The 288,358-nt window shown below is 43.5% G+C and overlaps 8 protein-coding genes, 1 long non-coding RNA gene and 1 other non-coding gene across 19 annotated transcripts; 8 read left to right on the top strand and 2 right to left on the bottom strand.

Moving 5' to 3' along the window:
* The first annotated feature begins 265 nt into the window (after positions 1 to 265).
* Positions 266 to 6,164, top strand: LOC120055781 (60S ribosomal protein L5-like). 3 transcript variants are annotated; one of them, XM_039003735.1, is made up of 8 exons: positions 266 to 351; positions 1,602 to 1,671; positions 2,637 to 2,752; positions 2,855 to 2,989; positions 3,636 to 3,838; positions 4,198 to 4,375; positions 4,688 to 4,776; positions 5,048 to 6,164. In XM_039003735.1, the coding sequence occupies exons 1-8, from the start codon at positions 349 to 351 to the stop codon at positions 5,148 to 5,150; spliced, it is 897 nt and encodes a 298-aa protein (XP_038859663.1). In that variant the 5' UTR covers positions 266 to 348; the 3' UTR covers positions 5,151 to 6,164. The 3 variants fall into 3 exon arrangements, with proteins under 3 accessions (XP_038859663.1, XP_038859665.1, XP_038859664.1); XM_039003737.1 differs by lacking the exon at positions 1,602 to 1,671 and having other exon boundaries at positions 313 to 351; positions 2,603 to 2,752; XM_039003736.1 differs by lacking the exon at positions 266 to 351 and having other exon boundaries at positions 1,607 to 1,671; positions 2,603 to 2,752.
* Positions 3,881 to 4,004, top strand: LOC120056332. The gene has a single exon (XR_005477780.1). It is a non-coding gene; the product is annotated as a small nucleolar RNA SNORA26 (small nucleolar RNA).
* On the bottom strand, positions 5,934 to 14,727 carry LOC120056270 (divergent protein kinase domain 1A-like). The gene is made up of 5 exons (XM_039004518.1): positions 14,719 to 14,727; positions 8,968 to 9,102; positions 8,499 to 8,606; positions 7,960 to 8,136; positions 5,934 to 7,761 (listed from the first exon to the last, which is right to left on the bottom strand). Exons 1-5 carry the CDS (start codon positions 14,725 to 14,727, stop codon positions 6,913 to 6,915), a joined length of 1,278 nt encoding a protein of 425 aa, XP_038860446.1. The 3' UTR covers positions 5,934 to 6,912.
* A 1,551-nt stretch (positions 14,728 to 16,278) lies between these two features.
* Positions 16,279 to 18,621, top strand: LOC120055783. The gene is made up of 3 exons (XR_005477725.1): positions 16,279 to 16,460; positions 18,188 to 18,401; positions 18,539 to 18,621. It is a non-coding gene; the product is annotated as an uncharacterized LOC120055783 (long non-coding RNA).
* A 1,615-nt stretch (positions 18,622 to 20,236) lies between these two features.
* On the top strand, positions 20,237 to 24,198 carry mtf2 (metal response element binding transcription factor 2). 2 transcript variants are annotated; one of them, XM_039003738.1, is made up of 12 exons: positions 20,237 to 20,329; positions 20,531 to 20,631; positions 20,882 to 21,018; positions 21,121 to 21,216; positions 21,336 to 21,404; positions 21,647 to 21,770; positions 22,295 to 22,362; positions 22,505 to 22,678; positions 22,853 to 22,961; positions 23,044 to 23,099; positions 23,195 to 23,302; positions 23,454 to 24,198. In XM_039003738.1, exons 1-12 carry the CDS (start codon positions 20,254 to 20,256, stop codon positions 23,818 to 23,820), a joined length of 1,485 nt encoding a protein of 494 aa, XP_038859666.1. In that variant the 5' UTR covers positions 20,237 to 20,253; the 3' UTR covers positions 23,821 to 24,198. The 2 variants fall into 2 exon arrangements, with proteins under 2 accessions (XP_038859666.1, XP_038859667.1); XM_039003739.1 differs by having other exon boundaries at positions 23,198 to 23,302.
* Positions 24,199 to 32,785: 8,587 nt separating this feature from the next.
* ccdc18 (coiled-coil domain containing 18) lies at positions 32,786 to 66,747 on the top strand. Of its 7 annotated transcripts, none has more exons than XM_039003743.1 (27): positions 32,786 to 33,153; positions 33,353 to 33,554; positions 33,956 to 34,111; positions 34,197 to 34,306; positions 34,450 to 34,578; positions 34,833 to 34,929; positions 35,019 to 35,140; positions 43,659 to 43,977; positions 44,100 to 44,187; positions 44,534 to 44,751; positions 45,049 to 45,159; positions 45,284 to 45,415; positions 45,726 to 45,860; positions 46,080 to 46,157; positions 46,487 to 46,603; positions 46,798 to 46,965; positions 53,950 to 54,092; positions 58,635 to 58,798; positions 59,002 to 59,215; positions 61,177 to 61,276; positions 61,434 to 61,550; positions 61,701 to 61,769; positions 62,157 to 62,297; positions 62,441 to 62,578; positions 63,044 to 63,256; positions 64,237 to 64,959; positions 66,224 to 66,747. In XM_039003743.1, exons 1-26 carry the CDS (start codon positions 33,050 to 33,052, stop codon positions 64,930 to 64,932), a joined length of 4,281 nt encoding a protein of 1,426 aa, XP_038859671.1. In that variant the 5' UTR covers positions 32,786 to 33,049; the 3' UTR covers positions 64,933 to 64,959; positions 66,224 to 66,747. The 7 variants fall into 7 exon arrangements, with proteins under 7 accessions (XP_038859671.1, XP_038859668.1, XP_038859670.1 ...); XM_039003740.1 differs by having other exon boundaries at positions 58,960 to 59,215; positions 66,224 to 66,746; XM_039003742.1 differs by having other exon boundaries at positions 43,659 to 43,947; positions 58,960 to 59,215; positions 66,224 to 66,746.
* A 14,536-nt stretch (positions 66,748 to 81,283) lies between these two features.
* Positions 81,284 to 106,374, top strand: LOC120055786 (gelsolin-like). The gene is made up of 17 exons (XM_039003747.1): positions 81,284 to 81,382; positions 84,246 to 84,433; positions 86,102 to 86,256; positions 90,161 to 90,322; positions 92,358 to 92,507; positions 93,031 to 93,120; positions 93,427 to 93,559; positions 93,860 to 93,948; positions 94,236 to 94,451; positions 94,775 to 94,908; positions 95,245 to 95,335; positions 98,526 to 98,696; positions 103,866 to 104,040; positions 104,400 to 104,515; positions 104,723 to 104,800; positions 104,922 to 104,982; positions 105,585 to 106,374. Exons 2-17 carry the CDS (start codon positions 84,253 to 84,255, stop codon positions 105,743 to 105,745), a joined length of 2,163 nt encoding a protein of 720 aa, XP_038859675.1. The 5' UTR covers positions 81,284 to 81,382; positions 84,246 to 84,252; the 3' UTR covers positions 105,746 to 106,374.
* A 1,773-nt stretch (positions 106,375 to 108,147) lies between these two features.
* On the top strand, positions 108,148 to 135,340 carry LOC120055787 (protein wntless homolog). Its single transcript, XM_039003749.1, has 12 exons — positions 108,148 to 108,477; positions 111,464 to 111,736; positions 117,152 to 117,276; positions 117,563 to 117,724; positions 117,954 to 118,090; positions 121,244 to 121,412; positions 128,180 to 128,277; positions 128,406 to 128,469; positions 129,760 to 129,903; positions 132,308 to 132,391; positions 132,614 to 132,767; positions 134,149 to 135,340. Exons 1-12 carry the CDS (start codon positions 108,372 to 108,374, stop codon positions 134,244 to 134,246), a joined length of 1,614 nt encoding a protein of 537 aa, XP_038859677.1. The 5' UTR covers positions 108,148 to 108,371; the 3' UTR covers positions 134,247 to 135,340.
* A 15,768-nt stretch (positions 135,341 to 151,108) lies between these two features.
* gng12a (guanine nucleotide binding protein (G protein), gamma 12a) lies at positions 151,109 to 205,874 on the top strand. The gene is made up of 4 exons (XM_039003357.1): positions 151,109 to 151,451; positions 204,969 to 205,016; positions 205,127 to 205,235; positions 205,473 to 205,874. The coding sequence occupies exons 3-4, from the start codon at positions 205,143 to 205,145 to the stop codon at positions 205,596 to 205,598; spliced, it is 219 nt and encodes a 72-aa protein (XP_038859285.1). The 5' UTR covers positions 151,109 to 151,451; positions 204,969 to 205,016; positions 205,127 to 205,142; the 3' UTR covers positions 205,599 to 205,874.
* A 5,228-nt stretch (positions 205,875 to 211,102) lies between these two features.
* On the bottom strand, positions 211,103 to 213,684 carry gadd45aa (growth arrest and DNA-damage-inducible, alpha, a). The gene is made up of 4 exons (XM_039003358.1): positions 213,529 to 213,684; positions 212,696 to 212,797; positions 212,340 to 212,553; positions 211,103 to 211,979 (listed from the first exon to the last, which is right to left on the bottom strand). The coding sequence occupies exons 1-4, from the start codon at positions 213,576 to 213,578 to the stop codon at positions 211,866 to 211,868; spliced, it is 480 nt and encodes a 159-aa protein (XP_038859286.1). The 5' UTR covers positions 213,579 to 213,684; the 3' UTR covers positions 211,103 to 211,865.
* Between the last annotated feature and the right edge of the window lie 74,674 nt (positions 213,685 to 288,358).

The following is a 288,358-nucleotide window of genomic DNA, read 5'->3' on the forward strand; positions in this document are numbered from 1 at the left end:
GTGACGAATTTTCAGGCAAGGGCGGTCCATTTAAAACCCATTCCTTCCTCCCTCGCCCTGCATACTCGTCAGACGCCATGTAACGTCATCAGAAGTGTCCACTTAATTTGAGGATTGAGGGAATAGGGTATGTCTTTTAAAGTGTTTGGAATGCATTAGGTCTGGGATTTCCCGAGACTACGATGAATAAAATAATATTCATACAATTTTTCCTCCCATCCAGTAGGTGGCGTGCTTTACCGTTTCTATTCATAGAAAGCGGTATCCTGTCTGCGACGTCAGCATATTTGACCAACTCTGCAGCTACTTGGGAAGACTTTCAACTGAGAAGTTGGAAAAATCGCAAAAATGGTCAGTATTTTGTCATCATATGTTGACAATCCAAAACATGTTCTGCGTATACTTGTAATATGCATTGTCATGTTGGATAGACGTTTCTTTGGAAATGGATGAGGGTGGATTTGTGCAGCATACTTTGGCCGGTCAGCTGTATGTTAGTTGCAGGCTAGGTTCCAGCGTGGCGATATGGCGCTCAAAGGCCTACCGCAACATTTCCAATTTCATAAAAACATGCTAGTTGTAGATGTCAGCCTAAATGCTGTGTTTAGATGGTACGAGGTAGACGGCAAACCAGATGTCATTGTTTTCAACGAGAACACGATGGTAAATGCCGTCAGCCTCGGTGAACCGGACTAAAATATTTCAACTTTTGCCTTAGCGTTGTTTTCTGCCTGATTTGTACTGTGTACTGAAATCACCATAGTAATGCATACCGTCGTGCTGGCTTACTTTGCCCTCAACCAAAAAAGAAATGGAACAAGAAAAAAAGTTTCTGCCGAGGTACACTTTGAAGATGTTACAAACTGTCCACACTTTTTGCAAGCAAAACTAGTAATGCATAGAAGCCAGACTAGCCCAAAGTAGAATAGTCTATATTTTTACCTAGTGGGCGCGTTGTGTTCTCAGATAAATAATTTACAGATGCATTCACGTTATGAGTGCCATAGGGAGGGAAACATGTATTCGTACAAGCAGTCAATGCACACTTCGTTACTGTCGCAGTTTTAATTACGTTTGTTAAGATGGTTATCCCCGTTTTACATTCCTAATGAATGTATCCCCCCCCCCCCCCCCCCAAAAAAAAAAATCAAATACCCGCGCGAGCTGTACCATGTTAAACCCGGAAGTTTTGGCGGCAGCATGTTAAATACATTATGCGTAGCAATTTGCAGTGATTGCATAGGGGAGAGTGGCGCTAAACTTAACACGGGTCAATTGTAGACCAACTTGGGGTAAAACGCCACCCTACCCCAGTCATTTTGGAGTGACATAAATTATGATGAGACGGATTACATTTTTTGTTGAGCAAGAGTAGTGGCATCCAGGTAAAGTGTTAGGGAGGGAAGGTGACATTAACTGGTTTCTGTGAGAAGCACAGGCGTGTTATCCTCGGTGGCGTTTGGCCTACATTATATTCATTGTGCTTATGCACTTTATTTAGGGCCCAGACTGCAGAAATATGTATTACATGTTAGCTGACACGCCTGACCCATTCGACAGAAGTCTGCAATGGCAGCTGTCTCACCTCTTTCTTTCTACAGGGCTTTGTGAAAGTCGTTAAAAGTAAGGCCTACTTCAAGAGATACCAGGTGAAATTCAGGAGAAGGCGAGGTACATTTTTCTTGATATGTAATGCACATTCACGCACCCTTTATATCATATTTTCGCCAACTTCTGGATGCGATTCAAACTCATAAAAGACACACCACACCCTATTTGTCGTTGGTACAAATTATTAGCAAGGGAAGTTTGCAACGTAAGCCCCTCAGCCCTAGTTTTTAATGGAGTTTGCAAGTGTACAATTATGTACACTTCGGGCCTGAAACGCCCCATAATTCAATTTGCAATGATTGTACATCCGCTAAGAAATGTCCGGGCAAAACGTAAAACCTCAACATGGAGTCAACATACAAGTGAAAACGAAAGTTAGAAATTGGGCTACTCATGCACAAACACGTCTCGTAAAAGTAACAATGTTTTTGTTGGGTTAGCTTTTGGAAATTGTAGAAATAAAACATTTTCCTTCAGAAGTTCCAGCTAGGCAGGCTAATGTTAGTTAGCTAATTAATTTGCTAGCTATCATACAGTAGGCGTATATTAATAATGATATAGTTAATATAAGTAGACATGTAATCATAATTGACCGTAGCGCATATAAAGCACCCATAAGCAAACGGTAGCTCAAAACACAATTGGCGGGGGATGAATTTCTGGGCAAGGGTTGCCATTTATAATTCACTTGCCCTGAGGGGAGAGGGTGTGTCTGTTAAGTGTTTGGAATGCAGCCACTGACTGAAGAGAATAAACCATTTTTTTTTAATGACAAATGCTGGCATACTAACCAGTTGTGTGAATTTGTGATAAATTCACTGCTTCTTGATGATGATTCCAAGATCTCTGAGCAAATTGTAGTTGGTCCTTCATTTGCGACGGCTGATGTTTTTTTGTTCTTTCAAGACGGGGCTGAGAGAAGCGAGATGAATGAACTACTAGAAGTGCTGAAGATAAACAGTCAAGTGATTGGCTAATTCTGGCATACTAGCCAGTTGTGTGTTTGGTGTGATTGTCTTTGACAGAGGGGAAGACTGACTACTTTGCCCGTAAGCGCCTGGTCATACAAGACAAGAACAAGTACAACACTCCCAAGTACAGGATGATCGTGAGGTTCTCCAACAGAGATATCTGCTGTCAGGTGAGTGCATTGTGCAGGCTTTTGTCCCTGCCCAGCTCTAAGAATCTTGATTAAAACATTTTTACCACATCCAGACCCTCACCACTTCTATCTCTGTTTCAGATCGCTTACGCCAAGATTGAGGGTGACCAGATTGTCAATGCCGCCTACTCCCATGAACTGCCAAAGTACGGCATCACAGTGGGACTGACAAACTACGCTGCAGCCTACTGCACAGGCCTACTGCTGGCTCGCAGGGTAAGGGACACACACCCTAATGCATGCTTACACACACATACTGTATGCATACACACGCCTCACGCTCATACACATAGAGGAATGCATAACTACATGCGCATACCATTGTGCAATCCCATACAGATACACATACAATAGGGTGCACCCTCGTGCAAAAATGTGCTCGCATTTTCTCATAGTTAATTTCTCTGTTTTCATGAGGAAGCTGGTTGACGTCGCTGTAATTATACTGGGATGACTTCACCCTGAGTAAAGGTTTGTCAGGGTGTTGATGGCACCTGTGTAGCCATTCATCTGCACTGGCAAATTAATTGTTGATTAAAAAAGTATTAAAACCTGACACCGCATCCTGTACCAGTATCATTACGCTGACAAGGGAAGACAGACCTGTGTGTACAGTTTTCTGAAGCTTATAATTTTCTCTAATATACTTTTTATAACATTTTTCGTGGTAACCTGTGACGCTGGTATGGGGATATTCTTGACCTGCTTTTAGTCGTGTGGCCTCCGTCTATCAGTGAATGCAATTAATTTCACTATAGCAAGCTTTCTAATCATTTGAGGATATACATTTGCAACCGAGATTGCTGCGAAATGTTAGACTGCATTTCTCTAATGAAACACCGTTCTTTCTCTCGCTCCTCAGCTGCTGAACAAGTTTGGCCTGGACCAGGTGTACGAGGGCCAGGTGGAGGTGACGGGAGATGAGTTCAACGTGGAGAGTATAGACGGCCAGCCGGGGGCCTTCACGTGTTTTCTAGACGCCGGGCTCGCCAGGACGTCGACGGGCAACAAAGTGTTCGGAGCACTAAAGGGCGCCGTTGACGGTGGCCTCTCAATTCCTCACAGGTTAGTTGAGTGCAGGTTAAAGCTGAATATGGATCCCCTTTTTTGCCCATCTTGGACTTGAAATGTCCTATATGACCAACACAGAGGGGTAAAGTATTATAGTTCTCTCATAAACCTGTAGTGAAGGCTGAACACCTCACTGCGGATCCTGTCGGGAGATACAAAATGTGTCCACGTCTCTTCTTGCACTGCATCGGAAAATGTTTGCCCAAGACTAGACTATCAATTCTGTAATAAGACATTGCCTTTTTGTCATTTTAAAATGTGATTATGGAAATCTTTGTTTTTAATTTGACTATTCAAAGTCACTGTACACTAAATCGACCAAAGTAATCGGTGTGGTACCTCTCGCTCCTCAGCACGAAACGTTTCCCAGGCTACGACATGGAGAGCAAAGAGTTCAACGCAGAGATGCATCGCAAACACATCATGGGCATGAACGTGTCGGACTACATGAGCTACCTGATGGGGGAGGACGAAGACGCCTACAAGAAACAGTTCTCCCGCTTCATAAAGAACGGAGTCACTCCAGACACGGTAAGGCCGTTTTACACAGCCCACTGAATCAGACATTAGTGACGGAAAGCCTGTACTCCTGATCCTGTAATGGGAGAGTATCAGTTGGTTTGGCAACTCCTATTTAAATTCGCTGCTTCTTGATGATGATTCCAAGATCTCTGAGCAAAATTGTAGTTGGTCCTTCATTTGCGACGGCTGATGTTTTTTTGTTCTTTCAAGACGGGGCTGAGAGAAGCGGCCAGATAATGCTGAGGGGCTGTTTGTTGGTTTTCTGTGACCCTTGTCCTGAACTGTTTACCTTACCTCCGTCTAAACAATGTGTTCTTTCAGGTAGAGCAGATGTACAAGAAAGCACACGCCACCATTAGAGAGAACCCAGTCCACGAAAAGAAACCCAAAAAAGACGTCAAGAAGAAGAGGTGGGTTTGGTACACAGTTGCTGGCTTTACACTTGGGAACATTTGCATATTGTGCGTTGGTGTAGTGCTTCTTTATGATGATACAAAGTATGCTGAGCAAAATGTAGTTGGTCCTTCATTTGCAACAGCTGATGTCCATTGTCCTTTCAAGACGGGGCTGAGAGAAGCGACTGTATATTGTAGATCCACTGGTAGCGTCAACTTTGAGCTATCGGTCTATAATCTCATTCGCTGTGCTGATGGTTAATGGGGGTATTGTTTTCTGTCGCAGGTGGAACCGCGCCAAACTCTCGTTGGCACAGAGAAAGGACCGCGTCGCCCAGAAAAAGGCCAGCTTTCTACGAGCACAGGAAGCAGAGGCGGCGGACGGTTAGACGGACCACTGGCTTAATAAATGTATTGCAAATGACTTTGTTTCACCGTCACTTTGCTCCCTGCGGAAGCACTGTCCTGGCAGTTTGCGAGAATGGCTTCCTGTATACTGCAGTTTCTATATTTGAGGGAAATTCTGGTGTGATTGAATGAGTTGATTTAGCAGGTTCTCCCACACATGCCGTTTTTAACATCCTTTACTAAGCTTTTTTAATCTAGGCATTTTTTTCACACACTGCACAGACAGTCAGGATAATCTACTTTCAACTCGACTGAGACCACAGGGGTGAGTGGTATGTGGTTTTTATTGTGCAAAATCATGCTGGTTCAAACTTCAAGGTAAACATGGAAACATACATCTACATTGCAATTCATCCCTCAAAACCGAAGGCCACAGCTGCATTTAACTCCTTCAGAATCCACATTAGACTGGGTTTCCTTTTTAAAATATGTACAGTGTGACTAAGTTTGAGCTTGAAAGAATGTAGAAACAGCAAGTCAAATGCAGTTCATGTATACTACCTCCTTAAGTGGTAGATAACAAGTCTGGTGTTTTCAGCATGATCTCTAGCTTCTACAGAATATGGCATGTTTGAGAAATGTACATGGTACACAAACTGGCTCTTGTCAGAGGGCTTTGAAGAGCCTTTAATTATTAGTCCAGTTGATGCAGCACTGCTATATGCCAATACAAATCATCAAGTGAGGAAGGGTGGTGAAATGTCCAGCAAAGTGGATGACTCCATGGGGTGCGGCCCAGTATCTTACCTCCTGAAGTATACACTCGTTCCACTACTTCCCATGAATCTAAAAACAATGGATCGGTCAAGGTATGGACTAAATGGTAATACTGGTCATTTCAAATCATGGCAGGAAAGATTATTGGGACAAAGCCATAGACTTCTATACGGTTAGATATATTGGTCACATTGTCTTCATGTAATGTACAAGTACTTAATACTATCACTTCAAAATGCTCCTTCATAAACAGCAAGTATCTCTACAGTTTCCCAGCATCCTGAATTGTAGTAGTCCATTCTTCCAACGACTCATGCCTAGATTAAATCGGATCAAGCGATAGCCGACACCCGGATAGCTAATGTTTGGGCGGTGACTGAGGTGGAGCTGTCAAATCGGTGAGAGGCTGCTTTTGATTGTCATGAAGCCAGTCGCTTTAGAAGTTCAGAACGGGAAATAAAGAAGCTCAAATTGAAAATCATTCATCAGCCTAATCGAGGTGTAGACTACATCTCACATTAGTGTTCGAAGTTGTACAACGTATCTTAAAGGAAAAAATATCTCCAGCACCACACTAACATCAAAATGTGAAAATGGCACATTAAGTAGTAAAAAAAAAGAGGAAGATTTCCATTGACAACCAATTAGTAGGCAATGCCTGCTCATAATTGGTTAAAATCACACGATGCACACCGATGATGTCACTGGGAACACTCATCTTCCTCTGTTTACTACAAAACAAAGTAGTGAAAAAATAGCTTTTCTAAAGGGAGTTCCAGTAATTTCCTTTCACATAGGTATAATGCCAGGAGCAACTTGTGGATTTGACAGCTCTAATGCGGTTACACCGCCAAAACAACTGCTATGCTGCATGAAACGGGTGGTAGATAAAACAATATAGTACGCCTTGAATGAACAATCCACCAGAGTGGTTGATTTTTTTCGAAATCATTTCCCCAAAGGCTCCTCTTCCCAAGCCACTGTGTCAGTAGCAGACTTGTCAATTACGTCTCAATTCTTTGAGCATCATGAGTCTTTAGTATGGGAGATCTGTCTCCACAGCAGAGCTTTGAGGTTGTTCAGGATGAGCGAGTGTTCCATGTCCATCTGGCCCGCTGAGCCCCTGAGGGCCATGCAGGCATACAGCTGCCTCTCTAGCTCCTCCCTCAGCGCCGTTGGCGCTCCCCTCAGGAGGTAGTCCCTCAGCGCCCTGCACGCCTTGGCCAGGTTGGGCTGGGTCACCTCCTCTCTGCATCGTTTCTGAGCCACGTCGCATGATGTCCGGCAGTCCGCCCCCAACAAGCAGTCGTCGTCCTTCTCGCAGTGCAGCGCGCGCATGGTTCGCCTGAACGCGTCCTCAGAGACGATGGCCCTCGGGTCGGTGAGGCGGAGGTCGTGGCGGTCCGTGTAGCCGAAGTGGCCGGCGCTCAGGTCGCACATGAGGAAGCTGCCGTAGTTGCCGTGGAAGATGTCCTCCACCAGCTCCAGGAGGCCCATGGAGATCTTGGCTTTGCGGGGCCACGAGGGGGTGAACCACTGGTCCATGCTGCGTCGGGCCCCACTGGGGACCCAGGCCTCCAGGGGCCAGGGGAGGCTGACACCGTAAAGGGGGCCATAGGGTACCCTCTCGGTCACGTACAGGTCTCCACAGAAGCCCATCAGACGAGGGGTGTGGCCCCGTTCCTGGAGGAGCAGGCCCAGCAGCACCTCGTCCAACTGGAGAAGAGCCCAGGCCGAACGGGCCTCTGGGAGCGAGACGTGGCCGTCCTTGTTGCCGTCGGCGACGCTGAGTATTTGGGTCACCAGGCTGGCCAGATTAGCTTGCTCGCCCAGTTTTGACTGGAGATGGGAGTAAGTGGAGAGAGGGGGAGGAAGTGGAGAGAAAGGGGGAGGAAAGACAAGAGAGGTTTAGCTGGTATCCTCTATAAACTGCAGATTTCAGTAAAAATGTTGATGCAATAAATAACCAAAGCCTCAATGGACTTCGATGGAGACAAAAACCCATGTCAAAGCGGTATGCTGATTATTTGCGACAGCATCTGCTGAAGTCAAACGCGGCAATAGTTCCAAGACCTTGAGGTGATTGAAGACCATCTCGCGGAACTTCTCCACAGACGTTCCGCGGGTGGGTTTGTCGAAGACTGCAGCCTCTCTCCGGGGCTCAGGCTCCTCTCCCAGCTCATAGTGCAGCACCTCCCCCACCTGGCAGCGGATCACCCCGTCCACGTCACCCCAGCCACCTGTGTACACCTGAGAGCCCCAGGCGAGGGGGACAACCAGAGAGTGGCATTACATTATTTATACACCTACAGTCGATAAGAAGAACCGATGGTACTGGATTATTATTTTGAACTGACGGTGCATGGAAATACTGTAGTGAACTTCTACTGAAGACACCACACCCTTCAATAAAACCATTGGCCACATACAGGAACTTGGTGAAGTGCCTTCTTGAGTCAACATTAGGGCTGTAGGTCCGGGTCCTAGGAGGATGCACTGATCTAAGGTTGGTTTTACTGATCCTGGACCTGTACTTGGTACAGACCAAGACAACTTGTACAGTACAGTAACCCCTGCAGCTCAGAGGTTGGGTGCACAGTCTGTTACCACACCTGGTTGTTGGGGCTGGTAGAGAGGCACCTGCCCAGGTAGAGGGTGTCTTTGTCACAAAGGCTGCTGCAGGCCGAGCCGTCAATGATGCCTCTCCTGTATTTGTCACACTGGGGGAGCAGTGGACATGGGTTGGTGTTAGTCTCTCTCTCTCCATTGCTTTACTCTACAACAGTACACCATTTTTTTACAAAGTGAAATCTAGAGAGGGCGGACCACTTGTGAAGATGGGTGAGATGCTATGGGTGATGCTCTATAGCAGTGCTACTACCACCACTACCACTTTAGTGCTGCCGGCCCCCCCCCCCACACAGTGTTGTCATACCAATCTGGCCCCACTGCCTGTTCAAAGCACTCCTCCCGTCTTTCCTGTACCCCCTACCGACTATCAATAAATACAGCAAAATATGTAAGAGAAGACAACAAAAAAACGAAGTGGATCATGGATATGACCGATGTGTCTGTACTCACTATGGCGTTCTTGCACTCATGTCCTCGGCACAGCTCGGTGTAGTTGGAGTACTGGACGTAGATCACCCAGCCTCCGACAAACACTGTCAGCCAGGTGAGGAACAGGTATTTGACCCGCACAAAGGAGATGCGAGCCTACAGGGGTCAAACAGAGCAAACCAGGTTAGTTGGTTACTTTATTCTTCACCTTCCCTTTAAAAATGCATAAGCATGCACCAATGCATCAATGAGTAGAGCATTAAGTGCACAATGTTTAACCACCATGTTCAATCTACCACATCGTGTTGTAAAATAGTGTGCCGAGTCCCCTACCCAGTAAACATCATTCCATCTAATTCTAAAGTGCAGTTGTCAGTAAGCGTTCGATTTTCAATGTATCTGAAACAGCGGCTTTTTCATCAATGGCGTGAGGTATTCTGTTAGGATTCTGGACTTTTAACGGGACACATTCACATGCATCTACAAACAAATGGAGTGAGAGAGAGAACAAACCCCTATTTTGCCATGACAGTGAAAAATTAGGCCAGCCTGGTCAATGGCGGTATAATAATTAGCGCTTCCTAATCAACACTGTCATGTGACCAACAGACAACCAGCGGTACTGTAGTTTCCACGGTGACAGTGGGGTCACATAATCAAGCTATTGATCTCACACACCACAGTGGCCCAACAATGGCCCGTTGAGACTAAACAACAAGAGTTATGGGGTTAAGTGTTGGTTTGGTCTTAATGTAACAAGACTCTTGACATGGTTCTAAATCAATTGAGTTACGACCTAGGCTATAGGCTGTCACAGGCCTCATATCACATGACAAGATAACGAACGGCCTGTGTGTAGTCGGCAGATGCTTACGTTCCAATGTCCATACTAGCATACTACCTAGAATGCATGCCTAATCAAGGATTGATGCCAGGGATCAGAGATTGACTGCCCCACTGCCCTGCCAATAAACTGTATCATACTATGTGTGGATATTAAAACAGAATCAGAGTATGTCTGAAAGGTAAACTGTGACCAATAAGATACTTGTGAGGGGAAAGGGACAAATCACCTTTGATTTTCTCTGACTAAGTATTTCTAATCAGGACTCTATGATCAAGCCTGGAGCGGTGTTGTTTTGGGATGAGAAGAATAAGCTTGAACCATGAGGGAGTTATGGCTTAAAGGGGTTAGAGAGAGAGAGGGGCCTCCAGGGGTAGGACCAAGTCACTGTTGGTCGAGTCACAAGCCAGGCCTCATTCTACAGTGAGCAGGAAAGTATTTTTCTAACAACAACATCTCTTCAGGAGGATGTAATGTTAGAGAACATTCAGATTGAAATGTTGTGTAAAACAGATAGGATTGTCTGTCAGAAAGAACAAAAAAAATCGTATGAAGCGATTGAATCATATCTGCTCTACTTGTTCTATTTCTATCTGCAAATGTAATCATGTCTGCTCTACTTGTTCTAGTTCTATCTGCAATGTTCAGAACATTTCACATCACTGAATACATCCCAGGCTGCTTTTCAGATGGTAGAACAACTATTGAATACAGCAAAACATGGGAACAGAATACAGTTAGAGATGGGGGGGGATAATCGAAACAGTTACATATTGGGATATTATTTAACAATATATCATATCGTTTTGACAATATTGGAATATTCTTTTTGCACTAGTTGCCTGTATGTTTGCACCAAATTTTCCAGGTATTTTCCCTTCTTAGCTAGTTCTCCATTTTCTTTTTAAAAAAGGGAGCCAATTTGTTTTCATGACTTTTATTTCCATGACTAATCAAAACTTGTTTTCTCAGGCTCTCTCGTCCCTTTGTAGTAGACATATGGTGAGCAATATGTGTGGAACATTGAATCGCAATAAAATCACAGTACTGAATTGCAACACATATAGAATCGTGAGAATTGCAATACATATCCTATCGGCACCTAAGTATGGTTATAATATCGTATCATGAGGTCCCTGGCAATTCCAAGCCCTAAATACAATCATGTGCTATTGAATGCCCTCAACATACTGCAACAGAAAGTCCTCTAAAATGTATTCTGTGGTTTGAATAAGTTACATATTATATAAGTCTATTACATATTTACCAAAACATTGGGCTCCCAAGTGGCGCAGCAGTCTAAGGCACTGCATCTCACTACAGACACCCTGGTTCGATTCCAGGCTGTATCACAACCGACCGTGATTGGGAGTCCCATAGGGTAGCGCACAATTGGCCCAGCGTTGTCCGGGTTTGGTAGGTAGTCATTGTAAATAAGAATTTGTTCCTAACTGACTTGCCTAGTTAAATAGGAGGTTAAATTAAAACAAATGATAATAATAAGCAAAGCAAGCATGTCAGACATTGAGAGCAATGTCGACATTACCATAGTGATGGATTGGGAACCATAGTAATAGGCTGTGCATCACTGGCCAGAGTGAACAAGCAACTCTGTCACATCCAAGCTAAATATTATTTTTACATTCTATCCAACCCAAAACAGACAGACACACACTAACAGCGCGTGTTCTGTACATCAGTGCATATGGTCCGTCTCGCCCTCTTCCCACTAAGCCTCTTATGGTATAGGGCTAGGTTCCCCATACATACATATATTTTTAAAAATTCATTGTTGGGCATAAAAAACTAAAAACACCAGGAAATCAGCTCCAAGTGATTTTAATTGAGGAAATCTGTACAAGTATTCCAACGCATAATAGAGAGACATGTGATAGTATACAATTGTAAGCAAGGTTTGAAATTACTACGTTTTAGACAGATATTATATCCGTTTGGGCTTCTACGTTCCGGCTCCCCGACCATCCGCTTAAGAAAAAGGCTGAATCTACACTAAACAAAAATATAAACTGAAATAAAAGATACCATAAATGTTCCATACGCACAAAAAGCTAATTTCTCTCAAAATGTTCCACAAATTTGTTTACATCCCTGTTAGTGAGAATTTCTCCTTTGCCAAGATAATATATCCACCTGACAGGTGTGGCATATCAAGAAGCTGATTAACAGCATGATCGTTACACAGGTGAACCTTGTGCTGGGGAAAATAAAAGGTCACTCTAAAATGTGCAGTTTTGTCACAACACAATACCACAGATGTCTCATGTTTTAAGGGTGTGTGCAATTGGCATGCTGACTGTAGGAATGTCCACCAGAGCTGTTGCCACAGAATTTAATGTTAATTTCTCTGCCACGTTGTTTTAGAGATTTTGGCAGTATGTCAAACTGGCCTCACAACCGCAGACCACGTGTATGGCGTTGTGAGGGTGAGCGGTTTGCTGACGTCAATGTTGTTGTTGTTAACGGAGTGCCCCAAGGTGGCGGTGGGGTTATGGTATGGGCAGACATAAGCTACGGACAACGAACACAATTTAATTTTATCGATGGCAATTTCAATGCACAGAGATACCGTGACGAGATCCTGAGGCCCATTACCATGCCATTCATCCAACGCCATCACCTCATGTTTTAGCATGATAATGCCCCATGTCGCAAGGATCTTTACACAATTCCTGGAAGCTGAAAATGTTCCAGTTCTTCCATGGCCTGCATACTCACCAGACATGTCACCCATTGAGGATGTTTGGGATGCTATGGATCGACTTGTACGACAGCGCGTTCCTGTTCCCTCCAATATCCAGAAACTTCGCACAGCCATTCAAGAGTGAGACAACATTCCCCAGGCCACAATCAACAGCCAAATCAACTCTATGCGAAGGAGATGTGTCGCGCTGCATGAGGCAAATGGTGGTCACACCAGATACTGACTAGTTTTCTGATTCACCCCCCTACTTATTTTTTAAGGCATCTGTGACCAACAGATGCATTACTTTATTCCCAGTCATGTGAAATCGATAGATTAGGGCATAATGAATTTATTTCAATTGACTGATTTCCTTCTATGAACTGTAACTCAGCAAAGTATTTTAAACTGTTGCATGTTGAGTTTATATTTTTGTTCAGTTTTGTTGATGATCCCTGGTATAGGGGAATTTCAGGCCCCCCAGTGCCCAATACTCTTGGTTCAGCCTTATTATCCAGCACAGCAGATCATTCCTGCTGTGGCACTGGATAAACAAACTGTTGCAGCTGCAGAATTACATATGCCACTGGTGGCCTCAGGCAAGGACAAAGGTGGTAGCCCAAATGAATTTGAGTACATTCAATAAGAGTGTATTAAGCTATATGCAATAAAGTGTAGCCTAGTGCCCTAGTCCCATAACATAATAATAGGCCTAATTTATTTCTGCCAGTTCTTAGGGGTAGGCAGACTATTTTTCCAAACCAAATTGACGCACCTCATGGTAGCATCAACCATTTCAGCATGCAAGAATACTACCTCCATGAACTGCTGTGTAGGCTACTATTAAATGAACATTTTAGCCCCATCAGAATTTTAAGAGTTTGCACGACAAAATGCATACACTAGCTACAACAATCAATGACAGTACCCACACGGTGTCAATCTTATTGACCGCAAGCTCTGTCAATATAAAATGTGTAAAACGCTTTAGAATAGCACTGTTACCTGGAAAAAGAATGATTTCTTTATCCAGGCCCGTGGAAACAGACCTCTCGCCATCACAAAAATAGATCATCTCAATACGTGGAACTGCGAAAGAGAATCCAAATAAATGGAGTGAAGCTGGAGTTCATGAAGAGACTGTCCGTGTTAGTAGACTACACAATTTTCAGTTTCCAATGCGTTCGAAACACATTCTAGATTTCACAAAAAATATTCTAACATCGAAATTCTTAGTTCTCCATTTGTGTAGATAACCTACAGCCAAAGACCGGCTCTTTACGCAGTTCACGGGTCGGGCAGCGCTGCTGTCTTGCTCGTGCAGCTGACTAGTATTCTGCCAGCAGCACAACGGATGACGTCACGCTCATAATGTAATGAGAAAACCTTCAAAATAAAACTACACATTTCAAAATATTGCAAAATGGATAACTCATTCAAAAGACATTGCATTTTAATCAATGGCCAGCAAGGAAAGGCAATTAGTAATTTAGGGAAACAAATTAAAAATATGGTTTTAAAAAACATTTTTAACCAACAATGAAAAAACACTATCGTTGATGCTGGTATGTTGAGAATATTGGGCTGCAGAGAACTTTTCTACCGTTCTCAGAAAAAAGTGGGGTGAACAATACTCAGTAGGGTCTCTACTAACCAAATATGTGTAGTTTTGGAGGGGGGACTGTGCCATACATATCCTGTAATAAACTGTACATGGGATACATATTGGCTTGTAGAGAGAACTTTTCTAAGTTTTGCAGACTCAACTGAGTAATCCAATAACATGCATTTGTGTATTTCTTTAAATGTAGTCTACACAATAGCTTTCAACATACGAGTATGTGTGTGTAAAGTTTCAAAATAAATGGTGTGAATAAAACAATATAAAAAAGAAAATGTTATTATTCACAGGTCTTCCTCTGACACCGCCTGGTATTGAGGTCCTGGATGGCAGGGAGCTCGGCCCCAGTGATGCACTGGGCTGTACGCACTATCCTCTGTAGCGCAGCTAGCTCCTTGTGGTCAGATGCCAAGCAGTTGCCATAACAAGCGGTGATGAAGCCAGTCAAAGATGCTCTCAATGCTGCAGCTGTAGAACTTCCTGAGGATCTGAGGGCCCATGCCAAATCTCTTCAGCCTCCTGAGGGGGAGAAGATGTGTTGTTGTGCTCTCTTCATGACTGTGTTGGTGTGTGTGGTCCATCATCGTCGTCTGTAATCAGGCCTACCACTGTCATGTCGTCGGCAAACGTAATAAAGGTTTTGGAGTTGTGCGCGGCCACTCAGTTGTGGGTCAACAGGCACTACAGGAGGGGACTAAGCATGCATCTGTGTTGAGGGTCAGCGTGGCGGATGTGTTGTTGCCTACCCTGGCTACCTGGGGGCGGCCCGTCAGGAAGACATTTCACTGTACTTGTGCATGAGACATTAAAACTTGAAACAGTTTCAGAGGGAGGTGTTCAGTCCCAGGGTCCTTAGATTAGTGATGAGCTTGGAGGGCACTATGATGTTGAACGGTGAGCGGTAGTCAGTGAATGGCATTCTCACATAGGTGTTCCTCAGTGTATATTGTCCATGTCCTTGTTCAGCCACGACTCCGTGAAACATAGGATATCACAGATCTTCAGGTCTAGTTGATAGGATAGTCTCGATTGGAGCTTTCTAGTTTGTTCTGCAGTGATTTTACTTTCACCAATAGAACGTAGGTTAGTGATCGTTGTTCTGATGTCCACAAGCTCCTTTCGGTCATAGGAAAAGATGACGGAAACATTTTTACAAACACAGTTTTACTGCACTAGAGTGGAGAAGAAAAAAAATCGATATTCACAAAGTTTAGCAGGGGGACTCTTATTTTGAGAAAAAAATAATCCGCGATCGTGCTGCCAGCATAATATCCTGCTGCAAAGAGAAAGGATTTTACCACTAGCAGCCAGCCACATATTGTATCTCACAAGGACTGCAGAAAATAAAGACAGAGGGATGATTTTTTTTGCCGACGCAAAAGCTTTGATCCCCTCTGTGCAAAGCAATGCATAGCTATTATTTCCTGTATGAAATCTATCATATTAAATCAGTATAATTACTAGGAAATAATCATACATTAATAAATTATAACAATTTTTCTCTGTCACTAATTCAGAATTTCATGAATGCTGGAATTTGCCATAAAATGTAAATGTTTGAAAAGGGATAGCCTATAGCAGCTCGCAGTTATAAAAAGCAACAATGTCGCAGCTATTAATTTGAACAAATATGGAATTTACAATATATGAATGTTACTACTTTGTTACATTGTAACGCCGCGGTGAAAATGGTCCAGTTTTTGGTTCTCAAGCGCCGACAAGTGGACGGTTGATGCATCCATATCTTTGATGGGAAGTAATATTATTTTTTAATTCCCATCAAAGATATGGATGAATCAACCGTATTATTAATAATAATAATGATAGGCTAGTCTACTACAGCTCTAAATTTCCCATAACCCCCCCCCCCCCCCCCCCCCCCCAAATTCCAGAAAAGTAGGTTGCATGTGCACTATGCACATTAGAATGAAGTTGTGGGCTCACGACCTGGATATGCAGTCAAGGTGAGACTATAAAATGAATGTAGATCATAAACATTGGATTGGTCCTCCGACTCTAGTCTAAATCATAAAAAAAGGTTCAAGTGGGTCGTGGAGGAAAAAGAGTCCTGCCTACATTTTCAAATGTATGAAAAAAAAAGTGGTTAGTGGCTGGTGGAGCGAACGACTCCCACAATGCACTCCCAGATCAGCGGGAAACCAAAATGGCGAATGTATTAGGGGAAAATGACCCGTTTGTTATTTTCTAAAAAACCTTGGTAGTGTGTCATATTAAGAGAGGTGCATTTCAAAGAGATTTACCGCTACTCGGACACGAGGCCAAACACCGATTACGACCAAGTATTTCAATATATGTGGCATTTTGACCCTCCGAACTGACCGAATGAGGTACCTTATCAACATTACGATGTTTTTATATTGGGGGTGTGGGTGCGCTCCAGAATCATTCCGTCTGTGATAGCTCGAGACCTGTCTGTCACTTGTTTTTAGCCTAGACAACCAATAAGACTAATTGCATGCATGCTGCATCAAACTTACTCGTTGAACTGAGAACGTATGTGCAGGTAAATGTATTCATTCATTATTTCATCCTGGATGCAATGTCCTGACAGCTAGCCCACGAACAAAAGGAAACGGTGACGGTGCACAGAGGGATAGGGTTCGATTCGAACACCCCATTTTAAAACCAATTAATGCTTTTTATTGAAGGACATCATGCACCAAGACTCAGTACATTTTTCTCACAACTTGTTAGTCTGATTAATCAGGCTGTTATACACAATTAATTGGTATATACAGCCTGAAACTAATACCTGAAAAATCGTGTAAATGTTCTTTACAAGCCAGAATATTGAATACAATTACATTTTAAAGTTACTAGACCGGTTGTCTGTGCGGTTTCCTCTTCAACAATACATTCTATATTCTGAATCAGGGGAGGATGCAGAACAATTGACACTTGTTTTGTGTGATTTAAAATGTAAATCTTGTCATTCTTGGTTCAATATCTATTGACGAGAGAACCGAATATCCAGTATAAAACGAGTTTTACCTCGGGGTACCAAACTGAACCACATACCTACCGACTGGCTAGCTAAAAAGTAGGGCAAACAATACTTTCCAGTGGATATTTGTCTCAAATTTCGAGCAGCTGAATGACAAACTGCACAGACAACCGGTAGAGTAAGTTTAAAGGTGCAATATGCAGGAATCGCTTCGCCATTTCCTGGTTGTTAAAATTCTAATAGTTCGCCTAATTTCAGTATGTGACAAAAGAAAAACAATGTATAGAAAACCATTGTACCATCTAAACCCCTCTGTGAAAAAAATTATATTTTCAATAACCCAAAATATTGTATTTTCAGCTTGTTTTAAGTTGATGTACACAAACTAAAGTAAAAGACTAAAACTAAACGTAAGAACGAAATGCATAGCAGTAGAACATATTGTAACGACCTTGGTTTTATTAGCGCGGATATCGACTCTGCCGCATGAGCATGCTTTTGGGGCACAGTCGATAGCGCGCTGGACTTCGGGCTGAAGGTCGAGGGTTCGAGACCTGCTCCCTGCCTGTTTCATTACAATATCCACCGCTTCTTAGACTTGCATTCAATGAGAATGACAGATATATAACTCATATTTCTATGTGCATTTGGTTGGGTTTCCCAAAAAGTTACATATTGCAGCTTTTAAATGTAATTTATTCAACCATCTAGCTTATAAGGAACATTTACATGATTTTGCAGGTATTACTTTCAGGCTGTAAATAGCGATCAATTGTGTATTACAGCCTTATTACAGTTAATATTAACTTATTAACTAACAGTTAGTATGATGAGTTACTTGGCAGCTGAGTTGACAGCCTGTCAAATTCTATGCAGCTATTCTATTCTGCAACAGTTTCTCAAAAATATGTGATTTAGGCTTTCCAGTGTTTCTGTTGAAATAATCCTCCTTTATTCTGTGTCTCCCTTGAATATTTTGGCAATGTCAGAGATGCTCTCATGGTGAGACTCCACTCGCCTGTAGCTTTAATACAATGACAATGCTTGACAGTGACACCTATTTTTTTTGTAGGAATTAGGCTAATTCACCTCTCTCTTCCAATATGACAGAGACTCAACAGCATTAGAGCATTTGCCGGTCCACCAGCGGAAAGCAAATTCCCATCGGCAGCACAAGACGCCAGTGTCCCTGACCAGCGTCGAACCTGCCGAGGATGGACATGGAGGGAACATGGACACCAACCTCGGCGACAAGTTTAAAGAGGGACAAGAGGTCCTAGCCCGATGGTCAGATGGCCTGTTTTATTTGGGGATTATCACTAAGGTAAGCATCTGTTGCTAATAGGTGGAACGTTTCTATTTGATGTTATTGTTCACATGTTCTATAAAATGCAATTTCAGCCGTATCTTATGTCATTTTGCAGTAAAGGATCATATACTAAAAAATTATCCCTCCCTCAGATAAATAAGGGGAAGCAGCGCTGTTTTGTTGTCTTTGAAGATCGTTCGAAGTCCTGGGTTCTGTGGAAGGACATTCAGACAGGCAAGTAGTTCTCCTGCCCAAGACATGGTGCCATGTCAAGTTCCAGTCATATTTTCGATAGTCAATGGGATGAACAGTTTTATGCTTGCTTGATATGTTGACCGTGCAACTTGATGCATATTTGCCATCTGTGTAATATGCTTTTATTACACTCGAAATAATAATACAAAAGTTATCTGCTAAGAAAAATACATGCCTTTCTATTTTCTCCACAGATATTACCAATACACGATGGGCAGAATCCTTCGAATTTAGCTTTTAGAACGTGTATTTATTTTCCAGGCTGTACAGTTTTCAGTTAAACATGTGTTCATTAATGCCGTTTGGCTTGCCCTCATTCATTCTATCTCCAGTTGGGTTGATATCCTTGGTTGAGTTTTCTTCCTCCTATCTCCTCCGTTCAGCCCGGGTTTATCTTTTGTAACTTGTCCCTGACAGTCAACAAACCACAAAGATTCTGGGCTCACGCCAAACGTAAGTTCCCCACGGAGCCGCCAGACAAGCATAGGGAAGGTACTCCTAAGCTTGTATTACTACTGTGTTCATTCAGTTCATTGTTCAGTTCACATGTTAATTGATTACACTTCAGTGAGGGGCCTAGACATTTAACGGGCATGCCTATTTCAGTTAGATGACACATGACTAATGTTTGACATACTGGAATTGGGCAATCTTTTTTGGTCAAAGTGGCAGGAAATGGGATCTCGTGACTGTGTTATGTTGAACCTCAAATGGCACCCCCAGTGGTATTTGAGTATGAATTCTTATGATGTTAGGCCCCTCAACTGAAGTCCCTCTAAGTAGTAAAGATTAGGGCCCTATAGAATCCAGACATTAAAACGGAATTCAACTATATTCAAAAGATGTAGGGAATCAATCAAATGTATTGAACATGTAATAATTTGCCCAAGTTTATCATAAGACATGAACAGAATGCATCCGTGATTCATATTTCTGTAGAGCGGCAACGAGAATTCCCTGTCTTTGTGTGGCGCGCGCTTCTACCGTTTTGTGTGTAGCCATTTGCGATGATGCTAATGAAAAGTCTTCTGGTAGATGGAAAGGCTTTCCCAATAACCTTCTAAATTAAATGTTAATAACAACAACAACAAAAATGATTTTATAGGGCCCTAAAAATTTATTTTCACTGGTGTTTATCTTATGTCATTTTACTCCACAAGGTTGCAGTTGTTGCTAAAAAAATGTCCCTTCCCTGTTTGGGCTGGATATGAATGACATATTTTAATTTGTCGACTTTGGGTGAAAGCAACAGCTTATTCGATTTATGTTGGATTGGAAGCAAATGGGGATGTGTTTGTGGAGATATGACCCCATATAGCCTGTGTGCACATCACATTAGTAAAATGGGGATTTCCCACCTCGGTCTCTCTCTTTTTTTTTTGGTCAGTTACAAAGCACAAGCGTGAACTGTTCTGCGTTATTGAGCTCTCGCTATCGTTCGTTCTATCTCTTCAATCTCCCTGAGGCTCTCTCTTTCTTGAAATGTTCTCTCTTTTCTTTGCTGTGATGCTGGTTGCCTGGTTGTTCCCTTTTATGAATTAAAGGGCGGTGTGTGGTTATCTAGAGGAGTGACCTGTCCTGTCTGTTTTCAGGGGACGAGGGAGGGGAGGACATGGTCTGCACAATATGCCAGGACGAGTGCTCCGAGGAGCCAAACGAGATTGTCATCTGCGACAAGTGTGGACAAGGTTAGGGCACAATCACCATCCTAACCCCTTCCTTCCTTTAACCTGACCAGGTTCGGAAATTTCACCTGGGTCCAAATGTTTGCTGGTTCATATCCAAGTTAAGGAGTCCATGTTTATCTGGTCATTAGAGGTCCCACCTCTGGAAACACACATCGATACAATAGTAATTCTCTTAACTGTGATCCATCTTTCCCTTTTCAGGATATCACCAGCTCTGCCACTCCCCCATCATCGACTCCAGTCTGATCGACACCGACGAGAAGTGGCTCTGTGGGGAGTGTGTGTTGGCCACAACAACAAATGTACGATAACTATACAATAACTTATATTTCCTTGGAAATTCATTTTGTGAGTTCAGCATGCAAGGTACACAAACCAACACACTATAATGCAATACAACATAATGACAACACCGGAAAGTGAGCACACGCATTCACATTACTTGACCTTACACGGACTCAGAACCGCTGTGTGAAAAGGTTGTAATAAATGGTAAGGGGGACGCTCCAACCAATTGAGCTCACAGTCGGGTGTGTGTATGTTCTCTGACAGAAGGGCACGCTAAAGGGTCCCAGAGCCCAGCAGGAGATGAACCACTCTTTGCCTTATGCCCTGGAGTACCTGGTGTGGGACCAGGGCCACAAAACCAACATCCAGCAATGCTACTGCTACTGTGGAGGACCTGGAGAGTGAGTAACACACACACACACACACACACACACACACACACACACACACACACCACTCCCATACACCCTCTGTTTTAACCCTTCCCCCCTCTCTCCCTTTAGCTGGTACCTGAAGATGCTGCAGTGCAACAGGTGTAAGCAGTGGTTCCATGAGGCGTGTATCCAGTGTTTTAAGATGCCCATGCTCTATGGAGACAGGTACGAAACAGCCCCCCCCCCTTTTAAAGCCTCACGATACGTCATCTTTCAGGAAGCATGTGCTGGCTACCAATGCGGTGCCAGAAAATAAACAAGCGCTTGTGCTTCTTTCTCACCAGGTTCTATCTATTTATTTGTTCAGTTTGCAATAGTGGACCGGAGTACCTCAAACGACTGCCTCTTAGATGGTGAGTGGAACTCGCGTAGAAGAGATTTGTGTACGCAATGGATTGATGTTATTCAATTGATTTATTATTTCCTGTATTGGAACAAGCAAGATAACCCAAAGACACTGCATCAGTTCAGTGTATGGATTGTTTGATGAAACAGAAGTTCCCTCTAGAAAAAATTTAGCAATTAAATTCTATTGCACACGAATCATATTGAATTTGGACCGTTTTGAGCTTCCTTCCTTGTTTCTCTCCAACAGGGTGGACGTTGCACACCTGAGCCTCTACAATCTGAGTGTGATTCACAAGAAGAAGTACTTTGATTCCGAGCTGGAGCTGATGACTTACATCAACGACAACTGGGATCAACTACAGCTCCGGGAGGTAGGACAAACCTTGACGCAGTTGGAGAAACATTCATTTATAGAACTTCTCAAATATCTTCTTATTTTTTTTCTACACTGAACAGAAATATAAATGCAACATGTAAAGTGATGGTCCCATGTTTCATGAGCTGAAATAAAAGATCCCATAAATGTTCCATACTCACAAAAGCTTATTTCTCTTTTAATTGAGTATTTCTGTCTGTAATAAAGTCTTTTTGTAGGGGAAAAACGCATTCTGAGTGGCTGGGCTTTGTCTGGGCCTGGCTCCCCAGTGAGTGGCGCCTATGCCCTCCCGGGCCCACTCATGGCTGCGCCCCTGCCAAGTCATGTGAAATCCATAGATTAGGGCCTAATGAATTTATTTCAATTGACTGATTTCTTTATATGAACTGTAACTCAGTAACATCTTTGAAAATGTTGCGTGTTGCATTTATTTTTGTTCAGTATATTTTATTTGACACAGCAATATATATGAAATTCCAACCTCAAATGAATCTTACGATTGCCTTTTTCCAACTCCAGCTTTCAGCTACTCCTCAGTCGGAACGATATGAAAGTATTCTGGAAGCACTGAATAGCAACCACAGCATGTGAGTTACACACTACCTATGACTTCATGATTGTTCCAATCATGTCAGCATAACTATTCTCATGTACAGTCCATCCCCTCTCCCTTCCTCTCTCATTCATGTCCTCCACTTCTCCATCCTGCTCTCTCTCTCCCTCTCCCAGGTTCATGTCGGGGAAGGAGATTAAGAAGAAGAAGCACCTCTTTGGGCTGAGGATCCGTTTTCCTCCGGGTCCCCAGAGCTCTGAGGTGCTGGCCGACAGAGGGGAGCCAGAGAGGGCCTCCAATGAGATCAAAATCAAAGGCAGGAAGGCTATCCAACCGCTGACCAACACCAGGTGAGACTTTCTAATGAGAAACTCATTAGAAAAATCGACACTTTTGCATGGTAAGGCTTTTTTATTTTTTTATTTTTTTTGGGGGGGGGGGGTATTGTTTGGGTGTCCACAGGTTTTAAAGTAGCAGAAAGGGAAACTGATGACTCAGTTTGACGATTTTGAATCTTGTTCCAGTGAATTAACCAATGGAGTGGTGAAGAAAGCCAAAAAGAGGAAGAAGCAGGGAGGTCACTCGCTGGAGACTCTGGCCAAGCTAAGGCGCTCCAGTGAACTCTTGGCGCAGGTAACACCTTTACCCAAACTTAAAACCTTTGAGGCATGTTGTTTATATATTGAGATGTCATGTCTTTTTATCCCCCCTGAAGGATGTGACGCCACCACAATCACTTGATTCCCACTCGTTGGATCTCTTAGCCTCTAGGTCAGTTATCCCCCCCAAATTCATTTGTGAGAACAGTTGCTCAATTTGTGAAAACTGTTGAATGGTGTTGTTACCAGTGTCCCCTTTACTCCCAGCAGCAGGAGCGACAGATCTCTGCCATCCTCCAGTACCTCAGACGTGGACTCCGTCGGTGCCGTCAGCACCACTGAAACTACCTCAACTAACCTCTCCAGACAGTCCAGGTACATTCTGCATTATCAGATTCACACTCAGGCTCTCACACATTCACATGGAAAGTCATTGTACCGTTGTATTGTAGTCATTGTATGGTAGGTAATTGGGAGTACCTCTAAGTGTTTTTCTAATCTCTCTCCCTCCTCTATTCCACCCCAGCCTGTCTATCTCCAGTAAGACGCGCACGGGCCGCCACTGGCCCATTGCCAAGCCCCCCCTGAAGAGAAGACGGGGCCGGCCACGACGGGTTCCCCTGCAGCCCCCCAACCATGAGATTCCCCCTCAACACCCAGGCCCCCATGCCCCAGAGCCCCAAAACACCTTGCCGGGGCTCCACTCCACGGATATAGTGCACGGCCTGGTCCCAGGCGGCCAGCTGTCCCACCTCAAGAGCTCAATCAGCAGCTACTTTGGGGCGGCAGGCCGCCTGGAGTGCGGGGAGAAGTACCGCGTCCTGGCCCGCCGGGTCACCCTGGACGGCAAGGTCCAGTACCTGGTAGAATGGGAGGGTGTCACTGCCTCCTGAACGTCTCGCAGCGCTTACGTAGTTTATTATGTGTTTACACAGCGCTTATAAAGCATTATACAACGAGCGGGTATAATCCTGAATGCTGATTGGTTAAAACTGCATTCCAGCCAGTGTCTATTCTGCAAGTTACCACTGGCTAAATCTATGACGTTAAAATGCCTATTTACTCAGTTCCATCTGACTGCGCAATCCACTGTCTCTTCAGCCCAGCCAAGCGATTTATAAACTTGGTCTCCACTATAAAAAAGCATCTAGATATTATCTAACTTTTCTTTTAGACTAATGTTTAGTTTTCAACAGCGGAGATTTGTATAAACCTTGCTGTCTGTCTCTGACATTTGCAACATTGTTTCAATATTCAAATTCGGTCACCAGCTGTCGCATAGTAATGAACGTGTCAAGAATCGGGATGAGACAGGCAGGCAGCTTTTCTCAGTCGGTCGAAATCATGAATCCGCATAATTTTTATGGATATATACAAGAAATATCAATAGGAAACAGGTGAAATGAAACAAAGTGCAGCTAGTTTGCAGTCTTCTCCGCTTCAGTTTGAAGTGATTGTGTTAGCTGTGTTGTTGGCTAGCTCCTCTGAACAACAGTGTCCTGACGAGAGCACATGTTCAACGCCAGTTGAAATCGCGCATCCTTAGCTGATTGTTATGGATGTATGCAAATTAACATCACTAGAAAGCTGCTTAAACAAACGCCAATGCAGCTACTTTGTTATTCTGGCTGCACTGTTTGGCGTGACTGTAAGTTAACCATAGTTAGCTAGAAATCAAGCAAGGGATAAGGATGTTACCAGCCAGTATGGTATTAAAACATTTAGAACGAACGACTGGGTCGTGTCCATAGATGCAGAACAAAAAAGATGTAATGACTGCCAACCAAACCGATAGAATGGATGACCAGCCGGCTTGGGTAGCAACCCTAGATTTGTGTCGAGACTATATCTTGTGGAAGGATGAAATGGTATGAATAAATTCATAAAAGTAACGTTAATGAAAATATGTAAATCATAATTTTTAATATGTTGTTAAACCGTTGTATAAAAGTGATAATGCCCTCGAAGCCAGAGTTAGGAGGATGTATTGGCACCGTTTGCCAGCCCTTGACTTTGTCTCGGGCCTAACACCCGTGCCAATATATCGTCCTAACACTGGCTTCTCAGGCATTCTCACTTATAACCCTCACCTTCTGAGAACGGGCCTCCATGTTGCCCGGTCAGGAAGGGAGCTTGAGTTTCCCTATTTAGTTTTTCCTTTTCGTCCAGTGATATGCTCTTTTCTGTAACTCGTTGACTTCAGTGTTTCAGATCTGTTTAGATTTTGTAAACCGAAGGGGGTGAGAGACCAGTTTAGGCAGAATGTAAAAGGGTTAGATAGGGGGGTTTGAATGGTGTTTGGGCGCCTCGGCGCCTGACCTGGTATGTCGAAAGTGTGCCTGTTTGCAAGTAGTTGACGTTCAAGAGGGACTCAACAACAGAGATTTGTGCTGCTGCAAACCAGTTTTATTATGTCTATTTACTTTTCTACTTGTATTTACTGATGTCAGTGTCCAGTGAGGCGCAGCTCATTTTTTTTCTTTTACAATTTGGATTTGATTGCACATCAAGTTCGGCCTGTTATACTGTACAACCATTCTCCCAAACACGTGATAGCCGAGTTTATTAATCCACAGAGGCAGTGATTCGCGTTGTCTCCTTTCACTCTCTCAGCTGAAAGCGTGTGACCTCTAGCTCTAACCTCTGCTTCATGTTCTGCAAATCATCTCACTATGAACCGTATTATTTTCACTGTGTTATAGTTTGTGTCACGATTTACTTACAGGGGTCAAATACTTTTTTCTAACACATGATTCATGAATAAAACTAGTTGAATTTGCTTTGAGGGCTGAGCTTGTGAGAAGGAATGTTACGAGTGAGTTCAAGTGTAAAGCGGTAACTTAGTTGGACTAAAGGTCTTCGTGTTATTACATTTGAAAGGTTGTGTAATGTACCTACATGTGTTCTATATGTTCTGAAGATATAAATCGTTGCTGTATTTTGTATACGCAATCTACCCCTTACGTTTATAAACGCCTCAAATAGGACTTTGTTCCTTCATTTCTGTCGGGCTGTGGTTGTATTTTATGACATTGATAAGTTCGTTAGAACACTGACTACAAAAACCTCTTGGACCTTGTACTTTTTTAAACTGAATTCAGTTATCATAGCCGCCTATGCAACTCAACCCTAAAAAATGGTTGCTTTTGTATTTCAATCACTTAACGGCAACAACAATATTTTGCTTAAGTCAGGCTTTGTTGATTTTATTTCAGGTGCTATTTATTTCACTTTCTCCTCAACTGTGCACTTAGACTTTTGCTGGTACAGCCAAGCTCACCTAGAACCCACTCAGGACATGCGCAGCAACTTCACTGTATGTATAACGTGCTCATAGAACTCCAGCAAAGATGTGGAATGTAAAATCGAGGTATTAATGGGATGGAACATTTTGTGGCGTAAGTATTTCATTGATATGTTCATAAAAATGGTAGCATTAATTTAGACATTCCTATGTGACTGGTTGTTTTGAAAAAGACTGAAATTCAGTCCATTATGCTACAGGGTCAAAAATGTTGATTTGTTGTAACATTTACTTCCACTTATCTCTGGAAAATAAAGTTTCTTCTGAGTTCCTTGTTTCATTTTAAGAGTTCAAGCAGTTAATGCCTCTTGGTGTTGGATGTGCTATGTTATTCTCAGAAAATGCCATTTTCCCCTTCAGGCAGTGGAGTTGGATCTTGACGTCATCTCATTTTTTTTTTTTTTTAAGGTGTGTTTTATTTGTAGTTTTTCTCCTGTATGTCATTGTGCCAGTGTTAGACCCTAGATCGTTTTTTCTACTGGCTTTGAGCAGGCTTCTTCGGCCACATAATAAATATTTAAAAGCCCAAGTTCTGAATTCATTGTTTATTTTTTCAAAAAGACTTGCAGTCTGTTAAATTGGCACTTTTGGTAGAAATAACATGGTTTCCACCAGTTAGATGTATTATTTTATGAATCAGTAGGTCATCTTGACAGAAAGAAATGAATGGCATGTAACATTTACTTGAAGATGATGTAGATTAGTCATTCCGGTGATGCAGTATTACCAGCTAGCTCATTAACATTACACCAGAAATACATTCTTAAAGGTCCAGTGCACTCGAACAGGATTTTCCTGTGTTTTATATACACTTCCACACTGAGGTTGGAATTTAGTGTAAGAGCTGTTTGAAAACACCACCTGAAATTTCAGCCTGTTTTGGTTGGATGGAGTTTTGACATCAACAGGCAGTTAATTAGGTAATAGTCCAATAGGAAAGAGTTCCAAACCCCTCTGCCAATAACCGCTTGTTTTCATTTCTCAACACAGAACACTCCCAGACAGTGCTGAGAAATTGCTCTTTGCTAAGAAGCTATTTGTTCCTTTTTGCCGATTAAAAACAAACAAAAAAATCACAGTAAAGTACTTACAGTGCGGTCAGGAAGTGTTCAGACCCCTTCACTTTTTCAAATCAAACTTTATTTGTCACATGCGCCGAATACAAGTGTAGACCTTTTTGTTACGTTACACCCTTATTCTAACATGGATAAAAGTACCCCCAAAGCGAAAACAGGCTTAGAAAAGGTTGCTAATTTATATTTAAAAATGTATTTTTATTTACATAAGAATTCAGACCCTTTGCTATGAGACTCGAAATTGAGCTCAGGTGCATCCTGTTTCCATTGATCGTCCTTGAGATGTTTCTGCAACTTGATTGGACATGATTTGGAAAGGCACACACCTGTCTATATAAGGTCTCACAGTTGACAGTGCATGTCAGACTACCTTTATAAAGCAAGGACTTCCCTACAGGATGCTAGGCTGAGGTATTGAACAGGAATATGTGGTTAGTGGAGGGAAGATAGTGGTATTGAACTACAATAATCTGTGTCAGATATTGGACTTGAAGTGCTGGAGAGGGTGGAGGGCCATGATAAAATGCCCCCAACACGCTCTGGGGTGGAAACGGATGGATGGAAATGGCCTTGTCATGGAAAATCTAATAGAAATGGAAGATCTGGTGTGCCTGAATGATGGCTGAGGGACCAGGATTGATGTAACCACAGGGAAAGAGTCTGCCTTGGACCTCACTGGTATCTAGTACGATGGCAGGAATCTGAGTGGGAGGTATGGGAGGAGTCGACAGTAGGGAGTGATCATTACCTCATAGTATGCACAGTAGGCCGGAAGGAGGAGGAAGTGTCATTGGATGGAGTAGGCAGGTGGGTGTTTGAAAGGGCAAAGTGGGACCAGTTTCAGGAGCTGAGAGAGCAGGTGATGGCTTGGGTGGATATGAGGGGGGGGATGTGGATAGTATGAATAACTGGGTGAGAACAGCGTTAGTGGGGGCAGCTACTGAGGCTATACTTTAGAGTTCAGGGAGGAGGAGGAAAGCAGTCCCAAGGTGGACGGAGGAGTTTGGGGAAATGGTGAGGGGTAGGAACAGGGCATTTAGTATACTGAAAAGGACGCATAACTTCCAACATCTGATTCAGTACAAGCAGGCCCTGGTGAGGAGAACTATTCGTCAGGCAAAGAGGTCATGTTGGCGTCAGTTCTGTGACACCATTGGAAGGGCGACACCAGTGGGGGATGATTAAGAGGATGAGTGGGGTCAAAAGGGAGTGGGATTATCCAGTGTTGACTAGTGGGAAGGATGTGGCAGATGAGAAGGCAGAGATGATGGCCAAAGCGTTTGTCGAAGTGCATCGCTCGGCCAATTTGTCAGAGTAGGGGCCGAGTGGGAGAGAGATAACGAGAGAGGAGCATCCTGAAGTGCTTGGTAGGAGGGAGGATGTAAATGATGCTTTGAATGCACCATTTACCATGGCAGAGGTGAAAAGGGCAATAGGTAAGGCTGTGTTAACTTCACCTGGGAAAGATGAGGTGAGGTGGGCTATGTTATGTTGTCCCATCTTAGTGATGAGGCACTGGATAAGGTTTTGGTGTTGCACAACACAGTGTGGGAGGAGGGGAAACTACCAGGCAGTTAGGAGGCAGTAGTGGTACCAATCCGGAAGCCAGGGAAGGACCCAACGAGGCCAACAAGCTATTGGCCAATAGCTTTAACATCACATGTATGTAAGATTATGGAACGTATGATTACAGAGGCTAACTTACTTCCTGGAGAGCAGGGGGCTAGTATCGCTACATCAGAGTGGGTTCAGGAAGGGAAGGGGAAATATGGACCCAGTGTTCTGCTTAGAAGCAGAGATCAGGAAGGCTCAGGTGAACAAGGAGACTGTTGTAGCTGTCTTTTTTAATGTGGAGAAGGCGTATGATGTGGAAGGAGTGATTGTTATTCAAGCTTGATATTATGGCGGTAGGAGGAAAAATGTACAACTGGATAAAGGATTTCATGTTTGGAAGGTCAATCCAGGTGAGGCTGGGAAAGTTGCTATCAGGCAGCTACCTGGTGGATAACGGTACACCGCAGGGGAGTGTGATTAGTCCTCTGCTGTTCTCAATCATGATCAATGACGTTTACTCTCAGGTACAGCGGGATATTCGGAGGTCGTTATTTGCAGATGGGGCCTTATGGAAGAGGGGAAAAAATGTGCCATACATAGTCAGGAAGGTACAGGAAGCAATTGATGTGGTAGAGCGGTGGGCATTAATGTGGGGATTCAGGTTCTCTGTATAGAAAACTCAGACAGATTTCTTTACCAGGAGGAAGGTGGGAGATGAGGTGTGCTTGAGGTTATATAGGAGAAACTTGGAGAGGGTGGGGGCCTTCAGGTTTCTTGGGGTATACTTTGACACTAGACTGACCTGGGCAGAACACATTGAGAGTGTGGTGGGAAAGTGTAAGAAGGTGCTAAATGTGATGCGCTGTCTGGCAGGGAAGGAGTGGGGGGCTGGGCGTTCCTCATTTAAGGACCATATACGTTGCATTGATCCGATCTGTAATAGACTATGCAGTATAGCGTATGCGTCCGGCAGCCCGGACATCCTTGGAAAGGCTAGATGTCATACAGGGGCAAGGACTCAGAATATGTAGTGGGGTGTTTCGGACGTGCCCAGTGGCTGCACTACAGGTGGAGATGGGGGATATGCCATTGCAGATTAGGAGACAGCAGCTGGCAATGAATTATTGGGTCAACCTACAGGGACATGGGGTGTCTCATTCTGCAAAAGGGATTTTACAGGCATGCTGGGGACATGAGCGAAGACAGAACACGAGCTTTGGGTGGGTGGGTAATGCCCAAGTGAAGGAGATGGGACTGTATGGAAGGGAGTTTAGCCCAACTGTAGGTATTCCTGTTAATCCACCATGGCTACTCCCGCCTTCAGTAGTTGATCTAGAAGTGTTGGAGAGACTACAGAAAGATAGGGAGGGTGTTGATCCATCTGATTTGTTTAAGAGACATCTGGATACTGTGTATCAGGATTTTGTGGCCATTTACACAGATGGTTCAAAAGATCCAAGGACAGGACGTACTGGGTCAGCATTTGTGGTGGAGGAATGTGGGGTGAGAGTCAGGAAACGTATTACAGATCATCTGGCTGTATATACGGTGGAGCTGGTGGCCATACTGTTAGCCTTGCAGTGGGTGGAGGAAGTCAAGACAGACAGAGTAGTTATTTGCTCTAATTCATGTGCAGTGTTAATGAGTCTCCAGTCCTTTAGGTCACGTAGCAGACAAGACCTGCTTCATGAGGTCTCTACTGTTAAGCATGGTGGTGGCAGCATCATGGTGGTGGCAGCATCATGCTGTGGGAATGTTTTTCAGGGGCAGGGACTGGGAGACTAGTCAGGCTTGAACATCTCTGGAGAGACCTGAAAATAATTGTGCAGCGATACTCCCCATCCAACCTGACAGAGCTTGAGGATCTGCAGAGAGGAATGGGGGAAACTCCCCAAATACAGGTGTGCCAAGCTTGTAGTGTCATACCTAAGGCTGTACTCGCTGCCAAAGGTGCTTCAACAAAGTACTGAGTAAAGGGTCTGAATAGTTGAGGGTAATCTGCAAAGCAATGATAGGAGCGACCATGTGAGGATAGGACTGAGCCGAGTGACTTGGTGTATAGAGAAAAGAGGAGAGGGCCAAGAACCGAGTCTTGGGGGACACCAATAGTGAGAGCAGGTGGTGCAGACAGATCCTCTCCACGTCACCTGGTAGGAGCGACCTGCCAGGTAGAATGCAATTCAGGAGTGTGCAGAGCCTGACACACCAGGTCTTGAGAGGGTGGAGAGGAGGATCTGATGGATCACGGTGTCGAGGCAGTGGATAGATCTAGGAGGATGAGAGAGAGAGAGAGAATCAGCTTTGGCAGAGCAGAGAACCTCAGTGACAAAGCAGAGCTGTCTCAGTTGAGTGAGCCGTCTTGAAGCCTGACTGGATAGAGTCAAGATCATTCTGAGAGAGATAACAACAGTTTATTATCGACAGCTCGCACAAGTGTTTTGGGAAGCAGGGACACTAATCTGTTTTTCAATATTTTTTGCAGTATTTCTTTAGTGCCTTGCCACAAACAGGATGCATGTTTTGGAATATTTGTATTCTGTACAGGCTTGCTTCTTTTCGCTCTGTCAAGTAGGTTAGTATTGTGGAGAAACTACAATGTTGTTGAGCCATTCTTAGTTCTCTTATCACAGACATTAAACTCTGTAACTGTTTTAAAGTCACCATTGTCCTCATGGTGAAATCCCTGAGCAGTTTCCTTCCTCTCCGGCAACTGAGTTAGGAAGGACGCCTATCTTTGTAGTGACTGGGTGTATTGATTCACCATCCAAAGTGTAATTATTAACTTCACCATGCTCAAAGGGATATTCAATATCTGGAGAAAAATAATAATATACCCATCTACTAATATGGGCCCTTCTTTGTGAGGCATTGGAAAACCTCCCTGGTCTTTGTGGTTGAATCTGTTTTTGAAATTCCCTGCTTGACTGTGGGACCTTACAGATAATTGTATGCGTGGGGTACAGAGCGAAGGTAATCATTCAAAAATCATGTTAAACATTATTACTGCACACAGAGTGAGTCTATGCAACTTATTATGTGACTTGTTAAGCACATTTTCACTACTGAACTTAGGCTTGCCATAACAAAGAAGTTGAATACTTATTCACTCAAGACATTTCAGCTTTCATTTTTAATTAATTTGTATAAATATCGAAAAACATAATTCCACTTTGATATTATGGGATATTGTGTATAGGCAAACTCAATTTAATCCATTTAAATTCAGGTTGTAACACAACAAAATGTGGAAAAAGTCAAGGTATGTGAATACTTTCTGAAGGCACTGTAGGTAGTCGATTCCTGGAATCAAGCTGTATATTGCATGTCTAACGAATGAAGCCACACGTGATAGAAACATATGTACCGGTATGTGAAATGGCACTCATACATTGTGGCATATTGGTGCATTCAATTTAATATTTTATTAAACTGTATATATGGCGTTTCTTTCCTTCCTCTTAAATTACTTTCAAAGTAAATGCATTTTTTATGTTTGGGCTATCAATGATGACTTGTGTCAAAAGGTTCCTGTGAGAAACGTTTTCTCTATTTAAATGTCTGAGGGTCAGTCTCACATTTTGAAGGGAATTTATTCAGCTATGACTCATGATATGATATGTTGTTGTCAACTACATGAATCAAAAGTAAACATATCTATGCATCATTTTTTTATTTATTATCCACTATATTTCGTAATTCTGCATATTTCTGCTCCTCAAATAGAGATGAATAAGAATTTGCCAGGTGTAACCGAAACCAACACTGACAAAAAGGAAAATTCTAGGAGGCTGGGATACATATGCTTTGAATTGGTCAGCCAAAACGCGCCACCATTCGCGGCCTTTGCAGTTCACGACCTCTTCGTGAAACCAATCACTTTTCACACAGTTCCCTCTCGTCCAATCGAATGACGCGATGTTGGAGCGATGTTTACATTTTGGCAGTGAGCGATTGAACTGCCAAGCAGTAAACGATTTTTAAACTTTATGAACCTTTTAAAAGATTTTCCTATTCCACTAGCTAAGTAACTTTATCCTGAGTACCACAGCAAATATTTGCTATACATCTTCATTTAGCTAACTAGCTAGCTAACAATAACCCTAGCAACCTGTTGATTGATAACTGGCTACCCGAGTTGTTGACGTTAGCTAGTTAGCTAACGTTAGCGTGTGCAAATGACAGCCACCAATGTTTAACAACAACGATGAGGATCTTGTCGAAGATGTGGCCAGTTTAAGGAATCAATTGCGATTGACGGAGATTAGTTTGCAAAGTTTGGGAGAACAATTAAGGTAAGCGACGCTAACTTGCTGCTAGGTATCAATATAACGTTACATGGCTAACTTGATTTCCCCACTTTAGTCACAGGTAGGTGCCAGTCAATGCAACTACCTCACGCACATAGCCCAATTGACTAACAGACTGTTAGGTCCTCTGAAAGTCCAACAGATGTAGCACTTACTTTGACATGCCTTTTCGCCATCCTCCAAGTCACTCAGGACAGGAGAGTCACAGTGAGCGGTCTGAGAGGAGTTTAGTACATGGGTTGCCAGGTCTTCTGTCCCTAGAGGACCTACAGCGGCCTGATGTCCCACATCCTCCAACTGACAACCCAAGTCTTGAGAGACCCCTCCACAGAAGTAGGACAGCTGAGAGACAGGCCTGTGAAAGCCTACCCAGTACTGACTCCAGGGTGAGAGAGAGAGACAGCCCCTTTATTTAGAGGTGGACCGGTCTATGTTACTGTATGTTGTCTGTGATTGTTTCTGTTGAATTGTGTATGTTTTGAAATGTTCTTGTCTGTATGTCTAAAACTGTACATGTCAACATGTTTACACAGGGCACAGCCGTAAAAGAGATCCAGGTCTCAGTCTGTTTTCCCTGTTAAAATAAAGATTAAAAAAAAAAAAAAATGTTACTATGTATGTATGTGTGTGGTCATTTGTACACTAACTCTGTAGCTATAATGTCACAGACTTTGTCTGTTTGCGTGACAATCTGAGTTGAGTGTGTTTCTTGTCTTTGATGTTTGTGTGTGTGTGTGTTGGGTTTGTGGTTCATGTCTTAACCTGTCTATACCTCTGTATCCATCAGTGCTCCTCGTCTAGGGCAGTGGAGATGGAGGTTGCCCCCCTCAGGAAGAAGCTAGGCTGCCTGCGTCAGGAGAACGCCTCCCTGGCTCTGGAGAACAGACAGCTCATCAGTGACCTGGAGGCGACCCAGATTGAACTGGCCAGCTCTAAAACCAAGGTACTAAGTGAGAACAACCATGCATGTACAGATCATTGACATTCACTAGGAGAGATGCTAAATGGTCGGTGTATCTGCTCTTCAGGCCCGTCTCCTGGGCTCCACAGTAGGGGCTAAGACCTCCAGTGTGACCGTCATGAGGGAGCAGATCCTGGGCTTGGAGGCTGAGGTGGAGGCCCAGGCCAAAGAACTCAGGTCAGTAGGCATATTTTTTTTATTGCTGTGTCTTTAAATGTAAGATTGTAATAAAGTCTCACTGAATTTGTATTTTCCGATATCTTTTTCAGAATGAAAATAGAACTGAATTGTATGTTGTTGTTGACTTGTTGTTGATTAAGGACTGCAGAGTTGAAGGCAGAGCAGAGCCAGCAGGCAGCAACCCAAAGTGACAGACAGGTAGCCGAACTCGGAGACGAACTGAGCATGCTCAGAACAGAGCTTACCGACACAACCAGACAAGGAAAACGGTAACACTTGACACTTGTTTCCCCTTGCATTAATTTGTTTTAGCTTTTATTCTCCCCATCTAAAATAATTTCCCCCCTATTGTCCTCAATTGATTTTGTTGCTGGCATCCTATGATCATTCGGGGCCTTTGTGCCCGGACCAAGGCAACAATCCAACTGAGGAAAACACTGACACTTGTTGCTCATTCACGGGCATAACCATGTCTTTTAGTGTGAAATAACGACAATATACTGAGCTGTCTCGTTTCTTACAGAGCGGAGCAACAAAGGAACCAAGCCCTTCGCAATGCGGAGAAACTCACAGACGCTTTTAAAGACTACAAGACAAATATTTCCATTAAGCTGAAAAAGGTAACTCATTAAACCCTTACTTAGTTCAGCATAGTAAATAATGAGTAGTGACCGACCCTTTGACCTTATGGCTCGACTGTGTTTCCAAGGTCATGGAGAGCGAGAGCAAACTGAAGGAGAGTCTCATCGTGTGTGACCGAGAGAGAGAAGAGCTGGAGAGCAAGTGCACCGTGATGGAGAGAGCACGAGAGGAGCAGGGCCAAACCATCAGGTGGGTGTGGGCATTATCATCATCAGGGCCTAAAATTACCACCTGCCGAATGCAGGTAGAGTTGGACATTGGTGGGTAATATGTTTACTTCTCCAGCCACGTTGGTGGGTGGCCAGGGCTCCACAGTGCACGCGGTTCACTCGCATTTGTGAATAAAAATAGTTACGTATGATCATATTTAGAGCAAAATAAATTCTGCAGTAGCTGTTTTCAAAGTATTTCTGCCGTTTTGTTTCGATATACCACTACTTCTTACTAGTTATACATTTGTTTTAGAAACATTACAAAGCATGCACATCCATTTTTGTGTGTTTTGTTGGTGTAATTAAACCGAACAAAAATCTTTTGATTGATAAAAAAATCTGAGTGGGTGATAGATGTTAGTATCTACATGACTTAAGTGGCTGGTGGACACAAGTTAATTTAAAGCCCTGATCATCACGGAGTTGAGTAGCTAGCTATACTGTTAGAGGTGTTAAATTGAGATTTTGGCCTACACACAATACCCCATAATGTAAAAGTGGAATTATGCTTTCAGATATTTTTTTAAACAAATTAATAAAAAATGAAAAGCTGAAATGTCTTGAGTCAATAAGTATTCAACTTCTTTGTTATGGCAAGCCTAAGTAAGTTTAGTAGTAAAAATGTGCTTAACAAGACCCATAATAAGTTGCATAGACTCACTCTGTGTGCAGTAATAGTGTTTAACATGATTTTTGAATGATTACCTCATCTCTGTACCCCACACATACAATTATCTGTAAGGTCCCTCAGTCAAGCAGTGAATTTCAAACACAGATTCAACCACAAAGAGGTTCTCAGGGAGGTTTTCCAATGCCTCACAAAGAAGGGCACCTATTGGTAGATGGGTAAAAATAAAAAAAAGCAGACATTGAATATCCCTTTGAGCATGGTGAAGTTAATAATTACACTTTGGATGGTGTATCAATACACCCAGTTCAGGATTTCCGTTAGCCGTTAGTAGCCGGCCTTTGTCTGATATTGTTTTTTGGAAAAACCCACAAATAATAATACAAAAAAAAATCCTATTTCGAAATAATGCTTTTTAGCCTATTCATTGATGGAAATACCAGTCTTTTGAGTGGGCATGCTTATCAGTCTTTAAGGGAATTTCAATAATTTTGTGGAATTAAAGTAGGTCGTGTGTACGGTATTCGTTATGTATCTTATTTATCACAGAGCCTTTGAGTGGAAAATGTGTCAGACAACTCAAGAGCTGCTGCTGCAGCATCTTGTTGTACTTCCAAGACAACTGGGAACTTTGAAATATAAGAGGTCAAGTCATGACATCAGTGATCTTTAGTTTAGAAAGTTGGAGTTCTAGAAAGAAGCCAGAGTTCCGGATTTGGAATTCCGATTTGGATGACCGTTCAAAACAAATTTTCCCAATCAGAGCATGTTTTTTCCCCAGTTCCCAGTTCTCTTTAACGCGCTGAAGTCGGAAGTCTGAGATTTCCGAGCTCCCAGTTGTTTTGAATGCACCATCGAACGGCTACGTTAAGGCAGGCTACATCAGCCTGTCACACACCACTGCAATGAGCTGGCGGCAGTATGCATTTTGAAAACATATACCTAATTGGGGTCCCGAGTGGCGCAGCGATCTAAGGCATTGCATCTTAGTGCTAGAGGCTTCACTACAGACCCTGGTTTGATTCCAGTCTGTATCACAACCGGCCGTGATTGGGAGTCCCATAGGGCGGTGCACAATTGGCCCAGCGTCGTCCGGGTTAGGGTTTGGCCGGGGTAGGCCGTCATTGTAAATAAGATTTTGCCTAGTTAATGAAATATAAAAAAAATATTTGAAACCTGAACGTTTTAATGCGTATTATGAGGCATGTTTTGCCTCGCTTCAAAGTAGCCTATTAGATATCCTCTTTCTAAATTTTATCTCTGTCACATGAAACCGCTCGCGTGCAATGTCCTTTTGACAGCTGTGTTCCCTCTAATTGCATTATGGAACGAAGATTTGTGCATAGCATACTGCCTTGTGAGCTTTGCTGCGCTTATAATGTGAAGAAATTATAGTTGATCAACATTTTAAGCTAAACCTTCTGATCTGTCGGATCAGACTCATTGCTTTTTTCATTGTATTTAAAAAAAAAATGTAGCCTAGGTGTACTTGTTTGTTTTGAATTTGGGATCTATCGTCCCACGACTGTCCCAGAGTCTGTTTGGAATAGGCTATTTCTTTCAAGACAAGCTGACCAATAGAATAGGTAGCCTAAATTTTTCTACTGAAGTAGATTGACATAGGCGAGTGATTTTGCTGTTTGTTACTCGTCTTGTTGGCTCAGAATTCGGTAAGAAAGCCTGCACATCGTTGCATCCTCGATTTGCATGTTCTGTTAATAACCTCTTAAGGAACCTCCCCTTTTTTTTCCAGTTTTCGCCTAAAATGACATACCCAAATCCAACTGCCTGTAGCTCAGGACCTGAAGCAAGGATATGCATATTCTTGATATAATTTTAAAGGAAACACTTTTAAGTTTGTGGAAATGTTAAATTAATGTAGTAGAATATAACACATTAGATCTGTTAAAAGATAATACAAAGAAAAAAACACATTTTTTTGTACCATCTTTGAAATGCAAGAGAAAGGCCATAATGTCTTATGCCAGCCCAGGCACAATTTAGATTTTGGCCACTAGATGGCAGCAGTGTACACTATTGTTCAAAAGTTTGGGTCACTTAGAAATTTCCTTGTTTTCCATGAAAACAACATACATGAAATTAGTTGCAAAAAGAATAGGAAATATAGTCAAGATGTTGACAAGGTTATAAATAATGATTTTTAATTGAAATAACAATTGTCCTTCAAACTTTGCTTTCGTCAAAGAATTCTCCATTTGCTGCAATTACAGCCTTGCAGACCTTTGGCATTCTAGTTGTCAATTTGTTGAGGTAATGTGAAGACATTTCACCCCATGCTTCCTGAAGCACCTCCCACAAGTTGGATTGGCTTGATGGGCACTTTTTACGTTCCATACGGTCAAGCTGCTCCCACAACAGCTCAATAGGGTTGAGATCCGGTGACTGTGCTGGCCACTCCATTATAGACCGAATACCAGCTGACTGCTTCTTCCCTAAATAGTTCTTGCATAGTTTGGAGCTGTGCTTTTGGTCATTGTCCTGTTGTAGGAGGAAATTGGCTCCAATTAAGCGCCGTCCACAGGGTATGGCATGGCGTTGCAAAATGGAGTGATAGCCTTCCTTCTTCAAGATCCCTTTTACCCTGTACAAGTCTCCTACTTTACCACCACCAAAGCACCCCCAGACCATCACATTGCCTCCACCATGCTTGATAGATGGCGTCAAGCAGTCCTCCAGCATCTTTTCATTTTTTCTGCATCTCACGAATGTTCTTCTTTGTGATCCAAACACCTCAAACACTTTTTTCCAATCGTCCTCTGTCCAGTGTCGATTCTTTTTGCCCATCTTAATCTTTTTGTTTTATTGGCCAGTCTGAGATATGGCTTTTATTTTGCAACTCTGCCTAGAAGGCTAGCATCCCGGAGTCGCCTCTTACCAGTTGACGTTGAGACTGGTGTTTTGCGGGTACTATTTAATGATGATGCCAGTCGAGGACTTGAGGCGTCTGTTTCTCAAACTAGACACTCTAAATGTACTTGTCCTCTTGCTCAGTTGTGCACGAGGCCTCCCACTCCTCTTTCTATTCTGGTTAGAGCCAGTTTGCGCTGTTCTGTGAAGGGAGTAGTACACAGCGTTGTATGAGATCTTCAGTTTCTTTGCAATTTCTCGCATGGAATAGCCTTAATTTCTCAGAGGAAAGGTCTTTGTTTCTGGTCATTTTTGAGTCTGTAATCGAACCCACAAATGTTGATGCTCCAGATACTAAACTAGTCTAAAGAAGGCCAGTTTTATTGCTTCTTTAATCAGAACAACAGTTTTCAGCTGTGTTAACATAATTGCAAAAGGGTTTTCTAATGATCAATTAGCCTTTTAAAATGATACACTTGGATTAGCTAACACAACGTGCCAATTGAACACAGGAGTGATGGTTGCTGATAATGGGCCTCTGTACGCCTATGTAGATATTTCATTAAAAGTCAGCCGTTTCCAGCTACAATAGTCATTTACAACATTAACAATGTCTACACTTTATTTGTGATCAATTTGGTGTTATTTTAATGGACAAAAAATTTGCTAAGTGACCCCAAACTTTTGAACTGTAGTGTACAGTTGAAGTCAGTTTACATACACTTAGGTTGGAGTCATTAAAACTCGTTTTTCAACCACTCCACAAATTTCTTGTTAACAAACTATAGTTTTGGCAAGTCGGTAGTTAGTTTTGGTAAATCTACTTTGTGCATGACACAAGTCATTTTTCAATTTTTTTTTTACTGACAGAAGTTTACTGACAGTTACTGACAGAAGTTTACATACACTAAGTTGACTGTTCCTTTAAACAGCTTGGAAAATTCCAGAAAACTATATCATGGCTTTAGAAGCTTCTGATAGGCTAATTGACATCATTTGAGTCAATTGGAGGTGTACCTGTAGATGTATTTCAAGGCCTACCTTCAAACTCGGTGCCTCTTTGCTTGACATCATGGAAAAATCAAAAGAAATCAGCCAAAACACCAGAAAAAAAATTGTAGACCTCCACAAGTCTGGTTCATCCTTGGGTGCAATTTCCAAACGCCTGAAGGTACCACATTCATCTGTACAAACAATAGTACGCAAGTATAAACACCATGGGACCACGCAGCCATCATATCGCTCAGGAAGGAGACACGTTCTGTCTCCTAGAGATGAACGTACTTTGGTTCGAAAAGTGCAAATCAATCCCAGAACAACAGCAATGGACCTTGTGAAGATGATGGAGGAAACAGGTACAACAATATCTATATCCACAGTAAAACGAGTCCTATATCGACACAATGTGAAAGGTCGCTCAGCAAGGAAGAAGCCACTGCTCCAAAACCGCCATAAAAAAGCCAGACTACTGTTTGCAACTGCACATGGGGACAAAGATAGTACCTTTTGGAGAAATGTTCTCTAGTCTGATGAAACAAAAATAGAACTGTTTGACCATAATGACCATCGTTATGGTTGGAGGAAAAAGGGGGATGCTTGCAAGCCGATGAACACCATCCCAACTGAAGCACGGGGGTGGCAGCATCATGTTGTGGGGGTGCTTTGCTGCAGGAGGGACTGGTGCACTTCACAAAATAGATGGCATCATGAGGGAGGAAAATGACAGCGTGAAAAGAAGGAAGCCTGTACAGAATACAAATATTCCAAAGCATGAATTCTGTTTGCAACAAGGCACTAAAGTAATACTACAAAAAATGTGGCAAAGCAAATCACTTTTTGTCCTGTATACAAAGTGTTATGTTTGGGGCAAATCCAATACAACACATTACTGAGTACCATACTCCATATTGTTATGCATAGTGGTGGCTGCATCATGTTATGGGTATGCTTGTAATCATTAAGGACTGGGGAGTTTTCCAGGATAAAAATGGAATGGGGCTATGCCCAGGCAAAATCCCGAAGGAAAACCTGGTTGTTTGCTTTCCACCAGACACCAGGAGATGAATTCACCTTTCAGCAGGAAAATAACCTGAAACCCAAGTTGCTTACCAAGAAGAGAGTGAATGTTTCTGAGTGGCCGATTTACGGTTTTGACTTAAATTTACTTGAAAGTCTATGGCAAGACCTAAAAATGGTTGTCTAGCTAATCAACAACCAATTTGACATGGCTGCCGTTTTATTGGCTCTTAACCAACCGTGCTATTTTGTTCGTTTTTTCACATTTTTAAACTTATTTTGTTCATAATCTTGCTGCTAATGTCTCTTATGACCGAAAAGAGCTTCTGGACATCAGAACAGCGATTACTCACCTCGAATTGGACAAATAATTTTTCTTTAATGAGTCGGACGGGAAGGATATACTCCAAACATCCAAACAGGCTCTCATCCCCATTATTCGCTGGAGAAAGAAACCGAGATTTCACGGAAAGAGATCGGGGTGCCTTGTGAGGATCAGGCGACGAGTGGCTAATCTGCCTTTGCCATCCGTACTGTTAGCTAACGTTCAATCGGTGGAAAATAAATGGGACGAACTGAAAGCACATATTTCCTACCAACGGGACATTAAAAACTGTAATATCTTATGTTTCACCAAGTTGTGACTAAACGAAGACATTAATAACATACAGCTGGCGGGTTTTTCACTATCGGCAGGATAGAACAGCAGCCTCTGGTAAGACACAGGGCGGGGGCGTATGCATATTTGTAAACAACAGCTGGTGCACGATATCTAAGGAAGTCTCAGGTGTTGCTCGCCTTAGAGCATCTCATGATAAGCTGTAGACCACACTATCTACCTAGAGAGTTTTCAGCTGTATTTTTCATAGCTGTCTACATACCACCACAAACCGATGCTGGCACTAAAACCGCACTCAATGAGGTGTATACCGCCATAAGCAAAAAGGAAAACGCTCATCCAGAGGCGGCGCTCCTAGTGACCGGGGACTTTAATGCAGGGAAACTTAAATCAGTTTTACCTAATTTCTATCATCATGTTAAATGTGCAACCAGATGGGAAACAAACTCTAGACCACCTTTACTCCACACACAGAGACGCGTACAAAGCTCTCCCTCGCCCTCCATTTGGCAAATCTGACCATAAATCTATCCTCCTGATTCCTGCTTACAAGCAAAAATTATAGCAGGAAGCACTCTGTCTATTAAAAAAAGTGGTCAGATGAAACAGATGCTAAACTACTTTACTGCTAGCACAAACTGGAATATGTTCCGGGATTCTTCCGATGGGATTGAGGAGTGCACCACATCAGTCACTGGCTTCATCAATAAGTGCATCGATGACGTTGTCCCAACAGTGACTGTACATACATACCCCAACCAGAAGCCATGGATTACAGGCAACATTCGCTCTGAGCTAAAGGGTAGAGCTGCCGCTTTCAAGGAGCATGACTGTAATCCGGAGCTTATAAGAAATCCCGCTATGCCCTCCGACGAACCGCCAAACAGGCAAAGCGTCAATACGGGACTGAGATCGAATCGTACTTCACCGGCTCCGACTCTCGTCGGATGTGGCAGGGCTTGCAAACTATTACATACTACAAAGGGAAGCACAGCCAAGAGCTGCCAAGTGACACAAGCCTACCACATGAGCTAATTGACTTCTAGGCTCGCTTCGAGGGAAGTAACACAAACATGCATGAGAGCATCAGCTGTTGAGGAACGACTGTGAGATCACGCTCTCCGCAGCCGATGTGAGTAAGACCTTACAGGTCAACATTCCCAAGGCCGCAGCCTATAGGGAGGAGGTCAGAGACCTGACCTTGTGGGGCAAGGACAACAACATCTCCCTCAACGTGATCAAGACAAAGGAGATGATTGTGGACTACAGAAAAAGGAGGACCGAGCATGCCCCCATTCTCAACGACGGGGCTGTAGTGGAGCAGGTTGAAAGCTTCAAGTTCCTTTGCGTCCACATCACCAACAAACTAACATGGTCCAAGCACACCAAGACAGTTGTGAAGAGGGCACGACAAAGCCTATTCCCCCTTAGGAGACTGAAAAGATTTGGCATTGGTACTCAGATCCTCAAAAGCTTTTCCAGCTGCACCATCGAGAGCATCCTGACAGGTTGCATCACTGCCTGGTATGGCAACTGCTCGGCCTCCGACTGCAAGACACTACTGAGGGTAGTGCGTATGGTCCAGTCCATCACCGGGGCCAAGCTTCCTGCCATCCAGGACTTCTATACCAGGAGGTGTCAGAGGAAGGCCCTAAAAATTGTCAGACTTAGTCATAGATTGTTCTCTATGCTACCACATGGCAGGCGGTACCGGAGCACCAAGTCGGCGACCCCCCCCTACGCTGCTGCTACTACGCTGCTGCTGTTATTGTCTGTGCATAGTCACTTTAATAACTTTACCTACATGTACATATCACCTCAATTACCTCGAGACTGGTGCCCCCGCGCACTGACTCTGTACCGGTACCCCCTGTATATAGCCTCGCTATTGTTATTTACTGCTGCTCTTTAATTATTTGTTATTCTTATCTCTTACTTTTTTGGGGGTATTTTCTTTTAAACTGCATTGTTGGTTAAGGGCTTGTAAGTAAGCATTTCACTAAGGTCTATCTATACCTGTTGTATTCTGCGCATGTGACAAAAAAAATTGATATTGGGAAAATATTGCACAATTCAGGTGTGGAAAGCTCTTAGAGACTGAAAGACTCAGTTGAAATCGCTGCCAAAGCTGATTCTACAAAGTATTTACTCTGGTGTGAGTACTTATGTAAATTAGTTATTTCTGTATTTAATTTTCAATATATTTGCAAACATGTTTTTACTTTGTAATTATGGGGTGTTGTTTTACACACAATCTATTGAATCCATTTTGATTTCAGGCTTTAACACAACAACATGTGGATTAAGTCAAGGGGTATGAATACTTTCTGAAGGCACTGTATGTCATTGAAACCATCTCTTTAGTGAGCTGAAGGAAGAGGTCACCCAGGCGCGCACACTCAACACAAAAACCTCTGAGCTCCAGGGACGTCTGGAGGAGGCTGCCCAGCGGGCCTCGCGGCTGGAGATGGAGCTGGGGGAGCGGGCCTTGGCGGCCAGGGAGCTGACCTCTCTCCACAGGGAGACGGAGGACCTCCGGGCCCTCACCCAGTGCCAGGAACACAGGCTGGTCCAATGCCAGAGAGAGGCCCAGCAGAGCCTGGCTGAATTAGCTAGTCTGGAGAGCATACTGGCTTTGCTGCACCTCCGAGAGGTATGGAGGATTGGGGACACGTACACGCACGTACGTAGACACGTACAGTCACTCACATTCAGACATGTATTTATATGCACAAACACAGACAGTCAACTTGGGGTGATAGGGAGATACTTGTTTAGACACTTGATGGGGTTGTGTTGTTACAGGGCGATGAGGGACCTCTCTGTGTGAAGCCCTGTATGCTGCCACCAGTGGATTACACAGGAACTACAGACCCACTCAGACCCAAGCCAGGTGTGTGTGCAGTACAACCGAATCACAGGCGGCTGGTGGCACGTTCTTTGGGGAGGACAGGTTCATAGTAATGACTGGAATGGTATCACACGTTTGATACCATCCCATTCACGCCATTCTCGCCATTATTATGAGCCGTTCTCCCATTCACCAGCCTCCCGTGAACCAGATGTATGTCTTTGTACTAAGTTGATGTATTTATGGTTGTTGGGCTGTGTGATATTTTTTCTTTCTCATTCTCTTCTACCTACCCCCTCTTCCAATCTATCCATCTCCCCCTTCTCCCTCTACACCACTCCACTCCCCTTTCCCTTCTACCCCCCCCCCCCTCTCCCCACTCCTCCAGGTGAGCGATACCAGCAGCTGCTCCCAGTGCTCCAGGCAGTGGAGGCAGAGCGAGGCAGACAAAGCTCCCTGGCCTCCAGGCTCCAGGAGAGGCTGTCTAAAGCCCAGGAGGAGGTCTCCTCCCTGCACAGCTCCATGGCCCAGAGGGCCTCCCACTACCAGCAGGTCCACAGCGAGCTGCTCCAGAGGGCCAGCCAGGCTACCGATGCCGAGAAGGAGGTGAGGAGAGTGAGTGGGGAAGGGGAGAGGTGTGCCGAGTACCAAAAACACCAAGCCACGAGCTTCTTCCCTTATCCCCTTCTGGGTTTGCAGATGTGAAGGGGTAAGGGTAGTAGGGATGGCTTCATCTGCCCTTCCAGTGGACATAGAGCTTCTTTCAGATCTGCCAACACAGATGGACTAGAGCTTGTTTGTTGTTGTGTGTGTGTGTGCGTGTGTGCGCGTGTATCTGATGTGTGAGTCGTATTTGTTGAATTCTGACCGTCACCCAACGGGGGTCTTGCTGTCCTGCTACAGTTGAAGAAGAAGAGTGCTCGTGTGGCGGCTCTGGAGAAACAGCTGCAGGAGAAGAGCTCTGCCTACTCACTGGCCGCTCTGAAGAACACTCAGCTGGAGCAGGAGCTGCTGGTACGCACACACACATACGTCACATTAAGTGACTCATAAAGGATGCTCATTGTAATGAGGTTCTCTACTTCTCTTTTTATCTCTCTCCCTCTCTTTCTCTCTCCCTCTCTTTCTCTCATCCCAGGAGAAGGCCAGTGCTATCCAGCACTACCAGTCTGTGATGACCAAGAAGCAGAGGGACTTCCAACAGGCTCTGGACAAAAGTCAAAAGGCCCGTGCTGACCAGTGCAAGGAACTGCAGGACAGAGTGGAACTGGTGAGTCTTGTGTTTGTGTATGGATGGATTAATTGCACTGTCTTTCTTCCTCATTCTTACGTACAGTTCCTGATTCATCATCAACTTCCTGTGCCGCTTTATCGTTGACTTTTTTGGGGGCCAGACAGTCTCACTCTTCCTTCTCTCATTTCCTCTCTTTTCTAGGAACTGTACAAATAATGGAATCAAGCAAAAGTAAAAATAAAAAAAAACATGTCGTTGTGGATTCTCTCAGTAGTAGTGGCTTTCTCCCTTTTTATCTCTTTACCTCTGTCCCTTTCTCCCTCTCTTGCTCCTTCCCTGTCTCCAGCTGCAGTTGTCTCTGGACCAGACCCGGGCCCAGGTCTCAGAGCTGGAGCAGGCTGTGTGTTGTGCCCAGAGGGAGAGACACGAGGCCCAGAGCACAGCCCACCTACTGCAGGTCTCCCTGGACCAGCTCACACAGGTCAGAACCACCACAGCTATACAGTTTCATCCTACACATCCTCTCATAAACCACTACTATGTAACTGGGATGCATGGCACGGCAGCCATTTTGTGCCAGAACACTCATTAAATGACATTTCGTGACCGTACATGAAGCCATAGCGTTAATGGAATGATTAGAATGGCTTGCTTGTGTGCTGTGCACATTGTCATGAGATCTCAATGTACTTATCACCAGGAGAGAGAGACCAAAGTGAGACACAGTGAGGAGGCTCTACGGAGTGTCAAAGAGCAGGCCACCGAGTCTTCCACCAAGGTAACAATAAATGGAAAACACTGTATTGAATGCTATACCCAGGTTTTTCTAGCACTCGGTTTAAATGCATGTCAACTGTATGTACTGTGGTCTACAAAGACGTCTGACTGAACAGTTACTACAGTACCAGTCTTGCGCTTGGTGACGACATATCAAAATCAAATCGAATGTCTTACCGTTATCTTACCGTTATCTTACCGTAGATCGTTGACAAGGACGTGTACAAGGTTCACAAGGGATGTATGGCAAGGAAAGAGGACAGGAACATGTGTGGTTTGACATAGACCGTATTTATGTTCTGTGTTTATGTCGTGTGTCGTGTGTTTCAGGTGAGGCAGCTGGAGACAGCCCTGTCGTCCTGTAGGGATGAGCTGAGCTCCCGCCTACTGCAGATGGAGGACGCTAAGCAGCACTTTCAGAGACAGCTGGACGTCAAGAGCAAAGAGGTGTGCGTCTATGTTCCGTGTAGCTTCCTCCCTGTTGCTTATACTCCATTGTGACTGTCTGACACTCCGCTACTGTGCTTGTGTGTGTGTGTGTCTCACCTTGTCGTCTGTGTGTACGTGTGTGAGAGTCCATGTGTGTGTGTGTGTGTGTGTAACCCCCTGTCTCTCTCTCTCTCTCTCTCTCTACTCCACAGCTGTCGTCTCTGCAGGAGGAGTTGCGTAGCAGCGCTCTGGTGTGTAGTCGCTCCAGTGAGCGCTGTGTCCAGCTTCAGTACTCCCTGCAGCGGCAGCAGAGCATGCTACAGGAGAGCAGCACCCGTGTGGCCGAACTGGAGGAAAGCCAGAGTCGGCTACAGGGACAGGTACGGAAGCCTGCTTGGAGAGCGTGAGAGGTGCTCTACCTAGACGCCAGGTAGGAATATATGTCTTGTAGACAGGGAGACCGCTGACATTGCAGTGACACCGAAGGTAAAACACACATTTGTCATGGAGCCCCCTACCGGGACATGGAAACTTGACCCAGGTTGTATCTCAATGGTCAGTAGTCTTCATGCAGCTGAATAAGCAGGACACAGGCCTATTATATTGACTTCAGTGTTAAAGTGCAAACCACTTCCAGTAAGACCCCCTGAAAAGCAAAATGCGTATGTTCTATTCATTTACTTCAACTCATTTTAGTATTTGACTTATCAGGGACATTTTATGTGGTTAGAATCATTTCACATGCTCTTATGTGGTTAGAATCATTTCACATGCCCTTATGTGGCTATTAGAATCATTTCACATGCTCTTATGTGGTTATAAGCATTTCACATGCTCTTATGTGAAATGATCATAACCACATAAGAGCATGTGAAATGATCATAACCACATAAGAGCATGTGAAATGATTCTAAGAATCATTTGCCACATTGTTCATTTTTTTCTTTCTCAAACTCCCCTCACAACAAGAACATAGTAGAATGACTCCATTAACCAAAGCCAATATAAATCTATTCACTTGCAGGCAGCACTTTTCTGTCTACAAAGCGTGGCTTGACAGGGAACATGAGAGCTGAATTTCCCACAGGCAACATGCTTTCTGTGTAAACCTTTTGTCAACTAGGTTATCATCAAGTCTTCCATTTGTTTTAAGGTGAATAGTTTAAGTGGGTATTTTACCGTAAGAAAAACTATTATACACAGGTATAAATGCAATTTAAAGTAAAACCAGTTAGTATTACAGTATTTGTAGCCTATGTTCAGGATAGTGCTTAAACAAACATGGTATTACTAATTGAATATCAATATGGGATATATATATATATATATACTACTGGTAACACACACTACTGGTAAAAAGTTTTAGAACACCTACTCATTCAAGGGTTTTTCTTTATTTGTACTATTTCTACATTGTATAATATTTATTAATACATCAAAACTATGAAATAACACATATGGAATCATGTAGTAACCAAAAAAGTGTTAAACAAATCAAAATATATTTGAGAATCTTCAAAGAATGCACCCTGTCGTTCTTCCTCATTCTCATGGCCAGTTCCTGATTTATCATCAACTTCCTGTATGTCACTTTATCTTTGACTATTTTTGGCCAGACAGTCTCACTCTCCCTTCTCTCATTTCTTCTCTCTTTCTAGGAAAGAGAACTACAGATCAAATAATGTAATCAAGAAAAAAAAAAAAAAAAGCCTCCTTGTCCGTTCAATGTTTCCTAATCTCCCACCCCTTCTAATGCGACTATCCCTGATGCTTCTTCCATCTTTTCCCCTGCCATGCTACAAAATGTCTCCCTGCAGGCGGTCACGGAGTCCGAGGTGCTAAAGGAGCTCCCTTTCTTCTTTAAGGTTGATGCCCATATCATCTCCAAGCCTATCGCTGACCTTTTTAACCTGTCTCCTCTCTGGGGAGGTTCCCATTGCTTGGAAGGCAGCCACGGTGCATCCTTTATTTAAAGGGGAGATCAAGCTGATCCTAACTGTTAGAGGCCTACTTCTATTTTGCCCTGTTTATCAAAAGGGTTGGAAAAACTTGTCAATAATCAACTGACAGGCTTTCTTGATGTCTATAGTATTCTCTCGGGTTCTCAATCTGGTTTCCGCTCAGGTTATGGATGTGTCACTGCAACCTTAAAGGTCCTCAATGATGTCATCGTTGCCCTTGATTCTAAGCAATGTTGTGCTGCTATTTTTATTGACTTGGCCAAAGCTTTTGAAACGGTAGACCATTCCATTCTTGTGTGCCGGCTAAGGAAAGGGAAGATTTTTACCTTGTCAGCCTTTCGGTTACTGGCCCAACGCTCTAACCACTAGGCTACCTGCCGCCCTTCAGGTATATTGGTGTCTCAGAGGGGTCTTTGGCCTGGTTTGCTAACTACCTCTCTCAAAGAGTGCAGTGTATAAAGTCAGAACATCTGCTGTCTCAGCCACTGCCTGTCACCAAGGGAGTACCCCAAGGCTTGATCCTAGGCCCCACGCTCTTCTCAATTTACATCAACAACATAGCTCAGGCAGTAGGAAGCTCTCTCAACCATTTTATATGCAGATGACACACTCTCATACTCAGCTGGCCCCTCCCTGGATTTTGTGTTAAATGCTCTACAACAAAGCTTTCTTAGTGTCCAAAAAGCTTTCTTTGCCCTTAACCTTGTTCTGAACACCTCTAAAACAAAGGTCATGTGGTTTGTTAAGAAGAATGCCCCTCTCCCCACCGGTGTGACTACTTCATCTGAGGATTTAGAGCTTGAGGTAGTCACCTCATACATGTACTTGGGAGTATGGCTCGATGGTACACTGTCCTTCTCTAGCACATATCAAAGCTGCAAGCTAAAGTTAAATCTAGACTTGGTTTCCTCTATCGTAATCGCTCCTCTTTCACTCCAGCTGCCAAACTAACCCTGATTCAGATGACCTACCTATGCTAGACTAATTCATAGATCGGCAGGTAAAGGTGCTCTCGAGCGGCTAGATGTCCTTTACTATTCGGCTATCAGATTTGCTACTAATACTCCTTATAGGACACATCACTGCACTCTATACTCCTCTGTAAACTCGTCATCTCGAAGACACACTGGTTGATGCTTATTTATAAAAACCCTCTTAGGCCTCACTCTCCCCTATCTGAGATATCTACTGCAGCCCTCATCCTCCACATACAACACCCATTCTGTCAGTCACATTCTGTTAAAGGTCCCCAAAGCGCACACATCCCTGGGTTGCTAATCTTTTCAGTTCGCTGCAGCTAGCGACTGGAACGAGCTGCAACAAACACTCAAACTGGACCGTTTTATCTCCATCTCTTCATTCAGACTCAATCATGGACACTCTTACTGACAGTTGTGGCTGCCTTGTTTGATGTATTGTTGTCTCTACCTTCTTGCCCTTTGTGCTGTTTGTCCCCAATAGTGTTTCTACCATGTATTGTGCTGCTGCCATTTTGTGTTGCTACCATGCTGTGTTTTCATGTGTGCTGCCATGCTATGTTGTAGTCTTAGGTCTCTCTTTATGTAGTGTTGTGGTGTCTCTCTTGTTGTGATGTGTGTTTTGGCCTATATTTTTATTTAAAAATTATAATCCCAAGCCCCCGTCCCCGCAGGAGGCCTTTTGGTAGGCCGTCATTGTAAATAAGAATTTGTTCTTAACTGACTTGCCTGGTTAAATAAAAAATACGAATAAATAACATTTGCCTTGATGACAGCTTTGCACATTCTTGGCATTCTCTTAACCAGCTTTCTGAGGTAGTCATCTGGAATGCATTTAAAATCAAATCAATGTTTATTTGTCACGTGCGCCGAATACAACAGGTGTAGACCTTACAGTGAAATGCTTTTAGGGCCTTCCTCTGACACTGCCTGGTGTAGAGGTCCTGGATGGCAGGCAGCTTAGCCCCAGTGATGTACTGGGCCGTACGCACTACCCTCTGTGTAGTGCCTTGCGGTCGGAGGCCGAGCAATTGCCGTACCAGGCAGGTGTGCCTTGTTAAAAGTTAATTTGTGGAATTTCTTACCTCCTTAATGCGTTTGAGCCAATCAGTTGTGTTGTGACAAGGTAGGGGTGGTATACAGATGAGAGCCTTATTTGGTAAAAGACCAAATCCATATTATGGCAAGAACAGCTCAAATAAGCAAAGAGAAATGACAGTCCATCGTTACTTCAAAACATGAAGGTCAGTCAATCCGGAACAGTCGCACAAACCATCAAGCGCTATGACTGGCTCTCATGAGGACCGCCACAGGAAAGGAAGACCCAACTCTGCTGCAGAGGATAAGTTCATTAGAGTTAACTGCACCTCAGATTGCAGCCCAAATAAATGCTTCACGGAGTTCAAGTAACAGACACATTTCAACATCAACTGTCAGAGGAGACTGAGTGAATCAGGCCGTCGTGGTCGTATTGCTGCAAAGAAACCACTTCTAAAGGACACCAGTAAGAAGAGACTTGCTTGGGTCAAGAAACACAAGCAATGGACATTAGACCGACATTAGACCGATGGAAATCTGTCCTTTTGGTCTGGAGTCCAAATTTGAGATTCTTTTTGATCCAATCGCTGTGTCTTTGTGAGACAGTGTAGGTGAACGGATAATCTCCGCATGTGTGGTTCCCACCTTCAAGCATGGAGGAGGAGGTGTGATGGTGTGGGGGTGCTTTGCTGGTGACACTGTCTGTGATTTATTTAGAATTCAAGGCACTCTTAACCAGCATGGCTACCACAGCATTCTGCAGCGATACGCCATCCCATCTGGTTTGGGCTTAGTGGGACTGTCATTTGTTTTTCAACAGGACAATGATCCAAAGCACACTTCCAGGCTGTGTAAGAGCTATTTGATCAATAAGGAGAGTGATGGAGTGCTGTATCAGATGACCTGGCCTCTACAATCACCCGACCTCAACCCAATTGAGATGGTTTGGGATGAGTCGGACCGCAGAGTGAAGGAAAAGCAGTCAAGAAGTGCTCAGCATATGTGGGACCTCCTTCAAGACTGTTGGAAAAGCATTCCAGGTGAAGCTGGTTCAATTTTTATTTATTTTATTTCACCTTTATTTTACCCGGTAGGCCAGTTGAGAACAAGTTCTCATTTACTACTGCGACCTGGCCAAGATAAAGCAAAGCAGTGCGACAAAAACAACACAGTTACACATGGGATAAACAAACGTACAGTCAATAACACAATAGAAACATCTGTATACAGTGTGTGCAAATGAAGTAAGGAGGTAAGGCAATAAATAGGCTAATAGTGGCGAAGTAATTGCAATTTACACTGGAGTGTTATATGTGCAGATGAGGATGTGTAAGTAGAAATACTGGTGTGCAAAAGAGCAAAAAAACAAATATGGGGATGAGGTAGGTAGTTGGTTGGATGGGCTATTTACAGATGGGCTGTGTACAGCTGCAGTGATCGGTAAGCTGCTCTGACAGCTGACGCTTAAAGTTAGTGAGGGAGATACAGTTGAAGTCAGAAGTTTACATACACTTAGGTTGGAGTCATTAAAACCTGTTTTTCAACCACTCCACAAATGTCTTGTTAACAAACTATAGTTTTGGCAAATCAGTTAGGACATCTACTTTGTGCATGACAAAAGTAATTTCTCCAACAATTGTTTAAAGACAGATTATTTAACTTATAATTCACTGTATCACAATTCCAGTGGGTCAGAAGTTCACATACACTAAGTTGACTGTGCCTTTAAACAGCTTGGAAAATTCCAGAAAATTATGTCATGGCTTTAGAAGCTTCTGATAGGCTAATTGACACCATTTGAGTATATTGGAGGTGTACCTGTAGATGTATTTCAAGGCCTACCTTCAAACTCAGTGCCTCTTTGCTTGACATCATGAGGAAATCAAAAGAAATCAGCCAAGACCTCACAAAAAAAATTGTAGACCGCCACAAGTCTGGTTCATCCTTGGGAGCAATTTCCAAACGCCTGAAGATACCACGTTCATCTGTACAAACAATAGTACGCAAGTATAAACACCATGGGACCAAGCAGCCGTCATACCGCTCAGGAAGGAGACGCATTCTGTCTCCTAGAGATGAACGTACTTTGGTGCGAAAAGTGCAAATCAATCCCAGAACAACAGCAAAGGACCTTGTGAAGATGCTGCAGGAAACGGGTACAAAAGTATCTATATCCACAGTAAAACGAGTCCTATATCGACATAACCTGAAAGGCCACTCAGCAAGGAAGAAGCCACTGCTCCAAAACCGCCATAGAAAAGCCAGACTACGGTTTGCAACTGCACATGGGGACAAAGATTGTACTTTTTGGAGAAATGTTCCCTGGTCTGATTAAACAAAAATAGAACTGTTTTGCCATAATGACCATCGTTATGTTTGGAGGAAAAAGGGGAAGGCTTGCAAGCGGAAAAACACCATCCCAACTGTGAAGCATGGGGGTGGCAGCATCATGTTGTGGGGGTGCTTTGCTGCAGGAGGGACTGGTGCACTTCACAAAATAGATGGCATCTTGAGGAAGGAAAATTGTGGATATATTGAAGTAACATCTCAAGACATCAGTCAGGAAGTTAAAGCTTGGTTGCAAATGGGTCTTCCAAATGGATAATGACCCCAAGCATACTTCCAAAGTTGTGGCAAAATGGCTTAAGGACAACAAAGTCGAGGTATTGGAGTGGCCATCACAAAGCCCTGACCTCAATCCTATAGAAAATGTGTGGGCAGAACTGAAAAAGCGTGTTCGAGCAAGGAGGCCTACAAACCTGACTCAGTTACACCATTTCTGTCGGGAAGAATGTGCCAAATTTCACCCAACATATTGTGGGAAGCCTGTGGAAGGCTACCCAAAACGTTTGACCCAAGTTAAGCAATTGAAAGGCAATGCTACCAAATACTAATTGAGTGTATGTAATCTTCTGACCCGCTGGGGATGTGATGAAAGAAATAAAAGCGGGAAAAAATAATTCTGTCTACTATTATTCTGACATTTCACATTCTTAAAATAAAGTGGTGATCCTAACTGACGTATGGGAGTCTTTACTAGGATTAAATGTCAGAAATTGTGATACACCTTAGCCAAATATATTTAAACTTAGTTTATGTAAACTTCCGACTTCAACTGTATAAGTCTCCAACTTTAGTGATTAGAACGCCAAGAGTGTGGAAAAGCTGTCATCAAGGCAAAGAGTGGCTACTTTGAAGATTCAAAAATATATTTTGATTTTTTTGGGGTTACTACTTATTCCATATGTGTTATTTCATAGTTGTGATGTCTTCACTATTATTCTACAATGTAGAAAATGGTAAAAAGATAGGAAAACCCTTGAATGAGTGTAGGTGTGTCCGAACATTTGACTGGTACTGTATAATATGAATGATATTTGTTTGCCAGGTGTCCGCGTTGGAGCAGGAGTTGGAGCGGGCGCGCTTGTCTCTGGAGGAGGAGCTGAGGAGGAGAGAGGAGGTGGTGCAGGAGGCTGACAAGGAGGTGCAGGAGAAGAGGCGACAGGCTGCACAGCTCTCTGGCTCTGTCACGTAAGACTAGACAGAAGATTTGTATTCATTCCAATTAAGCATTTGTCATTGCTTAGTTTGATATAGAATGCTTCAGTCACAAAATTCACTAAATTTGATTGAATTCAGACATTGCACTAACGTCTGATTCGTTAATGAAGCCATTCAAATATGCCTATTTGTTTTGCTTACCCCCAAAACAAACACATTTTATGATATCTGAGCCATGAAAGATAGTTTAAAATAATCTTCAAGCTATAGCGTCACGTTGATCCATATCATACTAACTTTGTATGACCTTAAGATAAGACCTCACAAAATCCTCTCTGTATGTATATTGCAACTGTTCTCTGTTGGTCAGTGGGAGTTGTTGGAGTTCAGGCCAGACCGAGCAGCTCCTGCCCTGTAGCAGAAAGAGAGCGAGGAGGAGAGAAATGTTCCCATCGGCATAGTGCTGACAGAATAAGACAGTCCCGACAGAATAAGACAGTCCCATGACTCTAGTGCCTCCACAACCAGGGGGTTTATTGTGTGTATCCCATCTCCACCCCCCCCCCCCACACCACACACCACACGCTCCTCCCTTTGTCGGGGGGTATATATAGGGGGTATATATACACCGCTCCACTCTGAAGCATCCTCCTTTAGAGCGAGAGCTTATTTTAGGGTGGAGTTTAACACTTAATAAAGCAAAGCAAAGCATAGAGGAGCACTTTGACTAGGAAAGCACGTTGCTTTGTCTATTAATTCACTACTTAGGGAGGATCGATACAGAGATCGTACTCAGAGTTCTAACTCTGGTTACTCAGTTAGTACTCTAGTTCAGGTTACTCAGTACTCTAGTTATAGTTACTCAGTTAGTATTCTAGTTCAGGTTACTCAGTACTGTAGTTCAGGTTACTTAATTATTACGGTAGTTGTTACTCAGTTAGTACTCTAGTTCAGGTTACTCAGTTAGTACTGTAGTTCAGGTTACTTAATTATTACGGTAGTTGTTACTCAGTTAGTACTGTTGTTCAGGTTACTCAGTTAGTACTGTTGTTCAGGTTACTCAGTTAGTACTGTAGTTCAGGTTACTCAGTACTTTAGTTATAGTTACTCAGTTAGTATTCTAGTTCAGGTTACTCAGTTAGTACTGTAGTTCAGGTTACTTAATTATTACGGTAGTTGTTACTCAGTTAGTACTGTTGTTCAGGTTACTCAGTTAGTACTGTTGTTCAGGTTACTCAGTTAGTACTGTTGTTCAGGTTACTCAGTTAGTACTGTAGTTCAGGTTACTCAGTTAGTACTGTAGTTCAGGTTACTCGGTTAGTCCTGTTGTTCAGGTTACTCGGTTAGTCCTGTTGTTCAGGTTACTCGGTTAGTACTGTAGTTCAGGTTACTCGGTTAATACTGTTGTTCAGGTTACTCGGTTAGTACTGTTGTTCAGGTTACTCGGTTAGTACTGTTGTTCAGGTTACTCGGTTAGTACTGTTGTTCAGGTTACTCGGTTAGTACTGTTGTTCAGGTTACTCGGTTAGTACTGTTGTTCAGGTTACTCGGTTAGTACTGTTGTTCAGGTTACTCGGTTAGTACTGTAGTTCAGGTTACTCGGTTAATACTGTAGTTCAGGTTACTCGGTTAATACTGTAGTTCAGGTTACTCGGTTAGTACTGTAGTTCAGGTTACTCGGTTAATACTGTTGTTCAGGTTACTCGGTTAGTACTGTTGTTCAGGTTACTCGGTTAGTACTGTTGTTCAGGTTACTCGGTTAGTACTGTTGTTCAGGTTACTCGGTTAGTACTGTAGTTCAGGTTACTCGGTTAGTACTGTTGTTCAGGTTAATCGGTTAGTACTGTTGTTCAGGTTAATCGGTTAGTACTGTTGTTCAGGTTAATCGGTTAGTACTGTAGTTCAGGTTACTCAGTTAGTACTGTAGTTCAGGTTACTCAGTATTGTTCAGGTTACTCAGTTAGTACTGTTGTTCAGGTTACTCAGTTAGTACTGTTGTTCAGGTTACTCAGTTAGTACTGTTGTTCAGGTTACTCAGTTAGTACTGTAGTTCAGGTTACTCAGTTAGTACTGTAGTTCAGGTTACTCAGTTAGTACTGTAGTTCAGGTTACTCAGTTAGTACTGTAGTTCAGGTTACTCAGTTAGTACTGTAGTTCAGGTTACTCAGTTAGTACTGTAGTTCAGGTTACTCAGTATTGTTCAGGTTACTCAGTTAGTACTGTTGTTCAGGTTACTCAGTTAGTACTGTTGTTCAGGTTACTCAGTTAGTACTGTTGTTCAGGTTACTCAGTTAGTACTGTTGTTCAGGTTACTCAGTTAGTACTGTAGTTCAGGTTACTCAGTTAGTACTGTAGTTCAGGTTACTCAGTTAGTACTGTAGTTCAGGTTACTCAGTATTGTTCAGGTTACTCAGTTAGTACTGTTGTTCAGGTTACTCAGTTAGTACTGTTGTTCAGGTTACTCAGTTAGTACTGTTGTTCAGGTTACTCAGTTAGTACTGTTGTTCAGGTTACTCAGTTAGTACTGTTGTTCAGGTTACTCAGTTAGTACTGTTGTTCAGGTTACTCAGTTAGTACTGTAGTTCAGGTTACTCAGTTAGTACTGTAGTTCAGGTTACTCAGTTAGTACTGTAGTTCAGGTTACTCAGTTAGTACTGTAGTTCAGGTTACTCAGTTAGTACTGTAGTTCAGGTTACTCAGTTAGTACTGTAGTTCAGGTTACTCAGTTAGTACTGTAGTTCAGGTTACTCAGTTAGTACTGTAGTTCAGGTTACTCAGTTAGTACTGCAGTTCAGGTTACTCAGTTAGTACTGTAGTTCAGGTTACTCAGTTAGTACTGTAGTTCAGGTTACTCAGTTAGTACTGTAGTTCAGGTTACTCAGTTAGTACTGTAGTTCAGGTTACTCAGTATTGTTCAGGTTACTCAGTTAGTACTGTAGTTCAGGTTACTCAGTTAGTACTGTAGTTCAGGTTACTCAGTTAGTACTGTAGTTCAGGTTACTCAGTTAGTACTGTAGTTCAGGTTACTCAGTTAGTACTGTAGTTCAGGTTACTCAGTTAGTACTGTAGTTCAGGTTACTCAGTTAGTACTGTAGTTCAGGTTACTCAGTTAGTACTGTAGTTCAGGTTACTCAGTTAGTACTGTTGTTCAGGTTACTCAGTTAGTACTGTTGTTCAGGTTACTCAGTTAGTACTCTAGTTCAGGTTACTCAGTTAGTACTCTAGTTCAGGTTACTCAGTTAGTACTCTAGTTCAGGTTAATCGGTTAATACTGTAGTTCAGGTTACTCGGTTAGTACTGTAGTTCAGGTTACTCGGTTAGTACTGTAGTTCAGGTTACTCGGTTAGTACTGTAGTTCAGGTTACTCGGTTAGTACTGTTGTTTAGGTTAATCGGTTAGTACTCTAGTTCAGGTTACTCAGTTAGTACTCTAGTTCAGGTTAATCGGTTAATACTGTAGTTCAGGTTACTCAGTTAGTACTGTAGTTCAGGTTACTCAGTTAGTACTGTAGTTCAGGTTACTCAGTATTGTTCAGGTTACTCAGTTAGTACTGTAGTTCAGGTTACTCAGTTAGTACTGTTCAGGTTACTCAGTTAGTACTGTAGTTCAGGTTACTCAGTATTGTTCAGGTTACTCAGTATTGTTCAGGTTACTCAGTTAGTACTGTTGTTCAGGTTACTCAGTTAGTACTGTTGTTCAGGTTACTCAGTTAGTGCTGTTGTTCAGGTTACTCAGTTAGTACTGTTGTTCAGGTTACTCAGTTAGTACTGTAGTTCAGGCTACTCAGTTAGTACTGTTGTTCAGGTTACTCAGTTAGTAATGTTGTTCAGGTTAATCTGTTAGTACTCTAGTTCAGGTTACTCAGTATTGTTCAGGTTACTGAGTTAGTACTGTAGTTCAGGTTAATCAGTTAGTACTGTAGTTCAGGTTAATCAGTTAGTACTCTAGTTCAGGTTACTTGGTTAGTACTGTAGTTCAGGTTACTCGGTTAGTACTGTAGTTCAGGTTAATCAGTTAGTACTGTAGTTCAGGCTACTCAGTTAGTACTGTTGTTCAGGTTACTCAGTTAGTAATGTTGTTCAGGTTAATCTGTTAGTACTCTAGTTCAGGTTACTCAGTATTGTTCAGGTTACTGAGTTAGTACTGTAGTTCAGGTTAATCAGTTAGTACTGTAGTTCAGGTTAATCAGTTAGTACTCTAGTTCAGGTTACTTGGTTAGTACTGTAGTTCAGGTTACTCGGTTAGTACTGTAGTTCAGGTTAATCAGTTAGTACTCTAGTTCAGGTTACTCAGTTAGTACTGTAGTTCAGGTTACTCGGTTAGTACTCTAGTTCGGTCCAAGTCATAGAACCTGAGTTGGCTCCATTTGTTTTGCGGGTAGTGCAGTGGTCTAGGTTGCTGAGAGGATTCCTAATGGGGGCACATTTGTGCACAGTTCGGTAGGCGCCAGATGGAGGGTGTCTAGGATGTGTGTGAGTGCAGGGTGTGAAGCTCTGCATGTCTGTAACTGTACATGTATTTTATCCGTGTTAGGATACTTGTATGCTAACTGTGTGCGCATGTGTATTCCAGTCAGCTGTCGTCTGAGATGAATCGGTGTCGTGGGGAGCTGTCATCCATGGAGCAGGAGCTGCAAAGGCTGCGGAAGGACGCCAGCATGAAGTCCTCCCAGCTCAGCTGCATGGAGGAGACCCTGCAGCAGACCCAGGGCCTCCTGGAGAAGAAGAATGACGCGGGTAAAACACACTAGGGGGGATTGGAGATTATTTTAGTTTGTCTTTCTTCAATTCTTCATTCATTCAATCAAAGTTAGGGCCAATTTTATTTAGATTTTTCTTGATTACTGTATATATCCCCCACGGTCTGCATTCCACTGACCTCTCTTCCACATCTATAGTCATCGTGGAAGCCCTTTCTCCCCTCCTCCTCCCCCCTGCAGTTGTGCACTTGGAGGAGAAGCTCCACCGCTGCGAGGAGGACAGGCGGAACTCTGTGCAGCGGGCGGAGACTCTGGAGGGACAGCTACAGGGGATGCGCGGTGAGATGCACGACACCCTAGAGAACCTACAGGAGCTGAGAGAGCTGTTACAGCGCACGCAGGTCAGCGCAGACGAACGACAGACATCACTGGAGAAATTGTCCGCCGAGCTCAGGTGAGCCTCTCTCTGCCAACCTGGAGGGGCCTTGACTGGTGTTGTCCGTTTGTTGCTCTGCTGAACAAAACACGTCTCCCTTCAAATCTTTAGGAAATGCTTCCTAAACAAAATAAACTCCAGACACATAAATAAAAATCTAAGTAAATTTTTTTGAGAAAATGCAGAGCAGTTTTGAAGGTAAAGGTATTCGTATCATTGAAGAAGCGCTGCCCGCACACCGGAAGTCACACGCACTTTCAATGGACTGTGTAACCATGGCAACCACTGACCGGTCGAGCGCTGTGGATTTGTGTCTGAGACCTCGTTGACGGGCAATTTGGGAAGACTGAATCAATCCTCTTATATGTTTGAAAGAGAGTGAGAGACAATCCACTTGTAAAACTGTCAAAGCTTCACAATAATACCTAGCCATTACATTCACCTGATTAGAATGTGCCCTTAGACAGGTTGTGACACTGTCATATTGGCTGGTGGCATGTTGGGTGGGGAACAATTGTGTATTTGACGAAGACGTTTACCAGAAATTAACTGGTTGGTATCAGACGGAGGGTTTGAATCCATAGCAGACAGATACGAGTGATATTATAACTCCTGTTCTGTGTTCCTATTTACACAAAGAGATCATGTGTATAAAATGATTTACGACTCGTTTTATGAGTCCCGTGGGTGCTTGGTATCCGTGTGGGTCGTGTGTGTGTGCCACCAAAGCAACTGCTGTTTGTTCATTGACTGCAGCAAAGCCTCAAAACAATGCACAATTTATTATAAAAATACATTTAAACAAAATAATATAGCATGATACATATAATGAATGCCAGAGGCTAGCTCAGCCAGAGGCTAGCTCAGCCAGAGGCTAGCTCAGCCAGAGGCTAGCTCAGCCAGAGGCTAGCTCAGCCAGAGGCTAGCTCAGCCAGAGGCTCGCTATATGTTTAGACGTTCTTTGGTCAGGTTTAAGAATAATTGATTTTGGGTGACCTTTTTCGTCTTTAACTGTCACTTTTTATTAAAGAGGATAGGCTGAGCTAGCCTCTGGCTGAGCTAGCCTCTGGCATTCATTATATGTATCATGCTATATTATTTTGTTTAAATGTATTTTTATAATAAATTGTGCATTGTTTTGAGGCTTTGCTGCAGTCAGTGAACAAACAGCAGTTGCTTTGGTGGCACACACACACGACCCACACGGATACCTAGCACCCACGGGACTCATAAAACGAGTCGTAAATCATTTTATACACATGATTTCTTTGTGTAAATAGGAACACAGGACAGGAGTTATAATATTACTCGTATCTGTCTGCTATGGATTCAAACCCTCCGTCTGATACCAACCAGTTAATTTCTGGTAAACGTCTTTGTCAAATACACAATTGTCCCCCACCCAACATGCCACCAGCCAATATGACAGTGTCACAAACTGTCTAAGGGCACGTTCTAATCAGGTGAATGTAATGGCTAGGTATTATTGTGAAGCTTTGACAGTTTTACAAGTGGATTATCTCTCACTGTCATTCAAACATATAACAGGTACAGTAACACCTGATCTGTAAACCCTATTGAGCAGCTACAGTGCTGAACCTCAACCACTGATGCAGTATAATTCAAGAAATGTATGTAAAAGTAAAGGCCTAAAAAAAAGAAAAAAAAGCTGTTTGAGGGGATCAGTTTGAGCAAGGCACGGCGCAGAATCACTAGTCTTGACCGCACAATGAGTAGTTATTTGGGATGCAAGGGGATTTGCACATCAACTACATTGAAGTCTAAACCACTGATCACAAACACGCACAATATCTCTGCTTTACAGTCTCAAGTAGTTTTCCTTTGAGTCCTGTGTGTGTGTGTGAAACAAAATGCCTGCTACACAGCTGCGATCAGCTGTTGAGATCTTCTGTGTGAAATAGAACATGCCCCTGGTGTACAGTGAGTTCACTGCCTGTGTGTGTGTGTGTGTGCTGCAGGGAAAGCCAGAGGGAGTTGGAGGAGAGGAACCACGAGGTGTTGGACATGGACACAGCATTGAAGGAGAGACAGGGGGAGCTCCAGCAGAGAGCACAGCTGGTACGTACACACACACACACACTAAACCGAGGCAACATTTCATTGCATGGTGTGCTTTATGAGGTTTATTCCACTTGAATATGGTCATGGTCTTTAATGGTTGGAATGCTAAGAAATCCAGAGCTTCTCTTCCTATGCGTGTCTCCCTCTTCCTCAGCTGGGCCAGTTGGACGTGGCCATCAGAGACCATAAGGTGGAGATGGACAAGAAGGTTCAGGCCCTACAGCAGACTCTGGACCAGAGAGAGGGAGAGGTCAAAGACCGAGACAAACGGGTAAAAGGCCCCATTACACACGCACCTGTGTAATTCGGAGTCATTTGTTGCCCCTGGAGAAGCATATTCCCGTTACAAGTACTGTCCATTCTGCTATAGTGTTATAGCTGAAGTACTGTAGCTGACTCGCCTCATGTTTTGCCTTCCCAGGTGGCGTTTTTGAGTGAGAGGTTAGACCTGCTAAAAGCACAACTACAAGGGAAGGAGGATTCCGAGAAGGTATGGTGGGATGAGGCGTTGAATGGATCTGTTGATAGATAGAGGGTTAAGTTGAAGTACGGAAAGATGGGTAATACTTATGGTATCATTATTCTCATGGAGGGACAGGTAGATGGTTGAACAGAGAAGTTAAATAAATACCACCGACAGCATTCAACTTAGAAGCAATAGCAGTTGGCAAGATGTTTCTGGATCGATAACCTCATAATGGAATATCATGCATTGTTCAGTCTTCCCTTTTCGGGAACCTTTTTGAATGAACCCTGGACAATCTTAATGTCTATTTGGAGTAATCCATAAAGTAAATGCTCGGAAAAAATAAAATAAAAAATCTATGGACTGACAGTCTAGGCTCTGTCTGATTTAACCTTTGACCTTTTGCTCCAGGACTCTCTGGGGCAGGTCCAGAACCTGCGTGTGTGTCGGGAGGAGCTGCAGAGAACAACGCAAGAGCTGCGGGACACACGGACTCGCTGCGAGAGCCTGACTGAAGAGCTGGACAGCATCACTCAACATGCCAGAGAAAAGGTGAAACCTTCATTTTGTTGTCTGTAAATGCCCAATAAATCCATGTATTCTTGCTGTTAATCCATAATAACAAATTGTGTTATTTCTGTTCATTCTTCTATGGCCAGATGATGACCTTAACCGTGTTGTTGGGTCTCATATAGGAGGCGCAGGTGAGGAGTTTAGAGGAGAAGCTGTCTGCCAGGGAGGGCCGCTGGGTCCAGGGGGAAGCCAGACTGCAAGTCACCATCTCCTCCCTACAGCAGGAGCTGGAGCAGGAGAGGGAACAGCACAGCAAGGAGGTACAACGGGGCCCCAGGAACTGTGGGTGTCTATGTAGTACAGCCTCTGTCCATCTCTGTCTGTTCATTTGGCTGTCTCTTTCTCTCTCACGCACACTCCCATCTTCCTCTTTCTCCACTGTTCTCCGTTTCTGTCATCCTCTACTGCAGGGGTTTTCTACGAGGTCCGAAGCCTGCTGTTTTTCTGTTCCCACCTGACAATTAGTATCACCCACCTGGTGTCTCAGGTGAACAATGGTGGGGGAAAAAACGCAGTGGAACTGGCTTCGATGTCCAGAGTTGAGTTTTTGAGGACACTACTGTATATACCACCTCATCAATCTCTTCCCCAGTCCCTCTTTCACTTCTTTGTTTCTCGTAATTTCCCTAATCACCAGTTCTTTTACACATGCAATAACTGCGGAAGTTCCTACGGTACGCGCTTGTAACTCCTCCTTCCCCCTTTCTCTGTTGCCCCTCCCCCAGCTCTACTCCCTGCAGCAGACGCGGGGCCAGCTCCTGAAGGTGTCGGAGCAGATGAGCTGCAGCCTGCGGAGCTCCCAGGAGCACCTGGCCTCCAGGCTGCAGCAGAGCCAGCTGCAGCTAGAGCATACCAGGGCCCAGGCGGCTCACCTGCAGGCCCAGCTCCACGCCACCCAGACCAGCCTGCAGAGCGCCCGCGAGGCCCTGCTCATCAAGGTAGAGTACAGTAGGCCTGGCACTGGGCTAGTGAAGTGTCGTCGTCGTCCCCCCCCTACTGGGCATGAACATATACTCCAGTTTCATTGTGCTGTCTTCCTCCAAGATGGAGGATATTTTTAGAGAGGAAATATTTGCCTCATTCATTCTATAAGGTATTAAGAAATGGTGAAGGAATAAGGGCAGCTTCTATTCAAATGTGATTAGGGTCCCCTGGGAAACACTGACCAACACTTTGGTTCCTAGATTTAAAATTCAATTCTTCTGGTGCGCCTTTATTTCATTTGATGTTATTAACTATTGGCCTAGCTGATAGTTTTACCTCATTGTCAGTAACCAGCTTTCTATCCAACCATTTCATGCGGATGAATTACCTGACGTATAAAAAAAGTCACAACAGGCCATTTATAATAAAAATGTCCTAATGTTGACAGAATAAAATTCGCTGGACAAGGGTGGAGAATTTGGATTTGGAAATGGATTATGCGACAATTGCGGTGGAAACACCTTTATGCACAAATATTCATATGATAACCATCATATCGAAGTAAACTTGGATTCACGCAATGATATGTTACGTTGTAGGCTTACCACCATGACGTGGAAAAGCATTCAAAGTTAATAGGCAGGTTAAATTAGTTATGATGAATTTCACATGGTTCAGTGCACGGTGATCATGCACATTTTCATTAAATATCAAGGGTAGACCATTATTTGAATGCTTGTGACATGATGCTAGGTGCTTGGCTGCCAATTATCAAATAAAATGATCTCACCATATAACCTGCTTCTTGTCTAGAGCATGCCCCAAAACTTCTGGTTTATTTTTTTATTTGGAAATTACGCGTGAAAGTGCTTTTAATGTGACCTACGTTGTCACACACAGCTTTTTATCCGCAACAAGTCAGTTTGATGGAAACACCTCTGGTGGAAAAAATAAATCCTAGCTACTGAATGACTGACTCTTCTCATCCCTTCAGGAGTCCGAAGTCACCCGCCTACAGGCCAGAATTTCCAGTCTGGAGAGAGCTACAGAGCTCCACCACGCCACGTTCCACCTTCACCCAGAGATCACCCTGCCCTCATCCCCTCCGCCCCCTCACACACACCACCATTCTCCTCCACACACTCACTCATGCACCCACTCTCCTCATAAACACACCTGCTCCTCCCCACCCACTCACACCCACTCCCCTCACAAACTCTCCCACCCTTCTCCACCACCCACTCATTCCCCTTCATCCCCCCACGTACAACACCACTCCCCTCCACCCCAAACCCACACTCCAGACTGGCCCGTGGAGGGCAGCAGTGTGGACTCCTCTCTTGATCTCCCTCAGAACCTGAAGGCAACGTTACGGGAAGCCCTGGGTCAACACCTCCCCTGGGACACATCCTTTCTGTCCCCCACCCCTTACCAGCCTGACCACAGCTGGCAGGGCCTCAGCCGACTGGAGGCCACCTCTGCCTCAGACCTCTCCTTTAACCCCCTCACCTACATGGTGGACAAAATGTCGGAGGAGAGGGAGGAGAGAGAGCCGGAGAGAGAGTCCAACCTCAGGCAGGAGACCCAGGAGGAGATGGACATGAGCTCCCTGACGGGCATGCTGAGGTTTGTCAACCAGACGCTTGCCCTGCAGGAGGACCCGTCCCTCTGTGGCTCCGCGGGCCTCTGAGAGGCTGAGCACACCCTCACACTGCAGGTTAGCATGAGAAACTCTCTCTGGGGTACAAAGGATGAAATTAGGTCGTACACGTAGCTGTAGTTTTTGCATTGGCAATGTGTAATTGTGGTGATTGATGAAATGGTTGGTGCTTGTTTAATGGCTTTTGTATAGGTAGTTGAGAGCCGGCTGACGCTCTTAACAAAAAAACGTTGTAAATAGACCGAAAATTGTGGCTCACCTTACACACACCACACACACACGAGGATCTCTCAAATAATGACACACCTGCTGTTAATAGCAGTTCCTTCAATAATTAGGTCAGAGGGACCACACCTGTATTCCAACATCCACTCAATTAACTAACCAAACAGGACACAGAACCAATTAGGGAAGAGGTGCAATTGACGGAGTGTCACATTATTCGGAACCCACGCTGTTCTCAGGGACAGGCCTGACTTTTCGTAGCAGGTTAGGAGAACTTACGCAGCAGGTTAGGAGAGTTAGCGTGGCAGGTTAGGCAAATTGGTTAAGGTTAGAGAAAAGGTTAGCTAAAATGCTAAAATTGTCCTCGACGCGACTTGAATGTATCTAGCTACATCCAGACCAGCACTGAGAACACCCTACGTGGCGGCAGGGGTCCAGGTGAGTCGCGGGATAACATAGATTTTTTTTTTTTTATACATTTTCGAGATAGGAAAACATTTTTTGTGTGAACTTAAACGACTAAAACTATGTAGCAAAAATAATGGACCTATACATTTTTCAATAATAGCCTACAATCTTTGAGAATTTACAATCCGCAAAATAAAAGCCCCCGTTTAATGTTGTAATGTTTTGAGCGTGAGAACACCAGACATGTCAAAATGCATAGCAATTTCCACACCAATTTCCTACAATTCAATGCTTTTTTTCTTATGCTTTGATCTGTGTGTTTTTCTTTTTTTTTTACCGCTCAACCCTTATGGTGGGTCACGACTCACGACACCTCAATTGGTGGGTCACAAAGCAAAAAAGTTTGCCCTACGTTTCCAACAATGCAACTCTGTGCAATTGACATTGTAGCTATAGTATTAATTGCATGGAATGATGAATGGTTCAAATGAAAGGGATTCTGCATACAACTTGGTTTATCCAATAAATACATGAACTTAACAATGTCCTTGTAGTGAAGAGCTCACTCCTTCACAATAGTACAGTAATGCTGTTCTATGTTTAGGCTCTAATCAACAGAATTTTTTTTCTCCCGTGACACAATGGACACCTGTTACTTCACTAATCCATATCGGTGTTTCATTTTCAGGGGGACCTTAAAGATGGTGGATGCTGTTCTACGGGGGAACGTATAATAGTGGGACCCATTTAGACTTTTGAAGACTTAAGTGTGTTGTTTGTTTGTTTGTGTGTTTTGTGAATGAAGCGTCAGGCCACACTACTGTCTGGTAGGAATTGGTTTCATTACATTTCACTCCAGCTCAGGCTTGCCCTGTATACGGCTGCCAAAGTTCATGCTCTTTTACCTAGACACACGTTATGTATATACAGTGAGCTCCAAAAGTATTGGGATGGTGATACATTTGTTGTTGTTTTGGCTCTGTACTCTAGCACTTTGGATTTGGAAACGTTACAATGACTGTGAAGTTAGTGCAGGCGGTCAGCTTTAATTTGAGGCTATTTTCATCCATATCGGGGGAACCGTTGAGACATTTACAGCACTTTTTGTACGTAGTCTCACCATTTTTGGGGACCAAATGTATTGGGACAAATTCACTTATGTGTATTGAAGTAGTCAAAAGTTTAGTATTTGGTCCCATATTCCTAGCACGCAATGATTACATCTACCATGATTATGGATAGTCCTGAATGAATTGCGAATAATGATGAGTGAGAAACAGACGCACAAATATCATACCCCCAAGACATGCTAAGTTCTCACCATTACAATAACAGGGGAGGTTAGCGTTTTATATCATACTCCCAAGACATGCTAAGCTCTCACCATTACAATAACAGGGGAGGTTAGCATGTTTTGGGGCAGGGGGAGGTATGATATTTGTGTGTCTAACTTTCTCACTCGTCATTATTTACAATTCATTCAGGACTATCCGTAATCATGGTAGCATCCAACTTAATGTAGAAGTGTTTAGAAACATTCAATTTTTATTTACAATAAAAGTGACTCCAAAAGGACAATACATTATTTACCATTAATTTCTATTGGGCACAAAATAATCTGAAATGCAACCAAAACAAACAGCAAATGCACTCAACAAGTTTGTAGAGTCACAAGGTTGATGTAGTCAATGCGTGCTATGAATATGGGACCAAATACTAAATGTTTAACTACTTTAATACACATAAGTGAATTTGTCCCAATACTTTTGGTCCCGTAAAATGGGGGGACTATGTACAAAAAGTGCTGTAATTTCTAAACGGTTCACCAGATATGGATGAAAATACCCTCAAAGCTGACAGTCTGCCCTTTAACGTCATAATCATTCCATAATTTCCAATCCAAAGTGCTGGAATACAGAGCCAAAACAACAACAAAAAATGTCACTATCCCAATACTTTTGGAGCTCACAGTATATCTTTTAAGTATAAATGTGTATTATCTATTTTCAATCTGAATTAAATTAAATCATTTTTGGTAGAATCCATTTTTGATATTTAAATATTACTACTTGTTATTTTAGCAAAAGAAAATGCAATTTTTTTTTACCTGAACTTCTCTTTGATGCTTTTGGCATCTGTGTGCTGGACTGCGGAGTCATGTTGCAAGGGGAACTTGCAAGGCCCAACGAAGAATTTGTGGTCTAGACGGTGGTCATGTTGGAACAAAATGACAGCCTGACTTGCTGCATTTGATTGGGCGCCCAGAGGGATTTAAATAACAAGAAGTTGTGTAGAATTAGTATTTTTAGGATCCCAAACTCTTGTGGATAAGTCAAATGTTCAATACTCAACTTAGAGGTGATGGAAAGTTCAAACTAGAGAAAAATAATATTTTCGGTAACAAGATTGTACGCTACATTATTGTGATTTTTCTGTGCTCAACACATGCACACTAATTTAATACATATGATATTCCTACTTATTTCTTTACAAAGAGGAAAAAGTAGATTTTACTGAATTAAAATTCCACTGATGATAGGGGACCTATGAAATGTATAATTGACGTTTACAAACCTAATGAATTGCAGCAGAGTAACATCAATGTCATGACATGCAAAAAAAACATACAATCAAAATGTAACACACACACACACAGCAGGATACCGCTACACGAAGCACAATGCTTGATGTACAAATGTGGGTTTGCTATTTGGACATGGTGCAGTAGGATCCACACAAAGCTGTCTGTCTGCCTTTGTGTCTGTGTGTTTGTCTGCCTGTGTGTTTGAACAGACTCCCCGCCCTTTCGGCCCGTGCCATTTGTTTCTGAAGGTTACTGGAAAAATGCCCATTTTTTTTTTCTGTGTGTGTGGGTGGGGGCGGGGGGTGTAATGTTTGTTGACACTTCAGACAAAAACGGAACATGGACATCACCGTTAGCAACCAGCCTGCATGTCTTTCTCTGTGGGATAACAAAACCTCTTCTCCAAAAGCAGCAGCGTTGGCCCTTTTTTTTTTTTTACAATGTTAGTACTGTGACGCGTTTTAATTGGTGCTCTTGATCAGTGAATCTTTTGTACTGAACGGTTTTTGGGTGCGGATCTGTTTCTTCCAGCCACCACTAACAAGCTGTTTTAGTACTTGATCGTAGTGTAGATCTGTGTGTGTCTCTCTCTCTCTTTCTCTCTCTTTTCCTCCTCTCTTCCTCTTCCGCTCTCACTGTCGTGGATTACTAAAGTGGAGGATGTGAGTGTGCAGCTCTCAGTAAAGGAAGATGTGGTCACATTTTGAAAATTGCTTGTGGTGCAGAAGCAACCTAATACGTCTCTTTTTATTATTCAAATTTCGAATTCTATACATAAACTCCTGTCTTCCGCTTCTAACTTCCCACTGTTGTCATTCTTTGACTGTGTGTGTGTGTATAGTAACGTTTTAAATTTGAGACATTTGTAAGATGCTGACATTTGCTTATGTAGCGATACATGTAGGTGAGAAAGGACCCTCTTGCATTGAGCTCATAGATGGTTGAAAATGCATGGGTACAGTGGTTCGTGCAGGCTTGGGGGGGATTTGAGGTAGATGTGAAAGAGAGAAGTGTGGGTGGTTCCTGTGCCACACGCCAACTCACCACATCTGGTACTGGTTGTCCCAGTTACAACAGTGAAACTACAGCTCTGCAAAAGAACATCTTCAGTTGTTGCCACCATTGTTTTATACGTGGCAAGGTATTCTAATGAGGAAAAAGAAACTAAATGTATTGAACCGTTCAGTGATGAGCACTCCAAACTCTGCAATGTTGACTAAGGTACCGTATGGTTTTGACAGGGTGCCATTTGATCAAGCAGAACTCTGCAGATTTTGTTTTGACAGTGACAGATTCTGCACTGAAGAAGTTGGCTCCATCCCAAATTCAAACAGCTATCTATTTGACCCACCCCCTCCCATTGTAGATAGAAATATAGATTTGCTATGCTTGACAGGGACTTGGCAACAGCCAAATTATTACATGCTACTTAACCAGGCCGTGCCCCTTGGCATTCAGCACAATACTCAGCCACACAACACTGGCCACAGAGGTGGGATAGTAAAGCCTATTCCAATAGAAAACCCTGCCTCGTTTGAATGTGTCTCTTTTTTTAAAAGAGCGACTGCCCCTAAAAAGCAACTTTTCATTTTGAAAATGGCCTGTGGCATCAATATGAGTCAGACATTTATTCTGGTGTCAACATTGACTACAAAGTGTAAATAGGATCATTTTGGTCATAAAGTCAATCTCGTCCAAAACTGAGATTTTATGAGATGATAGAAAAAAATGGTATGTCATGGAATGAAGGCTACTGTAACAGTTTCCATGGGTTGGGTTTGCCCACAGCTGGCAGCACTCAAGTAATTAGACATAGGAATCTTTTTCCTATTTTATTTTAATTTCATAACCATTGCAGAATATATACCTCACCTTTTCTGGCCGTGATGGGTTCATATTCCCGGAAGGACAAATGACCATGCACATCTCTCATTTAATTGGACCTAATAGCCTAGTAAATAGATAGGCTATATGTATTTCAAGTTTTGCAATGTCATAGGTAGTGTGGTTTATAACACTTGTATACAGTCGAATTTAACAGCTGATCTTCATTGAAGTAGGCATATGTATCAAGTTTGTATTGTCATGTGCACAAGTAGGCTTCAGTGACATTCCTTTCTTGCGTGCTCTTTCCCAACAATGCAGTAATGAATATCAGTAGTACTATAAAACATATTTATACTTAAAAAAAAAGTTAACTTGAACAAAAACACAAGAGAAATAGAACTGTAAGTACTGTAATTAAAAATAATTTGAGTAGCGTGCCCAACAATGCCCAATTTACGTTGGTGGAAAGGTTGATGCAAAAACATTGCTGAATTCAAACGTTCCAGATTATACAGTATAATTATATAATTATTATAATTATACTGTATATTCTGGAATTCAATAAATTCCAGATTATACAGCAAATAAAGAGCGTTATTGTCACCATAAGGCGAATGGAGGCGTTTTCCAGGTGGAGTTTTAATGCTTGTTCGCGCGTGCACCGTTTTATGACGGGTGTGAGGAAGGAACATGCGTATGTATGACGTGCGTTTATACATTTCAATATTTTTGTATGTGCGCAGACTTTTTTATTTTTTTTATTTATAAATTGTATCCCCTTTTCTCCCCAATTTTCGTGGTATCCAATCGCTAGTAATTACTATCTTGTCTCATCGCTACAACTCCCGTACGGGCTCGGGAGAGACGAAGGTCGAAAGCCATGCGTCCTCCGAAGCACAACCCAACCAAGCCGCACTGCTTCTTTAACACAGCGCGCCTCCAACCCGGAAGCCAGCCGCACCAATGTGTCGGAGGAAACACCGTGCACCTGGCCCCCTTGGTTAGCGCGCACTGCGCCCGGCCCGCCACAGGAGTCGCTGGAGCGCGATGAGACAAGGATATCCCTACCGGCCAAACCCACCCTAACCCGGACGACGCTAGCCCAATTGTGCGTCGCCCCACGGACCTCCCGGTCGCGGCCGGCTGCGACAGAGCCTGGGCACGAACCCAGAGACTCTGGTGGCGCAGTTAGCACTGCGATGCAGTGCCCTAGACCACTGCGCCACCCGGGAGGCCCGTGCGCGGACTTTTCAGAAATGTTGTACGCAGTGGCGGTTCTAGTTTGTATGGCTCCCTGGGCGACCCCTCCCCCCCCCCCTCCCCCCCAAAAAGCACCATTCTGCACTAACTGTAATTTGACATTTGGAACAACACAAATAAATAATCATGTCATTTAAAACTATATCAATATAAAAATATATACAAAAATATATACAAAAAATAAGTACCATAGACAAATAGAAACAAATTTGATTTGGCACTTGAGCATCAATACATTACCCATCCCCCAACACTGTCAGCCAAGAGTCAAGACAAAACCCAATTCACCTTGGTGGTGTGCGGACATGTTTTATATTATTCTTAACAATTTTGCACAAACCAGAAAAAAATGCAACAATATGTCTGTGAAACTATATATTCATGGTATTATGAAGGAATTGTGGTTTATTTGGAAGCATTAGTACTGTACAAAGTTAGAGGTGTGCTATTTGATAGATTCCCCTGCTCCCCCTACCTCAAGCTTCCAGTGGGGAGACCTGAGGTCAACCTACCCACACCCCCCTCCCCATCTCGCACTTCTGAGTCGGAGACCTTCCCAGGCAATAGCCTGCCTACCTCACAAACTAGAATCAGGGCGTCCAGTCCGACAAGGTTAATTGATCCACAGTCCCACACGGTGACATGATATCATTGACGTGACATGCAAATGAGCAATAGAAAACCGATGGCGCAAATGTCACCATTCCGAATTTTTTTGTGCAGCTGCCACGTGCCGCCCCTGGCAAGATGCCGCCCTGGCCGGCTGCCCATACCTAAATCCGCCACTGGTTGTACGCAATTTACAAAGATTATAAATGAGGCCCCTGGAGTGGACCTCAGGGATCTGACCTCAGTTGACATCCCAGCTAGCATATAACGTTCTGAGAACCATATGTTTTAGGTGGGAATTTCAGTACTTCAGCATAACGTTTCCTCATGGTTCTATTCAACGTAATGTTGTCAAATTGTTCAGAGAATATTAGGAACAAGGTTCTTCTGTGGGAATTTCAGTACTTTAGCATAACGTTTCTACAGGTTTCCTAATGGTTCTATTTAAAGTAATTCTCTCAGAACATTAAGATAATTTTTCATAACCACAAGAAAACATTAGTAACATTCAAAGAACGTTCTAAGAATGTTAATTAAAAACATACATTCCGTTCTCAGCTTCAACAAAACTCTCTATCCTTATCTTGTTAAGTGTATTCAGGTGGGTTGGCCACGCTTACTAATTGGCCACACCTGATCTTAATGAGTGCTTGTTTCCTTTGAAATGGGGTCTGTTTGAATAGACTAAAATGAACAGATTTGTATGAGTTAAAAAAAACATGGCATACTATGTTTTCCATTCTCGGAACGTTAATAAAACCTCCCAGAAAAAACTTTAATGGAACCATAGTAAAAACGTTCTTAGGACCTCCCAACAACCTAAACATGTATCTTCCAAGAACAAGCAACGTTTTCACTTCCGTTCTCAGAACGTTTGAAAACGTGCAGTTTTACTGCTCAGGAAACTTATGGCTTCAATCCCAGAACCGATGGAGAAACTAAAAACGTACGTTCCCACAAATTCCAAGGAACCAAATGTGCTACCTGGGTTGGGCTTATCTGACAATAGGGTCCTTCTCTTGACTGCCTCCATCCCAATACCAGCACTGTTTAAAAAGAGACAGATTTCAGATTCCGGAAGGATATCAGTCACTCTCACTCATTTGCAGAAGCATTATCTGATGTGCAATTACTTCCCTCACTTGAAATGGCAGTTGAACAATATAACCAGGGACTGTGCACAGTTATTAATATCATTGCCACATTAAAAACTCTGGAGATATCTACATTCTGCTGCTGAGTGTAAACTGGAAAGAATATGGAGGAAAACGAACCTAACTGCATGCCATATCATTGGACTGAATACATAGAGGCACTGACCACTGCACATAAGTTATACTATACCAATCTCATTTCAAATGGTGAGGGGAACCACAGAATGCTATTTTCTGTTGGAAAGAAATGTTAAACCCCCAGATAACTCTTCATTGAGCAATCCAAGAATTTTCTTGACATTTTCCATCCAAAATCAAGGACATGTACTGTACAAATGACCCCTTGCTTGGGACCTGCCCCTCTGCAGCTGGGAGGCTCAGTATGAAGCAGTTTCAACACATTCTCATTGACACCTCCAACATCTGTATCCTAAATTGTAAAAAATATGAAGTCAAATATCTGCCCTTTGAACCCTATTCCCACAGCGCTCATAAAATCCAGACTCACTCTTCTCAGTTCAACTATAACCAAAATTATACACTACTGGTCCAAAGGTTTAGAACACCTAAACATTCAAGGATTTTACTTTATTTTTACTATTTTCTACATTGTAGAATAATAGTGAAGACAAACTATTAAATAACACATGGAATCATGTAGTAATAAAAAAGTGTTAACCAAATCCAAATATATTTTATATTTGAGATTCTTCAAATAGTCAACCTTTGCCTTGATGACAGCTTTGCACACTCTTGGCATTCTCTCAACCAGCTTCATAAGGTAGTCACCTGGAATGCATTTCAATGAACAGGTGTGTCTTAAGTTAATTTGTGGAATGTTTTCCTTAATGCATTTGAGCCAATCAGTTGTGTTGTGACAAGGTAGGGGTGGTATACAGAAGATAACCCTATTTGGTAAAAGACCAAGTCCATATTATGGAAAGAACAGCTCAAATAAGCAAAGAGAAATGACGTTACTTTAACACATGAAGGTCAGTCAATATGGAACATTTCAAGAACTTTGAAAGTTTCTTCAAGTGCAGTCTCAAAAACCATCAAGCGCTATGGCATGGAAGACCCAGAGTTACCTCTGCTGCAGAGGATAAGTTCATTAGTTAACTGCCTCAGAAATTGCAGCCCAAATAAATGCTTCAGCGTTCAAGTAACAGACACATCTCAACATCAACTGTTCAGAGGAGACTGTGTAAATCAGGCCGTCGTGGTCGAATTGCTGCAAAGAAACCACTCCTAAAGGACACCAATAAGAAGAAGAGACTTGCTTGGGCCAAGGAACATGAGCAATGGACATTAGACCGGTGGAAATTTGTCCTTTGGTCTGGAGTCCAAATTGGAGGTTTTTGGTTCCAATCTTTGTGAGACGCGGTGTGGGTGAACGGATGATCTCCGCATGTGTAATTCCCACCATAAGCATGGAGGGGGAGGTGATATGGTGTGGGAGTGCTTTGCTGGTGACACTGTCTGTGATTTATTTTGAATTCAAGGCACACTTAACCAGCATGGCTACCACAGCATTCTGCAGCGATACGCCATCCCATCTGGTTTGGGTTTAGTGGGACTATGATTTGTTTTTCAACAGGACAATGACCCAACACACCTCCAGACTGTAAGGGCTATATGACCAAGAAGGAGAGTGATTGAGTGCTGCATCGGATGACCTGGCCTCCACAATCACCCGACCTCAACCCAATTGAGATGGTTTGAAATGAGTTGGACCGCAGAGTGAAGGAAAAGCAGCCAACAAGTGCTCAGCGTATGTGGGAACTCCTTCAAGACTGTTAGAAAAGCATTCCAGGTGAAGCTGGGTGAGAGAATGACAAGAATGTGCAAAGTTGTTATCAAGACAAAGGGTGGCTACTTTAAAAAATATATTTTGATTTGTTTAACACTTTTTGGTTACTATATGATTCCATATGTTATTTCAGAGTTTTGATGTCTTCACTATTGTTCTATAATGTAGAAAATAGTCAAAATAAAGAAAAAACCTTGAATGAGTAGGTGTTCTAAAACTTTTGACCGGTAGTGTAAATCACTTTCTTAATTCAAGCACTGTACCTAATTCCCTGAAAACTGCCTCCATTATACCAACCTTGAAAAGACCTGGACTGGACCCCAACACTCTAAACAATTACATATCAATTTCCACCTGCCCTGTCCATCAAAGGTCCTTGAAAGTGTGGTCTCAATACAGCTACATAACTACTGTAACTTTCTACCAACAATCTGCATGAACCCTTCTAGTTCGGCTTCCATGCATGGCACAGTACAGAGACAGCCCTGAAAAGAGAGAGTTGTGTCAAGTTGAATGGTTTCGAGACGTTGTAGAGTCCATGCCCGATGAATTGAGGTTATTCTGAGGGCAAAAGGGGGTACAACTCAATATTAGGATGATGTTCTTAATGTTTTGTACAGTCAGTGTACGTGAGGACAAAAGTGGACACAGAGCGTAACAACCAAACTGACAAACTGTTCAGTTGCAATCAAGAGATGGATGCAGTTGAACTTCCTAAAAAGTGATTGCACTAAAACAGAGCTTGTGCTTATTGGCTCCAAGAGTGCATGGAGCAAGATGAGCACTTTCTTTCTCTAGCTGATGACACCATCAAAGCTTCCCCCACTGCAGAAACCTTGGTGTTTAGACCCTAGCCTCATTTGAAGCAGACATCTGCAACATCATGAGTGTTATTTTTCCACCTGCGCAACCTCACTTGAATCAGGTCCTTCTTGTCCGTTGCGGATGCTGAGAAGCTTGTGCATGCCCTGGTAACATCTCAGCTTGACTGCTGTAATGCACTGCTGACTGGCATCCCAGTAAGGTGCGTCTCAACTCCAGATGATCCAGAATGCAGCTGACAGGATGCTCACAAACTACACCAAAAAACTCACATCACCCCTGTTTTATTCAACCTCCATTGGCTTTCTGTTCAATACAGGACCAAATGTAAGATTCTGCTGCTCACCTTTAACCAATGGTGTAAAGTAACTAAGTAAAAAATACTTTGAAGTACCACTTACGTTTTTTTTTTTAGGGGTATCTGTAATTTACTTGAGTATTCATTTTTTTTTTTTTTACAACTTTTACTTTTACTCCACTACATTCCTAAAGAAATGACGTACTTTTTACTCCCATACATTTTCCCTGAAACCCAAAAGTACTCGTTAGATTTTGAATACCCAGGCAGGCCAGCAATATGGTCCAATTCCATACCTATCAATATAATGTATTATCTTCCCAGTTCTGTAAAGTACTTAAGTAAAAATACTTTAAAGTACTACTTAAGTAGTTTTTTGGGGTATCTGTACTTTACTATTTATATTTTTGACTACTTTTACTTCACTACATTCCTAAAGAAAATTATGTATTTTTTACTCCATACATTTTCCCTGACACCCAAAATAATTTGTTACATTTTGAATGCTTAGCATGATAGGAAAATATTCAAATTCACACACTTATCAAGAGAACATCTCTGGTCATCCCTACTGCCTCTCATCTGGCAGATTCACTAAACACAGTGTTGGAGTGTGCCCCTGGCTATCTGTAAATAAATAAAAATTTAACTAGAAAATGTGGCCGTCTGCTTTGCTTAATATAAGGAATTTGAAATTACTTTTGATACTTAAGTATATTTAAAACCAAATAATTTTAGACTTTTACTCAAGTTGTATTTCACTGGGTGACTTTTACTTGAGGCATTTTTTATTAAGGTATCTTTGCTTTTATTCAACTATGACAATTGGGTACTTTTTCCACCACTATGTCTTCCCTACTGCCTCTGATCTGGCGGACTCACAAAACACCAATAATGCATTTGTAAATGATGTCTGAGTGTTGGCGTGTGCCCCTGGCCCTAAAATAAAAAATTTCAATTGTGCCGTCTGGTTTGCTTAATATAAGGGATTTGATGTATAGCATTTAGTTTTACTTGTACTCAAGTACGACAATTGAGTACTTTTTCCACCACTGCCTCAAGGGTGATGCACCTAAATACATATGCCAACTTCTGAAGATACACTATGATCATCAGACTCAAACAACGTGGAAACACCAGCCACAAACCTTTGCAGCATGGGTGACGGGGCCTTCTCACATGTGGCCCCTCCGCTCTGGAATGTTCTACCTACACGTCAAGGAGGCAGCTTCAATTTCCTTGTTTAAAACACAACGAAATACCTACCTATTCATGCTACAGGTAACAGCCAGAGTAATGGAAACACTTGAGTAAATGAGGGATACAGAGTATATTGACAGCAGGTGCTTCTATACAAGTGTTGTTCCTGAGTTCCTGGTCCCGTGTGGCTCAGTTCCTGAGTTCCTGGTCCCGTGTGGCTCAGTTGGTAGAGCATGGCGCTTGCAACGCCAGGGTTGTGGGTTCATTCCCCACGGGGGGACCAGAATGAATATGTATGAACTTTCCAATTTGTAAGTCGCTCTGGATAAGAGCGTCTGCTAAATGACTTAAATGTAAATGTAAATGTGAGTTAATTAAGAAATGAACATCCCATAATGCTTAGGGTCATGTATAAAAATGCTGGCCATGCCATTATTTTGGCTACCTGGCTATGCCCTGGGAAAACAAAGGAAAATACTGCTCATGCTCCCAGGTGATATTTATTTATAACAACGTTTTGACCCGAAGGTCTTCATCAGGCATCAAGATCCCAGGTGGGGGTGGAAGGTCCTATATATAGGGGCAGTACTCAGTGACATCACTTCCTGAAACAGCAGATAAAAAATGTATAACAGTTTCACAATATTAACATTCAATGTATCAAAATGTATGATCATACACAAGGAATGTGATCAATATTTATAGTAATATACATACAATTTTTCATTTAGGATAAAAAAATCACAATTTGGTCATTTTAAAACGATAAAAACGGTTTTAAGTCAAACTCTTCGTTAAGGCCAAGAGGAGACAATGTGTTGAGCCTGTGGATTCAGAAAGATTCCCTTTGAAGAAGTTTCCTCTCAATGTCCCCTCCCCTGCGTGACATCTTGTCCATTTATATTCCAATGTATCTCAGAGAACTAATAGGATGTCCAACTTGTACAAAATGAGCAGCAACCGGAATTTTTGTCTAACCTGTCTGTATTTTGCTGCGGTGCTCACTGATCCGTGTCTTAATAAGGCTTCTACGGGTATTCCCTATGTAAGACAGGCCACAAGAACATTTCAACATATAAATAACATTGGTGGACATGCAGGTAATCAGGCCCTTGATCTTAAATCGTTGTCCTGTGCTGGGGTGAGTAAATGAGTTGCGTTTGTACGTGAAGCTGCATTGAACACATTGGCTACATTTGTAATTACCCTCTGGAACCTTGTCCAAGAAAGTTTCCCTTTTCTCTGGAGGGTAATCAGATTTAAACCACAATGTCTCTCACATTTGGGGTCTTTTAAAAGACTATATGTGGGGGATATTTAAAAATGGGTTTCAATTGTGAGTCAATTTTTCCTGATAATCGTCCTTAAATGCCTTCCCCAATGGTGAGTGTTGGGTGAAGCATGATGGGACATGTTCTGCTTTTTCTTTAACTTTTGGTTGAAGGCTTTCCAACTGTGTTAGTCCTTCAAAACGATCATTGGCATGTTTTACCCAATTGTCTTTGTACCCCCTTTCCTTAAACCTTTGTGTGAGGTCCCTGGTCTGTTTCTGATAAGAAGCATCGGAGCTGCATATTCTTCTGATGCGGACTGAATTGACTTTTATTAAGTGGACGTAGATGAAAGCTGTCACCTCTAAGGAGGGTATTCCTGTCCGTTGGGTTAAAATATAGAAATCTGTAGAGAGGGAGGTTTTGTCCCTAATATTCATCGCATCAAGAAACTGATTTGTGATAGGTCATAGTTAATGGTGAAATGAAGGGGTTCATTCATAGAGTTTAGAGAAGCATGGAATTTGCTATACTCTGCCTGAGAATGTATTGGCAGACTTTCAGGTAGAAGCTAGTTGAGGACACATTGGCTATCTGTTTGCTTGCTGGAGGAGCAAACTGAAGTGTGTGTGTGTGTGAGCGAATGCGCCTGTTCTGTGTTCCCTTAGTATTGTCGTTGACCCCCATTGACCCTCTATCTAAAAAAGCCTTATCATGGTCGTTTTGGACACTTCCACGGCGGGGTCTTTGGTTGAGGGGGATGCTTATCCGGTTGTGCTTGTGGTGCAGCCACATTGCTGTCTGAGCAGTCAAGGCCTGAAGAGAATGCAGAATATTCATTACTGTGTCATTTTTATTAACCATGGTTCCAAGGCTTAAACCTCAGGCAAATCAGCATTTTACGCCTGCTTTTCAAGTTCATTGGGTTCATTGGACTCGTCATGAAGTCCAACGTTCATTTTGAGTCGAAATCAATTTCAGGAGGCATTAGGTTATGTAGCTAACATTACAAACAAGCACATGCTTCAGTGCTGTTTGTGAAGTGATGTGTAATAACACGTTTATTAAGTGTGAGCATATTTCGATCGGACCATATTATGGCAGACAGTGGGTGGCTTAGCGAGGCAAATCCCTAAAGCCAGGGTGGTGAGGTGGTTGCATTGTCCCTCAGGGTCTGTAATACTCTGTATCAACTCCCTGTCTGCGTCCCTTATTTTGACCAGAGTCCTATGGGCACCATGTAGGGACTCGGGTGCCTTTTGGGAACGGAAGTCCTATCAATGTGTGGCACACTACATTCCGGTCAGGCAGACGACTGCCATCCAGTCCTGCAGTGACATCACTTTCCCCTCGTGCTTCAAAGACCGTGAGCTTTCTCTGTGACAGCTCTGCAGCCATCACAGTCATAGTGAGGCTATCGTGAGAGACAAAAGTACTTCCTCTTGTAATCGGATATCAAACACAAAGACAGTAGCACAGATGCTTCCCCTATTGCTGGTTGCTGTGTAGATACATGTTTTGGGTTGTTTTGGGACATGCGCTTTCTGTGGTTTCACTGAAACAGTATAATTTGCATATGTACCCATTATCAGTCTATCAAACTTCTGTACAGCATATCTCTTAACACCAACATGTGGGTTATGTTGAATTAGACACATCATTTCTGAATAGGAATGCAGTTCACTGGTCCTGAAATTACCATGGTAAAAGCTGATGCTGACTATTTTGCATATTTTTCCAGTCGTTATTAAATCAACTGGTCCAATTTAAAAAAAAATGTTTTACTTCAGAGGGAGTTTCTACCAGACAGACTGTAATCACTGCAGATCATGAGGGAGTCTTTAAGAAGTGAACAGCCAGTTCTCAGAAAGTTAAATTGAATTTGGAGCTAAATTTGGTGAGTCATCCTTTCACAGCGAAGCCTTCAGCTCTTTGAGGTTTTGGTATCGTCAGAGGCCATTCTGAGAGGATTGTCTTTCGGTTAAGCCAGGGAACTGAAAATCTCTTACTGGCATTGACCAGCTACTTTCCCATAGCATCTGTTTTAGTTTACCATTCCTTTGTGTGGGTTTGCTCCTCCTGTGGGTTGTATACCCTCATTCACAGGAACACATGCTATATAGCACTTCCCAACCAGTGCAAGGACATATCTCTCCTATTACTCACTTCTAGTGTGAACGTTGGGAATCTTAGTGTATAAACATCTCTTTACACACACACAAAAAAAGGAGCTATCTAGAACCTTTAAGGGTTCTTCCAGTAGAACCCTTTGAATAACCCTTTTTGGTTCCAGGTAGAATCCTTTTGGGTTCCACGTATAGCCCTTTATACAGAGCGAGAGAGAGAGAGAGAGGGTCAGTGGGTGTGAGCTGGTAACATACCTTTAGGCTTGATTTGGGGGAATGGTTTCTGTGTGTTTGTTTGACCAACTGAACTGGTTATTGTGTGGGGCGTTCTCCAATGTTATGTGTGGGGCGTTCTCCACTGTTATGTGTGGAGCGTTCTCCAATGTCCCAGCTAGTGGGTTATAGGCTACCCAAAGTCATAATCTGTATGCTACCTCTAGTCTGCAGAAGGGAAGTCCCTCAAACACAGCCTAAATATTACCCCAGTCCAGGAAGCAGCTCATGATGCCAATTTCCTTTATCACAAAATAAGATTTAGTTTGTCTGTACTGTTTCAGTTGGCTCTGACCAAAGAGCTGCAAGTCACTCAAGTCAAAAGGTTACAGAAGGAGAATTACATGCTTGTTTCTGACCTTACTTGCTGCATAGCCTCCTTCCTTGTGTGTGTGTGTGTGTGTGTGTGTGTGTGTGTGTGTGTGTGTGTGTGTGGGGGGGGGGGGGGGGGGGGGGGGGGGGGGGGGGGTCAGTAGGGTGCTCCCATAAACGGCTAAACCCTCCCACAAGCAATTAACAAGGCTCTTTGCCTCTGGAAGAGAAGTCGCATACGCGTCCACATCTGCTCGCGCAACACACATTCTCGTAACCTCCCTTATACATCTGTCAAGCGGTGAGTTACTTTTTGTATTAATTAATGCATTTTTAATTATAATTTGGTTGACTTTTATTCGTTGTTGCGTGACCTGTTGTTTGAACCTGCAAAGGTCCATATGGAAACTGTATTACGCATAGATTTATATCGAGTTTTGTCAAAATTGTCGTGCGCAATATATGTTGTAGACCTGTTGAAGTTTGGCCTTCATTCTTCAACAGTTTTGCGCAAAGTTTCACATGAATTCATACGTGTGACTGATCGTGCATTCGCTCTATTCCTCTCTTGTAGCCTAAATTTGAACCGAAATCGACTGAAACATGATCTCTTCAACTGCTTATTGCTTTTTGTAGTTGTCTAAAAGCCAAACTAATGCCTTTATTTTACCAGTTGTGTCAATGAAGTGTAAATAGGTCTATCACAGTGAAAGAGAGTCGTGAAAGGACAACTTGTTACTAGTCTTGATAACATTTCCAGGCATAGGCTACGTCTGTTATACAACACATTCCCTGGAAGAGAAAAATGTCATCATTGAGTTGTGTGCGCGCGTGGGTGTGTTTGTGGGTGCGTGTGTCTCAGCTTCTCGGTCTGTGTTTGTGTGAGAGAGAAAGGTATTTTAATATTTGGTCATGCAGTGACAACCAAAATGTATGTTCAGTAGAAATGATAACTATCTCACCCAACACATTTGCATTATCCCAAGGTGTTGTTGATTTGAGTGCGATTATATTTTCTCGTCTATCTCGTCAGAGCAGAACCAGACAGATAGTTCATTCATACACAGGCAAGCACAGTTAGCTGAGGTTACTGGTAGAGGAGTGCACTATTTCTACAGTGTAAAACCATGAAACATGTTTATAACCTAAATCTCAGTCTTTAAAACTTAAACAATATGCATTTATATTTGCCAATAGTGTTCTCATCTTAAACACAGGTGTTGAGAATGCAAGATTAAACATGATAGGCATATTTTTCGAGTCGGTTTCCAATCAGGAGAACATATATATCTCCTAAGTGTTCAGATTTTAAACACTAGTGTTTACTTTCCCATTATCCTGTTTAGAGTGCATTTAGTCAGTAGAAATGTATGCGACTTTCCATGCCTTTTATTCAGATCAGTGTTAGGAATGTCTGTCACCCTACCTATATTCAGCACAACGGATTCAATAAATATTTTAAATCGTGTAGTGATGTTATTACTCGACTGTGTTGAGTTCATTTCCGTTAACTCCCTGAGTGAAAGATATGTGGGAGGGGCCTCTATCCCATTTCCTAGTATGCTTTGTTGCAGGTTGGTTTAAAAAAAAAAAAGTTTGTTTTAATATCTCTGTTTCCTCATGCACATGGATTGATGAATTGATCTTATACTATACAAAGATAGATATCTTACCTTTTTCTTAACTAATCCAATTTGTAAGGGGTTGGATTTATTGCACCCATTACTGAGATGGTTGTTCCAGTTTAGATGGTTTAGTTAGCCTTGTATGTTAAGTCCTCACCATAGCAGTCATACTGAGTGATAAAATATTGAAATTATTGTCTATCTTCCCTCTGGGTGGATTCTGATAAGAATTGCTAATCACTTCACAAACCAGTGTATTTTGAATTGCATGTGTCCCATGATCCTGGATTTTCAGACCACAATGTTGAGGATAACTAGACTACAACTAAAGGCCTTATGTGGCCATAAAAGGCTTACTTTTAATTGAAACACATTCACTTAGGCAGCCATTTGATGAAGGCTTCAGAACTAAAAGTTATTTAATGCAACGATGATGTCTCTGTCACTAACAAAACATAGTCATGGGTGGGTATCTTTCACGTTCACTAAAAAAGGCATGCTGGGAAATATGCAAATATACAGAGGTTTTATACCCTACAGTGTTCAAACAACACCCCCAGTGTTTAGTGTTTAAAACCTAATGCCTAGTACTGTGTTCATGTGATTTAAGAAGTCATACAGCAGATAAATATGTTCTGGTGTTTACAATCTAAACACTGTGACAGGTTTTCATTTAAATTCTCAATACCTTCACAGTGTTACAGAAAAGTGTTTAATTATGTGTTCAGATCCTAAACACTTGGTTTTACAGTTATCATACAATAACATCGCTGATGTGAAATGCATCAGTAGAAGTAGTGGTTTCATAATTATCTTTGCTTCTATTTTCAGTTTAATCTGAGCCATTTTCTTTTGTTCGTATTCTTATATTGTATTATATCTTATTGTTGTTGCATTGTCGAGGAGGAACCTGTAAGTAAGCATTTTGTTGGACAGTGAATACCATGTGTATCCCGTAGCATACATAAGACAAATAAAAACATGTCATTTTAAACTTAAATTAGTCTCACTCATCGTCCTTGTCATTTAAATGTCAAGAAAGCATACGGAAGCCAGGTTTATATCACCATAATCTTGTCCTGTGTGCCTGTGGTACCAAATCTAATTTCTTTGTAGTAGGCCACCACTACTTTCAGAGGAAGTAGCACATTTTCACATATAGGGTTATGTTAATGCTTTCGGTATCTAGTGCTTCAAATATAATCGCTTCTCACAAAATGATCAACTAGATGGTCAAGATAACATGGGTATTTATAACCTCAGTTATGACCGTTGTTAGTTGACTACTACAATCCTAGACTAACAAACCCTGTCTGAGGTCCTGTTGAGACAGGCGATAGCTTTGGTTCCCCATACAACATTTATGACAGGTCTGCCTCTCTCTCTCTCTCTCTCTCTCTCTCTCTCTCTCTCTCTCTCTCTCTCTCTCTCTCTCTCTCTCTCTCTCTCTCTCTCTCTCTCTCTCTCTCTCTCTCTCTCTCTTTCTCTTTCTCTTTCTCTCTCTCTTTCTCTCTCTCTCTCTCTCTCTCTCTCTCTCAGAGCCATCATGGTGTCCCACAAGGAATTTGTGGCCGCTGGGAAGGAGACAGGGCTGCAGGTGTGGCGTATTGAGAACATGGACCTGAGGCCAGTCCCCAAGGCCCTACACGGCAACTTCTTCACAGGAGACGCGTACATCCTCCTCTACACCACTGCAGCCCCCTCCCACTACATACACATGTGGATGGGTAAGACACACACACACACACACACACACACACACACTACACTACACCTACTAGGCTCTTAACAGCCATTTCTTTAGATGTTGAAGAAATGTCACTGACCCCCCCGCTCAAATGCTTTGATAATACTCACATTCCTCAACGTAACCACTGATCAGACATGGACTGGACTTGAGAAAGCTATGTAGTGGAGTTATTGGATCTGGGTCACCGGCAGACATGACACAGACAGACTAGTATGGACATATGGATGGGGTATAGATATTCCCACTGACAAGTACACCAGAGGAGGCTGGTTGGGGGAGCTATAGGAGGACGGACTCATTGGAATGGTTGGAATGGAATCGATGGAACCGAGTCAAGCACGTTGTTTCCGTGCGCTAGATGTGTTTGGGACCATTCCATTGATTCCATTCCAGACATTACAGTGAGCCCGTCCTCCTATAGCTCCTCCCACCAGCCTCCTCTGAAGTTCGCCCGTATGAATTTCAACAAGAGTGGAAGTCGCGTTCTTTCCCAATCATCAGTTACACTCACTTATAGAAAACGTGACTTTTTCAGAGTGTGTATGTGTGTAAACAGAAACACCCTTTAGCTGTGGTCAATTTACACGTAGACGCTTTGGTAAATCTATATATAGCAGGTATTGCTTGTGCAGAAAATGTTCCGTTTTCTCACACTTGGTTTGAAGTGAGGTGATCACATGAGAAAGCATTCCCAGCAACACACATCACTATGATGCTTTGTCAATGTTGTGTTGCGATAACAGTGATGTTGAAACTCTCCTTCCTGGTACTCACACTCATGTGTGAAATGTATTTGTGTAAATCTATTTGCCCTCTTGCTTTCCTGTCTTGTCTATTAGCTTAATTCAATTGGCTAAAGATCTTTCTGGGCCTGGTAGACTACATACAAGTACACTTATCTTCAAAGAAAGCCCACATCAAATTAGAAAACTCTCTCTCCTCTCATTTCCTTGCTTCTCTCTCTCGCTATCTGTCTCTTTTTCTCTCGCTGTCTTCCCTTCCCTCCATCTCTCCTCTCTATAAACTTCTAGTTTGTCAGTTTGACTTCACAACAAGGCAAACCAGAGTGAACCCAGTGTGCGTGCTGAGCCGTGCTCGCACACATGGCATACCAGTTCCGGGTAGTCATTACCCACCCACAATAGACAGACGGGTCTGGACATGTTTATGTGGTACCTTGCTAACAAGGCTTCATTTCTTTACTGTGGTGCTGGCATTACAGATCTAACATTCTCTATCCCCCCCGTTCGAGATCTGAGAGGGATCAATGCAAAATGGCGAACAACTCCACCCACCACGGTTTAACCCCATGTTGGAGCCCTAGGGCCCAACCACAGCAACGTTTACCTGTAATAAAGGACTGACTGGACCTTGGTGGCTCTGATCAAACCAGTTCTAATATAAGCATTTTCTTGTACTCATTATTTGTATGTAAACCTTGGCATGAAGTCTCATTCCGTCAGCTCGGAGCAATTACTAAAGAATTGTCCAGAACCAAAACAGGCCGTCACCAGACTATACGCCACAGTTCAAATGAGAACACTTTGAATAAAGGCTTGGACGCAAGTCTTTGGTCTGTGCATGATTTTTAGCAATTTCTCTGTGAACGATGTCTCACTTTCTCCCTTCTCTTTCTTCTCTCCAGGTGATGAGTGTTCTCAGGATGAGAGCGGAGCGGCGGCCATCTTTGCCACGCAGCTGGATGACTTCCTGGGCGGAGGGCCGGTCCAGTTCAGAGAGGTCCAGAACAATGAGTCCATCACCTTCATGGGCTACTTCAAGTCTGGCATCAAGTACAAGGTCAGTCGCTTTCAACTAACAATCAGACAGATATGAGTTGGGAGAGCTATTATAACTATATAAAATAACTATTTTCCAATGTATGGTCCACTAATGACATTTTGAATGAGATCAGTCATTTTGAATGAGATCAGTCATTTGAATGAGAGCAGTCATTTGAATGAGATCAGTCATTTGAATGAGAGCAGTCATTTGAATGAGATCAGTCATTTGAATGAGAGCAGACATTTTGAATGAGATCAGTCATTTGAATGAGAGCAGACATTTTGAATGAGAGCAGTCATTTGAATGAGAGCAGTCATTTGAATGAGAGCAGACATTTTGAATGAGAGCAGTCATTTGAATGAGAGCAGTCATTTGAATGAGAGCAGACATTTTGAATGAGAGCATTCATTTGAATGAGAGCAGTCATTTGAATGAGATCAGTCATTTTGAATGAGATCAGTCATTTTGAATGAGAGCAGTCATTTGAATGAGAGCAGACATTTTGAATGAGATCAGTCATTTGAAGGAGATCAGTCATTTGAATGAGAGCAGACATTTTGAATGAGATCAGTCATTTGAATGAGAGCAGTCATTTGAATGAGAGCAGACATTGTGAATGAGAGCAGACATTTTGAATGAGAGCAGACATTTTGAATGAGAGCAGACATTTTGAATGAGAGCAGACGTTTTGAATGAGAGCAGACGTTTTGAATGAGAGCAGACGTTTTGAATGAGAGCAGACATTTTGAATGAGAGCAGTCAGTTGATGATAAGGAAGTGGTTTTAGAAAGGTACGGGTTGGGGCAAGAGGGGTTAGTCATAGTGACCTGTAATACAGTAACATCTCTGTTATAATACTACAACCATGGGGTTTGAGAGTTTTGCCTCTTGTTGTTCCTCTCACCATCTGTTTTATGTTTCCACAAAAGCCACAGTAAAGATCACAGTAATTGAACCATTTCTGTTTACCATTGGAAACTGGAAACTGGCTTCCTTCTATTTTAGAGTTGCACACTGTGTCCTTGAGAGAGAGAGGGAGGGAGGGAGAGGGAGAGAGAGAAAAATAGACAGAGAGAGAAACAAGCTAGCTAGGGCTGAATATCTGAGGCCTTTGTTACCCTGCAGTCATAAAACATTCCTTCCTGCTGCATCTCTGCCATGGAAAGTTCTCTGTTTTTCTCAGGAGAACCTCTCTTCCTCAGACTGGTTCTGTTTCTCATTTTGGGAATTTCATAAATAGCCACATAACACAACAACAAGCTTTGAATTCCCTTAAGAGGAAAAGAAAAACCAAGATTTATCAATGGTGGAAACCTACAATTACAGTGATATCTATGGTTTGCAAACGGAAATCTGTTTTTGTATTCATATCTGGCTAAGTCTGTGTCTAAAAACGACAAATGAATGCTCTTGAAAGTGCATTGCAGCCTTCGGGGAGGAACCTTCACTCCTCTCTCCCAATGTGCTTTGAGAGGTAGGTGAGGAATGGGAAGGATCTCTGACCTTCTCTTCCAATGAATTTTGAGAAGGAGAGCAGATGCAACTAATCAAGAAAATGCAATTGAGATTCAACTATTAAAGCCCCCATGCAGTCTTTGTAAAACATTTTTTTTATCATCACTGTATGTCTAATAAATCACTGTGTGTGTTTATTTAATGAAAATAACTTTCCCTGAGCGGATAAGAGGCAATCCGGAATTTTGATAAAGACATTAATGAGCGAGCTAGGACGGACGTTAGTCAATATAACTATTTGTTCAGCACTTTTGAAATGTACAGCGATAGAATTCAGAACATGGGCCATTCTTACAGTGTTCTCCCTGTACACCAAGTCCGAAACATAGAATAAATAAAGGGGGTATATAAGCAGACAATGAAAGCTCTGACAATATTCTATGATTACATTTCTCAAAAACATGTGCACCACCAAGTCAGAACAGTAGGCGAAATTAAGAGGGGAAAATATACCAAATTATTAGGGTGAGGCAAATGGGCTACTAACAGCTTACTACACAACATACACTTAGTATTATTTTCTTAGCTACGGTATACATATCTCCCTGGCATATTACATCATTCATGCAACAGCATACAAGATATTTTTGGACTCACCTTGTTGTGCTGTGCTCACAGGAAGGTAGCGATTGAACAGGAAGGTAGTGCGGCGGTGCTTCGTGGGCAAATTTAGTCATCAAACTTTTTCATCAAGGTCTGGTATTCTCTGGATTTATGGTGCTTTCAAGACAACTGGGACCTATGGGAAAAAAAAGGTCAAATCATGATGACGTCAGTGATCTTCAGATCATAGCTCTAGAAAGAGGCCTGAGTTCCCCATTTACAATTCCAAATTGGATGAAAGTTCAAAACGTATTTTCCCATTAGTAGCCTGTTTTCCCGAGTTCCCAGTTGTCTTGAACTCACAGATTCCTTCCAAACCACTCATTGTTGAATTTGCGATTTCCAACTTGTTGTGTAATGTTTATGTCCAATGGCCGAAGAGCCCCGATACATTTCATCTGTAATTTCTCATCATTATTTCTCTTCATATGACAAGGATTAAAAAGGATTTGCCAGTAGATTGTCAACTTGATTCATGATGATGACTGCTAGCTAAGATTTTGAAAGTATGATGTTGACATGATCAGTCCAATCAAAGCTACAGTAGCTATAACGCGATTTGACGTCATTTTATCTGTGGCCAATGACCTTGAGCCTTCTTGGATGGGCGCTTCTAATGTAACTCTATGGCAGCACCCAAGGGGCTAGAATTTTCTAAGTCCACCCTTAGAATTGGAGGTGACATAGTGTCCCCATGAGTGAGGGTTTTCTAATGATCAATTAGCCTTTTAAAATGCTAAACTTGGATTAGCTAGCACAATGTGCCATTGGAACACAGGAGTGATGGTTGCTGATAATGGGCCTCTGTACGCCTACGTAGATATTCCATAAAAACTCTGCCATTTCCAGCTACAATAGTCATTTACAACATTAACAATGTCTACACTGTATTTCTGATCAATTTTATGTTATTTTAATGGACAAAAAATGTGCTTTTCTTTCAAAAACAAGGTCATTTCTAAGTGACCCCAAACTTTTGAACCGTAGTGTATATTTTTTTTGACATTGTTTGCAAACTGATATGTGACATGTATTAATGCCAAAATAACATGCAAAACAGGCAAGCCCAATAAAAAATGTGTGGCTCCAAACAGGCTCTGCTCCACCTGCCCTGAATGACGGGTCTCCACTGACACCAGCTGTTTATCACTTGATTCTCAGAAAACCCTCTCCTGAATCAGCTGATGTTGCACGATCATTTCCCCACATAACTAAACAGCCAGACATCAAATGTGCATCAAACAACTGTTATGCATAACTTAAAGAACCCCTTTAATGACAGTATTGATTTTTGTTTGATTCATCTTGTTAAAGTTACAATATTCTTTCTGTTAGAGGCATTTGATTCTGCAAATCCATACATTGTTTGGGATATGTGTGCCCATGAAAACTGTTTTCACACCGTGCCAAACGAAATGTTACGGGTTACAGTGCACTTCCGAGATCTCCATACAAGAAGGAGTCCAACAGCATTATCATGGATTTTGTATTTCAATGTGTAATTCAATTGTTAAATGCTTAGTATATGATATAATGACAAACAGCAGTATGATAAATGTAAGGAAAGAAAGGTAGTGTTTAAACATAGGTTTTGATTCAACTCATGAATTATATTGAATGTTACCCCTTTATATCTTAATGTGTTCACATGAAAAAAAAAGGCAAATTATTACAATTGACTTTGTAACAGCTCCAAACAGTTGTCCACTACAGGAAACACGCACTGGTACCCTAGTTTATAGAGAGACCCACCAGCATCTCCTCTTTACTCTTTCACCTAATTTGACCTCTCCCATCACAGCAAGGGGGTGTGGCCTCAGGCTTCCAACACGTCGTGACCAATGACATGAGCGTGAAGCGCCTGTTGCACATCAAGGGGAGGCGGGCCATCCGAGCCACAGAGGTGGCCCTGTCCTGGGCTAGCTTCAACCAGGGAGACTGCTTTATCGTGGACCTGGGAAAGGTAACTCTCGTCTACACAGTACAGCCTAGGTGATATGTAGACCTGTGTATATACACTACCGGTCAAAAGTTTTAGAACACCTACTCATTAAAAAGGTTTTTCTTTATTTTCACTATTTTCTACATTGTAGAATAATAGCAAAGACATCAAAACTATGAAATAATACATATGGAATCATGTCGTACCATAAAAGTGTTAAACAAATCTAAATATATTTTATATTTGAGATTCTTCAAATAGCCAACCTTTGCCTTGATGACAGCTTTGCACACTCTCGGCATTCTCTCAACCAGCTTCATGAGGTAGTCACCTGGAATGTATTTCAATTAACAGGTGTGCCTTCTTAAAAGTTAATTTGTGGAATTTCTTTCCTTAATGCGTTTGAGCCAATCAGTTGTGTTGTGACAAGGTAGGGGGTATAGAGAAGATAGCCCTATTTGGTAAAAGACCAAGTCCATATTATGTCAAGAACAGCTCAAATAAGCGAAGAGAAATGACAGTCCATCATTTCTTTAAGACATGAAGGTCAGTCAATACAGAAAATGTCAAGAACTTTTAAAGTTTCTTCAAGTGCAGTCGCAAAAACCATCAAGCACTATGAAGAAACTGGCTCTCATGAGGACCACCACAGGAATGGAAGACCCAGAGTTACCTCTGCTGCAGAGGATATGTTTAATAGAGTTACCAGCCTCAGAAATTGCAGCCCAAATAAATGCTTCACAGAGTTCAAGTAACAGACACATCTCAACATCAACTGTTCAGAGGAGACTGTGTGAATCAGGCCTTCGTGGTCAAATTGCTGCAAAGAAACCACTACTAAAGGACACCAATAAGAAGAAGAGACTTGCTTGGGCCAAGAAATACAAGCAATGGACATTAGACCGGTGGAAATCTGTCCTTTGTTCTGGAGTCCAAATTGGAGATTTTTGGTCCAACCTCCGTGTCTTTTTGAGACGCGGTGTGGGTGAACGGATGATCTCCGCATGTGTATTTCCCACCATAAGCATGGAGGAGGAGGTGTTATGGTGTGGGGGTGCTTTGCTGGTGACACTGTCTGTGATTGATTTAGAATTCAAGGAACACTTAACCAGCATGGCTACCACAGCATTCTGCAGCGATACGCCATCCCATCTGGTTTGGACTTAGTGGGACTATCATTTGTTTTTTCATCAGGACAATGACCCAACACACCTCCAGGCTGTGTAAGGGCTATTTTACCAAGAAGGAGAATGATGGAGTGCTGCATCAGATGACATGGCCTCCACAATCCCCCGACCTCAACCAAATTGAGATCGTTTGGAATGAGTTGGACCACAGAGTGAAGGAAAAGCAGCCAACAAGTGCTCAGCATATTTGGGAACTCCTTCAAGACTGTTGGAAAAGCATTCCAGATGAAGCTAGTTGAGAGAATGCCAAGAGTGTGCAAAGGGGTGGCTATTTGAAGAATCTTAAATATAAAATATATTTTGATTTGTTTAACACTTTTTTGGTTACTACATGATTCCATATGTGTTATTTCATAGTTTTGATGTCTTCACTATTGTTATAGAATGTAGAAAATAGTAAAAATTAAGAAAAACCCTTGAATGAGTAGGTGTTCTAAAACCTTTGAATGATGATGTAGGTGTTGGTATTTGAAAGCTAGAGTCAGAGCTTTTAGCTAAGTTATATGATGAGCAAAATTATGTGGCTACACCATTGAAGGGATTCTGTAGTCGGTAGAATTGGTGAAATCATCACCATTAACCTGAACTCATATTTACAGCACCTCACATCTCTGTGTAAATCATGCATTGACGTCAATGATTATTTGCATGACATTTCAAGCTAGGCATCTCAATATAGGAGTTCAAGCCTGAAGCGCTATAGCTAAGTAACATTAGAAGCAAAAATGGTGGACACCAGAAATCACATAGCTGAATTTCAATACACGTATAGAGCCCTTAGGCGTCGAAAAGACATGTAACTAGGTGACACTGGAAAGCTAGCTAAACCTTTTATTTCCTCGGTCTTCTCCACTCTACCTCTTCCTCAGGATATCTACCAGTGGTGTGGCAGTGAGTGTAACCGGTTTGAGCGTCTGAAGGCCTCCCAGGTGGCCATTGACATCAGGGACAACGAGAGGAACGGCAGGGCCAAACTCCACATGGTGGAGGATGGGGCTGAGCCACAGGCACTTACTGAGGTGAAGGATAGGGATACACACACACACACACACACACACACACACACACACACACACACACACACACACACACACACACACACACACACACACACAAGAAAATCAATCATACTTATACATGTACAGTATCCAAGTAACATTCAAATATTCATCATTGGACGTGGTAATTACTGTATAACATATCGTAAAATGGCACTATACATTTTTGAGGAGTTTCCTGGTTAATGAAATCACCTTCACCGTGGGAATGCAGATGGGTACAAATGCCTTTTTTGTACCCTGTGCCACTTCTGTGCCATAGCCTTTTGCTAAACTGCCCCCCCCCCCCCCCCCCCAAACAAGTATATGGCAATGTCTCTAAGACTAACGAGAGAGAGAAAATGATAAATAAAAAGGGGGAGAGAGATAGAGAACGTGAATAAGAGAGAGAAAAGAGAGACTGGCCATGCATGTGTATGGGGCCTGGAACAAGGCTTCTCTGTGTTTCTGTATGAAGCTAATCTTCCATGTTGGATCCTCATAGACTCTGGGGCCCAAACCCAGTATCCCCCCTGGCACACCCGATGATGAGAAGGTGGACACCTCCAACAGGAAGAAGGGCGCCCTCTACATGGTAACTGATGTTACTGCACTTTGCTGTTTAGCATCAGCATCATGATTTGTCATTGTTCTTATCTCATTGTTCTCTTCTCTTGATAATGGTGTTATCCATTTCAGTTCTCACATATTGTTGATCTCTCAAGCTTATTGACGTACATTGTAGATCTCTGATGTTGTATATATTTGTTGATTCCATATTGATCCCTTATTTATACATGGGAATCCGTAGAGAAGAACACATTGCTTTTCAAGGGAGTACTGTCAACATATGTACAGGATGAATATGTGTCTGTTGATATCTAATCCCTGTGTTTTGTAGATCTCCGATGCCTCTGGCTCTATGAAGTCATCGGTGGTGGCCTCCTCCAGCCCCTTCAAACAGGCCATGCTGACCGCTGAGGAGTGCTACATCCTGGACAACGGAGTGGACAAGAACGTCTTCGTATGGAAAGGTAGGCTACTCTTCTCCTCTTCGCTCTGCTTTTGAAACATTTGCCAGGATATAGATCATTATGTGACGCACTTTGACGAAGCAAGTCGATTATCGGAAAATATGTAACTTCTGGGAAACAGCTCCGTCTGGCCAAAAATAGTGTCGGGGCATAAATGGCTACCTCAACGTGTAATGTTTTACAGCAATCTTTTCAGAGTTCTCTCTTTACGTATTTGTTTTAGCAATCGTCAGTTTTTTTTTTAGAGTCTTGTTGAGTTGGGTTGATAATTTAGCATCCCTATCTGTTTCCCCTTCACAGGACCCAAGGCCAACACATCGGAACGTAAAGCAGCCATGTCAGCAGCCCAGAAGTTCATCAAAGAGAAGGGCTACTCCGATAAGACACAGGTACACTGGAATAACGGGAAGTTTAATTTTGAAAAAAACATTTTGACCATTCCTAGGTCTTGCTCAGGCACTACTAGGAAATGGTCCAAATTTTGTTAGCCATGTCCACTTTCCCCCCAAAAAAGTGACTTAAACTTTTGAACGATAATGAATATTAAAAAAAGATTGATAGTTTCACATAACCATAATTCCAAGTTTAATTTATCACTTAGCTATTGGAACGAACGTGAGATGAATTTGTGGTTTATGGCAAACAAAAAACGTGTATTTCTTCTTCGGCCCTGCAGATCCAGGTACTTCCATCAGGAGGCGAGACCACTCTTTTCAAGCAGTTCTTCAGTGACTGGAAGGACAAGGACCAGACCACAGGTCCCAGTAAGGCCTACAGCATCGGCCGCATTGCCAAGGTGGAGCAAGTGCCGTTCGACGCCTCCTCCCTCCACTCCAATAAAAACATGGCCGCCCAGCATGGCATGGTGGATGATGGTAAAGGCAAAGTCCAGGTAAAACACATAATACTGGACTACAATGGAAATAACTAAGTCAAGGGTCTCAAACTAATTTTTCCCAGGGTCTGTCTGTTTATATTTACATAGACAACCACGGGCCGTATTAAATCGTCTTTTGGGTCGAACGTTTCAGACCCCTGAACTAAGTCTTTGGACTTTACTGTGTTTCTATCTTAAATTTAGGAAAGTTCAGGCAAATACAAGGTTTTGAAGCAGCAGTCAGGGTGCTGGGCACTTTCAGAACAAATCAGGGCAGCAACATAAACGTTGAAAATGATATTGTGAGTGAGCACCCCTAACTATTGCTTTGTTTTCAGATCTGGCGTGTTGAGGGCGGTGATAAAGTGGCTGTGGATCCCTCCTCCTACGGCCAGTTCTATGGAGGAGACTGTTACCTCATCCTCTACAGCTACAAACTGGGAGGCAGGGAGCAGCACATCATCTACACCTGGTCAGTACATATGACATCATCCACAACTATGCTGTAAACATGACATGTATTTACACCTAGTGAGTGCAAATGACTAATCATCTACTGTGCACCTGGACAGTGCAAATGACATCGACACCAGGTTTGTGTACAACAAATCAGTTACACAAAGGGGGCATTTTACCTAACCCTAACCTGTTCTGGAATATTCTGAAACACTTCCACGTGTCCTCCTGAACCTAGTTCATAAAGAAAGATGTATCTGAAATGAGCATGGCAAACTGACTCAATACTTTTATCCCATATTTGATACCGGTGTGGTTAACATGTTTGTTGGTTTGTGTGTGTGTGTATCAGGCAGGGGCTGAAGTGCACCCAGGATGAGCTGGCTGCCTCTGCCTTCATGACAGTGAAGCTGGATGACTCTATGGGAGGAGCCCCTGTTCAGGTGGGTCTCTTTACTCTCCAGCTCATCTTCCTGTCCCCAACGCAATCGGTGTCAATAGCACAGCACAGTCAATAGCTATGACGGTGTGGCATTTTTATTCGTAAGGGCACTGGACAAAGCACTTTCAGTCAATAGGTCAAAGGTTGTCAAGCCGTTGCATTTATTGTGGTCCATAACGCCGAATAAAAAAAACTAATTAACCAGATAGGCCAGTTGAGAACAAGTTCTCATTTACAACTGTGACCTGGCCAAGATAAAGCAAAGCAGTGCGACAAAAACAACAACACAGAGTTACACATAAACAAACGTACAGTCAATAACAATAGAAAAATCTATATACACTGTGTGCAAATGAGGTAAGGAAATAAATAGGCCATAGTAGCGAAGTAATTACCATTTAGCAAATTAACACTGGAGTGATAGATGTGCAGGTGATGATGTGCAAGTAGAAATACTGGTGTGCAAAAGAGCAAAAAAAGTAAATAAAAACTATATAGGGATGAGGTAGGTAGATGGGTAGATAGATGGGCTATTTACAGATGGGCTGTGTACAGCTGCAGCGATCGGTGAGCTGCTCAGATAGCTGATGCTTAAAGTTAGTGAGGGAGATATGTCTCCAGCTTCAGCGATTTTTGCAATTTGTTCCAGTCATTGACAGCAGAGAACTAGAAGGAAAGGTGGCCAAAGGAGGTGTTGGCTTTGGGGATGAACAGTGAGATATACCTACTGGAGCGCGTGCTATGGGTGGGTGTTGTTATGGTGACCAGTAAGCTGAGATAAGGCAGAGCTTTACCTAGCAAAGACTTATAGATGGCCTGGAGCCAGTGGGTCTGGCGTCGAATATGTAGCGAGGGCCAGCCGACGAGGGCATACAGGTCACAGTGGTGGGTGGTATATGGGGCTTTGGTGACAAAACGGATGGCACTGTGATAGACTGCATCCAGTTTGCCTGTGCATGTATGATCTTTTGCCAAGGGCAGCTGCTGCGTTGGTATCCAGTCTCTAGCAAATGAGGTCATATTATTGAGTCTCCTATGCATTTTGTCCTGTCTTTATAGACGGAATAATTGTGTGGAAAGGTTTTGATACTGACCAGCAGAGGGCAATCACTCTTTGTTTTGCTTCCAGTTGGGTGTTTCAAGCAGTTTTGTGTTTAACATTTTAATGGGTACCACCATATTGGCACATAATGTTACATCGTGACAGTTCGGTATATTAAAACCTGTCTGGCACCAGGGTTCCGCTAGCGGAACTCCTCCCACATTCCACTGAAAAGGCAGAGCGCGAAATTCAAAAGATATTTTTTAGAAATATTTAACTTTCACACATTAACAAGTCCAATACAGCAAATGAAAGATACACATCTTGTGAATCCAGTCAACATGTCTGATTTTTAAAATGTTTTACAGCGAAAACACCACATATATTTATGTTAGCTCACCACCAAATACAAAAAAGGACAGACATTTTTCACAGCACAGGTAGCATGCACAAAGCCAACCTAACTAACCAAGAACCAACCAAACTAACCAAGAAACAACTTCATCAGATGACAGTCTTATAACATGTTATACAATAAATCTATGTTTTGTTTGAAAAATGTGCATATTTGAGGTATAAATCAGTTTTACATTGCAGCTACCATCACAGCTACCGTCAGAAATAGCACTGAAGCAGCCAGAGTAATTACAGACACCAACATCAAATACCTAAATACTCATCATAAAACATTTCTGAAAAATCGATGGTGTACAGCAAATTAAACACAAACATCTTGTGAATCCAGCCAATATTTCCGAATTTTTAAGTGTTTTACAGCGAAAACACAATATAGCATTATATTAGCTTACTACAATAGCCTACCACACTACCGCATTCATTCATCAAGGCACGTTAGCGATAGCAATAGGCACGTTAGCGATAGCGAATAAACCAGCAAAAGATATTAATTTTCACTAACCTTCATAAACCTTCATCAGATGACAGTCCTATAACATCAGGTTATACATACACTTATGTTTTGTTCGAAAATGTGCATATTTAGAGCTGAAATCAGTGGTTATACATTGTGCTAACGTAGCATCTTTTTCCCAGAATGTGCGGATATTTTTATGACACTCAACTATTCTGACCAAATAACTATTCATAAACGTTACTAGAAAATACATGTTGTATAGGAAATGATAGATACACTAGTTCTTAATGCAATCGCCGTGTTAGAATTCTAAAAATAACTTCATTACGACATCCAGCTTAGTTATAGCGAGAGAGTACCCAAAATCTGGGCGCAAACGACTATTTCACATGTTCGACAGATATATGAAATAGCATCATAAAATGGGTCCTACTTTTGACGATCTTCCATCAGAATGTTGTACAAGGGGTCCTTTGTCGGGAACAATCGTTGTTTGGATTTAGAATGTCCTCTTCTCCAGTCAATTAGCACGGAAAGCTAGCAAAGTAGCGCGAAGCTCTCCTTCCTGAACAAAGGCACACAACGCAACACGCCTAACGTCCCGAATAAATTTCAATAATCTAATAAAACTATATTGAAAAAACATACTTTACGATGATATTGTCACATGTATCAAATAAAATCAAAGCCGGAGATATTAGTCGTCCATAACGACAGCTTTACAGAAGGCAAAACCAGGTCCCTTCACGCTCTCTCCAGAAAACAGGAAACTGGTGACACGTCATGCCGAGAGCTTTTATTCGACCCCAGATCAAGTTATACACTCCATTTCTTCTCTCACTGCCTGTCGACATCTAGTGGAAGACGTATGAAGTGCATGTATACTGATATATATGAAGCCCATTTATAGGCAGGCCTTAGAACAGAGCATCGATTTCAGATTTTCCACTTCCTGTCAGGAAGTTTGCTGCAAAATGAGTTCTGTTTTACTCACAGATATAATTCAAACGGTTTTAGAAACTAGAGAATGTTTTCTATCCAATAGTAATAATAATATGCATATTGTACGAGCAAGAATTGAGTACGAGGCCGTTTAAATTGGGCACGATTTTCCCCCAAAGTGAAAACAGCGCCCTCTGTCCTCAACAGGTTAAGGACAGCAACCTTTGTCTCAATTTTCATGAAATCAACAGAATGACCCATCACTTTAGAATGTTTTTTCCTAATCTACATCATTATCATTAAGTGTCCATGTTTGTCTATTACCCCCTACAGGTGCGTGTGACCCAGGGCCAGGAACCCCCCCACCTGATGAGCCTGTTCCAGGGCAAGCCCATGATGGTCCACATTGGAGGAACGTCCCGTAAAGGAGGACAGACAGGCACTGGCAGCACACGACTCTTTCACATTCGGCAGTCCTCCACCCGCGCTACACGAGCCGTAGAGGTGAGTTCTCAGTGTGTCTTTGTGTGAGGGAGAGGAAAAGATAAGTCAGGTCGGGTTCAACAGGGGTATATTACTTATTTATTATTTTTATTTCACCTTTATTTAACCAGGTAGGCCAGTTGAGAACAAGTTCTCATTTACAACTGCGACCTGGCCAAGATAAAGCAAAGCAGTGCGACAAAAACAACAACACAGAGTTACACATAAACAAACGTACAGTCAATAACACAATGAAAAATTCTATATACAGTGTGTGCAAATGTAGAAGAGTACGGAGGTAAGGCAATAAATAGGCCATAGAGGTGAAATAACGCTGGAGTGATAGATGTGCAGATGATGATGTGCAAGTAGAGATAGTGGGGTGCAAAAGAGCAAGAGGATAAATAACAATATGGGGATGAGGTAGTTGGGTGTGCTATTTACAGATTGGCTGTGTACAGGTACAGTGATCGGTAAGCTGCTCTGACAGCTGATGCTTAAAGTTAGAGAGGGAGATATAAGACTCCAGCTTCAGTGATTTTTGCAATTCGTTCCAGTCATTGGCAGCAGAGAACTGGAAGGAAAGGCGGCCAAAGGAAGTGTTGGCTTTGGGGATGACCAGTGAAATATATCTGTTGGAGCGCGTGCTACGGGTGGGTGTTGCTATGGTGACCAGTAAGCTGAGATAAGGCTGGGCTTTACCGAGCAAAGACTTATAGATGACCTGGAGCTAGTGGGTTTGGCGACGAATATGTAGTGAGGGCCAGTCAACGAGAGCATACAGGTCGCAGTGGTGGGTAGTATATGGGGCTTTGGTTATACAACGGATGGCACTGTGATAGACTACATCCAGTTTGCTGAGTAGACTGTTGGAGGCTATTTTGTAAATGACATCGCCGAAGTCAAGGATCGGTAGGATAGTCAGTTTTACGAGGGTATGTTTGGCAGCATGAGTGAAGGAGGCTTTGTTGCGAAATAGGAAGACGATTCTAGATTTAATTTTGGATTGAAGATGCTTAATGTGAGTCTGGAAGGAGAGTTTACAGTCTAACCAGACACCTAGGTATTTGTAGTTGTCCACATATTCTAAGTCAGAACCGTCCAGAGTAGTGATGCTAGTCGGTCGGGCGGGTGCAGGCAACAATCGGTTGAAGAGCATGCATTTAGTTTTACTAGCATTTAAAAGCAGTTGGAGGCCACGGAAGGAGAGTTGTATGGCATTGAAGCTCGTTTGGAGGTTTGTTAACACAGTGTCCTAAGACGGGCCAGATGTATACAGAATGGTATTGTCTGCGTAGAGTGATCAGAGAATTACAAGCAGCAAAAGCGACATCATTGATATATACAGAGAATAGTCGGCCCGAGAATTGAACCCTGTGGCACCCCCATAGAGACTGCCAGAGGTTCGGACAACAGGCCCTCCGATTTGACACACTGAACTCTGAGAAGTAGTAATTGGTGAACCAGGTGAGGCAATCATTTGAGAAACCAAGGCTATTAAGTTGCTGCAGGGGGTGCTGAGCTGTTGGCCGGGGTAGGGTTAGCCAGGTGGAAAGCATGGCCAGCCGTAGAAAAATGCTTATTGAAATGATCGATTATGATACCATTACCTATTAAGATGGGAGATGCGGGAAGGGATGGGAAACATGGTTTCCGGGTGGGGAGGAAGGATGCGGGCGGGTGGATGGGGATTGAGGGGGCTGGGGGGAATGGGCTGGGGAGGGGGAGCCTTTTTTGTTCCTAAATACAAAATATTACAAAACTGTTGATACTGTTCTTTATCTTTGTATGCATTTCTCCTTATTTAAAAATGAATAATGTACCCACGGGTACAAGAAAATATACACTGCTCAAAAAAATAAAGGGAACACTTAAACAACACAATGTAACTCCAAGTCAATCACACTTCCTTGCACAAAGGCGGAGGTAGCGGTCCTGCTGCTGGGTTGTTGCCCTCCTACGGCCTCCTCCACGTCTCCTAATGTACTGGCCTGTCTCCTGGTAGCGCCTCCATGCTCTGGACACTACACTGACAGACACAGCAAACCTTCTTGCCACAGCTCGCATTGATGTGCCATCCTGGATGAGCTGCACTACCTGAGCCACTTGTGTGGGTTGTAGACTCCGTCTCATGCTACCACTAGAGTGAAAGCACCGCCAGCATTCAAAAGTGACCAAAACATCAGCCAGGAAGCATAGGAACTGAGAAGTGGTCTGTGGTCACCACCTGCAGAACGACTCCTTTATTGGGGGTGTCTTGCTAATTGCCTATAATTTCCACCTTTTGTCTATTCCATTTGCACAACAGCATGTGAAATTTATTGTCAATCAGTGTTGCTTCCTAAGTGGACAGTTTGATTTCACAGAAGTGTGATTGACTTGGAGTTACATTGTGTTGTTTAAGTGTTCCCTTTATTTTTTTGAGCAGTGTATGTGAAAATATGAAATGCAAATATGATAACTGAATATATGAATATATCTGAATTAATATGACTTTTAATGTTATACCTGTACCCGTAACTAGGGCTGTTGGGTTAATAATTTTACCGCCACACTGGCAGTCATGTGTCATGACCGCAGTAAAATTCCATGGGACCGCTGAGTAACGGTAATCTCCTTTTATGCACTCTGGACATGCTTGGTAGTACCCATCTCGCTAATGACCATCAGGTCACCAATAGCCTGGTACTCAGGGCTCTATTGTCCCTCCATCAGGTCCTAATGGCCTGGTACTCAGGGCTCTATTGTCCCTCCATCAGGTCCTAATGGCCTGGTACTCAGGTCTCTATTGTCCCTCCAACAGGTCCTAATGGCCTGGTACTCAGGGCTCTCTTGTCCCTCCATCAGGTCCTAATGGCCTGGTACTCAGGGCTCTATTGTCCCTCCATCAGGTCCTAATGGCCTGGTACTCAGGGCTCTATTGTCCCTCCATCAGTTCCTAATGGCCTGGTATTCATGGCTCTATTGTTCCTCCATCAGGTCCTAATGGCCTGGTACTCAGGGCTCTATTTTCCCTCCATCAGGTCCTAATGGCCTGGTAACCAGGGCTCTATTGTCCCTCCATCAGGTCCTAATGGCCTAGTACTCAGGGCTCTATTGTCCCTCCAACAGGTCCTAATGGCCTGGTACTCAGGGCTCTCTTGTCCCTCCATCAGGTCCTAATGGCCTGGTACTCAGGGCTCTAGTGTCCCTCCATCAGGTCCTAATGGCCTGGTACCCAGGGCTCTATTGTCCCTCCATCCGGTCCTAATGGAATGGTATTCAGGGATCTATTGTCCCGCCATCAGGTCCTAATGGCCTGGTACTCAGGGCTCTATTGTTCATCTAACCACTCTGACATCAATGCAAATGCAATTGAAAATCACATCAAACACTTATCATCGAGCCCATGCCTGAAAAAATACAGAAATTAAAATATTGATTGTGCCATTATACAATACATAGCCTATCACATATTGCGCATGTCAGAAAAACATATAAAAAACAGATTTAAGATGTCCTTCGGACATAATTGATCTAGCCTATACTTCAAAATTAAACAAATTTGAGTAATCGCCTTTGATTGTGGACTGTATTGTTAGGCATACTGGATGGACTGGTTACCTTATTCTACGCACCAAACTTCCTATTTAAGAGTCTGTGAGAGAACGTACTGAATAGGCCTAGGCGATGCTGTTGGTTCATTGATTGTGCAGGGCGGCTTATAGAGTTAGCCTACAAGTATAGTGAATTTGTATTTGATTTGGAATAGCCTAGTAATAGGGATTTAAAAAAATATTTTTAATGAATTAATAGGCTGACACATTACCTTAATCTACAGAATATCTCATCACCATGCGTTTCCATCTCATGCCCTCTCGCCTTCATTCCTTTCTCGAGTGCGCAGAGAGAGGGGCTGTCAACAGTTTAATGAAATATGTTTAGTTGTGAAAACATGTTGCTATTGATGTTTCAGAACAGATTTCACTTGGTTTCCCAAATGAAGCACTGGGTATCTGCAGGAACAGGGTTGGAGAGCCCATGGCATGGCGTTTGGTCGGAATATAACCTGTAGCCCAGCGTGGTTGATGCGTGGAGTGAAATAACCGGAGTAGCCTACCTGGCATGATTGAAAAACGAACAGGCGGGAAAGTGGCCTCCATTCGCTATGGTGCATATGGATGACGTCGTTTCCCCCCTGTTCCTGCCCATTTGATAATGGTCCATTCTAAATCGAAACTAATTTGACATATTGTTAAAGACAAGATTACATTGATAATAGTCTGATGGGTGAAAATATGATCACTTGATGAGAGAACAACATGTGCAGCCTGAGGCAAGGAGCAGAGCACAAGCTTTTTTTGCGACTTTCTCAAATCATCAATAGCCTATAGTCGCGGCATGCAGCCCATATATGTTTTGATTTCTACGACGTTCTAAGGTTTGTATCATTCACAACTAAAGTTGCCAAATAACTCTTAATCTAGCGTATAGGATCTGATTCAAATTAGCACTTTTATGCTCAACATAGCCACTTCATCTGCACACTCGTTCTGGAATGGGAAAAATATCCTTTCTATTTTATTCACCTAAGTTCAATTATATTCTTCTCATTATAAAATCATATAATATAAAATAATGACATGGGACTTATAAGCATAATTTATCTGCTAAATAAACAAGCCTACAGCCTATGGCATGGCGCATAGCCCGACAAAGAGTAGGTCAACTCATATTCTGTTCTTCTGAAATACATTTTCTTCATGTCATAATGTTTCTTTAGACCTGCCTAAAATAAAGAATGGATTTATTGTTATGGTGTATATTAAATTGCTTTATTAGACTTTTTTCAATGTAGATGTTCCAAAGGCGTGTATCAGTGGCTTGTATGCGGCTTGTATGCGTGGAGACCTGGTGATACTGAACGTGTTTATATGAATTAACGGTCAATTACCGTGAGACAGGCAGTATTTTGCTGACAAAATTGAATGACCGCCACAGCTCTACGCTGTAACCCCCTTCTGAAAAAATGACAAACAAAATAAAAAGTTGAGATAATGACCATCGGTGTGGGAGGAGGATTGACAGGCCCTTAGAAGAACATCTAAAACTATAATATAGTAGAAGTATAGAAACAGTGTAGTATAAGAAGTAGGATTCTACTTTTACCAGACCACTTCTGAACACCTCTTGTCTTTTTCTCCCTGTCAGGTAGAGCCCTCCGCTTCCTTCCTGAATGCCAATGACGTGTTTGTGCTCAAATCTCCCGATGCCATGTTTGTGTGGAGGGGTGTGGGCGCCAGCGAGGAGGAAATGGCCGCCGCCAAGCATGTGGTGGGCATCCTGGGTGGCAGTGCCAGTGATGTGACTGAGGGCAAGGAGCCAGGTAAGGATTTCATGTAGTATTCCATCTTTATTGTATTAGTGGGGTGCATCTCGATAGTCCAACGTGTCTTCCTCTTCTTGTCTTATCTCCTTCATCTACACTAGGCTTAAATCACAGGATAGGTAAAGGCTATTTGGTGGTGGCATCCTCTCATGCATTTGCTTGACCATCTACCTTTTTTCAGATCAGTGTTGATGAAGGAAAGGTTACAAGGAGAGGAAACAACTTTAGACAATTGAAATGTGCCCCTAAAATAACACAGGAAGAGATAACATCACACATGCTAATATCACAACAAAACACAATAGTGTTCCCGAAGAACCAATGAAATGAATCTATGCTGGTCTTACCTGTCCTAGCTGGGTTCTGGTCTGCCCTTGGAGGAAAGAAGGAGTACCAGACCTCCAAGGGTCTGCAGAACATGGTCAAACCTCCACGCCTGTTTGGCTGCTCCAACAAGACCGGATGCCTCAGCGTAAGTGATGGGAGTGTTGTTGAGTGTGTCTATCGTCGCGTGTCTCTTGGATAGATAGCTGACTACTCAATTCAACCCCCAATTAGAAATTCAGTGTCACTCCGAAGGAGAGAACATTGCATAGGTAACACAATGTGGAATACTACAATGCAAAAGTCCAATGTGCCCATGTTCCACAGTGCTGTATTTTAATCCTCCAATCACCAGGTGGAAGAGGTTCCTGGAGACTTCCAACAGTCTGACCTGGCCACTGATGATGTCATGTTGCTGGACACCTGGGACCAGGTGAGTGAAGCTCCTCCATCATAATCACAATTCACAAGCTTGTTCATCTTCTGCTCTCAAAAAACAATGCAGAGTGAATCTGAAAGTCTATGAGCTAACAGCATGTGTGGCCTCCCAACAGATCTTCCTCTGGATCGGCAAAGATGCGAATGCAGAAGAGAGGACTGGAGCACCCAAAATAGGTACGAGAACACGCAGAGAAACACACTTTTACAGTGGCCCCTACTCAGGATCCAGACGGGGGTCACAACTGATTAAGAAGAACATGAGTTATCTTATGACGCTCATTGTATCTAGCTATATAATCAAAGGATGACCTTTATATTAGTAAAAGGTTGTTTTCTCCCTCCGACGCTCACCATTGCATACAGTTGAACTTGAAATTGGTTTCAGCCTATGGTTAAAGCTTCACTTTCTGTGGCCTTCATAAAAATGTTTTCTGGATCAAAGCATTATGAGTTCCTTTTGTGACTTAATAACATAACAGTACTGTATTTCTGGTCTCTCTCTTTAGCTAGAGACTTGGACTGTCACAATACAGGAATAATCTTTATGCTCTTTCCCTCCCTCCCTCCCTCCCTCCCTCCCTCCCTCCCTCCCTCCCTCCCTCCCTCCCTCCCTCTCTCTCTCCCTCCCCCCCCTCTCTCTCCCTCCCTCCCCCCCTCTCTCTCCCTCCCTCTCTCCCCCTCCCCCCCTCTCCCCCCCCCCCCCTCTCCCTCCCTCTCTCTCTCCCCCCTCCTCTCTCTCCCTCCCTCCCTCCCTCTTCCCCTCCCTCCCTCTCTAGCTAAGGACTATGTGGACTCAGACCCCTCTGGACGCAGAGGGCTGCCCATCTCCACCATCAAACAGGGGGCAGAACCCCCAACCTTCACTGGCTGGTTCCAGGCTTGGGACCCCAAAATGTGGGAAACAGACCCTCTGGAAAGAATCCGTGCCAGCTTCTAAATGCAAAACTCCACCCACCCCCTTACCTATCTGCCACTTACCCATACCCATACCCTTGCCACTCCCATGCACTGCTGTTTGGGAGTTTCTGCCTCTATTCTGTACCAGTGCACTGCACCGCTCTGTTACTCTAGCTTGAAAAAAATAACATAATGTTGTCGTTTTTAAAGATGTATGAAATGTCTGCCTAGCATGTTTTTTTATTTCCTGTTAGAGCATATCTTTGGGAGCCTTCTCACTCCAGTAGTTCTACTGTATTGAATCCAAAAGGTATTTGTTGCCCTTCGTCTTGATATGTGATGCATGCTGCATTTTAACAAGATAAACTACATGGCCAAAAGTATGTGGACATGCTCATCGAACATCTCATTCCAAAATCATGGACATTAATATGGAGTTGGTCAATGTTTGTCTATGGAGATTGCGTGGCGGTGTGCTCGATTTTATACATCCGTCAGCAATAGGTGTGGCTGAAATAGCCAGATCCACTCATTTGAAGGGGTGTCCACATACTTTTGTATACGTAGTGTATCTAACTGAAGAAATACGTGATATCTTTTTGACATTATTTTTGATGATTCTGAAATGCTATTACAGATGGCTTTTAAATAAATTCCTAGTATTTTAAAGGATTGTCTTTCTTCTGTGGACATGTTGGTAGCCTACATTTTCTATGTTGACAGGAGGCCACATGGACAGGAATGACAGCAGAACAGTTTCACACTTTTAATATCAGTACAACCTCTTTCTCCCATGTAACATTTCTCTGTCTTCTGAAGTTGGTCAAATGGTGGAAAAAAACGTACCTAACTTATGAGAACAGAAAACCATAGTAGCCGTCTAGGATACTGTAAAAAAGGAAGACGCCAAGAGAATGTTACCCTTTTACGCACCATTTGGCTAAGGAGAGTTGCCTGAATTCCTTCTTCCCGCTTTTAGAGCTACAGTGGCAGAGCGCTTGGCATGATTGACAGGGTGACCTTGATCGAACTGCTCATCAGCCAGTCTCGCGGGAGCCTGGGCGGACAGCTCTTTCCCGCCACTCTTCGCGAAAGTGAAAATGGTTTGCTGCTTGCCATGGCTCGAAGAAATGACATGAAAGCTTCTTATACATTAGCTTTCACAGCTGTACAGGCCTACAGGGACTTTATGAGAAACTGAGAAAGGTTCATAGAGAAACAAAGTGCTGAAAGCTTTCTGTTTTTCTGCAAGAGAGGAATAAGCCTATAGGGTAGGCCTATATATGAGTGAGTGACCCACATGGCAGGCCTGTGTAGGTAAGGCATTCTGGTCAAATATGCTGAGTGCCTTTTAATAGGTTGAAAGCTTTTGGTTAGGCCTCAGTTTACTAAGTATTTGATATTGTAGCTAGGCTTTTAATCTTCAGTAGGCTACATCAAGTTCATTAATTGGCACTCAGGTAGTCTGGCTCCCGAGTGGCGCAGCAGTCTAAGGCACTCAATACTAGAGGCGTCACTACATACCCTGGTTTGATCCTGGGCTGTATCACAATTGGCCCAGCATCATCCGGGTTAGGGGAGGGTTTGGCCGGCGTAGGCTGTCATTGTAAAATAAGAATTTGTTCTTAACTGACTTGCCTAGTTAAATAAAGGTTAAATAAAAATAATTTTTAAAAAGACTGTCTTCTACTACAGGTGTAGGCTTCTATAGCTAGGCCTTGGATTCCTTCAAGTTTAGACCTCCCAAAATCCACATGCTAAAGTGAGGGGGGAAAACATAGATTCTCCTTGCACCCATGTCACTGTGAACATGGCGGTCACTATATTTGACCTGTTTCTTAGACTAGGCTTCCTTCTCTTGTCACCAAGTAAAGTGACATTTAGAAGTGACATTTGTCCTGTAACCGCTTGCGCGCGTGACAAATACGCCCACTCCTTGCGCGCTCGCTACCGCTCACCTCCCTCCAACACTATCTAAAAAAATGATAAGTGGTTTATAGGTGGTTTTAGCCTCTCAATAATAGGCTATCTTTGGCGCCGCAGACATAGATGGGACCACAACAACAAAACAGTAAGCTAAAGTGTGCATAAGCTTTAATATTTGCACAAGGAGTCCATAACTTTCCATTCAATAATTTGCATGAATTCTCCTACTTCACACATTAATTTCTCTAAATTAAGAAACGTGATAGGATACTTTTTGTATAGGCTGATCCATAAATATCACACATATTCAGACGTAGGACATTTATGAACTAATAGAGTTTTTAACATTGGCAATGGGGGGAAAATCACGTCAAGATCAAAACACTTCAAGCTTCACTGAAAACTTTCCTTTGCATAGCCCTTGGCTGGCATAATAGAGGCTGTTATTATTCGGGCACTCAATGACAAAGTAACCTGGCATTACGAACCACTACTGCTATGCGGCGGCGCTCCACAGATCTTTCTGCAGTGTTCGGAAGGGATAGGCAGGCGTGCTATTCCGTCATGTGATTCTCCTTTTTTCTTCCTACAGTCCTCCTTCGAAGTTGATTTTCAAGCGAGGCAGTGCGGTGCCAGCCTTCCTCAATCTCGGCATCTGGAGTACTAACTAGATGCGGTGACTTTCGTCCCGACTCACCTTATTTTTCCTCACTCGGCGTAGTTTTCAACAACTTTTTAAGATGGCTGGGGCAATTATTGAAAACATGAGCACCAAAAAGTTGGTGATCGTGGGAGTGATTCTGCTTTTGTTCCAAGCGTTTTCTTTTATGGTCGGTGGCTTGATTGGTAAGCATGGTTTTTCCAATTGTATTCTCTTTTGTTGCAACCTTTGGCTTTGTTATTCGACATCTGCGGTTGAATATCCACTATTTGTCGAGTATATTGAATATTCTATGTAGGCCTATCAAATAATGAAAACAATTGAATTATTTAGTCAATATCACTGTTGTGATTTGTCATGTAAAAGTTTAGTCTATGTAACTATTAACAATGTAGCCTTTAACGAAGTTACAAAAGTTGATACATTGTATGAGAAGTTGCAAGAAAAAGAACGTACTAGTTGGTATTCGTCTGCCTCCAACTCAAAATATTTCCCTCTGTATTTGCCTTTACTAATACAAAGCACCTTTCCTATATTTAATAATACCTTTTATTGTAAAGTATTGAGTGAATCCACTTTGAATTTGCATGGTTTTGTTTTCTCTTGAAGAATGACATATTTTACTGTAAAACACCATAGGAATTGGTGTGTATAACTTCACTCCAGCACAGAACGTTGTCTGCCCCACTTCTCTCCACCTTCCTCTCATTATGTATGTCTGCTCTGTAGCCCCAGGCAGGCACCATCTCTTTATTTCCCCCTTGCATCTCTCTCTCTCCCTAAATCACAAAGCCCCCTCAGCATTGCATATTTTGACTTCTGCTGGTTCCATTTGCATGACTCCCCACTGACACACACACTCACGCACATACATACTCATAAAAACTGCCACAAACTCTATGCCTGAATATTTGAGTCCTATGAGGCCTTTTGTTACAGATCCCAATCTCTGGTTACTTTTGGCAAAACACAGTCAGTCAGTCAGTCTGTCTCCGCTCCTCTCCAGAGCTGGGTGGCTGCTGATAAATGAGCTTGTTTGGGCTACTCCTGCCCAAGATAGTTTTAATGAAGCCGGATGCCTTTTGTATCTGCTCGGTGGCCGGGGCCAGCCAGGGTAATTGAGTAGAAAGGCGTTCGTCTCCCCCTGTTATTGGACAACTCCAACACAGCGTGAGGTCACTGGGCTGAGAGGCGGCCATTATTGCGGACACACTGGGGTGGAGACTGGAGGAGCGGTGTGCTCCCAGATTCTCAGGTTGCCAGGATAATTTAACTCTGAGGGGTTCCGTAGAGCTGGTTTAATTCAATTTGGTGTGTCTGTGCTTGTTCCTGAGTAGGCCCAAGTCCATTGTGAGGCGACATTGGCGCACCTAGCTAAGGAGACACACTCGCACAGAGAGAGATAGTTGATACTCTTCTCAAGATGGCCTTGGATTACTTCTATGAGGGGGGTGCCAAAGGCCTAGCCTCAAGGGTTGTTTTATGAGCTGTTATGTTTTTGTCTTTTACACTATTGAGAGTAAATGGGCTCAACGTCGGCTCGTAATCGAGACCGGTCACACTTTATCTGGATAGTCCACCTGTTGATGCTCCACATGGTCAAACTATCTGTTGATAAGCAAAGTTGGTTGCTAAGGTTACGCTTAGGGTTAGCATTAGGTTTAGAATAAGGGTTGGGGTTGGTAGATGGTTAGTTGAAATGTCACTCAGTCTGTAGAGCAACTAAAGATGGACTTTCCAAAGTGTTACGTAGGGGCCATCATCACAGACCATGGCGTTTCCTTGTTTTAGCAGGTTAAGTTATCAAGTGTATGAGATTTTAGAACTGAAGTAACTCCTGTCAAGCGGTGCATTGTCTCATATTCCTTCCCTTTGAGCAGGTTTTAAAGTGAATTGTAGTGGCACTGATGTATATATAGAGTTTAGAAGTTATTTTGTTCATGGCTGATGTCTGTCTCTGGCCCTGAGGGCATGGTCTGGCTCTTGTTGATGCCTATTATCAATACATCCTGGTCCTTTTTATGGACCTACGGTCCCCTTAGTGACCAAGAGAGAGTCTTAACTACTGCCTAGTCACATAACCCCTCCGACACCTTTTCTTACCCTGTCAATACCCTTTTCTAGTCCTCAAACCTATTCCGTCTTTCCTGCCTCAAGCCTCCTGGCTCTATCTACACAGCACCATTCACGTTTTTACCTCGACCATATCCTCAGCTTTCTAATGCTAATGTTTAGTACCTTTCCCAACGACTAGTGAAGTCCTATGAGAGAGTGGCCTCATCTGGCTCATGAATCTCTATAAGGATACAGTATTATGACTTAAGTGCTGGGGGCTTTCCCGGGAGCCACCTTTTAAAGGGATTGGGCCTTACTACAGGGCGTTCTGTCAACATGGTTTGAATGAGTTGTCACTTTGTTTAACCAGGATTTGGCTCGGTTTGATCTTAAACTCAACTTCTTCGCGTGTGCGTACTTTGTTGAGCTTGGTAGCCGTCTGACACAAGTTAAACTCCGGAACAACGCTTTGATTATGAGTTTGGAAATGTATTCATGTTTAAAACTTCACCATTAGCCTAACTGTGAATTAATTATTTGTAGTGTATTCTGTAATTGAAGAATATAATGGGCTTTTAAAAAAAAATCCAGATGATTGCACATGGGCTTTATATTTCAGCACAATAATAAAAAGTTACACAATACACATACAGCATATATATATATATTTTTTAAACCTTTATTTAACTAGGTAAGTCAGTTAAGAACAAATTCTTATTTACAATGACGGCCATACCCGCTGGGCCAATTGTGCGCTGCCCTATGGGACTGCCAATCACGGCCGGTTGTGATACAGCCTGGAATTGAACCAGGGTCTGTAGTGACGCCTCTAGCACTGAGATGCAGCGCCTTAGACTGCTGCGCCACTCGGGAGCCAAGCATTGAAATGAGAACCGCAACAAAATTGTTTGTGGTCAGCAACGAAAAATTCCCCCAAAACGCTTATTCCATTATTCTATAGCTTATACCATCAAACATAGTATTAGATGATAATTACTATTTTTATTTCTCCACAAAAGGTCTCATCCTCAGGACAGATGACTAAGACATCTTATGGATCTAGGTCAACTACCATAGTGATCGGCCAGTAACTTAGCAACTCCCCTCTCCCTGTAGCTCCCAGCCCCACCACGGCAGTCCACTACCTGGCTACCAAATGTGTGGACGCGGTCAAACGTCACCAGAGTAGCAGGTGGCTCATGCCCTGGGGCCCTAACCAGTGCGACAAGATCCAGGACTTTGATGAGGCTATGTCCAAGAAGATCGAGGCCAACGACATCGTGTTTGCCGTCCACATCCCCCTGCCCAACAAGGAGATGAGCCCCTGGTTCCAGTTCATGCTGGTCATCTTGCAGTTTGACATCGCCTTCAAAATGTACAACCAGATAGGTAAGGGGAAACTGCAGACTCGATGTGATTGGTGTTGATTGTCTTTCATTTTTTGATTGCGTGTTATTTTAGTGTCAAGACATTCTTATCTGTGATCTTTGGATCTTTTTTTTGTGTTATGTTGTGTCTCGGGGGGGGGGGGCAATGTGTTGTCTGTGTTTTGTGTGTTTCTGCCAATTGTGTTTTTTTTTTTAGGATGTTAATTGTCTGTCTTTGTTGTGTCAGTGACTCATGACAATTCACTCGTACAAGCATCTGTATTACCGCCCAAATATTTGGGTGCTTTGCCCTTACGCTCCTTGTGGATCCAATTTATAAAGTATTCAGATGTGTGTGTGTACGTAGATGCTGTTAATATTAGTGTCCCTCTGTCACCTCAGGGTATTGCCTGCTTTTGTCCTGTTTATTGTGGCGAATGCATGAGCACCCAGAGGAATGTGCCTTTTCTCTCCTCTCAGTAGATTGCATTTCTCTCGCACTGAGAGAAAGGCCTAACAATGATGGATGTGCTGCTGGTTCTCCATAGTGATACAAGCCTCAGGGCTCCATGTCAGAGGCTTATAGTCTCTATAGAACAGGTAGCTAGGGGCGGCTCGAACTGTGGTGGGCTGTCTCAAATTGGACACTGATAGCTTTGAAATTTCCTAATATGGAGTGGAATAACACTCTGCTGGGCACATTTTTCACCCCTTCTCCTTGCTTATCCCCAAGATGAATTGTAACATGGTATGTGGTACATCACTTGGAGTGTTGGGGATGAGTTTCTCACTTTCCATTGCAGGGTAGTGTATCCTTGAGGTCAGTGTAAAATGAGAAAATAAAAGCCCTTGAAATATTCAGTCATTTTCGGCAGCCGGTGTTCACTCAATTAACTGTCACCTGATCTGATAAAAGCTAAATCTCCCCCCCCCCCCCCCCCCCCCCCCCCATATCTCTGTGTGCGTGGTTGTTAAGGAGAGGCCACTGACAGGGCGCTACGCCAGGTCTGGGGCTGTGAAAGAAGGGATTAGAGGGATAACGGAGGACCAATGAAGGGGGATTGGCGTGCCGGCCTGGTAAAGTGATCAGAACGCGGGCTCCTTCAAGCTGCAGGAGTCCTCGCCCTTCGGGAAACCGATGGGGGCAGAGATGGGGACCAACTTCTTCTGTTGTGTTACAGATTTCTAGCTAACCTAGCGCAGGGTGCACGACATCTACAGTAGGGCACGAGGCACTCTGTAACATCCTCCTCTCACCGAAGATACGTTGCAAAGTATAGTTTAGAGCAGTGAAGCACTGTATTTTTACCACAATAGAAAAGCTAAAAGTAAAGTTTGATCTTGTTTGACTCTAGGTTAAACTGTACACTCCAATTTGAACTATAGCCGTGTTTCAGTATGTAACGTTACTCCTCAAAATGTCGAGTCATTAAAAACAAAAAACCTCCTGTCCCAAGCAGGACGTGGGCTTGTTTACAGCTTGTGCTGCCAGACTAGTCATCGATTCACTACCCCGTCCAAGAATTCCACCCACCCAGATATGCGACTGTTGTCCACCCCTCTCTAATCCGCCGGGGCCAGGCAGACTGCCTCTGATCACCTGCCAGAGGTTTTACTGTGTGGGGCCCTGAAGATCACCCTGATGTCAACAGCTGTCTATGACCGAGCCGCGGAGGAGAAAAGGACAGATTGCCTGGGCTTTTTTTTAAAGAGTCATCATGCACAGAAATAGCATGCGGCTGCATATAAAACGACGCATTCAGCTTCAGTGCTGAAACATGTAGCTGTACTGTAACCGGTCGCAAATCCAATCCAGGTTGTCCTTGCCACTCAAGACCACATTAACTTGCTGAGCTCTTAGGTCTCATTTTGGTCTCAACAGAGGTCAGATGGTCTCAGGCGGGAATGTTCTTCATTTGTGGCTCGCTCTGCAAACTACCTCTGTAACATTAACAAGGAGTGGAGTTGCCGTTTGTTCAAAGAAGAGAAGTTCCAGCAAACTATTGACATTGAGCTCTTCGTGATTCACTTTCTCACGGCATCCAAATCTCTCTGTCTGAGAGGTAAGCAATGAAAACCAGAATCCTCCATGTGACAAAATGGCGTCGGTCTGTCTAACTCAACCAGAACCACTTTCTTTAGACATTTACCATGCTGAAGGTTGATCCCTGAGATTAATTGTCCCCTTTTTTTTCTCACCCACCCCACTCCACCCAGGCAACAGCCACCCCTGGCAGGGGTCCAGCAATAACACAGCTGTTGAGAAGGCTTAGTGGCGATGGGCACTGCACTGGGGTGGAATGTTTGTGTGCGGTAAGCTGACATTCAGGATATTTGGCGGTGTTCACTTGAGAGGGGTATATGGAGACAGTAGAGGAGAGAGGACTGCCAATAACTCCCCCTCCCTCCTTTTCCTCTCTTCCCCCTCCTGGTCAGGGCACCGGGTTTCTTTCAGGGCTCTCCAGCTTGTTTCATAACCACACAAGTCTCTTTGAAAGGGTGAAGCACAGATCTAAAGCCTGTGTTGGCATTCTGACAGCCATTTTGTTTCTCTAGGCACTTAAAACCAGGTTCAGCTCAACGTTTTGCACCTTCAAGTCAGTAATATTGTATCATTACCAACTGTATAGGAGACGGAATTCAAGGCCTTACGTACATGTACGTAAACTATCTTTAAGCCCCTCAACAGGGAAATGTTTCGGATCATTAATCATCCTTCGACTATTTTGGGATCAACATGGCACGCCGATGTGAGATTTTGGTGCATCTGTTCCAGAGGTCGACCGATTATGCTTTTTCAACGCCGATACCGATTATTGGAGGACCAAAAAAGGCCGATACCGATTAATGAGGCCGATTTTTATTTATTTATTTGTAATAATGACAATTACAACAATACTGAATGAAGACTTATTTTAACTTAATATAATACATAAATAAAATCAATTTAGCCTCAAATAAATAATGAAACATGTTCAATTTGGTTTAAATAATGCAAAAACAAAGTGTTGGAGAAGAAAGTAAAAGTGCAATATGTGCCATGTAAAAAAGCTAACGTTTAAGTTCCTTGCTCAGAACATGAGAACATATGAAAGCTGGTGGTTCCTTTTAACATGAGTCTTCAATATTCAATATAAGTTTTATGTTGTAGTTATTATAGGAATTATAGGACTATTTCTCTCTATACCATTTGTATTTCATATACCTTTGACTATTGGATGGTCTTATAGGCACTTTAGTATTGCCAGTGTAACAGTATAGCTTCCGTCCCTCTCCTCGCTCCTACCTGGGCTCGAACCAGGAACACATTGACAACAGCCACCCTCGAAGCAGCGTTACCCATGCAGAGCAAGGGGAACAACTACTCCAAGTCTCAGAGCGAGTGAAGTTTGAAACGCTATTAGCGCGCACCCCGCTAACTAGCTAGCCATTTCACATTGGTTACACCAGCTTAATCTCGGGAGTTGATAGGCTTGAAGTCATAAACAGCGCAATGCTTGAAGCATTGCGAAGAGCTGCTGGCATACGCACGGAAGTGCTGTTTGAATGAATACTTACGAGCCTGCTGGTGCCTGCCATCGCTCAGTTAGACTGCTCTATCAAATCATAGACTTAATTATAACATAATAACACACAAAAATACGAGCCTTTGGTCATTAAAATGGTTGAATCCGTAAACTATCATTTCGAAAACAAAACGTTTATTCTTTCAGTGAAATACGGAACCGTTCCGTATTTTATCTAGCGGATGGCATCCCTAAGTCTAAATATTGCTGTTACATTGCACAACCTTCAATGTTATGTCATAATTATGTGCAATTCTGGCAAATTAATTACGGCCTTTGTTAGGAATAAATGGACTTCACACAGTTCGCAATGAGCCAGGCGGCCCAAACTGCTGCATATACCCTGACTGCTTGCACGGAACGCAAGAGAAGTGACAATTTCCCTAGTTATAAGAAATTCATGTTAGCAGGCAATATTAACTAAATATGCAGGTTTAAAAATATATACTTGTGTATTGATTTTAAAGAAAGGCATTGATGTTTATGGTTAGGTACATTGGCGCAACGACAGTGCTTTTTTTTCGCAAATGCGCTTGTTAAATCATCACCCGTATGTCGAAGTAGGCTGTGATTCAATGAGAAATTAACAGGCACCGCATCGATTATATGCAACGCAGGACACGCTAGATAAACTAGTAATATCATCAACCATGTGTAGTTAACTAGTGATTATGTTAAGATTGATTGTCTTTTATAAGATAAGTTTAATGCTAGCTAGCAACTTACCATGACTTCTTGCTGCCCTCACGTAACAGGTAGTCAGCCTGCCACGCAGGCTTGTCTTGGAGTGCAATGTAAGGCAGGTGGTTAGAGCGTTGGACTAGTAACTGGAAGGTTGCAAAAACGAATCCCCGAGCTGACAAGGTAAAAATCTGTCGTTCTGCCCCATGAACAAGGCAGTTAACCCACTGTTCCTAGGCCTTCATTGAAAATAAGAATGTCTTAACTGACTTGCCTAGTTAAATACAGGTGTAAAAAAATAACCCAAAAAATCGGTGTCCAAAAATACCGATTGTTATGAAAACTTGAAATCGGCCCTAATTAATCGGCCATTCCGATTAATCGGTCGACCTCTAATCTGTTCTGTCTTGATAGTATTTTTCATGACATGCATTCTTTCCTGCGTACTTTGAAAGTTAAAGGGATAGATCACCCCTTGAATGTTTTTCCAACGTTATCATATCTCAAACACAGTCTCAAACTCCAGATGAGTCACCTTTTTAGGACACATTTTCAAGATATTAACTGAAATCTAACTGACAAACTTTTTAATAAGCCCAGTACCACATTTTATAGCCTTTGGAATAGTTTTTAAAGTTGCACTCGTCGTCTATAGTGGATGCATTGTCTAGGAAATGTATAGCATTTCTTGCTAAGTGAAAGCAAATGAAGTGTCTGCTAATTTGATGGCATGAAAATGACCCAGTGTTGCTCAGCACAGATCGTATGTGTAGCAGTCCCGATTGTGGATTTACAGCGGTAAATGCATTCTTTTCATAGCTCTAGATGTTGCTCCCTCTGGTCTTTTCCCGAAAGGCCTTGACTGTCTGTCATCCAAGACTTATTTCACCCCAGTCACCGCTGGTTTACACCAAAGTATTGTTGTCATAATTATAACATGAGTTACGCAATAGGGAATTGCAGGCGGAGAATTTGATTTCATTGCAAATTCCCCCTTCAATGCTGATCTGCTTGTTAAGACACGCGTAGAGCATAAACAGGATATATATGCCATTATAATGAAGTCTCCCCAACTGTTATGTGGCATCTATATAAAGTTTGGTAGTCGGTAAACATGAGAACCTTTTTTTTTTTTGTGGAACTTTTAGGATCCCCCTAAAATGTGATGTATTGACATCTTCCTCCTACAGAGGATGGAGCAGTGGCCACCATTGACGTAGGTGTGGCCTACAGGGATGACATGCTCGGTGAATGGACAGAGATGGCCCACTCCATAGAGCAAAGGAAGCTTAGCTGCAACTTCACCACCACCAAGGTAAACACAGGACTTTGTGGAGTGTTCCAACCATTCCCTTCCCTCTGGGGTTAAACACTTCCAGTCCTAAAGGGTTTTCTGTGCTACTGGTTTTAATCACTTGATTGCTCTGTTTTTTATTATAGTATTGGTTGGTTAGTCCACACGTGATCATTCAGGTTTTAAATCAGTCTCCCAAAGTTCTGTGGTTTCAGCTGATTTAAATTGAATGTTGTGTTTTAAAGAAATTCCGTATAGTTGGTGTCCCATCAGACGTGTGTAAGTCATCTCTCGCTGTGCCCTGTAGACGTATGAGAACGAAGGTCGCTACTACGAGTGTGACCTGCTGCCCTTCATGGAACTGGGCAACGTGGCCCACAAGTACTACCTGCTCAACATCCGCCTGCCCGTCAGCGAACGCAATAAGATCAACGTGGGCATTGGAGAGATCAAGGACATCCGTCTGGTGGTTAGTAGTGTGTGTGAGAGTGGGTGTTGGAAGAGAGACTCAATGAAGTCAAATCTATTCATGAAATATCTGCGATCATTGAATGTCCTTTACTTTTGTCTTGAAACGTGTGGAGATACTTTTTAAAAACGTTTTTCACGTCCTAACTGATTGCCAAAATGGCCAAACGAGATGTTGAGGTGAACTGTGTGAAAGACTGGCTGACGTTTTTCATTTCCTATCCTATCAGGGTATCCATCAGAACGGCGGTTTCACCAAGGTGTGGTTTGCCATGAAGACCTTCCTCACGCCCAGCATCCTCATCATCTTGGTGTGGTACTGGAGACGCATCACCCTCATGACACGACCCCCTGTGCTGTTGGAAAAGTAAAAGGCCGCCATATTGTTTATTGGACTGTGAACGGGATGGTTCTTTGTTGTGTATTACGGCGTTCAGTCATCCATTGGCGTTGGTTGCGTCGTGAGCTGGTGCACCGTGTAGGTGTGCATTGAGAATTGATCTCTAATCCAAAATGCATGGATGTCCTTGTCCGAGCTTCATACCCTGGCTGAAGGCCTTACTCGTGTGTAAAACTCAGTAACCCCCAGTGGATACCAGTTAGGCCTTGGGCCTATGGCAACGTTAGCAAGTACAGGAGGAGACGTGTCGTTAGATTAACTATGGATGAACTGTGCATCTAGGTCAGATGTTATCAGTGCACTGTCCTGGGCCCGTATTCATAAAGCGTCTCAGGGTAGGAGTGCTGATCTAGGATCAGGTCCCACTTGTGCGTCATGTAATCTTATTCATAATGATCTATAAAGACAAAACTGATCCTAGAGCAGCAGTTGGGCAGCTCCCCTGTTAAATAAAAATGAGAACCAGGTGTAGATTTTTTAAGACCTGTAGTGGTGACAACTTAATTCAAAACGATAACTAACGCCAGATTGAAATGATGTACCAATGTAATGTAGAATGATACCCTGTGCCGAGAGCTAAGTGTTCAGTTTGGTTTGTCCCCTGCGTCGCTGGGAGAGTATATCAGTACGTCGCTGCGTTCAACACCACAGGAACGTTCGTCCAAGCGCGAAACGCGCTACACAATCTTCTAGCACTCAGCTAACACTTCTACCCCAACCACTCCTCCCTCTCTCCGTCGTCTCTACGACTCAGAGCCCTCGTTCCCAAATGACCGCGCAGCTCTCAGGAAATGGCACTCGAACTCTATTTGTGGTACCTTAAGGTCATTTATCAGTAATTAGCCTTATTAATTTCTGGTGGACTACTTCGCAAGGTTTCCTGGAAAAACACATTTATCAATGGCAGTAGTCCACACTGAAATAATAAGTGAGTCTACACAGAGTACAAAACATTAGGAACACCTTCCTAATATTGAGTTTATTCTTGATACACACAGGAAACTGTTGAGCATGAAAAACCCAGCAGCGGTGCGCTTCGTGACAGTCAAACCGGTGCGCCTGGCACATACTACCATACCCCGTTCAAAGGCACTTAAATCTTTCGTCTTGCCCATTCACCTTCTGAATGGCACACATATACAGTCCTTGTATAGCTTTCACCTGGTCAGTCTGTCATGGAAAGAGCAGGCATTCCTAATGTTTTGTACACGCAGTTTATGCCAAGTCTGTTTCCACCAAAGCTATTCCTTTATACTGTAGCTAATGCTTTTATTTCCCCAGGTTGTAGGTTGAGGCCTCTTGCTGCTTATGTCTCTCTTACAAGTTATGGAGCTAGCTCTGCAGCTTGTTTAGTTTAAGTGCTCTTTATACAAACAAACACACACACACACACACACACACACACACACACACACACACACACACACACACACACACACACACACACACACACACACACACACACACCTCTATCTCTCCCATCTGTATATTCGCAGAGCGCAGGACATTCCATTCATACTAGCCCAATGGAACGTATCTCGCTGCCGACTCTTCTGGAATGTGATTAATGTTCAATTGTAACCCCCCTGTCCACACACCCCCATACCACCATTTCCCCCACTCTCAGCCTGTTCCACCCCCTCCCTCCCTCCCTGTAATACACCCCCCCTTCCCTTATCTGCACCCCTCCCTCCTTTTCTCCCCTCTATGCGATTATCCTTTCATCTCGTCCCGGCATGCGGGGACTTGCAGCGGTTGAACAGAGAAGCCTTGTTCTGTGTCTGTAATAGGTTGGTTTGATTGATTTATTTTAGCCAGTGTGATTTATCATGGCAGCGTGGTCCAGTGACTGGAGAGATGGGAGTATGGAGTCTCCCGGAGGTCCAACCCCACGGCTCCCTGAGGGGTCTACGGAGAAACGTCCAGGTATAAGTTCTCCTGCTACAAACTGGGGTTCTGTGTCCCAAGTATTTCTGATGGAGCCAAAGCCTTCTCAGCGGAAGTCGTCTATTACCGAATGAATGGCCACGCACAACTCCCAACACCATCATTAAGTTTGCTGACGACGGGAAGGTGGTAGGCCTGATCACCGACGACGATGAGACTCCGCCTATAGGGAGGAGGTGAGAGAACTGGGAATGTGGTACCAGGACGGCAGCCTCTCCCTCCAACGTCAGCAAAACAAACGAGCTGATCGTGGACTACAGGAAAAGGAGGGCTAGGCCAACTTCCATTCACATCGACGGGGCTGTGGTGGCGATTTGGCATGGGCCCTCAGATCCTCAAAGTTCTACAGCTGCACCACTGAGAGCATCTTGCTGCATCACCACTTGGTATGGAAACTGTCTTACCGCAAAGCGCTACACAGAGGGTAGTGTGTACGGCCCAGTACATCACTGGGTTCGAGCTCCCTGCCATCCAGGACCTCTATACCAGGTGGTGTAAGGGGAAGGCCCCAAAAATGTTCAGACTCCAGCCACCCGTCATAGACTGTTCTCTCTGCTACCACACGGCAAGCGGTACTGATGCACCAAGTCTGGAACTAACAGTTCCCTGAAAAGCTTCTACCCCCAAGCCATAAGACAGATAAATAGTTAGTCCGGGTAGCTATTTGGTTCACAATTTCACTATCTGCGTTGATCCTTTTTGCACAAACTTTTTTCACTCATCACATACGCTGCTTGGTACCGTTTCTCTATCCTGTTGCATAGTCACTTTATTCCTAGTTATGTACAGATCTACCTCCATTACCTGGACTTGGTTCTGCTACCCCGTGTATACAGCCAAGTTATCGTTACTCATTGTGTATTTATTATTACTTTTCTATCGTCTCTCTCTTTTCTTTCTCTGCGTTGTTGGAAAGGGCCTGTAAGTAAGCATTTCACTGTAAGCATGTGACAAATAACATTTTGATTTGAATGACAAAGGAGGTTGTTCAATTTTTTTTTTTTTTACAATTCTGACCATTATATAAAACTAACGGACATAATAATGATGTTGATTATGATCATTATATTAATACAGTGCGTTATGGTGATGACTGGTATTTTATTTTGTGTTGATTTGACCTGTTAATGGCGGTGGTACCGCTGCTGATGATGATGCTGCTGTGTCCTCCAGGGTGATCTTTGCCCTGGGCTTGTGCATGACGTTCATCAACATCCCGGTGGAGTGGTTCTCTGTGGGGTTCAACTGGACCTGGATGCTGCTGTTCGGGGACATCCGGCAGGGCATCTTCTACGCCATGCTGCTCTCCTTCTGGATCATCTTCTGTGGAGAACATCTCATGGTTTGTCGCCGGTCTTTTCACCTCTCCCAAGTATTCTTCTGACGTCTTAGTATCTATCCATTTGAGTTAATATGGCTTATTATCCATTGGCTGAGTGTGACTTAAGGAGAATATAGATTTAGCCAACTCGGAAGAGTTAAGTACCGTGAATACAAATTTGGAGCATGACGGGAGTGTGTTGGAGGGAGTTGGCTGACATTCTCCCGGAAAATCTGATGGGTGTCGTCGGTTTGACACTAGCAAATCAGGAGCCAATCACTACAGAGCGGGGGGTGTTCCCAAAGCATGTCATTGGTCCCACGTGGGGGGACACAGCGCATCTTGATATGGAGCGCAGTTCACAATGGATGTATCTCATCAGTTTGTAACTTTTTGTCTTTTCTTGTGACAGGTAAATTTGCTGCAGCATAGCCTATAGTAATATCATTGCTTTAAATCAGTCCATTCAAATTGCAATTCTGTACCTTGTAAACTGTCAAGAGTAGACTTCTCCAAGTGGTTCCCTAACTTGGCCTAGGCTAGATGCAGTTAATTCGGAATGAAACGTATATTCAAAACGTAGAGCTTTTGAGCGTTTTATTTCAAATACTTATTCGCCGCAGTTTTCAGCTTAGACTAGAGTTCTGTACTCACTTGCAAACAATAATACAATTGTTCTTTGTTTTTGGAACTTAAGTCGGATAATTTTATTCGAAGAGAGATGTAAGCTTGACGACATACTGTATTAGGTTCTCAGTCAACTTACCTTGTAAAATAAAATAAAAAAGCTTGCTCTTGTTTGCTGAATGTAAAAGACAGCTGCCAAAATAAATGTTGAAAGGAGAGAGGGAGAGAGTATGTGATGGTCTGAATGGATATAGCAGTTATTTATTTAGACCGTAACTATTCCATCTTTGTGAGGACGCAAAAGCCGCTGGATCCTATTCTAGTCCCATATTATTCAAGCATGTCACTACAATAATGAAGAGAAGAACGACACGCAACGTGGGGAAACATTCTGAAAGGTACAGTGCATTCGGGAAAGTATTCAGACCGCTTGACTTTTTCCACATTTTGTTATGTTACAGCCTTATTCTAAAATTTATTTTTTCCCCCTCAATCTATACACAATACCCCATAATGACAATGAAAACAAGTTTTTAGAAATCTTTGCAAATGTATTAAAAATAAAAAACATCATGTTTACGTACAGTTGAAGTCGGAAGTTAACATACACTTTAGCCAAATGCATTTAAACTCAGTTTTTCACAATTCCTGACATTTAATCCTAGTAAAAATTCCTAACCTAAGACAGTTGGGATCACCACTTTATTTTAAGAATATGATAATAATGTCAGTATAATAGAGATTTATTTCTGCTTTTATTTATTTCATCACAATCCCAGTGGGTCAGAAGTTTACATACACTCAATTAGTGTTTGGTAGCATTGCCTTTAAATTGTTTAACTTGGGTCAAACATTTTGGGTAGGCTTCTACAAGCTTCCCACAATAAGTTGGGTGAATTTTGGCCTTTCCTCCTGACAGAGCTGATGTAACTGAATCAGGTTTGTAGGCCTCCTTGCTCGCACACACTTTTTCAGTTATGCCCACAAATTTTCTATAGGATTGAGGTCAGGGCTTTGTAATGGCCACTCCATTACCTTGACTTTGTTGTCCTTATGCCATTTTGCCACAACTTTGGAAGTATGCTTGGGGTCATTGTCCATTTGGAAGACCCATTTGCGACCAAGCTTTAACTTCCTGACTGATGTCTTGAGATGTTGCTTCAATATATCCACATCATTTTCCTTCCTCATGAAGCCATCTATTTGTGAAGTGCACCCGTCCCTCCTGCAGCAAAGCACCCCCACAACATGATGTTCTTCTGCTTGCAAGCCTCCCCCTTTTTCCTCCAAACATAACGATGGTCATTATGGCCAAACAGTTCTATTTTTGTTTCATCAGACCAGAGAACATTTCCCCAAAAAGTACAATCTTTGTCCCCATGTGCAGTTGCAAACCGTAGTCTGGCTTTTTTTATGGTGGGTTTGAGCAGTGGCTTCTTCCTTGCTGAGCAGCCTTTCAGATTATGTCGATATAGGACTCGTTTTACTGTGGATATAGATACTTTTGTACCGGTTTCCTCCAGCATCTTCACAAGGTCCTTTGCTGTTGTTCTGGGATTGATTTGCACTTTTCGCACCAAAGTATGTTCATCTCTAGGAGACAGAATTCCTAACCCCTCTTTCCTGAGTGGTATGACGGTTGCGTGGTCCAATGGTGTTTATACTTGCGTACTATTGTTTGTACAGATGAACGTGGGACCTTCAGGCATTTTGGAAATTGCTCCCAAGGATGAACCAGACTTGTGGAGTTCTACATTTTTTTTTCTGAGGTCTTGGCTGATTTCTTTTGATTTACCCATGATGTCAAGCAAAGAGGCACTGAATTTGAAGGTTGGCCTTGAAATATATCCACAGGTACACCTCCAATTGACACAAATTATGTCAATTAGCCTATCAGAAGCTTCTAAAGCCATTACATAATTTTCTGGAATTTTCCAAGCTGTTTAAAGGCACAGTCAACTTAGTGTATGTAAACTTCTGACCCACTGGAATTGTGATAGTGAAATTATCTGTCTGTAAACAATTGTTGGAGAAATTACTTGTCATGTACAAAGTAGAATTCCTAACACACTAGTCAAAACTATAGTTTGTTTACAATAATTTTTTGGAGTGGTTGAAAAATTTAGTTTTAATGACTCCAACATAAGTGTTTGTAAACTACTCAGCACCATTGGCAGTGATTACAGCCTTGAGTCTTCTTTGGTATGACACTACAAGCTTGGTACACCTATATTTGGGGAGTTTCTCCCATTCTTCTCTGCAGATCCTCTCAAGCTCTGTAAGGTTGGATGGGGAGCATTGCTGCACGGCTATTTTCAGGTCTCTCCAGAGATGTTCAAGTCCGCGCTCTGGCTGGGCCACTCAAGGATATTCAGAGACTTGTCCCGAAGCCACTCCTGTGTTGTCTTGGCTGTGTGCTTAGGGTGGTTGTCCTGTTGGAAGGTGAACCTTGACCCCAGTCTGAGGTACTGAGCGCTCTGGAGCAGGTTTTCATCAAGGAGCTCTCTGTACTTTGCACCGTTCATCTTGCCCTTGATCCTGACTAGTTTCCCAATCCCTGCCGCTGAAAGACATCCCCACAGCATGATGCTGCCATGCTTCACTGTAGGGATGGTGCCAGGTTTCCTCCAGACGTGACGCTTGGCATTCAGGCCAAAGAGTTCAATCTTCGTTTCATCAGACCAGATAATCTGGTTTCTCATGGTCTGAGAGTCTTTAGATGCCTTTTGGCAAACTCCAAGCAGGCTGTCATGTCCCTTTTACTGAGGAGTGGCTTCTGTCTGGCCACTCCACCATAAAGGCCTGATTGTTGGAGTGCTCCAAAGATGGTTGTCCTTCTGGAAGGTTCTCCCATCTCCACAAAGGAACTCTGGAGCTCTGTCAGAGTGACCATCGGGTTCTTTGTCACCTCCCTGTCCAAGCCCCCCCCCCTCCCCCGATTGCTCAGTTTGGCCGGTTGGCCAGCTCTAGGAAGAGTCTTGGTGGTTCCAAACTTCTTCCATTTTAAAGAATGATGGAGGCCCCTGTGTTCTTGAGGGCCTTCAATGCGTCAGTAATTTTTTGGTACCCTTCACCAGATCTGTGCCTCGACACAATCCTGTCTCTGAGTTCTCTGGACAATTCCTTCGACCTCATGGCTTGGTTTTTGCTCTGGCATGCACTGTCAACTGTGGGACCTTGTATAGACAAGTGTGTGCCTTTTTCAAATCATGTCCAATCAATTGCATTTACCACGGGTGGACTCCAATAAAGTTGTAGAAACATCTCAAGGATGATCCATGGAAACAGGATGCACCTGAGCTCAATTTCGAGTCTCATTGCAAAGGGTCTTAATACGTAAGGTGTTTCTGTTTTTTATTTTGAATAAATGTGCTAACATACCCATATTGACGAAGTAAAAAAAGGTTATGTGTAGATGGCTGTAACGTAACAAAATCTGGACAAACTGAAGGGGTCTTAATGCTTTCCTACTGCACGTGTCAGCCTACTGATTATAACATTTTTAAATAGGCCCTGTGATTTATAAACAAATTCATTCAAATTGACTAACCTATCATTTTAACTTTGTAGGCTGCATGTCCTGCACAAATCAATGAACCATCAGCATTGCATGCTTTTTCCCAGCTTCATTATTTGAAAGAGGTGTGTAATTCCAGTACATAAAATGCAGTCCACACTCAAAGAATAACATAACTAGATGTTCCCAAGACAGCATACGTCTATGGGGTTTTAAGATTTTATGTCTTGTGTAATGTAGCCTATCATACACTATATATACAAAAGTATGTGGCGACCCATTCAAATTAGTGGATTCGGCTATTTCAAACTCACCCGTTGCTGACAGGTGTATAACATCGAGCACACAATCTCCAAAGACCAACATGAGCAGTAGAATGGCCTTACTGAAGAGCTCAGTGACTTTCAACGTGGCACCATCATAGGATGCCACCTTCCAAAAATCTATTCGTAAAATTTCTGCCCTGCTAGAGCTGCCCTGGTCAACTGTAAGTGTTGTTATTGTGAAGTGGAAACGTCGAGGAGCAACAGTGGCTCAGCTGCGAAATGGTAGGCCCCACAAGCTCACAGATTGGGACCGCCGAGTGCTGAAGTGGGTAGCGTGTAAGAATTGTCTGTCCTCGGTTGCAACACTCACTACCGAGTTCCAAACTGCCTCTGGAAGCAACGTCAACACAAGAACTGTTCCTTGGCCCGAGCAGCCGCACAAAAGCTTAAGATCACCATGCACAATGCCAAGTGTTGGCTGGAGTGGTGTAAAGCTTGCAATCATTGGACTCTGGAGCAATGGAAAGGCGTTTTCTATAGTGATGAATCACACTTCACCATCTGGCAGTTTGACAGATGAATCTGGGTTTGGTGGATGCCAGGAGAACTCTATCTGTAGTGTTTGGGGGAGGAATACATTTCTGGGGCTGTTTTTCATGGTTCGGGCCCCTTAGTTCCAGTGAAGGGAAATATTAACTCTACAGTATACAATTTACATTCTAGACGATTCTGTGCTTCCAACTTTTTGGCAACAGTTTGGGTAAGGCCCTTTCCTGTTTCAGCATGACAATGCCCTCGTGCACAAAGAGTGGTCCATAAAGAAATGGTTTGTCAAGATCGGTGTGGAAGAACTTGGCTGGCCTGCACAGAGCCTGTAGGGGGTGAGTCCCAAAGACCCTCCCCATTATTGTGTAAGGGGACCTTAAGATTCATATGTTTTGCTGCAGGCCTTATAATAAGATACTGTTGCTATGTGTCTAAAAACTCTGCCACTATACGTTGCACAAGCCATCTATATTATTCTTTGTGGTTTAGCCCTGGCTGTTGCGAGAGTGTGCTTGCAGGCTGGGTGTGATTCAGACTGAAATGAGATAAAGAGAAGTAACCACTGTCAGGTTTCGATATTTTGATCTTGTGAAACAGTGGTCAATTCTAATAAATTCAGAGAAGCTACTGGACTAGGTTGCCTTATAAGGTAACCTCAGCTTATTGATACACACATACATTGACGTAGCTGATCATACCACTAGGGAGTGATCACATGTATAAAATCAGCTGTGCCCTTAGGTGGGGAGCAGAACTTACTCGGAAACATACGTGCTATGTTCCTGTTGTCAACTTCTGTCTGCAATTGCATTAATAAAGGTTTTTGATTTAATTAAAGATATTGTCTGAATGCTAATTTCACCAATGAGCCAATAATTGACAAGGAACGAATGCCAACAAGCCCTGACTTCAACCCCATCGAATACCTTTGGGATGAATTGAAACGCCGACTGCGAGCCAGGCCTAATCGCCCAACATCAATGCCGACCTCACTAATGGTCTTGTGAGAACTTGCTTCCATTCAGCCACATCTAGTGGAAAGCCTTCCCAGAAGAGTGGATGCTGTTATAGCAGCAAAGAGGGGACCAACTCCATATTAATGCCCATGATTTTGGAATGAGATGTTCGACGAGCAGGCGTCCACATACTTTTGGTCATGTGGTGTATGTATTGGTTAACGGCACAATCATTTTGGCTTTTTCTGGCTTGGACGCTTGGATTTTTGTAGGGTTCATTGGGTTCAGGTAACATTATGTTTGACGTTTCAGGCCGATCAAAGCTCATATACATGTTGTACAGGCCTGTCCTCTAGACCTTGCTCCTTTTTTGCATGACATCAGGACCACGTCGGACTGATCCAGTTCGGTCATTGGGTGGGGCATTCTGATGAGTTGGGTTTGGGGGAGTCTGGACCGAATTTGAATGATTTTAAAACTACCCTGAGTATCCATTGACTTGGTAAGACTTAGTATCCATTGACTTGGTAAGACTTAGTATCCATTGACTTGGTAAGACTTTTAGTATCCATTGACTTGGTTAGACTTTTAGTATCCATTTTAATTTGGGAAGCAGGTACCCTAGAGGATAAGCGCGTTGGACAGGTAACCAAAAGGTCGCTGAACCCAGGTGAAAAGTCTGTGCCCTTGAGCAAGGCACTTAACCCTAATTGCTCTTGTAAGTCGCTCTGGATAATAACGTCGACTAATTGACTAAAATGTAAATGTATCCATGGTAGGTGGATACATTTTGATTTTGAACTGCATTTGATTATTTTATCCCCCTCTCTTGTCTTACTGGTCTGTCCCACTTTTTATAATTCCCCCTACCCCCAGGACCAGATGGAGAGGAACCGTTTCTCAATCTACTGGAAGCAGGTGGGACCCATTGTCTTCGGCTCCTTCTGCCTCTTCATCTTCGACATGTGTGAGAGGTGAGGCTGAACCGCACACACACACACACACACTTCACCACACTGTCAAAACAAAGCTCCGAGCTATTTAAAGGTTATCCCCACAGATTTTCAGGGACCATTTCTGACGTATTTGTTTTCCCCACCAGGGGAGTCCAGTTGAAGAATCCTTTCTACAGTATTTGGGCTTCCGACGTGGGGACTGAGTTGGCTGTATCCTTTGATTACATTGATGACTTCGTGCCTTTAAAAGTTGATGGCCCAAAGGAGACTAAATTAGGGATGAAATATCTCTTGTCTGAAAAAGAATGTGTCCATGCAATTGTACTGTATATCCCCATACAAGTTTCCAGTGTATCCTGGAATTATTTATATGATCCTTTATATTTATATTCGCAACATAGGGCCAGATTGTGTATCAGTATTTGACATCAACATACTAACATTAATCAGAGCATGCCTCCTCTGTTAGTTTCACCGTCACAGTTCCCTCTCATCACTGTGTTCTGTGCTGAAGTTAGCAATAATTCAGTGGTGCTGGCAGTGCCTACTCCTGCCTTGGGCCATCTCTCCTCCTTATTTACCCTCGCCCAGCCTCCTCACTGTGTGTGTGTGTGAGAGAAGGAGAAGAGCTGCATAGGGGAAACCCACAGGCCTAGGTGATGCAAGATTCATCAGAAAAAACCCCATCAGAAACTAGTAGCGGCAAGAGTATTTTGCTTAATCTCTGCTTCACCTCTCTCCCTCTCTAGCAGCCCCTCTCTCTTTCGCTCTCTTTTTTTTTGCTCGCTCTCCAGTCCAGTGGGAGAAAAAAAGCCCTGTATAAAGTTGGTTGTGACAGGGAGACCCATGAGGTGACGCCCAGAATCGTCCGGGTAGGGGAGGGTTTGGCCAGCCGGGGTTTCCTTGTCCCATTGCGCTCCCTGCGACTCCTTGTGGCGGACCGGGCGCCTGCAAGCTGACTTCGGTCGCCAGCTGGACGGTGTTTCCTCCGACACATTCGTGCGGCTGGCTTCCTGGTTAAGCGAGCAGTCTGTCAAGAAGCAGTGCGGCTTGGCGGGGTCATGTTTCGGGGGAGCGTTGGCTCTCGACCTTCGCCTCTCACGAGTCCATAGGGGAGTTGCAGCGATGGGACAAGACTAACTACCAATTGGATATCAGGAAATTGGGGAGAAAAATGGGTAAATGTACAAACTAAAATAAAAACGATGGCCATCTCTATCAAGCATGGTGGTTTATATTTAGTGTTCCTAGAATTAAGCGGAATGTCTGAAAACAGCCATGGGTTTCTATCAGTCTGTTGGAAAATGTACTTTTACTGCTACTGTGCTGTAAGATGCGTCAGGCTAGAGCTGGGGGTCTATATATGGGGCTTCAGTTATGGTCAGTCCTGTCTAATGGTAAGAGTAATCTTTCAGTTGGCTTAATAAATCATTCGATTTACGCAATGTTTTATTAGCAGCACCATGCACGTTAGCTCCTTGACTTGAGGTTGATTTACAGATGGCGTTCATCATCGTGGCGGGGATCTGTGCCTGTCTCTACTTCCTCTTCCTGTGCTTCATGGTGTTCCAAGTGTTCCGCAACATCAGTGGGAAGAGGTCCTCCCTGCCCGCCATGTCCAAGGCCAGACGCCTGCACTATGAGGTCTGTGTGTACATAAATGTGTGTGTAAACAGCACATACAGTGCCTTCAGAAAGTATTCATACCCATTGACTTATTACACATTTTGTCGTTACAGCCTGAATTCAGTATGGATACTGTGAGGATCTGTGTTTTATGCATTTTATCCTGATACCAGATTTGATTGACGCAACCCTTGACAATACCCAAGTGAAAACATGTTTTTAGATTTGTTGGAAAATGTATTGAAAATGCAATACAGAAATATTAATTTACATAAGTATTCACACCTCTTTGCTATGACACTCCAAATTGAGCTCCGGTGCATCCAATCTCCTTTGATCATCCCCTACAACTTGAATGCCAAGAGTGTGCAAAGCTGTCATCAAGGCAAAGGGTGGCTATTTGAAGAATCTCAAAAACAAATCAAAATATATTTTATTTAACACTTTTTTACTACATGATTCCATATGTGTTATTTCATAGTTTTGATGTCTTGACTATTATTCTACAATGTAAAAAATAAAGAAAAACCCTTGAATGAGTAGGTGTTCTAAAACTTTTGACCGGTAGTGTATATCTGGAGAAAGGTAGGAAACAATTTCTACAGTGTTGAACTTTTCCAAGAGCACAGTGGTCTCCGTCATTGGGAAACATAAAACGTATGGAACTACCCGGACTTTTCCTAGAGCTGGCCTTCCGACCAAACTGATCAACTGGGCAAGAAGGGCCTTGGTCAGGAAGTGACTGAGAACCCAATGACCACTCTGACAGAACAACAGAGTTCCGTGGCTGAGATGGGAGAACATGCCAGAAGGACAAGTCTCTACAGCACTTCACCAATCTGGGCGTTATTGGAGAGTGGCCAGACGGAAGCCATTCCTGAGAAAAAGGCACATGACCGCACGCCTGGAGTTGGCAAAAAGGCACGTGAAAGACTAAGGCAAAAAATAATATAAGGCAACAGATTCTGTGGTTTGATTAGACAAAAATGTAACTCTTTGCAAAGCAGGCACAGCTCATCACCCGTCTAACACCATGCCTACCGTGAAGCATGGTGGAGGCAGCGTCATGCTATGGGTATGCTTTTCAATGGGCAGGGACGAGGAGACTGGAGGGAGAGGGAACAATGAATACAGGTAAATCCTTGATGAGAAACTGCTTCAGAGTACAAACAACCTTAGACTGGGGTGACGATCGAACAGGACAATGACCCCTAGCGTACAGCCAAAGCAACACTGCAATGGCTTCAGAACAAGAATGTGAATGTCCTTGAAGTGCAGCCAAAGCCCAGACTTGAATCCCATTTGAAAATCTGTGGAAAGACTTGATTGCTTTTCGCCGCCGCTCCCCATCTAATTGTTTTTTTTTTTTACCCCCTTTTTCTCCCCAATTTCGTGCTATCCAATTGTTAGTAGTTACTGTCTTGTCTCAGCGCTGCAACTCCCTTACGTACTCGGGAGAGGCGAAGGTCCTCCGTGCGTCCTCCGAAACACAACACAACTCAACCAAGCCGCTCTGCTTCTTAACACAGTGCGCATCCAAACCGGAAGCCAGCCGCACCAATGTGTCGGAGGAAACACCGTACACCTAGCGACCTGGTCAGCGTGCACTGCGCCCGGCCTGCCGAAGGGGTTGCTAGTGCGCGATGAGACAAGGATATCCCTGTCGGCCAAACCCTCCCTAACCCGGATGACGCTAGGCCAATTGTGTGCCGCCCCATGGGCCTCCCGGTCGCAGCCGGCTGCAACAGAGCCTGGGCTCGAACCCAGAGTCTCTTTTGGCACAGCTAGCACTGCGATGCAGTGCCTTAGACCACTGCGCCACCCGGGAGGCCGTGCTCCCCATCTAATTTAACAGAGCTTGAGAAAATCTCCAAGGAAGAATGGGAGAAAATGTGCAAAGCTGATATAGACATACCCAAGGCGACTCAAAGCTGTAATCACCGCAAAAGGTGCTTCTACAAAGTATTGACTTAGGGGTGTGAATGCTTATGTAAATTTGATATATATATTATTTCTCCTTTTCAATACATTTGCTAACATTTCTAAAAACATGTTTTCACTGTCATTATGGGGTATTGTGTGTAGATGGGGGAAACAATTTAATCCATTTTGAATTCAGACTGTAACAAGAAGATGTGGAATACGTTGAGGATATGAATACTTCCTGAAGGCACAGGAGTATGGTGACAGCTTAATTGGGGAGGATGGGCTTGTGGTAATGGCTGGAGCGGCATAAGTGGAATGGTATCAAACACATGGTTTATATGTGTTTGATGCTATTTAATTTGCTCCGTTCTAGCAATTATGAGCCGTCCTCCCCTCAGCAGCCTCCACAGACTTAAACATTTGTATTTTCAATGAATTTGTTGTCCGTTTCTTTTTTTCATGGATAGTAGTATTAATTCTAATCTTCCTCTCAAAGGGGCTCATCTTCCGGTTCAAGTTCCTCATGTTGGTCACTCTGACCTGCGCTGCCATGACTGTCATCTTCTTCATCATCAGTCAGGTGAGTTCTGTCTGTGTGCCTCCAGGGGTATCCCAGAATCCTCTGGAGAGGGTTAGGTATTGAAGCAGGGTCATGCTAATTAGGGAACTCCATAGCAAAATGTTTTGTGTCGGAAAACAACTGTTACGAAAACAACTGTTATTGGACAAGTTCAGATAGTTTTGTGGTGTTTTCTTAAACGTTGTACCTACTGAACACGACCCATATTGTGTGTGTGTCTAGGTGAACGAGGGCCACTGGCACTGGGGAGACTACACGGTGCAGGTGAACAGTGCCTTCTTCACAGGGATCTACGGCATGTGGAACCTCTACGTGTTCGCCATCATGTTCCTGTATGCTCCCTCACACAAACGCTACGGAGATGAGCAGTCCAGGGGTGAGTCCAGCTAACACCCGCGTCTAATGGTCAACTGTCGGTAGGTCAAAAGTGACATCAAATGTTATTTAAAGGGCATCATAAGAGTCCCAATACACTTCACTGTGGTGAGCAAATATTGACACGCAACAGTGTCTCCTTTTTGAGGTAATACCGTTACTTTCAGATGTATGTTTCTTGTGGACATTACAGTCTGTCTGAGGTTAAGGGGATCTGGTGCGTCTAATGGACAAAGAATCTCAGAAAATATCCTAGGAATCCTGTTAAAACCGGTTTCAAGACTAAAGAAACTCCCAGCTCAGAGTAGCTTATAGGACAGGGGTAGGTAACCCTGTTTTTGATTCAACCAATCTGTAAGACCAGGTGTGTTGAATTTAGGCCTGAACTAATCAATTGCCTCAGTTGGTCAGGTGTGGTGCCTAGTTGGAACAAAATCCTGCGGCACTCCAGGAACAGGGTTGCCTACCCTTGTTATAGGAGGACGTTAAGACATTGCCCAGGCAAACTCTGAGCCAGGAGTAAAATCAACTCGTAATCATGACAGTGCGGTACTGCAAAGGAAAGATGGTGATGACGCTCATTGACATTGTTGCAAATGATGGGGAATAACCAATCTCGACGAGGCATCGCCAGCTGTGAAATCTAGCGCGCTTCAGACAACCACTGCGAATGTGACTACATCTAATGTTGCAATGGTAAAATGTTGAACTTTCCTCTGACACCATCGCTTTGCCTACTCTTTAGTTATTGCCTAATATGTTGGCATGCACAACCTTCTTTTTAACCAATTCTCATGGTTGTTGAAAGCGGACATTGGACAATACTACTGTAATAGCAACACACTCGTCACTCCCGTTTAACAACTCTAAATCACTTTGGCACAGTAGGCATAAGAGAATACCTGTTGGAGTTCAGGAAAGGGTTCCCTGAAATGCGTTAGCCTGGAGTGGTTTCTCGCCTTCTCTTTCTCCCTCTCTGTCCATTTAATCAGGTCACCGTTTCAAAAGACAAAGTAATAAATGACGTCTGTCGCGAACCAGAGGGCCTGACATAAAGAGCAAATTGACGAGGAAAAGGTTTTAACGAAAGCTGTCTTTTTTTTTTTTAAACGCATTGCGGCGTTAAAGCCTGCATCGGGGGACACAAGTCCGTTTTATACATTGTGACTGAAATGGGAAGCACAACAGCACAAGGTTTGTTCAGAACCATTAGGGCTCTCAGGATAGACATTTTTTCTTCACACTTTTCAACTGAAGACGACATGCTTTTCTTGTGTCGCTCCGTTTTCTACCGTTTGGTGCCTAACGAGCCCGACGCAGATGACCCAGGTGTACTGCTGTCTGTGTACTGATTTGTCTGTTGGTCACTGTGCTCTGTTCAGGAGCCAGTGGGGAGGACATCCAGCTGACCACCACCATCACCCACGTGGACGGACCCACCGAGATCTACAAGATGATGGGCAAAGAGGCCCAAGAGTAGCCCCCCCCCCTGGACCTTCTAATACCTACTCTACAAAAGTCCCTCCCTTCAACCCTGACTGTGCTTTCTTTAACCAAATCCCACTGTCCCAAAAGTTCAAAAGCAACTTTTCTGTAGGCCTGCGGTCCATTCATTTCATTGCAGACGTGGGGCCGGATTGTAATATCCATCTTTGACATTTGACACAGTCTGTTAACTATCAGTGTTTGTAATGTTGCTGCACAACTGTACTCTTTCTGATGAAGTCCAGATTGTAGACTAGCTGCTTTGAAATGGAAACGGGGGAGAAGGATGTAGCACATCATCTGGTGGTCATAAGAGGGAGTTGTGGAGGAAATCGCACTCCAGGTAGATGTTGCCTTCAGGCACAGTTCTAGGATCAGTTTACCCTCCCCAAATCCTAAATGTATCCATTAGGGGGAGGGAGTACAAATCTGACCTTAAATCAGTGTCCAGTGGTAACTGCATTCAACTCCAGGGCATTCTGAGGTGTAACTGGTTGCCTCACTGAAGACATCAATTTGTTATTTAGAGGGAGCAAATTTTGTATGGATGCTGTTTTTGACTGTTCACCTCAGCAGTTTTACATTAAAATAACCAGTAGGATATACAAGTACGATGAGGCATATACACACAACGTCCAACATGGCCACTTTTGGAAGATCTGTCAAATGAAAGCACATCCCCGCTGTTGTCAGTAATAACGGCAAGCTTTGTTGTCACTTCTGTCTGCACTCACTCTCACCTGTACACGTCCATGGAAAGTTCTAGACTACTGGATTCACTTGTCTATCACTCTTACAAGTGGGGGGTTGCATTTTTGGATTGTGGGGAAAATGTACAAACCACAAGGGCTTTTTGGGAAACACCAAGTTCATTGTTACCGTCTAGATATATATTTTTTATAAAGTGCTTATTCTCAACTGTATGAAATATTGACATGCTGTATCACTTACTGTCTGCTGGCAAAATAAAAACATTTGACATTTGAAGATTGTATTACATGTGGGAGTGTAGTTGTGCTTTTTATGCTAATTTAATGAACTTTATGCCATGTCTTTTAATATTTGCTAAGTAAAGTATATTCACTCACATTTTTGTATTGAATTTTCTTTGTCTGTTTTATTTTCTTGATAATGTTATCAGACTACTAATAAATGAAAAACAAACACACAAAGAAATGACAAAATTTACTGAACATTTTTCTATTCCTAAATGGGAATTATTCCTCTTGTGCTTGCAGTAGTTTATCCTCTGCCTTAGCAACTCAATGAGCCTGGGGGGGAAAGGAAACCGTTATTCACAAATGTGTAATTTCAATATTCTGTGTTGACAGGAAGTGTTGCTACAGTATTAGAGAAATGAAATTCGGAGTCAAAGTACAACAGAGCGATTTGTAATGCTTACAGGCTTCTTCTCCATTCCTCTGCCTCCTGTCAGTGCTCTCCAGTCCCTGGAAGCAGACAGTTCCTCCAGTATTTTTCCTTCCACCTGTAGCAGTGGAGAGGCTGGTGGAGGACAGTTCTTTCTCTGCGGCCTTGGTCTCCCCTGCTACAAGGCTACTCCGAAGGAGTGCATGTTTCCACCAGTGGTCAGCACCTCATCACCATAGGCTGCTGCAGTGGGGCCTCAGCCAGAAGCATGCCATCCTGAGGGGCCACAAGGACCTAGCCAAAGATCTGGTCTGCTAGACAGGAGACATGTGAAGTCCTAGATGCTGCAGTGTCTATGCTGCTTATGGAAGTAAAGCTTTCACTAAGTGATAAGGACGGGGAGCTGTCGTAGGCAGTGTAAGCATACTCATGGATTCCCACTTATCAAGATCAAGTTAAAAACCTCAGGTGAAATCCGGTCAAAGAAACACCATGGCAACACAAACAAAAAGTTGGATAAGATAAGTTATATTCTCATCCATTACTTTTTCCTTTCAGATATCATCAATGAAAAGTATTGATTCATGAGATAACAAATCTATAGTATAATTGCTTGGTATACAACAAGCATAGCCAACATACCTGGATACCTGGATATTTTTGTTATCCCATTTCTACTCAAATGTTCTATAAATTTGGGCTTTTTAAATTCGATCAAATAAATGTCTCACCTGACATGAAATTGCGGTTCACATTTGAAAGCTAACTAATCTTTCGCAAACAATTGTCTTTTCTTCATTGTGATTGTAGAAGGAACTGAGAGTTTGAGAAAGAACTTCCCCATTGGGCACACTGGTTGAATCAATGTTGTTTCAACAACTTGTCAACACATTGACTTAACCGGACTAACAGGTTGTTACATCAATGTCATTTCAACATAATCATCAGAACCTATGTATATGTTGAAATTGCATAAAAAATTACATGTAGAAACATATAAAATATGTTTTATCCTCTATTCAATATAAAAATACACCCGTTTATTAGGTACACCACCCCGTTCATGAAAATAGATTGCTCCTACAGACAGAGTCACGGGGCCGTGGCTTGCTATATAAAGCAGGCAGGCTGGCATCGAGGCATTCAGTTACTGTTTGTTTTAACATTAGAATGGGCAAAACGAGTGACCTAAGCGACAATGAGCTTGGTATGATTGTCGGTGCCAGACACCCAGGATTCAGTATCTCAGAAGCGCCCACCCTCCTGGGCTTTTCACGCACGACAGTGTCTAGGGTTTTACAAAAAATTATGCGACTAAGCAAAAACATCCAGTCAGCGGCAGTCCTGTGGGCGAAAACAGCTCATTGATGAGAATGGCAAGAATTTTGCAAGTTATTAACAGGCGGGCCAAAAACAGACAATTAATGGCGCAGTCAATAGTGGTGTGCAGAATGGCATCTCGGAACACACAACTCTTCGGTCCTTGTCACGGATGGGCTATTTCAGCAGAAGACCACACCGGGTTCCACTCCTATCAGCTAAAAACAAGTATTTTACTGGGTGACTTTTACTTGATTAATTTTCTTTTAAGGTATATTTACTTTTACTCAAGTAACTGTATCTATGTGGAATAGAGTAGATGGCGCTTAAGGGCAGCAAAGCATTTAATTTATGGATGTTTGTGTCTATCAGAATAAAAGATCAACACCAACCCTGATCCTTTGGTCATATGTAAGCCGATCAAAACACAACCCAGAGGCAATCTACACCGGTTACAATTGGTGCCGTTTCCTTTCGGATCTACAAGATCACTGCTCGCATGATCGCCGGATTGCTCCATCACCACTGGACTCCCTTCCTCTCTCCGGTACTGGACCGTCTGCATTCCTCTGTGTGTGCAAGTCTATGAACCAGAGGTACAGGGCATTTGGCGTGAGACAAAGACATTCAGTACTTTATTTGATGTTTCCTACAGCATTAAAAAAAAAAAAAAAATATTGATCTACAGTGTCTGATATTTTATCATGGCAGATATTTGTTTCTCAAGTTTTCAAGTCTTTCAGTTTCATTTATAAATGTTTTTGCATGTGAATGTGCATACTGAGTATTTAATTTCTGATTTATAAACAGTATTGGATATTTAGTCTGTTGATAGCCCCAACTTTTCTCTCTCTAAATTATAAGTTTGGCATTGTTTCCATCATGTACTAGTCCAGTGACACTTACGAGCTTATTTTTAGGGAAGGTTTTAGTCGGCACAACTGGCTCAACACGAAGTTTACATGAAACAACATCTGTGAGTTCATCAAGATCAGAGCTGCTGTCCTCATACCTCCCACATAGTACAGTCAAAACACCCTTGGAGACGAGTGATACTGTTGTCATTCCAGATCTGGACAGTTTTAACTGTGGGTTTCTCTCCCTCCAGGAGCCGACAGTAGGTTGGCCGGAGGTAGACGACATTGTGGTCTGATGTCCCCAGGGGAGGTCTGGTGGTGGCAGAACTTATGTTCATCCCCCACTGTCCAATCCCCAAGCTCGCCCAGTCTTTCCAGTTTAAGCTTAGGTGTGGACCGTATCAGAGGTCCAGGGTTGGTTGGATGGCCATCACAGGGATCTGAGGAGAGGCAAAGCTCAAGCTCAATACGCAGTGCTGCTGTCAGCATGCAGTTAGAGCCCAGCAGCAGTCAGCCAGCCCATTCTCCATCACAGTGAGCCACGTCAGCCCTCTGAGGTATTCAGCCAGTCTCAGTGCTCCTTCAATACGCCAGCTCCACTATCGGTCCCTCCAACCAGTCTCACCACAGAGGAACCAGGCCTTCGCCATGTGGTTGGCATGTTGGACAGAGTCCTCTCACTGTGCACTGCTTCTCAGACACACCAAGCACAGCCTAAACAACCACCACGCTCAAGCCAAGTCCAGTCAAGTCCCTCACGCCAGGTCCAGCCAAGTCCCCCATGCAAAGTCTGTGGCATCACCGAGCACACAACCTATGCATGTTGCAGGCTCCACAGGCTCTGTCGCCACTGTCTCAGCCCTGGCCATTTCAAGAGAGACTGCCCAAAAGCATCTCAGCCTCCCATGACATCAGCGCACCCCCCCGACATCAACCCGTTTTAAAACTAGCTAGCAGTTTGAGGGAAAGCATGGGCAAAGATAAAGTGACCCTCACAGGTGAGCCAGACCTGCAGTAGCCTAGTGGTTAGAGTGTTGGACTAGTAACCGAAAGGTTGCAAAATCGAATCCCCGAGTTGTCAAGGTAAAAATCTGTTGTTCTGCCCCTGAACAAGGCAGTTAACCCACTGTTCCTAGGCCGTCATTGAAAATAAGAATTTGTTCTTAACTGACTTGCCTAGTTAAATAAAGGTAAAATAAAAAATCTATGTAAATAGCTGTAGGCTGCTGTCAGACGACCAGAAATACATTTTTGTCGGACCATGGAGACTAGAAGGGGATAGTGAGCTGTTTTATGCCCCAGTACTAGTCAGTTAACATTGAATGGAATGTTGGACTCAGTCTCTATGTCATGCACAATCAGTGAAGAGGCAGGGTCAAGACTGAAAGCTGCTGGTGTTCTTCCTTGTTCTCAGCTAGCCCCCAGCATTGTGTTTTTTGTCGGTTGTGGTGGTCTGACTACGAAGCCCAAATGTATGATACTGTATGATCTGGAAATAAAAGTTTACTCATCAAAGTTCACTGTGCCCTCTGGCCAATGAGATGTTTATCTTTGGGGAAAAAAACGTGATCAAGTCTGTCCTTCAGAAGATGATGTCCAATAAGAAGTACTGGGAAGGCATCTCCTCCCCAAGTGTGAGCAGTTCCTCAGGCAGGGCATGCCCCGAGTAGACAAACAAGATTGGCACGGTAAGGCTTAGGCAAGCTGTTACTCTCCTTCCACAGCAGATGTACCTCGTATGGGGGAAGTTGCCAAGCGGTGCTCGTGTGTCACCTCGGAGCACTGTCATTGTTGAGCCCACCTCCGCCCACTCAGCCCCAAAGAACATTCTGGTAGGGAGAGTCATAACACCCATGTGGGGAGGTCGCTGGGGAAGTCCTGACGCGTCACTGGACCCGGTCATACTGTGCCGCGACGCCAAGCTAGCGGATGTCTCTCCTTGCCTAGCAGTTGAGGATCTGCCCGTCCCTCAGAGGCTGCAACGACAGTGTGACACCCCAAGTCTTGCCACTTCTCCTCAAGAGTCGGCTGATGCCACACAGCTGCTGAAGCACTGTGGTTTGAGCGACCGGAATATCGAGGCATATGAAGTATCTGCTTGGAAAGCTAAGCTGGCCGAGATCCTAGTAAAGTACCAAGATGTCTTCTCGAAGGACAAGCTGGACTGTGTAGAGGGGCGAAGGAATTTGTGCACCGCATTCACCTCTCCGGCGACCGCCCTTTCAGGCTTTCCTACTGCCGTGTCTCTCCTGCACACTATCACAAGTTGAGAGAAGTGTTGAGCAAAATGGAGGAGAAACAACTCATCACCAAGTCAGTAAGTGAGTACGCCTCGCCACTGGTCATGGTCTGGAAAAAGAATGGGGACCTGAGGATCTGCACTGACTTCTGCTTGCGCAACGCGAGGACCATCAAGTACATTCACCCTCTGCCACATCAACCTGACTGCCTGGCTGCCTCGGTAGAAATGCTTATTTCAGCGCCACAAACCTCACATCAGGGTTCTACAATGTCCCTCTCCATGAGTCTGACACCCCTGGGCTTGTATGAGTACAATAGGCTTCCACAAGATTTGTGCAACAGTCCAGCGTCCTTGAGGATGATGCTCAGCATTTTTGGTGATCTCAACTTTTCCAGCCTTCTGCACTACCTGGATGATATGCTCGCCTTTCCTCCTTCTGAGGAAGAGTCTTTGAGACGCCTTGAAGTCGTGTTCAGTCGATTGAGAGCTATCACAGAAGAAGTGTCACTTTTTGTGCAAGTCTGTGAGGTTTCTGGGCCATACTATCGACAGCACTGGTGTCTCTGTTGACCAGGAGAAGATCAAGGTAATCTCAGATCTGATGAAAGACGACGCCTGCACACCATCACAGAAGAGAGTGAGATCCTTCCTAGGGATGGTCCTTTACTACCAGCACTTCATCCACGGATGTTCCTCCATCGCAAAGCCCCTCACCCTGACTGCGGGACAGAAACGTAAAGGCAAACAGAAAGGCAATGTTGCCGGAGGCCACAGGAGAGCTGTAACCTTCCATGAACTAACCTCTCAGGACTGGATGCAGAGCTGTGACACTGCGTTTGAGGAACTGAGGAAAGTGCTGATCAACTATGTGGTGTTGGCCCATCCTGATTTCGACAAGCCTTTCATCCTGTCCACCGACACCTCCCTGGATGGCCGGGGCGCTGTTCTCTCCCAACTGTGAGAAGACAAGACCGATTTACGTTCGCAAGCAAGTCACTCAGCCGCAGACAAGCTAACTACCCTGCACACAGACTGGAGTTCCTGGCCCTCAAGTGGTCTGTCTGTGACAAGTTTAGTCATTGGCTCAAAGGTCCGAAGTTCACAGTGTGGACTGATAACAACCCTTTCACATACATCATAACCAAGCCAAAGCTTGATGCATGTAAGCAGCGCTGGGTCTCCAAGTTGCACCATACTGCTTCTAGATCAAGCATGTTCCAGGGAAACTGAATGTTGAGGCGACACTTTGGCAGGGACCTGTTCGTGAAGCCACTCAGTCATCGACTCTTGTCTGAGCCGTATTTAGAGCTGCTTAGGAAAGTGTGTGATGTGAAAGATCGATGTGTGCAGGAAGCATTCGGCCTGACGTGTCAGTCCTAGATAACTCCTCCCTTTGTGTGTCTGTGGATGTGTCCTTGTCTGAGGATGATGTGTCGGCCTTAATCTCCTCTCATGAAGACTGGGAGTCTGCGTCTCGGCAGAGAGCTGCTTCGCTTGTCGACCACATTAGCATTTTAGCACCAGCTGGCCAAGACACACTACATTCTTTGTCCGTAGAAGAGCTCAAGTCCCACCAACAACATGATGTCGCCATCCCCAAAGTGATACACTATGTTGAGAGGAAGAGCAGACCACCCAAACGTGAGCGTCACAGTGAGAACTAGCTGGCTCTGAAGATTCTCAAGCTATTGGATAAGTTTACACTGCTGAATGATATCCTGTACAGAGTTTCCTCTGAGGAAGGAGGCTCTGTCTGTTGTTCATGACCTGGCACACACCCTCTCCCTTGTCCGTCAGAGGTTCTTCTGGCACAACATGGAGAAAAACATACGCAACTGTCTCAAGACCTGTCAAAGGTGTGTCCTCAGCAAAACCCCAGAGCCTGCAGAAAGAGCTCCAATGGAGAGCATCTAGACCACTGGAACTTGTATGCATCAACTTCTGGTCTGCTGAAGACAAGTCTGTGGATGTCCTAGTGATTACTGATCACTTCACCAAGCTGGCACATGCATTCCCCTGCCGGGACCAGACAGCAAAGAAAGTGGCAAAACTTCTGTGTGTATGGATTTCCTCCCCGCCTCCACTGAAACCAGGGAGTGAATTTCCAAAGTGAACTCATCGCCGAATTCCTGGAGTTGGCTGGTGTCGAGATGTCTCGGACCTCCCCCTACCATCCTATGGGGAACGGTGGCACGTAGAGGTTCAACAGGACACTAGGCAACATGCTGAGATCCTTGACCCCAAAGTCAAAGCAGAAGTGGCCCCAGATGATCCAGAACATTACTTTTGTGTACAACTGTACTGCTCATGAGAGCACTGGCTTCGTACCCTTTTACTTGATGTTTGGTAGAGTACCCAGGTTACCTGTTGACTTGATGTTCAAGAAAGTCTTCCAGGACGAGACTGTCTGTGGCTACGGTGTCTATGTGAAGTCCCTGGTGAGCGACCACCAGTCTGCCATATACCAAGGTCAGAAGAGCTCTGCAGTGTAACAGAAACACCAGTCTGAACCGTACTACAAGAAAGTTGAGGGCCAGCCTCTCTCCATTGGCGACCAAGTTCTCGTGGCTAACAAGGGATGCAGAGGAAAATGCAAGCTTGCCGACATGTGGGAACCAGACATCTACACTGCCATGGCTTCAAAGCCTGTACTCCACATCTACAAGATCCAGGATCATTCTGGAAATGAGAGGGTGGTGCACAGAAACCTTTTGCTCCAAGTCAACTTCCTCCACTTGGATGAGACACAGGATGCATCTGACCCCAGCTTCCAGAGCAACAATGTTATGGCAAGTGACACCTAAGTGACATGTTCCTGAGACTGAAGCTTCTGGATTGGAGTTCAACAGTGCAGCAGCTGAACCTTCCATGGAGGATGCTCTCTCCTGGCAAGATGGATGTGCTGAGAATCGCACTACTTCCTGGGTCCAAGAACAGTCTTCGGCTGAAGACGCTGATGAAGACACTGGCAGCCTCAACCCAAGTAACCCACAGATGAACATTCACTCAGATGAGTTTCCTGTGGCTGGTGCCCCTTCATCTCCCTCCCTTGCCCCTAAATGCCATCCTGCCCCAGAAAAATCTAGGTAGAGCCCCCATGAAGGCAATCACCCCACTTCTAGGTTTGGAAATGTGTAGACTGGAAGTGTATTAAAGACTGGTGTTTACAATTTGTTGTACCATAGAGTCTATCAAAGGACATTGATTGGACAGAGTCCCCTGTTATTGATAAGGGAATCAACTTAGATGTTGAGAAGTTTTAGTTCTTTTCATACTATCCACACTTCCTTCTGCATTCACCCTCATAAACATCCCTTGCCCCCTTACCTCTTCCCTGTCTACTGTATCCTTGTGGAAGAGGTAGGTTACAAACAAATTGTCCCATGAAAATCATATTCAATCCTATATGTTAATACACAGATATTGAGTTTATATTGTCACTGACATTGTAATATTATGGTCTTCTACCAGTATATTGTGATATTTATGCATTTCATGCATTTGTTAACTTTTCATCTGTTGATTTGTGAACGCTGTACATGCTGGCTAGCTATTGGACTTTCTACTGTATGCTACATGTTGTAATTGGGCTAGCATGGCTATTCATGTCCCCTGTTGTTCATTTGTACTTTACAAAGGAGTTGATGCACAAGGGCAGCACAACATTTCATTTATGGATGTTTGTTTCTTTATCAGGGTTGTCATGTGTTTTTGTTTATGATATTTTGACAATATTTTACTGTTAGTTTGCAAGTGCACGTCATGTACTAATTGTACGTAATGCCTGGCTGTCATTTATGAAAGTTGGCTAGCCAAGGCCCATAGGTTATACTGTACATTGCACGATATTGTATCATTATCTAACTAGACGATTGTTATTCTTATTTGCGGACCTGTCTACTGTATCTATGTGGAAGAGAGGAGTTGGTGCACAAGGGCAGCACAATATTTCATTTATGGGTGTTTAAAAAAAAAACACCACCCATGATCTTTTGGTCATACAGTGCATTCAGAAAGTATTCAGACCCCTTGACTTTTTCAACATTTTGTTACGTTAGTCTTATTCTAAAATGTATTTATATAGTTTAGTTTTCCCTCAATCTACACACAATACCCCATAATGCCAAAGCAAAAACAGTGTCGTGGAAATTCTTTCACGGGGACACTGAAAGTCAATCTTAAATGAATCATTGTTTATTATCAGCGCGCTGGAGAGGTTCCAACCAACTCAATGCACTATAGTACACATTTACATTTACATTTACATTTAAGTCATTTAGCAGACGCTCTTATCCAGAGCGACTTACAAATTGGTGCATTCACCTTATGATATCCAGTGGAACAACCACTTTACAATAGTGCATCTAACTCTTTTAAGGGGGAGGGGGGGGTTAGAAGGATTACTTTATCCTATCCTAGGTATTCCTTAAAGAGGTGGGGTTTCAGGTGTCTCCGGAAGGTGGTGATTGACTCCGCTGACCTGGCGTCGTGAGGGAGTTTGTTCCACCATTGGGGTGCCAGAGCAGCGAACAGTTTTGACTGGGCTGAGCGGGAACTGTACTTCCTCAGAGGTAGGGAGGCGAGCAGGCCAGAGGTGGATGAACGCAGTGCCCTTGTTTGGGTGTAGGGCCTGATCAGAGCCTGAAGGTACGGAGGTGCCGTTCCCCTCACAGCTCCGTAGGCAAGCACCATGGTCTTGTAGCGGATGCGAGCTTCAACTGGAAGCCAGTGGAGAGAGCGGAGGAGCGGGGTGACGTGAGAGAACTTGGGAAGGTTGAACACCAGACGGGCTGCGGCGTTCTGGATGAGTTGTAGGGGTTTAATAGCACAGGCAGGGAGCCCAGCCAACAGCGAGTTGCAGTAATCCAGACGGGAGATGACAAGTGCCTGGATTAGGACCTGCGCCGCTTCCTGTGTGAGGCAGGGTCGTACTCTGCGAATGTTGTAGAGCATGAACCTACAGGAACGGGTCACCGCCTTGATGTGAGTTGAGAACGACAGGGTGTTGTCCAGGATCACGCCAAGGTTCTTAGCACTCTGGGAGGAGGACACAATGGAGTTGTCAACCGTGATGGCGAGATCATGGAACGGGCAGTCCTTCCCCGGGAGGAAGAGCAGCTCCGTCTTGCCGAGGTTCAGCTTGAGGTGGTGATCCGTCATCCACACTGATATGTCTGCCAGACATGCAGAGATGCGATTCGCCACCTGGTTATCAGAGGGGGGAAAGGAGAAGATTAATTGTGTGTCGTCTGCATAGCAATGATAGGAGAGACCATGTGAGGATATGACAGAGCCAAGTGACTTGGTGTATAGCGAGAATAGGAGAGGGCCTAGAACAGAGCCCTGGGGGACACCAGTGGTGAGAGCACGTGGTGCGGAGACAGATTCTCGCCACGCCACCTGGTAGGAGCGACCTGTCAGGTAGGACGCAATCCAAGCGTGGGCCGCGCCGGAGATGCCCAGCTCGGAGAGGGTGGAGAGGAGGATCTGATGGTTCACAGTATCAAAGGCAGCCGATAGGTCTAGAAGGATGAGAGCAGAGGAGAGAGAGTTAGCTTTAGCAGTGCGGAGCGCCTCCGTGACACAGAGAAGAGCAGTCTCAGTTGAATGACTAGTCTTGAAACCTGACTGATTTGGATCAAGAAGGTCATTCTGAGAGAGATAGCAGGAGAGCTGGCCAAGGACGGCACGTTCAAGAGTTTTGGAGAGAAAAGAAAGAAGGGATACTGGTCTGTAGTTGTTGACATCGGAGGGATCGAGTGTAGGTTTTTTCAGAAGGGGTGCAACTCTCGCTCTCTTGAAGACGGAAGGGACGTAGCCAGCGGTCAAGGATGAGTTGATGAGCGAGGTGAGGTAAGGGAGAAGGTCTCCGGAAATGGTCTGGAGAAGAGAGGAGGGGATAGGGTCAAGCGGGCAGGTTGTTGGGCGGCCGGCCGTCACAAGACGCGAGATTTCATCTGGAGAGAGAGGGGAGAAAGAGGTCAAAGCACAGGGTAGGGCAGTGTGAGCAGAACCAGCGGTGTCGTTTGACTTAGCAAACGAGGATCGGATGTCGTCGACCTTTTTTTCAAAATGGTTGACGAAGTCATCTGCAGAGAGGGAGGAGGGGGGAGGAGGGGGAGGAGGATTCAGGAGGGAGGAGAAGGTGGCAAAGAGCTTCCTAGGGTTAGAGGCAGATGCTTGGAATTTAGAGTGGTAGAAAGTGGCTTTAGCAGCAGAGACAGAAGAGGAGAATGTAGAGAGGAGGGAGTGAAAGGATGCCAGGTCCGCAGGGAGGCGAGTTTTCCTCCATTTCCGCTCGGCTGCCCGGAGCCCTGTTCTGTGAGCTCGCAGTGAGTCGTCGAGCCACGGAGCAGGAGGGGAGGACCGAGCCGGCCTGGAGGATAGGGGACATAGAGAGTCAAAGGATGCAGAAAGGGAGGAGAGGAGGGTTGAGGAGGCAGAATCAGGAGATAGGTTGGAGAAGGTTTGAGCAGAGGGAAGAGATGATAGGATGGAAGAGGAGAGAGTAGCGGGGGAGAGAGAGCGAAGGTTGGGACGGCGCGATACCATCCGAGTAGGGGCAGTGTGGGAAGTGTTGGATGAGAGCGAGAGGGAAAAGGATACAAGGTAGTGGTCGGAGACTTGGAGGGGAGTTGCAGTGAGATTAGTGGAAGAACAGCATCTAGTAAAGATGAGGTCAAGCGTATTGCCTGCCTTGTGAGTAGGGGGGGAAGGTGAGAGGGTGAGGTCAAAAGAGGAGAGGAGTGGAAAGAAGGAGGCAGAGAGGAATGAGTCAAAGGTAGACGTGGGGAGGTTAAAGTCACCCAGAACTGTGAGAGGTGAGCCATCCTCAGGAAAGGAACTTATCAGGGCGTCAAGCTCATCGATGAACTCTCCAAGGGAACCTGGAGGGCGATAAATGATAAGGATGTTAAGCTTGAAAGGGCTGGTAACTGTGACAGCATGGAATTCAAAGGAGGCGATAGACAGATGGGTCAGGGGAGAAAGAGAGAATGTCCACTTGGGAGAGATGAGGATCCCAGTGCCACCACCCCGCTGACCAGAAGCTCTCGGGGTGTGCAAGAACACGTGGGCAGACGAGGAGAGAGCAGTAGGAGTAGCAGTGTTATCAGTGGTAATCCATGTTTCCGTCAGTGCCAAGAAGTCGAGGGACTGGAGGGACGCATAGGCTGAGATGAACTCTGCCTTGTTGGCCGCAGATCGGCAGTTCCAGAGGCTGCCGGAGACCTGGAACTCCACGTGGGTCGTGCGCGCTGGGACCACCAGGTTAGAGTAGCGGCGGCCACGCGGTGTGAAGCGTTTGTATGGTCTGTGCAGAGAGGAGAGAAGAGGGATAGACAGACACATAGTTGACAGGCTACAGAAGAGGCTACGCTAATGCAAAGGAGATTAGAATGACAAGTGGACTACACGTCTCGAATGTTCAGAAAGTTAAGCTTACGTTGCAAAAAAAAATTAAATCTTATTGACTAAAATGATATAGTACTGCTGGCTGGTGAAGTAGGCTGGCTAGCAGTGGCTGCGTTGTTGACTTTGTTTGAAAGTGTAGCTGGCTAGGTAACCTCTAACTGGCTAGGTAACCTCGACAATTTCTCTAAATTTCTCTAAACTACACAATTATCTTGGATACAAGGACAGCAAAGACAACTATGTAGCTAGCTAACACTACGCTAATCAAGTCGTTCCGTTGTAATGTAAGTTTCTACAGTGCTGCTATTCGGTAGAAGTTGGCTAGCTAGCAGTGTTAGCTAGCAGTGTTGACTAGGTAGGAGAACGGCAGCGCGGCGGACGAAAATAGCTGGCTAGCTAACCGATAATTACTCAAAACTACACAATTATCTTAGATACAAAGATAGCAAAGACAACTATGTAGCTAGCTAACACTACACTAATCAAGTCGTTCCGTTGTAATGTAATCGTTTCTACAGTGCTGCTATTCGGTGGCTAGCTGGCTAGCTAGCAGTGTTGACTACGTTACGTTACGTTAGGACGAAAATAGCTGGCTAGCGAACCTCAATAACTACACAATTATCTTTGATACAAAGACGGCTATGTAGCTAGCTAAGTAGCTAGCTAAGATCAAACAAATCAAAGATAGCAAAGACAACTGTGTAGCTAGCTAACACTACACTAATCAAGTCGTTCCGTTGTAATGCAATCGTTTCTACAGTGCTGCTATTCGGTGGCTAGCTGGCTAGCTAGCAGTGTTGACTACGTTACGTTACGTTAGGACGAAAATAGCTGGCTAGCGAACCTCAATAACTACACAATTATCTTTGATACAAAGACGGCTATGTAGCTAGCTAAGATCAAACAAATCAAACCGTTGTACTGTAATGAAAATGAAAATGAAATGGTAATACTACCTGTGGAGCGAAGCGGAATGCGGAATGCGACTACTCGCTCCAACCCGGAAGTTAACACATGTCAATCAGGAGCTCTGCTGGGGCAGTCCCAGTAGTTGTCTTATATATGGCTATACACAGACAAGTTATATTTGCATGATTTAGCATAATTAATAAATAATTACAGTCTTGTTTCATTCATGTGACCGACTTATACTGGTTCATAACACCTCATGAGGCTTCTTTCTCTCTAAGCTGAGACCTTGAAACGGAGATATTGTTCATTCTCAAAACAAGGTCTGGGTGTACTGCCAAATTGCAGATACTGATAGTGAGGATTTGTACAGTCAGCCACTTGCATGAACACAGAAATTGGTTTATATAACAGCACATGAATAGGACACAGACATTAGTTATAAGAAAAGCACAAACATTGAAATTCCATTACAAGAGGTTTTTAGAAATGGTGCTAATTTATAAAAAATGGAAATACACATTTACATAAGTATTCAGAACCTTTACTCAGTACCTTGCTGAAGCACCTTTAGCAGCGATTACAGCCTTCAGTCTTCTTGGGTATGAGGCTACAAGCTTGGCACACCTGTATTTGGGGATTTTCTCCCATTCTTCTCTGCAGATCCTCTCAAGCTCTGTCAGTTTGGATGGGGAGCGTTGCTGCACAGCTATTTTCAGGTCTTTCCAGAGATGTTTGATCGGGTTCAAATCCGGGCTCTCGCTGGGTCACTCAAGGACATTCAGAGACTTGTCCCGAAGCCACTCCTGCATTGTCTTGGCTGTGTGCTTAGGGTTGTTGTCCTATTAGAAGGTGAACCTTCACCCCAGTCTGAGGTCCTGTGCGCTCTGGAACAGGTTTTCATCAAGGATCTCTCTGGACTTTGCTCCGTTCATCTTTCCCTCGATCCTGACTAGTTTCCCAGTCCCTGCCGCTGAAAAACATCCCCACAGCACAATGCTGCCAAACCATGCTTCACCATAGGGATGATGCCAGGTTTCCTCCAGATGTGAAGCTTGGTATTCAGGCCAAAGAGTTCAATCTTGGTTTCATCAGACCAGAGAATCTTGTTTCTCAAGGTCTGAGAGTCTTTTAGGTGCCTTTTGGCAAACTCCAAGCGGGCTGTCATGTGACTTTTACTGAGGAGTTGCTTCAGTCTGGCCACTCTACCTTAAAGGCCTGATTGGTGGAGTGCTGTAGAGATGTTTGTTCTTCTGGAAGGTTCTCCCATCTCCACAGAGGAACTCTGGAGCTCTGTCAGAGTGACCATCGGGTTCTTGGTCACCTCCCTGACCAAGGCTTTTCTCCCGGGCGGACAGCTCTAGGAAGAGTCTTGGTGGTTCCAAACGTCTTCCATTTAAGAATGAAGCCACTGTGTTCTTGGGGACCTTCAAGGCTGCAGATATTTTTTGGTACGCTTCCCCAGATTGGTGCCTCGACACAATCCTGTCTTGGATTTCTACGGACAATTCCTCATGGCTTGGTTTTTGCTCTGATATGCACTGTCATCTGTGGGACCTTAAATAGACAGGTGTGTGCCTTTCCAAATCATGTCCAATCAATTGAATTGACCACAGGTGGACTCCAATCAAGTTGTACAAACATCTCAAGGATGATCAATGGAAAAAGGATGCACCTGAGCTCAATTTCGAGTCTCATAGCAAAGGGTCTGAATACTTATGTAAATAAGGTATTTCTGTTTTGTATTTGTAATAAATATGCAAAGATTTTGAAAAACTGTTCTCACTTTGTCATTACGGCGTATTGTGTGTAGATTATTTAATCCATTTTAGAATTGTTATGTGACTTTTTCCACATAACAAAATGTGGAAAAAGTCAAGGGGTCTGAATACGTTCGCAGAGGGAATCTACACCGGTCACACCAACATCCCCGTGGAAAGTTCCCGACACCTTGTAGAATGCCCCGAATAGTCCAGGCTGTTCTGGAGGCAAAGGCGGTTCTGACCTGATGCTAAATGGGTGTACCTAATAAACTGTCCATTGAGTAGTTGAAATGTATTTATGTTGAATTTCATATTTGATTAGACATTTTATTTGACCTTGTTTCAATGTTGATAGTAAAATGGTATGTTTGAATAAACGTCATGCGATCAACCTGAATAGAGGTATATTGAAATAAAATGTGGAGCCACAGTTCAATGATTCCTGCCTGAACAGTGACTCCTTCTGGTATATGAGGGGTAATGCACTTCTGTGAGAACAAGTTGACCATCCAGTAGCCTAACTCTTATGTACCCTGCTTAGCCTTGGAAACAAATTGTTTGATTCAGCTGAGCTATCATGTCAAACACATTTAGACATTGATCAGCTTCCATACTCATTTTCGTACACTACCTAAATAGCATTTAATATTTTAAAGTAACTCAACTTTTCTTACACAAGCTGTATGTGAAAGTAAATTCGCCAGGAGTAAGATTGGGTTTATGTAGGCTACATTGACATCTGATTTGCCCAAAGGACATCATTTTAACGTGAAGCTAGGTGTACTATCATTTGTCTATGGTTGATTGGATCTTTGGACATGTAGATGTAGTTGCCATTAGCCTTATAAATAAGATTCCAACCAGCCATTGTGCTTAAAAAAGACGCTATTGCTCTCTAAAGCCTTAGTAAATACTGTTTGTGTAAGAAACGCTATTGCACAGACAGAGGGCGCCTAGGAGGCGGCAATAAATAAAGGAGCAGAGACCGCAAAACATAACATTCTCAGACATCCGCTATGTTCCTTCCCACTATTCTGTGAATCTCCATTTCTCCACCCGTCTCGGTTCGTTTGTTTTCCTCGCGACGCGGAGGAGAGCGTAGTCCTACGCGCAAGTAGGTGGAGAAAATGAAAAGTTAACGATATTGACTATAAGCGACAGCCAACACAGTGTGAAAGTGAAAGTGGCACCAGTTGGCATTCCCAAAGACCGTCGTTTGATCTGCTTTTCATAGCTGTCCCAATAGAGGGCTGTTACTGAGGGAGGTCTCCTCTTAGTTGGTGACGGTTACAGTAAGCGACACGGAGCCTGTACATTGTCCTGGCCAGGTAAGTGTGTCGTGTCAGTCTACCTTGGAAGTCATAAGGGTTTATCAATAGGCCTATAACATTCACAGTTTTACGCGCTACAAAACGTTCAGAAAGATAACTGTTGCCATTCAAATGTTAGTCTTCATTTGTACTCCTGCGTCACCCATATTGACAACATAAAATATTGACATTGTTGCCAATTATGCGTGCATTCAGACATATTGTGTCACATTTGTAGCGTGCGTAATATGCGCATAACAGTTATTGCCGTGAGAATGGCATGCTATGATTTTGGGTGTCGACAGTAATCGCACTTCTGACCAAGAACGAATTGCAATAGTCTAATTGTGTAATAGGAACCGCACAATGTACAGTGTATCTTTCCAATTCGTCTATCGACAGACCATGCGGGTCGACTTGTTAGCGAAACATTGTTAATCATATGCATACAGTAGATCATCAGATCTCTTGTGAAAAGGCAATACATAGCCTACTGTAGTAAACCAGTTAGCCAAGCAACCATTACATGGCATTAGTCGACTAAATTCAACTCCAAGAGTCACGATGGAATTGAGCAGCGGCTAGTCTGGGCGGACTGGAGCTCCGACATCACATACACTTTTTTTTTTATCGATTACTATGGATTTCAGCACCCAAAGAATAGCATGCAATATTGTCCAATTACAGTCCGCACACACTAGTTGCAGCTCAACAACATCATTAATCGTGGAGTTGAGTTTAGTCGGCAAACATGGCACATGACAGCGCTATGACGAATTCCACATTTTTAACCCATTAAAAAAGTGCACGATTGCATGTTCTTGGCTTCCTATGGTAAGTTTGACAGACCTGTGAGCTCAGTTCTGTCCAATGTGTATTTTCTCATCATCAACAACAGCACTGACTTTGCAGCCTGGTCTCATAGACTAGACGTAATATAGTATAGGTAAATGCGTGCAATAGTATGATATGTAAAAATTAGTATGATATGTTACATTTGGTATGGTTACATAAGACAGATGGTTATTTATGGCAAAAAGGAAATAGGACGGCTGGTCGGGGTAGATGAGTGGGCGTATAACACAAACATGCAAGTTCAAATCTCATATGGACAACTTTAGCATTTTAGGTAATTAACAACTTTTCAGCTACTTTCAAATTTTTAGCTACTTTGCAACTACTTTCATTGTTAGCTCACCCTTCCCCGAACTTTAACCCTTTTAGATAACCCTAACCGGTTAACCTAACTCCTGAACTCAACTTTAAGCCTAAACCCTAGCCTAGCTAATGTTAGCCAATGTTAGGCAACGTTAGCCACCTAGCTAGAATTCTTAACATACTGTATCATACGTTTTTCAAATTCATAAAATATTATACGTTTGCAAATTCTTAACATATAATACGAATTGTAATTCGTAAGATATCATACGAAATGGGTGATAGACATCCACAAATTAATACATACCATATCATACTAAATGGAGTGTCTCAGATTTACATACAGAATAATACGGAATGCTCTGAGACCAGATTGGACTCTGAGATAGATGATGCAGCTGAATTATGGCCAGCACTGGAGCTCCTCTGCCAAGGCGTTTATACACAGACAATAACCCAGTATGTGTTCTCTCGCCCATCAAAGAGTGAACACAGGCACGGCATTGATCAGTGTTTAAGTTGAGGATGTATAGCTATACACTATATCCTCTCACTCTGTGCCAGAAGACCAATGAGACCAACACATCAGTGTCATCTGTAATCACACCCGACAGATTCTCTCTCGAGGAGGACATGTGTAGAACAATGTGAAGAGTTTCATTCCAAAACGCTATTTATCCATTTTCAGAAATGTTAGTAAATTAGATTTTTTTCTTTAAAGAACTTATGAAAGAGACTTGTTTGTTTTTTTCTCATCTACTCATGGCATGGGGTTGTTCAATGACAGACATGTACAGTTGAAGTCAGAAGTTTACATACACTTTAGCCAAATACATTTAAACTCAGATTAAATGTCAAGAATTGTGAAAAACTGAGTAAAAAGTCCCTGTCTTAAGTCAGTTAGGATCACCACTTTATTTTAAGAATGTGAAATGTCAGAATAATAGTAGAGAAAATTATTTATTTCAGATTTTATTTATTTCATCACATTCCCAGTGGGTCAGAAGTTTACATACACTCAATTAGTATTTGGTGGCATTGCCTTTAAATTGTTTAACTTGGGTCAAACGTTTCGGGTAGCCTTCCACAAGCTTCCCACAATATGTTGGGTGAATTTTGGCCCATTCCTCCTGACAGCTGGTGTAACTGAGTCAGGTTTGTCGGCCTCCTTGCTCGCACACGCTTTTTCAGTTCTGCCCACAAATTTTCTATAGGATTGAGGTCAGGGCTCTGTGATGGCCACTCCAATACCTTGACTTTGTTGTCCTTAAGCCATTTTCCCACATCTTTGGAAGTATGCTTGGGGTCATTGTCCATTTGGAAGACCCATTTGTGACTAAGCTTTAGCTTCCTGACTGATGTCTTGAGATGTTGCTTCAATATATCCACATCATTTTAATTCCTCATGATGCCATCTATTTTGTGAAGTGCACCAGTCCCTAGTGCAGCAAAGCACCCCCACAACATGATGCTGCCACCCCTGTGCTTCACGGTTGGGATGGAGTTCTTCGGCTTGCAAGCCTCCACCTTTTTCCTCCAAACATAACAATGGTCATTATGGCCAAACAGTTCTATTTTTGTTTCATCAGACCAGAGTACATTTCTCCAAAAAGTATGATCTTTGTCCCCATGTGCAGTTGCAAACCGTAGTCTGGCTTTTTTTATGGGGGTTTAGGAGCTGTGGCTTCTTCCTTGCTGAGCGGCTTTTCAGGTTACGTCGATATAGGACTCGTTTTACTGTGGATATAGATACTTTTGTACCTGTTTCCTCCAGCATCTTCACAAGGTCCTTTGCTGTTGTTCTGGGATTGATTTGCACTTTTCGCACCAAAGTACGTTCATCTCTAGGAGACAGAACGCGTCTCCTTCCTGAGCGAGATGACGGCTGCGTGGTCCCATGGTGTTTATACTTGCGTACTATTGTTTGTACAGACGAACGTGGTACCTTCAGGCATTTGGAAATTTCTCCCAAGGATGAACCAGACTTGTGGAGGTCTACAATTTCTTTTTTCTGAGGTCTTGGCTGATTTCTTTGGATTTTCCCATGATGTCAAGCAAAGAGGCACTGAGTTTGAAGGTAGGCCTTGAAATACATCCATAGGTACACCTCCAATTGACTCAAATGATGTCAATTAGCCTGTCAGAAGCTTCTAAAGCCATGACATAATTTTATGGAATTTTCCAAGCTGTTTAAAGGCACAGTCAACTTAGTGTATGTAAACTTCTGACCCACTGGAATTGTGATACAGTGAATTATAAAGTGAAATAATCTGTCTGTAAACAATTGTTTGTGGAGTGGTTGAAAAACTAGTTTTAATGACTCATAAGTGTTTGTAAACTTCCGACTTCAACTGTATATATTTTTTATTTAACCTTTATTTAACTAGGCAAGTCAGTTAAGAACAAATTCTTATTTACAATGACGGCCTACACCGGCCAAACCTGGACGGCGGTTGGCCAATTGTGGGACTCCCAATCACAGCCGGTTGTGATACAGCCTGGATTCAAACCAGGGTGTCTGTAGTGACACTTCAAGCACTGAGATGCAGTGCCTTAGACCGCTGCGCCACTCTGGAGCCTTGAGTAAGCCTTGAGGTGGTACCACCCAGCACATCTAGAAGGTAGTGTATTTCATACCGAACCCCACCCTTGAGATGACATAGAGGCACCTGATTTGAACCGCTAGGGGGAAATAGACAGATTTACTAAAAAAGACCAAAATATATAACTTTTGCAACGAACTCTCAAAATGAAGACCAGAATTTACGTTTCACTATAACATCTGGTTTTCCATGAAAATCCTGTATTTTTAAATATACAGGATAAGAACATTCCATTCCAGGTCAACAATGGATGTATAGCATTTTGCATCAAAACACATTCATATTTTACACACACATAAAGTAACCATAAATATTAATTTCTGGAAAATTGGTGCATATAGTGTTTTTGAAATAAACTCTTCATGTGCTCATCTGTGGCCAGAAAAAGACCCACAAGATTAGATGATCTTATCTTGACCCTCAATCAGGAACTGTAGCTGTTGGCATTGCTGCTGGCATAATTGTTTTTCTATGAATGAGGGCGCTCTTCAGGGAAGGCTGTCTAGTCAAACCATGTCTGGTCTGGTCATAAGGCTCCCCAGCCTGTTCTTGGAATATCGGTCCAGTTACTGCTAAAACAATTATTCTAAGAATGGTTCATTGTCATTCTAAGAATTTCCTGTAACTTCCAATTTTAGGTATTTATGACTACATACACATACATGAGCTTTCATTGTAGCTTTCATTTTAAAACTAGTAGTAATTTCATTTTGAAACTAGTAGTAGTAATTTCATTTTAAAACTAGTAGTAGTAATTTCATTTTGAAACTAGTAGTATTAATTTCATTTTGAAACTAGTAGTAGTAATTTAATTTTGAAACTAGTAGTAGTCATTTAATTTTGAAACTAGTAGTAGTCATTTAATTTTGAAACTAGTAGTAGTCATTTCATTTTGAAACTATTCTGTCTTCCTTCCTTCCCGTTTTGGGCTGAAACTCTCAGGTTTGTGTATGAGGAAGGCCGAGCTTAGAGAATGAAACATTGTTTAGGGTTAGGCTATGTTTCTTCATACTGCAATGGATGCCATGCGATCTTTGCTCGGTTATTTGTGTGTGTTCTGCTTGCGAGGCCTCAAGTTCTTGTTGATACAGTTTAAGACTAACAGTCTTGCCAGTGATGCAAATGTGTGTGAACACACTCTCTCTAACTCACTTCCTCTCTTCCAGTTAGTCCACGTTTATGTGGGTGATTGATTAACCTTCTTAGTATTTAAATCTATCACGTATCTAGTATTAGTCAGAGGATGTGACTGCTCACTCCACAGCCTAATGCAATCCGTCAACTGTTGTCCCCAAGACAATATCATAATGCACTAATACAAATAAAACTTATTTGTGGACGTAATGTGGAACTAAGCCCTTTGTCATCACACACAAATCACATTGACAAAACAGTGAAACATCAATGCACCTTTTCAGTTGAGTTTAAAGTTTAAGTTTAAAAATGATCATTTCAATTCAATAAATCCAACAATAGATTATTCGCCTTTATTAGTGCTTGCGAATCCAGAGTCACATTTCGTCTCACCCAAACGATAGATTTGCCTAAGGAAATCAGTCAATTCAAATACATTGAGTAGGGCCTTATCTATAGATTTCACATGACTGGGAATACAGATATGCATCTGTCGGTCACAGATACAGTATCAATGCCTAAGGAATCAATGCACCAACAGGGTAATATTTTACAGACAAAATTGTGTTATAACAACCTTTGTGCTCTGAGAGTTGTTTCTTTTTAGCCTCCCCCCTCCCTCGATTTTATAAAGAAGTACATATTACTTCACAGGAAATGACATGTAATAGATTAACACATCTTCCTCTCTGCAGGATGCAGGAAGTGTGTCTGGACTGATATTTTAATCTGATTTGAATGAGGACCAAACGTGTGCTGCATTAACTGAGGGGTTGTCGTAGCAACTATCTGAGATGGGTAGAAGCCATCATCTCCGGCGTTTTGTAACATGTTGTGTTTCGTCTTTATAAGCCCTGTGTGACACTGTCTAGTGTAATGTATTCTTCCTCCCTTCCTTTCTAACAATTTCTCTCGCTATTTCCATCAGCTACATGGGAAATACTCCGTTTTGGTCATGCAGTTTTGGTCATGCATTCTACACTGAACAAAAATATAAAAGCAACATGTAAAGTGTTGGTCCCATGTTTCATGAGCTAAAATAAAATGGCCCAGAAATGTTCCATATGCACAAAAAGCTTATTTCTCTCAAAGTTTGTGCACAAATTTGTGTACGTCCCTGTTTGTGAGTATTGCTAATTTGCCAAGATAATTCACCCACCTGACAGGTGTGGCTTATCAAGAAGCTGATTAAACAGCATGATCATTACACAGGTGCAACTTATGCTGGGGACAATAAAAGGCCACTCTAAAATGTGCAGTTGTGTCACACAACACAGTCTTGAAGAAGCGTCCACCAGAGCTGTTGCCAGAGAATTTAATGTCTCTACCATAAGCCGCCCAACGTCGTTTTAGAGAATTTGGCAGTACGTCCAACCGGCCTCACAATCGCAGACCACATGTAACCACGCCAGCCCAGGACCTCCACATCAGTCTGAGGGAGTGCCGAGGAATATTTTTGTCTGTAATAAAGACCTTTTGTGGATAAAAACAAATTCTGATTGGCTGGTTCTGGTTCTGGCTGAGTTACAGTTCATATAAGAAAATCAGTTAAGCTTTTTGTGCGTATGTAAAATTCTGTGATCTTTTATTTCAGCTCAGGAAACATGGGACCAACATTTTTGTTCAGTGTAAAATACCCTTCAAAAGTAATTCTAAGATGTCCGTTAGTAGGGGGGTGAGAGGATGGATGAGAAGACAACAAAGAACAGAGGGATATGAAAAGGGGTTATTTTTTGGATGCATGCAGCATTGTGCCACGTGCCGTCGCCGTGACCACGTGAGTGGTTGCCATGTAGAAGCTGTCCTATGCAGAGACCTTTTCAGTGGACGAGCTTTGTCTTCCACCTGGTGCTCTCTCTCCCTCTCTTTCACGTACTGTACTTATGGTGAAGGAATGGTTCTCATTGAATTTACACATGCACTGACGCCGCACACACACACACACAGCTGATATGAAACAATAGCATTTTCATTTAATTTAAGGCAGTCTATGGGAAGCTCAGATCAATCCCTGGGCCCTCATAGTCTGGCCTTTTGAATGCATCCGAGTGAGGTGAGCAGCTGTGGATACTGAGGGTAGCGCCAATGATAACTGATTGCTTGTCCAAACCCAGGGAGGATGTCTTATTAATCATTATTAACTGGGTGGTTTGAGCCATGAATGCTTATTGGCTGAAAGCCGTGGTATATGGTCTGAAATACCACGGCTTTCAGCCAATCAGCATTCAGGGTATGACAAAACATTTATTTTTACTCTAAGTACAGTTGAAGTCAGAAGTTTACATACAGTTATGTTGGAGTCATTAAAACTTGTTTTTCAACCACTCCACAAATTTCTTGTTAACAAACTATAGTTTTGACAAGTCGGTTAGGACATCTACTTTGTGCATGACAAGTAATTTTTGCAACAATTGTTTACAGACAGATTATTTCACTTATAATTCACTGTATCACAATCCCAGTGGGTCAGAAGTTTACATACACAAAGTTGACTGTGCCTTTAAACAGCTTGGAAAATTCCAGAACATTATGTCATGGCTTTAGAAGCCTCATAATTTGAGTCCATTGGAGGTGTACCTGTGGATGTATTTCAAGGCCTACCTTCAAACTCAGTTCCTCTTTGCGTGACATCATGGGAAAATCAAAAGAAATCAGCCAAGACCTCAGAATATTGTAGTCTGGTTCATCCTTGGGAGCAATTTCCAAACGCCTGAAGGTACCACGTTCATCTGTACAAACAATAGTACGCAAGTATAAACACCATGGGACCACGCAGCCATCATACCACTCAGGAAGGAGACACGTTCTGTCTCCTAGAGATGAACGTACTTTGGTGCGAAAAGTGCAAATCAATCCCAGAACAACAGCAAAGGACCTTGTGAAGATGCTGCTGGAAACAGGTACAAAAGTATCTATATCCACAGTAAAACGAGTCCTATATCGACATAACCTGAAAGGCCGCTCAGCAAGGAAGAAGCCACTGCTCCAAAACCGCCAAAAAACTGCACATGGGGACAAAGATCATACTTTTTGGAGAAATGTCTTCTGGTCTAAGAAACAAAAATAGAACTGTTTGGCCATAATGACCATTGTTATATTTGGAGGAAAAAGGGGTAGGCTTGCAAGCCGAAGAACACCATCCCAACCGTGAAGCACGGGGGTGGCAGCATCATGTTGTGGGTGTGCTTTGCTGCAGGAGGGACTGGTGGAATTCACAAAATAGATGGCGTCATGAGAAGGAAAATTATGTGGATATATTGAAGCAACATCTCAAGACATCAGTCAGAAAGTTAAAGCTTGGTCGCAAATGGGTCTTCCAAATGGATAATGACCCCAAGCATACTTCCAAAGTTGTGGCAAAATGGCTTAAGGACAACAAAGTCAAGGTATTGGAGTGGCCATCACAAATTCCTGACCTCAATCCTATAGAAAATTTGTGGATAGAACTGAAAAAGCGTGTGCGAGCAAGGAGAACTACAAATCTGACTCAATTACACCAGCTCTGTCAGGAGGAATGGGCCAAAATTCACCCAACTTATTGTGGGAAGCTTGTGGAAGGCTACCCGAAACGTTTGACCCAAGTTAAACAATTGAAAGGTAGTGCTACCAAATACTAATTAAGTGTATGTAAACTTCTGACCCACTGGGAATGTGATGAAAGAAATAAAAGCTGAAATAAATCATTCTCTACTATTATTCTGACATTTCATATTCTTAAAATAAAGTGGTGATCCTAACTGACCTAATACAGGGAATTTTTACTCAGATTAAATGACAGGAATTGTGAAAAACTGAGTTTAAATGTATTTGGCAAAGGTGTATGTAATCTTCCGACTTCAACTGTACGTTGGTAACCAACTTAAATTAGCAATAAGGCACCTCTGGGGTTTGTGGTATATTGCCAATATACCACATGTTGCGTCGTGCTGAAGAACAGCCCTTAGTCATGGTATATTGGCCATCTACCATACCCCCTCGGGCCTTATTGCTTAAATATAATATCATACTATTGATCACATAGTTAGCCCATAGGTTGCTGTTATTCAATTCAAAGATACAGGTACAGTAAGCAGTGAAAACTCAGCCAAGATGGTCTATCCACTTCGACAATATGGTATATAAGGACTTATAAATTGGGTGGTTTGAGCCCTAGCTATTTCAGTGGATGTTACACACAGTTCTACCAGCAAATGTGTTAAATTATAGCCATGGTATGAAAGGGATAATTAACAAGGGGCTATGCATTCTATGCAAAATTTTCCATAGGATGCATAGCCCCTCCATAGAACGCATAGCCCCTCGTTGATTATCCCTTCTCTGACACCATTTTGTGGGATTGTGAGAAGACTAGTACTAGCTGAGAGAGTGAAGGGTGGCTGTTTGACATAGCCTGCAGTCCATTTCCTTAATGTGCTATCTGGCAGTGTTTGTATAGTGATTTAGAACCACTGAGGTTGATACAGTGGATCCAATCCAAACCAAGGATCTCAGGAAGTGTGATGTTCATTCCCTAAAGACAGACATGTTGAACCAGTCTGAGGGGGATACAATATTGCTTCTTAATTTGTGGCTCCTGTCATAACAGTTGAGTCTCTCGTCCGGTGAGCGGCTCAGGCTAATGTCAAGCTAACGTCAACATACTTCTGTGGTTGATATGGAGCTCTGGGCTCAGACCACGACAAGGGTTCTCGTCACTGTTCTAATGCTTCTTCTTCATCATGTTGGAAGACTAGGGCTAGGATTCAATATAAGGCACGTTATAGAGCAATGCATTGCTCTTGACTTTGAAAGGTAATTTACGCTTGAGCTGAAATAAATGCGCAGCGTTTACCATGAATGCGATTTCTGAACCTCCTTGCTGTGAATCCTGGCCTAGAAGTAGTGTTAACGCCACAAGTTGCCAGGATAGGGCAGAGCCAATGTAGACTTGAACTGGGTACAAAGTTAAATAAGTATAGCACAGCACATGGTAGATTTCTAGTGAATACACAGCATTCCGGTTAGGTTCAGTGGATACACAGCAAACTAGCACAGCAAACGTGAGGATGCCACACAAAAGTTAAAGTTAATCACCATTTATTTAAAAACATTTTTTAACTAGGCAAGTCAGTTAAGAATAAATTCTTACTTACAATGACGGTCTACACCGGCCAAACCCGGACGACGCTGGGCTAATTGTGCACCGCCCTATGGGTCTTCCAATCACAGCCAGTTGGGATACATCCTGGATTCAAACCAGGTTGTCTGTAGTGTCGCCTCTAGCACTGAGATGCAGTGCCTTAAACCGCTGCACCACTCAGGAGCCATAAGTACAACTACAGTCGTGGCCAAAAGTTTTGAGAATGACACAACTATTAATTTCCACAAAGTTTGCTGCTTCAGTGTCTTTAGATATTTTTGTCAGATGTTGCTATGGAATACTGAAGTATAATTACAAGCATTTCATAAGTGTCAAAGGCTTTTATTGACAATTACATGAAGTTGATGCAAACAGTCAATATTTGCAGTGTTGACCCTTCTTTTTCAAGACCTCCGCAATCCGCCCTGGCATGCTGTCAATTAACTTCTGGGCCACATCCTGACTGATGGCAGCCCATTCTTGCATAATCAATGCTTGGAGTTTGTCAGAATTTGTGGGTTTTTGTTTCTCCACCCGCCTCTTGAGGATTGACCACAAGTTCTCAATGGGATTAAGGTCTGGGGAGTTTCCTGGCCATGGACCCAAAATATCGATGTTTTGTTCCCCGAGCCACTTAGTTATCACTTTTGCCTTATGGCAAGGTGCTCCATCATGCTGGAAAAGGCATTGTTCGTCACCAAACTGTTCCTGGATGGTTGGGAGAAGTTTCTCTCGGAGGATGTGTTGGTACCATTCTTTATTCATGGCTGTGATCGTAGGCAAAATTGTGAGTGAGCCCACTCCTTTGGCTGAGAAGCAACCCCACACATGAATGGTCTCAGGATGCTTTACTGTTGGCATGACACAGGACTGATGGTAGCGCTCATCTTGTCTTCTCCGGACAAGCTTTTTTTCCGGATGCCCAAAACAATCGGAAAGGGGATTCATCAGAGAAAATGACTTTACCCCAGTCCTCAGCAGTCCAATCCCTGTACCTTTTGCAGAATATTAGTCTGTCCCTGATGTTTTTCCTGGAGAGAAGTGGCTTCTTTGCTGCCCTTCTTGACACCAGGCCATCCTCCAAAAGTCTTTGACTCACTGTGCGTGCAGATGCACTCACACCTGCCTGCTGCCATTCCTATTTGTGTCATTCTCAAAACTTTTGGCCATGACTGTACTAAATATTAAGGCTCTAAATGTAGAATGTTCACAGCATGAAATGTAATAAAAACTGTGCGCTTTACCTGGTTGTTCTCCAAGTTGCCAAGCAACAACCAATACTCTTTACCTTAATTTCAATTTAACAATGAAGCTCAATAAGTACACTAAAAATCGCCCTTGCTTGAGAGCGGCATGGCAGCTTGGATCCCAACCGCTGGCTTCGTCTCCCTATCTTGGCTTCTGAGCCCCCGGAGCATACCATGTGTTCCTCTTTTAAAGGGAGCTCAATTACAGTGCATTTGTAAAGTATTCAGACCCCTTGACTTTTTCCATATTTTGTTACTTTATAACCTTGTTCTAAAATTGATTAAATAATACATTTTCCTCATAAATCTACACACAAACCCCATAATGACAAAGCGGAAACAGGTATTTAGAAATGTTTGCAAATGTATTACTAATAAAAAAACAGAAATACCTTATTTACATAAGTTTAAAAAAATGGATTTCACCTTTATTTAACCAGGTAGGCCAGTTGAGAACAAGTTCTCATTTACAACTGCGACCTGGCCAAGATAAAGCAAAGCAGTGCGACACAAACAACAACACAGAGTTACACATGGAATAAACAAACGTACAGTCAATAACACAATACAAAAAAGTCTATATACAGTGTGTGCAAATGAGGTAAGATTAGGGAGCTACGGCAATAAATAGGCCGTAGTGGCGAAGTAATTACAATTTAGCAATAAACACTGGCGTGATAGATGTGCAGAAGATGAATGTGCAAGGAGAGATACTGGGGTGCAAAGGAGCAAAAATATATAAATAACAATATGAGGATGAGGTAGTTGGATGGGCTATTTACAGATGGGCTATGTACAGGTGCAATGATCTGTAAGCTGCTCTGACAGCTGATGCTTAAAGTTAGTGAGGGAAATATGAGTCTCCAGCTTCAGTGATTTTTGCAATTCGTTCCAGTCATTGGCAGCAGAGAACTGGAAGGAAAGGCGACCAAAGGAGGAATTGGCTTTGGGGGTGACCAGTGAAATATACCTGCTGAAGCGCGTGCTACGGGTGGGTGCTGCTATGTTGACCAGTGATGGTGGTGACAGTGTTTCCTAGCCTCAGTGCAGGAGGCAGCTGGGAGGAGGTGCTCTTATTCTCCATGGACTTTACAGTGTCCCATAACTTTTTGGAGTTTGTGCTAGAAGGATGCAAATTTCTGTTTGAAAAAGCTAGTCTTTGCTTTCCTAACTGCCTGAGTATATTGGTTCCTAACTTCCCTGAAAAGTTGCATATCACGGGGGCTATTCGATGCTAATGCAGTACGCCACAGGATGTTTTTGTGCTGATCAAGGGCAGTCAGGTCTGTTCCTGGTTCTACATTTTTTGAATGGGGCGTGCTTATTTAAGATGGTGAGGAAAGCACTTTTAAAGAACAACCAGGCATCCTGTACTGACGGAATGAGGTCAATATCCTTCCAGGATACCCAAGCCAGGTCAATTAGAAAGGCCTGCTCTCTGAAGTGTTTTAGGGAGTGTTTGACAGTGATGAGAGTTGTTCATTTGACCCCAGACCCATTACGGACGCAGGCGATGAGGCAGTGATCGCTGACATCCTGGTTGAAGACAGCAGAGGTGTATTTAGAGGGCAGGTTAGTCAGGATGATATCTATGAAGGTGCCCATGTTTACGGATTTGGTGTTGTACCTGGTAGGTTCATTGATAATTTGTGTGAGATTGAGGGCATCTAGCTTAGATTGTAGGACGGCCGGGGTGTTAAGCATGTCCCAGTTTATGTCACCTAACAGTACGAGCTCTGAAAATAGATGGGGGGCAATCAATTCACATATGGTGTCCAGGGCACAGCTGGGGGCTGAAGGTTGTCTATAACAAGCGGCAACGGTGAGAGATTTGTTTCTGGAAAGGTGCATTTTTTAAATTAGAAGCTCGAATTGTTTGGGCACAGACCTGGATAGTATGACAGAACTCTGCAGGCTATCTCTGCAGTAGATTGCAACTCCGCCTCCTTTGGCAGTTATATCTTGTCGGGAAATGTTATAGTTAGGGATGGAAATTTCAGGATTTTTGGTGGCCTTCCTAAGCCAGAATTCAGACACGGCTAGGACATCCGGGTTGGCAGAGTGTGCTAAAGCAGTGATTAAAGCAAACGTAGGGAGGAGGCTTCTAATGTTAACATGCATGAAACCAAGGCTTTTACGGTTACAGAAGTCAACAAATGAGAGAGCCTGGGGAATGGGAGTGGCGCTAGATGCTGCAGGGCCTGGATTGACCTCTACAGGGTATGGCTAAAGGCTATAAGAACTGGTCGTCTAGTGCATTCGGAACAGAGAGTAAAATTAGCAGGTTTCTGGGTGTGGAAGAATAGATTCAAGGCATAATGTACAGACAATGTTATGGTAGCATGTGAATACAGTGGAGGTACACCTAGACATTGAGTGACACTGAGAGAGGTTTTGTCTCTAGAGACACCATTTAAACCAGGTGAGGTCACCACATGTGTGGGAGGTGGAACAAAAGGGCTAGCTAAGGCATATTAAGCAGGGCTGTAGGCTCTGCAGTGAAATAAGACAATAATCACTGACCAAAACAGCCACGGACAAGGCATATTGACATTAGGGAGAGGCATGCGTAGCCGAGTGATCATAGGGTCCAGAGAGTAGCTAGGCGAGCTGGAGACACGGCGATTCAGACCGCTAGCAGGCCGGGGCTAGTATTCAGACCTTTTGCTATGAGACTACAAATTTAGCTCAGGTGCATCCGGTTTCCATTGACCATCCTTGAGATGTTTCTACAACTTGGAGTCCACCTGTGGTAAATGAAATTATTTGGACATTATTTGGAAAGGGCAACTGTCTATATAAGGTCCCACAATTGAATGTGCATGTCAGAGCAGAAACCAAGCCATGAGGTTGAAGGAATTCCAAGACAGGATTGTGTCGAGGCACAGATCTGGGGAAGGGTACCAAAACATTTCTGCAGCATTGAAGGTCAAAACTGAGCAATCGGGGCAGAAGGGCCTTGGTCAGGGAGGTGAACAAGAACTCGATGGTCACTCTGACAGAGCTATAGAGTTTCTCTGTGGAGATGGGAGAATCTTCCAGAAGGACAACCATCTGCAGCACTCCACCAATCAGGCCTTTATGGTAGAGTGGCCAGACGGAAGCCACTCCTCAGTAAAAGGCACTCAGGACAATGATGGCGCCGACAGAGGGCTGCCTCTCTTCTAGTCCTTAGGAAACTTTGAGGTATTTCATTTTTTTATGTATTATTTCTTAGATTGTTAGCCCAGAAAATCTTAAGTGTTATTACATACAGCTGGGAAGAACTATTGGATATCAGAGCGACGTCTACTTACCAGCACTACGACCAGGAATACGACTTTCCCGAAGCGGATCCTTTGTCTGCAGTACCCAGGCCGACCCAAAACTACGCCGCAAGATAAGAGGAAGACATATTATCTCCCAAGAGAATTCTCTTCTGTTATTATATCCCCCCTCAAGCCGATACCACGATGGCCCTCAAGGAACTTCACTGGACTTTATGCAAACTGGAAACCATATATCCTGAGGCTGCATTTATTGCATACCACCCTGCATACCACTGCTGGCTTGCTTCTGAAGCTAAGCAGGGTTGGTCCTGGTCAGTCCCTGGATGGGAGACCAGATGCTGCTGGAAGTGGTGTTGGAGGGCCAGTAGGAGGCACTCTTTCCTCTGGTCTAAAAAATATCCCAATGCCCCAGGGCAGTGATTGGGGACACTGCCCTGTGTAGGGTGCCGTCTTTCGGATGGGACGTTAAACGGGTGTCCTGACTCTCTGAGGTCATTAAAGATCCCATGGCACTTATCGTAAGAGTAGGGGTGTTAACCCCGGTGTCCTGGCTAAATTCCCAATCTGGCCCTCAAACCATCATGGTCACCTAATAATCCCCAGTTTACAATTGGCTCATTCATCCCCCTCCTCTCCCCTGTAACTATTCCCCAGGTCGTTGCTGCAAATGAGAACGTGTTCTCAGTCAACTTACCTGGTAAAATAACGGTAAAATAAAAAAATAAAAAAATTGTAGCTGGGGACTTTAACAAAGCTAATTTGAGAACAAGGCAACCTAAATTCTATCAGCATATTGATTGTAGCACTCGTGAAGGCAATACACTGGATCACTGCTGCTCTAACTTCCGCGATGCATACAAGGCCCTCCCCCGCCCTCCTTTCTGCAAATCTGACCACAACTCCATTTTGCTCCTCCTTTCCTATAGGCAGAAACTCAAACAGGAAGTACCCATGCTAAGGACTATTCAACGCTGGTCTGACCAATCGGAATCCACGCTTCAAGATTGTTTTGATCACGTGTACTGGGATATGTTCCGGGTAGCCTCAGAGAATAATGTAGACGTATACGCTGATTCGGTGAGTGAGTTTATAAGGAAGTGTATAGGAGATGTTGTACTATTAAAACCTACCCTAACCAGAAACCGTGGATAGATGGCGGCATTCAGGCGAAAATTGAAAGCGTGAACCACCACATTTAACCATGGAAAGGCGACTGGGAATATGGCCAAATACAAACAGTGTAGTTATTTCCTCCACAAGGCAATCAAACAAGCAAAATGTGAGAATAGAGAGACAAAGTGGAGTCGCAATTCAATGGCTCAGACAAGAGACGTATGTGGCAGGGTCTACAGATTCTCACGGACTACAAAAGGAAAACTAGCCACGTCACAGACACCGGTGTCTTGCTTCCAGAGAAATTAACACCTTCTTTGCCCGCTTTGAGGATAACACAGTGCAACCGACGCAGCCCGCTACCAAGGACTGTGAGCTCTCCTTCTCCCTGGCCGACGTGAGTAAGACATTTTATCGTGTTAACCCTCGCAAGGCTGCTGGGCCAGACGGCATTCCTAGCCGCGTCCTCAGAGTATGTGCAGACCAGCTGGCTGGTGTGTTTACGGACATATTCAACTCTCACTATCCCAGTCTGTTGTCCCCACATGCTTCAAGATGGTCACCATTGTTCCTGTACCCAAGAATGCAAAGGTAACTGAACTAAATGACTATCGCCCCGTAGCGCTCACTTCTGTCATCATGAAGTGCTTTGAGAGGCTAGTTAAGGATCATATCACCTCCGCCTTATCTGTCACCTTAGACCCACTTCAATTTGCTTACCGCCCCAATAGGTCCATAGACGATGCAGTCACCATCATACTCCACACTGCCCTATCCTATCTGGACAAGAGGAATACGTTTGTAAGAATGCAGTTCATTGACTACAGCTCAGCATTCAACACCATTGTACCCCCCATCATTAAGCTTGAGGCCCTGGGTCTCAACCCCGCCCTATGCAATTGGGTCCTGGACTTCCTGACGGGCCGCCCCCCAGGTCGTGAAGGTAGGAAACAACATCTACACTTCGCTGATCCTCAACACTGGGGCCCCATAAGGGTGCATGCTCAGCCCCCTCCTGTACTCCCTGTTCGCTCATGACTGTGTGGCCATGCACGCCTCCAACTCAATCGTCAAGTTTACAGACGACACAACATTAGTGGGCTTGATCACCAACAACGAGACAGCCTACAGGGAGGAGGTGAAGGTTCTCGAAGTGTGGTGTCAGGAAAACAACCTCTCACTCAACGCCAACAAAACAAAGGAGATGATCGTGGACTTCAGGAAACAGCAGAGGGAGCACCCCCCTATCCACATCGACGGGACAGCAGTGAAGGTGGAAAGTTTTAAGTTCCTCGGCGTACACATCACGGACAAACTGAAATGGTCCACCCACACAGACAGTGTGGTGAAGAAGGCTGTGGCGAAGGTTCACCTTCCAACAGGACACCCACTCTAAGAACACAGCCAAGACAACTCAGGAGTTGCTTCGGGAGAAGTCTCTGAGTGTCCTTGAGTGGCCCAGCCAGAGCCCAGACTTGAACCCGATCGAACATCTCTAGAGAGACCTGACAGAGCTTGAGAGGATCTGCAGAGAAGAATTGGAGAAACTCCCCAAATACAGGTGTGCCAAGAAGACTTGAGGTTGTAATCGCTGCCAAAGGTGCTTCAACAAAGTAAAGGGTCTGAAATACTTATGTAAACTTAATATTTGCACACAGAAAAAACTAAACTGTTGTTGCTTTGTCATTATGGGGTATTTTGTGTAGATTGATGGGGGAGAAAAACAATTTAATCCATTTGAGAATAAAGGTGTAACATAACAAAATGTGTAAAAAGTCAAGGGGTCTGAATACTTTCCCAATGCACTGTACCTATAAAATCTGTAAGCAGGAAGACCAACATAGTCAATCACAGAGCACATTCAAAACAAATGCTAAACTGTATGTGTATTTTGCTAAGTATGCAAAAATGTGTTAGTCATTGTATTAAATGATGTAATTAATATGCTGTGGTGCTGTCTAGAAATAATTCCTTGCCCTGGTCAAAGGCACTTGTGTAGATCTGAAAAGATGGGATAGGTATAATTAATATGGCAGAAGTTCTATTGGTCTATTGGAGGGGAAAATGTAGCTTTTACCATTATTGCTTCAAACCCATCAACACGATTGTCGGGGTTAGCTAGGGGTTGCTTCTGACTCTGTGCTCCTCATGGAAAAAAGTGATCATTTTACTGTGGAACTTTGTTGCTGAAACTTGTTTTATATTATAGCGTCTCAGATTATGAAAGGATGTTTGGTTGCCATTGTTTTGTCAGTGACATTTCATCCCTGTATACAGCTCTCGAAAGGGCCACTTTCTCAAAGGTATCATTTCTTTAAAACATTGTCCTAATTACATTTACTTGACAGAAACATAGGTAATAATGAAATGAACACTTTATTTTCTTGAAGGTCCAGTGCAGCCATTTATATCTCGATATCAAATCATTTCTGGGTAAAAATTAAGTACCTTACTGTGATTGTTTTAAATTAAAATGGTTAAAAAAAAGACACAGAAATAGCATCTTAGCAAAGAGCAATTCTCAAGCAAGAATTTAGCTTCGACTGTCTGGGAGTGGGGAGGGGAACATTTGTGATGTCACCAGGCAGGCCAAAACTCCATCCCACCAAAACAGGCAGAGATTTCAGACAGTGTTTTCAAACAGCTCTTACACTAAAATGGCATTATCACCATTTTCACAATTCCACTGTATTATTCCAACCTCAGTGTGGAAATATATATAAAACATACAAATATCATGTTTTTGACTGCACTGGGCCTTTACAATCAGCCGGAATTTGCATGTTTTAGGTTAGGGTTGGCATGGCTCATATGTGGCAATTCCTCTTTATGGCCACTTAGTGGCGCAGTAGACCACATCAGACAGTATAAAACTTTCCTGCTGCAGTGCATTGTACCTTGCTTATAGTGAGATATCCAAATATTATAATACATACATCACTCTGATATTGTGCGTATGTGAGGATTTGCTGCCTTAAAAGATAAGTGTCTCGTGTGCGTAAATGTGGATTAAAGAATGTAAATACACTAAACTCACAACCGTAGACTGAATAAATACCAGAGATGGGACCAAGACCCTAATATTCGACAAGATCACAATATTCGACAAGACCACAAGATCCGACTATCAAATCAAGTCCCAACTAGAATGGGGTCGAGTCTCAAGTCAAGGCCAAGTCGAACTCGACCAAAACAATGGAATTGCCATGGAAATGCATGGAGGAAAGGACTGTCCAAAGTCTCCTCATTGCCCTTAGCAAAATTAGCATACATTTAGGCTATTGTTTATATGTGAATTTCACACTATGTTGAGGTAAAAATCTGAGTATAACGCATGTAAGGAGGTCGACCCCAATACATGTTCAAGTCATCATCACCAATCAACTGCATTATTGTTAATAACAACTTTAACGTCCACCACCGATTTATGTATGCTAGCTATGCTAACCAGTTTATATGAACGTGAGTTAGCATTTAGCAGTCACTTCTAGACCTGAAAAGAGACAACTTCTTCATGTTATGCAGCAAAAACAGCCAAATAAACTCAGCAAAAAAATAAACGTCCCTTTTTCAGGACCCTGTCTTTCAAAGATAATTCGTAAAAATCGAAATAACTTCACAGATCTTCATTGTAAAGGGTTTAAACACTGTGTCCCATGCTTGCTCAATGAACCATAAACAATTAATGAACATGCACCTGTGGAACGGTCGTCAAGACACTAACAATTTAGAGACGGTAGGCAATTAAGGTCACAGTTATGAAAACTTAGGACACTAAAGAGGTCTTTCTACTGACTCTGAAAAACACCAAAAGAAAGATGCCCAGGGTCCCTGCTCGTCTGTGTGAACATGCCTTAGGTATGCTGCAAGGAGGCATGAGGACTGCAGATGTGGCCAGGGCAATAAATTGCAATGTCCGCCTAAGACAGCGCTACAGTGAGACAGGACGGACAGCTGATCGTCCTCGCAGTGGCAGACCACGTGTAACAACACCTCCACAGGATCGTTACATCCGAACATCACACCTGCGGGACAGGTACAGAATGGCAACAACAACTGCCCGAGTTACACCAGGAACGCACAATCCCTGCATCAGTGCTCAGACTGTCCGCAATAGGCTGAGAGAGGCTGGACTGAGGGCTTGCAGGCCTGTTGTAAGGCAGGTCCTCACAAGACATCACCGGCAACAACATCGCCTATGGGCATAAACACACCGTCGCTGGACCAGACAGGACTGGCAAAAAGTGCTCTTCACTGACGAGTCGCAGATTTGTCTCACCAGGGGTTATGGTCGGTTTTCGCGTTTATCGTCGAAGGCATGAGCATTACACCGAGGCCTGTACTCTGGAGCGGGATCGATTTGGAGGTGGAGGGTCCATCATGGTCTGGGGTGGTGTGTCACAGCATCATCGGACTGAGCGTGTTGTCATTGCAGGCAATCTCAACGCTGTGTGTTACAGGGAAGACATCCTCCTCCCTCATGTGGTACCCTTCCTGCAGTCTCATCCTGACATGACCCTCCAGCATGACAATGCCACCAGCCATACTGCTCGTTCTGTGCGTGATTTCCTGCCAGACAGGAATGTCAGTGTTCTGGCAAGGCCAGCGAAAAGGCCGGATCTCAATCCCATTGAGCACGTCTGGGACCTGTTGGATCGGAGGGTGAGGGCTAAGGCCATTCCCCACAGAAATGTCAGGGAACTTGCAGGTGCCTTGGTGGAAGAGTGGGGTAACATCTCACAGCAAGAACTGGCAAATCTGGTGCAGTCCATGAGGAGGAGATGCACTGCAGTACTTAATGCAGCTGGTGGCCACACCAGATACTGACTGTTACTTCTGATTTTGACCCCCCCTATTCCATTTCTGTTAGTCACATGTCTGTGGAACTTGTTCAGTTTATGTTTCAGTTGTTGAATCTTGTTATGTTCATACAAATATTTACACATGTTAAGTTTGCTGAAAATAAACTCAGTTGACAGTGAGAGGACGTTTCTTAATTTTGCTGAATTTATATCCAAATCGGACTTAGTAACCACATTCATGACGGATTTGACAAATATTCACTTTGATAGATCAGATTTGTTGAATGTGAGCCAATATGGTCAATGGAATGTCTGCTTTCTATTGACTCCTTTACCACATCTATAGGACACATGCCGCGTTCAAAACTCGGTAATCTCTGATTCAGTGCATTCAAGACAACTGGGAACACGTGAAAACATGAGCTTTGACTGGGAAAATTGCGCCACTCTGGAGCAATATGAACAAAAGTTCTACCTCGAGTCTTGAGAATATTCATGTGAACAATAATCATCGCGCCCACTGAGGGTAAGAAATTGTAAATTAAATTGTATCATATCAAACATGAAACAGAAATGTCTAGATGTTGCGATCAATGGTACGGGAATGATGAAATGCTAGCAATTATTGTAGGATTAGATGGAATATAGATTTACCACATATGCATTTAAACGTGTGAAAGCAACAGCAAGCATTTCAACAAGAGAACAGCGTGGTCTCCACAGGGGAGAGTTTCGAGAGCATAAATGGAGACGCGTTTACTGCAAGCTTCATAAGTAAATGATCAATTGCAGTAGGCCTAAGGTAGTAATTATTGGTTGATGCCCCAATGCTAGTGAGCTTGTAAAGTAAACAGTTAATATTCTGGATCACCAACATTCTTTGGAGCTGCATATTTATTTATGGCAATCCTCTCTCCCTACACTTTGACATTTGCGCTGCACCCAATCCGTTAGCTGTACAGCACATCAGTAATCTGTTTGCTAACTCACCCGACCTGTGTGGATTGACTGGTCCAATCAGAGGGCCGAGTGTGCTTTTCACTAGCCAATCTGTTGCACGTTTTTTTGCAAGGGCGATGCTGCAGCTACTGTTTTGGCTGCGTGGAGAATAATCCAGAGAGAATCTGTGCCACAAAATGAGTAACAAAACGTTACAAAACCTCGCCAGATAATTTGAAGTCGTCAAATACGAGTCCTGAAGCTCCAAGTCAAGTCTCTCAAGTTATTTTATTTTCTGTCAAGTCTCAAGTCATCAAATTTGTGACTCAAATCTATGTCATGTAATTCGAGTCCACAATTTTGCTAAATTTCCTAAATTTCCCATTCTTGAAACGAGGCTGCTTTGTTTGGTAGAGGACAACGTTATGTTAATGTAAGTTAAGTTCAGTGCACTTAGTCAGTGGGGTAATAGGGTCCTCATTTGCAGGTGCATAGTTCCCTGTTAGTTAATGATGCAGTCAGGATGGGAAGGATGGGTTATGCATTGTGGATTTCTTTAACCCCACGTCACGTGTTACTATGGAAACAGGGACGAGGGGCTTTACTACAAGGTCCAGGTGTCCTGACAATCCTCCTCTCCCTCCCTCCTCCTTCTGCCAACTTGGCATTGCCAGTGGTGAGAGGGACTGGGGGGTGGGAGTGTACTGTTTGTGTGTGTATGTGTGTTGGAAAGGCTGGTAGTGAGACTGGTATTGGTCTGCAACTTACCCCCTATAGGCCCCCGTTTAGAAAACAGGGTCCCATCTAGACACACCTAATAACACACGTGCTTCTGGAACACTTATGGAACGCTTGAGGTATACAGTAGTAGGGATCAGGATAGAAAGACAGAGGAAGAGAGGGAATAGGATATAAAAGTCCCTCATGATCACCCTGGGAAACAAAGTATCAGTGGGTTCTACTAGTAGGTGGGCTAACTTCAACCTTTACTGAGTATACTCATCCACTGCCCTTTCATATTGTTTTCTCTCCTATCCTCTCTCAAACGCACACACGGTAGAGTAGTGTGTGTCTGTGTGTTATACAAACGACAGTTGGGTCACTCAGGTAAAGTTTACGCTGTCTGGATATCCGGGCGACCTGGCGCCATTGAAGCAGCCTCTAGCAGCCCTGTGAAGTGTGTATTTTTATCCCCCACGCTCCTAGAGATATCTGTCTCTCGTTTATTGATCCCACTATGCTGTCACCAGCTCTGATAACACAGTGGGTTGCTGGTGGATCAAACGGTGTTTCGTTTACTCTAAGAAAACATGTGTACACTGTATAGCAGGCCTATTGCTTCGTGGTTTGCTTGAGAAAACACTGGCAGGTGTTATTTTCTATTCTGGAACTCAGACTGCCAATGATAACTTTCTCATGAAATGGGTTAGGCTACTGTCATTTTCCATTTTCTCTTGGTGATTTGAGATGTTTTGCGGGTGTTAAATTTAGCAGACCCAATTGCATTTACCTGCGATTACCACTAGCACATTTCCTGTCAGTTTGCAATTTGCCCTTTTTTGGATCCATATATTTTGATGGTTCATAGGTTTCCTTTGTGTAGGCTGTGTCAGAGTTGCATAAAAGGCTTCCTGTGAGTGTATCTTTGGGCCAAGAGTTAAGTAGACTCCTGTCAGGGCGACACAGGAAGACACACCTTTCATAAAGACACCAACTCTCTCTAACATGCACAAATATTAGTACTGACACTGGCCTGTACACTACAGTATTTCTTAACCCGGTTGTCCTTATATGGGCATTTCCCCTAAGGGGCGGAGCCTTTAGTAGCCACATCAACTTCCTGCCAGAAAGGTAAATGTCATAGAGTAGATATGTCTTCATCTGGGATGGGCCGATAAGGAGGAAGTGGTATAAATAATGATTTTTTTATTGATGACATTCAAATACAGGAAGTTCAAGGGTACATAGGGTGGCAGGTAGCCTAGCAGTTAAGAGTGTTTGGCCAGTAACCAAAAGGTTGCTGTTTTGAATCCCTGATCCCACTAGGTGAAAAATCTGTTTTTGTGCCCTTGAGATAGGCATTTAACCCTAATTGCTCTGGATAAGAGAGTCTGCTGAAGTGACTCAAATGCACATGACAGGCAGTCAAGTTGATAAAAGCATGGGCAATGAAAGTGATACAATAATGTGCTGAAATTGAAGTGTTTCTTGTGTTGCCAATCAGCAGCGCCATCTTCTGTAACTATTCTCTTTGTGGAGCTCAAGCTTCAGATTGCTCAGAATTGATATCAGTTTGATGAATTATTTCATTTCTTCAGAGTCTTCAAGGAAGTTGACTGGCAACCCAAACAAATGGAAGGATTGTGGGTAATTTGTGGGTCCTTGTTCAGGCCTATTCAGTGGCCTTGTGGTTATGGCACCTGCCCTGAGTTTGGAAGGTTGTGAGTTCAATCCCTGGCAGTCATACTAAAGACTGTAAAAAATGGTCCATGAGGAGTCTTTGCTTGACACTGAGCATTAAGGAGATGGATTGGGGCTAAGGCCCTGTGCTGTACTAGCATACTGTCCAGAGAGTGTACTTGTACACCAAGCTACAGCAGACAGGCTCCTGCCCTATGAGCTGTTTCTGCTTGTGCAAGGCTACTTATGTTCAGGCCTGGGATGGTTTTCAGCGTTCTGTGTTTAAGGTAAGAACTGAAATGGACTCCTGTGGAGGTTTGTGTGAGAGAAATGATGCTAACCTTTATGCTCATTGTGCCCCAAAGTTGTCTCTTGTTCTGTGTTTGAGGCACACAGGTGTCAGAGATGCAGACACTGATGTCCATCTCATCCTACACAAGTCAGGCTCTGCATTGACATTCAGCCACATTCAAAGTGCACAAAACTTTATTTGCAACTCATTAACAGCCTAATAGAGTCCACTCTGCTGCATTGAGTTTGCTTGTACACTAGCACCTTAAATTGGCCCAGTGTTAGTAAGTAGACACTCACTTTCTGTGAAGGTCACCATCTTCAAACAAAACTGGCTACATCTTTATGGTAGTGTGAAAGGTGCAGCCTTTACCACAGCCTCATGTAGTGGTGCAGAGAAAAGACAAGAGCAAAGGGTTAGGGGATGTAAAGGGCATTATTGTGACAGATATCAGGGTGGTCTCTCCAGGAAGTGACCTCAGTTTGACCCCATGTTGTCCACCCCCACTCCCTTGGATCCCTGACATCACCGCAGGAGGAGGGGGGGGGGGTTGGGTTTGTAAGGCCTTTAGGTTGGATAGGAAGGATGTGGTGGTCTAGAAGGGCGATACAAAAGGGAAACATTAGGTACACATTAAAAAAAACGATGCATGAAATCCTAGTAGTGCCAGGTGAATATGGGCTTAACATTAACTATAAACTGAGGACTACCAACATAATTAGAACAAAGGAGCCATCGCATTTAGCTTTAATAGCAAACTGAGGGCATGGCTATAATGTAGGGCAACAAGTATACTGAACAAAAATATAAACGCAACAATTTCAAAGATTTTACTGTGTTCATATGAGGAAATTAGTCAATGGAAATAAATTAGGCCCTAATCTATGGATTTCACATGACTGGGAATACAGATATGCATCTGAGCACAATATTTCTGTGCATTCAAATAGCCATTGCTAAAATGCAATGGTGTTCGTTGCCCGTAGCTTATGCCTGCCCATGCCATAACCCCACCACAGGGCAGTTTTCACAACGCTGACATCAAACCGCTCATACACGTGGTCTACGGTTGTGAGGCAAGTTGGACGTACTGCCAAACTCCCTAAAATGACATTGCAGGTGGCTTATGGTAGACATGAACATTAAATTCTCTGGCAACAGCTCTGGTAGACAGTCCTGCAGTCAGCATGCCAAATGCACACTCCCTCAAAACGAGACATGGCATTGTGTTACATGACAAAACTGCACATTTTACAGTGCCCTTTCAGTGTCCCCAGCACAAGGGGCACCTGTGTTAAATCAGCCTCTTGATTTGCCATACCTGTCATGTGGATGGATTATCTTTGCAGAGGAGAAATGCGTACTAACAGGAATGTAAACAAATGTGTGCACAATTTTAGAGAAAAGCTTTTTGTGCGTATGGAACATTTCTGGGACATTTTATTTAATCTCATGAAACTAACACTTTACATGTTGCATTCATATTTTTGTCCAGTGTATATATTATTTAGGACTTCTCCAAACAGTATAATAACAAAGAGCACTTACTTCATCTCTCTCTCACACACACACACACACACACACACACACACACACACACACACACACACACACACACACACACACACACACACACACACACACACGCTGTCCATATGATCAAATATGCTATTAGAAGTGTGCATTATCACCTGTAGCTCAACTGAAACATGGGGTTGCCTATCTGCATTTATCCTATTGGGCTAATCACTAGCTAGATCCCAAATGTGATCTTTTAAATAGTTTTCTATTTAAAAGTTTTCTAAATAAAATTCTTGCATAAACACAGTGAATATACAGTATTACCTGTTAGGCCAGGGTTTCCCAAACTCGGTCCTTGGGACCCCAAGTGGAGCACGTTTTGTTTTTTGCCCTAGCACTACACAGCTGATTCAAATAATCTTCAAATAATCAACAAATCATCAAGCTTTGATCATTTGAATTAGCTGTGTAGTGTTAGGGCACAAACCAAAACGTGCACCCCTTGGAGTCCCCAGGGCAGTTTGGGAAACACTGTGTCAGTGTAATTTGGAGTAACCCGACACTGGAGTAACTCACCCCCTGCCTGTACCTTTCACAGAAACCACTTCATGTCACCATTTTTCCCCCCAACACTTTGCCTGATTACCACTACTCTTGCTCAACTAAAAATGTAATCTGTCTCATCATAATATTTTAAGTATTTCCCCTAAAAAGATAGAGGTATGTTTTACCCAAAGTTACCCATGTTTCATTTAGCCCCAATCTCCCCTATGCACTCACAACTAATTGCAGAGGGGTAACATACTTAACCATGGCGCTGCTAAAAACTCTGGGTTTAAAAAGATGCAGTTTGTGCATATGTAGGAGTTGATAAATAAATAAAGTAGGAATGGAAAGCTGGCATCCCCCTTTTTAACAAAGGCCATCAAAACAGCTGTTTTCCCTGCAATTGCAAGATGGCACTCAACTCGAATGTGCCTGGAGAGGAATTTTTCATCTTGCATAGAACACATAACAGATTTTTCGATTCATTACTCGTTTTGTTTGCAGAGGAAAAGTAAATGTTGACTGTTCTAGCATCTTCAAAGTGCGCCTTGGCAGAAATATTTTTTTCATGTTCCATATTTTTGGGGCATGGCAGCAGTGATTTTGCCATGGTGCAATGCCACATATAAATTGCTGTCTCTGTCTTGCTTGCGGGCTGGCTTGCTGCTAACCTGGCTGTGTGTCTGTGTCTGGTTGTCTTTCTGTTTGTGTTTGGTTGGAAGTCTGGCTGACTGGCTGTGGCTGGCTGTACACTGATGGATCTACAGCTGAACCAGGGGTCAAAAGGCTCAAGCATTTCCCGCTGATGCAAGATAGGGAAAGCATGGTGTATTCTCCCCCTGTCCCCCTGTCCCTCTTTCATTATCTTGCTCTTGCTTTTTGTCTCTCTTTTTCTTTCTTTCCCCCTCGCTCATGTCTGAAAAGCAAATCCAAAAGGGTTGTTGTAGCCTTCAACTTCCTTCCTCTGTGTCTCTTGTCCTCCATCTCAATGTCTGAAAAGCAAAATCAAACGCTTGTTTTCTATAATTCTCTAATATCTGTGTGATTTTGAGCAGGTGATACATTGTTGGAAACTTCATGTGAAATCCACTTGAAAATGTCTTGAAGTCTTGGCACGTTGGTTGGCATTCCTAGGTCTACATTCTTGTTCTGTTACATTCCTCTCCTTTCACTCTCTGTTTTCCCTTAGTCAGATGTTATTGGGTTGAACTCTCATGACCTGACCCTGCCCATTCCCGCTCTTAGATGCAAACAGTCCCTGACCTTTCCTTGAACATGTCATAAAATCGTAAAATCTGGAACATGCCTTTAGCGTAGCAGCTGTGTAGTATCATATGAATACAAATGCAATGACGACATGATATTGCAGCAAATGCAATAGGGCTGCTCTTAAATTACATTTCTACCTTTTCTTCAGTGTGTTGACTTTGTCAGTGTTTCGCCTAGACATTTGCATAGAGGCAAAGGCCCCTGAAGCAACTTTCATGGCTGCCATGCCAATACCCCAAACTTTCAGTTGAAGCCAATTGTATTTTTTAATAGGTGGGGGCAACTGTAATGGTAGGGGAAACACTTCTCAGAGTGACACTTTTTTCCCCCTGTTACACTAATTACTGGGGATTTACATGGATAGGTCACATCAATACATGTACACACATGTCCTACAGTAACTCTTGAGTTATGACTGACTCTTTCCTTTCATGGGATCCTCCTTGAACATGCTAGTTAGAGCATGGCGCTGCAATGTATAGCTGCCGTGTTACGGGCTCCTGGCCTGTTTTTTTTGCGCTGATCTTCATGATGCACTATGCAGAAATCGCGCCGCCATTTCCTGGTTGCTACAATTCTAATAATTTGCCTAATTTCAGTTTGTGTGACAACTAGCAAGTCTAGTGTAGAGAATCATTGTATCATTTTAACCATTGTGAAATATATTTTCCATAACCAAAAATATTGTATTTTCAACTGTTTGAAGCTGGTGTACAAAACCGAATGTAAAAGACGCAGAAAATAAAACTTAAGAACAGGAAGCATAGAAATAGAGCACATAGAACAGATCTACCGCTTCTTAGACTTAAGTCACATTTCTATGTGAATTTGGTCGGGTCGCCCAATAAGTTACAGCTAGCTAACTTTTTTTGTACATAATGTTTCCGCCATCGTTTCCTATGACTAAAAGAACAGCGATCACTTACCTTGATTTGGATGAAGATTTCTACTTCATTGAGTCGGAGGCTCAGGACATACTGCTCACCCTGGATAAGGCCCTAATCCCCGAGACTCGAAAAAGGCGGCGCAATAGAGGCCGACGTGAGGGCACCCTGACGAAACTACGTTGGCGATTACATAAACCGCCTCTACCCTCCGCTCTATTGGAAAAAGTACAATCACTGAAGAACATACTGGACGAGCAACCGGCGTCACAACTGCAGACCACGTGTAACCACGCCAGACCAAGACCATCACATCTGGCTTCTTCACCTGCGGAATCGTCTGAGACTAGCCCCCTGGACAGATGCACAACCCAAGAATTTCTGCACAAACTGTCAGAAACCATCTCAGGGAAGCTCATCCGCATGCTCGTCGCCCTCATTAGGGTCTTGATCTGACTGCAGTTCGGTGTCGTAACCGACTTCAGTAGGCAAATGCTCACCTTTGATGGCCACTGGTACGCTGAAGAAGTGGGGTCTTTACGGGTGAATCCCAGTTTCAACTATACCGAGCAGATGGCGTCATGTTGGCGAGCGGTTTGCTGACTTCAACATTGTGAACAGGTGGTGGTGTGTATCTGTGACCAAAGTATTCCCAGTCATGTGAAATCCATAGATTAGGGCCTAATACATTTATTTGAGTTGACTGATTTCCTTATATGAACTGTAACTCAATAAAATCTTTAAAGTTGTTGCATGTTCCATTTATATTTTTATATACAAAAGTATACAAAGGTATGTGGACACCTCTTCAAATTTGTGGAATTGGCTGTTTCAACCGCACACGTTTCTGACAGGTGTATAAAATCGAGCACACAGGCATGCAATCTCCATAGACAAACATTGGCAGTAGAATGGCCTTACTGAAGAGCTCAGTGACTTTCAACACTGGTCATAGGAGTTTGTCAAATTTCTGCCCTGCTAGAGCTGCCCTGGTCAACTGTTAGTGCTGTTATTGTGAAGTGAATACATCTAGGAGCAACAATGACTAAGCCACGAAGTGGTAGGCTACACAATCTCACAGAACGGGACCGCCGAGTGCTGGAGCACGTAGCGCGTAAATATCGTCTGTGCTCAGTTGTAACACTCACTACGGAGTTCCAAACTGCTTCTGGAAGCAACGTCAGCACAAGAACTGTTCGTCGGGAGCTTCATGAAATGGGTTTCCATGGACGAGCAGCCGCACACAAACCTAAGAGCACCATGCGCAATGTCAAGCGTCGGCTGGAGTGGTGTAAATCTTGCCGACATTGGACTCTGGAGCAATGGAAACGCGTTCTCTGGAGTGATGAATCACACGTCACCATCTGGAAATCCGATGGCCGAATCTGGGTATAGCGAATGCCATGAGACCGCTACCTGTCCGAATGCATAGTGCTAACTGTAAAGTTTGGTGGAGGAATAATAATGGTATGGGGCTGTTTTTTATGGTTCGGGCTAGGCCCCTTAGTTCCAGTGAAGGGAAATCTTAACGCTACAGCATACAATGACATTCTAGACGATTCTGCGCTTCCAACTTCCTCCTGGCGCCAGAGGGCGGCAGAGACGGCCCAAGAGACTATTATTACACACAGGTGTTTTCTATTTCCTTATTATGATTTTCACTAGCCTATCCAAGAATCAGAAGGCAGACGCCCTGTCCCGCCAACACGATGTATCTAACGAGGAGAGGGACCCCGAGCCCATCATCCCCAGCTCACGCATTGTGGCCCTTGTGATATTGAGTATTGAGACCACGGTCCGATGAGCCCAGACCTGAGAACCTGACCCCGGTAGGGGACCCACTAACAGACTTTACGTTCCGGAATCAGCCCGTTCCCGAGTACTACAATGGGGACACTCCTCTAAATTAACTGGTCATCCAAGGGTTAATCGGACACTGGAGTTCCTGAGGCGGAAATTCTGGTGGCCCAACATGTTTGAGGATGTGAGGTTCTTTGTTGCGGCCTGTTCCACCTGTGCTCAAAGAAAATCCTCACAACCGCGACGGGCTGGGTTGCTTCAACCTCTGCCCATCCCCAGCTGGCCCTGGTCCCACCTGTCCATAGACTTTATCACAGGGTTACCTCCATCCCAAGGGCTTACCACTATCCTGGTGGTCGTTGATCGGTTCTCCAAGGCAGCCCATTTCATTGCCTTACCCAAGTTGCCCTCAGCAAAGGAGACTGCTGATCTCATGATTACCAATGTCTTTCGACTACACGGACTTCCCCAGGACATTGTCTCGGATCGTGGTCCTCAGTTCGTTGCACGGTATTGGAAAGCCTTCTGCTCCCTGTTGGGGGCGTCGGTGAGTCTCTACTCGGGGTTCCACCCACAGTCGAATGGGCAAACTGAGCGAGCCAACCAGAAGCTGGAGAAGTTCCTCCGTTGTTTCATCTCCACCTAGGCCAGTAACTGGAGCAAGTTCCTCATTTTGGGCGGAGTATGCTCATAACACACTGCCGAACTCGTCCACTGGATTGTCGCCGTTCGAGTGTCAGTTCGGGTTCACCCCCCATTTCCTGAACAAGAGGCCGAAGCGGGGGTGCTATCAGCCGATGCGTTCATTAGGCGATGACGCCACACCTGGATCAGAGCGCGATCCTCCTTGCTCCGCTCCTCTGCCCGACACCAACACCAGGCAAACTGACACCGAAGGCCTCTTCGACTCCTCCGAACGGGTCAACACGTGTGGCTGTCCACCCGTGATCTTCCCCTAAAGGTGGACTCGCGGAAGCTCGCTCCGCGCTACATAGGACCATTCAAGATCCTGAGTCGCATCAACCCGGTCACCTATCGTCTCCAGCTTCCCAGATCTATGAGGGTCTGTCCATCCTTCCATGTCTCCCGTCTCAAGCTGGTAAGGACCAGTCCATTCTCTCCCCCCACACCTGCTCCTCCACCCCCTCAACTTGTGGATGGCTGCCCAGCCTTCACGGTCTGCTGCCTGTTGGAGGCTCATCGGGTCCGAGGGACCCTGCTGTACCTGGTGGACTGGGAGGGCTACGGTCCAGAGGAGCGGGCGTGGGTGCATGCCCGGGACATCCTGGATCCGGGTCTGGTTCGAGACTTTGAACAACAACGTGGGGGTCGTCTTGGCTCCTGGGGGGTCATGGTTCCTCCTGGCACCAGAGGGCGGCAGAGACGGCCCTAGAGACTATTATTACACTCAGGTGTTTTCTATTTCCTCATTGTGATTTCCCCCTTTAAAAGAGGTGTGTTTTCTGTTCTCTTTGCAGAAGCTTGATTTCGGTTGACCTGTGTGGTCATCCCCTGAGTGAGTGTCTAGTCCTAGTGTTTGTTGTTTTCTCTTGTGTTACTGTGATCCTTATGTTATCTTTTCTCAGTAAAGTAAATCCTTAATCATCGATTCCTTGTCTGGTCCATTCCCTGTACATTCTCTGTACCGGGGTTCAACTTCACCATGTCACAAAGCAAGGTTCATACAGAAGGGGTTTGATGAGATTGTGTGGATGAACTTGACTGGCCCTAACTTCAACTCCATCGAAACACCTTTGGGATGAATTGGTACGCCGACTGCGAGCCAGGCCTAATCGCCCAACATCAGTGCCCGACCTCACGAGCCAGTCCCTGCAGCAATGTTCCAACATCTAGTAGAAAGCCTTCCTAGAAGAGTTAAGGTTGTTATAGCAGCAAAGGGGGGGATCAACTCCATATTAATGCCCATGATTTTGGAATGAGATGTTTGACTTGCAGGTGTCCACATACTTTTAGTCATGTAGCGCATCTGCCTCAATTACCTTGTACCTCTGCACATCGACTCGGTACTGGTACCCTGTGTATATAGTCAAATTATCATTACTCATTGTGTATTTAATATGACTTTTATTACGTTTTACTTTTCTATTATTTCTCTGTTTTCTTTCTCTCTGCATTGTTGGGAAGGGCCTGTAAGCATTTCACTGTTAGTCCACACCTGTTGTTTACAAAGCATGTGACGAATCACATTTGATTTAAAAGATTTGATGTGTGGAGGAAGGCTAGCTGAGTCATTCAGAAACCTCCTCGCCTCCCATCACTTGTGTAATTCTTTCCAGCGTACGCATGGCTGTTGTTTTTGTTCAGGCCCGCTTGGATATGTCGAAGCTGACAGATAATGGCGGATGATTCAGTCCTTTTCGATCTTCAGTACTTGAGTACGCACAGAGAGCCAAACCCTGTCTGACTATTGTCAACACACTAATTGAAATTGTCGCCTTTCTTCCTGCCTTTTTTGTTGTTGTCATTCCTTGAGTTTGTTGTAAAAGTGTATGAGATACTTTCCTTGTTTTTAAGAAGTGTTGAAAGCATCCCCTTTACTCCACACCTTTTAAAGATAGAACTAGGAGGCTTTACACACAGAACCCAACAGTCTAACTTTCTAGTAGTGTTCTAGTAGTGTCTGTTCGTTGAGTGTGTCTTCTCCTTTGATCCTTGCCACTTCCAGCGGTTTCAGAACATGACAGGTGGCAGAAAACAGATATCCATTCTAGTCTGTCGAAAGAGTTCAACTCTGAGCTGCAGGGCCAAAGGTCAACATACTATTGACACTTGACCGAGTTGATACAGATGTAGTATGTGCATGTTCTCAAACGTTCCTTCATTTAACTATGCCATTAACTCATGGTGGCAGTGCTGTAGTTTGAGGCATGACACACGTGCACTCTCGCACACATGCATACTGCTCACATGCACACACGTTACTCGTATGAACATACACATGCTCATATGCGCGCACGCACATACATACACAGCACACACGCGTTCTGCTCATTTGTAAATAGGTTCATTTGCTTCTTGCAGAGGAAATGGTGCCAACATGGAAATGTGTGCTTTTTTTGTTTTTGACCACCATTTGCCCTTTCATAGAGTGATGTTTGTTACTTTATCACTTTTCATTGTGAGTTTAGTGGCCCAGTGGTGTGCTTAGTGCATGTCTATTGATCTTTTAATGATTGTTCTTGGCAGAGGCTGCAGCTGATGTTGTCTCATAAAAGGTGATGTGGACAGGCTACACTCTCTCTCTTTCTTTCGTGTCCATCTGTAATGAATGGTTAAGATGTTCCTTTATAAACATGTGCTAAAATGATAATACGCAAGAGGCTGTGGTATATCATGAATTTGGCTGGGGTTATGTTGTCAGGCAGAATGTTGTCACTAATTGAATGTTCTTGGCCAATCAGCAAGCAGGAGCGAAATATCAAAGACCCATATGGTGTGCTGATGTGCATTAAAGTCCTTTGTTGGCTAGCTCCTACTGTATTCCTGTCTGTCTTCTCCTCCCCTCTCAAACCTGTTCCAACTTTCTATTGAGCCAACTTCCTGTCAACATGGAAAATAAACCCGATTTTATGACGCTCCCTTTGTTGTCCTCTGCTTGGTATGACGTGCATATGCCATTATTCCTGTCCCTGCTCCCTCGCTCTCTCACCCCTAAACCTGCCCCGGATGGAGGGAGGAGGAGGGAGAGGGCGGAATGCAGGGTGCACCGTGGACCTTTAGCCTTATAAATGCCACCTACTTTCTTTGGAAACAGTAATGTAGTAATGCACATGAAGCTGGACTAGCTCTGGGAGTGGACAGAAAGAATACTTTGTTTATTGTTCCATACAGTCAGGGCTCTCTTGGGGCGAGAGATGGAGATTGGTGTTGAATTGTAAAGTATCACTCCGCCTGCATCATGAATAGCAGTATTCAGTAGAGGAGAGGCGAGAGCAAGAGGACACAATAGCTTTAAGTTTTATGGTGCTACTGTTGCTGGAGCAGATTTTGGCACGGCGCCTATGGCATCACACATACAGCTGCAGTGCTTGCTTTCCCCATCTGAACTATATCTCTCTTTCTGCTCACTCTGTTTCGAACTCTCCCTCGCTCTTTCTCTGCTTCTCCCTTTGTCTTCACACTTGTTCTAATTTTCACAGTCTCTCTACTTCGTTCTCTTCCACCTCACACTTTCCTTTCCCTCCCCTCTTTCTATCACTCCATCTCCTCTTCTCTCAAATTCCTCAGTCGTTATTTCTCCAGTCCTCACAACTTTCCCTGTTTTCACAACAAAAAGAAGACATACACTATATTATGATCATTTCCAGCTCAACTATTTGCTCTGTGGGCCTGGTTTATATGCCTAGTTCTGTATATGCCTAGTTTTCGAAACAATGCCATTTGTTTTCCGAAGGGCTGTCAGGCATTGCCTTTGCCACTTGGCCACCGTGGCTCCTGCATGTCACCCTCTTGCGTCTGCGGTGACGTCTTAGGGACATTATCTCCCATAAGCCTCTGTTTGTTTTGGCTGCCTGGGACCTGATAATGGCCCCATTACTGGAGAATTAGGGCTCCTGTGCACATCGCTGGAAGACCCACTGTCTGCAATCTGGATCCTACCCAGCTGGCAACTCCTCCTGTTCCCTGCTTACTCCACGGTCGCTAGCCAGTGGCTACTGGCCAGGCTATTTTTAGGACTGCTGCATGAGGCTATTGGTGCTTATGTTGTCATCGCATTGGCTGGGTTCCCTTTCAGTCAGTCAACTTCGGTACAACATACTATGGGGAGTCACACTGTCGCAACTTCGGTTGAAGGATCTACAATCACGCTTGACAAGACCAATGAAAACCGCGCCTCGTTGGTAGCCCCGCCTTTCACAGGTGATAAGCGTGAGGCTCGGATTCATTCGTTCAGTTATTTCACCTCAGTGTGAACAGGAATGATTCACGCTACTAAAACAAACAATTGGAAAACTAGACGGTCTTATGTTGCGCCAATTAAACTATCCCATAGTGGTAGAGCGTGCTCACCCCCTGGATGTTGTGTGCTGAAGTTTGTATTTGTTTCCTTATCAAGAACAATTCGTTATTCTTCAATTTGCTGGAAGAATGACTAAGAAAACAACCGAGATGACGATGGCTAAGCCGGGTTCGGTGTCGAGATCATGCCCCCAGTTATGCTGTTATACTAGTTATCTGAAAGATATTCACGATTTGTGTATAGTTTCTCTTACCTTGGAACACGCTTAGGCGGCCCTCACTCTAACCAGTCCGTGGACGCATTGCCATGTACTGCGTGCAAACTCCCTGAAAAGACTAGCATTGTTGACGTAGCTTGGAGTTACCAATAGTGACTTTCCTTTTTCCGGATGTCTGTGCCTTGGCTGGGACCGAGGTGCAGGAAGCGGTGAGGGACTTGGGGCAATGGTCAGAACAGGTGGAACTAGCATCCCAGCAGGACACGGCTAGTTAAATACAGGGCCCAGGTTCGGAAGACGACTTGGTGTCTCTGGACAGCTCTGGGGGTTTCTCGGGTGATGAAGAGCTTAGTTCCGGGGCAGCCTCCTCTTCACGCTACAGGATATTGAGGGGGCAGGGCTGGTGCATACGCCTCCGGTGTATGGCAAGCTATCTTGTTACCTAGCCCTGTACCTAGCCCGTGGCTAATGCCTATCCTATGCTCCCTAACAAGCACTGTCACTTTTTGGCTCCTCAGCTGGATAAGGTGTATCGTGCAGAGGGGGTGGCTGCCCGATTACTGTCATCTGTCACTGTGCTGCAGGTTTACCAGACAGAATTGCTGGAGGAGCTGGGCACGGCTTTGGCCACAGGTAAGCCCCACACAGAGCTCCTGGATGAGATCCATGTTGCGGCTGACTTCATTCTGCGCATGTCCTGGTGCACTGCTCTGGCGCTCGGGAAGAGCATGGGCGCTACTGAGGTGGCACAGCATCATCATTGGCTGACACTTTCGGAGGTGCCATCGAGGGACAGACAGATGTAGCACGATTAGCCGATTGCTCCCATTGGGTTGTTCGGCCCTGGAGGCTATGCAAGCCAAAAATAAGCAGTTAGAGGCGCTGCACGCTTTTCTCCCTCGGCGGTTCTTTGGATGCCGGGGAGGGGCACCTTCCAGAAGGCCGACAGGCGGAGCTCCGCCGGCTTAGCGGACTACACCAGGGTCTGGGCCCAGCACCAGGTCGACCGGCCTGATTCCCAGTCGCAACACCAGTCTGCCTAGCACAAGCGCCACCCCCCTTCCAGGGGCAAGGTGAGAGATGGTCCTGCCGCGGCACAGGGAAAGAAACATTTCATTCAGTCTGCAAAGGCACCCTCCAGAAGAGGGCTGTCTCCAAATAAGTGGCAAGCGTTTGAACTCTCGTGACAAGATAAAGGATTTGAACCTTGAGTTCAGTGCTCTGTGAGGGGCATCCTATGTTCCTACAGGAGCTTTTCGAGCAGGGGCGGGAATTCTCCACGCTAAAAGTGTACATGGCCTCTATCTCAGCCTTTCATGTGGGAGTTGACAGAGCCTCACAGGGGGCTCACACCCTGGTTGTGTGATTCCTGAAAGGTGTACAACGTTTCAGACCAGTCTTTAAACCTATTGCGCCCACATGTGACTTGACACTGGTTTTGGAGGCACTGTGTGCAGGTCCCTTTGAGCCTCTGGAGTTGGTTGGATCTGACGATCCTCCCCTACAAAACCTCCATGCTCATGCCTTTGGCCTCGGCTAAACTTGTTGGGGACATCCGCGCGTTTTCCGTACACCCTTCCTGTACTCATTTCGCCCCGGGCCACTCTAAGGTGATGTTGCGTCCAAATGTGGCCTTCGCACCAAAAGTCATGGCTATGTCCTACAGGTCCTTCGTTTTTGAGCTATTTCCCTTTTCACCTCCTCCTTTTGCTTCGGAACAGCAACAAAGATTACATGCCTTGTGTCTGGTGCGAGCCTTAAGCACGTACATTGAACAGACACAGGATATTCGGTTATGTGACCAGCCTTTTGTCTGTTTTGCTAATCCAGCTCGCGGAAGGCTGCTCTCTAAGCAGCATCTCCCCCACTGGATTGTGGCCGCTTGCTGCTATCTCCCTGGCATATAGCAGCAAGCGACAAGTGTTACCTAGTGGTGTACGCATCCACTCCACCAGGGGTCTGGGACACCGCCAGTGACGCGTAGACTCACTTTTTCACTTTAAAATGTATGCCAAGCAAAAACCATTGAATGCAAAGTTTAACAAATCATACACCTATATGCAGAAGTCTACTTTCAACAATTGCAGTTAAGTACAGTGAAATGCCTTCCTTGCAAGCTCTAAACCAAACACTGCAGTAATAATAACAATATAATATTAAAAATAACATAAGGTAGAACAAAACCACACAAGAAATAGAAATATGAAGAACACAAGAAAGTATGTAAGCATACCACAGTGCATTCGAAAGTATTCAGACCCCTTCACTTTTTCCAAATGTTACGTTACAGCCTTATTCTAAAATGTATTAAATTGTTTTTATTCCTCATCAATCTACACACAATACCCCATAATGACAAAGCAAAAACAGGTTGTTAGAAAGGTTTGCAAAAACTCAAACGGAAATATGACATTTACATAAGTATTCAGACCCTTTACTTAGTACTTTGTTGAAGCACCTTTAGCAGCGATTACAGCCTGGAGTCTTCTTGGGTATGACGCTACAAGCTTGGCACACCTGTATTCGTGGAGTTTCTCTCATTGTTCTCTGCAGATTCTCTCAAGCTTTGTCAGGTTGGATGGGGAGCGTCGCTGCACAGATATTTTCAGGTCTCTCCAGAGATGTTCGATCAGGTTCATGTCCGGGCTCTGCCTGGGCCACTCAAGGACATTCAGAGACTTGTCCTGAAGCTACTCCTGCATTTTCTTGGCTGTGGGCTTAGGGTCGTTGTCCTGTTGGAGGTGAACCTTTGCTCCAGTCTGAGGTAAGGTATCACTCTGGAGCAGTTTTCATCAAGGATCTCTCTGGACTTTGCTCCGTTCATCTTATCGATCCTGACTAGTCTGCCAGTCCCTGCAGCTGAAAAAATCACCACAGCATGATGCTACCACCACCATGCTTCACCGTAGGGATGGTATGGGCCAGGTGTCAGGTTTCCTCCAGATGTGACGTTTGGCATTCAGGCCAAAGAGTTCAATCTTGGTTTCATCAGACCAGATTATCTTGTTTCTCGTGGTCTGAGAGTCCTTTAGGTGCCGTTTGGCAAACTCCAAGCAGGCTGTCATGTGCCTTTTACCAAGGAATGGCTTCCATCTGGCCACTCTACTATAAAGGCCTTATTGGTGTATTGCTACAGAGATGGTTGTCCTTCTGGAAGGTTCTCCCATCTCAACAGAGGAACACTGGAGCTCTGTAAGAGTGACCATCGGGTTCTTTGTCACCTCCCTGACCAAGGCCCTTCTCCCCTGATTGCTCAGTTTGGTCTGGTGGCCACTTCTAGGAAGAGTCTTGGTGGTTCCAAACTTCTTCCATTTAAGAATGATGGTGGCCACTGTGTTCTTGGGGACCTTCAATGCTGCAGAAATGTTTTGGTACCGTTCCCCAGATCTGTGCCTCAACACAATCCTGTCCCGGAGCTCTATGGACAATTCCTTCGACCTCGTGGCTTGGTTTTTGCTCTGACATGCACTGTCAACTATGGGACCTTATATAGATAGGTATGTGCCTTTTCAAATCATTTCTAACCAATTGAATTTACCGCAGGTGGACTCCAATCAAGTTGTAGAAACAGCTCTTGGATGATTACTGGAAACACAGACAAGGGTCTGTATACTTATGTAAATAAGGTATTTTTTTAATTTAAATTTGCAAACATTTCTAACAACCAAATGTGGGAAAGTGAAGGGGTCTGAATACTTTCCGAATGCAGGGTCAGTCAGTTCCAGTACCATATTTACAATGTGCAGGGATACTGGAGTGATGGAGGTATAGGGGTAAGGTGAATAGGCATCAGGATATATAATAAACATTCTGTCCTTTCCTTGTGATTATGGTCTTGTGATGTGGGGCAGGTGCCTGCATTCCCCTTCACTGAGGTCATGGAGAAGAAACTGTCAGTTGACACAAGCTATTTATAACTCAATTCCGTGCATGGTTCAATGGGGAAATTCCATTATGTTTACCCCCAACACTGAAGCAGAATTCTAGTGCAATGATTCACTGGCCGTAAAGACCACTTCTCCATACTCTGGGGAAAAATGATTCTGCACATTAAATGTAGTTCTTGTGGAAAACCATGACAACACTGTGTGTACAGTCTCTAGTGCCCTGTTAAAATATTAAACAATGCACTTCCTTTCTTGAAGAAATCACTGGCTGGAATGATGAAAGGTCGGAACAGTTTGCATTTATAAGATGCTTAGGCCTACATCAAGGGTGAACAAGGATACATTTTTTACAAGTGGGTAGTGCTGAGCAATTCACCGGTATGTGAGTTATTTTTTGTTTTTTAGACAACAAATTGAATTCCATTTCGTTCCGTTTTTTTCTGTGAGCTCAATGCGCACATGCGCTGCAGTTTATCCTGAGATAAATCAGATCATGCCCGTACTGTGCAATGTAGTAGGGAGATGTAGTTTCCAACAGTGTTCTACATAGTTTAGTGTTTCTTTTACGCCCGCTACATAAGAGACAGAAGATTGCTTGATCAAGATGGGATTCATCGAGAGCAGTTGCTTCGCGATGTATTGGTATTCAACAGCCATAAAAGTACGATAAGTTGGCGATTCCACGATTCCAATATTTTTGGTATCTCAGATTGTTCTGGCAATTCTCACATAGGAACTTCATTGGGTGGAAGGACATTTAAAATGCTGAAATTGCTGAAATTGGAAAATGTAGCCCCCTTTTAGAACTACAGTTGAAGTCGGAAGTTTACATACACCTTAGCCAAATACATTTAAAATCAGTTTTTCACAATTCCTGACATTTAACCCTAGTAAAAATTCCCTGTCTTAGGTCAGTTAGGATCACCACTTCATTTTAAGAATGTGAAATGTCAGGATAATAGTAGAGAGAATGATTTATTTCAGCTTTTATTTCTTTCATCACATTCCCAGTGGGTCAGAAGTTTACATACACTCAATTAGTATTTGGTAGCATTGCCTTTAAATTGTTTAACTTGGGTCAAACGTTTCGGGTAGCCTTCCACAAGCGTCCCACAATAAGTTGGGTGAATTTTGGCCCATTCCTCCTGACAGAGCTGGTGTAATTGAGTCAGATTTGTAGTTCTCCTTGCTCGCACACGCTTTTTCAGTTCTGTCCACAAATTTTCTATAGGATTGAGGTCAGGAATTTGTGATGGCCACTCCAATACCTTGACTTTGTTGTCCTTAAGCCATTTTGCCACAACTTTGGAAGTATGCTTGGGGTCATTATCCATTTGGAAGACCCATTTGTGACCAAGCTTTAACTTCCTGACTGATGTCTTGAGATGTTGCTTCAATATATCCACATAATTTTCCTTCCTCTTGATGCCATCTATTTTGTGAAGTGCTCCAGTCCCTCCTGCAGCAAAGCACATCCACAACATGATGCTGCCACCCCTGTGCTTGACGGTTGGGATGGTGTTCTTCGGCTTGCAAGCCTCCCCCTTTTTCCTCCAAACATAACGATGGTCATTATGGCCAAACAGTTCTATTTTTGTTTCATCAGACCAGAGGACATTTCTCCAAAAAGTACGATCTTTGTCCCTATGTGCAGTTGCAAACCGCAGCCTGGTTTTTTTATGGGGGTTTTGGAGTAGTGTCTTCTTCCTTGCTGAGTGGCCTTTCAGGTTATGGAGATATAGGACTCGTTTTACTGTGGATATAGATACTTTTGTACCTGTTTCCTCCAGCATCTTCACAAGGTCCTTTGCTGTTGTTCTGGGATTGATTTGCACTTTTTGCACCAAAGTACATTCATCTCTAGGAGACAGAACACGTCTCCTTCCTGAGCGAGATGACGGCTGCGTGGTCCCATGGTGTTTATACTTGCATACTATTGTTTGTACAGACGAACGTGGTACCTTCAGGCGTTTGGAAATTGCACCCAAGGATGAACCAGACTTGTGGAGGTCTACAATTGTTTTTCTGAGGTCTTGGCTGATTTCTTTTGATTTTCCCATGATGTCAAGCAAAGAAGCATTGAGTTTGAAGGTAGGCCTTGAAATACATCCACAGGTATACCTCCAATTGACTCAAATTATGTCAATTAGCCTATCAGAAGCTTCTAAAGCCATGACATAATTTTCTGTAATTTTCCAAGCTGTTTAAAGGCACAGTCAACTTAGTGTATGTGAACTTCTGACCCACTGGAATTGTGATACAGTGAATTATAAGTGAAATAATCTGTTTGTAATTGTTGGAAAAATTACTTGTGTCATGCACAAAGTAGATATCCTAAAAGACTTGCTAAAACTATAGTTTGTTCACAAGACATTTGTGGAGTGGTTGAAAAACGAGTTTTAATGACTCCAACCTAAGTGTATGTAAACTTCCGACTTCAACTGTATACTGTACATGTCTCCTGTAAGACCATGTGATCTGTGAACCGTACATGATGCAGATAACATCTTGGTTATAATCGTTATAGTTTTCTCTCAAGTATGAAGTATGATTCTAGATTCTGAAGAAAAAAAAGACACGTTCATTTATTCAACATGCAAATATAAATATCTCAAAAGTACCCTTTTTGATTATGCTCATTTTAGACATATTATTTGTAGAATATACTCTTCAAACACCTCAAATGTCCAGAGTGGGCTCTCAATCATGGGTTGTTGGTATCATTGCATATGAGAACATTATAGTTTCTCAAATGCGTATATTTTTTGGAACAATGTTGTAGATTTTCTAAACAGAGTTCACAAGACACAGAACTCTGTGGCCGTTTGCAAACAGTAAATGTGTTTTTTAAATGTAGTTGCCTTCCCAAAACATTAATACATTCATCACAATTATATTTTACAGTCAAAATTGCAAATAGATTTGTCAAAAGAACACGACTGCCTGCCAAAAGATTAATGCAACCATACTTTTCTCTTGAGTCTAAGCAGACAAAACAAAAAGTAAGTCTGGCTTTTAATAATCCCAGTAGATGAATACATTTTCTTTGCAGTCAGTAGATCATGCTGATCAAACTTGAAATTACAAACAATTTCATACACATCAAATGAAATATTTTTTTTAAAGGACATTGTGTGCAGGATTATTTTCCTCAGTATCATAACAATCCAATGACATGTATTCAATACAAAGGCTGGTTTGCTCGTTGTTTTGAAGTCTTTCAAATGGTGCACAGAAACACAATCCATAATAGAAATAAGGGAAGGTGAATACAATGGAGAAAAACAACTGATATGAATGTATAGGCCTCAATCTACACCAAAACAAAGCTCTATAATGGCTAGGTTTCCATCCAATTGGTGACATATTTTCGTGCAAATATTCTTAAATCTGCGTAAAGAAAATAAATGATGCACATTTTCTCACCAGTGGTGTGTTTCCACTGAACGGACTTATTGCGGATAAAAATCAGTGCCTGATGACGTAGTGCACACAAAATGTTGTTTTTCGCGTTAGTTTTAATGTACCGAATAAAAATCTAAAGTCTCAATCATGGGTTGTTGGTATCATTGCATATGAGAACATTATAGAGTTTCTCAAACATGTACATTTTTTGGGAACAATGTTTTAGATTTTCGAAACAGAGTTCACAAGATCCCGCCATGTCGAGTTTCCATCACATTTTCAACTCTACTGTTTTGTCACAAAAGCTGTTGTGTTATTAGTAAATGTGCCCACTCTGGTCTTGACACCTGCGCTCTAGCCAACAGCTCACAGATACAGTACAGAAAGGCTGTGTGGGTAGGCTAGTCTACATGATGAGATTATTATAGATAATATGTTTATTTATCAAACGACAGTCAAGCATCGATCATTATGTCACCAGAATCAGACTCTCAATATTTATTGGAAAGGAGCATCAAGATCACCGTTCACTTTTTGAAGTTCGTCAGTTATTTAATTGTAGCCTAATAAACTGTATGATTTCCTGAGTCGTAGTGGGAGGACCACACACCATATCATCGCGTGAGATATCAATATTTGCGCTGCTTCTTAACACACTGCTCGCTTAACCTGAAAGCTAGCCCGCACCAATGTGTCGGAGGAAACAAAGTTTGACTAACGACCGAAGTCAGCTTGCAGGCACCCGGCCCGCCACAAGGAGATGCTAGAGCTCCTAGAGCCACCCCCCCGGCCAAACCCAAACGGAGCTGGGACAATTGTGCACCGCCCTATGGGGCTCCTGGTCACGGCCGGCTGAGATCGAACCCCAGGCTGTAGTGGCGCCTCAGCACTGCGATGCAGTGCCTTAGACCACTGCACCAGTGGGAGATCACGTTATACATTTTACCGACGCAAAAAGATCCCACCATATTGAACAAACAAAAGATCTGTCGGCATTTGTAAAATTGTACAGAAGCTTCCTGTTTCCGTCATAGCTGTTATTTTTTTGTCGGTATGACTTAACTGGCATAAAACTGTGGATGAAAACGTGGTTAGTATCGAGGATGATGTCTTATGAGTTACCTAAAGTTACTTAAAAGTACTGATTGTCGGAAACAGTGAACACAATTGCACACATTTCTCTTCTGAGGGAAACAACGTATTAAATTCTGTGAACAAAACACTTAACAGTGAATTTTGTATTCACTGATGATATTTGTATTTAAAGTTTTGCAAAAGTTGTTCTAAGATATGCAAGTTCTGTAAATGTATTTAAGCATTTGATCATCGCGGTCCTGCTATAGATATGTTTTAACACAGATCGAAAAATTGCTTGTACTACACGTTTTGTATTCAGCACATGTGAAAAAGAAAATTTGATTTGATTTATTCGCCTACGAGACATTTTGATGCCAAACATTCTACGACAATGATGTTGAATGCAGAAATAGTCCAGCTAACAGGATAACATTTCTTCCCAAAGGCGAGCATTCTATCTCTAGAGGACACTTTTATGGCTGCTCTGTCAGTAAAGACTCAACATGGGTTGAAGAGTGCATGGGGCAGAAATGAGCCTAAAGTAATTACATGGGAATTTGGGATTTGTGGATTCTTCTGAAATGAGTTCAGTCTAGAGGCAGCTGTCTAGACAGAGCTGTGTTGTGCTGCTGGACCAGAGCTTACTGAGCATTGGGTGAAACCTCTAAAAGCAACAGGACCCTTTTCAATAAAGAGCGCCTGTGTGCATGTATGTCTGGAGGTATGTGTGGACAAGGAAATTACTGTATGAGTACAGTACTGGACAAGTGTCTTTTGTGTGTGAAACAGAAATATATCAAGTTATCTTCCATAGTCGGTGGAGGTAGTTCACTGGCATTAGCTATGCATGACGAGCAACCTGGTCTGAGACCTGAATACTTGTGGTGTTACTGTAGCTTCCAGAGATAATATCAAGACTTAAGGTCAGCAGGCTAACACGGTCTTGGGGTGGTTATACCAATAACACAGGCCCCTTACTTAATGATTACTTTAGACTCTCATTTGCCACCAATGCTAATACCAGACTGGGTGGGGTCACCCAAGCTAAGTTATCTCTGGAACCATGCCCTCTTCTTTGGGTGGTGCACTTTTTCCTCATCTTTTACCCCAGAACTATGTCTCACCCCTGCAGCTTTTTTTCTGTGAACCTACTAATGGTACAGCTCAAATAACCACTAGGTTTATAAAGTGACTGAACTCTCACTGCACTACATTCTTCCAAACACTGAAACCTTGTGAGTTGTCTGCATGATCTAATCTTTCTATTTTTAACATCCACAGACTACTGTTCGAGTTTTCCAAGCTATTCGATTGGCCTAGGTTACAAAAGGTATCCAACAGAAAGACTGGACCAGTGCAGTCCCAACCAGTGTGCATGACAACAGTTGCTTGGCAAGCTAAAGGCCGAACAACTCTGAGCAGTTTTTCTGGTGGGAATGGAATGATGTCATCTTCTCTAGCTCCTCAGTGCCTCAATGTTTCTCACACTTCAACAAACACAAGCCCCTACCATCAGCAGCTTTTCTGTTTCTCTCTCATCGACTCGTCAAACTATCCTACTTTGCTCAGCAAAACCAATGGTCTTTTATGGCGTTCGATAAACTGGGTAACGAAGTGAACACAACGAAGTGTTTACTGTAAACGAGTGATTGCCAGCGTGGCTGATCTTCTATTAGCCACAATGATGGTGTTGTAGGAGAAAACGATTTTATTTTATTCACAGACTCAGCTGGAAAATGCTCATACTGGCAAAAGAGCACGGCTCGAATGGTGTGAACAGCTACTTTTAGCTTTTCGCCTGCAGACAAGGGAACTCCTGCAGCAAAGATACAACTGTAGGATCTTAATTTGAGACAAACTTGCTACAGCAGGAAAACAATACTGCAGCAACAGGAAATGTGAATTATTATGTGGATTAGCATTAATTTACATTTTTGTAGGGGTTGATACATTTTTAGTAAGGGAAAATCAAGTTTGAAATTTCAAATAGGAAATTATAAACTTCAGAAGCCTTTTTAAACCTCAAGTACAGTACCTGTTTTAAATGTCCTGCATTGCAGGAAAGTTCTCCTGCAACAGGGGGATCAAATTCAGATCTTACATCTGTAGAGTGAAACTGAAGGTGTTTCTCACCCTTTTCCTTGATGACAGCTTTGCACACTCTTGGCATTCTCTCAAGTGTGCTTTGTTAAAAGTAAATGTTTGGATTTTTTTCTTCTTAATGCGTTTGAGCCTATCATTTGTGTTTTGACAAGGTAGGGGTGGTATACAGAAGATAGCCCTATTTGGTAAAAGACCAAGTCCATATTATGGCAAGAACAGCTCAAATAAGCAAAGAGAAATGACAGTCCATCATTACTTTAAGACATGAAGGTCAGTCAATCTGTAAAATTTCAGAAATCAGTAATTAACTGCACCTCAGATTGCTCCTCGCAGAGTTCAAGTAACAGACATCTCAACATCAACTGTTCAGAAGAGACTGTGTGAATCAGGCCTTCATGGTTGAATTGCTGGAAAGAAAACACTACTAATGGACACCAATAAGAAGAGGAAACTTGCTTGGGCCAAGAAACACGATCAATGGACATTAGACCGGTGGAAACCTGTCCTTAAGTCTGATGAGTCCAAATTTGAGATGTTTGGTTCTTTTGTCTTTGTGAGACGCAGAGTAGGTGAACGGATTATCTCTGCATGTGTGGTTCCCACCATGAAGCTTGGAGGAGGTGGTGTGATGGTGTGGGGGTGCTTTGCTGGTGACACTGTCTGTGATTTATTTAGAATTCAAGGCACACTTAACCAACATGGCTACCGCAGCATTCTGCAGCGATAAGCCATCCCATCTGGTTCACGCTTAGTGGGTCTATTGTTTGTTTTTCAAGAGGACAATGACCCAAAACACACCTCCAGGCTGTGTAAGGGCTATTTGACCAAGAAGGAGAGTGATGGAGTGCTGCATCAGATGACCTGGCCTCCACAATCACCTGACCTCAACCCAATTGACATGGTTTGGGATGAGTTGGACCAAAGAGTGAAGGAAAAGCAGCCAGCAAGTGCTCAGCATATGTGGGAACTCTTTCAAGACAGCATTCCTCATGAAGCTGGTTGAGAGAATGCCAAGAGTGTGCAAAGCTGTTATCAAGGCAAATGGTTGCTACTTCAAAGAATCTAAAAACACTTTTTTGGTTACTACATGATTCTATATGTGATATTTCATAGTTTTGATGTCTTCACTATTATTCTACAGTGTAGGAAATAGTAAAAAAATAAAGAAAAACCCTTGAATTTGTGTGTCCAAACTTTGACTGGTACTGTATATAATTTCTTATATGCAAAGACGATTAAATCAAGAATAGTCTGATGGGTGACAATATTAGCTTATCACTTGTGAATGATATATTATCACTTGTGAATGATGCCCAGTTTAAGGCAAGAAAGAGTACATGCCTTTTTTCTGCGATAAAAAAATAAATCATAGTCGCACACCTCATGTAGCCTAGCCCATAGGTTTGTATTACAACTAAAGTGGCCAAATAACTTCGCAAAATTAAGCACATTAATCCGCACCGAGTGAGTTTCAAGTTTGGGGAAGATCATTTTCATAAAAATAAAAAAAAACATTAAAATGCACCTTTATAATAAAAGCATTACATGCATAATCGCATTTGAGGTCACTTTTGAGAATGGTGTTTTCCTGCTAATGGAACATTTGCGCTTATACCCACAACTGTCCCAGACTATGCTTGGAATATTTATTTCTTGCACAGAATAGAGTAGGTCAACTTTTGTACAATGGGGGATAGTAGATTGACATAGGCTAGTGCTTTTGCTGTTTGTTAGGCCCACTCATCTTGTTGGCTGACGAAAAGTAAATGTGGACAGTTCTTCCAATATCTTCATGCGCCTTGGAATTGGATAAGGAAGCTTGCAGTTGCATCCTCGATGTGTCTGTCTTCACTTGCAGCCTGTGAGAAAGACCCGATCACATGATGGATAGTCATGTGAGTGAGAGGTGCTTCGTAGCACGCAGCTTGAGAAGGGAATTCTAATTATTATATTCAGCCCAAGGGCACAACGGCCGCTGGCCGCAAAAGGCATGGATTTATTTAGGGGGCGTTACGGCCACACAAAGGGGATGCTGCTGGGAAATTCGATGCATTATCAAGTGCTTGTCAAATTGTGAATGAGAGACTGATGAATTGTGTACAGCCTGCGCAAAAAAAAACAAAGCAGAGATCATGCCGTTCATGCAACTTTTTTCAAATCATCATTAGAGTCGCATCATGCAGCCTTAGAATGTATTACAAATATAAACATATAGCCCAATGTTTGTATCACAACTAAAGTTACATAAATATCTCTAAATTCAGCATATAGGAGTACATGTTTCTTTGTTAACCCCTCAACACAGAGTAGCTGCACGCAGCACTCCCTCAAATAATTTGGAGAAAATATAATTCATATTTTACTCAGCTATGTTCATTTTACTCAGCTATGTTCAATTGTATTCTGCATACTATAAAATAATATGAAATAATGCCAAATCTTGTCTGCTAAATGAAATAGTGTAGCCCACAGCCATATGGCATAGCCTGATCAGGGCCTAACATAAGGACAACTCAGAGTATGCTATTCTGTTCTTCTGAAATAGACTACATTTTCTTCATATCATGTACCTTTAGACCTGTCTAAAATAAATAATGGATGTATTGTGATGGTGTAGGCTATATTACATGGACTTTTTAAAATCCAGTTATTCCAGGTTTGCATCACTGGCTTGTAGGCTATGCGTGGAGATGCTAAATGTGTTTATGTTAATTAATGGTCAATTACCGTCAATTAACAGTTATTTGCTTGACAATCACAGACATTTCATGACCGCCACAGCCCTATCTACTGCCAATGTTTGTCTATGTCGATTGCATGGCTGTGTGCTCAATGTTTATACACCTGTCAGCAACGGGTGTAGCTGAAATAGCCGAATCCACTAATTTGAAGGGGTGTCCACATACTTTTGCCATGTGTAGATAGTCCTCTAAGAAAATGAATGGTCCATACCTCATGTCTCTATCATAATCTGTTCAAAAGTGATTGGAGTTTTACCCTTGTATGATGGCCAAAATTTGTGTGACTAAATCAATGGAGGCCAGAGAAAAAAAGTGGTAAAAAATAAGAAAAAATTGCACAGCATCGCATCAGCTAGGCTGGATGCTGTGCGAGAATTAACTACCTAACAGGCTCATATTCCCGTTGAACTCGTCATCCTTCTTCTCAAAGACTTCTCACAAAAACAAGCTTGTCTCTGTGAAATGTCAACGGAGCATTGACATTCTTTTTATCTTCAAAGCTTTTTAGATTTAATTCAGCTCATCATGCAAATGTTGCTTTTTGCGACCTGCGGGAATAACTTTGAAGACGACCCCTCTTACTTGCTCTGACTTTGCTGATACCTACTTTATTGAGGAAATTTGTACTTACTATGACTGTGATATGTGGTTGTCCCACTTAGCTATCTTAAGATGAATGCACTAGGTCGCTCTGGATAAGAGCGTCTGCTAAATTACAAAAATGTAAATGTATTTGTTTCCAAAATCCAACTTTTTGGAGTATATGTTAATGTTAGAGAAAGACCCCACTGAACTATTCAGATCATGAATAATCATATTTGTCTTGGTAAAATGTATTTTATAATGTAAGTAAGTGATATTTCATCACCAACGACAACCTACTATATGTGAATCGTAATAATCTAGCTAGCCAACAGCAAAAAAATCACCTTAAAATAATGTTATCAAGGTAGGTGACTAACTGTCAATTCTTCATGGCTTGCTTGCTAGCCAGTTAGCCCTACTGACTTACTATGGGCTTGTGATCTATGCACAAGCCCATAGTAAGGGAATTGTAGGGAGGTAAACATGCCAAAATTAACACAGTATATATTTATTAACGTATCAAATGTTGTAGTAAGGCAACATATGAGCTGTGAGAGTTTATTTTATTGAGCTTGAGCAAAAATAATGGGTTTTGACTAGATGGGATACAGCTTTTGTCAGATTTGACTTTTCGTAGCAGTTTAGGAGAATTTACGCAGCAGGTTAGGTGCTCCGTTTCGCATAGTTTGATTTGGACTCATACTCCGACCCTCCTGTGCTCCAATGTGCGTGTTCGGAGCACGGTAATATGCATATTGAAAAACTCCCTGTGTGTGTGAGGGAGAGACCGATTTTGGCTCGCAGCCCAGGGCTTTGAACTCACAAAAGTTCAAAGAGACAGACTTCTGTCTAGACTCCAAATATCGCGCCTTTACACTATTTCCATGCAAAAGAGGAAACTTTGGCGTCACCACTTTTTTGGCAGACGCCCATAGCCTCACACGATGTCTATAGACAACTTAAATTAACACATTTCAATAAGCCATAGCCTTCTATAGATATAATCATGATGACGTTAAATGATTAAAAAAACTTCTGCAAAAATGTTTGTTTATAAGTCCTGGCTTCAGGCAAAGCTGTACAGCTGCACACATATTGTCAGAGGTGTCAAGTAATATACTGAATATAATATAAGTAATTTAGCAGATGCTTTTATCCAAAGTGACTTACAGTCATGCATGCTACATATGGGTGTTCCCGGGAATCAAACCCACTATTGTGGGGTTGCAAGCGCCATGCTCTATCAACTGAGCTACAGATCCTATTCAGAGCAAACTCTATTCTTTCTAGTGACTCACAAGGACTCCCAAGCATTGTGCTTGGAATGTAATGTTAATTAATAGCATGTGTGTGGTTGAGTATGTGTAAGGTACAGTAGAGTAGTGGGCCTGCTCTATTCCGTGCTGTTGGTGGTCCTGTTGAGGTTTACATATGAGGGCTAGAGGGTGGTGTTGAGGGGACGATGGGGTGGGCTATGTTATGGGGTGGTCCTCTCTCTGATCCTAGGTGGTAGAACTACTGTATGATGAAGCCTGTGTGGCCCCATGCCTTGGAGTTACTGCAGGGGGATGGGGGTGCCCTCCCAAAGTCAATTAGGATGGTGGTGGTGTTGGTTGGCGTCAGATTAGAGGCTTGCCAACCTGACTCACTTGGGCAGGTCTGAAAACTTCCTTTCACTACAGGCTGGTTGAACTGGTCTTTCGAAGCCACAGAAGAGTTTCTATGGTTCGGGGGCGACAGTTAATTCAGGTACCATCGCAGTATCCAAGACCAGCTTACCTCTGCTACACACAGTCATTTGGTAAGCTGGTCCTGTATACCATATTATGTTCTTTGTAAGCATGCACTGTGAACTTCTACGAGTTTCAGGTTTAATTTAAATATTGCCAAGTGACAGCCAACATCAACTGACTGCAGCTCTATCAGAATCAGCAGAACCCTGTTCGACCTAGGTAATGCAAGCACTGTCTTCCTTTAGGAACAGCAGAACACAATTAGCTAAACTGCTCTGGCCTACATTTCCTTCTTTCAAAGAACAGGAAATAAATATCTGGTCGCTGTTTACTGCTTCCAGGAGGGGTCTTTACTTTCGCCAGTGATACCCTAACGGTGTTCTTTAACTTGTTGACTGTGAACAAGTTGCTCTTTTCATTGTGGCAGTATTTGCCCTGCTCTGAATTTTACACAATGAATCTCTCATCATGGTTTCTAAGGGGACCAAGGATGCTGGAGTAATTGATTTTTACAAGGAAGAGCTAGTCATTTATTACCAGAATATGTAAAAATATGTTATCACACTTTTGTCCAAGGAGGATGTAACATACTTTTTTCCTCAGGTCATTGAGTGTTCAGCTCTGTTAGCTTGTGTCATTATGTCAGTTAAACACCAGGAAATGACCCACCAAAAACATTAGGTGGGAAAAGGGAGTTTTTACCCTTCAGAACTTTCGGCCAGAAGAGTCTCCGGAAGAGTTAATAAGAAACAAAACGGCATTGTTTTTTTGTTGTTTGAGATTGATTTAGCTTCACTGGCATGCAGGGTTGGCAGAGATTGAACTTGTGGCACTGACTTTTACATTAGTTGTATTGTACACGGAAAACTAAATCAAGAAAGTAATTGAAAGTATCTGACATATTGATTGCAGCAACAAAGCTTTGAAGCGCTATCATTATTGTCTCCCACTTTTTCCAATGAGCTGTTTTTGCTCTGGAGAGTCATGCTTTAATCAGTCAGGCCAGGAAACAAGAGACCTCCCTCCTTCCTGGACACTAAGAGAGATACAGTGGACTCCTGTTGTAGCATCAAAGCCGTCAGAAGAGACCACATCCTGTTGGGCACAGGGGTCAAACAGAACTACCCAATCACTCTAACCAATGGAGGAACAGGAGAGCTTGACTCCCAGCTCTGGCCCTGTGCACACTTTTGTATTTTGATTGTTAAGTTGTGTGTATTTGCATTCAAATCCTTTACTTATTCTAAGCATTTCTTTACAAACTCTCCTATGACATTCTGAAGACTGCACTGATTGCAGACATTAGTTCTTACATTTCAGTCTGCAGTAATTCCTCGACTGTGTGTTTGGAATATGAACATACTGTAGGACTGTTAACATTGGATGCGGATTGGCTTGGTTGAGGATTTGAGTAACACCAATGGTCTCAGCTTATAGGGCATTTGGAATGAGGCAGACCTTTTTTTTAATGGAAGTAGCGGTCCATTTATGCGGGCTTCTTTATTGCACATGTGAGGTTTCGGTTTATTACACAATATATTCTGACGAAAGGTTTCCTGTCTCTGGCAGTAAAAGATAAAGTGTGGTGTGTGTGTGTGTGGGAGGGAGGGAGGGAGGGAGGGAGGGAGAGGGAGTGAAAAAGACACCGAAACCAGAGATCCCAGGAAACCGAGTAGAGGATGTGTCCAGGCATGTTCCCATCGTCCCTGTAAATGATTATCAGGAAGTGGAATTATAGCTCAGAGAGAATGTCTCCTCCAACCAACTGTGAACTTCACCCCACTGTTCACGACCACTCAGGACTATACTCTCTACTTTAGACCCGCTGCTCTACTTTGGTGCACTTAAACTACCTTCTCTTATGTAAAGGGTTATCTTTTTGCTCAGTTTGGCAGTTTCCACCACCTTACTTTGGGGCAGCTGCTCTAGGCTCGGATGTGTGCGTGTATGTTTGTCTTAACTGTTTGTACTACCGACTCTGGCGTCGTGTGTCTCTGTGCACTATGAGGAAGCCCTTGTGATGTTATTTATGGGGAAAAGCCTAAGAAGAGAAAGTGTGTGAGCAGAAGCCATTAACCCTCATGTTTAGCCTTGTTGCATACAGCTGCAGTGCCTCTTTAATGTCTCTCCTACCATTAAAAACATGATTATATCATGCAAAGACATAATGGAGAACTGATTGACATCACGCTTTGTTGACACAACAGTAACCCTCCTCCGCAAAAGCCACCATCTCACTGTGCTCTTTCGTTCTATTATTTGTTTACTGTTATTGTCCCTTCTCTGACATATGATTGCTTTGTTATGACATGCTCTACCGTACAGTGATTTTTCAAGCGGCTGGCAAAGTGTCATAACTGCTTCTCATGTGTCAAAGATGTGTTGGGTCTTTACCGTCAGATAGCAGGATGCATGTCTGGGGCAAGATGTAGGGGGGAAATGTTCTGTCCCAATGCTTGCTTTAAAGAGAGTGGTCATGCTTTTAATGAAATGATTGCAGGTTGATTTAGGGCCCTATTCAATCCATATTGCAGAGGTCCAGCACTAAAGCCCAATTGAAATTTAAAGGCAATGTTCCCGCGTTCAGGGTAAACGCTGCATACGTCGATTCAAGCGGAAATTACCTTTACATTCCTATCGCGCAATCTGTCATGCTTCAGCCATACAGATTGAAAAGAGCCCTTAATCTGTTTGTTTGTTTTTTTTGCAGGTTTTTCCCCCAAGATTCAATAAGGTTCAATTTCAAGTCTTTGACTAGGTAAGTGTCATCCAATTTGTCTATATATTTGCTGTACTTTTGCCATATTTGTGTTCTTTCATTAAACAATCTATTCCATGAGGCACTTTTGTTATACTTAATGCATATAGTGGTGTGGAGGCCAAGATGTCATCGACGATGCCAAGCTCTAACAACATAGCCCAAGCCAGGAGGACAGTACAACAGCTGATGATAGAGGCCAGTATTGAGAGGATAAAGGTATGGTATGCTGAAAGTTAGACTGAGTAGAAAGCAGTGTTGAGTAACAATTAAGTACATTTTCTGGTCCTTACCTAAATGTCTCCCTAAATGGACACCAACTTGCAGCTAAGGATGATCTGTTGTCAGTGAGTGCCTGCGCGTGCTTGTGGGATGGGTGTGCATGTGTGTATGAGTGAGACTCCTGTGTCAGCAGAAACCCTCCCATTCACACTCTCATGTCTCTCTGTCCTGTAGGTATCCAAGGCCTCGGCGGACCTCATGCACTACTGTGGCGAACACGCCAAGTACGACCCTCTGCTCATGGGCATCCCTGCCTCAGAGAACCCCTTCAAGGACAAAAAGCCCTGCGCTATATTGTAGTGAAGGCCTTTTTATTTATCTGTTTGCTTCTTAATGTTGCCTGTATTTTATTATCCGGGGAGAATTGTGATCTAAAACCACTACTCATCCATCGACCTTGCCTTAAAGCCTGTAACGTTACCCTTTAATGAAAATGCTGTATTTTATCACTCAATTTGAACTTGCCATAGTTACATACATAACATACAGTAAACGGTTAGAATATACACTACCATTCAAAAGTTTGGGGTCACTTAGAAATGGTCCATTAAAATAACATCAAATTGATCTGAAATACAGTGGAGACATTGTTAATGTTGTAAATGACCATTGTAGCTGGAAACGGCAGATTTTTTATGGAATATCTACATAGGCGTACAGAGGCCCATTATCAGCAACCATCAGTCCTGTGTTCCAATGGCACGTTGTGTTAGCTAATCCAAGTGTATAATTTTAAAAGGCTAATTGATCATTAGAAAACCCTTTTGCAATTATGTTAGCACAGCTGAAAACTCTTGTTTTGATTAAAGAAGCAAATAATCTGGACTTCTTTAGACTAGTTGAGTATCTGGAGCATCAGCATTTGTGGGTTTGATTATAGGCTCAAAATGGCCAGAAACAAAGAACGTTCATCTGAAACTCGTCAGTCTATTCTTGTTCTGAGAAATGAAGGCTATTACATGCGAGAAATTGCCAAGAAACTGAAGATCTTGTACAACGCTGTGTACTACTCCCTTCACAGAACAGAGCAAACTGGCTCTAACCAGAATAGAAAGAGGAGTGGGAGGCCCCGGTGCACAGCATGGTGTTTATACTTGCGTACTATTGTTTGTACAGATGAACGTGGTACCTTCAGGCGATTTGGAAATTGCTCCCAAGGATGAACCTGACTTGTGGAGGTCTACAATTTTTTGTGGAGGTCTTGGCTGATTTCTTTAAATTTTCCCATGATGTCAAGCAAAGAGGCACTGACTTTGAAGGTAGGCCTTGAAATACATCCATAGGTACACCTCCAATTGACTCAAATTATGTCAATTAGCCTGTCAGAAGCTTCTAAAGCCATGACATCATTTTATGGAATTTTCCAAGCTGTTTAAACACTAAGTTGACTGTGCCTATGTAAACTTCTGACCCACTGGAATTGTGATACAGTGAATTATAAGTGAAATAATCTGTTTGTAAACAATTGTTGGAAAAAATGTCTTGTGTCATGCACAAAGTAGGTGTCCTAACCGACTTGCCAAAACTATAGTTTGTTAACAAGAAATTTGTGGAGTGGTTGAAAAACGAGTTTTAATGACTCCAACCTAAGTGTATGTAAACTTACGACTTCAACTGTAGATATTCCATTAAAAATCAGCCGTTTCCAGCCACAATAGTCATTTATAACATTAACAATGTCTACACTGTATTTCTGATCAATTTGATGTTATTGTAATGGACAAAAAAATTGCTTTTTTTTCTAAAACGAGGCAATTTCTAAGTGACCCCAAACTTTTGAATGGTAGTGTATGTTGGGACATTGACTGTTAGTGTCTGTCTGATTTAGCTCAGTGGATTTAGCCGTGGTTTCCATCCATCCCTTTAACAAGTCTGTAATTTGTCTTCAATCGTATCTGCTGTCATGTGTGTTACAATGACCGTATATAATGTATTTCAGGCTTTGGAGTCATGGTTGGGACATTTGACTTTATTATCTTCTCCCCATTGACTCATGCTGTTTATTAATAACTTCCTGGTTTAGCAGGGAGTCACCTGGGTTGTCAGTGACCAATGGAGGAAGTAGACATCATCAGAGCCTTCTATTAATGTAAAGAGCAGAAGTGTTTGGTTAGTGCAGAGCATATGTCAACTCAATGCCAATTGTCGGATAGGAAACTGCAATGTAATTCTGAGGCAGGTCATTCACCTAGACAACCTTAGTATACAGCACTCCTCCCAGCCATTTAAACCAGGTGTTATATAACCTAACACTGTGAGCCAAGTCGCCTTACGTATTATTTATGATAGAGATCATATAATTAATGTATAGTTTGGTATTTTAAAGAGGAGTTTCAGGTACAAGTATTCCGTTGGGAGAGACCATAGAAGATGCATCAGCTGGGCATGTGGGTTGTAATTAACAATGTAACAAATGATTTTCACTCCAACCACGTGCACTATATCATGTATTCAAGGCTGACCCCAAAGTCCAGAGATAAGTGTCCTGTTGAACAGTAAAGAATAGAATGTGCTGTATGTCCTGTCGTTCAGCTGTTGGGAACATGTCCCCCGTGACAAATCTAGATGAAACGAACCAGCTGTATCTGTGTGGTTAGCACCTATGGGCTGGAAAGTACAATTATTTTTGGGAACGATGAATCTTTCTGTGCAGAATTGCAGTCATTTCTAACTGAATCGTGCCATCGTTATGTCTACACCTTGTCACTAGTAAAAGGGAAACGAAAACATGTCTGATTGTACTTACTTGGTGCTACTGTTTGTATTTTTGGTGTTAGCCTCCCTCCTCTAAAAGGTACTAAAGGTCTTGAAATCAGAGACAAGGAAACCCAGCAATCCATTAAGAATTCTTCAGCGATGACAAGTGTATCTCGACTAAGTTTCTCTCTAACAATGGGTTTTATTGCCATAAACTTAGTACGCTACCGTTAATTTGTGTGTCATCACCAGATAATTCTGATTCAACCAGCATCCCAGAAATGGCCTTAATGTACCTTTGGGAGACTCTTATGTGACCCTTGTGAATCTGGTGGATTAAAGACATCTGTATGTGGCTTTGTTCTCTCTCTGCCGTAGTACAGTCGTTCCTACTGTTATTAAACATGGTTTTATTATTGCACCTTGTTTTGTCTGCTCTGCTTCTTTTAAGTCGTCCTCTTTGTTACTTTCTCGCGTAACATGCTAGCTTCCCTCACGGAAGTATTTTTTCATTGTTAGTCTGATGATGTGTACTACCTCATGTGCAAGAGTACATTGTGCCCATCACGTTAAGATAATCTAACAATGAATCTCAGAAAGCATGATATTAAAATGTAGCATCCAATGTCACTCTGATCAGAAGGGAATAACGAACAAATTCAAAGGGGATGCAGACCAAGCTCGTCCATAGGACTCCCACCCACTCAGCAGTTTGGTTCAGCTCCAGCCATGTGGCCTAAAGAGAGCTACTGCACGTTATCTATGGTCTAGCCTTGCTTCCTCTCATTACGTGGATTCTAGCGGACATGTATTTATACCTCACCATGGAGAGAATAGAATAGGCCTTGGCCTATGGCCGTCTGGGCCCAGTGAACAGGAGAGAGCTAAACATAGAAGGTAACGAAACCCTTGTTTCCGCTCTCCGAGAGAGGAGGAGCTATTTTGGGGATTTGTCAGCATAGCCCGAAGCTTGTTGCCCTTGATTTTCTGTCCTTATCTTTGGGCAGCTGGTGGGTAAACATGTTTTTTTTCACTATGAGGACAATTTTGGATCGTAACCGAAAGAGACATCTTAGCTAATGTTCCCTCTTGCAGCTGGGAAAGCAAGGCACAGTTTCACCATCTCACAGTGGAAGCCTTATGGCACAGTGTCCTGCACAAGCCTGGCTGCACAGTAGCAGTGTATTGATATCAGCTCTAAGCAGACGTATCAGCCATGAAGCACACAGTGTAATCCTGGTGAGCACAATATCATTGTGTTCCAGGGCGACCCTGGTGTGCACATTGCTAAGGCCTGGCAGGCCGACTGACCGTGGGCCTCCCGCTGTGAAAGCTTGGCAGTTACAGTGTCAGTGTGTTGGAATGTGCTGATGTGGGGGATGAGGGGAGGGGCGGGGCAGTGTCGATCCAATCTCTGCACTGTTGGCAGTCCCCCCCCGCACAGCCACCTCGGTTAGACCGAGCCACTCACTCACCTATTCAGCAGTGCAGTGGACCGTGCCAACCATGGCATCTAATCTACTGGCTACTACCAACCAGTGCACCCTCATGGTATTATAACACTGTTGTTACACAAGTTATTCAACTTTTGTGTTTGGTTTGTTATTTTCCTATAGAGGTCTACACTGTTATTATTGTATTAGTAGTGTTCTCTGTTGAGTAAGTGTAACACGTTGAGTGTCCTGTAGATGTAAAACATTGTCTCAAGATTCCTCCCCCTTCCCCCCAGATACATTGAGTGAAAAATATGAGTCTGATTATTATGAAATCTGTCATCACCCGAGTCTTTATTGCCTTATACAACCTTCTAAAATGTGTGTTGATTGTGATAACCTGAATGCACAGGGGTACCCAAGGAGCAGGTTGGGTAGATACTAAAGCCTGGGGATTGTCAAATCCCTTGCTTGAACACCTCCAGTACCAACATAACACTTACATCAACCCTACCCTAATTACATATAATAAAAAATAACCTTTCCCCCTACACCAACACGATACGTGGGAAGGTCTACCCAATCCAGTGTTATTATTATATAATATAAAATATAATAGAATCCACTTAAAACAACTTCTTTTTATTTTGTGCTACAAAAATATAACTATATAAAAAAAATACAAAATCATTGAGCTATGGAAATATCTAGAGTTTTTTAACATTTTTAACAGTATTCCAAAAGGTTCTTAAAGCAATTTACAATGAACACACAACAGCAAAATATCCTTCTCCTCATGTGGGAAGAAACTGGGTTTTGTTCTGCAAAGGTGACAAGCTCTTCTCGTGATCATAATGAAACGGGAGTAAGCCTGCCTTACATGAGCTCTGACATCATCCACACTCGACGCCAGCGTCACATGTGAGCATGTCACTCAATAGCAAGTGGAGGAAGGAGTGGGTGGTTTACACAATCTGCACCCACTGCATTCTCCCTTACAAAGCTTTACAAAGACTTCCAGTCATGTGTTCTCTAACACACCTTCCCTGTGAAAGACTAACCGGCTCAAAAAGCCTTACTTTTGCATGAGTTTACACTATTACCTACCCCAGCAGAGGTTTTGTAATATGTTGCATTTTATGTAATATGTCACAACTGGCCATACACTATTAGTTGAAGCCGTGAACTTTGTTCCTTTTTCCATTCTACCTTTATTCACCTGAGCACTCACTATTGTCTAGTTCAATAGCTAGTTTTGCATGCAAGTGAAAAATCAAAGCATGTGTACCGAGCAGAAACCCGGATTGTCAAATGTGCTGCAAATGTGCGTGCAGTACATTTCCAAATGAGGCGGCAGGCAGACGTAATGCATTCAAAGAGGTATGCAGAAAGGGCACTCAGCTCAATCATGGGCTGAACTCAGGACGGGTGAAAACCGTTCGGATGAATGAGCACGGCCTTGCTGACCCAAGCAGAACAAAGCGTGGAGTGGAGGGGGGCTATTGTCACCCAGGGATGAAGATGTCACTGAGTCCATAGAGGCCAGTGTGACCTCCACGATCCACACGTGATTCCCTATACAACTGTCAGAGAGGTCAAAGCTCAACTAGCTTTGTTACATTTCCAGAAATGAAGAAAAAAAATGAATGAGGACCATCAAGTTCTGGCTCCAAAAATAGTTTTTATTGACGACAATAATACACCTGTGTCTTTACAGACAATTGCAGAGAGATAATGGTAAAAAAATTATAAACATAAATACATTTAAATATCATAAGAAATAACTTAACTGTAAAAAAAGAACTATTCACTTGTGTAAAAAACTGTTGGCAATGGAAACACTGACTGAATGCATAGTATATTCACTGTTCATTAGATATTTAGCCCTTCCCTTTTTAAATAATTATATAACAACAATAGTAAAGACAACATCAACATTGTGAATAAAAAAATACAACAAGTCCAGTGTTTCTACAAGTGCTCTGTTTCTGCAAAGAGAGAGGCCTTGGTTTTCTTAACAAAGGTTCCTACAAGAGCTCATCTTTTTGTTTCTCTCAATCTTTTAAGTCCCCACAAGATGAAGTGCTCTGCCATACATGATTTTATCCTTCTGTATAGTGTGTCCATCTTCCGTTAAAAAGCACAGACGTCGGTTTCGGTCTCGTGGCTGAACATAAAAAGTGCCTCGTCATCTCGCCTTGACTGCCATAGCTGAGAGTTCAACTCCACCAGTCCCAGTGGAAATCCACCCCCTTTTGTATCCCATCTAGATGGCTGGATCTGATCTTCTTTTTTTCTTCTCAAAATGCTTTATTTTGTGGTTGTTTGTCTTCTTTTTCCTCCATCAGGAATTTTCCCAGGGTAGTGTGTCCATCAGGGATCACTCTACTCCCGTACAGAGAGAGTCCTTCGCAGGTCCTGCTGTTGGGGGGACCCTTCATCGCTCAGGGAGATTAATGATGGGTACCCACTGGTCCATGCACCGGCTCTCCCTGCAGAAGCGGTTCACTTTGCTCAGGGCTGGGTCTTTCCAGGAGGAGGAATGTGGGCTCTGCAAAGACAAGAGAAAAAGAGAGAGTCAATAGTTGCATAAGTATCCTAATGCCTGATTTTATGGCCTGCAATAAAATAGATAGACACCTGGGAGTTTCAAGACGATGAGCAATTCAAGTTATTTCCCTCAATGAAAATTCCACAGAAGTCATTAGTGGCAAGACTGAGTTGTTCGGTTACAGGACACAAGGAGTGAGTAATTAGTGGGTGTGGGAATGTTCTGGCATGTCCAGAGAGAGTGTCTCATGTGCACCAGTAAAATAAAATAACTTTTGAGCCATTTTTAGCACCTGTTCGTGTTTGAAAGTTATAATTTTTGAGTGAATATGAGGTGAATAAAGTGGAAATAGATACTTACAGTGACCAGGACACAGTGCAGATCCAGGGGCTCTCCCCCCTGTGTCCCTCCGCCGAGGATCTCTGCCAGACGCCTAGTGTTGTTAACTCGCAGGATGCTGATGTCATTCTCACAGCAGAATGCCTGGATCAGGGTGAAGTGGATCTGAAGGGCCACGTCCTTTACATCCTCGTCATCTGTTGCCAGGATGCACAGAACCACATTATCTGGATCTCTAATGATGAAAGTAACAGATATGTGGTTAGTAACACAGTAACAGAACATGAAATGCAGACATTCTAAACAAGCATGCATAGACAAAAACTACATCATTGGAACTTTGACCTTTCATTGGTTTTAAAGTGTAGCCTACTTACACATTCAATGATTTTGCTGCTTCATAGACCCCTACTGTTATGCATCCTTGGGGTAATGCCAATGAGAGAACATCTTCCAATGCTTTTGCCACTGTATCCATCCTAAAACAGAGAAAATAGTGTATTATTAAAACTAACATCAAACTCACATCAACTTTCACATATGCATGGGCAATGCTCAAATTATTGAAAAGGAGGGTATGCCAGGGCTAGTCTATCTGACCTGGCAGACCAACGTTACTGCCAAGCGCAGGAGCTGGCTATCGTGTACTTACTAGGATTAACGTTAGCTAGCTAGCTAGCGTAGGTAGTTCTGTACCTTGACCTAGCTGCGAGTCCAACTGACTGATTTGCAAGTTCAAACTCTGAAATCGCGTTTGTTTTTCGGTGCATGTCACTCCATAATTGACAAAACTCCTATTGTATGATGAGTACAAAGATAGTCAATTAACGTTAGACTGAAGTTTTAAATTCAGGTCAAAAGTGTTTCCCTAAAATTACCTGACACCGGCGTTACAGTGTTAGGCTAACTGCAGATTGGCTGGCCGGAACGCGTCTCGTGAGCTCAACAGAAAAGCTGGCGTTACATATTCGAATACTGCAAATACTTCAACCAAGCCAAGCTACCTAGCTAGTTAACTAACCAAGTCGTAGCAAAGTTGTCAAATTACTTAGATAACGTTACAGAAGTTAAATATCTGAATAAAAATACACTGAAGTTTTCAGCATTATTTTTTAAATGTTAATGCATGCATTGCTTGCCAAGTTTAAGTGTAAAGAGAGTAATTTGCAAATTGCACTGGCATTGACAAAAGCGCTTTAAAGTAGTTTACCTTTCTGCAGAATAATCCCCACTTAGTTCCTCAAATGTCATTTTGCACATGAAATCAAAATCGAGACAATAATATTGCTTGCTGATATGTCACTGTTAGTGCTAGTGAAGTTGTGACACATTAGCTACTCTGTTTATCGCTGTTGGAAATGAGACAACAACCGGTGTCCACAGATAATATCGCAAGAACAATGCAAGTGCATAGGATAACGTCAAATATTTGCATACTTAACATCATTGGCCACATGCTAATTTACCAAGATCCTTTCTGGGTGGGGAATGGCTGTAAAATGAGTGGCAACAGTAATGAGATAATCTGATTGGAAGACTATTTTAGAAAGGCGTGGTCTCTCTCCAGCTGTTGCAGCTACAGTGTGTGAGGTGCTGTGCCTCGTTAGGAAACCGGTCAAAATGTGTTATTCAAGGCCAATTTAGTTATTCAAGATAAAATAAATATTTCAAAAGTTTGATAAAAATGCTTGACTGTATCGCTATCTGTCAGTGCATTTGTGCATTTTGAAACAAGCACACAACACACACATACACAAACGTATCCAAAGGGTCTAAAGAACGATGAAAAGTAAAGAGCGGTATCAAGTAGCAAGTATTCCAAAGTTGCCCTGAACTACTAGGCTAAACATCATAGGATGAGATGCCATGTCTGTCAAGAAGTCAACTTCATAAGCCAGAAAAGAAATACGTTTATCAATTGTATTATTGAAAATGGAAATGGTCTACATATACCTGATCACCTGTATTTTGCTAGGGAAATTATGCAACCTCACCTGTCATGAGAAAGAGCCGGGTATGGAGACATAGCAACGAGATGCTACCAGTTTCTGATTGGACAGTCGGCAGAGCGTGCAGAACCGCTGCTCCTGGAGGGGAACGTACAAACGCATGGCGCGAGAAGGGTGACACAGACTTTGTGAGGTAAGTAGGCTGGCCTATGCATGCACGAAGAAAAATATGGGTCAAGGAATATGATTGTTAAATTTTTCCCTGATGAAATACAACCGATGAAATTCCCTAATACACTTTAAGAATGGTAAAAAAGGCCTACATTTCAGAGGCCCATCTTCAAATAGGAAAGGTGAAAAAAGTATATTATTAGGCCTATTTTATATTTAACTAAGATGAGCTGGAAATGATGGTTGTCAATATTAATATATCGGTAATCTTTGGTAAGATGACAATATAAATACAATTTACCTATAAGGATCAAATGCAGTGCTTCTTCTCATTGACTACTGTCTCCCTATGGGAGTGTTGGCTTACGGCCTCTGAAAATAGATGTTATGGCCTCTGACAAGAGGTCGGGCCTTGTGGGAGAGGTGACAGTGCACATGTTCCATTACTACATAGTTGCTGGTTCCCTCCTCAATCGCTATATAGGTGGCAACAGTGGGATAATGGCCTGTGCTCTCTCAGGCCTTTGTTTCTCAAGACATAGTGGAATAGTGTTGCTTCTATGTATGTGGGTGTCCAGTCTAGACATCTGCTTGTACGTTTGGACTGTTATGTCACAGGTGGTAGAATCCCGCTCTTTTCCTCTTCACATCATCTTTACACATTTGTATCTACATTTGGCATAACCAGTTTATTTTATGCTTTTAAGACAAATGCATGCCTGGGAAAATTAGTTCAGGTGGTACTAAATGTAATTTCATTGCCCTCTGCTGAGTTTTCAGGGGTATTTCACCACATGTGGCGGGTTAGTGGTTAGAGCGTTGGATCGAATCCCCGAGCTGACAAGGTAAAAATCTGTCGTTCTGCCCCGTTCGGCCGTCATTGAAAATAAGAATTTGTATTTAATTAACTGATTTGCCTAGTTAAATAAAGATAAAATAAAATAAACATGGAGCCAAGGAAGCTCAGAGGGCTGAACAAAACTTGAAGGTGAGTTAAAACGCGACCTTAAAGGGGCAATCTGCAGTTGCTATATACAGTTTTTGACTTATAAATTAATTATATGTACCCGTTGATTCAATCTGAATCGCTGAATTTACAGATTGTGCGATAGAAATGTAAAGGTCATTTTAGATTGAGCCGACATATTCAGCGGTTACTGTGAATAGTCTCCACTAACGTGGGAACGTTGCCTCTACATTTCAATCACACTAGAACGCTGTATTTCTGAGTCCTTGCAGAATATAACTTAGAAATGTCTCATGAATTCAGTTCAACTGTCGACTCGTACCGCATCAGAACCCAAAATATAAGATTGTTTGTAAACAAAATAAATGTAAACAATTATAGCCTTAAAATATGGTTAAAACTTAAATTTTGATATCATGGATTGATGGTCAGTTTCTCCATCCATCGCTCTGTCTATGAATTTGAGAGTGGTTACAATTTCAGCCCCATCCCTCAGGTTCTTACCGAAACATGGCGGGGATTACGCTTTGATATTGTTTAAACTGCTTTCATGGTTTTCTGTGGGACTTTAGTATCTTGGTCACTTGGTGTACAAAGCAATATGATGACAGTTTAGATTTTTTTGTTTTAGAATTAAATGTATTGTCTTCTAGATCAACAAAAGTATAGTCCTTGAAAGTTGGATCCTTTCATGTAATGTCCCTTTTTATACTCCAGAGGGAGATAGAGCTTCATTGATCATAGAGCAGCATGGAGCTCAGTTCAAGAAAACAACTTTGATTTTGGCCTTTTGATGCCATCAGTTTGTCTCAGAGAATATTCATCACTACTGCTTCAAGCCTATATCTATACTTTAATTTCAGTGGGCATTTGGTTACACATTTACACATTACTATTTTATCTACTATATCAAGATAAAAATATATATTTTTAAAGTATTTTACCAAATCATGTTACCAGTAGACTGTGTAGGCTAATAGTATTATACATATAATAGTATTTTTAATAAATATTAATTATTATCCTTTTTTTCTAATGCCGTCCCACTAGAAATGGAAAAACATTTGATATTTTCCAAAAATGAATACCCTAGAGTCGTGTATACAGTCAGTGTTTATTTTGTGACTGCCATTGTGGGATATTGAGCTGCCCTTATTTTACATGTGAAATGCATACAATCAAAATATGACAGTACATCATATTAATGTAATTACTGAAGGGAGCCCATGCAAGCTATATCAAACTTAAAGCTTTTATGAGTCTAATGAAAAAATAACCCCAGGGAGTGTTTTGTAATGGGCAAAAGCTCAAAGCTCCTTTCTAAGCAGGGAGCTGTAGTAGCCACAGTACCCTTGAGGAGCCAGCGGCCCCATTCTTACTTTAGTCTCTCCTCCAGCCCGCAGCCTGGAACAAGGGCAAGGTTAACGCTGTGGCCTGGAGCCTACACCAGTCTACACCAGAGAGAGGGAGCCTAATGTACTTCCATACAGGACCATCAGATGATAAATCACTATTGTACAGCACAACCGCTTCCACCTCAACTTGTGTTATATTAGTGGTAGGCTTAGGCTACTACTGAAATGGTGTTTTAAGGGCTTCATAAAATTAGAGACAATCATTTAGCTAAATCAAATTAGAGAAACTTTAAAAACGATTACATCAACTAATTCAGCCGAGGAGTCACATACAAAGGCATGTAAAAGCAAATAAAAAAACACTAAACAAAATACAAACAACTATTTCTCCAATTAGAGCTGCTTGTACAAAACAAATGAAAGGTGACATGCTCAAGGTATACTGTATAAGCACATTATTAAACATACACACATCAAGAGAAACCAATAAAGATGGATTTAGGCCTCAATCAAGGAAAATATAAGATGAAACATTTATCTGTGAGTATGTGTCGAAAAATGACCTCAACATAATTTGATCAACTACGGCTTTAATAAAAATCCAATTCAAACATTGTAACTCCATTCGGCAGTATTACACTTCCTTTTTCTTGCGTTAGGAAGATGATGCCGCACAGAGAAAAATGGAGCGCGGCACGGAAGTTGAAGAGGATAGGTCTGGGTGACACCCATGATAAATGCATCAGGTGCTGACACCACTATCGAAAAGAAGGAATATACCTTTGTCTTGTCACAATAATCCTAATCTGTTTGGTGATAGGGGTACATTAAAACGATAAGCGAGAGGAGGGGGGGAAAACACATAAAAGAATGGGACCGCCAGTCGAGGATGATAAATGTGGTCTCGGCGATAGAGAAGCCGTGTACGACATTTCTTTCTAATGGCCTGATTGCTCAATTAATTCCATAGCTGGTTCTTTTGCAGCCCTCTTTAATGTGGAAACAGTCATATTTCCTCTCAGATTAGTATAGATACAGGCTGACAGTCTGCACTGCTCAAGGTATTTGGGAGGCATAATTCATTCATAATGCCACAATACGCCCCATCTATCATCTCAGGTTTTTCCTCCGCCGCCTCGCTCCCTCTTCTCATTCCCAGCTCCTGGCTCTTTGGTAAGGAGGGGCCCGGCCTGGGCCCCGTGTGTGTGTGAGGTTGGATTGGAAAGTGGGGTGTGTGATGTTGGAGTATGTGTGTGTGTGTGTGAGGTGGTGTGTGTGAGGTAAGAGTGTGTGGGCGGTGGTGCGTGTGCGTTTTGGGGGGGGGGGGGGGGGGGGTGTAGAGAAGGTTGGGAGGTCGGCAGCTTCTCTCCCACTGATGTATTAGCTGGCATATGCAAGCGATGAATTACCAGGCGAAGGGAGTCAATTATCCACTGTAAAAAAACTAGTGACTGGTCGCCCCGGTGGCCCCAGGGCCCCTTTTCCAATTCAGGGAATGATTTCCCAAAGAGTGGGAGAGGAGAGGAAGGAGCATGTGAGGGGGAGGAAGAGGAGGAAGAAGGAGGGAAAAGAAACGACCCGCGTCCCCTACTCCACTTTCTTCACCCTTCGTTCTCTCCACTCAAATCCAGAACACGGGAAGCTGTGTGAAAATGCTAAATGCTATTATCACCCCTTCGGAGTACATAAACCCTCACTTATGATGGATGTGTATGGGATTTGGAATGGATTTAGTCAAACAGCAGCCATTACCCCCTCTTACCTGGTTCTCTCTTCTTCGTTGTATTGAAATTGGGCCCCTAGTTGATCTGGCCTAGCTATTAAAGTAGAATATTTGAGTAGTCACACACACACTGTCCCTCGTCACCTTGCCATGTAATTTTTGGTTGGCCACTGATTTCTCTAACCTCTTTTTAGAGGCGAGAGGAATGGAGGGTAGGGAGCGGTATGGGGTACTCCATCCGGACCCTTTTTGGATGTACGCCAGTGCAAGCGTCCCTGCCGCTGACTGACACAGGTGACACTTAGGGAAATGAGGTCATTAGCTGGATTTACAGGGGGTTTTGATAGCTGGGTAATGGGTTTTAATGATAGAATTGAACATACAGAGCCACCTGGGACAGACAGCGTGTACAGGCAGACAGGTCGTTTAATAAAGTGAGAGAGGAACTGAGTGTGGAGGAGAGAGAGGGGAGAGAGATCAGGATAGAGAGAGAGAGAGACAGTGTTTGTGAGAGTATGCATAAGGAATGTGGAACAATCCTCGGCGCTGAGCTCTGTATCAGAAGAGGAAATGTGATCGACTTTCCAAGTCAGATAACCGCCTTCATTTTCAGATCCCCATCTGAAAAATAAATGGACTTTGTTACAGTATGTGTAATGGTCAAATGTGCACACCATCGGCAGTAGGCATATTCAAACACGCAACACAAACTGTGTGAAGTTTTATAAGTAGCATGAGCATCGCAATACAGTACAGAATATGCATTACTTTACAATACCGTTGAGGTACTCTTCACCAAAAGTAAGCCACTTGTTGATAAGGATAGGTATGACTTTCTTTATCAATTGCCTTATGAACCGTAGGACATTCAAAGAAACTCAACTAATTTAAGAGAAAAGAACATAAGCCCAGAGTCTGCAAACGCAGCCAGGTCCTAGAGTTTTAAGTCTTAACGTTTAAGATTTTCAAATGGAAACGGATAATAACAAAAGATTCTTAAGTTATAAGAGAGGATGCAGCCATAAGCCTGACCAGAATTGCAAATGAGTTAAACAAACAAGTGGTAGATATAATACTAAAACAAAGGAGACTGGTATCCAGTATTTAAGCTGCGTAAAAGCTGCCAGTTGGGGTGGGTATTAGTGCTGTAACACTTTATTTGAACTACATTATGCGTACAAAAGACAGCAGAGTTATATAATACACAACCATATAACTATCCATGAAAGTTAAAAACACATTTACTTTCAATGCCATGAAAGTAAATGTTTACTATCAAACAGAAAACTTGGGAACAAAGTTGTACAAAATACATTTGTATTAGATTTGGAAAAGAGGTCATGTCATTTTCATTTACATTAGCGTATAAAAGAGACTATTTTAAACAGACCGCCGTTGGGATAAAAACAGTAGTGGAAGTGGAGGATCTACGTATACAACCTCTGACCTCTATCCCCTACAGAGGAGAGCCTTCTGATTGGCCAGACTGCCTCTCTCCTCAAAACCCCAGGATTCAAATCAGAGCCGAACAATCCAAATCCCGTCTTGGAGACCGAGAGCCACATTCATGCAGCCCACCGACCGTCGAGCGCCCGCTCTCTCGCCACGAGGCGAGCGGAGAAGGACCCAAGAGGATAGGTGGAGAGAGATGAAGCCAGTTTGCCCTGGGCTGAGCTGCTACCAAAAGAGGTTTTCTTTGTAAGAAAGAGAACAAGGACCGACCCTAGTCCACGGTGGATCTTTTCCTAAATTGTATCATACGTATGTGTATCAGCCGTACCACTAATCGTGAGGAAGTAGTCAAAGGTTTTTGCAAGTGTTATCTGTTACAAGTCCAATTTAAGCGCTACGATTCTGTGACAGCAGAATGCTTGTATACCACCTACTGTATACAATAGGCTATTACCTGGCTTCCCCTAACTACCGCACCTGTGATATTTCTGTAAAGTAAATACCTGAGCTTTACAGATCTTGAGCAATCCAGCAACAACAGAAGCCATGCTGGTGCATTATCATATCCCTCTGTGCTCAGGTAGTAGGAGGTGCATTGACAATGGAGTTATGATTATTACTGAGGCTCTGGGAAATAGCTCTGCTACTAAAAGAATTATGTTTCTCAACATGTGTTCACTATTCACTCAGAGCCACATGGTAAGATGCTCTCTCACAATGCATTTACAGTATGTGTTTTTAAATGGAGCAATTTAGTAACACTTTATGTTGGGTTGATAAAGCAATGTGTTTTTTCCGCCTGTATCTGTACAAGCTTCTATTGGTATGCTGTTGGACTAGAACACACGCACACGCACGCACACGCACGCACACACACACGTGCACACACACACACACACGTGCGCACACACACACACACACACACACACACACACACACACACACACACACACACACACACACACACACACACACACACACACACACACACACACACACACACACACACACACACAGAGTGTTTTTCTACCAGACCAGCGGAGGCAGTAATGGCTTGTTGAGCCGCTATTAGGTCAGGCCCGGGGGCCAACAGGAGCCATATCTCAGAGAGTATTGACCAGCTCAGTGGCCCCTCCCCAGCCCTTCCTCCCCCTGTCCCTGATCCTGTAAAGTAATAACTGTACTCGTGTCAGGGAGGTAATTATCATTGATCTGCAGCAAAAGGTGACAAATTTCACTGTTGCTCCGCTCGGTGATTCATCCTCTGTTGTGGTTCGCTGCCCTGTTGTTACAGTGGATCTAGGGTCTGGGTCTTCTTACTATTGATGGGAAGTTTGGCTCTTTTTACTGATTTGTTCAGTCAAAAGAACAAATGTTTCGACTCATTTAGTTCATTTGATTCAGTAATGCCCAGAGCATGAAGACGCAGGACCCCCTACTTATACTTCAGCGCCCCCTACCGGCAAACGATGAACTGAAAACTTGAAAGAGTCATGATTCTACGAGCCACTCGTTCACATGTTGTTCACCATAGGGGGCCTATTGGAGCTGTAATTTGTGACTGAGACTTGTAAACGTGTACTTTAAACAATGTACATTTGATGATTGCTAGGCAAACATATACGATTATTTCTTAATACATTTGAAACGAGGTCTAGGTGTGGCCACGAAAGGGACTAGATTGTGAACGACTCTTGGCGGAATGCTTTGCTTGACTGCCGTGAAGGTGATAGGTCCAGTCGCTCGCGAACTGCAGCCCCCCCAAACGATTCGTTCTCGAGTTTGAGTTTGTTGAGCAGAGGCTGTGTCCCTCATAACATTCAATTATTAATTAATTGCGGTCATTCTTGCACCATGCGATCCATTATCAATTCTAACCATGTATTTTTCATCTCTATGCTCATGTTGTATTTTCCTGCGCGCATATGACACAATGGTCGGTGGTCGGAGCGTGTCTCTGGAGCTGCTGAGCCGTTGTTAATCCTGCTCAAGCACTCATTGCGGCCAGCAGTAGCAGGGCAAAGGAACGCGAGTCACTCAGAAAAACGAATCATGACTCTCGAGTTGGTATAAAGAGTTGTTCAAAAAGAACGAATCGTTCGCGAACTGCACATCACTACTTCTCACATCCTGCCCAGCTTTAACTTGACCTTTAACCCACGGGAGGAGAGGGAGGATTCTGATGGGCTTTTGGACTAGTTAGTCTACTCATACTAGACGAGTTGGTTGTTTAGCAACAAAACAGACGAGTGCGCAACTATGGGGCAAAACAGACCGGGTTGGCTGAGATTGTTGACAACGTGGAAGCTGTATTTCGTCTCCAATGTTTACTGAAAACATAAATACTTTTGCACAGTGAGCACTTGTTGTCTCTCAAATACATTGTTACAGTTGTTGGTTAGCTAGCTAACACATTTTTGCCATTTTAGCATATGCTTGACATCAGTCAAAACACCTCAATACAAGACATGGTATCAATAACAATATACTACGAGCTGAAAAGAGCCACCTACGATTCCCCACATGGTAGCTTCTTGTCATTGTTGCTAGCTATCTGGCCATCCAGAATCACAACAACACACAGACTTCTGCCCCACTGAAGTGCGTGCATTGTTTTTCTGAAGTTGTCAGCTATGCCGTCAATACAGTGCCTTCAGAAAATATTCACACCCCTGGATTTATTCTGCTTTTCGTTTTGTCACAGCCTGAATTTTAAATGAATTAAATTGAGATTTTGTGTCACTGGCCGACACACACAAATTGTGTTTTTACACATGTTTACAAATAAATAAAAATGTAAAGCTGAAATGTCTTGAGTCAATAAGTATTCCACCCCTTTGTTATGGCAAGCATAATTAAGTTCAGGGGTATAAATTTGCTTAACAAGTCAAAATACAAAGCTGCATGGACTCACTCTGTGTGCAATAATAGTGTGCAACATGATTTTTGAATGACTACCTCATCTCTACCCCACACATACAATGACTGTGAGGTCCCTCAGTCGAGCAGTGAATTTCAAACACAGATTCAACCAGGGAAGTTTTCCAATGCCTCGCAAAGAATTAGTAGATGGGTAAAAATATCACTTTGAGCATGGCGAAGCTATTAATTACAATTTTGGATGGTATATTAATACACCCAGTCACTACAAAGATACAGGCGTCCTTCCTAACTCAGTTGCCGGAGAGGAAGGAAACCACTTAGGGATTTCACCATGAGGCCAATGGTGACTTAAAAACAGTTACAGAGTTTAAACAACCCTGGGCCAATTTGGCTCCCGAGTTGCGCAGCAGTCTAAGGCACTGCATCTCAGTGCTTGAGGCATCACCACAGACACCCTGGTTCAATTCCAGGCTGTATCACAACTGGCTGTGATTAATGGCTGTGATAGGAGAAAACTGAGGATGCATCAACAACATTGTAGTTTCTCCACAATACTAACCTAAATGACAGAGTGAAAAGACAGAAGCATGTACAGAAAAAAATATTCCAAAACATGCATCCTGTTTGCAATAAGGCACTAAAGTAAAACTGCAAAAATTGTGGCAAATAAATTATATTTTTGTCCTGAATACAAATATTTGGGGCAAATCCAACACATCATTGAGTACGTCTTCGTATTTTCGAGCATGGTGGTGGCTGCATCATGTTATGGGTATGCTTGTAATCGGCAATGACTAGCGACATTTTTTAGGATAAAAATAAATGGAATAGAGCTAACCATAGGCAACATCCTAGAGGAAAACCTGGTTCAGTCTGCTTTCCAACCAACACTGGGAGACAAATTCACCTTTCAGCAGGACAATAACCTAAAACACACTGCCAAATATACACTGGACATTGAATGTTCCTGAGTGGCCTAGCTACAGTTTTGACATAAATCGGCTTAAATCTATGGCAAGACTTGAAAATGGTTGTCTAGCAATGATCAACAACCAACTTGACAGAGCTTGAAGAATTGTTTAAAGAATAATGTGCAAATATTGTACAATCCAGGTGTGCAAAGCTCTTAGAGACTTACCCAGAAAGACTCACAGCTGTAATCGCTGCCAAAAAGTGATTCTAACATTTACTGACTCAGGGGTGTGAGTACTTATGTAAATCAGATATTTCTGTATTTCCTTTTCAATGCATTTGCAAAACTTTCTAAAAACATGTTTTCAATTTGTCATTATGGGGTAATGTGTGTAGATGGGCGACAGAAAACAATTAATGCAATCAATTTTGAATTCAGGCTGTAACACAACAAAATATGGAATAAGTCAAGGGGTATGAATACTTTCTGAACGCATTATATGTCTCTTGGACAAAGGTCTTGGGTTTGCGGTCATATTCAAAGGACAAATGACAGAGAATATTCCCAGTATGTTCCCAATACACGGTCTGTAATTTACATTTAAACTCAAAGCTATTGTGGATTTAAAACTGCAATTAAATCCTGTTGAGTATGTAGCCTACTAGCCTACTGCAAACCATAAATTGGACACCAGAACTAAACAAATCAAAGCAAGGAAACATTTTGTCAGCCTCTTGGTCTTTTTTAAGTTCTCATCCCACTTAGCTGCTGGACCCTACTGGCAACAAGTCGACCAAGCCTCCACTGTGTCACATCATAACAAATTAGGCAGACAGTGCAACAGGGTGGGAGATTGCTACATTCATCATGGGAGAAATGGATCATGTCATCAAAGTTGTGGAGCCCTCTCTGCTCCTGTGGGTCTATGGATGGAGCAGCTATATGGTAGCAAATTGAATACAGCTACAGGAAACTGCAGCAAGGTAAATTGTGTAGCAATATAGGAAACTAGAGAAAAATGTTTGGCAAGGTAATTTTGTTGGGTTGTAAACAAGAGATGTTTTATTTTGATATACCAGAGTTACAGTGACTTCGGAAACTATTCAGACCCCTTGACTTTTTCCACATTTTGTTACGTTACAGCCTTATTCTAAAATTGATGAAATAAAAAATAAAATCATCAATCTACATACAATACCCCATAATGACAAAGCGAAAAAAGGTTTTTAGAAATTTTTGCAAATGTATTCAAAATAAAAAACAGATATCTTATTTACATAAGTATTCAGACCCTTTGCTATGAGACTCAAAATTGAGCTCAGGTGCATTCTGTTTCCATTGATCATCCTTGAGATGTTTCTACAACTTGATTGAAGTCCACCTGTGGTAAATTCAATTGTTTGGACAAGATTTGGAAAGGCACACACCTGTCTATATAAGATCCCACAGTTGACAGTGCATGTCAGCGAAAAACCAGGCCATGAGGTCGAAGGAATGGTCCGTAGAGCCCCGAGACAGGATTGTGTCAAGGCACAGATCTGGGGAAGGACACCAAAAAATGTCTGCAGCATTGAAGGTCCCCAAGAACACAGTGGCTTCCATCATTCTTAAATGGAAGAAGTTTTGAACCACCAAGACTCTTCCTAGAACTGGCCTGCCCGGCCAAATTGAGCAATCGGGGGATAAGGGCCTTGGTCAGGGAGGTCACCAATAACCTAAATGGTCACTCTGACAGAGGGAAAGATGAATGGAGCAAAGTACAGAGAGATCCTTGATGAAAACCTGCTCAAGAGCACTCAGGACCTTACCTGTCACCCAAGCCTCACTTCAATTTGCTTACCGCCCCAATAGGTCCACAGACGATGCAATCGCCATCACACTACACACTGCCCTATCCCATCTGGACAAGAAGAATACCTATGTAAGAATGCTGTTCATTGACTATAGCTCAACATTCAACACCGTAGTACCCTCCAAGCTCATCATTAAGCTTAAGGCCCTGGGTCTCAACCTCGCCCTGTGCAACTGGGTCCTGGACTTCCTGACGGGCCGCACTAGGTGGTGAAGGTAGGAAACAACATCTCTACTTCGCTGATCCTTCCACATAAGGGTGCGTGCTCAGCCCCATCCTGTGCTCAGCCCCATCCTGTACTCCCTTTTCACCCATGACTTCGTGGCCATGCACGCCTCCAACTCAATCATCAAGTTTTCAGACTACACAACAGTAGTAGGCTTGATTACCAACAACGGCGAGACAGCCTACAGGGAGGAGGTGAGTTCTAGGAGTGTGGTGTCAGGAAAATAACCTTTCACTCAACGTCAACAATACAAAGGAGATGATTGTGGACTTCAGGAAACAGCAGAGGAAGCACCCCCCTATCCACATCGACAGGACAGCAGTGCAGAAGGTGGAAAGGTTTAAGTTCCTCGACGTACATATCACTGACAAACTGAAATGGTCCACCCACAAAGACAGTATGGTGAAGAAGACGCAACAGCGCCTCTTCAACCTCAGGAGGCTGAAGAAATTTGGCTTGTCACCTAAAACCCTCACAAACTTTTACAGATGCACAATTGAGAGCATCCTGGCGGGCTGTATTACCACCTGGTATGGCAACTGCACCGCCCACAACCGCAGGGCTCTCCAGAAGGTGGACAACGCATCACTTGGGAGCAAACTGCCTGCCCTCCAGGACACCTACATCACCCGATGTCACAGGAAGGCCAAAAATATCATAAAGGACAACAACCACCCGAGCCACTGCCTGTTCACTCCGCTACCATCCAGAAGTCGAGGTCAGTACAGGTGCATCAAAGCTGGAACCGATAGAAGCGGTTTTTCCATCTATCTCAAGGCAGAGAGGCTGCTGCCTACATACAGACTTAAAATCATTGGCCACTTTAATGAATGGAACACTAGTCACTTTAATAATGCCACTTTAATAATGTTTTTATATCTTGCATTACTCATCTCATATGTATATACTGTATTCTATACTAGCTATTGCATCTTAGCCTATGCCACTCTGACATTGCTCATCCATATATTTATATTTATATATTCTTATTCCATTCCTTTACTTACATTTGTGTGTATTAGGTATTTGTTCTGGAATTGTTAGATATTACTTGTTAGATATTTCTTCATTGTCGAAACTAGAATCACAAGCATTTCGCTACACTCGCAATAACATCTGCTAACCATGTGTATGTGACCAATAACATTTGATTTGATTTGATTTGACCTCAGACTGGGGGCGAAGGTTCACCTTCCAACAGGACAATGACCCTAAGCTCACAGCCAAGACAACGCAGGAGTGGCTTCGGGACAAGCCTCTGAATGTCCTTGAGGGGCCCAGCCGGAGCCCGGACTTGAACCCGATCGAACATCTCTGGAGAGACCTGAAAATAGCTGTGCAGCAACGCTCCCCATCCAACCTGACAGAGCTTGAGAGGATCTACAGAGAAGAATGGGAGAAACTCAACAAATACAGATGTGCCAAGCTTGTAGCATCATACCCAAGAAGACTCGAGGCTGTAATAGCTGCCAAAGGTGCTGAGTACTGAGTAAAGGGTCTGAATACTTATGTAAATGTGATATTCCAGTTTTTTATATATCTTTGCAAAATAATCTAAAACCCAGTTTTTGCTTTGTCATTATGGGGTATTGTGTGTAGATTGATGAGGGATAAAACAATTTCATTAATAATAGAATAAGACTGTAATGTAACAAAATGTGGAAAAAGTCAAGGGGTCTGAATACTACTCCGATTGCACTGACTAGTCTCCCAGTCCCTGCCGCTGAAAATCATCCCCACAGCATGACGCTGCCACTACCATGCTTCACCGTAGGGATGGTATTGGCCAGGTGATGAGCGGTGCCTGGTTTCCTCCAGACGTGGTTTTTGCTCTGACTTGCACTGTCAACTGTGGACCTTATATAGACAGGTGTGTGCCTTTTGCTTTGTCATTATGGGGTATTGTGTGTAGATTGACGGGGAATAGTTTAAAAATATATATATATTTTAGAATAAGGCTATAACGTAAAAAAAAATGTGGAAAAAGTGAAGGGGTCTGAATACTTTCCGAATGCACTGTATATTACCGGCGCAACGTTTTTTCTCTCCCGGATTGACAGGCTGCATTTTACACATAGCGTACCGGTAAACCACGTTGTGAACCATACTCGCGAGCCACTAAAGCCGATGCAAATGACCAGTGTTGTATCGAGCTGCCTGCCAACCGAAGGTGCTGCCTGCCAACCGAAGGTGCTGCCTGCCAACCGAAGGTGCAGTGGGCAGTTGTGGCTTATCACACGGCGGTAGCTAGTAACATGGGTAATTTTTTTGTTCTTTCCCAAGATTATATCTGAAGTAGGATGGCAGCCTACACAATAAAGAATTCATATTGGTAGCCATCTAGATGTCACCGTGATATAGTCTCTTAGTCAACAGGGAGACCATGAACTCCAACAACACCGGGAAACAGTGTTCTCCTCAACACTGTGGGATTCGATTCATTCAGCGCTCAGCTGCTCGACCCATGTCATCGTTTTGCAGGCCAGGAGTTTCCGTATACCCTCTCCCCACTAACCATTTGTTTAGTTTCACCTGGAGAAGATTGACCCCAAGAGACACATGTAAGAAGGGGTGTGTTATGTTGAGCCTCTGTTGGCTGTCATGGACATTTTAACAGTAACATTTTTACTTTAAAAAAATATATATTAGTAAATCTGTTCGCTTTACCAGTAGTATGTAAACATTTGGTGGCAGAGAAAGAAAGGAACATGTTGTGAGTCTGGTAAAACTAATCTGCAGTATTGTGATTATTTGGCTATAGCAGTGTTTTATTAGTTAGCAAGGGTTTGAAGTAGGTGTATCTAGCTGTCTTATTTGTATTTGTTCATTGCCTACATTTATTTCATGAACTATATTGGATATATACTGTAGGTTCGAATCGACCCAAGATGATGAACCCTGAAGATGGGACAAAGGTGACAAGGTGGCCTTGGGGAAGCCAGGTGTTTTCAACCCATACATTGCCCCATTCTTCCAAGAGCTGACTGAGTTTGAATGAAGACCTCTAGTGAGGTAAGTACACACACACATCTCGATCTCTTAGTCTATTCTTTATTGTTCTATGCTTGTCCTATTTAAGGGTGAGAAGAGCTAGCAAATCAGAACTGAGGAGGATTGTTACGGAGACCCATGAGGAACACTTACGGTAACGCTGCGCTGAGTTCTCTCTCCTGCCCAACTGTCCCGTTGTGTTTTTCCCCCTTACCCCGAATAGAGTTGCCCCTGATCATAGATCTAGGATTGTACACAATTTGACCTCCATCTCCCTCTCTCTCTTTGCCTCTGTCCCACACACACAATAACGTTTTTAGATTAGTGTTGTAATGATGCTCTCATTTGGTTACATGTGTGTTAACTGTTGTTACTTCTATTGTCAATTATGTTGTTAATTTGTTGTTACCAATTTGAATAACTGTATTTTACATACAAATATATTGTTTTTCCTTGTTTAGATTTCAGGGAGAATTTACTGTAAATGTACAGCATTATCCTGGCACCAGAGTTGTCAGTTTAATACTGTAATTTTGCTTTACATCAGAGATGCTGTAATATATTTCAATGTACTATTTTCTTTATTGGTAAACATTACAGCATCCCTGCTTACAGTAAGGAAAACATTACTGTGAAATATATGACAACTTTTAACAGGGAAAAGTTTTACAATGTATAGCTCTACTCAGTAAGAGAGAGAGGTAGGGAGAAACAAAGAAAGAAAGAAAGAAAGAAACAGAAAGAATGAAAGAGAGAGGGACGAGAGGGTGAAAACGAGAGGGAGAGGGACAGGCAATCATTTCTCTCTTTGCGGGCGGCAGAGCGGGGAGGCGTGCAGATGAAACCCCATTTTCCTCTGATTAAGTCCTCCGAAAATATTCCATTTGTCAGTGCCATCGTCGTGGCGACAGGCCCGGCCCGCGCAGCCAGCCGACTGTGTCTGTTGACTATGTAGCGCCGCGATTTACATCGGTCACTGACAACATCATCTCTCCCGCTAATGTCCTCCTTCACTCCTGTCTGCTAGACTACCCCCCTCACCTCCCCACCTACTCAACCCCCCCCCCCCCCCCCACCTCCCCCTCCACTCCCCCCATTTCATCCCGTCCGCGGCGCTCAGTACCCCCCAACAGCCTATTTCTGTGTGATCTGCCCTCATTGCAAGGTTGACTGCTACCAAAGAGAGGAGCGTAAAGGGACCTGTCTCCGTCATAGTCATTTTCAATGTCATAAATTTCAATTTCCAATCTCTCCTTTTTCTCTCTCTCTCCCCCTCTCCAACCTTAGCAACTCTCCCCTGCTCTCTCCTCCTACCCCATCAGGGAATTTGTCATTTCTCCCTCTCTCTGTATCTCTCTCTCACTCCCTCTCTTCTAGGCTACACACCTATTGCCCATTATCCAGTCTCGCTTTCCAAGGCTTTCGCCAAATAGAATGCAATTTCCCCCGGCCGCCTTTCTGATGATACCCAAATGAAATATCATTAATATTTTGTTTAAAAAAATTGAATTGCATCTCCTGATTTTTAATATTGTTTTTTTCTCCTTTCCTTGCTCGTCGCGAGGTGAAGTGTTCTATCACACCTTCGTGGCATGCGGCGGCCGCATATATGAAGTCCTGTTCAATAATGACAAGACCTGCCACCCCGCCCGCACCCCCCTAAACAACCAGATTGTAATACAAACAGGTAACTCTCTCTCCCTGTTCAGTCCTTTTAAAAGGTCTTTAAAGTCGAAATGGAGACAGTGGTTGAATGGGTCTCGCTCAATCTGTCTGACTGAAGAAGAGATCGTAAGTCCCAACTCCCATAGACACTGTCTCTCATGGCAAACACTCTACTCTGGTTTAGGTAGGCCAAGACCACAGATAGGTAGATAGAATGGCTGAGATTACAACATTTAGTAGCAAAGACTTGTTTTTTGTTACTAGCCCCTTATCATCAAATGAGAGCCTTTGCCCTTATTGGATTAAATACACAATTTCATTATGTGTGAGGATGTCAGGTGTGCAGACTGTCCATAAGTTCCCATAATGGGATGCAGTGGTGTAAAAATACTTTATAGTATTACTTAAGTTGTTTTTTGGGGTATCTGTACTATACTTTACTACTTATATTTTTAAGAACTTTTATTTTTACTTCACTACATTCCTAAAGAAAATAATGTACTTTTTACTCCATACATTTTCCCTGACACCCAAAAGTACTTAGCAGGACAGGAAAATGGTCTGATGCAGGCACTTATCAAGAGAACATCACTGGTCATCCCTACTGCCTCTGATCTGGCGGACTCACTAAACACGAATGCTTCGTTTGTAAATTATGTCTGAGTGTTGGAGTGTGCCCCTGGCTATCACCATTTTTTTTTTAACAATACAATTGTGCCTTATGGTTTGCTTGATATAAGGAATTTGAAATCATTTATACTTTGACTTTCACTATTGATACTTAAGTATATTTTAGCAATTCCATTTACTTTTGATACCATCAGTGCCAGCAATTGTCGTACTTGAGTAAAAGTAAAGATAACTTAATAGATAATGACTCAAGTAAAAGTGAGTCACCCAGTAAAATACTATTTGAGTAAAAGTCTAAAAGTATTTGTTTTTAATATTTAAAACCAAATACTTTGACTGACTCAAGTAGTATTTTACTGGGTGAATCACTTTTACATGAGTAATTTTCTATTAAGGTATCTTTACTTTTACTCAAGTATGACAAATGGGTACTTTTTCCACCACTGATGGGATGCCAGGTAATCCAACGTGGTCTCAAAGCATTTCATATTTCGTAGCTTAGGGCTAGGGGAAAGGTTAGCTAAAAGGGTTAAGGTTAGTGTTAGCTAAAAAGTAGTAAGTTGTTGCTAATTAGCTAAAATGCTGAAGTTGTCCATGATGAGATTCGAACACGCAACCTTTGGGTTATACGCCCACCAATCCACCCTCCTTTCGTTTTTGCCTTAAGTAACCTTTTATCTTATGCAGCCATACCAAACATAACATATCATTTTGTGGCCTTAGCATACATTGGAGGGGGAAAAACACTTCAAACCCCCAATCTCAAACTTAATATTAATATTTTTAATGACCGGTATACACCCACACGATTCTGTTGTTGGGGTACGCCCACAACATTCCAAAACATAAAAGCTGCTTTTGAACATACTTCATTCGATTTTTTTGGAAGGAAAACTATTTCACTCACATTGTAATTAATTATAGGTCATATTTCATAGAAACCTGAAAACACTGGACAGTTACTTTAAACTTGTTTTCTAGTCTGAGCCAAAGTAAGAGTTAGTTAGTTAGTTCCTCTTATTTCTACTCTGCTCATTAATCCTGTGTCTACAGGAGTCATAAAGACAATAAAGTGCAAGTTAACGAGAAACAATAAAACAAAAACAAAGGATGGAAAAGAGAGCGAGAGAACGGGTGTGGAACGGTGAGAAAAGAACAGGAGCGAAGTTGTGAAATGTAATTTGGGAATCAATCAGCATCCATTAGGCTGCGGGGCCTTCTCTCGTCTGTTTCTTTCTCTCTCTCTCTCTCCATCTTTCTCTTTCTTTCTCTCTGTTGCTAAATGTTCCTTCTCTCAGCATGGCCGCGTGGGTACTCACTGCTCACCCAAGCAGCGCACGTTCGCCCGCTGTCTCGCCAGCCCGCTCCCTAACCAAACTTTACCCCCTGCCTGCCCCCCTCCCTCACCCTGCTCATTAGCATTCTATTAGCATGTAATTTGCATGCCTTCAATCTCTGCTCTGATTCTCACATCCTTTTCTGTTATTTTTCTGAGGAGAACTTCCCTCGTCTGCTTAAATTATGCCCTGGCACTCGAAGGAAAGGAGGGAAGATGTGCTACAGTCCATATGCATATGAGTGTGTGTGTGTGTTTGTGTGTGTATGTGCGTGTGTGTTTGTAACATGTGTATCACCATTTTTGGGGTGGTCATTTCCTCCTCGTTATAGTCCAGACACTAAAAAACAGGGGAAAACAAGAGCAAAGTAAGTACAGTAATCTAATCTATAGGATTCTAGACCTCGACAACTAAAATCACAGCAAACCGATTGCCAGTCCTTTACCCTAATTCAAAATACTGAAGGAAAACTCCTGTACAAAGAGAGAATCATCATTTTATTTTTGGCAGTGTCTGTCCACTCACTATTCATGCCAATAAAGCTCCTGGAATTTGAATGGAAGTGAATTGCGAGCCCTAAAGACAGACTAATTAGCCAGGTGAATGGAGGGGGCGGGGTCACGGCCAGGCAATTAGAACAGTGACAGCCCATCCAGCACAGTGACAGCTAGGCCTCGGAGGCGAGAGAGGAGCAGTCATACTATCGGCTGGGTGACCAACCTCTGGCTGCACAGCATGGGGGAGATACCTAACTGCCTGGTTAATGCAAGTACAACTGGAACATACGGCATCTCTCTTTCTCTTCACCCATTTCGTCATTCTCACTTTCCCTGTCTTTTTCTGTGTGTGTCCTTGCTCTGAAATTAGATTTCAAAAGCATAATTTAATGCTTAGCTTGAGTAATACAATGGCAAATTGCAGTGGTGTAAAGTACTTAAGTGAAAATACTTTAAAGTACTACTTAAGTCATTGTTGGGAGTATCTGTACTTTACTTTGCTATTTATATTTTTGACAACTTTTACTTCACTACATTCCTGAAGAAAATGATTTACTCTTTACTCCATACATTCTCCCTGACACCCAAAAGTACTCGTTACATTTTGAATGCTTAGCAGGACAAGAAAATTGTCCAATTCACGCACTTATCAAGAGAACATCACTGGTCATCCCCACTGCCTCTGATCTGGCTGACTCACTAAACATGAATGCTTTGTTTGTAAATTATATCTGCCATCTGTAAATTTAACAAACAAGAAAAGATTGTGCCATCTGGTTTGCTTAATAAAATAAATTAAAATGATTTATACTTTTACTTGTGATACTTAAGTTGTATTTTAGCAAATACATTTACTTTTGAAACTTAAGTATATTTAAAACCAAATACTTGTAGACTTTTACTTAAGTTGTATTTTACTAGGTGAATTTCACTTTTACTTGAGTCATTTTCAATTAAGGTATCTTTACTTTTACTCAAGTGTGACAATTGGGTACTTTTTCCACCACTGGCAAATTGAACAGAGAGGTAGATATGTACAAGAATGCAGGATAAAAGTTTTTAGAATATCATTAGTCAAAATCACAACATGTTTCATGCTTGCATGCCAAATCCCTTGTGTGTAAGAGAGAGAAAGAGGGAAGGTGAGAAAAGAGGTGAGTGAGAGAGGGAGCGAGACAGAGAGGCTTCAGAAGAGGGGATGCAATCCATCTCTCTGACTGAGGGCTGAGCAGCATGAGTGATGACATCGCTGTGTTGATATGATATTTGTGTTCTTTTATCAATTCAAATCACCCCCTCATTCCACACACACACACACACACACACACACACACACACACACACACACACACACACACACACACACACACACACACACACACACACACACACACACACACACACACACACACACACACACACACACACACACACACATCCTCAGCCTCCACACATACACACATACCCCATAGAGTCATCTGTGTGACAGACAGACGAGCAGGCACGGGTGGGCTCACTCGATGGCTCGCCTCGATCACCTGTGACAGTTTTGATTTGATGTCACTCCTTGGGCGCGTTTGTGCGGCACCTGTCTGAGCGGTTAAGAGGTAATTGTATGACATTAGGAGAGGGGCGCTCTCGCTTTGTCTCGCCGCCACCACCAATGCGCCAAACTGGGGGGGGGGGGGTGCAGGACGCAAGCGTCAGGCAGTTATAAATGGCCCTCATTTCCCCAACCTCTCCCTTCTCCATTGTGAAGCGCGTGTCGCCCCGGGGGGGGGGGGGGGGGATCCGAGGAGGGGAGTGGGGCATTGTGGGGTAGAGGTATGGGGGGCAATGGGGGCCGTTAGTCCCAGAGGAAAGCTAGCTATGTGGTGACATGGAGTGAAGACAAGGAGATGCACCTATAGATAGTCTGGTTATCCATCCTATTCACCGTCAGGGAACCCTGTCCTCACCCATGTAATACTATGTGTGTGGGGGGGTTGTCTACGCAGTTAGCGAGTGGTCGTACGACGTCGTTTCCTATGAGTGTGTCACTGCTTGTGGAGAACACGGTAGCGTTTATTTTGTACTGAAGTTGACACTTTTTAGTCGAAGAAGTTCAGCGGGCACTTCACAAGTCAGTTTGTGTTTCTGTTCATATACCTCGAAATGTGGGGTTGGAACCCACCATTACCTTTCTTCACCACTTACACAGACCAACTCCTCTTCTTCATGTTGTGGCCCCTCCATTAGTGTGCATAGCATATCTACATCTCGTCTCCCCACCACCATAGACCCTTATTCTAAATATTGATGACTGTCAATAGGCTGATGTCTCCTCTCTCTTCTCCCCTGAGGGCAGACTGGCTGGTGATCTAGGCCAGTCATTAAGCAAAACACGGCGGGTGAACAAACATCTCTAATCACAGCCTCTTAAAGACTCCTAATGAGTCTGAGCTAATTAGCCTGCCCAGAGTCAATCTTTTCTCTCCCCAATCTGTTTGCCTGCCTAATTTGGCTGGTATAGATTAGTGGATGAAGGGGGAAGCATGGCAGGAGGTGTTTTTGTGAAGGGGGTGTTTGTGTGTGTGTGTCACTGGTCATTTGTCTGGCATTGATCCGAATGGAAAACAAACAGCGCTTTCCTTATGCCACATGCCTTGAACCTGTGGTCTCTCTTTTTCGAACACATTCCAGAATCATCACCAACCATCTACTGTATCATCGCTCCAACTTTCTCTGGATAATGTTCAGTGCAAAGCTATGTATGTATCTATCCGCTGCCGCTGATAAACGGCATTCCGAGCCACGACGCAAAGTGACGAAATATCCTTCTTTCGACCTGTCTAGTTGATTACAGGCCCTACTCAGCCTCCTAGCAACTGGCTAAAACCCATTTCAATAATCACTGAATTCCCCCACTGTCTCAAAGTTTACCACTGAGAGAGCTCAGGCTCGGGCTGTAATCCCCAAATCTGTGACTTAAATCTGCTAAGAGTCCCGGCGCTATTGTGAGGCGATTTTCCCCTCGGAAGTCCATCCATGATCCCACAATTTCCTGAGTCCTTCCACTATATTTCCCGACCGGTGTGGATTGCTGCAATAAACTCCAATCGTCCGTTGTTTTAAAAATTAATTTCAGCCTGCACTTCCTCCCCTGGCTAGCTGGTAGTGCTGCAGCAGTGCGGTGCTGAGGTACTTAGAGGCCAGCAATGCTGCATGAAAGACGAGTTGATCCATTTGTTTGTTATCTCAATCCGGGATTTGGAGAGATACAAAGCTGATTAGGCAACAAAAGCATATGGGGAAGAGAAAGAACACTTAGGTAATGGGTTTTGACAACCTATTTGGCAGAAAACGTATCCTCTTGCTCTCCGTTCTCTCCCTGCTCTAAATGTGCTTGTTATTCTTTTTCCTCCACCAGTCACTTTTTTAAGAAGGAAGGAAGGGTTAGGACGAGGAGGATGGAAGCATCTTTAGGGAGCGCTGTTCAGAAGTCTATAAAACAACTGTAATAAAAAGTGGCACATCTCTGCCTGACGAATGCCCGGTGGTTTTGTGCCTTCATTCGAACTTCTGCATTCCAGGGTGTGGGTATACTGCAGGCAAACACATGTTTGTGTTTGTTTTTTAACCTATATACAATTAATGTATAATAGCAGGTAGCCTATTTGTAATGAATGTAATGACAAAGCATTTGTCACGTCTTACCCAGGGGCGTAGTAGCCGGGCGGTTGTGCATCAGCAGTTTTTCTCTTGTTATGTCAGTCACCGACAGTCACTCACTCAATTAGCCATGTCAGCTAACATTTTTTAGATTGGTAAGTTAGTCTAGCCAGCTATCTAAACTTATTGTAATCATGGTCGAATTACCGACCGGGGGCCCCATTTATTATGTTAGTCACTCTATATCATATTAAAAACTGCAAACATTTCTCTTCACCCCATGGCAAAATGTGTAGAATTGCAGGAAATATGCTGTAAAACTGCAAATTTTCCCCTCTGCCCCATGGCAAAATCTGTACAATTGCATGAAATGAGTGATTACATTTCTAAATCTTCTCTCTGCCCAAGGCAAAATATGTAGAATTACATCAAACTTGATATAAAACTGCAATATTTTCTCTCCGCCCCATGGCAAAATGTGTAGAATTGCAGGAAATATGCTGTAAAACTGCAAATTTTCCGCTCTGCCCCATGGCAAAATCTGTACAATTGCATGAAATGAGTGATTACATTTCTAAATCTTCTCTCTGCCCAAGGCAAAATATGTAGAATTGCAGCAAACTTGATATAAAACTGCAATATTTTCTCTCCGCCCCATGGAAAGATGTGTAGAATTGCGGGAAATAAGCTGTAAAACTGCTCACTTTTCTCTCCGCCCCATTGTAAAATGAGTAGAATTGCATGATATGAGTTATAAAATTGCTCAATCTTCCACCGCCCCCATGGCAAAATGTATAGAATTGCAACAAACTTGATTTAAATCAAGCAACATGTTCTCTACACCCCATGGCAAAATGTGTAGAATATACACCCCCAGGAATAATATGATGGCTTTTTTTTTTCTTTTCTTTTTTCTGACAAGCAAGCACTTTAGATATGGTAATTTTCTTGTTTTCATACTGTACTTTCATAGACTGTTTGGGAACGACGTAGAGTAAGGCATTTGTGAAAATTCTATTGAAATATAGAGTGGGAAATATAAATATAGAGTGTGGCCGTGCATTTGGATTAATAGACACTGCAGTAAATAAAACCGAATAAAAACATGTATTTTCCAGGACCCAATTCTACACGCTATAGCCAATCAGAGCCTCTCAGCTTGTAGTTGGCCTTCAATATTGCACTGATAAACGATGGGGAATAGCAGACTGCTCGCCCTTCTGCAGGTTGCCTGCCAATGCATGCTTGTTGCAACCCGTGTTTTGACAACTCAATGGGAACTTGCCTGCCTGCCCGCCAATTTGATTGATGCCAAATACATTTGATTGACAACTAAGAGATATGCTAACTGTGGATAGCAGTCATTCAAGTTCAGCATAGCTACCTAGCAAAGTGATTCACATTTCTTGTTAGGTAACCAAATGACACCTGCATCTCCAGCAGTAGAACCGAAAAAAGATATGAAGGGGAAAATTCGTCCTCTCACCCACTTGTACAATGACTGGACATCCTCCCAGCAGCTAGCTAACATTAGGTGCCGTGTTTAGCTTGCTAAATAAATGACTACATAAATAGATAAGCTAGCCTATTAGCCCCATTTTGACTGACTTACGATCATTGCCCTTGCTAGTTTGATTGTATTGATATTCCCAGCCTTCAGTAACATTTGTCAGTTTTTATTGATTCATTGGAACTGAAACGGCATCCTGAATGGCTGGAGGCAACGTAGATCAGCTGTGCTTTACAACCTTATAGCAATAGTTGTTAGACAACTAAGAAATGTATTGGTGAATTGTATTAAACTGCATATCTATCTATTCTGCCAACAATGCCTTACTCTAAGTCATGGAATTTTGAATCAAATAGAACCTATTTTTTTAGAACCCTGTATAAAGTTAGTTTTGAAGCATAATTACTGCAGTTGGCCAAATCAGGGTCACACAGAGTGAATCTTGGTAGTACTAAACAAATCTACTTTGAAACAAAAGTATTGACCTCACACACGTAGTAATGGGCTTTTAAAAAAACAAGACACCTGTACCATGTCAGATGAAATGTTGAAATGTATTAAATAACACTTTATATACATCACAGAAGACTGAAAAATATTTTTTAAACGTTTGATAAAAAAATAAAAATAATGCTTATTAATGATGAAATGATGAAAAATATGAATAACATTCCACCCATGAGGCCACTAGGTCATTTGACTGAAGGAAAGGTCTACACGGGGGATTTCATATTTTTGACTGATATTATGATTGTCTGTTTGTTTCATATCTGCAAAGTAGTCGGTTCTACAGGGTGTATTGCATGTGGTAACTTCATGCAGGAGAGAAGCAGCCATGATGATATATATATTTTTCATAATTTTGTAGAGTGGAGATTGATTGATTTCAGTTTGGCCAAAAATATTTCATTGACATCTACGAGATATGAAAAAAATTACAAATAAATAACATCTAAGAGATATGTGGATAACTGTGGATAACAATTGTTCAGCATAGCTACCTTAAACAGTTTTTAACTGTGTATGTTGGTGATTATTATTACAGTACAATAACTGTATTACAAGTTGTAAATATTACATTAAGTTTCAAACCATACTGTATGTAGAGCAGCAGTAGTAATAATCAGACATAGGGGAAGTGAGAAAAATACTAGGGAATGAATCATTCAGTATATATTGTAATGTTTACTAATTCGAAAGTCTCTCAGCCTATCACACAATGTTATGCAAATTAGTTGCTGTATGTGAGGATATGGGAGGCATGCTGAGAGAGAGTTTTTGGGAAGGCGTTTTGTGCAGCGGGTCAGTGCTAGGGTGCACTGTCTGTTCATCCAAATAAAATACAACTTGATTGTTTCATGGGAAATCAGTGTCCTAGACTGTTTACACTAGTCAACAAACAACGTGCGAGTTGCAAATTGGTGACAGCGGTGGGATCAGCACGTCAACTAGCTAACAGCAACTCACGAGCTTGGCTAACTTTAGCTGGTTAGCTGTGTGGGGAAAATGGAGAGAGAAGTCGAACAACCCGGGAACAGCAATCAAAAACCACCAACCGAACGACAGCCAGCCAGTGGTGGATCAGCCGGGTGCCATGGACAGGCGGATTGACTGGCCGGTGTTCATGCAAGAATCTTTCGAAGGGAAAGAAGGCGAATGGACTGTTTGGATTGAACAATTTTAGTTAGCAGCGCAAGTGAATGGATGGCACGCAGCAGATCGTTTGAACTTTCTCATGCTGTTGCTGAGTGGAAATGCGCTGAGATTTTGGAGTACTTTACCTCAGGATACCAAGAGCGATTACAACAGTGTGATAGTTGTTTTGCAGAGGCATTTTGAGCCAGTGGAATCGTGCATTTTTTCAGGAAAGAAAACGTGAAGTGGGTGAATGCATTCGTGACTTTGGGCATGATTTAAGCAGGCTAGCTTCCAAGGGTTATCCAGATTATAGTGCGAGCACACGCGATTTGCTGGCACGAGACCATTTTAATACACACTTTGGGTGCAGTGAACTTCGTATGCACCGGCGCAAGGTAGTACCAAGAACGTTGGAAGAGGCAATTAGCATTGCTACAGAGCTTGATCGGCTAGATTTGCTGGAAAGCAAAGACACTGCACAATACAAAGTGAACGTGTGGGACAGGCGAGGTTACTCTGCCTCCAGTTGGAGACAATGTCGGATTACCAAAAGAGATGTTCGAGTCATTGTGTGAGAGCGTTGCACAGTTACGGACCGAGGTGCAGTATCTGGCAGCAAGGTAGCCACATCAGAGGAAGACATACCAAAGCAGCAGAGCGTTTCCAGGGTCTTCTACAGTATCAATGGCGGACACCACGGAAGGATACAGACCGGACCAGGGGAGAGGGAGATCTAGGTTCCCCCGGAGCGACAGAGGACGACCTACGTCGACCAATAGCAGGGCCTGCTGGCACTGTGGTTGCACATTGCACATGAAAAGAAACTGTCCTTACATGCAAAAGGACAGCGCAGCATGGGCTTCAACTACATGCACAGCTGACCAGTCCACAGCAAGGATTACTTCAAGTGTTGTGGGGAATGGGGTTTACATGGAGTGCAAAATTGCTGACTTCTGTCACGACTTCCGCCGAAGTCGGCTCCTCTCCTTGTTCGGGCGGCATTCGGCGTCACCGGCTTTCTAGCCATCGCTGCTCCATTTCTCATATGTCCATTTGTTTTGTCTTGTTCCATACACACCTGGTTTTCATTCCCCAATCAATCTACATGTATTTAGTCCTCTGTTCCCCATCATGTCTCTGTGTGTAATTGTTTATTGTTACGTGATTATTTTGTCAGGCGCTGCACTTTTGTTATAGACCGTGTTTGTGGCACAAGTATGTATTATGTGCTGTCGTTGTTGACCGGTATTAAAGTGCTCCTTTTTAATATACTCGGCTCTTCTGCACTTGACATCGCCTACCATATACACGCCTAACAACTTCGAGTGTGAGGTCATGGTGGACTCAGGGGCCCAGGTTTCCATGGTACACGGACAGGTATGGAAAAATGCTACTGGAGGTAAGAGTGGTACACTGCAACCATACCACAGCACAATTAAAGTAGCAAACGTACAGTTTCTCTCAGTCCTGGGGAGCTGATCCACAGTCATGAACATTGACGGTTTGAATCTGACTTGCGATTTTGTAGTTGCTGGCTGTGTGCACCAGTGTGCAGACTTCCTGGTAAAATACCGGTCTGTACTTGATTTGAGAAAGAAAACATGTTGTGTTTTGGTGAAGCAGATTTAATTGATTTTCAGGGGAGAGGTGAAATGTTTATAACTGGTAAAATTGAGGGTGTAGTAAACAATAACAAAACTGATTATTGACCCCTGCCTGCCTGCCGTTCTAGACCTTTTGCACCCTTTCTGGATTACTGACCTCTGCCTGCCCTTGACCTGTCGTTTGCCTGCCCCTGTACTAGAAATAAACTTTTGTTACTTCGACACTGTCTACATCTGCGTCATACCTGAAACCTGATACGTTGCTAGCCTACAGGATTCTAACCAGCCGCCATACTCTCCCACCACAGCAAGTGGGACGTAGAACAGTTAATGCAAGAGCTGGCCATAGATTGCAGCCAGCTCACTGAGGTGCAGCTGAGAACTGTAAAGGAAATGGTGGGAAGGTATGTGGGAGTGTTTAGCACTGGTGATTTTTACTTGAGCTGCACAAAACTAGTCAAGCATATGATTGACATAGGGGACACAGGCCTATCAAACAAGCGTTGAGGCGGTTGCCTGTTCATCTGCAAGCAGAGTTTGACAAGCATTTGCAGGACATGTTAGAAAGGGGAATAGTTAGCAGTCCATGCGCAGCGCCAGTGGTGTTAGTAAGAAAGAAGGACGGCTCAATCAGGTTCTGTGCGGATTACAGGAGGTTAAATGAGAACACTGTTCAATATGCTTATCCACTACCTAGGATCGACGAGACCTTGGAGTCGCTTGCTTGTGCTCAGTGGTTTCCCACTTTAGACTTAGCCAGCGGGTACTGGGAAGTCGAGATGCACACCGAGGATCATTGCAAAACTGCTTTTGTGACAAAGAGGGAGCTTTTCGAATTCCAGGTCATGGGGTTTGGGTTGACAAAAGCAGCTTCCAGCATCACATGGACCTGGTTTTGGCTGATTTACAGTGGACAACATGTTTGGTGTACTTAGACGACATCATAGTGTTTGGTCTTACATTCCAAGAGCATGTGAAGTGTTTAGACAAGGTTTTCAGCAGATTGGAGAAGGCCATCTAAGTGCCATTTGTTCAGGTCGCATGTGAGCTACCTGGGACACATCATCTCGGCTGCGGGAGTGTCCACTGACCCCATGAAAACAGACAGTCAGGTCATGGCCTAGCCCCTAGTCACTGACAGAGGCAGGAAGCTTTTTAGGTCTGGCGTCATACTACAGGAGGTTCAGACCAGATTTTGCAGCTACGGCGGAGCCTTTGTACAGATTGACAGATGATGGGAAAATGTTTGAGTGGGACGCAACGTGTGAAGTGGCCTTTCATGAATTAAATTCCAAGCTTACCACATCCCCCATACTTGCTTTCCCAGACCCAAATCTAGATTTCATAATGGATACTGACGCATGTGACACAGGTATAGGAGCAGTCCTCTCCCAGAAACACGAGGGTAGAGAGAGAGTAATAGCATATGCCAGTCGGGCACTGGGAAAAAAGGAGAGGAAGTATTCAACTACCAAGACACTTTATTCTGGGGAGGACATTTCTACTGAGAACTGATCACAGCTCACTGAGGTGGCTGAGTAACTTCAAACAACCTGAGGGACAGTTGGCTAGATGGTTAGAGAAACTGGATCAGTTTGACTATGATAATGTCCACAGGCCAGGGAGACTGCACAGTAATGCAGATGGTGTGTCACGTCGACACACACAGACAGAGAGTGTAGACACAGCCATCTCACACTCAATCTGAGAGCCATCGTAAACAAGCCTCAGGATGTCACTACTGAGCCTGAAGTTAGAGCTCAAACAAGCCAGGCAGTACCCAAAAATGCAGCTTTCCTTTTGGAAGCACAGGATAGAGACCAGGTAGTCTCCCAGTTAAATAAATGGAAAAAAGAGGGTAGAGCAGAGCTCCCTGTGGCGTTGCAATCGAAGCCAAAGTTTAGGCCTTTCAAACAAGTGTGGGGGGCATTACATGTGAAGAATGGGGTGTTATGCCTTGAGAGTCAAAACTATGAGACAGATGACACCATCTGAAGAGGGGTTGTACCAGATGAGCTCAAACATGAGATACTTACCTTTATCCACAATGACAGAACAGGAGGCCCTTTAGGAGTTGAAAAACTCACCAGTAAAATCAGAGCAAGATTTTATTGGCCAGGCTGGCAGAGAGCCATAAAGCAGTGGTGTAAGGGCTGTGTGCGCTGCATACAAGTTACAGGGTCCAGCCCCCAGAGGACTCATATCCATAGCGACCACGGGCAAAATGTTGAATCTACCCTTTTTAGAGAGATCTAAAAAGGGTATGGGAGCTCTTTTACAAATGAACAAAACACAAACCACTCCGTACAACCCACAATCAAATGGTGTAGTGGAAAGAATAAACAAAACTCTGATCAATATGCTGTCACTTTTTGTTGATGACAATCAAAGAAATTGGGATGAGATACTCCCATATGTGATGATGGCATACAGGAGTAGTGTTCAATCTTCCACGGGGTTCACACCATACAGGAGTAGTGTTCAATCTTCCACGGGGTTCACACCATACAGGAGTAGTGTTCAATCTTCCACGGGGTTCACACCATACAGGAGTAGTGTTCAATCTTCCACGGGGTTCACACCATACAGGAGTAGTGTTCAATCTTCCACGGGGTTCACACCATACAGGAGTAGTGTTCAATCTTCCACGGGGTTCACACCATACAGGAGTAGTGTTCAATCTTCCACGGGGTTCACACCATACAGGAGTAGTGTTCAATCTTCCACGGGGTTCACACCATACAGGAGTAGTGTTCAATCTTCCACGGGGTTCACACCATACAGGAGTAGTGTTCAATCTTCCACGGGGTTCACACCATACAGGAGTAGTGTTCAATCTTCCACGGGGTTCACACCATACAGGAGTAGTGTTCAATCTTCCACGGGGTTCACACCATACAGGAGTAGTGTTCAATCTTCCACGGGGTTCACACCATACAGGAGTAGTGTTCAATCTTCCACGGGGTTCGGTACTGAAATGACTTTACTGGTTGATGTGGTTATGGGAACACAGCAAAATGGAGGGAAACAGTATGTTTCTCAGTATGTACAAAAGGTGCAAGGGTATTTAAGCACTGTAAGGGAAGCTGTAAAGAGAAATCACCTAAAAGCCACAGGTAAACAAAAGCAATACTATGATCTAAAGGTGACACTCCAGAGGTACAGTGGGGGGGGAAAGTATTTAGTCAGCCACCAATTGTGCAAGTTCTCCCACTTAAAAAGATGAGAGAGGCCTGTAATTTTCATCATAGGTACACTTCAACTATGACAGACAAAATGAGAAAAAAAATATCCAGAAAATCACATTGTAGGATTTTTAATGAATTTATTTGCAAATTATGGTGGAAAATAAGTATTTGGTCAATAACAAAAGTTTATCTCAATACTTTGTTACACACCCTTTGTTGGCAATGACAGAGGTCAAACGTTTTCTGTAAGTCTTCACAAGGTTTTCACACACTGTTGCTGGTATTTTGGCCCATTCCTCCATGCAGATCTCCTCTAGAGCAGTGATGTTTTGGGGTTGTTGCTGGGCAACACGGACTTTCAACTCCCTCCAAAGATTTTCTATGGGGTTGAGATCTGGAGACTGGCTAGGCCACTCCAGGACCTTGAAATGCTTCTTACGAAGCCACTCCTTCATTGCCCGGGCGGTGTGTTTGGGATCATTGTCATGCTGAAAGACCCAGCCACGTTTCATCTTCAATGCCCTTGCTGATGGAAGGAGGTTTTCACTCAAAATCTCACGATACATGGCCCCATTCATTCTTTCCTTTACACGGATCAGTTGTCCTGGTCCCTTTGCAGAAAAACAGCCCCAAAGCATGATGTTTCCACCCCCATGCTTGACAGTAGGTATGGTGTTCTTTGGATGCAACTCAGCATTCTTTGTCCTCCAAACACGACGAGTTGAGGTTTTACCAAAAAGTTATATTTTGGTTTCATCTGACCATATGACATTCTCCCAATCTTCTTCTGGATCATCCAAATGCTCTCTAGCAAACTTCAGACGGGCCTGGACATGTACTGGCTTAAGCAGGCGGACACGTCTGGCACTGCAGGATTTGAGTCCCTGGCGGCGTAGTGTGTTACTGATGGTAGGCTTTGTTACTTTGGTCCCAGCTCTCTGCAGGTCATTCACTAGGTCCCCCCGTGTGGTTCTGGGATTTTTGCTCACCGTTCTTGTGATCATTTTGATCACACGGGGTGAGATCTTGCGTGGAGCCCCAGATCGAGGGAGATTATCAGTGGTCTTGTATGTCTTCCATTTCCTAATAATTGCTCCCACAGTTGATTTCTTCAAACCAAGCTGCTTACCTATTGCATATTCAGTCTTCCCAGCCTGGTGCAGGTCTACAATTTTGTTTCTGGTGTCCTTTGACAGCTCTTTGGTCTTGGCCATAGTGGAGTTTGGAGTGTGACTGTTTGAGGTTGTGGACAGGTGTCTTTTATACTGATAACAAGTTCAAACAGGTGCCATTAATACAGGTAACGAGTGGAGGACAGAGGAGCATCTTAAAGAAGAAGTTACAGGTCTGTGAGAGCCAGAAATCTTGCTTGTTTGTAGGTGACCAAATACTTATTTTCCACCATAATTTGCAAATAAATTCATTAAAAATCCTACAATGTGATTTTCTGGATTTTTTTTTCTCATTATGTCTGTCATAGTTGAAGTGTACCTATGATGAAAATTACAGGCCTCTCTCATCTTTTTAAGTGGGAGAACTTGCACAATTGGTGGCTGACTAAATACTTTTTTGCCCCACTGTATGAGGAAAATGAATATATGTGGTTTAGAGACTACCAGAGGAAAAAAGGGTTGTCACCCAAACTGAGAAAGAAATTCAAGGGTCCTTTCAAAATTGCAAAGAAACTGTCAGAGGTGCTGTATGAAGTACTACAGTGTAATGGACTGTAATCATGCTGTGGTACACTACAACCAGCTCAAATCTTACTTTGGGGTTGTCTCAGAGCACGAGGTCACTGGCACGGGACAAGAGACTGTGTTGAGTACTGACTCGTTTCTGCCTAGTCATACCTTCTACCCCTCAAGGAAACACGGTGCTCTGAGGAAAAAGCAATCAATGTGTTCAGTTTAAGAAGTGGGTATTGTAATGTTTACACATTCAAAAATCTCTCAGCCTATCACACAATGTTATGCAAATGAGTTGCTGTATGTGAGGATGCGGGAGGCATGTTGAGAGAGAGTTTTTGGGAAGGCGTTTTGTGCTGTGGGTCAGTGCTGGGGTGCACTGTCTGTTCATCCAAATAAAATACAACTTGATTATTTCATGGGATTTCAGTGTCCTAGACTATTTATGCTAGTTAACAAATAAACGTGCGAGTTTTGGTAGCCTTTCCACATTATCATTCACAGTGGTATTCTGTACAGTAGTAATGGCCATGGCCCTAACACTGATTGGACTGTGCCTATGGAACGCCGTTTGGGTCTTTGTGTGTTGAAAAAGATACACGTCAAATAACACTATTTGACACGTCAAATAAGCTTGTTGACCAATTAGGACCTGAATATTACTGCACATCACATCATAATTTAACACGTTCTTACATTTTCTATATAGTTATTACACATTGATTACACTATGACTTGTATTTCATATATCTCAGCGATTCACCGATACGTATGCTAGCTATGATGCTGGTAAAGTTTTGTCATGAGCAGTTGCCGCTGCCGCACAACGTAGACACACACACTTTCCAAAGCTCTGGCACAGTGCTGGTCAGATAAAAGCGAGCTAGCTAGCTGTTGAATGCAAACAATGTTCTCCCCCAAAAACATAGCAAATTGACATCATCTGTTTCAGTAGCTATAGTTAGCTAGCTAACGATCTAGCTAGAATCTAGCATCATCTAAAATGTCCGGTCAAGCCACACTAGCCATGCTTATAATGTTAGCTTGGGTTAACAGGGCTAGGTAGCTGGCTAGCTTGTTTAGTTCATTATTTAGCTAGTTATTTTCATGAACTGAAGTTCAGGAAAGGGAAAGCGGGATACCTAGTCAGTTATACAACTGAATGCCTTCAACTGAAATGTGTCTTCCGCATTTAACAAACTTAGTCACATGGATTCCTAAATCATTGCTGAGAATATTGAAAATGATTGCAGTTTCTGGTTATTGCTTTCAGGCTGGTTGCATTGGTGCTAGTTAGGTACCAAGCTACCCCAGAAGTTGCTAAACACATCTATATCAAATATATTTGTGACTTTTTCATACAAAGAAACGAAGTCAACGTAGTAGGGAGACAGCCTACCTCCAGTTTCCAAACTGTCATCAATGCTGACAAAATGCTTGATTATTAGTCTGTATTCTGACTAGCTAGGATGAATCAGGTGCAACTGCTTGGAATATGGCTAATGTTAGCTGGCTGACCATGCTTTCTTCGTGGGGTCTGGTCTGGTTGCATTTCGAGGGGGGGGGATTGTTGGACTATTTAGCTAACATTTTTGATTCTGCTCGTTTGATCCTGATCTTATTTCAAATGCTCACACAGTGCTACTGACCGTAGTGGTGGCACCTGCCTTGTGCATGCAAATTCAGCATACCCAACATTCTATAATCTAATTTTGTAATCTGTTCAGTCAAATAAAAAAAATAAAAAATTGCCCACAAAGACCCAAACGGCGTTCCATATATACCAGCCTCCCTTAGCCTTAGCCTTGTAAATGTGCTCATAAGTAAGTTAATATTCGTCTGTATCCTTTTCTCAAACGGAATTAGCATTTAAAACCTGTTTTTCAACAGAAGAAATCTCCAGACCACTGTAGCAAAACGTGTCTCCTACAATGTCAGCGTCACTCCTATGCCCCTGCTCTTACCTCTCTCAAGAAACCTTTAAAGTGAAAACAATATTCAACGCCATCCTTGTTCTATGTTCTAAATTACAAACAAAGAGCAGTAAACACTTCTTGGGTGGCACGTGTCTAAATGAAGAGCTTAGCGGTGACTCCTGCAATAATAAAGATCGATGCACTGTGGCTTGGGATGAGGGCAAAGTGCAGAAAAACATACTTATTTGTCTTCTTATAGCTTTGGCATATCCTCCCCCATCCATCAGATATAACACTTGAGGTGCTTAGGCTACTTAAGCTGTAGAGAAATCTGAACTGACATGGATTATAGAGGGGCAAGGGTGATTAGGACTGCAGCGCATGTTTGTTTGAGCGTATGCATATTTTTGCGTGAGAATGTGTATGTGTGTGTACGCTGATATGAGTGTGTGTTTGTCTGTGTGTGTGTGTGTGTAGACATGAACAATCCTAGGTGTGGTGGATGGTTGGATGCATGGAGGGATGGATGAATAGATGGATGTAGAGAAAGAGAGAGAGAGTATCATTAATCCAGGCTTAGTGTGAGGAGGGAGGCCTTGGCCAGACGGCTCTACCGGGCTAGAGCTTAGGCAAGGCTGGGCCTCAGAGAAAGGCCTAAATGTTCACTTTAGCTCCCCGTCTTACTTCTTTCTCGTAAGCTCTTTTTCTAAAGGATCGCGCAAACAAACGGAGCCCCCCCCCCCCCCCCCCCCCGTCCGTCCGTCAACAACACATACACAAACTCTGCACATGCAAAAACACTAGCCCTTGTTAGCCTTGCACCCCTCTTTCTCATTCTCTCCATTTATTTCTCTCTCTCTCTCTCTCTCTCTCTCTCTCTCTCTCTCTCTCTCTCTCTCTCTCTCTCTCTCTCTCTCTCTCTCTCTCTCTCTCTCTCTCTCTCTCTCTCTCTCTCTCTCTCTCTCTCTCTCTCTCTCTCTCTCTCTCTCTCTCTCTCTCTCTCTCTCTCAAAAACATATATACCTACACGCATACATATACTCACACCTCAGAAGGGATTTGGAGATGGAAATTGTATGTTATGATTTAACCATAGAAACAAGAGCAGAGTTTAGAGAGACATTCGTTTAGAGAATACAGACTTCTATTCTATGCAACTGTTGAAGAAACAGCAGAACTAAATTACATTTCATTAATGGTAACGTCAACTCAAGTATTTGTTTACTTTGAGTATGATTGAGTTTAGATCTGAGTTTAAATAATGCTTGGGAAATGATCACAATTAATAGATTTTAGACAGAAGACATTATTTCATCAGGCTGTGGTACACATTTAGGCCTTGTAAATAACAAGTGAAGTTACGACCCAGCTTCAATAACCAACTGCTCAGAATGATCGCCCCATGCTAGTGGCTGTTTATGAATACAAATTGAATTTCCAAGGCGGCCTTGTAGCAGTCATGGCTCATTTAATTTATTCCTTAATGAATATTTCCCCTTTCAACTCCGAAGATGGGAAAACATTTCCCCACTAAATGAGACCCAGCTTTACAGCGAAATAGTTTTGTCACAATGTTTGTCACAACAGCATTCTTACGGACGTGATATTGCATTGTTGTTTCGGATTCAACATAGCTTTCCACGTTGCAAGTGATTGACGACAACTTTACAATCTTAAAAGGAGTGTAGAACAAACTGTTCTGTCTCTGTCTTAATACTTCGTTAGACTGACCAAATGAAATCATAAATGAATCAAATAAGACTCAGACCACATGACTGCATGAATGTCCACTTTACTGCATGGCACACATTGCCTCTTTTCCGTAGTCCCACTGTAGTAACTTGACAAGTGTAACAGTATAACTTTAAACCGTCCCCTCGCCCCGACACGGGCGCGAACCAGGGACCTTCTGCACACATCAACAACTGACACCCACGAAGCATCGTTACCCATCGCTCCACAAAGGCCACGGCCCTTGCAGAGCAAGGTGCAACCCTACTTCTAGGTTTCAGAGCAAGTGACGTAACTGATTGAATCGCTACTAGCGCGTACCCGCTAACTAGCTAGCCATTTCACATCCGTTACACTCACCCCCCTTTCAACCTCCTCCTTTTCCGCAGCAACCAGTGATCCGGGTCAACAGCATCAATGTAACAGTATAACTTTAGTACGTCGCCTCGCCCCGACCCGGGCGCGAACCAGGGACCCTCTGCACACATCAACAACTGACACCCACGAAGCATCGTTACCCATCGCTCCACAAAGGCCACGGCACCAATGTAACAGTATAACTTTAGTACGTCCCCTCGCCCCGACACGGGCGCGAACCAGGGACCCTCTGCACACATCAACAACAGTCACCCACAAAGCGTCGTTACCCATCGCTCCACAAAGGCCGCGGCCCTTGCAGAGCAAGGTGCAACCCTACTTCTAGGTTTCAGAGCAAGTGACGTAACTGATTGAATCGCTACTAGCGCGTACCCGCTAACTAGCTAGCCATTTCACATCCGTTACACAAGGAATGCCGACACGCAATTCAATATTACTTTCCTTCCTTTCAACCGAATAAATAAAAGGTGTACAGCCGTGTTCAAACGCTACAAACACAGCAAAGTGATACAGCCCACTCAACTTGTGGTAGAGTCGCATTGAACAGGTATAACTATGGGTGATGACATCATCAAAGGGGAAAGGTCACGGTCAAGGCCAATGCCAATAATAACCATGAACACATGAATAGTAATCATACTATACTGCAGGTAAGTACATTAACATATTCAATGTAATTATTTATATAGTGTCCACACAATAACACCCACAATACAATACATACAGTAGTGATGTCATACATTAAGGATGCCCACAGGTGTCAAACCCAAACCCAGTACATGACATCCCTCCTTTTCTGGGAAATACATTTCCAGTTTACAAATATATATCTATTTTTGGGACCAAATGTTTATTTGTTTTGTTATTTCTTTGTTTGGGGGTTACAGGTACATTATCCATTTCAAATTATACATGTATAAAATCTGTACCAATAGGCTGCCTTTCAGAAGTAAACAAAACAGTAAGAAATGCATTCTGAATTAATAATAAATAACAGCCAACATGTCTCCATGTTTTGGTACTCACATCTGTCTCCCTGTGTTTCTGACCAAGTCGGAAGGTTAATGAAACAATAGCAAACATTTTTAACTTTTGGGTGTCAGGGAAAATGTATGGAGTAAAAAGTACATCATTTTCTTTAGGAATGTAGTGTAGTAAAAGTAAAAGTTGTCAAAAATATAAATAGGAAAGTAAAGTACAGATACCCCAAAAAAGTACTTAAGTAGTACTTTCAAATATTTGTACTTAAGTACTTTACACCACTGGGAATGAGTCCACCTAACTCAAGTAAACAAGGGAATGAATTCCACTAAGTGTTATACAGAATATATAATTGTTGAGGTATGCAGCATTCTAATTTGCAATGAAAATAGGGATTTTCAAATAAAGAATTGTAAATGCATTTTTTTTGCACAGTTTTGTATGCATGGTTGGTTAAGACGGGACCCACGAGTTCACTTTGATATCCTCTGCAATAACTATTCAAGATCTTGGTGATTTATTGGTTCTGTGAGGTACACTACATTTTAAGTTGACAACAAAAGTATTATGATGAAGTTTGGTGAAGAAATCTTGACAGCGTCTCATCCATAAAGGTACATTTTCCTCTCTAAAGTATATATGACTATTTTTATATTTTCATCATTGTTGTTTTTTGGTGGCCAAGCCTTAATTTCAAAGTGGCTATTCATATTTTACCCTAAGACTTTGAGATTCACAGACTTTTGCTGATGTGTCCATTCTCCCAAAATGCATATCAATTTCAGTCACATCCATAACGCAAGTTTTGTTGTTCCGCTACTTCAAAGTGATATTACTTAGAATGTTGTAATTTTGTGTCTACACTTCCCCTACAGGGTTCTACAAATATACACATCAACATTTTCATTTTTGCTTGATAAGTCAATTCTGGCTTTTTTTGTTGCTCATTGTGTGTGCAAATGTCACATCCATAATGCTGGAATTCACCATTACTGTCCATGACATCGGCAAAGATACGGATTCCACATTTGGACCCAATAATAATAAATGGATAATGTACCTGTAATTTCTTTTGAGTGTTGAAATGGCTGGGCCAGGGGCTCCATAGACAATGAAAATAGCAGCGGTGAGATGGGATCACCTTGCCTACTACTTTTAGTTATTCTGAACGGAACAGAGGAGGTATTGCCTGTTATTACCATGGCTGAGTGATTGGCATATAGTATTTTAATCATATTAATGAAATTGGAGCCAAGTCCTATATGTTCCAAAACCGACCGAAGATACAGTATGACCATACTAGTCTATTAAAGGCTTTTTCTGCACCGAGAGATAGACCTGCCCAAGGGGCTTTAGTTTCTGATAAAGCATGTAAGATATGTAATAGACAACGGAGGTTATCTGAGGATAATACTTTTTTAACAGACATGCTTTGGTCCAGATGTACCAATTTGAGTAAGTAAGTTTCAGGACGACAGAATTTTTGAAAATAGTTTAATATCTGTGTTTATCAAAGATAGAGGGTGACAGTGAGAACACTCCTTACGTTTTATTACTAAAAGCGAAATTAGTGGTGTATTTTACATCCCTTCCAAATGAACCTTTGTGAACAGCTGTTTTAATAATTTTAAGTAACAGTGGACCAAATTGGTTCCAAAATTTGAAATAGACCTCAGGAGGAATACCATCCCAACAAGGTGATTTTCCTTTATTCATGTTATCCAATGAGTTCATGGAGAGAGATGTGGTCTCCCAGCAAGCCGGCTTCCTCAGTTGAGAGAAGAGTTCTTAAATCTTTTAATAATGACTCAATCTGGCTTGGTGTGGATTTACAATCACAGGTGTACAATTCTTTTTTTTTTAACTGAGAATCTTTGGTTGATTATTTTTCGTTCTGATAATAATTCACCCAATTCAGATTCAATAGTTGCAATATCCGCTAATTGATCATTACTGCGAAGCGTGTTAGCCAGTAAATGACTGGGTCGATTACCATGGAAGTAATGGTTGAATCTAACTCGATGGATGGCGAATCCTACTCTCTGTCTTATCAATAGATTTAGTTCTGTCTTGACTTTGAAAAGAGTAGTAGCTACCTGGTCTGCAAAAAGTGTTTGTTGAGAACGCTCTAATGTCGTTAACAACTTTACCAATTCTGATATCTTCTTTAATTGTGATTTATTCAGCCCAGATGCAAATGCAGTTGTTCTTAATTAAACCCTTAATGGCGTCCCATAAAATCAGAGGATCATCAATTTATTTTTTGTTAATCATTATGAAATCATTCAATTCAGTTTCAAATTGTTCCCCCGAAAGTAGGATTTTCTAGTAAGGACACATTAAAGCTCCATCTTGTGTCTATTTTAGGAGATTCTGAAATGTGTTTAACACTTTTAAACGTGTGGCCTATTTTCTGAACACTTCTTGTTTTCCACCACATACATAACATTACAGTAACACTCAGTTACAATGTACTTCTTTTACAAACATCTTACAAACCTGTGTTATTTCTTGTCAAGTAAACACAACAGTATTTACCCATTACAAGTACATTACTTGTACCCTTTTTACTTTATCACAGACATTTTCAGTGGTGCTCTTTTAACCCTGTGAGGTCTGAATGTCTTTTGAATGTCTGGTGGCACGGTGATGCCCTGGTCAGGAGCCTGAGTGACAGTGGGTTGTGTTTCAAAGCCTGTACTGTTCTCAGCCCCCAGTGTTTCGTCCTGCTCAGTGAGTGTTTCACTTGTGTCACTGATTCTGTACCTTTTCACGCGTGTCATGTTCCTTATGTAGCGTGCTCCCGTTAGTGACTCGGCGATCAAGCTGTTTTCTGTTTCGCTTACAACTTTGTGGGGTGTAGCGTTGAATGGCAATGTGAACTTATTTACCTTTTCTTGTTGTACGAGTACTGTGTCTGCCACAGCCACTTTGGATTACTATGCTCGCCGGCGTTCGTCTGCATACAACTTTGACTTGTTTTTCTCAATCTTAATCACTCACCTCCAGGTCTGTTTGTGACTCTCGGATGTTTAGCAGTTTCCCCCTCATCTTTCGATTGAAGAGTAGCTCGGCGGGACTCTTTCCTGTGGTGGCATGGTCTATGCTTCTGTGCACAGTCACATACTTAGTTAGTGATTCCATTGCTTTCACAATATTCTTTCCTTTCAGGAGATTTGAGTTGCGGGCCGCAGTCAGATTTACAGGTCACAGGCAGTCCATGTCTCCTGAATATTGCTTCACAGCTGTCCATCACTTTGTCTGTCGTTGGCAATTTCAGAATGTCATAGTAGCGACTAGAGTCTAGAGGGCCCTGTAGACAGGGGCCCTATTAAGTCCATGAAAACGTCCCGCCAGGTACCATCAGGTAATGGTGCAGTTCTCAGGGGTTCTGGTGCGTCAGGTCTGGTCACTGTCTGACAACCGTGCCAGGATTTGCAATGTCTCTCGGCTGCCCTTTCCATGCCAGGCCACCAAACCTTGGTTCTGAGATGCTTCTTTGTGCCCACTATGAAGTGTCCTTCATGAGCTAGTGCAAGCGCTTGTGCATGTAGTGCCTGTCGCAGCGTGTTCCGCGGAGAACTAGGTATCAAACTACACATAATACACACATTCATTCACTTGGGCCATAAGCTTTACAGGTCTCAAAATGTCCATTCGCAATTGCGTTTATGTACCTCTCTCAGCTCTGGGCCTTTGGCTGAGGCTTCCATTACCTCTCTGGTAGCCAGTGCCTTTGGGTGTAGCGTTCACTTCTACAAACCTCACACACTCACCTGATACGTGTGAGTGTTTTTCCAGCTGTGCTGTCGCTCCAAGCAGGCATCTTCTCACCTCTGAGGCGTTCTCTGGCTCCCTGGCCACCGTCACAGCCCGCACTCTCTCTGCAGCAGGTCCGATATCTTTGGACTCATCAACTGTTGGGATAGGATAGTGTTCCAATAGCCTGTCCCATGTCTAAGCACGTTCTTATCTCATCCTTTGTATTTGGTACAATAATGACCGCTGTCTCTTTGCCAAGGAATGGTTTTCCATTTCCCTTGATTACATTGAACTCTGCTTGCTCAGTTCAGGTCTACTGCTGATTGTGATTTAACATTTGAATGCCCCCTTGACTGATAATTGTTAACTAGAACAATAAGAGTTCAGTTTTCTCTCTGTTTTAGGGACAACACTTCATTTTAACAGTCTTTCCTATGTATTCTCATCTATCACATTGTTAGTTGCACCAGAGTCAATCAACATTCAACTCCCCCCACACAAAAGGTAAGTCTATCTGACACGCCATTCTCATTAACAACAACCGCAAAGTCATATTGTTCCTCAATATTATTCACTCTCTGTCTCTTGGACCCCTTTGTGTGGACACGCCTTCGACAAACGCTCCTTCCCATTGCGCTTGTGACACATCTGCCCCCGTGCGGGACACTTTGGGTCTCGCCCAATGTGATCTGTGTGACCACATCTAAAACACTGTCTTTCGTTATTTCCCTCCTCCTTCCACTTTGAAGTTTGCATGTTTCCCTCCTTTTTGTGCGACACGACTAACCGTCTCTGTCTCCGGCTTAACTGTCGTTGACATGGCTAACATCTGCTCCTCGATTCTCTCGCACTGAAAGGCTAGTTCCAATGTGCAGGTAGCGTTAGCCTAGCACCTTCCTCCGGTAACTTTCTGCGAAGATGATGTACGTTTGCTAGGAATAGCATCCCTGAACTGATTCTCAGTATCACCAGGAAAATCACAGTCTCTTGCAGCCTGCCTAAAGTGAATGTTAAGTTGTTGTACAGTCTCACCTTCCTTTTGTGCAATTCTCTGAAATGTTTGGCGGGCAAATGCTGCATTGACTTGTGGAACGAAGTAGAGATTCAATGCTCTGATCTCGGCGCCATAATGTGTAGCCATCACGGTCTCTGGAAGCGTTAAAAAAATATCCTGAACATGGTCCAGTGAGAAATAAAAGTAGAGATCTCTTCCTTTGATGAGTTGCATCCGTTGCTTCTTCGTCGAAAATTTGCCCTTTGCCATCGGTTTTATATCCAGCTTATCTCCATATTAGCTAAATACACACGTAAATTTGGCAATCCTTGCAGCCATTGTTCTGTTTCCGTCTTAATACTTAATTAGACTGACTGAATTAAATCCTAAATGAATCAAATAAGTCTCAGACCACATGACTGCATGAATGTCTTTACATTAATTCACATGACTTTACTGCATGGCACACACTGCAATACAATACATCCAGTAGTGAAGTCATACCTTAATGATGCTCACAGGTGTCAGACCCAAACCCAGCACAAGACATAAACTACTTTTTTGATTTGATTTATTGAACATTTATTTATCTAGGCAAGTCAGTTAAGAACAAATTTTTATTTACAATGACGGCCTACACCGGCCTAACCCTAACCCGGACTATGCTGGGCCAATTGTGCGCTGCCCTATGGGACTCCCAATCACGGCTGGTTGTGATACAGCCTGCAATCGAACCAGGGTCTATAGTGACGCCTCTAGCACTGAGATGTAGTGCCTTGGACCCGCTGCGCCACTTGAGAGCCCCCCCAAAACTGTATGCCAACATGGGTTTCCAAACATAGCAAATAGTAACCTTTGCCTAAAGCCTATCTAAACAACTGACTGTAAGGGCAACCCACATGACCTAACTTGTTTATAACACAACTTTTAGTAAGGCACTTTTTCACTGTAATTCGCAAATACCCAGCTGCACTGTACATGAGCAGAGTTGGGAAGAGAGACAGGAGGAGAGATAGGGGAGATAGAGAGCTGAAGAGGTCTCAGGCAACTAAAGCTACATCACTGACTGGCTAATAGAGACGCTAAGACTACATCATTTACCAGCTCATTTTATACAGATAATGTGCAATTGACCAGAGGCCTTGTAAATAATGCAGACCCGGACTTGGGCCATGAAGAGTATTTAATAGTATTGATAAGCTAATCTGCCAAGGTGTATAATGTATTCAGTCACAAAAACCCCTGCCGCTATTGATCAAAGAGTGGGCTTAAACTGGAATAGCTCAGAGTTTGGAATATAATAAAATACACAATGAGACATGAGAATGGTAGGATGAGAGGGGAAGAGGGTGTGACTGGCGAGGGGGGTAGAGAGAAAGAGAGGAGAGAGCGCGAGATGAAGGGATGTGCTGTCCATCCATCCCCGGCTCCCCGTATCGCCGGGGACCACCGGAGGAGTAAAGATGTTAACGAGCTCATCGACAGCGATGTCATACGGAGAAGAGGTCCATCAGGGGAATGAGACGCGGGCTTCTATATGTCCTGAGGTGCATTGTGGGAGGACACAGAAACTTTGGGGAGACAGATTATGCACCAAACACATCCATATCCACTCACAGGTGCCTGTGAAATGGAGAGGCATAGTTAAGAAGAAGAAAAGGTGTCTGCACACTATCACTCCTCAAAAAGAAAAGAGTTATAGCGCAATCAAAAAGACTATTAGCTCAATACGATTTCCTGTGTGTACCATTTGGTCCGCAGTTCTCCAGTTTGTGTGCGTTTTGTGTATAATGACTACTTTTCTTCAGGGTAATAACTGGAAAAGGCCATTTTCATATAAATTCCATAGGAATGCCATTACAATCGAATCTCTAAGCGAAACGTTCATAACACATGAAGCTGATGTGTTTTACATGCACTTTATACTTCCCTTCTGTGGACATGAATTGTGATTGGTTGGTGGATTGGTGTCAGAGCGTCTACTGGCAATTGACCTCAACATGATGAGATGAACAGTTACTTCAAAGTAAACATTAGAAAAAGAGCAATGAAATAACAGGTCACATCAATACATTTGTCTTGTCCACATCTTATCAAATAACGAAAATCGACGTTGTTGAAGACATAATCCGGAATTATCAGGACTGAATGTCCACCAAAACAACTGACAAGATACCCATCTTACTTATTAAGGAGAGGCTATACGAGTAAATCTGTTATGCTCATGACGAGGATCAGCGTTAATAAAGAAGAAAAACATGTTTCTCTCACCAGTAGTATGTATGTAGCCAGTCCAAGGCCTCAGATGTCTAGTCTGGATTGTAGAGGGATTTTTTCTTTTTTTTTGTCTGGATTTAGAGGGATTTTAAGGCGGCATGAGAAAACCACTGTTGCCAGTCTAATGCTGACACGGAAGCCTCAGCATACGCACAACAACTTTAGAATAATAGCGTAATGTGTCCAACTTGAATAACAGAATGATGCCATAATAATATGTGACGAGACTATCAATATGTTTGTCGCTCCAAAACGCTTCCATTGTGTTTGTATAATGAGGTGCCTAAACTCAACAAAACAATATACTTGAACAAAGATGTTTTATACCACTAGTAATTACCCAAATGATTTGGATACATTTAACATGTAATGAGTTTCCTCTACCTTTCATTTCAGAATATACCGATGGATAATCGGTTTATATTTAATTTCCAATATTCTCATATCCATTTGAGCCCTCCCCTCTTAGCCTGTGATGTTCCCTTTTTGCATGATAAAGGGCTTTCCAGCGCAAATATCAGCCTTAAGAATATTTATGTGGACCATATTTATTCATATGTGCAATATGTGAGAGCAGAAAATTCTAAGGTGGAAAAAATAAATTAATAAACTAACAGTGAAAAATAAATAGCTACAGTAATAAGGTTAACTATTTTGGCTTTTGATATTGATGTTTGCGGGAGGGCTGGCATGGCCCCAAATTAATAACAGTAGACCTAATGCCATTTGGGTACTTGGGAGTGTGTCCAATACTTTAAGTAATAGCATTAATGGCGAATTTGAAGGAGATTGATTTGAACATCAAACAGGACCTTAAAGGGAGCACTTCCTTCATGGCCGTGGGTTTTAGAAGTTCTGAAGTAACTTCCTCTCTGAAGGAAGGAAATCATCTTTGGCCAGCTCGGCTCAGCTCCAACCAGAACAGCCTATGCTGGGACTGGGGGAGTGACGCTTGTTAGGGAAAGGCCCAGAAGAGAGAGAGCGCCCAGTAAGTAAGGTTATTGTAAAATAATTAGCCTAGCCCTGGAATCAGCAGGGATATTAAGCCCACTGGGTCCAAATGCTCGCCCCTGGCCTCCTTTCTACAGCTAATTAAGTCTGAGAAGAACCCATTAATAAGGTTTCTTCATATAGTGACTAGTGCAAATGCAATGGACACCTTCTATTGAATTGCAGAAACTAAATATTCTTTGAGTGTACACGGTAAATATGGAGCTCACGTAATAATGAGAAGCTAGCTACACCTTTGTTTAAATGCTCTGGTCTTCTGCATAGTGAAATAATATGGGACAAGATCCAGATCTAAACAGTTAGAGATGTTTCCTGATTCTTTTGTAGGTGCGTATGGAGCACACCGGGATGTGTGAAACTTACTCCTTAGTCTGAAGTGTCCCGACTTGCGCCAAAAATTAGCTCGCTTTTTGCGTGCTGCCGACTGGTAAGACACTTCAGGAAGGAGGTCACCTGTGCTATCATGGCAGAGGTCCAGAGTTCGTGCCAGGTATGGGACGAATTGGGAGGAAGTGGCACTCACGAAAGCAGCTGCGGGACATCCTTTACACGTACATTGTTGGGCAAAGTAGGACTCTTTGTTGTGGTGTGACTCTGTTGGGTTTTCTCGTTTAGGCATAAGTCCATCCTCCGTCCTCTCTCCTCCGTGACCCGGAAACTGAGGAGTGTGTCAATTAGTTAATAGGCAAAAGGAAGAGGGTTATCGATAGCCTCCTTTTGGCAAGGAAGCACAAGTAAATCCTACCTGAGTCCTTTGTAGAAGTGTTTTGAAATCTGGCACACTTTGAATCAACTATTGTTCTCTCGAAGGAGAAAAGCATGCAAACATTTAGAAACGATATGCTACTTAACTTATCCTTTTATCTATAAAATGTCTTGCACAAATTTGTTTTTATCACTTTATACATTGATTTTGGAATGAAATGTAATTTGCCTGATAATGCGCGATTGGAGAAAGAGAGTCTAATTTCATAAAAGTCTAATTTCATAAAATTTTCGTCCACTTTCCCTCTCCTCGTTGCCTCGCTTCGATTACCTTTGACCTTTTTCAAAAGGAGGCCAGAGAGGACAGAGGAGAGAGGACGCAGGAGGTGAGCAAATCTAGTTGATAAAAGGCCTGTGAGACTTTTAGGGTCTCGATTCAATCCGATCCGCTTTAGCCGACATCCGCATGACAGTTGTTTTTCCGGTGTCAGGGGTGGAACTACGTTAGAGCTGTCTATTCCACATGCGGCTCACAGCATTATACCTTAAGCATTGGCTGCACGGAGTTGCATTAAGAGAAATCCCATGCAACCTTGTTTACAAATTCAAACACTGGAATGTGAGATTTAATATACATCTTAATTAGGCTGATAGAAATCCTAATTATTTCAGTTTAATGATTTTCAATGGTTGTGACTCCGTGACAATGATCACAAGAGCAGCTGACCACCGATTTGACAGCTCCAATGCAGTTCCACCTCCGACACTGCCAAAACATCAGCTAAGCGGGTGATACTTAAGTTACTCACAACTGCAAACTCTGAAGAACTGAAAATGTCCCCTATATCGGCTACTATGGCAACTGTCCCTTAATCAAAAGCAGCTTGTGTTGAGCCTACTTTCAATGGCGCAGAAAGGGGGGTGGGGAGGGACTTATCTCTATGGATATTGGATACTCAGTTTCCTGTCATCCCTCTCCTCCCCTCCCTCCATCTTTCTCCTTCTCCAGAACTCTGTACTGTTCAAATCCCCCCCAAAACCTTTTAGTTGTTCCCAACCCCATAGAGATGAATATGTAACCTGGTCCCCATTCTCACACTCAGTGAACGCCATCCCCAAGTGAAAAAACAACCCCTCACTTGTCAGCCCGGCAGCAGCTGCTACCTATACCCAGGTCTGGGGCTGCTCACGAAATCTAGCCCCAGGCTGTGAGGGAGCTGTGCAGGCCTCAGCGCCTAATCACCCCCTCCCAAGACAGCACTCATCAAGAGAGCAGCTCCAACAAATCAATCTTCCTCTGACAGTTCATTTAGACTGAATTAATTTGGAATTAGAGGCCATTACGGCAATTGGCAGGCGTGGATATTCCCCCAACGAGGGCTGTTATCGCTTCTTCTCGGAAAAGGAGAGAGAGAAGCCTTTTTTTTCCAGATCGACTGGATAAGGTGTTTTCCAGCACTGCTCAGGGGCGCTGTGGGACAGATTGGATTTTCAGTTTAACAAAGTCATCACTGCTCTCAATCAACAGAGAAAGATGTTTTTTTTTCTGTCTTCTAAATGTGTGTTTAATTAGGGTCATTGGTCTATCGACTATCAAGAGCCAATGTTTGAGTTTCTCCACTCAAAATGGTTGTATGAGAGTTGAATGAGAGCTAAAGTCTGGACTTGAGGTGTGCAGAAACCAATAAGGCTCAATGAGGAAGTACGAAGTTCAGAGGCTCAAAATGTGTATAATTTAAGGATCAATTCTGTCTCTTATGGCCGAAAATAACTTCTGGACATTAGGACTGCGATTACTCACCACGGACTGGCAGAATCCTTTTTTTCCTTTAACGAGTCTGACGAAGCCGACGCGAACAATGTACTGCTTTCTTGGGAACAGGCCCAGATCCCCATGATTTGCGTGAAGAGGAGGAGAAAAAGGGGCCGGAGTGCGGGCTGGCTTCTGAGAATTCGTAGGCGATCAAATAAATTTCCATTCTGCTACCAAATGGGCAATCTTTGGACAATAAAATAGATGACCTATGGAGGATTAAACTACCAACGGGACATTCAAAACTGTAATATCTTATGCTTCACGGAGACGTGGCTGAACAATGACACTATCAACATACAGCTGGCTGGTTATACGCCGCACCGGCAGGATAGAACAGTGGCGTCTGGTAAGACAAGGGGCGGTGGACTATGTATTTTTATAAATAACAGCTGGTGCACGATATCTAAGGAAGTTTCGAGCTATTGCTCGCCTGAGGTAGAGTATCTCATGATAAACTGTAGACTATACTACCTACCTAGAGAGTCACCCAGAGGCGGCGCTCCTAGTAGCTGGGGACATTAATGCAGGAAAACTTAAATCTGTTTTACCAAATTTCTATCAGCATGTTAAATGTGCAACCAGAGGAGAAAAAAAAACTCTGGACCATCTTTACACCACAGACAGACGCATACAAAGCTCTCCAGCGCCCTCCATTTGGCAAATCTGACCATAATTCTATCCATCTGATTCCTGCTTACAAGCAAATATTAAAGCAGGAAGCACCAGTGACTAGATCAATAAAAAAGTGGTCAGTTAAAGCAGATGCTGAGCTACAGGACTGTTTTGGTAGCACAGACTGGAATATGTTCCGGGATTCCTCCGATGGCATTGAGGAGTACACCACATCAGTCATTGGCTTCATCAATAAGTGCATCAATGAAGTCGTCCCCACAGTGACCGTACATACATACCCCAACCAGAAGCCATGGATTACAGGCAATATCCGCATCGAGCTAAAGGCTAGAGCTGCAGCTTTCAAGGAGCAGGACTCTATCCTGGAAGCTTATAAGAAATCCCGCTATGCCCTCCGACGAACCATCAAACAGGCAAAGCGACCATACAGGACTAAGATCGAATCATACTACACCGGCTCTGGTGCTTGTCGGATGTGGCAGGGCTTGCAAACCATTATAGACTAGAAAGGGAAGCACAGTCGAGAGCTGCCCAGTGACACGAGCCTACCAGACGAGCTAAACTATTTCTATGCTCGCTTTGAGGCAAATAACACTGAAACATACATGAGAGCACCAGCTGTTCTGGAAGACTGTGTGATCAGACTCTCTGCAGCTGATGTGAGTAAGACCTTTAAACAGGTCAACATTCACAAAGCCGCAGGGCCAGACGGATCACCAGGACGTGTACTGCGAGCATTCGCTGACCAACTGGCAAGTGTCTCCACTGACATTATCAACCTCTCCCTGTCCGAGTCTGTAATACCAACCTGTTTTAAGCAGAACACATAGTGCCTGTACCCAAGAACACTAAGGTAACCTGCCTAAACGATTACCGACCTGTAGCATTCACGTCTGTAGCCATGAAGTGCTTCGAAAGGCTGGTCATTGCTCACAACACCATTATCCCAGAAAACCTAGACCCACTCCAATTTGCATACCGCCACAACAGATTCACAGATGATGCAATCTCTATTGCACTCCACAATGCCCTTTCACACCTGGACAAAAGGAACACCTATATGAGAATGCTGTTCATTGACTACAGCTCAGCGTTCAACACCATAGTGTCCTCAAAGCTCACCAATAAGCTAAGGACCCTGGGACTAAACAACTCCCTCTGCAACTGGATCCTGGATTTCCTGACGGACCGCTCCCAGGTGGTAAGGATAGGTAACAACACATCCACCATGCTGATCCTCAACAAAGGGGCCCCTCAGGTGTGCGTGCTCAGCCCCCTCCTGTACTCCCTGTTCACTCATGACTGCACGGCCAGGCACGACTCCAACACCATCATTAAGTTTGCAGATGACACAACAGTAGTAGACCTGATCACCAACAATGATGAGACAGCCTATAGCAGGATGCCCAACCCTCTTCCTGGAGATCTACTGTCCTGTAGGTTTTCAGTCCAACCCTAATTTAGCATATCTGATTCAGCTAGTTAAGGTCTTGTTGAGCAGCTAAATAGTAGAATCAGGTGTGTTAATTTAGGGTTGGACTGAAAACCCACAGGACAGTAGATCTCCAGGAAGAGGGTTGGGCAGCCCTGGCCTATAGGGAGGAGATCAGAGACCTGACTTTGTAGTGCCATGACAACAACCTCTCCCTCAACGTGATCAAGACAAAGGAGATGATTGTGGACTACAGGAAAAAGAGGACCGAGCAGTACAGTCGTGGCCAAAAGTTTTGAGAATGACACAAATATAAATTTTCACAAAGTCTGCTGCCTCAGTTTCTATGATGGGAATTTGCATATACTCCAGAATGTTATGAAGAGTGATCAGATGAATTGCAATTAATTGCAAAGTCCCTCTTTGCCATGCAAATGAACTGAATGTCAGGACCCGGTGCGAGAAACAGTCACTAATAATCGTCAGAACCCAGAAGATGAGGCAGACACAGCAGTACTAGAGATGGTGGTTTAATTAAAGAACAAAATCTTCAGGCAAAGAAACTAAATCCACAATGTCCAAAAATAAAGCCAAGAGGCACAAAGTGGAAATCCTCCAAAATACAAAAGAAACTCCACAAAGTGGTAAAAAACAGCAGGGAAAAACAAACCTCAAAAGACTACTCAAATAATACACAAGAGCTAAACCAGAGAACCTCTGGAAAATCCAACAAGAGAAATATCTATATAAAACAAGGCTTGGGCTGGGGCTGGGTGCTAACTTACAAACACTGAGCAAGGAACTGAGGAACACACAGGGTTTAAATACTAACAAGGGAATGACCTACAGGTGCAAACAATAATTAGAGCAAGAAAAACAAAAGGTACAAAAAAGGTGCAATGGGGACATCTAGTGACCAAAACCCGAACAGTCTTGGCCAAAACCTGACAGAATCCCCCTCCTAGGAACGTCTCCTGACGTTCCTACCAGCCTTCTCAGGGTGGAGGGTCCTGAACTGACGAATGAGGTCAGGGTCCAGTATGTCCTTGGCAGGAACCCAGGAGCGCTCCTCGGGACCGTAGCCTTCCCAGTCCACCAGATACTGCCAGGACCGCTGCACCCGGCGGGAATCCAGTATCCGGTGGACGGTATAAGCCGACTGGCCACCGATGACACGGGGCGGAGGGGGAGGTCTGCCTGCCGGGATAAGGGGAGAAAAAACAACAGGTTTTAATAAAGAAATGTGAAATGTTGGATTGATCTTAAGGGATCTGGGTAAGTGCAGGCGAAAAGTAACGGGATTGACTCTCCTGGCAATCTTAAAGGGAACGATGAATCTCTGGGACAGCTTGCGAGACTCCACCCGTAGCGGTAAGTTCTTTGTTGAGAGCCATACTCTCTGGCCGGGGTACAGGGTAGGACCGGGACGGCGACGTCTGTTGGCTTGTCGTTGGTACTGCTGTGAGGAACGCAGAAGATTAAGACGTGCCTTCTTCCACGTAAGCCGACAGCGTCTGATGAACCTCGAGGCTGAAGGCACTCTGACTTCTGCCTCCTGGTCCGGGAACAATAGAGGCGCATAGCCAAACTGACACTCATGCGGGGATATACCAGTGGAGGAGGAGCACAAGGTGTTGTGCGCGTACTCGGCCCAAACAATGAAGGATGACCATGTGGACGGGTTGTTGGAAACCATGCATCTGAGGGTGGTTTCCAGCTCCTGATTCATCCTCTCAGTTTGGCCATTGGACTCCGGATGGTACCCTGAAGATAAACTGGCCGTGGCCCCTATGAGTTGGCAGAAGGCCTTCCAAAACCTTGAGGCGAACTGGGGACCTCTGTCGGAAACCATATCTTGCGGAATCCCAAAGACTCGGAACACATGGTTAATCACCAACTCAGCTGTTTCCTTGGCAGAAGGTAATTTGGTCAAGGGAACAAACCTGGCCGCCTTAGAAAACCTGTCGATGATGACTAGGATCGTAGTATTACCATGGGACGGAGGAAGGCCAGTAATAAAGTCCAACGAGATATGGGACCAGGGTCGGTGGGGAATAGATAGAGGGTGAAGGAGTCCTTGAGGGCGGAGGTGAGAAGATTTGCCCTGGCAGCACACGGAACAGGCCTTGACGAAAGTGGCAACGTCTTCTTTTATGGTGGGCCACCAGAACTTACGCTGGATGAACTCCAAGGTGCGACCTACGCCCGGGTGACAGGTGAGGCGAGAGGAGTGCCCCCACAGAAGGACTTGGGACCTTGCTGCCTTGGGAACAAACAACCGATTGGCAGGACCTCCTCCAGGGCCCGGTTCGATGGCTTGAGCTTGTTTCACGGTATCCTCCACTTGCCACGAGATCGGAGCCACGATCTTAGCGGCAGGAAGGACAGTCATGTCAGTATCTTCTCGAATGGCAGGAGAGTAGATTCGTGACAAGGCGTCCGGTTTGAGATTCTTCGACCCGGGTCTATAGGTGAGGATAAACTGAAATCGGCTGAAGAAAAGAGACCATCGAGCTTGTCTGGAGTTCAACCGCTTCGCCTGCTGGATATACTCCAGATTTTTGTGGTCCGTAAGCACTTGAAACGGTTGAGAAGCCCCCTCGAGCCAGTGTCTCCATTCCTTCAATGCCATCTTAACCGCTAGGAGTTCACGATCCCCCACATCGTAATTCCTCTCGGCCGGGGTAAGCCGGTGAGAGAAGAAGGCGCAAGGATGAAGCTTCTTGTCTTCACCCCTCTGAGACAGGACAGCTCCAACCCCAACCTCTGATGCGTCTACCTCCACCACAAAAGGTTCATCCGCCGTTGGTAGTGTCAGGATGGGAGCAGAGAGGATGCGCTGCTTGAGTCCTTGGAAGGCCGTCTCAGCTTCTCTTCCCCACAGAAACCTTGTGTTGCCACCCTTGGTTACAGCTGAGAGAGGGGCTGCCACCGAGCTGAAGTTCTTGATGAACTTGCGGTAAAAGTTGGTGAAGCCCAGGAAACGCTGAACTTCCTTAACGGACTTGGGGGTGGGCCAATCCGCTACCGCCTCTACCTTCTTGGGGTCCATCTGGACTCGTCCGGGTTCCACTATAAATCCCAGGAATTGTACTCGAGAGGAATGGAATTCACACTTTTCCGGCTTAACGTACAAATGGCTGTCTAGGAGGCGTTTGAGCACTTGTCTGACATGCTTAGTGTGTTCTTGAAGGGAGCTCGAAAAGATGAGGATGTCATCCAAGTAAACAAACACAAAGATGTTAAGCATATCCCTAAGCACATCATTTATGAGCGCTTGGAACACAGCCGGAGCGTTGGTCAGGCCGAAGGGCATCACCGAGTATTCGTAGTGACCAGTAGGCGTGTTGAAAGCGGTCTTCCACTCGTCCCCGGGTTTGATCCGCACAAGATGGTATGCGTTCCGCAGGTCAAGCTTAGTGAAGACAACTGCTTCCTGGAGCAGCTCAAAGGCTGTGGCCATAAGGGGTAGCGGGTAGCGGTTACGGACGGTTATGGCATTGAGTCCCCGGTAGTCGATGCAAGGTCGTAATCCACCGTCTTTCTTGGCCACAAAGAAAAACCCTGCTCCCGCCGGCGAGGTAGATGGACGCATGAGGCCTGCTGCCAGAGCGTCCTTGATGTAGGTATCCATAGCAGCTCGTTCGGGAGGAGAAAGGGAAAAGATCCGACCCCTGGGAGGGCAGGTCCCCGGCAACAGGTCGATGGTGCAATCGTAAGATCTATGGGGTGGTAGTTTGGTGGCCCTCTGTTTGCTAAATACCAGTTTGAGGTCATGGTAACACTCAGGAACTCGGGACAGGTCGATGGATTCTAGAGACTCGGAAGGGGAACTCTGGGAACTCGGGAAGATACAAGTGGCTTGGCACGTAGGACCCCACTGCTTGATAGTGCCCACAGACCAGTCGATGTGAGGGTTATGGCTGTGAAGCCAGGGATAACCAAGGACGAGAGGGAACTCGGAACAGGAGATCAGATGAAAGTTCATCACTTCCTGGTGTTGGGAAACTGAAAGTCGCAAGGGGGTAGTGGCACGAGTGACAAGTCCAGATCCCAAAGGGCTTCTATCCAACGTAGTAACCCTTATGGGGTCACTTAGAGGTTCAGAAGGAACGCCATTCTCCTTCGCCCAGACCCCATCCATGAAGTTACCTGCGGCTCCAGAGTCTACCAAGGCTTGAATAGAAAACTCGTGGTCGTCCCAGGAAAGGGTAACTGGAATGAGCAGGCGGGAGTTGGATGGATGGGAGGAGGTTATGTTTCCCGTTACAGTCCTCCCAGGCCTGCACGGGAGAGTGCGTTTCCCTGGAGCCCGGGACACGTGGAGCGGAAATGGCCCGGTTTGCCGCAATATAGACAGCATCGCTCCCTCATCCGGCGGTCTCTCTCAGCCTGGGAGATGCGTCCAACCTGCATGGGTTCTGGTGGAACCAGCGAGGATAAAGGTGGAGACTCGGAGCTGGAACCGATAGGAGCTAGGGTGAGCGGTCTATGGTTTTGTTCTCTCTCTCTCAGACGCTGGTCTATGCGTGAAGCCAACTTGATAAGGGACTCGAGGTTGTCCGGTGGTTCCCGAGTGGCCAGTTCATCTTGGATGGTGTCAGAAAGACCCTTCAAAAAACACACTGTGAGCGCCTCGTCGTTCCAGCCACTTGCTGCTGCCACAGTGCGGAACTGGATGGCATAGTCCGTCACGCTGCGCCGACCTTGGCGGAGAGTCAGGAGCTGTTTGGCTGAGTCAGGGCCGTTGGTAGGACCTTGAAACACTCGCTTGAATTCTTCAGCAAAGGTAGAGTAGCTGGCACAGCAGGGACTTTGGGCATCCCACACAGCAGTAGCCCAGGCTAGGGCTTTTTCCGACAGCAGGGTGATGATATATGCTATCTTGGACCGGTCGGTGGGAAACGACGATGGTTGCAGCTCAAAGGAGAGAGAACATTGGGTGAAAAACCCCTTACAAACACTCGGATCCCCTGAGAACCGTTGGGGAGGCGGCAGACGAGGTTCAGCCAGGGGATTAACTGCCAGGGGCACTTGAATCGGATGAACTGGAGCAGAAGCGGTTGCCGGGGAAAGTCGATCCGAAATCTGCTTTATGGAAGTCAGCATCTCTGACAGAAGTTGAGAATGTCTAGCCATTAAGGCCTCTTGCTGAACCAGAGCAGCTTCGTGGCGTTGGACAGTCCCCTCGTGGTGGGACAGCATGGAAAAAAGATCCTGGGTACTGGCTGCCTCTGGGTTCATTATAATGGCTCAGTGTTTCTGTCAGGACCCGGTGCGAGAAACAGTCACTAATAATCGTCAGAACCCAGAAGATGAGGCAGACACAGCAGTACTAGAGATGGTGGTTTAATTAAAGAACAAAATCTTCAGGCAAAGAAACTAAATCCACAATGTCCAAAAATAAAGCCAAGAGGCACAAAGTGGAAATCCTCCAAAATACAAAAGAAACTCCACAAAGTGGTAAAAAACAGCAGGGAAAAACAAACCTCAAAAGACTACTCAAATAATACACAAGAGCTAAACCAGAGAACCTCTGGAAAATCCAACAAGAGAAATATCTATATAAAACAAGGCTTGGGCTGGGGCTGGGTGCTAACTTACAAACACTGAGCAAGGAACTGAGGAACACACAGGGTTTAAATACTAACAAGGGAATGACCTACAGGTGCAAACAATAATTAGAGCAAGAAAAACAAAAGGTACAAAAAAGGTGCAATGGGGACATCTAGTGACCAAAACCCGAACAGTCTTGGCCAAAACCTGACACTGAATCCCCCAAAAAACATTTCCACTGCATTTCAGCCCTGCCACAAAAGGACCAGCTGATCATGTCAGTGATTCTCTCGTTAACACAGGTGTGAGTGTTGACGAGGACAAGGCTGGAGATCACTCTGTCATGCTGATTGAGTTTGAATAACAGACTGGAAGCTTCAAAAGGACGGTGGTGCTTGGAATCATTGTTCTTCCTCTGTCAACCATGGTTACCTGCGAGGAAACACGTGCCATCATCATTGCTTTGCACAAAAAGGGCTTCACAGGCAAGGATATTGCTGCCAGTAAGTTTGCACCTAAATCAACCATTTATCGGATCATCAAGAACTTCAAGGAGAGCGGTTCAATTGTTGTGAAGAAGGCTTCAGGGCGCCCAAGAAATTACAGCAAGCGCCAGGACCATCTCCTAAAGTTGATTCAGCTGCAGGATCCAGGCACCTCCAGTACAGAGCTTGCTCAGGAATGGCAGCAGGCAGGTGTGAGTGCATCTGCACGCACAGTGAGGCGAAGACTTTTGGAGGATGGCCTGGTGTCAAGAAGGGCAGCAAAGAAGCCACTTCTCTCCAGGAAAAACATCAGGGACAGACTGATATTCTGCAAAAGGTACAGAGATTGGACTGCTGAGGACTGGGGTAAAGTCATTTTCTCTGATGAATCCCCTTCCCGATTGTTTTGGGCATCCGGAAAAAAGCTTGTCCGGAGAAGACAAGGTGAGCGCTACCATCAGTTCTGTGTCATGCCAACACTAAAGCATCCTGAGACCATTCATGTGTGGGGTTGCTTCTCAGCCAAGGGAGTGGGCTCACTCACAATTTTGCCTAAGAACACAGCCATGAATAAAGAATGGTACCAACACATCATCCGAGAGCAACTTCTCCCAACCATTCAGGAACAGTTTGGTGACGAACAATGCCTTTTCCAGCATGATGGAGCACCTTGCCATAAGGCAAAAGTGATAACTAAGTGGCTCGGGGAACAAAACATCGATATTTTGGGTCCATGGCCAGGAAACTCCCCAGACCTTAATCCCATTGAGAACTTGTGGTCAATCCTGAAGAGGCGGGTGGACAAACAAAAACCCACATATTCTGACAAACTCCAAGCATTGATTACGCAAGAATGGGCTGCCATCAGTCAGGATGTGGCCCAGAAGTTAATTGACAGCATGCCAGGGCGGATTGCGGAGGTCTTGAAAAAGAAGGGTCAAATATTGACTGTTTGCATCAACTTCATGTAATTGTCAATAAAAGCCTTTGACACTTATGACATGCTTGTAATTATACTTCAGTATTCCATAGTAACATCTGACAAAAATATCTAAAGACACTGAAGCAGCAAACTTTGTGGAAATTTATATTTGTGTCATTCTCAAAACTTTTGGCCACGACTGTAGATCTCCATTCTCATTGACGGGGCTGCAGTGGAGCAGGTTGAGAGCTTCAAGTTCCTTGGTGTCCACATCACCAACAAACTAACATGGTCCAAGCACACCAAGACAGTCGTGAAGAGGGCACGACAAAACCCTTTCCCCTTCAGGAGACTGAAAAGACTTGGCATGGGTTCTCAGATGCTCAAAAGGTTCTACAGCTGCACCATCAAGAGCATCCTGACTGGTTGCATCACTGCCTGGTATGGCAACTGCTCATCCTCAGACTGCAAGGCACTACAGAGGGTAGTGCGAATGGCCCAGTACATCACTGTGGCCAAGCTTCCTGCCATCCAGGACCTCTATACCAGGCAGTGTCAGAGAAAGGCCCTAAAAATTGTCAAAGACTCCAGCCACCCTAGTCATAGATTGTTCTCTGCTACCGCAAGCGGTACCGGAGCACCAAGTCTAGGTCCAAGAGGCTTCAAAACAGCTTCTACCCCCAAGCCATAAGACTCCTGAACCCCTAATCAAATGGCTACCCAGACTATTTGCATTGACCCCCCCGTCCCCTCTCTTACACCACTGCTACTCTCTGTTGTTATCATCTGTGCATAGTCACTTTAATAACTCTACCTACATGTACATTTTACCTCAACTAACTGGTGCCACTGCACATTGACTCTATACTGATACCACCTGTATATAGTCTCACTATTGTTATTTTACTGCTGCTCTTTAATTACTTCTTACTTTTATTTCTTATTCTTATCCATATTGTTGGTTAGGAGCTCGTAAGTAAGCATTTTACTGTAAGGTCTACCTGTTGTATTCGGGGCATGTGACCAATACAATTGGATTTGATTTGATTTGAATTCAATGTTCAAAATGAATACAATACAAGAATAGATTTTTTTTGTGCTCCAGATTATTGACTAAATATAGCAAAATCCTACTTTGGACTGGGCCGTTGCCATGTCACTCTATAGATTGGGGTAATGGGAGTTCTCCTGCTGAGTTTGCTTGGGGTTCACGACCTGTGGTTAAATCCTTTACTGCCCAAGACAAGTAAACTCCATGGAGACACCACTCTGAAAAGATAAACATCAGCTTCACACTCAGGCTTTCAAACCACTTCACACACACGCACATACAGTGCTTTCAGAAAGTATTCACACCCCTTGACTTTTTCCACATTTTGTTGTGTTACAGCCTGAATTTTAGATTACATTTAGATATTTTGTGACTAGCCTACTCACGTAATGTCTAAGTAGAATTATGTTTTTTTTTAAATGTATATAAAATGAAAAACTGATACGTCTTGATTCAATAAGTATTCAACCCCATTGTTATGGCAAGCCTAAATATGTTTAGGAGTAAAAATGTGCTTAACAAGTCACATAATAAGTTGCTTGCAATAATAGTGTTCAACATGATTTTTTAATGACTACCTCATCTCTGTACACCATACACAATTATCTTTAAAGTCCCTCAGTCGAGCAGTGAATTCAAGCACAGATTCAACCACAAAGACCAGGGAGGTTTCCAAATACCTCGCAAAGAAGGGCATCTGTTGTTAGATTTGTAAAATAAAAATAGCAGACATTGAATATTCCTTTGAGCATGGTGAAGTTATGAATTCAACTTTAGATGGTGTATCAATACACCTAGTTACTACAAAGATACAGGCTTCCTCAGTTGCCGGAGAGGAAGGAAACCTCTCAGGGATATCACAATGAGACCGATGGTGACTTTAAAACAGATACAGCGTTTAATGGCTGTGATAGAAGAAAACTGAGGATGGATCAACAACATTGTAGTTACTCCACGCTACTAAAAAAATAATGGAGATTAAGACAGCTTGTCTGTCGAAATGTTGGACATAAACATTTTTGCATCTGAGCTCCTAGAGTGTGCGGCTCTCCTTAATTTTTTTAAGTGTTCCACTCCGCTAGCCAGCACCTCACCTAAATAGGTGTGCGTTTATTTCGCCTCTAGATTACTCCACACTACTAACCTAATTGACAGAGTGAAAATAAATAAGCCAGTACATAATAAAATATTCCAAAACATGCATCCTGTTTGCAACAAGACACTAAAGTAATACTGCAAAAAAATGTGGCAAAGCAAATAACTTTTTGTCCTAATTACAGTGTTATGTTTGGGGCAAATCCAATACAACACATTACTTAGTACCACTCTCCATGCATAGTGGTGGCTGCATCATGTTATGAGTATGCTTGTAATCGTTAAGGACTGGGGAGTATTTCAGGATAAAAAAGAAACAGAATGGAGCTAAGCACAGGCAAAATCCTAGAGGAAAACTTGGTTCAGTCTGCTTTCCAACAGACACTGGGAGATGAATTCATCTTTCAGCAGGACAATAACCTAAAATACAAGGCCAAATCAACACTGATATTGCAGTGAAGACAGTGAATGTTCCTGAGTGGCCTAATTAGAGTTTTTACATACATTTTATGGCAAGACCTGAAAATTTGTGTCTAGCAATGATCAACAACCAATTTAACAGCGCTTAAAAATATAATAATGGGCAAATTGTTGCACAATCCAGGTGTGGAAAGCTCTTAGAGACTTACCCAGAAAGACTCACAGCTGTAATCACTGCCAAAGGTGCCTCTACAAAGTATTGACTCAGGGGTGTGAATACTTATGTAAATTTCATTTTCAATACAGTTACCAACATTTCTAAAAAGATTGTTTTCACTTTGTCATTATGGGTTATTGTGTGAAGATGTGTGGGGGGAAAAACTATTTAATCAATTTTGAATTCAGGCTGTAACAGAACAAAATGTGGAATAAGTCAAAGAGTATGAATACTTTCTGAAGACTCTGTACATACACATGCATACACAGACGCACGCACGCACACACACACCCACCCGGTTACACACAATCACACAAACACACGCACACACACAGCGTAATCTTTCAGCCAGGCCGGTCCAGGGAATCCCCCATGCCTGTGAATGGGATGGGGTGGGGTTTGTCTGAATATTTCCTCTGCCATATTTCAGTCTGGGCCAAAAAGAAAAACCCCTGGATATCTGAGCAGTTAGGCCACTGTGGGTATTAGGGATCTGGCTAGCTGTTCCTAATCCTTGCAGCCCCTCCTCTTCTCACACCCTATAGTCTACTGCTACCTCCCCTTTCTCAGGTGAGCAATCTAGGGAAAGGGAACGGGACCATACTTAAACTCATTCTAAATATTAAAAAAATTCAATGTAAGGGATTAGAATATATATTTGAAAGAAAACTGTATTTACGGTGAATTTTGTCCACATTCTTTTCAGAAAAAAGTAAAATTACAAATGTTGAATATTTTCTCTGAATCGGGAACATAACACACTGCTTCTAGTGACTGGCAAGATGGCCGACAAGGTGAGTGAGAGTGTGAGAGCCCTTCTCCTGTTGAGCTGTGAGAGCAGGGTCAATATTAACACTGACACACTCCTGTAGAAATACCTCTCAGACTTACAGGGGCGAGAGGAGGAGGAGGGAAGGGAGGAGGAGTGGACACAGACAGTTTCATAAGGCAAGAGGTAAACGCTAGGCTACTCTCCCTACACACACCCACGGGCCCACTCCCACCCCCATACACACTTGGATCCCAAAACACTTCCAACCCTCTGATGACATGCTCCATCAACACCTACCCAATATTGCTAAAGACTAATACAGCCAGGGCTTCAGCTGACAGCTTGTCCTTTGCCCCCCCCCCCCCTCCCTAAACCTACGAACACATGCATACACTCACACTGCATAAATGAGGTATGATAGTTAGAAGGAATGGCTTGGAAGTCAACTGATGATATCCAACATGGACGTTCTCGCCTCTGTTACATACACCATTCCGTCATTATACAATGAAAATAACAACAGTCACATTATTACATCAACCACATCAAAAAATGCTCTGTATTTTCAATGTTGACTTGTTCTTATTCCTACTGCTATCTCTTACGCATAATGTTCACTCTGCCAAACTACATCCCAGGGAAAGAGACGTGAACATGTGAGTAACTGATGAGAGTAGCTGATCAAAGCACTGCTTATCGGTTGAGAATTATCATATTACAAATGAATGTTAAAGTTCAGAGTAGACAGAGCACGTCTCTATTTATTATGCTTCCAGGCCTAGGCAGAATGTTCCATCGACGTGAGAAATATGACAGGGATTTCACCGACACACTCTCAGGTTTCAGTGCAGGTCGGTAGGGATGAGTGTGTCTGTGTGCACCAGTGTGTGTCTTTGTGAACGTTAGAGGGCGAGAGGGCAAAAAGAGAGAGAGAGCCGGGGCTAAAGGAAGTTCATTCCACGTATTTGTAGTCGGAGTGCAACATTTAAACACAGGCCTGATAATAGAGTCAACGTACACTACACAGGTTTAGGGGTTGAGTGATGTATATGAGGCATGTAAAATAGTGTCAAATAAAAACCACAAACTACACTTTACAATATTGATTCACCTTAATGTTTTTAGAAGCAGTACACAATCCTGTACTATGCAAGAAACGAAAGATATTGCGCATAGATATATAATTTGGCCTTCGGTGCCCCCTCAAAAATATGTTGGTGCGTGATGGCACTAGTAACAGGACTTACTATGTTACCTGATCTAACAAACGATGTAATAATGTTTATTAGCATTTCATAAGCCCTTCAAGTAAGGTGTAACCCACATCCCTCTAAGCCTCACCCTGTCTCTGTACGTTCATCTCTCTCTTTCTCTCTCTCTCTTTCTCTCTTTCTTTCTCTCTCTCTCTCTCTCTCTCTCTCTCTCTCTTTCTTTCTCTCTCTCTCTCTCTCTCTCTCTCTCTCTCTCTCTCTCTCTCTCTCTCTCTCTCTCTCTCTCTCTCTCTCTCTCTCTCTCTCGGCTGTCCTGTTGACTTTGACAGTTTGCTGAATGCGGTGGTGTTTTTCCTCCACGGAGCCTCTTAATGGGGTCCCCTGCTGCCTGAACACTGCAGCAAGCAAACGCACACAGTTACGACCCCACAGCCCGTAGGGCCTGAGAGTGGGTGTGGTCGAGAGCACTGGAGGGTCTTCATGGATGAGAACAAAGCAAAGCGCAGACAAGCTCAACCAGCCATGACCAGATCACCAGATAGAGATAGATCAATGCTCCCGCACAGCAAGTGGTACCGGAGCGCCTAGTCTGGGACCGAAAGGATCCTAAACAGCTTCCTCCCCCCAAGCCATAACACTGCTGAACAGTTAATCAAATGGCTACCCTGGCTATTTTAATTTACCCCCTTCAGACCAATGCTCCCATTCTACACGTCAATGCAGGGTGTCCAAATAACCATGAAGGCTGCTAGGGACCTAGGGTGTTTTTTTTTATGATAGTCTGATGTGAGTTAAAGCCTTGAGTGGTTTTTATTTTAAAAAGGATGATACTGCCAGTGTCAGTGAGGGAATGCATGGCATGCATGTCCAGTGTGACTCCCACACAGGATTTGAGACTAAATCGTGGCTAAATTCCCAGCGTTTCCCATGACAAATCCAACGATTAGCCGGTAAACACCAACTCTATCGCTCTTAATCTTCAAATCTTGTTTGTCAAGAGAGGGCGACATCATGATGCCACTGGAAAGACAATAAAGCAATACTCTCCATCGGTTTATATCCAAGGGGGTTCTATATTATAGTTTTCTGAGGGTTTCTCAGTATATTCACTACCCTTCCGCCAATACATTTTTGCTGCCACACACCCTTTACAAGCAAAGCAATGACGATAATTGGCTTGTTACACACAGGAAGGATGTTTGCTGAGTCAAAACTTTTTCTGGCAAATATAAATCCTATTCTAGTGCAGGTGTTAAGGATTTTGTAGGTGGTAGAACTACCCCAAAACGGGTTTCTTTTCCATAACCACTACTCATAGAAACCTTCACACTGTTTTCACCCATTCTAAGGTAGTGGAATTCCCATCCAATTGAACCTTTGCCCACATGGCCTAGTCAAACTCCCAGGGTGACGCCTGTTGACTGTTGACTGCCGACTCTAGGGAAAGGTGGCAGGGGAAAAAGGGGGAGGAGGTGAGGGAGGGAGGGATGGATGGAGGTGTTCTCCATTGAGAGAACAGAACATAAGAGTTAAACTCTCTGTGGGAACAGTGTGGAACCCAGTGGCCTCCAAACCGTTGAATAATATCAATTAACAAGGAACTGGGGGATTGGAGGTTAATCTGTCCCAAGAGAGAGAGTGAATCAGAGAAAAAAAGAACGGGAGAGAGGGAAACTGGGGATTGGAGGGGTGGGGATGGTTGGAGGGAGAGGATGTTAGGTGAAAAACATCACGTTATCATGTGCAGATCATTTCAGTTGACTTTTTCCACTTTGATACCAGTTTGATGGACAGACATACCTGATTTAATTTAACAAATGACATGATGGATCTGGAACTGATACAGTATAATGCTTAAAGTGGAACTGGCAGCTTTTTAACTACTTTGCAGATATGAAACAAACAGACAATCATAATATCAGTCAAAAAGATCAAATTCACAGTTTATGCTTCAAAACCAACTTTATAAGAGGTTTTAAAAACAGGTTATATTTGACTCAAACTTCCATGACGTACACTAAGGCATTGTTGGCAGAATGGATGCAGTTCAATGCATGATTCATATATTTCACCAATACATTAATTGGTAGTCCAAAAAATATTGCTATCAGATTGTAAATCACAGCTGGCGTAGTACATTGTTTGCTGCCCCCCCCCCCCCCCCCCAAAAAAAAGACTAACTAATCAAATTAACAAGGGTAATGATCACAAATCAGTCATAACATGGCTAATAGGCTTAGTGCACATGCGTCAAACACAAGGCCCGCGGGCCAAATACGACATACATTAAATCACATCACATTTTATTGGTCACATTTTCTTGGTCACAGACACGTGTTTAGCAGATGTTATGGCGGCTGTAGCGAAACGCTTGTGTTTCTGGCTCCGACAGTGCAGCAATATCTAACAAGTAATATCTAACAATTTCACAACATATTCCCAATACACACAAATCTAAGAAAAGGAATGGAATTAGGAATATATAAATATATGTACGAGCAATGTCAGAGCGGCATAGGCTAAGATACAGTAGAATAGTATTGAACACAGTATATATATATAAGATGAGTAATGCAAGATATGTAAACATTATTAAAGTGACTAGTGTTCCATATATTTAAGCGGCCAGTGATTTCAAGTCTGTATATATATGCAGCAGCCTCTCTGTGCTAGTGATGGCTACTTAACAGTCTGATGGCCTTGAGATAGAAGCTGTTTCTCAGTCTCTCGGTCCCAGCTTTGATGCACCTGTACTGACCTCGCATTCTAGATGATAGCGGAGTGAACAGGCAGTGGCTCGGGTGGTTGTTGTCCTTGATTATCTTTTTGGCCTTCCTGTGACATTGGGTGCTGTAGGTGTCCTGGAGAGCAGGTAGTTTTCCCCTGGTGATGCGTTGTGCAGACCGCACCACCCTATGGAGTGCCCTGCGTTTGTGGGTGGTGCAGTTTCTGTACCAGGCGGTGATACAGCCCGACAGGATGCTCTCAATTGTGTATCTTTAAAAGTTTGTGAGGGTTTTAGGTGACAAGCCAAATTTCTTCAGCCTCCTGAGGTTTAAGTGGCGATGTTGCTCCTTCTTCACCACACTATCTGTGTGGGTGGACCATTTCAGTTTGTCAGTGATGTGTACGCTGAGGAACTTGAAGCTTTCCACCTTCTCCACTGTATTACCATCAATGTGGATAGGGGGGTGCTCCCTCTGCTGTTTCCTGAAGTCCATGATCATTTCCTTTGTTTTGTTGAGTGAGAGGTTATTTTCCTGGCACCACACTCCCAGAGCCCTCACCTCCATGTAGGCTGTCTTGTCATTGTTGGTAATCAAGCCTACTACTGTTGTGTCGTCTGCAAACTTGACGATTGAGTTGGAGGCGTGCATGGCCACGCAGTCATGGGTGAACAGGGAGTACAGGAGGGGGCTGAGCATGCACCCTTGTGGGGCCCCAGTGTTGAGGATCAGTGAAGTGGAGGTGTTGTTTCTTACCTTCACCACCTGTGGGGCGGCCCGTCAGGAAGTCCAGGACCCAATTGCACATGGCAGGGTTCAGACCCAGGGCATCAAACTTAATAATGAGCTTGGAGGGTACAATGGTGTTAAATGCTGAGCTGTAGTCATTGAACAGCATTCTTACAAATGTATTCCTCTTGTCCAGATAGGATAGGGCAGTGTGCAGTGTGATGGCGATTGCATCGTCTGTGGAACTATTGGGGCGGTAAGTAAATGTAAGTGGGTCTAGGGCGACAGGTACCGTAGAGGTGATGTGATCCTTGACTAGTCTCTCAAAGCACTTAACGATGAAAGAAGTGAGTGCTATGTGGCGACAGTCATTTAGTTCAGTTACCTTTGCATTCTTGGGTACAGGAACAATGATGGCAATCTTGAAGCATGTGGGGACAGCAGACTGGGATAGGGAGAGATTGAAAATGTCCATAAACACACCAGCCAGCTGGTTTGCACATGCTTAGAGGACGCGGCTAGGGTTAACACTTAAACGCCTTACTCACGTCAGCCATGGAGAAGGAGTGCTCACAGTCATTGGTAGCGGGCCACGTCGGTGCCAATGTGTTATCCTCAAAGCGGGCAAAGAAGGTGTTTAGCTTGTCTGGAAGCAGGACGTCGGTGTCCGCGACGTGGCTGGTTTTCCTTTTGTAGTCCGTGATGGTCTGTAGACCCTGCCAAATACATCACGTGTCTGAGACGTTAAATTGCGACTCCACTTTGTCTCTATACTGACGTTTTGCCTTGACAGATTGCCTTGCGGAGGGAATGACTACTCTGTTTGTAGTCGACCATATTCCCAGTCACCTTGCCATGGTTAAATGTGGTGAATGCTGTCACTTATTCACGGTTTCTGGTTAGGTTAGGTTTTAATAGTCACAGTGGGTACAACAACTCCTATACACTTCCTGATAAACTCAGTCACCATCTCAGTATATTCGTCAATATTATTCTCGGGAGCTACCCGGGACATGCGATTATAAATGAGTCACCAGTTGAGCCATGTACTAATTACAGCCTGATACACTCACATCGGTGATTGCAACTTCAATTACGCTGCTTTAGTGCGTCACGTTTACATCGCGTAGTGGAGGGAGCCACAGTCTTAGCTAGGCTACTAAAATGTTGCAGTCTGGCTTCGGTTTTTAAAGCTTGACAATGAATAACCAAAAAACTAAACCTGCAGCAAAACACCATGTAAAGGAGAAACATGTAAGCAACAGCTACAGCAACATTTGAGCAGTAGCCTATGCTCAACTACAATTTGAATGCAACATACAGCAATGCTGCATTCAGCTGCACCGATGATCCATGAAGTGCAAAAAAAATGGCAAACATGTTGTGTGTTTAAATGTTACACCACCTATAGCTATGTTATTAAACACTTTTTGATTAGAGTCGCAGTGTAACCGGTGTGAAATGGCTAGCTAGTTAGCGGGGTGAGCGCTAATAGTGTTTCAATCGGTGACGTCACTCGCTCTGAGACCTTGAAGTAGTTGTTCCCCTTGCAGCTTTTGTGGAGCGATGGATAACGGTGCTTCGAGGGGGGCTGTTGTCGATGTGTGCAGAGGGTCCCTGGTTCGAGCCCAGGTAGGGGCGAGGAGAGGGACGCAACCTAAACTGTTACAGCAGAATGTTATGCACATCTGCAAGCATCAAAGGCTGGACAAATATTATGTATCTCTTTTGTTTTAATGTGTTAAAAGGCTATATACAGCATCCTACGTACAGTGGATTCGGAAAGTATTCATACCGCTTGACATTTTCCACATTTTGTTACGTTCCAGTCTTATTCTAAAACGTATTAAATTAACATTTTCCCCATCAATCTACACACAATACCCCATAATGACAAAGCAAAAACATGTTTTTAAAAATGTTTGCTAATTTATTAAACATAAAAGTATTCAGACCCTTTACTCAGTACTTTGTTGAAGCACCCTTGGCAGCAATTACAGCCTTGCGTCTTCTTGGGTATGACGCTACAAGCTTGGTAAACCGGTATTTGGGGAGTTTCTCCCATTATTCTCTGCAGATCCTCTCAAACTCTGTCAGGTTGCCTGGGGAGCATCGCTGCACAGCTATAGTAAGGTCTCTCTAGAGATGTTCGATCGGGTTCAAGTCCAGGCTCTGGCTGGGCCACTCAAGGACATTCAGAGACTTGTCCCGACGCCACTCCTGCGTTGTCTTGGCTGTGTGCTTAGGGTCGTTGTCCTGTTGGAAGGTGAACCTTCGCCCCAGCAGGTTCATCAATGATCTCTCTGTACTCTGCTCTGTTCATTTTTGACTAGCCTCCCAGTCCCTGCCACTGAAAACATCCCCACAGCATGATGCTGCCACCACCATGCTTCACCATAGGGATGGTGCCAGGTTTCCTCCAGAGGTAATGCTTGGCATTCAGGCCAAGGTGTTCAGTCTTGGTTCCATCAGACCAGAGAATCTTGTTTCTCATGGTCTGAGAGTCCTTTAGGTGCCTTTTGGCAAACTCCAAGCGGGCTGTCATGTGCCTTTTACTGAGGTGTGGCTCCTGTCTGGCCACTCTACCATAAAGGCCTGATTGGTGGAAGTCCTGCAGAGATGATTGTCCTTCTGGAAGGTTCTCCCATCTCCACAGAGGATCTCTGGAGCTCTGTCAGAGTGACCATCGGGTTCTTGGTCACCTCCCTGACAATGCCAAGGGTGTGCAAAGCTGTCATCAAGGCAAAGGGTGGCTACTTTGAAGAATCTAAATTATAAAATATATTTTGATTTGTTTAACACTTTCTTGGTTACTACATTATTCCATATGTGTTATTTCATAGTGTTGATGTCTTCACTATTATTCTACAACGTAGAAAATAAAGAAAAAATAAAGAAAAACCCTTGAATGAGTAGGTGTGTCCAAACTTTTGACTGTGTTCATTTTATTTTCAGTACACAAGCTATTGCCAGTGGCATAACCAAAAGGAACATCAAAAAACAACATGATATGACACGATACAGATTCCCCTCGAGCAATAATGTCAATGAGGAGGCAGGGATTAGAACAACACAAAATGGGAGATAATCCCACAATTTAGCCCTGCCTGGGGGGGTTTGATTGAAATGGAATACACATATCACAAAAAAACGGGGAATCTTCCTGACATTTTGGGGGGTTCCACAAGGCTGCATTGTGGCCCCCCCTTTTATTTAAAGTCTATGGAGACTGCTGGGGAATAGAGCAGAGAGGTAAGAGGATTGTGATCAGTATTGGGCTGGGGCTGATAGCGGCTAAAGGAAGAAGAGAGAGAGGGAGGGAGAGTATCCCTTCCTCCTTTCTCATCCCTCCTTCTCACTAGCAGGGCCCGTGGACTCAGGAGAGATCATTGGGATAGGCTAATCAGGGTTTGGGGGCTATCCCCTCTCACTCTTGCCCAGAGCCCTCAGCTCTGGATCACCCTAATAGGGAGCAGAGGGATGAGGGCCAGGCTGATACAGGGATAGGGCTGCCATGGGGAGCCAGCTGGGGCTCACTGACTCCATCTCCATCCCCCAGTGATGTGTTAGGTGGGGGATTGGGTGGGCAGTGGAGGGGGTCAAATCCTCAGCTCTGGGAGGGGAAAATTGGGGAATCCAAAGGTGATGGAGAGGGATTGAGAGAGGAGGGGTGTAGGTGGTGATAGAGTGGCTTATGGGACAGAGAAAGAAGAAGGCCTCTTCAGTATGGTGAATGACTGAGGAGGCTAGTGTGGAGATCCATAGACATTCAAGCATCTTGGTTTGGGTCTGGAGACCTTTAAACTCAGCTAGGAGTCTAGAGGAGCAGGTTAACTGAAGACTCAGGCCCAAACTTGAAAAGTAGATCAACCAATAATCTTTACTGAACCTCCTCCTCCAATAAACAGCCACCTTCAGGAACCAACCCCACCGTGTCATTGGCTCACAGAGATCCTTCTCTTACCAAGGCACATTCCGTGAGCCAATTAACTGCCATCTCGGAATCAGGCTTGATTCTTATTCGTCATCCAAAGGAGGCTCAACTTCTCGACCCCGGCGTCTTGTACCCACTCCCCTCGTCGCCCCATTTACCCACGCCACCCAAATTCAGCACCCTAGTCTTTTCACCACCCCTTTAATTCAGTCACTTTGAAGTACCCATGGCTGTGGCAAGGAAGGCACATAATCAATTACAAATAAAATAATCTCTTTATGATATTCCAAGGTTTTCTTTAAGTGGAGGCAAAATGCAGGGTGAGATTACTGAGCCCAAATCAGTTTTTAGCCGCATCTAAAGTGACAGGAGGAGAATCAGTGGAGGCGATGCTGGGAAATTAAAATAAAATAAAAAGATTATGTCTAACTGTGTCACCGCAAAACCCCTAACCTGATCCGAGGCAAGAGAGGTGAAAATGGATTATTCCAAGCCCCGTTGAAAAGGACCCAGGGTTATTTAAAGGCGTTAGCCTGCCAGAAGAGAAAACACACACACATAGAAAAACATCTGTTTAACCTATCTATGTGTGACATATCTGTGGAAAAACACAAGGTAAAAACAAAAGGAGGCATCTTGTTATGGCTTTGAATCCAATGTTACTCAATGCACACACATGTCCTCTGTATCTCTCTTTCTCTCACTGTCACACATACAGTACACTTACACGCTCTATATCTCACACAGGCATACACCCTCTCCAAACTTACTCAATCACACTCCTGTTATATGTGTCTCTCACGGACGCACACACACACACACAAACACACGTACACCTATTCCTACACACAAACCAAAACTGAAGGCGGCAGGCCGTGCCTTCTGCAGCAGCGGGGTGTCCGTGGGCTCTAGAGAGGCAGTAAATAGGAGCTCAGGAAGAGCAGTATGACACTAATAAGCCTCCGTGCTGCATTTCCCACATTTCCCACCGAACCGCTCCGACTCAGCTTCGGCTGCCTCGCCTCTCACTGAGAAGGGGAACGAGGAAGGGAGTGGAGAGGAGGGGCATGACCAACAACAGACGGATCGCACGACCAACCCATGCCATGTGACCGCGACAAGGAGCTGGTATTGCCGGAATGCAACAGGTGTGACACCGAAAGAGGCTACAGTGAAGTAGAGGTAGAGGGAGAGGTTGATACGAAGAGTGTTAGAGAGAAAGAGAGAAAAAGAGAAAAAGAGAAAAAGAGTAAGAGAGAGGTAGACATAAAGAGAGAAAGGAGTGGTAGGCCAACTCAGTCTCGATTGTGTGATTTCGGTCTTGAGACAACATAAATGCAATCTGGGTCTGGGCCTTGGATTTTGCATCAAATATCTTGGTTTGGGTCTTGTTTTCCAATAATACACAGTTTCTTGGTAGGTCTGGGTCTTGAGGGCTCCGACCTTTCCTTCATCTCCTTCATGGCGTAGAGTGATCAGTGAGATCATTAGTGACCTATCCAGTAAACCCAGCACTGTCGGGCAGCCCTCATCGCATAACAAGCCATGGCCTCATCGGCATTGAGTCTCTCTGGTCTCTGGCCTCTCTAGCTTCCACTCAGGCCCTATTAGTGTTCACCTCTCTGGCCTGAAGCCCTTATTTCCTCCTGACGGTTGTTTCTGCTGCTGCAAGCTCAACCATCACTCCACATTGATCGGCCCTTCATCCCCGAAGTCCCTTCTGTATACCTGGCTAACGCTGCCTCGCGCCCTCTTCATCCAGATTGAGAGGGGCGAAGGGAGAAATCAATAATGGGGCCAAGTGGGTGGGGTCAGGGGTCGACGAGGTCCTTGACAAGTGTGTCGGGGGAGGTGTGTGTGTGTGTGTGTGTGTGTGTGTGTGTGTGTGTGTGTGTGTGTGTGTGTGTGTGTGTGTGTGTGTGTGTGTGTGTGTGTGTGTGTGTGTGTGTGTGTGTGTGTGTGTGTGTGTGTGTGTGTGAGGGAAAGGGATTGACCAAGGCTCTTGGGCAAGCGACAGTCTTGTCAAGGGAAAACCGCTATGACCATTGATCGGGCTAAGGATGTGTGGGTGTGTGGGTATGGGGGCTATCTGGTGAGGAATGAGTACGTGTTAGTATGTGAGGGAACACTTTATTTGGATAGTCCACCCGTTGACTTTTTGTGTGACTGTCCTTGTCTGTCAGCGTACCAGTGTTTTGTAACTTGTCATGTTTTGTGTTGTTTTTGTGGACACCTTTGCAAAAGCTAATGGGGATCCAGATAAGCAAATATAAACAACTACAAACACACATCTGTAGATGCTCTACAGACTATCGGTAACATTTCAACGAACTATCTACTAACCCTAGCTGTCACGTTCCTGACCTGTTTTCCTTTGTCTTGTATTTATTTTAGTTGGTCAGGGCGTGAGTTGGGTGGGTTTGTCTATGGTTGATTTTCTATGTTGGGATTTTTGTGTTCGGCCTGGTATGATTCTCAATCAGAGGCAGCTGTCAATCGTTGTCCCTGATTGAGAATCATACTTAGGCAGACTGGGTTTCACGTGTGTTTTGTGGGTGTTTGTTTCCGTGTTTGTGTTTTTCACCACACGGTACTGTATAGGTTTCTGCACTTCGTTTATTTGTTTTGTAATTCAGTGTTCAGTTTTGTTATATTAAATTATTATGAACACTAACCACTCCGCGTATTGGTCCGATCCGTCTCGCCTCTCCTCGTCCGAGGAGGAGGACGAATATGAAAGCCGTTACAGAAACACCCACCACCAAAGGACCAAGCGGAGTGGAAAAGGGCAGCGACAGCAGCAGCAGAAATCCCAGGACTCCTGGACATGGGAGGAGATTTTGAACGGTGAAGGACCCTGGGCACAGGCTGGGGAGTATCGCCGCCCCAAAGCTGAGCTGGAGGAAGCGAAAGCTGAGCGGCGGCGATATGAGGAGGCAGCACGGCAGCGCGACAGGTACGAGAGGCAACCCCAGAAATTCTTTTTGGGGGGGGGGCTAGAGAGGAGTGTGGCTAAGCCAGGTAGCAGACCTGAGCGCACTCCTCGTGCTTATCATAAGCAACGCGTTACTGGTCAGGCACCGTGTTATGCGGTTAAGCGCACGGTGTCGCCAGTGCGTGCCCATAGCCCGGTGCGCTATAGGGCAGCCCCCCGAAAGTGTCATGTGAGTGTGGGCATCCAGCCGGGGCGTATTGTGCCTGCTCAGCGGGTCTGGTCTCCGGTACGCAGTTTCGGTCCAGGGTATCCTGCGCCGGCTCTGCGTGCTGTGTCTCCGGGGCGCTGGGAGGGTGCAGTGCGTCCTATGCCTACGCTCCGCTCGTACCGGGCAAATGTGGGAGTGGAGCCTAAGGGAGAGGTGCGCGTAGTAGGCACTAGATCGCCAGTGCTCATTCACAGCCCGGTTCAACCTGTGCCTGCACTCTGGAGGGTATGGGCTGGAGTAGTATTCCAGCCTGGGGGAGTGGTGCCAAGGCTGCGCATCAGAGCTCCAGTGCTCCCCCACAGCCCGGTCCTTCAGGTGCCTCTTCTTAACATCAAGCCTCCTGTAGGTCTCACCAGCCTGGTGGGTGCTGTGGCAGCCCCACGCACCAGGCTGTCTCTCCGTCTCCTCCCTACAGGTGTGCCCGTCTGCCCAGAGCCGCCTGCACTGCCAGTCTGCCCAGAACTGCCTGCCTGCCCAGCGCTGTATGAGCTGCCTGCCTGCCCAGCGCTGTATGAGCTGCCTGCCTGCCCAGCATCATCTGAGCTGCCCGTCTGTCCCGAGCCGTCAGAGCTGCCCGTCTGTCCCGAGCCGTCAGAGCTGCCCGTCTGTCCCGAGCCGTCAGAGCTGTCCGTCTGTCCCGAGCCGTCAGAGCTGTCCGTCTGTCCCGAGCCGTCAGAGCTGTCCGTCTGTCCCGAGCCGTCAGAGCTGTCCGTCTGTCCCGAGCCGTCTGTCCCGAGCCGTCAGAGCCGTCCGCCAGACAGGAGCAGCCAGAGCCGTCCGCCAGACAGGAGCAGCCAGAGCCGTCCGCCAGACAGGAGCAGCCAGAGCCGTCCGCCAGACAGGAGCAGCCAGAGCCGTCCGCCAGACAGGGGCAGCCAGAGCCGTCCGCCAGACAGGAGCAGCTAGAGCCGTCCGCCAGACAGGAGCAGCCAGGGCCGTCCGCCAGACAGGAGCAGCCAGAGCCGTCCGCCAGACAGGAGCAGCCAGAGCCTTCCGCCAGACAGGAGCAGCCAGAGCCTTCCGCCAGACAGGAGCAGCCAGAGCCTTCCGCCAGACAGGAGCAGCCAGAGCCTTCCGCCAGACAGGAGCAGCCAGAGCCTTCCGCCAGACAGGAGCAGACAGAGCCTTCCGCCAGCCATGAGCAGACAGAGCCTTCCGCCAGCCATGAGCAGACAGAGCCGTCAGCCAGCCAGGATCCGCCAGAGCCGTCAGCCAGCCAGGATCCGCCAGAGCCGTCAGCCAGCCAGGATCCGCCAGAGCCGTCAGCCAGCCAGGATCCGCCAGAGCCGTCAGCCAGCCAGGATCCGCCAGAGCCGTCAGCCAGCCAGGATCCGCCAGAGCCAGCCAGCCAGGATCCGCCAGAGCCAGCCAGCCAGGATCTGCCAGAGCCAGCCAGCCAGGATCCGCCCCTCAGTCCGGTGCTGCCCCTCAGTCCGGAGCTGCCCCTCAGTCCGGTGCTGCCCCTCAGTCCGGTGCTGCCCCTCAGTCCGGAGCTGCCCCTCAGTCCGGAGCTGCCCCTCAGTCCGGAGCTGCCCCTCAGTCCGGAGCTGCCTCTTAGTCCGGTGCTGCGTATATGGAGGGTGGCCATTGGGAGGAGGTCACGGAAGCGAGGATTGACTATGGTGGGGTGGGGACCACGACCAGCGCCAGAGCCGCCACCGTGGACAGACGCCCACCCAGACCCTCCCCTAGAGTTTATGGTGGTGCGCCCGGAGTTCGCACCTTAAGGGGGGGGTTCTGTCACGTTCCTGACCTTTTTTCCTTTGTCTTGTATTTATTTTAGTTGGTCAGGGCGTGAGTTGGGTGGGTTTGTCTATGGTTGATTTTCTATGTTGGGATTTTTGTGTTCGGCCTGGTATGATTCTCAATCAGAGGCAGCTGTCAATCGTTGTCCCTGATTGAGAATCATACTTAGGCAGACTGGGTTTCACGTGTTTTTTGTGGGTGTTTGTTTCCGTGTTTGTGTTTTTCACCACACGGTACTGTATAGGTTTCTGCACTTCGTTTATTTGTTTTGTAATTCAGTGTTCAGTTTTGTTATATTAAATTATTATGAACACTAACCACTCCGCGTATTGGTCCGATCCGTCTCGCCTCTCCTCGTCCGAGGAGGAGGACGAATATGAAAGCCGTTACAGAAACACCCACCACCAAAGGACCAAGCGGAGTGGAAAAGGGCAGCGACAGCAGCAGCAG

This window comes from Salvelinus namaycush, chromosome 11 (assembly GCF_016432855.1).
Source record: "Salvelinus namaycush isolate Seneca chromosome 11, SaNama_1.0, whole genome shotgun sequence".
NCBI classification, from domain to species: Eukaryota; Metazoa; Chordata; class Actinopteri; order Salmoniformes; family Salmonidae; genus Salvelinus; species Salvelinus namaycush.

Excerpts from the sequence above, each read along its gene's own strand:
- ccdc18 (XM_039003740.1), top strand. The coding sequence starts at position 33,050 with ATGTTTAACAACAACGATGAGGATCTTGTCGAAGATGTGGCCAGTTTA. Across the intron at positions 34,579-34,832 it reads ACAACCAGACAAGGAAAACG|AGCGGAGCAACAAAGGAACC; the intron begins GTAACACTTGAC and ends CGTTTCTTACAG. Across the intron at positions 44,188-44,533 it reads CCCACTCAGACCCAAGCCAG|GTGAGCGATACCAGCAGCTG; the intron begins GTGTGTGTGCAG and ends CCACTCCTCCAG.
- LOC120055781 (XM_039003735.1), top strand. Across the intron at positions 1,672-2,636 it reads GAAATTCAGGAGAAGGCGAG|AGGGGAAGACTGACTACTTT; the intron begins GTACATTTTTCT and ends TGTCTTTGACAG. Across the intron at positions 4,376-4,687 it reads ACGGAGTCACTCCAGACACG|GTAGAGCAGATGTACAAGAA; the intron begins GTAAGGCCGTTT and ends GTGTTCTTTCAG.
- mtf2 (XM_039003738.1), top strand. The coding sequence starts at position 20,254 with ATGGTCTGCACAATATGCCAGGACGAGTGCTCCGAGGAGCCAAACGAG. Across the intron at positions 20,632-20,881 it reads TGTTGGCCACAACAACAAAT|AAGGGCACGCTAAAGGGTCC; the intron begins GTACGATAACTA and ends GTTCTCTGACAG. Across the intron at positions 23,303-23,453 it reads AACCTCTCCAGACAGTCCAG|CCTGTCTATCTCCAGTAAGA; the intron begins GTACATTCTGCA and ends ATTCCACCCCAG.
- LOC120055786 (XM_039003747.1), top strand. The coding sequence starts at position 84,253 with ATGGTGTCCCACAAGGAATTTGTGGCCGCTGGGAAGGAGACAGGGCTG. Across the intron at positions 98,697-103,865 it reads GCGCTACACGAGCCGTAGAG|GTAGAGCCCTCCGCTTCCTT; the intron begins GTGAGTTCTCAG and ends TCTCCCTGTCAG. Across the intron at positions 104,516-104,722 it reads ACAAGACCGGATGCCTCAGC|GTGGAAGAGGTTCCTGGAGA; the intron begins GTAAGTGATGGG and ends TCCAATCACCAG.
- LOC120055787 (XM_039003749.1), top strand. The coding sequence starts at position 108,372 with ATGGCTGGGGCAATTATTGAAAACATGAGCACCAAAAAGTTGGTGATC. Across the intron at positions 108,478-111,463 it reads TATGGTCGGTGGCTTGATTG|CTCCCAGCCCCACCACGGCA; the intron begins GTAAGCATGGTT and ends CTCTCCCTGTAG. Across the intron at positions 129,904-132,307 it reads CCAGACGCCTGCACTATGAG|GGGCTCATCTTCCGGTTCAA; the intron begins GTCTGTGTGTAC and ends TTCCTCTCAAAG.
- gadd45aa (XM_039003358.1), bottom strand. The coding sequence starts at position 213,578 with ATGTGCAAAATGACATTTGAGGAACTAAGTGGGGATTATTCTGCAGAA. Across the intron at positions 212,798-213,528 it reads GGGGATTATTCTGCAGAAAG|GATGGATACAGTGGCAAAAG; the intron begins GTAAACTACTTT and ends TCTCTGTTTTAG. Across the intron at positions 212,554-212,695 it reads GCAGCAAAATCATTGAATGT|AGATCCAGATAATGTGGTTC; the intron begins GTAAGTAGGCTA and ends TTTCATCATTAG.
- LOC120056270 (XM_039004518.1), bottom strand. Across the intron at positions 8,607-8,967 it reads ATGAGTGCAAGAACGCCATA|TGTGACAAATACAGGAGAGG; the intron begins GTGAGTACAGAC and ends CTGCTCCCCCAG. Across the intron at positions 8,137-8,498 it reads CTACCAGCCCCAACAACCAG|GTGTACACAGGTGGCTGGGG; the intron begins GTGTGGTAACAG and ends TGGGGCTCTCAG.
- gng12a (XM_039003357.1), top strand. The coding sequence starts at position 205,143 with ATGTCATCGACGATGCCAAGCTCTAACAACATAGCCCAAGCCAGGAGG. Across the intron at positions 205,236-205,472 it reads CCAGTATTGAGAGGATAAAG|GTATCCAAGGCCTCGGCGGA; the intron begins GTATGGTATGCT and ends TCTGTCCTGTAG.